The 228808-nt window shown below is 40.0% G+C and overlaps 7 protein-coding genes and 1 long non-coding RNA gene across 16 annotated transcripts in view; 4 read left to right on the top strand and 4 right to left on the bottom strand.

The window, feature by feature from the left end:
* LOC129177601 (alanine aminotransferase 2-like) overlaps window positions 1-1856 on the top strand; it is a 29533-nt gene extending 27677 nt beyond the window's left edge. For 4 of the 5 annotated variants that reach the window (XM_054768904.1, XM_054768905.1, XM_054768902.1 and 1 more), the window contains 2 exons: window positions 176-288; window positions 1407-1856. In XM_054768904.1, the coding sequence (XP_054624879.1) occupies window positions 176-288; window positions 1407-1497 (204 nt within the window). In that variant the 3' untranslated portion in view covers window positions 1498-1856. The remainder of the gene's footprint in view (window positions 1-175; window positions 289-1406) is intronic. The other variant, XM_054768903.1, reaches the window with a different exon arrangement.
* Window positions 1857-27270: 25414 nt separating this feature from the next.
* Window positions 27271-32994, top strand: c1ql3b (complement component 1, q subcomponent-like 3b). Its single transcript, XM_054768496.1, has 2 exons — window positions 27271-28290; window positions 28859-32994. The coding sequence occupies exons 1-2, from the start codon at window positions 27676-27678 to the stop codon at window positions 29036-29038; spliced, it is 795 nt and encodes a 264-aa protein (XP_054624471.1). The 5' UTR covers window positions 27271-27675; the 3' UTR covers window positions 29039-32994.
* Window positions 30954-42140, bottom strand: pter (phosphotriesterase related). Of its 3 annotated transcripts, none has more exons than XM_054768495.1 (6): window positions 42051-42140; window positions 41231-41688; window positions 39149-39414; window positions 37891-38031; window positions 35194-35419; window positions 30954-33497 (listed from the first exon to the last, which is right to left on the bottom strand). In XM_054768495.1, the coding sequence occupies exons 2-5, from the start codon at window positions 41660-41662 to the stop codon at window positions 35209-35211; spliced, it is 1050 nt and encodes a 349-aa protein (XP_054624470.1). In that variant the 5' UTR covers window positions 41663-41688; window positions 42051-42140; the 3' UTR covers window positions 30954-33497; window positions 35194-35208. The 3 variants fall into 3 exon arrangements, with proteins under 3 accessions (XP_054624470.1, XP_054624469.1, XP_054624468.1); XM_054768494.1 differs by having other exon boundaries at window positions 30955-33497; window positions 35186-35419; XM_054768493.1 differs by having other exon boundaries at window positions 30958-33497; window positions 35182-35419.
* A 15522-nt stretch (window positions 42141-57662) lies between these two features.
* Window positions 57663-85820, bottom strand: mmp16b (matrix metallopeptidase 16b (membrane-inserted)). 2 transcript variants are annotated; one of them, XM_054768454.1, is made up of 11 exons: window positions 85087-85820; window positions 81987-82135; window positions 81831-81845; window positions 80447-80563; window positions 77520-77824; window positions 72910-73071; window positions 69671-69888; window positions 69449-69587; window positions 65959-66109; window positions 61732-61847; window positions 57663-60602 (listed from the first exon to the last, which is right to left on the bottom strand). In XM_054768454.1, exons 1-11 carry the CDS (start codon window positions 85396-85398, stop codon window positions 60241-60243), a joined length of 2046 nt encoding a protein of 681 aa, XP_054624429.1. In that variant the 5' UTR covers window positions 85399-85820; the 3' UTR covers window positions 57663-60240. The 2 variants fall into 2 exon arrangements, with proteins under 2 accessions (XP_054624429.1, XP_054624431.1); XM_054768456.1 differs by lacking the exon at window positions 81831-81845 and having other exon boundaries at window positions 85087-85819.
* Window positions 85821-90657: 4837 nt separating this feature from the next.
* On the top strand, window positions 90658-156957 carry egfra (epidermal growth factor receptor a (erythroblastic leukemia viral (v-erb-b) oncogene homolog, avian)). The gene is made up of 28 exons (XM_054767215.1): window positions 90658-90935; window positions 123357-123508; window positions 126834-127014; window positions 127637-127768; window positions 127842-127910; window positions 127995-128113; window positions 131559-131700; window positions 132005-132121; window positions 134481-134607; window positions 134683-134756; window positions 134818-134905; window positions 135507-135706; window positions 136655-136787; window positions 137053-137143; window positions 138555-138712; window positions 139854-139892; window positions 139978-140122; window positions 140201-140323; window positions 141390-141488; window positions 141816-142001; window positions 142798-142953; window positions 143497-143572; window positions 147315-147461; window positions 147663-147760; window positions 147989-148156; window positions 153045-153092; window positions 153179-153272; window positions 153742-156957. Exons 1-28 carry the CDS (start codon window positions 90782-90784, stop codon window positions 154083-154085), a joined length of 3660 nt encoding a protein of 1219 aa, XP_054623190.1. The 5' UTR covers window positions 90658-90781; the 3' UTR covers window positions 154086-156957.
* Window positions 156958-158647: 1690 nt separating this feature from the next.
* npc1 (Niemann-Pick disease, type C1) lies at window positions 158648-185219 on the top strand. Its single transcript, XM_054759323.1, has 25 exons — window positions 158648-158806; window positions 165881-166009; window positions 166092-166198; window positions 166366-166511; window positions 167190-167357; window positions 167430-167679; window positions 168959-169041; window positions 169127-169497; window positions 169640-169866; window positions 169998-170098; window positions 170786-170888; window positions 170971-171160; window positions 172480-172662; window positions 172730-172844; window positions 172937-173064; window positions 175355-175489; window positions 175573-175662; window positions 175769-175959; window positions 176031-176146; window positions 176937-177066; window positions 177153-177338; window positions 177795-178026; window positions 178101-178214; window positions 178781-178943; window positions 179009-185219. Exons 1-25 carry the CDS (start codon window positions 158726-158728, stop codon window positions 179089-179091), a joined length of 3822 nt encoding a protein of 1273 aa, XP_054615298.1. The 5' UTR covers window positions 158648-158725; the 3' UTR covers window positions 179092-185219.
* Window positions 182381-206867, bottom strand: cables1 (Cdk5 and Abl enzyme substrate 1). Of its 2 annotated transcripts, XM_054759337.1 has the most exons (10): window positions 205731-206867; window positions 196154-196225; window positions 195974-196066; window positions 194164-194241; window positions 188910-189015; window positions 188099-188255; window positions 187601-187704; window positions 184817-184923; window positions 184526-184733; window positions 182381-183319 (listed from the first exon to the last, which is right to left on the bottom strand). In XM_054759337.1, exons 1-10 carry the CDS (start codon window positions 206297-206299, stop codon window positions 183179-183181), a joined length of 1635 nt encoding a protein of 544 aa, XP_054615312.1. In that variant the 5' UTR covers window positions 206300-206867; the 3' UTR covers window positions 182381-183178. The 2 variants fall into 2 exon arrangements, with proteins under 2 accessions (XP_054615312.1, XP_054615320.1); XM_054759345.1 differs by lacking the exon at window positions 194164-194241 and having other exon boundaries at window positions 205731-206866.
* Window positions 206868-209351: 2484 nt separating this feature from the next.
* On the bottom strand, window positions 209352-228525 carry LOC129171049 (uncharacterized). The gene is made up of 3 exons (XR_008566727.1): window positions 228487-228525; window positions 216351-216470; window positions 209352-209622 (listed from the first exon to the last, which is right to left on the bottom strand). It is a non-coding gene; the product is annotated as an uncharacterized LOC129171049 (long non-coding RNA).
* Between the last annotated feature and the right edge of the window lie 283 nt (window positions 228526-228808).

The raw sequence follows: 228808 nt of genomic DNA, 5'->3' as shown, positions 1-228808 counted from the left end.
AGGAGTGACATTTTAAAGCGCATGCAGAGGTAGATAAAACTGAAGAAGGCCACCGACAGCCACAGCTGTTGATGCCAATGTTTTTTCTTTTTTTTTACGTGCTCGCATGTTGCTGCTATGATTAAAATGAATGAAAATGTTCAATAAGAACACCAAATGATGTGTAATGTTGTAGGAAAAAGGCCAGCAGCCTGACATGTTTTACTGCATGAGGCTGTTGGAGGAGACTGGAATCTGCCTGGTCCCTGGCAGCGGCTTCGGCCAGAAGGATGGAACCTACCACTTCAGGTGCAGAACTTTTATTTTTCTTTTTGTAATAAATCATCCATGCTATCCCGTGGACACTCCTCTGTTGATTGGACAATGAATAGTGCAGGAAAAGATGCAGGCCTTAATGGATTCCTATTGTCCTTCCAAACGTATTCTTCCAGGCCTACCTTTAATTAATCCCTATATATATTTGCTACATTACACAGCAGAGGATGAATCGAAAAGTCTTATGTGAAGCTTCCTCGTTATGGTGCATTGTACTTATCGAGCCACTTTTTTATGGTGATCCTTCAAAGTCTGTGAAAATCTTTAACTCCTCCGCTGCTGCTGCTGCTGCTGCTGATGCGTCACGCAGCTAACAACTTGCTCTCCGACAGGCTTCCTATGAATGGACAATCACGGGTACAAAAGTTCCTTTACATTAAATTGTGAACATTTTTTTCGTAAAATATTAAACCTCGAGAGTTGTGTTGTATTATTTATTTACTTGCCGTTTATTAAGCCTACAATGTTTTTCGCAACATTCTCAACTGTCGTACAAGTGTAAAAATAAGCCACGCTGTAACGTTAATACGTAAAAAAAAATACATTAGTCTTTCAACGCTTTAATGCTTTAATACATAAATAAAAGTACCGATGGCAATAACAGAACAATAGCTTGTCCTTTTCAAAAATAGGTAAGAAGGAAGTGTGTCAACTTAAAAAAGAAAAAAAAAAGTAAACATGGTGCAGCCCTACAAACAAGTGATGGAAATTCTTGTCATTTTACTTTTACATTTGCTATTCTAGTAACATTAAAAATGTATTCTTGTAGAGTTATTACTTTTTTAAAAGTAGATATTTTTTCTGCTTTCAAGGAGGTTTGGTTTGATGTGTTTGTATTTTGCTACATTTTCAAATCAGTCCATCACTAATTTAAAAAAAAATACATAAACTAGATAAACAATCATCCCAGCCTTTTTAGTTTGAGATGTTTTGTTATTTGACGAAGTACAGTTTAAACTGGCTACTTTTTTAATTTTACTTTTAGATTTTTATACGCTACTTTTACTTGTAACTGGGTAAAAATGGATCACTTCATTTCCTGTGCCGGGTAGCCTGTCAAATATCTTTGTGTTTTGTCTTCTTGTGCCTAGAATGACCATCCTGCCTCCTGCAGACAAGCTGAAGATCCTCCTGAGCAAAGTGAAGGAGTTCCATCAGAGGTTCACCCAGCAGTACTCTTAAATTTGTTATCACACATGTGCTCACTGAAGTGTGCAAGAACTTTTGCCAAAATCCCCAATTCCTCGTCACTTTAAAAAGTGCCTTCACCACGTAGAATCTCTATCACTATGTCACACTTCAGCATCCTCCACGCATCTGGATGTTGGTGGACGGTGAACAAAAAAGGGCACCCTCTTGTGTTTTAAACACAAAAACTGGAAATGGAAGTTGTTGGGTTCTTTTTTAGTTTGTCTTGCATGTGGACAGTTTATATGGAAGACATTCATAGGAATATGTGCCAAGGTTTTTTTTTTTTCCTTTTTTTAAAAAAAAAAAATGAAGTTAGAAGTGAAGAGAAGTTAATGCTGCTTTAATAAAAACCCATCAAAACATGTGAAAAATTCATTGCTGCAGGCAGTACGTGACCTGGAGAATATGCAGAGACAAAAAAAAGTGCTATTTGCATTGCATGACTGTTCAACAAAATAAAAGTCATTCTCCACAACCCTTTGTCTTATTTGGATAAATTTATATAATAACACGTTCCTTTAACCAAAAACATACATAAACATATTTATCAGTCTTTATATTAACAAAAAGGATACAATTTTTACTAGCAGATCCTACATTAATTGTTTCATTCCGCAAAGCACGCACCACTTTTTCAAGTTATGTTTCAATATAATTTTAATAATAATACAAGAATATAACAAATGCACAAAAACACTGCAAATGAAGTGAAATCCATACCAGAAAAAGCTGCTGCACTACATTACCAATTATAGATGTTGCTCAAATAAAATTAAGACCTTATTTTCACTATTTTACTACTTAATCTTGTAAAAATGTGACTATAATTATAACTATTCTTGTCATATTCCAACATCTTTTATGATGTTACAGGTTTATTAGAAGGGGGAACAATTCTAGGACAACTTTTTAATATTTTTCCACAGGGTTGGAAAATACAAAATTAGGAGAAAAAATTGTATGTTGACAAGAATACCATATTTTTTTTTTTATATTTTTGTAATTTTACCAAAAAACTTTTACAAACGTACATTTACAAAAAAATATATATAACAAGAAATAAAAGTATAACATTCATTCACAGATTTGCAATATTAAAAAAACCTTTATTCCATAATATTACAAATTGTCATTATGCTGCACTTCTCTTCTTGTAAAATGACAACATTTTCCTTGGACAATTACAGCTTTATTGTCATGAAATTCCAACTTTTTTTTTGTTTTAAAGTTAATACTTTTTATCATGTAAACATTTTTTTGTGAAACTACAGCTTTTTGCTGTAAAATTACTACTTTTTCCTGTAAAATTAAATACTTTTCATACTTTTCCCTTGTGTAATTACTACTTTTTTCTCATAAAAGTCAATACTTTTCCTTGTAAAATTACTACTTTTTGCTCATAAAACAACTTTTTCTTGTAAAATTACAAGTGTATTGTAAATGTACAACTTTTTTTTCACGTAAAATTTGTGGGTTTTCTCTCAAAACTAGAGTAAGTACGTCGCCCGCCTAGAATTTCATTTCCTCCTCAAACTTCTCTACTTGCCAGTTAGATCCCATCCCTACTCACTTGCTCAAGGATGCTACTCCGCTAGTTAACACAGCTCTTCTCAAGATAATATGTGTCTATAGTGACAGGCTATGTACCACAATCATTGAAAGTAACTGTAATCAAGCCACTTCTTAAAAAACCTAACCTTGATCCACACGTCTTATCTAGTACAGACCAATATCCAACCTCCCATTTTTGTCCAAGATCCTACAGAAAGCAGTTGCCAAACAGTTACACCATTTCCTTCAAAACAGTAACCGTCTGATGGTTATTGCGCTGCAGTCGGCACCAGTAATGGCCTTAATTTGGGTGGAAGACCGCCCTGTGTCTTGATGGACAGCCAATCGGATCCTCCGGCTCAGTGCAGGTGTGATTTTTTTTGGGGGGGTCTACCACTTTACTTTTTTGTTCCATAATGCTCAGGATCTTTCAAAAAATGTTTGACTGATTTACTGCACCCAACCTCAACTTAGAGCCCCCGACGTTCAAGTCCCCTAGGGAACACATTTATAGTAACACACACAGCGTGAGTCTTATTTATGTCTTAAATAGCTTATTTATGTTTCTTATGGCTACTATATTGGGTAATACAAGTGTAAAAGTGACTATAGGGTTGTTATTTCATGTCTAGAAGGCTCTAATGTTAAAAACTATTTAGAAGTTCGTAAACAGGTTTTCTATGCGCTAACTACAAAAATATTCCATTTATAAATAAGCAGTTCCTCTTTGCGGAAATGTATTTATCACGGTCAGGTTTGGAACCAACTAACAACCATCAACAAGGGATCACTGTACTCCTAATCTTTGATTAGCATTTTTTTTGTTACAATAGATCCTTAAAAACAGCAGAACACTCCTAAAGGACTTTTGAGTAGTGTTTTAATTTTATTTTCCAGGAGGTCCTTAAAAAGCCAGAGAACTCATGTAATTTTGAGGGTCTTTGGCAAATGTTTTTGCAGTAAATTTCTAAAACCAGCAGAGCACTCCTGGAACATACACACATGATCATTGACCGGTGTTTTTCCTCCAAGTGGTTCCTGAAACAGTATAACTTTTTTGGCTAGTATATTTGCAGTAGACTCTTAGAAACAGCAGAACACTCTTGTTTTATAGAATATGTTTGAGTAGAGTTTTTGCAGTAGATTTCTCACGATCTGCAGGGTAGCCTGTGCGACAGCTTGTTTAGTTTTTCTGTTTATGCCGTGGTTCCGGTTTAATTCTCTTATTTTGGTAGCTCTTCCTGTTTTGTGTCCGCTCGCTTTTGTTTTTTCCTTTATCTCTTGCACCTGTAGCGTTCTCCTATTTAATTCAGGTGTGTGCATCTTAGTTTGTTGTTGCATTGTTTGTTGTAAGTTGCCACGCTACTATGGAATCACTCTTTGCTGGTATGCTGCCGTTACATTGCAGCATTATTAAAAAAGATATACTTTACCTGCAATCTCTGCACAGAATAAAATAAGGGTGTCAGAAAGGGTCTACATCAAATTAAAAGCACAAAATGAATACAGACGTACCACTGGTACGGGCCTGGAGTTTGTTTTCATCATCATCGTCCGACGTGCGCGTGACAGGCAGTGTGCTTGCATGAATTAACGTCACAACGGACAAAATACACACACCAGCACTCAACACAGATAGAATAGAAGCTCACCTTTATGTATTGGAAAAAACGATGAATGGGAAAAATATACATTTATTTGTTAGAAAGTTAGACTTTTAACTTTGTATCGGAGCACGCAGCTATGGTGCGTTCAAGGACAACTGTGACTAAACGTGTGGCAAAACAATTGCCATAAAATGCCATAAACATACAAAAACTATAGGCTTTCTAACGGTATGTTAATTTCCAATAAAATGGGCCTTATTTCCAAAATGTATATACATTTACTGTAAATAATATTCAATGTAGTTTTTTCCTAAACATAAACAAATATTTTCTTCTTTTTTTTATCATAGCTTCTGAATGCGTCTGTGTAGGCTCTCAGTCGTACAGGGGTTGTCCATCGAGGAAAAGGCTTCTTGAGACGTCATCTGTACTTCTGTGAAGAAGGTGTCGGACGTTTCGCTCCTCATCCGAAGAGCTTCGTCAGCGAACTAATAAGTGCTGGTAGCTTAGGCCTTAAATACAGTAAGAGTGGGCGGAATTGGTGTCCCAACACCCTCCTACTATTGGTTCGTTACACTAAGCCTGGGCGGAGTAGTGGTATAATCCTATCCTGCTGTTAACACCTCCGATAAAAGGGAAGTGTCGCTCCCTGAATTGGGTATGAACGACTCTGATACTGGCTCGTTAGCATCTATTGTTCTGGCTTGGCCCTGGCTTCACCTCATTTGCAAGACTAAGAGCTGTGGGTTTTGGTCTCAGTAACCTGCTGAACACAGGGTCCAAATTAAACCTCAAACCACCATTCCGATTCAATGATGGGTTCTGTTGTTTGACAAAAATAGCTTCCTTTACTCCTTTTTCAAACCATCTGTTTTCTTTGGCCAAAATCTTTACCTCGCTGTCCTGAAAAGAGTGATTGGTTGCTTTAAGGTGTAGATGTACTGCTGATTGAGGACCACTAGAATTGTCCCTGCGATGTTGATAAAGCCTTTTTTGGAGCATTTGCTTAGTTTGCCCAATGTAGTGCTCTTTGCATTCCTCATCTTTACAGTGGATGGAATAGACCACATTGCTTTGTTTCTGGTTTGGAGTCTTGTCTTTAGACAAGGCTCCAAAGCTCCAAAGCACTTATTAGTTCGCTGACGAAGCTCTTCGGATGAGGAGCGAAACGTCCGACACCTTCTTCACAGAAGTACAGATGACGTCTCAAGAAGCCTTTTCCTCCATAGCTTCTGAAAGTTTTCTACGGCCAGGTTTGGCCCCGCCCACGTTCGTGGACCTGTGGTTGGGGACCTTGGATATAGAGGCTCCATGGTAACGGTATTTGCAGTAGATTCCTAAAAACAGCAGAGTACTCCTGTAATATAGAGAGTATCATTGACTAATGATTTTTTTCCCAAGAGGTCCTGAAAAATAGCAGAACGCTCCTGTCATGTAGAGGATCTTTGGCTAGTGTTTTTGCAGTAGATTCCTAAAAACAGCAGCGCACTCCTGTAATATAGCGGAACTTTTACTAGGGTTTTGCAGTAGATCCTTAAAAACAGCAGCGCCCCCCTGCTTTACAGAGGATCTTGGACAAGTGAATTTGCAGTAGATTCTTGAAACAGCAGAACGCTCCTGTTACGTAGAGGATCTTTGACTAGTGGTTTTTACAGTAGTTTCTTAAAAGCAGCTCAGAGGTGCTCCTGTCATATAAAGTATCTTTAATGAGGGTTTTTTTTTTTACAGGAGGTCCTTAAACACATCAGAACACTCACACAGTCACACAGAGGATCTTTTGCATTTGTAGTTGTAGATCCTTAAAAACGGCAGAGGACTCCTGTCATATAGAGGATCACGTATGCCTTGTGGTTCCATCATGTCAACAAAAGACACTATTGAAATGATTGACAATAGAATTACAATTATTTACATGATTGTAAGCTGTTACTACAATATTGTAGCTAGGAGCAGCCTGGTTGCCCCCCGGGTGTCACAGCAGTGACACTATCAGACGCTGTAACTGACACTCCGTGTTATGTTTCATTAAAATAGCACAACTGCTCCTGTTAATTAATCCATCATGCATTTTTATTGCCCAGTATGCAGTTTGCAAAGACGGATGGCACTGCGGGTTGTGTTTAACCGTGTGTGTGTGTGTGTGTGTGTGTGAGGGATTGATAAACTGTACAGTGTTAGAGTGAATCATGTAGTTTGAAGGGCCGCTCTTCCTCTAAGCTCCACAGTGGCTGTCAGCTTCAATTAAACTTGACAAAGAGCTTCCGGAATCCTAATTACGCTGACTTTTCCTTGTCTGTCGTGGTGAAGGCCCTCAGCACATCATCCCAGACCTCCCTCTTCTTCTTCCCCCTCTAGGCATTAACTCAGGGTCACTGGCCTTTTTTTTTTGACATCAAAGGTCATCATTAGTCGGCCGGCCATGTAAGGGGACACGTAGAGAGAGACAGCGCTGTCATGTGGATGTCTGTGTTATGACAACGACCAGTCTTAGCACTATTATTGGCACTATATGGCGTCTTATATTGGTACATTCCTATCGATGGCTTTGAGATCTAAGTTGGATTTAAGTTGCAGCAACGTTCATTCACATTCACAACACAATTTAAAAACACAAATGGAATTTTGACTAATTTTCCTTGAAGGACCATGGGGGTCATGGACCAATCACTTCATTGTTTCATTTGTTATTTTTACAAGGTGGAAAATAAACATCTAGAGATTTTTTTTCCAGCATTTAAAAAAATATATATTTTGGATTACTTTATTTTTTCATAATTATTTTAATTAAAAAATTGTATCATACATATATTTTAGATGTCAGAAAATAAACATTGATTGCTATTTTAACTTTTTTTTTAGATGTTTTAGATGTATTATTGTTTAAATGTATTATTTTTTTAGGCCTTTTTAATGTTTACATTTTAGATGGCAAAAATAAAAAAAAATGTTATTTAAATATTTGTTCACATTTTTTAATGAATATTTTAGACGAGTACAAATTTACATTTTTTTAAAGCTATTTTAATTTTTTTTATTTCAGATAACAGAAAATAAGAACATTACATTAAACAACACATTTATATCTAAAATGACAAAAAATAAAAATGTATCTATCATATTTCACAATTGAATAAATTAAATTAAAATATATTAATTAAAAAATAATGAACTGTTATTTATTTTAGTATTATTTTTATGACATTCTAGGTGGTAAATAATATAAAAATGGATAAATGGAGTATTACTCTGTAGCATTTAGCAGAGCTAAGGTACAGCAGGTACTTTATTTATACTCTGTTATTTTTAGAGCCACAAAAGTTACAATGACGCTGTGAGGACAAACCTCCTCAATGAGCGACTAGCAGGCTAAGGAAACGTTGTATATATTCAATGACCAAGCTTTGTTTTATTATTCATTATGGGTGTCAACATTTCAGCTTCTCTTTACATTTTTCCTTTTTCACCTATTTTCCCATTTTTGCTGTGTTTTTTAATTTAATTTAATTTTGACAATGTGCCGCGGGCCAATAAAAAAACAAAATGACCCTTGGGCCGCATTTTGGACACCTCTGGTGTTTGGTATTGGACTCCTTAAGCCAACTGGGAATCATTGGTATTGATTGAGGATAGATTGCATAAGTTTATCAAAAGCATAACACAGCCAATCCAATAAGGGTATCTTTTCAGGGGTTGGGGGGTTGTATACAGCTGTCCCACATTTAAGGGCAGTCATGAAACAGAGTAAGAAGCGGTGAGCGCGAGGGAGGGACGCTACATAGATTGGGTGATAAATCTTGTTCTGATCAGGTTTCTCTGGTGCCCTCACCCCTCACTCTCTTTCTCGGGGTAATTAATCAATCCCAGACTGCGGCCATTGATCGGCCCCCTCGCAGTGTCCCTCGCTATGTTTACACTCCTCGATTGTGTTTGCCACTAAGCCCCTCGATGCTGCTCAATCTCATCGCCACAAGATGTGACACTCCTCGCCCTCTGATGCCATCAACCAAACGCACCATCGATTGACATCTCCGTGAAAATCAATCCACTTATTTTTTTTGGTTTATCATAATCCTTTGTGGTAATGTTGCATTGCGGCTCGCGATACATAACGTTTTTGTTACGCGCAATCAAAGCAGTTGTAGGATTCTGTGCCAAGACTGATGGTTTATACGTGCTACTGTTGAGTGGCTTCTTTCTTTTTCTTTTTGCACTTGCGCGGCAGTTCGGAAAGTTAAAAGTGAGATGATTTGTTTCATGGCGCATTCATTATCCCTTTGTGAGACAAAACGTTTTTAGATTTTGACGTTTTACTCTTTGGAAGTGGTTAACTTCTTACACTTGCACAGTTCACAGTGCTAGTTAAAGTGTTGCCTGAACGATTCATGTTTTTTTTAACAAGTGACAAAATAATATATATATTTTGCTAAATAAGTATTAAGACTAAATATTGTTTTTACATTTTACTCTTAACAGTGGTGAACACTTGTATGTTGAACATTTGACTTCAAACATTGTCTGTACATGAATGTCTTACTTGACCGTTTACATTACGAGATGCAGTTTTCATTGACGTTGAGATCAAATATTGTTTGTACATTTCTAAACCACTAAAACCTTGGCTGAACATTACATCACATGGTGCGCTTTCGTCATGAAAGTTAAGACAAAATATTGTTTTTACATTTTACTCTGACCAGTGGTTAACCTCTTTTTGCACAGTATTAGTGCTAAATAGGTGTGTCACGAGACACCTAGCCATGAGACGAGACTGGGTCCGAGGGATGACACAAGATTTTAACATTAATTTTAAGAAAACTAGAATAAAAAAAATATGACTGGACAAACAAACTTTTTTATTTAACTGAGTCCCAAAAGAGTGTGGGTGCATTTTGAAAAGTTTATTGTCCCACACATTGACACGGAAGGGATATTATTGTCAGCATTTTTTTAGACAAAATAGATGACATGGTAACATATAATAAGCATCATATATCAAAATTAATTTTAATATGTCATCTTTCACTCTGGTAAGGTGTGGAATTGCTGTTTATGACATTTTTTGTCATTTTCTCACAGGCAGTTCCTACTGCGACCAGTCCAGGGTGTACCCCGCCTCTCGCCCAAAGTCAGCTGGGATAGGCTCCAGCATACCCCTGCAAACCTAATGAGCATAAGAGACATAGAAATAATTGGATGGATGAATTCCTACTGTCTGTATAACATTTGCATCATTTCTTGAAATGCTGGCTTTTCAACTGTATTAAAGAGCAGCATTTCTTTTGCAATGTATTCATCTACACTCTCTGTGAACGCACACTATTTTGGTGTAGGTGCTGAAACCAATGCACAGTGTGTATGGTGTCCTACCTGTTAGGAGATGAAAGACAAGGAAAACATGTGTTACCGGTACCAGACCTAGGGCAATCTGGACCAGTAGCAAAGGCTACACAGACTAGGGAGTACTGTGCAGCCAACAAAAATGACTCGAAAACAATAGCGAGAAGTCCAAACTTCTCATGATTGAGCTCGGCGGTGCATGGCTAGAGCTAACCGCTCTAGTCTCCCTAAGGTATCACTCAGCACCATGATGCACCCTCTGCTGGCGTAAACATGGCGTTACACTGTCAATGAGCTCTCGACACCCCTGGTATTATCTAAAACAGGGTTGCTCACACTTTTTTTGCCTGCACGGTACTTTTAAAATGACCAAGTCCCAAAGATCTACCTACTACTATAAATATAGAAAGCATATATATTTACTATATTTATTTAAAAAAAATATGAGTAGGTATTTATGTACGTTATACATGTATACCAGGAGTGCACACACTTTCTCAGCTTGCAAGTACAAGTCAAAATAAAACATATAAAAGTCTATAAAACATATAACATACATAAAATGTAACCAGTAAACTCTGAAATTCTATTGTAAATATTAAAGATTAGCATTTCACATTCACATTTTCAAAGTTTACAGGTAATCAAAGTAGTTGTTATCATAATTCACTTCAATATGGAAATATGGATAATTCCACATAACTCCTAAATAGTTGTGTACATAACCTGAGTACTGGTAATATGTCAGTCACATTAGCTATGTAACGTTCATTAGGGCACACAGTTCATGTATTACATCCAGTTAGCATCTGCTATCAAACATTACTGATAGACAAGAATTTAAAATGATGATGCAAAAGACGATGCAGCCGAAGTCAAGGCAACATATTGAAAAGGTTTCACCAAGGGACACATTTTTAATTTCATCATGAAATAATAGTTTAAGAAGCGAACGTGTAGAAAACACTGATTTCTGTAGTGGAGTTCATGACGCCAAGCAAAGCCAGTAAACAATACACTTTTTTTCTATGTAACTGGCCGCTACAAGTGAACAGCTAACTTTTGTTATAGATACAGTATAGACATCTTACCGCAGAGTTAGTTCATCCATAATCACAATAATAAAGATGAAAGTTGCATCTTCGTGTGTAGCTTGAAACGCTGCGGGGGAGCAAGCGTGAATCAGGAGGGGAGCTTAATGTCAGCTGACTGATGTCATATGACAACTGCAAAGTGACCAAAACTACCTTGGCGATCTACCGGTAGCTCACGATCGACGTAATGGCCACCCCTGATCTACAACATTACCTGCAGACTCCATAAAGCTTTTATCTGCTATGTGACTCATTACATTGCACTTTGGAACCTCCGGCATTAAAAGTTAAAGGGATAGTTCGGATTTTTTGACATGAAGTTGTGTGACATCCCCATCTGTCGCCTGTGCGTTCATGTGTATGACGAAGATACTCGCATCTTCTTCCGCTGTGCAACACATACGTAAACAAGATGGCCGTGGCGTTCCGTTGCGGAAGTAGGTGAGAGATACGGCGGGAGACTAATTAAACGCCGAGCGTTTTGTGAGATCTGTTTTTTTGAGAAGGCATTTTTGTGATGCAAATGTTTTAATCTTTTGTTTTGAGAAGCCAAACTCTTTACGTAATTGTTCCCAGCAACTAAGTGGAACTACCTTCTTCGTCACAGAAATCTGACCAGAACTGGACTTAGGAGACCAAGTGGGGGGGTAAGTCGCTGTGATTGGACTACAATGCTGATGCGGATGTCATACAACTTCATGTCAAAAAATTCGAACTATCCCTTTAATACAAAATGTTGTTTTTACATTTAGCGCTTAGCAGCGGGTAACTACTTTGTACACTTGTATAGCTGTTAAATTCAAATGTGATTTAAAGATGCCTGAACATTTAATAGAGGTCGTATCTACAACATGACTCATTATATCAGGTCTCATGTCTTTGACATTAAAGTCACATTTTTAAAATTTCACTCTTAGTTTTCACGGTGGCAAACTTCTTTTTACACTTACTATTAATGTAAACATTTTTACTTCAAACATTGCCTGTACTTTGAGTTTTTGCTCTATATGCGATGTGACTCATTACACTGGTGCGATGCATTTGTCAATAAAGTTAGGATAAAATATTGTTTTTACATTTCACACTAGCCGTTAACTTCCTTTTCTACTTGTATGAGTGTTAAGGATGTTAAAATCTTACAGTTTGGGGACACTTTGACCTGGAACGTTCATCCATTTTCTATACCGCTTGTCCTCACTAGGGTCGCGGGCATACCGTCGCCTATCCCAGCTGTCTTCTGGCGAGAGGCAGGGTGCACCCCGGACTGGTCGCCAGCCAATCGCAGAACCTTGGAACATCTATTTGCATGATTTCCTCCATATATAATTACAATGGCTGTCACTGCCGCCAGGTAAATTTAACTAGAGCGACCTCATCATATGATTCACTTTCACTTCAAGTCCAGTCCTTTACGTGATTCACCGTGCTCTTTGAGGCGCATGACGTGCGCAGCTCTGAGCTCCTGCTGCACACCAATGCAGGAGAGCAGCACAAACATGATATTTTCATTCAATTAGTAACTTGAAACACTGCAGCATGTTGGAGCCAGATGAAAAATGAGCAAGTATATACAGTACCATTAGCTGCAACGTGGCGCTGTCTTTAGTCTGTCAACGTATTATTAGAATGTACTGTACACACAAGCTGGCGACCAGCCCAGGGTGTACCTGCCTCTTGCCCAAAGTCAGCTGGGATAGGCTCCAGCATACCCCCGCTGCCCTAATGAGGATTAGAAAAGGCATGGATGGATGTACACACAATGGCCACTTTATTATGCTACACCTGCACATCTAATGACGTCCAATAGAAAATGCCTTTTATAAAGATAATGATGGTCACTCTCAACATACAAAACCACAAATTATATTTAAAAAACTACGTGAACAAGGAAAATCTAAAATAAAAATGATGTACCATCATAATACAATCATTTTTAAAGTGATCCTGTAGTTTAGCCTGTTGTATATTCTACAGTAAGTGATGAATGGCATTAACAGTAATGTTTCATTGATTTTTTTGGTGATTTTTTTTTTATTGCGCAGCATGTTTTGTTAGCATTAACAAATCCAAAATGACAGCAATGGGATAGAGTGTTTTTGTGGGGGACATCATTTTATGACATGTACACTTGGCAGACACTTCATCAGTTGCACCTGCACAATGGGATGGACTGAAAAAGTACACAATACCGCCCTTACAAAGATAACATTGCTGACTTTTGATTGATACTGTCAGACGCTTTTTTAAAAAAAAAAAAAAAGTAAATGGCTTACAATTTCTCAAAATATTTATTGTATTTAATAATTTATTATTTCACATTGATTGGTAAAAAAACCAACAAATCCATTCCAATTAAATGTAACGTGCAGTTTTATTATGCATATTGATTTATTCCTTGAATTCAGTTTATTTACTGTTTTCTTTATATAATTGAATTCATATAACAAAATGCTTACCATTGCACATTTTGTTTAAAATGAAATGCATGAAAATGAAATATAAGGTGCAGCTTTATTTTTGTCATTATTGTTTTATTTCTTTTACGTACTTTTTTGTTTTGATTTTGTAATTCATTTAACAAATGGTTTACTGTCGCACATTCTGTTTGGTTCGAATGAACAAATCCTCAAAAATGAAATATAATGTGCTGTTTGAAATGCTTGTGTTTCGAAGGCTTTACACAGTGCTGGTGTTGCTAATGTTGTCTCTGGAGAGTGTTTTACATCTGAAGTAAAGTCCAAAACGGAACAAAACAAAACATAACAAGTCAAAAAAAAAGGAGGCAGGGAAAGAGTGTTGCATGAAATCCATATAATAGTGAGCGCTCATGTAGTTCTCACCTGGAAACAAATAATTCCACCAAATAACACAATCACCTTGATTTTGAATTGAATGAATATAATAATGAGCACACAAAAAAAGTTCCTGTTCTGCAAGTGAAGTGGCGCTCAGCTCCACCTCCGCCATGATTGCTCCTTCACGTCCAAACAACACAGGATTGGAGCAGCTTTGAGTGGGTGGTGTGGTAACGCAATCTGTTCTCCCCCCTGCTGGGCGGCACTGTTGAGTCCAGCCTTTTCTCTGGCCTTTCTGCAAGGAGGAAAACAAGGGAAGGAGGAAAAGGACAAACAAAAAAGAATGTGAGAAAAGAAGAGAGCGACTTGTGTGCGTATGCTGCTGTCTTAGCTGATTGTCATAATTCACTTTTGGATGCTGGCGTTTAAAAACGGCAACTCCAACATTGGGATTGGTTATTTTGATCATTAAATGATTCAGAAATAAACATATTTTCTCATTTAATTCTATGAAGTCCATTACCACGAAGTGACTCAAGTCTTGAGTCAAAACTCCTATTTAGTGTGTCTGTTTTGCATCTTTTGAAATCACGTTAAGGTCAAACCAAATCCCTTCCAGGTCGGTGATTCAATTATCTCCATCAGTCGTAATGTAAATAGTCTGTTCAACCTGTGGCCATCATGTAATGTTTGTTAGCTGTGCAGATGAGTTGTTTTACGTGTGATGGGGTGGCATGGCGCAGGTGGTAGAGTGGTTATCTCTCTACCAGAAGGATGCTGGTTTGATCCTCTGTCCTCCTGTCACATGACTAAATCTGACGACTTTCCAAACCCTCTTGGCGACATATTTTCTGAAAAGCGACTAGCGATAAATCTACACCGCAAAAACTATATTTCAAGGAAGTACGGTAAAAAAAGTCCCATTTTAAGCAACCATTTCTTATTTTTTTCCTAAAAAGAAAAAACATCTTGTCTAGCAATTTTCAAGTATAGATATAGATATTTTTTTGCCAGAAATTAGTTCTTTTTTGTGATAACAAGCTAAAAAAAATAATTGTGATTATTATTCAGCATCAGAATTTGCCTTAAATTAAGAGCAAAAACTGCTTACCTAACTTTCTAAATTTAAGAACGGACACACACACAGACAATAGAACAGAAAGATTTGCTGATTTCGCAACAACACTGCAATTTTTATTCGAGAAAAATAATCTTATATTAAGAAAGTACAACTAGCCAATTCTTATGAAAATATTTTTTGCCAGTAACTACTTATTTTTTCTAATGAACTAAAAACCTTATATGATTCTTCTTCAACAACAGATTAAGAATATTTGTCTTAAATTAAGAACAAAACTGGTTTCTAAACTTCCTAAATTTAAGAATGGACTCACACACAGAAAATAAATGTAAAGATTTGCTGATTTCGGAAGAATGTGAAGGCTGCAAAGCAAATTTCATTGAGCGTACCAAGATTTATTCAATAAAATCTAGTCATAACATTTGTATAAAATTATTAAACTTGATTCAAGAAAATATTACTCTTTTTTTATCTAGCTTATAAACGTAAAAACGAGTGAATTTACATGCAAATCATGCCAAAAAAGAATTCTGATTTCTTTTTAAATAAAAAAGTTCCATCCATATAATTTGCTTCATGTTTTACCGAGCATATGACAATAAAACTCTAGAATCTTGAATCTTGAAGAAGTAACCAAGATAACTAACATGCCCGACAAGAAAAAATGTCACCTGCAAGGTGGCTGAGTGGTTAGTATGTTACCCCCCCCAATCAGGCAAGCAGTGGTTCAAGTCCCTGTTGCAACGTGTCTGTGCAGAGCTCACATGCCCCTTCCATTTGCATGGTAGGTTAATTGGAGACTCTAGATATCGTAAGAAAATAGAATAATACGCCTACATCTAGAATATGTAAAAACATTTTGCTTAAATCTTGGCTCATAAAAGCACATTTTATCTCAATTTAAGACTCTTATAAAGCATCTGGCTTACTTCTTACCTTGTAACAAGAACATTTTACGTAAATCTAGCTAAGTGATTAAGAACAACTCGCTTATTTTTGGAGTCATTATATTTTGAATTGTCTCAAGAAAAATATTCTAGTTATAAGGATTCTAGCCAAGCAAATTTTGCTTACCTCATTGGCAGAATTTTTTGCTTGAAATAAGAAAACTTATCTCAATTTAATTTAATTTGGGCTTCTTTCATGTACGGCTGTTTTTGCAGTGTAGCGACTTTTTCTGGAATCGTTGGAGACTTTTTTGGTATTTGGAGACTTAAAAATGAAAGCTCGTATTGTTCTGCATTTTCTGTTCTCACTGAGCAGCGAAGTCCCCCCCGCCCAGAAGCAGTCACAAGTCGTCAGTGCACAGTCCGCTCCCGCAGCACACTGAGAGCAAAGTGGAGGTCTACACATCCAAAGTGCAAATGAACCCTGCATGCGCGAGGCGTGGTGCCTCTGGGATGGATCTCGCCCTGTTTTACAGAGCGGGATAAAAACAAAAATATTTCTTTATCTTCATTAAATTACTACTCATTACATTCGGACTCGGTCACTTGCCTGTCAGTGTGTCGGAACGTGTGATGGAAGAACATTGGGTGATAAATGAAACAAGTAGTCCTAACTGCAAGATAAAGGGTGGAGGCTGGATGCAATTATTACGCTGTCTAGATTTTGAGAGGCACTGGCTGAGATCAAATATTACAAATGTTTTATTTTGATGAAGTGATGGCCAATTTTAAATGAACAAACCAAGAATGAAGTTTATTTGTTGTCCAAAACGTAATTGAGGTGTTTTTACACACTTTTTTTTGTCTCTCCTACGAGGTTATGCTTTTTTCCTAAAGCATCTGTTACAGCATCATATGGAAATAATATGCAAATTAGCAGATGACATCATCTAGGGCCTTCTAAGGCCCTGTCCACACGGGAACGTTCTTGGCATTATTTTTTGGGCGGGTTGAAAAAGAGTTGCGTCCGCACTGTGACGGATTAGTAAATAGTTGCATCCAGACGGGGACGGATCACTGCGTGAAAATGATGTAATAATGTGGCGCTATGTGACACACCAAACCATAGAAGAAGTGAGAACGCATGCGCATCAGTCTGTCATCCTCCACTTTCCATGGCTCGTCTAGACTTATGACAATTACAGGTGTGTCATTTTGGGAGTATAAGACAAGAAAATACCAGGAGAATGTTGACTGCGGCGAGTCATGACACTTGAAATATTCCGATATTATGTCGGATTGTCATCAAAGCTCACTTCTTGTCACGTGATGGCTACGGGTGGATGTCAAGTAGCGGATTGCTCGTCAATACGGAAACGAAGAGCCGGCGTTTTCAGATTTTCCCACTCTGGAAGCAGTTTTCAAAAAAGTCATTGTTTAATAGTATTGATGCCATATTTGGTTAGGACAAATCTACAGAATCTGCAGTTCGTCTAGTCCACCTTTCAATCTCTTACTTCCGGGTGGGCATAAATTACAGTTAAATCTAAATTGGAAAAGATAATATCTATGAATAAGTTATCAATTATTGTATCGATCTTGAGAAGCAAAACGTTATCGGTATAGGTTTGAAAAAAAAGGTTGACGTTCATGATTAGAGTGGTTATTGTTGATTGCTTATTGTTCCACTTGTTTGACAGTCCTCTTCCTTCTCCTTCGCGTCATCTCCGACCGGTGTGGCCCCGAAATACTCAAACACTGGACAAAATTATTCGGACACCGCTGCTTTGAGTGTGTTGTTTCTTCATCTCCTCCTCACGTGTTGCTTTCTCCTCCTTTCTATGTCTCGCAGAAAAGCCAAAGAAAAAGCCTGACGTGCGGATTATTCCTGTGATGCTTGGTGAAGTGAGGTCTTGTCCTCTAGGTTTCGCTGGCTTGGCTTCACTTGATGGAATAAGGGATTTACACAATAATCCTGCTGCAACAACCCCTTTTAAATACAGATCTCAATACTCTATCTAGTTTGTTATTTATAGATCTTGCAAAGGTTTCTTTTGACAGAGCAGCAGTCCCACCTTCTGTCTTCTCTTCCTCCTCTAACACCTTCTGTCATCAGGTTGTTGTTTTTTATCCCCTACCTTCCTTCAGGTGTGTAATATAATCAACTAGTCTCACCTTGACACAGGACACTTCATTAGGCACACCTGCCGAATCTAATTAGACCCAACAGCTGTTTATAAAAAAAAATTCCAGATATTTTTGTCTTTGCATGTCACCCGCTCTGTAGTCTTTTTTGTACCTTAACGTGTCAAAATGACATCATGACATCATCTCAACTATCCATGAACATACAGCCCAGATTTCTATCAATTTTTGTATCGACCACACAAATAGGTTAAAATTGAGGTTATTGTATTTTATTATCACATGTAAAAGTTAGATTTAATGCCACACATGACATTTGATTAGATATACCCGCACTGTCTTTTATTCATACGGTATTGCACGTAACAAACCTACTGTTTTGCATCATTCTGCGACGTCAAGTGTCCAAACAAAGCATCCTGCACGTTGGCGACTCACTCTCTCATTTTTTATTGAGTGCTACCGCGAAATCAACTGCCATGGGGTCAAAGAAAGTTGTAAAGAAGGTGATAAACACTGTTGAATTCAAGATCGCCAGGTTGTACAGAAAGTCTGCATCAAAAATAAGTCCCATCCTTTCACCATTTATAATTATTCATTTAGGAATATAATTTTGGTTTTCGACGGACCTTTTGGAAAGTATAGCGAAAACAGGTTGATGTATGCTTAATAAAGTGTCCAGAGAGTGCTAACGAGGTCTCCGCTCAGCTTGCCATTCATCCAAAACGCTCTTTGACGAACCCGTCTAAGCTCTGACCCCCCCACCACCCAACCAAACGAGCCAAGTCAAGACTTCCTAAACGTCATCCATATTTCATGTAGCATCACTCTTTTTTCCTCCCATCTTTCTGGACTTCCAAGTCTGGCCTGACATGGCTATTAGACAATTGCAATCGACTCTGTGGTCCATGTTTTATTCATGTCCTCTGAACATCTGCTTGTCAAGAATCCCTCCCTACCTCCCCCATCACCACCGACCCGACGCCCCCCCCCACCCCCGTCTCTCCCTCCAGGGACTGCTGCCTTGACTGGCTGTAAATGAACGTCAAAAGCGTCTGTCAGGACCACTGGAGGAATCTTTCATCACTTTTGGGCCGAGGTGAGTCGTGTACACTTTTGGTGCAGCGCCCCAAAAAAGTCAACAATGGACAGCACCCCCTTCCTGACACTCAGCTGGTGTGACAATGAAATAAGCCTCTGATCCTAATGGCGCCGTGTGTGTTTTTGACACTGTCTGTGGCTGCCTGACTCACTGGAGCCTTATGCCAGGGAGTGGAGGGGAGGAAAGGCTGACCGCTAACAAGTGCACACGGACTGACTCACAGCCGCCACAGTACAGTATGTCACACGCCGCCTTTATATACTACATTCTCTTTCTCACTCTGCCACCCTTCCCACAGAAAATGTGTTCCTTGCTGAAAGGTGAATAACAGTGGCATTTTTATGTGTAATGTTTGATGTGATGGCGGCAACAACCAGTGACAACAAACTTTTTCCGACCGAGGCTGCATTGAAGGATGCAGACGGCCACTTTGATACGTTTTGTGCATTTCAAGATGCAATTAACTGCACAAAGCATCCACATCTTGGCTTTATGTCATAGGTGACAAAGCAAAATAGTGTATTATGTAACAATATAGCTCATTCATAATGAATTCATTTTACTTAGGGCATTCTAAGCGGTATTATCAGGAATGGAGCTAAGAAAGCAGGTTACCCTCATTACCCTCATTTCACAGAAATGCCAATAATGATGACATGAATAAGGTAGTTGAAAAGTTCAGTAGCTACTTTGTAAATGTAGGACCAAAACTGGAAGAAAAGATCCCAAAATTCTGCTCAGTATAGACAGGAACCGGCGGCTCTCTGGTGGTGGGGGCTCGGCCTGGCTGTGTGGGGCGGACCTTGCTGGGTGGTGGGAGGCAGTGCCTCTCCTTTCATACATTCTCAGTGACAATTACACGTTCACACATGCACGCACATTTATGCACGTATACATACATGCAGGCATGCACACATACACATCTACAGAGATACCTGTACACGGATACATATACACACTCACTGTACATAAGTACTACCCCACTTAACTCACTGATTTATCCATGGTGTTATCATGTTGGTTTTATTACAGTGATGGTAATGTCAGCAATAAGATCATGATAATTACAAATGTGTGCATTACATTTATTGTGTCTTCTTTTCTCTTCTTCTCTATCCCCTCCTGCTCCAAATTTGCATAACAATAAACTCAAATGAAGTCAAATACAATCTATATAACAGGAGAAGAGTATCTTACACTTTTCCCTGGCCGAGCAAATCTGTTTAGCATGTCAGGGCATTTAGATCAACAATACTATCGGCCCCAATGGTTGGACAGGACAAAAAAATGTATGATCTAGTAAATCTAGTAAATTTCTAGTAAATCTAGTAAATAAACAGCTAAAATTATGCATAAAGCAAACAATAACCTGCTACCCAAAAATGTCATACACTTCTTCTCAACAAGAGAGGAGAAATATGACTTCAGGGAAAAACTAAACTTGACAAACTTGTACGTGACAACAACGAAAAAAAACATTTCGGCACGTGAATTCAGATTATGAGCAAGGAACTCAAACAATGCACTATTATATCCATCCATCCATCCATCCATCCATCCATCCATCCATCCATTTTCCTCCGCTTATCCGGGTCCGGGGCAGCAGTCTCAGTAGGGAAGCCCAGACTTCCCGGTCTCTTCCAGTTCCACCGGGAGGACACCAAGGCGTTCCCAGGCCAGCTGTGAGACTTAGTCCCTCCAGCGTGTGTCGATCTGCTTGTCGACCTCACGCTTCATCCTTCCCTCACTCGTGAACAAGACCCTGAGATACTTGAACTCCTCCACCTCGGGCAGGACCTCATTCCCAACCCGGAGGGTGCCATCCACCCTTTTTCGACCGAGAACCATGGCCTCGAATTTGGAGGTGCTGAGTCTCATCCCAGAAGCTTTACACTCAGATGCAAACCGTCCCAGTAAACGCTGAGACGAGATCGTAAGGCCCCCAAACTGGACTCCCTCGACACCTTGGCTGCACTTAGAAATTCTGTCCATGAAAATTATGAACAGAATTGGTAACAAAGAGCAGGCTTGACTTACTGCTGGCAATGAGAACCAGGTTCCTGCTCCAGTTGTACAAGGACCGAATGGCACGTAGTAGCACACCACCAATCCCATACTCCCGGAGCAGCCTTGTCCTCCCCTGGAATGCAGGCGAAGCTCTGTCAAGGTCAGAGTTGAAGACTTGACGAACGGGAGAATCTGCCAGATGCTCCCAGCACACCCTCACTACACATCTCCCAGGTGCGTACGACAGTCAGGACCCTTTCCCCAACCCAAAGGTGTAGGTAAATGACCCTCTCGTTCACTGGGGATGACGCCAACATGGAGGCATCGAGCTGGGGGGCAATTAATAAGCTCACTACCTCTCCCCTGCGGCAAGTCCAGAGTAGAACAAGGTCCAGCCCCTCTCGAGGAGTTTGGTTCCAAAACCCAATCTGTGGGTCAAGGTGAGTCCGATTATGTCTAGTTGGAATGTCTCAACCTCTCGCACAAGTTCGTGCTCCTTCCCCACCAGAGAACTGACATTCCATGTCCCAAGAACCAGGCGCCTGCCCTCAACTGCCACACAAAACACATTGCACCGAACCCTTATGCTTTCCCTCGCAGGTGGTGGGTCTACAGGGGGGACCCTTTGATTTTGTTCAAAGGGTCTTCTGAATCACTCTTGGTCTGGCCCTTCATCTAGGACCTGTTTGCCTTGGGAGACCCTAGCAGGGCCATATAGCCCCAGACAACATAGCTCCTAGGATCACTCGGTCACTCAAACCCTCCAACATGATAAGGTGGTGATTCACGGAGGAGCCATTATAAGGCTGAATCCCAATTCTACCCCATAGCCCTTCCCCTTCGTCTTACCCCTTGTCTCACCACTTCCCCTACCCATTAAAATCTAGGGCCAAGGGGCACAAACGTGACACTCTCTCGGCCAGTTCAGTAATGTAGATTCCCCTCGCTAGCGAGCAATTTATTTCAATTTATTACAATGAACAGGCTAATGTGGTCGCTATCTAATCGTTGTCTAATCAATTATTAAATTCAGTAGATATCAGATATCGGTGTTAGCTGCCTACTTTTAACTCACGAAAACCAAAAAGTTAAAAAACATGACGAATATTTACGTGGAGTAGCAAATGATCGAATATATAATCAACCATGAGTGACGCTACTGTGAAACTCAATAATTATGCGTAAGTACTTACATTTATATGTTTGTTTCGGTCTCTGTGCTTCCATCTTCTCAGTGGGTGTTGTACTGTAGCTCCGCCTACCCCTTCGTTTCAAGTGTGGTTGTTTTCAAGGGGTATGCACCCCTTACCCCTCGGTTTAAGGAGAATTGGGACACCACTTGATTCTCGTGAATGTGTAAAAGCTATGGGTAAGGGGTAAGACGAGGGTAAGGGAAGAATTGGGTTTCAGCCTAAGACTTTACAAATGAAATAAAATTGTAGCTAGGTGATGGACATAAATAATCGATGTTCAGTCAAGTGCTGCTGGGCAAAATTCATGGGGCACAATCAGTCATGCCTCCACACTTAAGAGTACGCCAATGACCCTATGCTCTTTCCTTAGCAACTTAGCCAGAGTGTATCACTTAGATAGTTGCGAAAGGACAAGCAGAGATGGCAGCATTCCAACTGTTAAGTATTTTAATTTAGCAGTGTGTCTCTTGGTTGCAATGCTTCCAGTAGTGTATATGTATGTTAGATTTTTTTCTGTCCAATCAGATTTTAGCTTCTATGCATTGCCATATTTGGCCAATCTGCCCTGGGCCTTCAGAATCAGAAGTGCTGGCCCCTGTCACATACACACTATTAGCAATGGGGCTGTTTTTTTTTAGCCACCCACATTACAAATTCCCCACTCAGAGCCAGCCAGTCGACCCCCAGTGACATCAGCACTTTTCCGTCCGCTGATTGGTTGATAAGAGCAAAACTGTACGGTAAGACGTGTTGGACATGTTGGACAGTGACAATTGCTTTCTACAATTGAGTGGCAGGGTGACTCTGGTATTAAACTTCACACCCATGTCCCAGCATAGCGGGGTACCCTTTCACAAGGACAATGCCCTGCCTCTGGTACTACGCTTATACTAGCTTTGATTTTTTTCTGGCTGCTAAATAATTTCCCAAAAGATGCAACAAACACACTGGGGGCCTTCCACATTGATTAGTGCTGCTTTTTTAAAAAAAAGTCTTCTACATTATTCATTAAGCATCCATCTTCTTCACTTGCTGATCCCTGAAGAGAACTTACTGTATTAGAAGTGACACACATTACTCATCTTTTTGCTATTTCAAAGTGGCATCATGTGAAGACTACACTCGTGGACCACAATATTACTGTAGCTGGGGTGCAGAGGGCAGCCTGGGGTCCATTTATCTGCATAATCTGCAGATAAAATTAAACGTGGCCCTCATTAGAACATTACACAGATAATAAAGAAAACTGGAAATGTCCCAAATCCCCCCAAAAATGGCACCTGTAAAGCAAAATGGCAGATGATCTATGCGTGTGTTACTGTATCGGTTCTGTTGATTTTTATGTATTCTGTTTTGATGAACATGTGTAGCAGATTTTCACACTCTAGTGAGGGCGTTTTGGGCGTTTCATCCGGGACTCCTAAAGTACTGTATGTTCATTCTTACCGTGATACACATGTTGGCAACATTTTATTAGTTTTCAAGTACAGTGCAACCTCGGTTTTAGTACACACCCGTTTTCATGGGATTACGTTTTTGTCAAGAAATATTGCTACCAATATGTCTCGGTTTTTGTACACTTATTGTATGGCCACACAGTGCATCAAACACAGTAGTCGAGTGCCCAAAAAAAGCAGCCATACGTTGGTCTCTGCGAAGAATGCATTCTGGTTCCTTTAGAGTTGGGACACTATAGACAGATTTTGGCCAGGGAATCCTTTAAACATCTTTATTATGTGTGTGTGTGTGTGTGTGGTTTATTTATTGATAGAACACACAATTCTGTATCCATATCCTTCCTTTCGCCTTTGAAGCACTGTTCGGTGCGCTGATGAAACGTTCAAGCCCACTGCGTAATTCTTGAGGAATCTGTGCTTTTTTTTTTTTAATTTACGACAACAAAAAATGTTGTAAGTGCCAAAACTTTGATAAAAAAGGTGATAAACACTCTGAATTCAAGAAAGAAATTGTAACAAAGTACCAAGGTAGCATCTGTTCAGGATTATAATGTAAGCGTTCCTAGTTAACACAGGTTGCAGGGGGAATGCTTTAAGCAAGACACATAACAGATAGTGAGATGGGCCAGTGTGTGATGATGATTGTACCTGCTGCTGAAGTTTACAATAAAGTTCAAGTGAGCAAGTATACAGCTTTAATTGTCCACTCTTAAAGTTAAGCTTGTAATGGACAAGAATGAAACCGCATCCACGTGGCTCTTCTGTCCCTCCCCCCCTCCCTCCACTCATCTCTGTGTTTGCTAGTCTTCAATGAAGGTAAAAGTCATGTCAAATGTTCATTTATCCATTTAATTCCTCATTTATATGTCTTTTGCTTTGTTTGTTGCATGTTAAACTGTAATTATTCTCTATAAAAATGTGTTTTGTGTTCATATTTTTAGATGTCGAATTAATTTAAAAAAAAAAAGATTTGTTTTTAGTATGTTTCGGTTTTCGTCTGACCTTTTGGAATGGAGTAATGATGAAAACCGAGGTTACCCTGTATGTTAAATAGAGCGGCTGGCAGAGGCAAACATGCAGCAATGTCCAAACACTCCAAACAGAGAATTGATCCAAAACCAAAAACAACCAAACCCCATAAAACACAAGGAACGGGACAATGCTGTGCATTAAAAATGCTGCAATCACATAAATGATACAGAATGAAAAAGCAACTGCAAAATAAAAATGTTGCAAATGTAAAAAAAAAAATGTTAACGTAAAACAGAGTTGCGCCTGTAATACTGTTAAATATTACGTCGTAAGACCACATTGGAGAGACTATGTCTCTCTTCTGCAGCGTTTATATGATTGCAATATTTTTAATGTGCAGCATTTTCCCCTTTGCATGTTTTTATGATGTTTGTGTCTTTTTGGTTTGGGATTATTTCTGTGTTTGGAATGTTTGGATGTTGCTGTGTTATTCACGGTATTGTTAAAGCCCTCCAAAAGGTGATTGAGATGCCAAAGTAATCATAATTGGATTACCTCCAGTGTGTTAAATGAATTAAAAATGTAAAGAATACAAATTTCCAATTTTTCTATATACGGCCCTCAGTAGAAAAGGTGTGGACCCCCTCGATCTAATGAGATCCAATAAAAAAATCAGCCTTTCCATCAATTATAATGCTCAGTTTTTGCTTGCCAGTGTATCTCAGTATGATACACTGCATAAAAAGGCTTTTTCCTCTTTTTCTTTCTTTGAGAGATGATTCTGAGACAAGTACTTTAAAGTTGCGGGCCATCTATCTCTCCACCTGGCAGGGAGGTGAGTGACAGGCCGTGCATGCATGATCACATCATTATTCCCACCCCCTCAACAACCATTGTCCTTTCATCACTCAAACTTTACACTTCTACAAAAGAAAAACACAGATGAATTCCTATTGAGACGTTTTGTTTTTAATCCAGAGAATCGATGTGGGCGGGTCGGATCATTTCATAAATCCACGGCGGGGGCGGTTAGGTGATAAAATAGAACATTTCCAGAATTAGCATCCTATTTATGCAGACCACAAGTCAACAAATTGGGATTTCTGTCTGAGGCACTGAAGGCTAATTGGTAATTGATGAAGTGATGGCCCACTTTGATTCTACTGGTTGCATTCATGTGTGTGTCTGTGTGGAGTCATCCTTCACTGCCTCCTCCTAGTCACTCTCTCCTTCTTTTCACTTACTCTATAGATTTTCCTCACATGATAAATTGGACTCAGGGATCCAGTGAGGTGTGACCAGGTGGCGGAGAAGTAGAACTCTTTTTTTGTCTTTAATTAGGCTTCAGACCTTTGTGAACAATCTTTAATTAATAATAATCGATAGGTTAGAATTATAAATGCTCATACAGAACGTGAACGCAGCCCTGTTAGCACAGCAGGCTTTGTTGATGATAACCTACTCTTACGGCTTGAATGCGTTAATTTGACGGGATCCCGACGTGAAAAAAAGCCGCCGTCTCTCCTTGTCTCTTCACAACTATGTGGTACAGCTGGGCACGCTGCTGCAAGTTAGCACAAAAAAACCTGCACTGTAAGTATGACTGTCACGTTACTGGTATTGGGCTTGGAAACATGAATGATTGTGCCCCACAAATTCTGCCTAGCAACGCTCATGAAAGAGGGTGCCACCTCTCCTCGACCTTTCAGAACTACGTCGTCCAGCTGGGCCCTCTGCCACAAATTGCCAAAAAACTGCATAGTGAGCATAACTAGCATATGAATTATTGTGGGACACAAATTCTGCCCAGCAACAAGTGGCCACCTGTACAAGTCAAGTAAAAAAATAAATTCATCTGCAGCAAAAAACAATAAGTGTAAACTACAGTTACATTTCACGTTCTCATACAATATAATGATTACATTTTGTGAAATGGGACTGCTAAAAAGCTATCCATAGGTTGTATAGACATAAGTCAAAACACAAAGTGCAAGATACAAAACATGAATAAAATATTTATATGAACAGATAATCATTCCCGAACAAACTCCACCAGAAACAGCCAGAGTGTTGACAATACTTATACACACTTCCTTACAAAAGTGCTCCAAATGTGTCACAATACAAGGACACAATAATAGGATTTACATCTGGTTTGTGGCTGGGTCATTCCAAAACAGTTCATTTTGATTTAGCTGTACAGTTGCACTTGGAATTATTCAACCCCCACTGACAATCACGTTTATTTACAAGATGTTTGAAACATTAGATATGTTCGTTACGTTGTTTTCTTTTTGATTGGTTTAACTTGTGTGCAAGTGGTCACGTTTGCCTATAGCTTACAGTTTCCACGTGGCGTTCTTTGTTGTAGACTTACCTTGAATAAAGCATCAAAGAAGGTGTTTTGTTAATGCACAGCGTTGTTTTCTTGCTGTTGTTTTTTATCCACCAAACTTCAAAACAGCTCAAACGTGCACAATGGACCACTCTAATCGTGCTTTATTGTTGTTATTGTTGACTTCCTGTGCTGTGATTGAAGTAAAGCATGATCCATCACTTCTTCCCCTCCCTCTCCAAACAGGAGCAGCTAACATTTCAATTCTCTCCCCATGCACACACAGTCAGTCAGCGGTAGAAACAAGCGCCCTAACGTATGTTGAGTAGATTGAATCCTCGGTGTTTTTTTCTCTTATTATTATCATCGAGGTGGAGGTGGGGGAGGTTAGAAACAAAACTGACGAGATGCACCATTTGGACGGATGCTGCAGCGCGTAAAAAGCTGTGGATGGTCCCCCTCTGCTCGTTTAAGGGGAAATTTTAGCGCCAAAAGTTGCAGAAGCACACCGGCTGCGGTCCACTTCTCCCCTACGCTCAGCGACCGCTCACAAGCAGGCTGGAAGACCACCAGGCTCAGAGGACGCAGCCTCTACGCAGGGCGCAGATGATCGCAACTGGTGTTTGTGGCGTGGCGCTGGTCCTGGTGCTGGTGGTGCTCATCCCGGCCATGGTCAACTCCGCCGGAACCCCCGCCCGCTACGAGATGCTCGGCTCCTGCCAAATGGTGTGCGACCCTCACGGGACGACCGCCACGGCTCCGGCGAAGGCGGTCGGTCCGGTGAAAGACACCAACGGCCTGACGCAATCCCTGCCCACCTTCATCCAAGGTCCGCAAGGCGAGCCGGGACGCGTGGGCAGGATGGGTCCGAGGGGTCCGGTGGGCGAGCCCGGCCCGCCCGGTCCCGCTGGCCCGCCGGGGGAGAGAGGGGCACCCGGTCTTCCGGGTCCACCTGGAGCGAGTGGACCTACGGGTGCAATCAGCGCCGCCACTTACAACACGGTCCCAAAGATCGCCTTCTATGCAGGACTCAAGAAGCAGCATGAGGGATACGAGGTGCTCAAATTCGACGACGTGGTCACAAATCTGGGGAACCACTACGACCCTGCCACGGGCAAGTTCACATGTTCCATACCCGGGATTTACTTCTTCGTTTACCATGTGCTGATGCGAGGCGGGGACGGGACCAGCATGTGGGCCGACCTGTGCAAGAACAACCAGGTGGGACCAACAACACAACACACTTTGCGTCCATCTTTAGTGTTTATCTCACATCAATGTTAATTTGTCACTTTGCACTTTTACGCACACACAGCTTGTCCTTGGCGTCAATTGAATGGATCAAATAAATAGCAAACCTGCTAACCGCCAACTCTCTTAAACCTATAGTTCAATGTTATGTCATCGTGGTTTTAGATATCTAACAGTATGTTTTTCCAATATTTCCAGGTGTATCATCAACTTTCCAAGTTTAAATCTTATATACACACTGAACACTTTATGATATGTTAGGCATGAATGTTGTTGCATGTGTAATATGATGTATTTCACGTCTATATAGATAGATTTATTAGGTAGAGCTGCATTGCATGTGACTGAGCTGTGTCTAGGTAACCAAAATATATGTATGATATATTCCACAATGATTAACATAACTACATGAATACCTCTTGTTAATCAAACCTGAGCATTATAGTCTTGTATTATGTCATATATGATGCATAATGTACCATTTCTTGTATTTGTATTAGTGTGTTTTGATCCTCAATGTCAAATTGTCCCCCGTCAGGTCCGAGCCAGCGCCATCGCCCAGGACGCAGACCAGAACTACGACTACGCAAGCAACAGCGTGGTCTTGCACTTGGAGCCCGGCGATGAGATCTACATCAAGCTGGACGGGGGCAAGGCCCATGGGGGCAACAACAACAAGTACAGCACCTTCTCGGGCTTCATGCTGTACGCCGACTGAAGACCCCCCCACCCTCCCGGCTCACTCGACGCTCACACTCCATCACTCGGATTAGTACAGACAGAGCTTCTTTCCCATGTCAGTTTTTTTTTTTCCCAAACGAGCCTGTGAAGGTTGTTGTACAGCATCATCACACACAGAAGGGAAATTGTACTGCTCACAGCTCATTGACATGTCACCATTAGTCTGATTGGTGCTGCTGCTGCATGCTGTGTGATGAGCTGTGAAGAAATACCACCTTAATGCTACCACATATCATAATGTAGCTGCTGCCATCTAATACAGTAATACAGCACATGTGTATTGACCCCTCATTAACACCAATACTGTAGTCATATACTCAAACTCTAGTTCCTTTGTGCGGTTTGTTTGGCAAACAGGCATTCAACCTGACTGCGGAGCAAATTAAACAAACTGGTACTGTTTGCTCCTTGATCCTGTCTACAAAACCTGGTTTCAACCTAAGTAATGTAATAGTAACTAAAGTAACAAGAGGTTGTTTGTCTATTTGCGCCCTGCGATTGGCTGGCGGCCAGTCCAAGGAGTACGCTGCCTCTCACCCAAAGTCAACTGGCATAGGCTCCGGCATAACACCGCGAACCCAGTGAGGACAACGGCTTAGAAAATGAATGAATGAATGTATTTATTACCTCCACCAAGCGCAAAAGCACGAGCTGTTTTGTTCGTTACAAGCGGTCCTGGTGTTACTTACGCACTCCCATAAATGATTAATACTGAAGAAAAAAAGAGAACTAGTTTGTTCACCTTTTTCCTTCCACTATGTCACCCAAGCATGAGGCAGACTTCTGATAGCAGTGCGTCAGAGGAAAGTGAAAGCGAAAGATGAAGTGAAATTAAGCATTTTAAAATGCTCGCAAAGTGGAGAAACGCCGATCAACATTTCTTTATGCCCATTCCAAGCAGCTCAAACGCCACCACCATCATGAAGGATAAAGATGGTAAATAATAACAAATGAAAGGATCTGCTCTTATGAAATGAGCAGTGATAACTAAGCAGCGTAGTGGTGTCATTAATGAGACTTCCTCCTGCCAATAAGCTTGTCTCTCCCTCCCTTGCAACGCCCCTTCCAGTGTGCGAAGCCAACCACAGGGATGAGAGTAAGGGCTTCTCTTTTTTATTACTGCTTCATTTCATTCTTGTATTTCATCATTTTATTACTGTCATGTGTGTAGTGTAAGTGACTTAGGTGTTCATTTACGTTTAAGTTCCGACTTACATCGCATTCATCGGAACGAAACTAAGACCAATGTTGCAAGATTACGCAAAAACACAACCGATTTTCACAAAACTTGGCGGAGGGTTGGCGCATGTGCTGTGCCATAACCCTATAAATTTTAGTGCAAATCCGAATACAATTTTAAAAGTAACACTAATCTATCTTCAAATTTTGCTATTTGTTCACAATGGAATCTTGCCGGAACCGTAAAACGCTTTCATGAGAAGATAGCAGCCTCTTTCACGCAGATTCCACAAAACAGGAACAACCGAAGATCTGGCATGAAGCCACCCAGCAAAGGTGGGATATTTCTGTAACTGCGTGTTCTTTCATCCGCCAAACCGGCATCGCACAACCGTAAAATGATATCAAAAAGAGACTTGATATCAACAGCGGCTTTGCAAAAACAGCTCAAACAGAAAATCTGATGTTAGACCAACCATAGCAAAGGTGGGCTGATTTTTAAAAAGTGCAGGCTTTCATTCAGCAAACTCACATCCCGTAATTAGACAGTTGCTGGACTACAGAGCAGGAGAAATGAGGGTCGAGTGTGAAACTTCACGGCAAAATATCCACTGATGAACTCCTCTCATTTTAGGTCAGCATCGTTTATACACATCAGCGCCTGGGGAAAATCCCTGAGGGAACAGGTCGCGTAAAAGAAGCGTTTCAAGCCATTTGCTAGCATCTTGTGACCGTAATCATGATGCTACATTGACATAGTTCATAATTTGTTCACCTTGGCGGGTATTGTTCTAGTTTTCATTACATCAACCCTTCTTCCTGTTTACATTTTCGCTACCAATAAGAAAAGAGAGCGCTGTCACACGGTTTGTTGCAATGCATTTAAGTTTTCTTGGATTTTTTTTTTTTTTTTACCATGTGAAAAGAAAGCAAACCGGGGAGAAAACTACCCAAACATATCAACTGATTTGCAGCAAAAGAAAGCAAACTAACAACCCGTGTCCATAAATGCTTTTAATTGGAAAAATATTGGATTCATTTTAAAGTAAAGAGTCATTCAAGATTTTAGAAAGTTGACATTTTTTCCCAGTCAAGATGCTACTACTTTTTCTCATCCATGTCGACATGACAGCTGGTCAGGTGTTCGCAGATTCATGTCCTTGACCCCGCCGCTGACACGCATCGATCCGCCCGCCATCACCTGCTAATCCCCACCTTCGCAATGCCCCTCTCCAGTTATGAATATCGTATATAATTTACAGCTTTGCTCCCTTAATCCTCTCGCAAGATTAATCAAAAGTTGTGCCCAGGCGCAGTCGGTGGTGCGACGGCGGCGGCCATTGATCATGGTGGGAAGTCACCCTGTGAAGCCACCTGTTCCCAGACGAGAGGAGAGTGTGTCCTTCATCTGGGACTAACGTTAGACGACCCCTCGACGAACCGCTGAGGGACCAACGGGACGGTTTGCTTCCGTGGCATACTGATTAGTAACGTGCTTGTCGTAGGCCGCCGTCTGACGTGTACGCTTCAATGTCCTTCGGTGAGACGCAAACTGAAGCAGCAGCTACACTGACATACTGTATGTGTTTGTCACAATGTTTTGGAGTTTAAAACATTTTTGGTGCGATATGTGAGTGCAAAAGAGTGAATGCTAATGAATGAATGCCTACAATCAACCACATATGTATAATCCCCATGTGAAACCACGTCATGTCAGTCTCAATGGACTGTGGTTAAGCACTAAATTATTCCAAATCTGGACAAAAGGTGCATTTTTTCTTGAGTGAATTTAGCTGGAAATGACACAAGAAAGGGACAAAACAGTATCAGACGTTTAAAAAAAAAAAAAAAAAAGGCTTTTTAAATGTTTTTTTTAACATTTTGGTCATTTATATCTCTTAACACATCTTGCAGTCATTTTCTTGTGTCAATCCCAGCATTCCACAAATAAATATGCACTTTAAGTCAAAATTTGTGCAGCATGTAACTAATTGAGGCCTTTACTCAGGGGTGTCCAAACTTTTTCCACCGAGGACCGTATCCTGAAAAATCAAAGGATGTGGGGGCCACTTTGACATTTTACATTTGGTAAACAAACCCATGTTAAATATATATTTAAGGAAAAACAACCTCCATCTGAAGCGTTGTGTTATAGGTGACTAACTTTATTAATATGAACATTTTCTCCTGAGATTACAATTTCTTGGTCATTTTTTTGTTATTTTACCAACATTTCAATTATATTCTTATGATTTTTTTCCCCGTATTATGAATTTATCCCAAAATGTTTTGATTTCATTCTTGTAATATAACTTTAATCTTTAACTTTAATTTTTATTCTGTTTTGTTTTTTATGACTTTAAAGAAAATAATAAATTTTCTTTAACTCTAGGCTTCCATAATATAATTATTATATTGTTGTAAAATTAGGATTTTTTTTTTTTTTTACTTTATCCTCCTATTTATTCTTGTAAAATTGCTTCTCATTTCTTTCATTTTTTGTTTTTTTTTTTAAGTTTTCTTGTTTAATTGTATTTTTAGAATGTGCCGAGGGCCATTAAAAAATAGCTGCGGGCCACAAACGGCCCCGGGCCGCACTTTGGACACCCCTGCCTTAACTTGTTGGAACGATGAGACAAAAGGATCATTTATCCAATTACGAGGCCGTGTGATTTATTGAAGGATTCAAAAGTTAATTCATTACTGTCACACTGAAGATCATGGCGCCATTAAAGAAAATATATTACAGTTTTTCTCCGTTGGTTTGGCTCATTTCTTGAAATGACATTCTCAAAAATAACATGGACAAACCTCCAAACCACTTGGCAGTTGAATTTCTCATTCATTTCATCTAATTGCTAATGTCATAGTGCATGTCTCAATGTCTAAGTAGAGCTTTGCAAATGATTAAGTACAGTTAGCCTACATTTAGCACAATTTCCAATCAAATGGATTTTGTCAATCTAAACTGATTGTCGATTCTCAGGTCTAATGGTTGTTCTCTCCAACATGACAGCATCATTTCATTGTAGACGTCATCACATGCATAATAGTCTGTTCAATTGTGGATGACAATCTCTGATCAGACAGACAGCAGTGTATAGACCCCCAGAAAGGCGATGATGGTGGCCAGGAGAGGGAGGGTGAGGACAGTGACCAGTGAAGAAGGCAGGGTTTTCCCAAGGCTTTTTTGAAGCTGTGGTGGTGGGCTGCATGGGCTGGCGGACTGCTGACGCTGTGTCCTGCCGCTGCTGCGTCTGCAATTTGGTTTTCAAATGACAAATATCAACTTTTTTTTTCAACAAGTAGCCGACATGAACCGAGAACATTGCAAAACTGTTCATTTCATGGCAAAGTTGCTGAAAGCACTGCCAACATTTAACTGTACTTTATTTACAAATCACATCTCCACTCAGTGTGCTCATTTGTCATTAAATACAGGTGTCATGTTTGAATAGAACACTTATAAAACTACTAAGAGGTGAAGCAGATATTCTTTGGTGAACTACTCAACGTCAGCTGGTGAGCTAGCTTATGAGACCCCTGTGATAGCATCACTGTCTAAAGCTGTACACACTACGTGTTTCTGTTGCACAACTTCGACACACACCTAGTGTTTTGCAGACAAGCCATAAGTATTATAATCATAATAAGAGAGCAAGATTGTTAAGTGACACTTTAAAAAGTAAGTTCTGATGATAATCGATGATTGATGTATCCCGTGAATGTAATGGCCACTTGTAGCGCCGAGCTAGCTAGATTTCCAGCCAGGCATGTAAACAAAAATGCCAGTGGAAAGTGGAATGATATTGAAACGTGAGCCATCACACATGCTGGCATAGACAGGCTTAGCATGTGACAAGCGGTCGTCAATTGACTACACATTTTACGGGCTAGTCATTATCCCGATAATATGAAACAAGGTGAAACACAAGACGTGTCGCCTAGCTGGTCACTTGTCAAGTGCCAGCAAGGCAGACCGGCAATTCCGGTGCATGCTTATCAAAATAAAAGGCAGTAAAACATATTTTAAATCGTTTTCAAACAAATTGTGGGCATTATGTGGGTAAATAATAAGCTATATATGTATCTATACAGCATGCATATATATATATAGGGGGGGAGAAAATCTGTATTTATTTATTATCTTTATTTATTTATTATGTATTGTGCAAAACGAAGACATGAACAACATCTGAATGCCGACCCACCATCCACCAGTTCAAGCATGGAGTTTTTCCAGAGAGATGATTACATGGCTGTGTGTGGTAAAAGCCAGTGTGCTAGCATGAATTAACTTGAGACACATGTGCACATTAGCACTCAATAAGTCATCAAAACTTACCTTCATGCGTTTGAGACCAAATATGAGGTGAAAGAAAAATGCTAAAAATACAGTAGCAGTCTATCTGTGCTGCGAGAGAAAGTTAGCACAGCACAATGGACATGCGTCAAGTGAGATGGATGTAACAGAGAATCCGGCCACTTTTCAAAATACAACATCATGGAAATTATTTTTTTCTTTCTGTGCGGCTCGGTACCGGGGGTTGGGGATCACTGCTTTAGGCTACATATAATTCTCCTATTGTTTTTGTTTATGTGTTTATATTACAGTATGCTATGCTCTGCTACACGCATTTTCTCATTACTCCGATGTATGGAAGTTATTTTATGTTTGTGAATAAAAATAGTTACAATTTCCTTGGTAGTGAGTGCAATGTGTGATGTCAAACCTCGGATTCTATTGTTACCGTAAAATCTAAAATCCAATTTTCTTTTCGGTTGGTGGTACTGACTATTCATATGGGAGAGGAATTAGCATGAAGCATGAGCTTTAGTGTTGTGCTGAACTGTAAGACCAAAAGATCTTAGAGTTTTGAAAATGTCATTTCCGTTTGAAGGAATGAGCCAAACCAATGGAGAAAAACGGTAAATACAAACCCACTGCCTCGCCTCTTTTTCTTCGCCTTATTTGAAGGTCAGCCAGCGCTTGGGGTTGTCCACCAGGATCTTGTCCACCTGCGTCTGCGTGATGCCCCTGGTCAGCATCTTGGGAACGATGCTGGTCAGGATGTGCGAGTAGCCGTGGCCACCGTATTTGGTCAGACGGTTCTTGGTGTGGATGTCGTGCGCGATGACAATCTTGTCCTCATAGCCCTCTTTGATCAGGAACGCCAAGCTGGACGCAGAGGAGAAGAAGAAAGATGGAGAGCTCTGACCTCTTAGGGCTCAAATATCAGGAGGATTCCTGAAGTACTGACAGACAAAAAGTAAAGATTGTCTTAGAATATAAGACAGGTGGTGCCAAAACACTTCTTACCCACACAAGTCTGAGCTTTTCTTCCTGGCAACACAGAGACCAGCTGGGAAAAGGTACCTCAAATTTTTAGCAAGTTAGCAAATAGAGGAGGAGTAACAATGCTAATTTTAAGATAATGGTGATCAATGAAGCAGAGTTATCAAAGAACTGTCCAGCAGCTATTATTTACGGTATCAATGTTTTATTGCAATATGCTACTGTCTTTTTTGTATTTTTTTCAAAATCAACCCTTCCAAGCCTCTCCTTCCTGATCAAAATTTTAAGACCAGTTGAAAAAATGCAAGAATTTACATTTTGTACTGTCGGCTGTTAAGGAGGTGCTAAGTACAGCTTTAAAATGCAAAAAGAAACGGGAGAGGAACATTTGGGACATTTCAAAGACTACGAACAGGGCAAAACATCAATGCTTTTAAGAAAGATCCGGAAGAACAAAGTTGGGAATGTGTCTATGGTAAAAAAAGACATAGATGAAGCATATGGACACTTTCTTAATATTTATATGACGATGTACGATTAGCACTGTCCATTGAGGGAATTGTCTAATAAACAAAAGAAGAGAAATCAACCATGGATGACAAAATGTCTCCAAAATGCTTGTAAGAAGAAAAACACATTATAAAGTTGATTTATTATACAAAAAAACCAAAGAAGCAGAAAATACGCATAATATGTAAAAAAAACAAAAACAAGGGTATTATAGATTATTGTGTTATAAATATGACTGTGACAGGCTGAGCCTGGCCCTTTAAGAAGAATTGCATTGTGAGAAGCTGAGTGTCTCTCTTTCCTCTCTTGTCTGTATGCACCGCCCATTGATTTCTGCGTCCTGGGTTATTGTCAATCAATCTCCTTCGTGCGGCCCTGCCGTGTTTCCTTTGTCCTTGCTAGCTTCCTAGCTAGTAAATGAAACTTTGGGTCGAAGGAGGAGGACTGCAACAAAAAGCTACTTAGCAAAAGGAAGCAATACGTGAAGCTAAGATAACATCCATCTGCAAACTTAAAATATATCATGTGGCATACCCCAAGGGTCAATACTGGGACCAAAACTGTTTGAATTATACCTAAATGACATCTGTAAAGCCACAAAGGACCTAAAGCTAGTATTATTTGCAGACGATACTACCGCATTCTGTTCTGGAGAAAGCACGCTAGAGCTAAGTAAAAAAATCACAGATGAAATGGCTACACTAAAAAGATGGTTTGATAAAAACAGATTATCCCTGAACCTTAGTAAAAGTAAAATAATGCTATTTGGTAATAGCATAAAGGATACCTACACGCAAGTACAAATAGATGGCGTGGATAATAACAGAGTGAATTAAAGTATTTATTAGGCATGATCATAGATGGCAAAATGAGTTGGAAATCGCACATTAAAAATCTACAACATAAAGTGGCAAGAAACACGTCTACACTCAATAAAGCAAAATTCATTCTGGACCAAAAAACACTGCATACTCTCTGTTCTCTAATATTATCATATCTAGCTTATTGTGTGGACATATGTGTAAACAACTATAAAAGTAGACTTCACTCACTAAGTGTACAACAAAAAAGATCAACCAGGATAATTCATAAGGTCGCTTATAGAGAACATACAAACCCTATATTCCTAAAATCACAATTATTAAAATGTGCTGACCTGGTAAACTTTCAAACAGCTATAATTTTGCATAAAGAAAAAAATAGCGTGCTACTCAAAAACACAATACAATTCTTTTCATCAAGAGGAGAGAAATACGATCTTGGGAAAAAAATTAATTTAAAACACCTACACAGTCAAACAACGCAAAAAATCAGTATGTGGAATCAAATTATGGAAGGGATTGAGTAAAGAACTCAAACAATGCACTAAAATGACCAATTTCAAGAAACAGTACAAGCAGTTGATTTTTACAAGGAAGAATACTGAACCACAGAGAAATACTATGCCATGCCGTATGACAACTGCACTTTACGCAACTTACAGCCATTTCTCCATGCAGATTATCAAGGTTTTTTGAGCTACGGTCTTAAACTTTTGATGAGCTGATGAACAGCCTATTTCAGCTTAAATGCTTGTTTGCAATAAATTCCTTACTCAAAAAGGTTTTTGTCTCACTCCCATGTCTTCTTTTTGTATTTCGAAGCACTACTTAGAAACTCCTTAAGATCCAACAGTGTAAAATGTAAATTCTTGAACATTTTTCAACTGGTCTTGAAATTTTAATCAGGAGTGTATTAACGGTCGTCTTCTATTCGTTTCAGTATGGTAATGCATTGCAAGGGTCAAAATCCGGGGACTTCGTTTAGTGACAATGAAAAGGACAACTCTTAGAAGCAGCTCTCACGTTTTGACTCTCTGGCTGTCGCTGGGCATGTCCACGTCCAAGTTGTAGGGGTAGTTGAGCATCTCGGCTCCAAACAGGTCGTATTCTAGGTAACTTCCCAGCTCAGCAAACTCCAGCAGTTCACCGTCATTAAAGATGGTCCTGATAAAGGAGTCGTTGTTAATCCATTTCCTTAACCAACACAATGTTTTACATTCACTGTATGTTCAAAGTGCAAGTTGTAAACCTCAATTGCAGCCTAGTGTATTCCCACCTACACATTCAATATGAATGCAACAACCCTGAAGTACAACTAAAGTCACATTTCTAGCAAGTGTAGCAGTTCAGTTCAGCTTGCCATTGTACGCTTTGGTTGATCTAGTTTTGTGTTTCCACTGCAGGCTGGTCGTGTGAATAATGTGACATCAGAGCAGTGTGACATAGTGTAAGCACAACAATGAAGGACATCCAACATTTGTTGTTCTTTATCTGTGACTTGTGGCTCTTTTATTGTAAGACAAGATGTGTGTGAGAAAAGCCGCCTTTTGACTTCTTCCTCTTCTTTTTTTTTGTAGCGACACAGTAGTAACTATACACATTAACGATGGAGTGAATAATCAATTAAGTGATCGTTTTCAAAAGACACATTCTGTCTTGAAGCAACAGAGTCAAATGGAACGCACTACTTGTCTGCAACCAGAAGAGGTGCTGTTCATTCATTCTCAACTACAGTAGTTTGCAGTCTACAGGTCACCTGCATGTATCCGTCCTGCATGGAAACCCAAGCCAGACTCCAAACCGTTCTGTGGTGAGCTGAACTGAACTGTACCATTTGTTTTTAAAAGGTCTCATATTATCCTATACCCATGTTGTCCAAATGGAAAAAGTAAAAACAAAATGATCAAATCTCCCATGTCTGTAGCTGACTGACAGATAGTCGGCAGAGCTTCATTTTAAGATGTGTAGTGAAGACTGTTTGGTTCTTTTTGTGTGTGTGTGTGTGTGTGTGTGTGTGTGTGTGGTGGGCATGACATGGGGCTGGCCTCATCGAGCTAGGAGCGGGTCAGAGACAGTATCATGTCCATGAGGAAAGAGGTTTTCATTCATAACATCATAAAAACCTAAAACTTTTGAGAGTGGAGTAAACAAGTGAGGGAGATTTTCCTCACGTTTGGTGTTCATAAACAGATTCTAGGCACGCATATTACTGTTAAAACGTGATTCAAAGTCACTTCAGCACAGTAAGGGACCCCTAACATGGCTAAACTGCTCTTCTTACCTGTCCAGGTGAGACATGACTGTTTTCCCTATGTCACCTCCTGCCTCCTGGAGAATGCGGACCACCTCAGTTGGAGCGGCGGAATTGCGTCCGGGATGTATGATGACGGGGCAGCCCAGCTGGGCCTGTGTGTGCGCCGCGGCCTTCAGCACCTTCCTCTCGCTCTCCGTGATGGGCCAGCCAGTTCCGATCTCTCCGATCACGCCACAACGGATGTCTGTGCCGTCGGCGCCGTGGAGGACTTCGTTGATGATGACGTCGGTCAACTGGCAAGTAAGAGAAAAAGCACAATTTAAGAAGTTTTTAAAACAAAAAGTTGATTCTGTCTGATGTGCGTGAAAGCACATGACGTGAACACATGACGTTCACGTTGAATGACAATTTGGAAATCTGCATGACGCTTACATTCTCACTGCGTCACTGCACAGAGCCCCAAACAAGCCTGCTCGAATCAATCACTCACGCACACAAACACACAAATCAGGCACAATGTGGTCAGCATAACAAATGGATGCAGCATGTTTCTCTTGTCTTATGACTGACGTATGCGCAGCTAGAATGACATTTACAAAGAGCACTGACCTCCTCCAAGGCCAACAATCCTAACTGCAACACTCCTTCACAAATGACCATGGAAATTGTCATTGACAATTTTGAACATTGAACAGTGACATTTTTACCTCCACCAAGCACAAGTGAAGAGGTAACTTTGGCATGTGTATTTGTATTTCATTAAATACTTCACTGCAAGATCATGCAAAAACTTCCAACCAAGGAACAACACATGGCATTTTGGTGCAGATCTGGATAAAGGTGCAAAAGCAGATTTTTTTTGTTTTGTTGGCACTTTGAAGTTAGTGGAAGTCTTACACAGGGATGGACAAGGAATTCATTGTAAATAGTACGCCTACTTCTGCACACAAACAAAGAATATAGAATCATATCAATTAATTAACATTTTATTATGTACTTTGTTTTTTATCTTTTGTATTGTATTAGTTAGGGGTGAGACAAGATCTCGCAAGATTAAAACGGGACAAGATTTCTCGGTCAGAAAAAAATGTCCCGTGGGCACCAGGCCTGAGAAGATAAAAAAAAAAATTAATTCATTAATCACACAATAAAATGAAACTAAACTGGGTAATTTTGCCCAGCTCAATATATTGCCATGTGCATGCGTTTCTAGCAGGCAGGAAGTGCTTTCACTCTGTGCATTGGTTCCAGCACCTTGTCGCGTTTATTCCATAGAACAATGGCATAAACGGAGTGATCCCTACATATCAGTCATACAGTCTCTTTGTCTCGAGGGGTGGAGGGGGGGCCGCTAGCATACAACATAAAGAGCGCAGAAGAGCGTAACGTAGTAAAACTTATTTTTGTAGACTGCAATATATAATCATATATTTACAGTATTCTGGAATGTATTATTACTACTATTGTTGCATAATTCTGCAAACAAACATACATAACAAACATAAAACACCAAGTAAAAATATTTATAAGTAAAAATATTAGTTAACACACACACACACACATACATATACATATATATATACATATATATATACATATATATATACATATACATATATACATATATATATATATATATATATATATATATATATATATATATATATATATATATATATATACACACACACATATGCATATATATATTTATTTTTTATTTATTTATTTTACCCCATTTTTGCTAACTGACCTTGGCGGAGGTCTTGGACTCAAGCTAGCAGTTTGTAAATGTTTGTAAAAGCATTGCATAATCCTGCTATTAATAACATATTCAAATACATATTTATATCATGAAATTGTCACTTTAATTAACAATATAATAGGCCATAGCAGCGGTTTGCCTTGTACTGTATATGCAAGTGCTCTTTAACCTTTGTATGAGCGGTGAGTTACACATGAGGAAATCAAACCTGTGGCCTTTGGCTAAGAGGCGACATTCTCTGGCTACTAAGTGAAGTAATATAAACATAGCCTCCTTGGCAGAGGTAATGAAAGATCCACTGGTTAAGAGTGTATGTGTGACTGCAGTATGTGTAGATGGCAACACACCTCCTCCACACTCATCTTCCTGGTGGCGTCACTGTGAGTACAGTCCACATAGTAGCCCGCTCCTGCCACAACGTGGACCCCGGTCTCCTTGGCCAACTTCCTTAGGGTGGGCAGGTCCCGGGCGATGCCCGTGGTGGTGTTCTCCACAATGGAGCCCCCGCCGGCCTTCCTGTAGGCCAGCAGTTCATCGCGCACAGCATCAGTCTCCTGATAGAACAGCAGGTTCTGGTGACAGTTGTAAGGGTTCTGCCTGAGCCAGTGCATGTTCTGCATATGGAAGGGGTCCTCCGCCACTTTCTCGTCACCCGGCGGCGGGGGCAAGTAGCAGCACTCAAAGCTCATCGTCAGGTGCTCGTGGGTCATGGTGCGACCCAGCTGGTCTGGGTCCAGCAGACCCAGGACGGTCTGGACCTTGCCGCTCAGCTCCGGCATGGCAGATCCTCTGCGTTTCCTGCAAGCTGAAGCAAATGCAAAACAAGCAGTTATTAATGTTTGACAGGGTGTCTGACGGTGGAAAGTTTTTGCATGTTTGATTGACAGGTGAATTCACAGAGCAGACAAGCTCAGCAGAGCATGCAGGACAGCAACCTTTGGACTTCAGAATAACAACTAAACAAAATTACCAAAACTAGCGTCTCAACTTGCCACTACATCTGGAAAACTACTTGTGCTAGTCTTGCAAGCTACATATAGCGAGCGGACACGTTAAAATGCAATTCATTCAGAATGAAGCTGCAACACGTCGTTAAGCAGAAGTTTAATTTTATCGACTTCAAGCATGACGCATGTGACTAAACTAGTGCGGAAGAACGCTACTGACCTTTATTCCTAACAGTCGAGTCTTCCCCCTTGAATAACCCAAGCAAAACGCTTCACTGAGGATCAGTCGTGAGCTAGCGACTGAGGAGTCATCGCGAGACTTTACGAGATTTAGAGTAGAGACAATATGCTTCATGAGATCTATTATATCCATTTATGGTATATTACATCATATTATATTACAATAAATAATATATAAACACATAATTAAATATAATGTTTAGTGTTTTGTTTTTTCAATTGTATTCAATCTGAATTGTACTGCTGCTAATTCAAATTGTCATGTCACAGTTTAATGCCAGTGTTTCCTTTTTTAACCTTTGTACACTTATATTGTATTGTACTATATTATATTAAATTAAATGAATAAGTTTTACTCAAAATACATTTGTAAGCGCTATAGGATTTCATAATGTATAATTAACATACTACTGAAATTGACTGGCGACCAGTCAAGGGTGTACCCTGCCTCTCGCCCAAAGTCAGCTGGGATAGGCTCCAGCATACCTCCGCGACCCTAGTGAGGACAACCGGCATAGAAAATGGATGAATGGATAATCAACATACTTCTAGTTTACTTATTTTTTGAGTTAAAAAACAAAAAGAAAAATGATGTGAATGAAAATGCATGTCACATATAATCTTTAAAAAATGTAATGCCTTTATCTCATTTGGTTTGTAAATGTGAAATCCACCTTAGAGCTACTTTACAAATAAAAATGACACCAAAAAAATCAAATATGAAAAAAATAATGATAATCTGGAAATGATAATCTTTTTAAAAATGCTGAAATGTACACAAAAAACCCACAAAGTAATTGACAAAATGGTAATCCGCATTCAAGTTTACATGAAAAAATAGCATATAATATAATTCCTGCATGACTGTACTGCAATATAAAATTAATCTCTGCCCGTGATATCATCCAAAATGGATGAACAGTGTTTTATGCAATGCAAATTTTAATTGTAACTACCTTACAGGAAGGTTCATTGTAAATTACTCTGAAATTAGCCAAAAATAGACATTGCATGCACATAAAACATATATAATTTGAATTTGATTGCCTAGACGCCAACGTGCAGGCCTTTTTCTCTTGGAGAGAATGAGAAGATGATGCAAAGCACGAGAGACACCCTGATGCCTTCTTTGTCTCCCAGCAGATGGTCTCCACAGCAGCTTTTTTTGCAGGGTCGGCCTTGTAATCGGTTACCATTGCACTTAGCAAATGGCCAAGCAGATGACCACCACCATTTAGGGCCTCCATGTCGTCAGTCTACTCAAGCAGCACAACAGATAGTACATAGTTTTTTGTGAGTGGAGCAATTGAAACTGGTATTTTGACAACAGTGATGGCAACTAGGATGCAAATGAATGCACATGACAAAAGTTGTTATGTTAAATGAGTTTTGGAGGAGCGCTGTTACTCATACACTGTGACTATCATCCCACTGCAGGGTTCCTCATTAGTGGCAAAAGGGAGAGTGACACTCATTTTTTATCTGTATGGCCTCCGTCTTTCAGACAGACATCACCACTGGGACAGACTCGGGGAGAGGGATGAATAACTCCTACTAACAATATCCTCCAAAACCTCTTACATCGACACGTCCCTCTGGGATATGGCTCAAAGCACTGACTGCAATCTTGCAATAGAAGCTAAACACAGAAATGCATAGGTAAGTAGTATATTTAACTATATGTCAGTTTACCAATGCACCCACAATCAACAACATCAAATACTACATTACATTAAAAACACTTTTCTATGTATATATTTAAACTATTGTACTTTTGGCTGCATTCACAATAAATAATCTACGATATCTTAATGTTTTGCATTACACTGATTAAGAACGGTTTTAGTTGTACTTTGGCGTCACCTGTAGGCTGCGAGTAGGTACTGGACACTTGTATGCATGTGGTTGTGCGCGTGAGTGTGCGTGAGTATGTGTGCGTGTATACACATACAAAATAACAAAAATGATTAGACCACCCTTGTTTCTCCGGTTTCTTGTTCATTTTAATGCCTGATACAACTAAAGGTATCTTTGTTTGCACAAATATAATGATAACAACAAAAATAGCTCATACGAGTTTAATTTTTTGGCAGTACAATGCTGTAGCTATTCATGTAAAAGTGATTTTGGTTATTATCAAGAAAGCCATGGAAGTAGATATCAACTCTTGAATTCAACTCTTATGAGCTACACTTGTTATCATCATTATATTTGTCCAAACAAATGTACCTTTAGTTGTACCAGGAATTAAAATGGATCCATAAACTGAAGAAACAAGGGTGGTATAATAATGTTTTCTATGACTATATACACACACACACACACACATATATATATATATATATATATATATATAGTATTATATACATAAGTATATACAGGGTGTCCCAGAAAAATGTATACTGTACACTCTTTAGCAGCTGATAACGCAATTAGTTTTTTCTTTGCAGGTTAAACCCATTGAAATGAATGATGGCAGCCAGACTAAACTTTGAAGAAAGGAAATTCATGCTAAAATGCTACTAGAAGTATGAAAACACATTTGAACTGCAAAGGCAATGTAGGATTCCATTGCTTCTTGTTGTCAGCAGTATCTGGACCAGAATGGACATCAGTTTAAGAACAGGCGGTGACAAAACAATAAAATGATGTTTGTATTACATTTTCAAAATTTCACAAATTATAATAAACATCTAGTTTACAATTATTTAAAGAGTATATACATTTTTTCGGACACCCTGGACATATATATTAAAATTATATTCCATATTATTTTATTTTATAGCATCAACTGCCTGCCTGTTCTGGTCATCAGGTCAGTGAAAGTAAAGTAAGTAAATTACTAACAAAGATATATATTTTTAATCATTTTCCAGGTTGTTCTATTTCACTTGATTATATTACATTTTATTTAATTACATTTTATGTGTTTTGATGTAATTGCATGTAATGGCATTTTGTTGTGTTAATTATGTTAATTTAAATTAATGTTAAAGTAATAATGTCACCAAAACACGTGTTAATCTTTTTATTTCCGTTGTGAAAAATAACATTGAAAGGCATATTTTGTGTGTTAGATGTGCACTCGAATAATGAAATATTAAAAAAAATCAAAAATCGGCAGCTCTTCCAAGGAGGCAAAGCTAGTTATGCTAACAACAGTCCTATGCAGAGCTTCGCGTTGACTCCAATGCTGTCTCAACTGTCATGGTCCAGTTCTAGATGAATTGCTGTTGTTGGTTATATGTCATTTATTTAGGGCTGTCAATCCATTCAATTATTTAATTGCTGTCACTGATTTTTTTGCTATTATTTCATTGCATTTTGTCCATATTTAACTCATAATTAACCGCAATTAATCACAGATCGAATGAAGTTTTTATCAATAATAAATATGGAAGCACTCTTTGTGGTAAATGATTCGACACGCATCTAGATACCTTTCCCAAAAACCGCTGAAGACCAGGTCGCCTCAACCACCACCCAATATGCACTGCACCAGACCCTTATGCTTGCCCCCGCAGGTGGTCGGTCTACGGTGGGGACATCCCATATGGCTTCTTCGGGCTGGTCCCGGCCAGGCCCAAAAGGTGAAGGCCCGACCACCAGGCGCTCGCCTGCGAGCCCCTACCCCGGGCCTGGTTCCAGGGTGAGGCCCTGGTGTCCCAAGTCCGGGCGAGGTGTAGTCCCTCTTTTCAGTGTTTCTCAAAGGGTCTTCTGAATCACTCTTTGTTTGGCCCGTCACCCAACAACCTCACAAATCACACATCTTAATGATGTTTCAAAGTATTTTCTTTATTGCATACAATGCCCTTCTGTTGTGGCAATAAGGTCAGAAAGAAAGTACATTTTTTAATCACATTCCAGGTTATTGTATTTGATTTGCTTTTATTGCACGTACAGTAGTGGCCTTTTGTTGTGTTAATTATGTTATTTTAAATAATATTAATAATTACTAAAAAAAAATATCTCAAATCACCAACTTTTCAATGATGTTTCAAATTATTTTATTTTCTTTGAACTTACTGAAATGGATTTAGGGCGGCACGGTGGCCTAGTTAGTGGTTAGCATGTGATTCATGAAACGATAAAAACACAGGTCGATAATTATGACACCCTTGATAAATGTACGCGTGTGGGGCCACACAGTGGTCTAGTGGTTAGCATGTTGGCCACACCGTCACAGTCAGGAGATCGGGAAGACCTGGGTTCACTGTTGGGCATTTCTGTGTGGAGTTTACATGTTTGGGTTTTCTCCGGGTACTTCGGTTTCCTCCCACATTCCAAAAACATGCATGTTAGCTTAATTGGCAACTCTAAATTGTCCATAGGTATGAATGTGAGGGGGAATAGTTGTTTTTTCTATATGTGCCCTGCGATTGGCTGGCGACCAGAAGACAGCTGGGATAGGCTCCAGCATACCCCCGCGACCCTGATGAGGAGAAGCAGTATAGAAAATGGATGGATGGATGTGTGTGTGTTTCATCTGCTCATCTCTCTGTGCCACACTGGCTGTATTACAAGAGGGTTCACTCTGCATCTGTGTGCATTGGTTCTATAGTGAAATGAATGGAGAGAGTGAGCCCTCATCTCATTCAGTCTCTTTGTGGAGGCGGGGCTACTAGCGAGTGGATACAGACGGTTAGCAGTTAGCTTTGTGAGGCAGCATACGCTAACACAAATGAAGGCACAGAAGCAATGTTTTCTGAGGCGAATGCCACAGCCGACAGCCCCAGTTTGGGAATATTTTTTCTCAACTGTTGGAGGTGACTCGGGCAGCGGAGCCTTCGTCTTGACAATCAACGCTTACTGAGGCGCTTGGTCGGCAAATGTAAACAAAACAGTCCAAAATCGTGTGCGCCCACAGACAGTGCCGCATGCTGCACTGCAAAAGAAATGCAACCATACAATCCGGTTACATGGCATAAATGGCATAAATTTGAAACAACATACGTACAGGCAACTTCTGTGTAAAAGCTATACTTGAATACCATCTAGTGGTTCAAATGTGAATTTACACCTCTCATGACAATAATGAAAAAAAGGTTTTTAAAAATGTCATCTATAATATCGATGATCGCCAATAATTTCTAGCACAATTATCGACCAGCAAAATTTGTTTTTGTGACAGGCCTATTGGCCGCACATAGAGTCATGGAAAAAATTGTTAGACCACCCTTGTTTTTTCAGTTTATTGATCCATTTTAATGTCTGGTACCACTAAAGGTACATTTGTTTGGACAAATATAATGATGATAACAAATATAGCTCATAAGAGTTGAATTTAAGAGCTGATATCTATCATCTTCCATGGTTTTCTTGATAATAACCAAAATCACTTAAGTTCTTACATGAATAGCTATAGCATTGTACTGCCAAAAAATGTAACTCTTATGAGCTATTTTTGCTGTCATTATATTTGTCCAAACAAAGATACCTTTAGTTGTATCAGGCATTAAAATGAACAAAAAACTGAAGAAACAAGGGTGGTCTAATCATTTTTTCCATGACTATACTTCTGTGAATGTGCATGGGTTTTCTCCAGGTGGGTTGCCTTCCACATTCAAAAAATATATATGTATAAATATATCTACTGTATGTATACACACACACGCACGCACACGCATATCTTGTATATATCTTATCTACAGTGTACGTGCCCTGTGATTGGCTGTCGACCAGTCTAGGGTTTTCCCCCTCCTCTCGGCCAAAATCAACTTGGATAGGCTTCAGCTTCCCTGTGACCGTAATGAGGACAAGCAGTATAGAACATGGATGAATTTGATTGTTACTGATTTGATTTTATAGCAGCATACAATGCCCTTCCGTCTTCTGGTCAAAAGGTCAGTGACAAAGATACTGTGGCAAGTCCAATCTTAGAGGGCAAACATGATTGATAGTCACTGTAGGAAGTGTAGCATTTCACCCTTTAATGCAAAGCAAAACCACACATTGACATTTTGCACAAACCAATAATGGTATCTGCAAGCACACAAATGGACAAAAAGCAGTCAGATGTAAATGTGTGTTTTAAATCCAAGCATGCTGCTAGTGTGACGACCGCCGTGAAGTGTCATGCTAATCATTTATGCATGGCGCCACATGATAGCACGTTGGCCGCTTCTCACTAAAAGTGTTCTTTATAAAAGACCTCAAACCGCAAATGGGCCCACACAGTCCTGCCTGACCAACCTACAAACAACAAGACTGCTTTTGCTGCTTTTTCGCCATTATGTCCTCTAAGATCAAGTTCGGAGCTCTTGTCCTCCTTTTAGGATTCTGCATTTTGACGCATGGCGCCCCGACAGACCCAACGCACGCCTTCTGCAAGATTGTCTGGTAAGAATTTATCATCTTCCTTTGGAAGCAATTTCATTTAAAAAGATATAGTACGTGATTACAGTGTGTCTTTTAACCCTACAGGCTGCTTGGCGTGCCGTGTAGCCAGGTTAACATGGCCATTGTGACTCAGATTAAAGCCATGGGTTCCTACAAAGTAAAACATGCAGGATTTCTACTGTAGATGTGGATTAATCTTGATTAATAATCTTTCTGCTTTAATCCAGCTGGGCTCGGTCACTCCACTGCTAATCCAGGCCAACCACACCTCAGCTGTGGGTCAGGTGGAGAGTGTTAATTTCACCATATCTTCCACAACCGTGGGCCTCGGCTGCCGCGTAGACGTAAGCCACATAACTAACCATGTTTAATTATGATTAATTACAAAATATGAATCTCAGTGTTTCCTTTGATGGCTCTCCAGGGCTCATCAGTGTCGGCCTTCTGGCTCAGCCTGTTCGATAACGGCACCAACTACTGCAATCTCCACAGCGTCATACAAGGTACGTCATTATATTTCCATTTTTTCCATGTTTATGCCACTTTGTGTTTCCTGTCCACACAGGAAGTGGCCTCACCAAGGCTCCCGGATTCACCGAGTACACCAACGAGTGGCTCTGCCTCGGATACGGTCTCTCCGACTGCAAAAAAAAAACAATCGCTAAATGGCATGGCAATTTTTTAGTGGTTTAAATTACTAAATTAAAACTATGAGTGTCCTCTTTTAGGGCACTGTAATTTGTTGATTGATTATTTTGCATTATGTACTCCATTTCCTGTGTCTGTTTATTTAATCAAGTGTGTTGAATTAAAGTAACATGACCCCAAGAGTGACTGCTTAGCAATTATTCACACTCAGCACAACACAACACAAACATCCTTGTTGTCCACAACAATAAAATCAATGAGTCAAACGGCACAAACACAATAAGTGACCCTTCAAGACTTTAGGGGGAGAGAAAACATCCACAACAGCAGTTTCAACACTTCAAATTTAATTTAATTGTTTTTGAATGAAATGTAGCCTGTGACACATATTATATGTCATAAATTGCGTCATAAATTGAGCTCTTTTGTCTTAACAGTCTCTTTGTCTCAGTGGGTGGAGGTGGGGCCGGTAGCATACACACAGAGTGCAGAAATGTGTAGCGTAGTAGAAATTAAATTTGTAGATTGCACTATATTGTCATATATTTTTTAATATTTTTGAATTGAACTTTTCTTAAAAGTGGAGTTAAAATCTCGTTTAGCCCTCGTAGACTCAATCTTGGGTAGCGTTTCGTCTCGTGAACTGAGTGTCTCGTGACACGCCTACTCTTAACACAAGCTTTTTTTCCCACTTGTTTCCCACCTCGTGTGTCATTTCCAGCTAAAAGATGCAGGTAAAAAAAATTTAATCACAAGTAATTAACAAATAAACAAACTAATAAAATGATAATAATACATGATAAAACATTAATTACTGTATATGTTCAATTACATTAAATTACATTTAAATCATAAAAGGTTGGACACTAGTATTTTAAATATTTTTTTTGTGTTAAGTGTAAATAATGCTCCATCTATCCATCTTCTACACCCATCCATCTCATTATCCTCACTAGGGTCGTGGGTATGGTGGCGCCTATCCCAACTGATTTCAGGGGAGAGGCGGGGTACACCCTGGACTGGTCGCCAGCCAATCGCAGGGCACATATAGACAAACGACCATTCACACTCACATTCATACCTATGGACAATTTAGAGTCACCAATTAACTTAACATGCATGTTTTTGGAATGTGGGAGGAAACCGGAGCACGCGGTGAAAACCCACGCACGCACTAGGCCATCGTGCGGCGTAAATAATGCTGATACATTTAATATTTATTTTAAACCTAAAATAAAATGATAAAATAAGGAATTTGTCATCCCCTCCTTTTTTTGTACTTTATTTGTAAGCAATCAGACATACGTGGGAGTTTGCCGCACGTGGCCTAGTGGTCAGGAGATCGGGAAGATCTGGGTTCAAATTTCCGTTGGGCATCTCTGTGTGGAGTTTGCATGTTCTCCCCCTGCATGTGTGGGTTTTCTCCGGGTACTCCGGTTTCCTCCCACATTCCAAAAACATGCATGTTAGGTTAATTGGTTTAACTCTAAATTGTCCATAGGTATGAATGGGCGGGTGAATGGTTGTTTGTCTATATGTGCCCTGCGATTGGCTGGCGACCAGTCCAGGGTGTACCCTGCCTCTCGCCCGAAGTCAGCTGGGATAGGCTCCAGCATACCCGTGACCCTAATGAGGAGAAGCGGCATAGAAGATGCATGGATGGATGTGCGAATGTGAACTCATTTACTTTGCAGTAAAGTGTCTGTGAATTTGCCGTTTTTTCTGCCTCCTTCACAATTTTTATATTTGCAACAAATTTTTTCCACATCAGGTACAAATTTACCACTTTTTTTTATTGCTATTACTACAACTTTTTTTCCAAACAGGATGTCCTCTTTAAGCTTGATCAAGATGACCTGGCCTCACTTTTATCTAAAGCATCATTGATGCCATTTCCCTAGGTCACATGTTGAGTGATTTCTCAGTAAGTAAGGCAATTCTCTTTGCTGTATAGTGACCTTTGTTAGGTCCTCACCAGTCAGATCAGCGTGGTGGCATTTCTTCCGGAAGGATTAGATGTGCTGGGATGGTGTCAGGGGACAGAGAAATTTTCCATAACCTTCTTCAAAACCATTGTGTGTGAAGAATTAGTGCAAAATTTGACATCCAGACTGAAGAAATGAATGTTTCCAAAAGATCTTGACCAAAATCATTCGTCATGAGAGCAAAGAGCGGCTCCACTCTTGCTTTTATTGAACAGTAGGCGATGATGCAGGCCTGGATTTTAATAAGAAACATGATAATTAATATGTTGAGTCTCTTATTGAGTTGTTTAACACGCATGGATGCACTTTTTTCATCCGGGAACCAAGCATGCATAAAGAAGACACACTGTGTCTTGTGAAGACAAAAGATCACAAGTGTTAAATTACACACACAAATCTCATGAAATTAATTCATGAAATGAAATGATGATGAAATCATTTATAAATAATATAATTAGAAAAATTACTTACATTTCAATACAAAAAAATAATAAAAGTATAATGAAATGTTTCATAAAATTCAAAATGAATTCAAATAATAATAACATAATAATATTGGCCAAGAAAATGTTCAATATTAAAATCAATTTATCAAATCTATATATCAAATCTAATATTTGTTTTTAACTACAATTCAAAATTCTAATAAAACTAAGCATACACATACACTGTACAAATAAATTCAAATAATCAAACTATATTTTTTTTGCCTAAATAAAATCTGAGTGTGTTAGTAACATTTAAGTAATAAAAAAATCTAAAAATGTAATAAATAGTATACTATCGAATCTTGAAATAATAATGGCAATAATAATATTAAAATAACTGTTCAGATGGTTATCAAAAGAGCATGAGCACGAAGGTATACATGATGGTTCAATGAATGAAAATGAAATGAAAAAAATCAGTAGTCAGTACGAGTAAGTAGATACTGATTAAATGGAAAGAAATCAGTGGTATATAGTATATACTACATAATAAAAGCATTTCCACATGCATAAAGGATGGGGACTAAAAACACAAATTAATTTGCTGGGTTGCATAAATATGAAATTGTAAAACACATAGCGGAAAAAATGTCATGTGGTCTTTTTGGTGCTGTGAGAATGCTTTAAAAACATCATCAAAAATAAGATAATTGATAAAGTTGTGAGATCTTTTCTGTGGGTGTCACAGAAAGATTCAAGATTCAAGACATGAATCATATCAACAATAACCAGCAAAGCAGCTTTTTAAATATTGAAAATGTTTATTTTCATGAAGAATTCATCACTTTGTCCATCAGTCCATACAAATGAATTCATGTTTTTCCACACAAATAGATGAAAGAAGGAGATATAAGAGTTGCTAAAGGACCATGAGAGTCTTAACTTGTAGCAGCCACTAGATGGGATTAGAGTATAATCTTTAAAATGCATCCACAAATGCACACAGGTGTATGGTCATACGGGATTCAAAGAAAAGCGATTTTTGTTGTTGTTGTTGAAATGCAGCAAAATAATACAAATTTTGCTTGTTTTTGGGTTTTTTTAGGCTTTGCAGGTGGCGAGTCCATAGCCCAGGCAGGCCCACTCGTTGGTCATCTCCATAAAGCCTGGTCCACTCGCCAGTCCGCTCGCTGGGTAGCAAGAACACATTAGCATTAGTTCACGCCATAAACGTGGCAGTGGAAAGAACTGACAGATCCTGAAATGAACTGACCTGAGAGGAGGTCATAGAGGTTGCAGTAGTTGAGGCCATTATCCAGAAGGCTGGTGAATCCCAGAGAGATGGACTGGCCCTGGGCACAAAGGACACTTTTTTGACACTGTTTTGATTGCAATTACATTGGGAGTAGCTAAAACAACAACAAAAAAGAAACAGCTATGTAGGACATGATTACTTACGGACACACGGCAGCCTCCAGTCAGTACGGTCGGGCTGAAGGTGAAGGTGATGTTCTCAGCCTGGAGGCCATCTGTGGAGGTATGGTTGGCATTGATGCCCAGAGGAGTGCCCGACACAAGCTGGAAGGAACATTTTGACACTTTAGAAATGCTGCTATCTCTTCCAAGCAGGCAATGGATCGTTACCTACCGTGTAATGACATTTCTCGCAGCCAAACATGGGGTTGAAGGCTTGGATCTGCTGCACCACTTTGGTGCTAACCTCCGCGCAGGGCACACTAAAGAGCCTGGGCGCACACGTTCCACAGTTGAATGTATTGTCTTTAAAACAAGACATGCAGTAACTTACCAGAGAGTCCTGCAGAAGGCGTGGTAGGGGACAGGCATAGGCACGGCGGCCGTGAAGACGACAAGTCCAGCAAGGAGAATGAGAGTCTTCATGGTTCTCGTGGAGGTTCTTGAGGAGGTTGTTGTGTGGAGATGCGTATTGAGGTTGTGTTGGGATGAGTGCTTTCTGCTGCCTGCCTTATAAAGGCCATCAAGGCCGATCATGCGGTCGGCTAAGGCGGCGTTGCAATTGATTGTTCTTGAATGCGCGCTGATGACCCAGCATGGTGGTCTTGTGCTGATGACGCTTGTTATGTGAGGCCTTTAATGATCCGTTCAGCACAACAACTGAGCACCTGTGCACTGTGGACATGAGAAAAGGAGTCACATGACTGAGGAGTCTTCTTAAGGCCTTTAAATTAAATAAACACATTTGGTGTATCTTCAACATGGAGGCTTGCTTGCAAAATTTAAGTTAGGTTTTGGTTTTGGAATAAGGGTCGGGGTTAGGGTACAGACTAGTGTTGAGGTTAGGATTATGGTTAGACTTAGGTTTCGAGATAAGGTAAGGGTTCAGATTAGGGGCCAGAGTTAAGATTAGGCTTAGTGTAGTACAGTGTAATGTAGTGTAGTGTGTTAGCATAGGTTAAGGTTAGGATGTCTGTTAAAATTACAGGTAGAGTCCATCCATCCATCCATCTTCTACCGCTTATCCAAAGTCAGGTCGCAGGGGCGGCAGCCTAAGCAAGGAGGCCCAAAGTTCCCTCTCCCCGGCGACTTTGTCCAGCTCCTCCCGGCGGATCCTGAGACTATGTTGGAAGACATAGTCTCTCCAACGTGTCCTGGGTCTTCCCCGAGGCCTTCTACCGATCAGCCGTGCCCTGAACACCTCCCCAGGGAGGCGAGGCATCCTGACCAGATGCCCAAGCCACCTCATCTGGCTCCTGTCAATGCGGAGGAGTAGCGGTTCTACTCCGAGTCTCTCGCGGATGACAGTGCTTCTGACCTTATCTCTAATGGACAGCCCAGCCGCCCTACAGAGAAAACTCATTTCGGCCGCTTGTACCTGCGATCTTGTCCTTTCGGTCGCTACCCAAAGCTCATGACTATAGGTGAGGGTAGGAACGTACAGTAGATCGACCAGTAAGTGAGAGCTTTGCCTTTCAGCTCTGCTCTCTCTTCACCACAACGGACTGATGTAGAGTCCGCATCACTGCAGATGCTTCACCAGTTCGCCTGTCGATCTCGCCTTCCATCCTTCCCTCACTTGTGAACAAGACCCTGTGGTACTTAAATTCCACTTGGGGCAGGATCTCATCCCCGACCCAGAGATGGCACTCCACCCTTTTCCGGACGAGAACCATGGACTCGGACTTGGAGGTGCTGATTCTCATCCCGGCCACTTCACACTTGGCTGCAAACATGGTTAAATGCCTTCTCCAATTCCGCAAAACACATGTAGACTGGTTGGGCAAACTCCCAGGCACCCTTAAGGACTCTGCAGAGAGTGTAGAGCTGGTCCACAGTTCCACAACCAAGACGAAAACCACACTGCTCCTCCTGAGTCCAAAATTCAACTATCCGGGGGATCCTCCTCTCCAGAAGTCCTGAGTAGACCTTACCAGGGAGGCTGTGGAGTGTGATTCAACGATAGTTTTAACACACCCTCCGATTACACTTCTTAAAAAGGTCTGCCAATCCAGAGTAGAATTAGAGTAAGTGTTGGATTTAGGGTTAGCATTAGGAAAGAATTAGGGTTTTTGGCTAGGGTCAGGATCAGGGTTCGGAATTGAGTTAAATTTGGGTTAAGATTGGGGTTAAGATTTAAGTTGTTGTTATGGAATTTGGTTAAGGTTAGTTAGTCGTATAAGTGTGTAGTGTAAGATCATTCAGCTAATCAGCAATGAAAGATAACAATAATCCAAAAAGTTATACTTTACTAATGTAATGAACAAGTAATTACTGGTCTTGTTTATGAACTACCTTGGATTAGTAAGTACTTAGTTTATGAGATATTGTCTTTTTCATGGCAGTGTTAAATGTACACTATTAAAATAGGAATGATGCAGCTCATGTAATCATATCATCCTCATGATTCTTCAAGCAGCGTTAACTCTTTTTTACATGTTGCAGCCATAAACGAAATGAGGCGTGCTAAATCTACTAATTCCTGAAGCCTGATATGGTGGGCGGCTTGATGAGTCATTCCTCAATGGCCTGACACTCAGCTGATCCAGTTTGCATCCATGCATGACCATGCTGCCTGGTGAAGGCCGGTGCACCACTGCATGCACATGGCAACGATGTTATCGACCTTAAATAAACATAGTCAAAGGGAGTTCAAATGTACACAGATATCCCTAAAATATGGACAAGTAGACATCAGACTGTTTCAAGGACTGTCTTGGTGGACATTTCACCAAATCTGAGACCTGAAGAAAGTCATTGTTGGAAAAGGCCCAATAATAAAGGCACATTGAAGCAAATGGGACTCACATGTGGACTACTACACTGCAGTTAGTCCTTATATCACATTGGACTATAAAGTTAACAAAACAATAAACTAAAAACAAAATTCAAATCTAAAATAGACCCACATTTATTCTATGCTGATTTATATATATATATATATATAAATAAAATAGGATTAATCTAGAAAATAAATTTATCTACTAAACTTGAATGCATGTCATAAAAAATGCATTTACTGTACTTATATTAAATATAGCAAATAATGCTAGGTGTTGATGGATTTGATTGTCATGTTGATCGATTTTTATACATACACAAACACCAAAATAGACCATCCATCCATTTTCTATATCGCCTGTCCTGATTAGGGTCACAGGTAAACTGGGGCCTATCCCAGCTGACTTTGCGCGAGAGGCGTGGTACACCCTGGACTCGTCAACAAAATAGAACCAATTTTTAAATTATTGTTACTTTATACAGGGCGACCCAAAAAAAACGGAATTTTAGAAGTGCGTATTGGCAGACATGAGTAAGTGGCAGCACTGCGTAAAAAAGTAAACTCGCCTTCTTAAGTACACTTCTTAAGAAGACTTTTAAGAAAATGTTTGTGAATGAGGTCCACCGTCTTAAAAGTCTTCTTAAGAAGTGTACTTAAGAAGGCGTGGGTTGGAAACTGCGCCACATTCACGACACGTTCTTAAGCAGGGATAATCGTTCGCACCGGTGTTCTTAGGTTGATGAATGCCAACTGCGATGCCCATGCATGTAAGGCCTAATTTGCATAGGTCACCGCCTATTATTTCCTATATAAGGTCAAAAATGTGCCGTGCGCAACAGGCAGCTGGAGGCGGAGATGGCAACGCGCAAGGACGAGACTGAGGAGCAGCTGGACAACAAACAGAAGAAAAACTTCAATTGCACAGAAATAGACGTGCTTTTACAAGGAGTGAGCGAACACAAGACCACCTTATTTTCACGTGTATCCACCGGTCATCAGGCCATCCAAAAAGAGTCGGCATGGAGCACCATTGCAGGAAACATAAATGCCGTTTCCAAGGAGAAACGCACCACCGCAGAGGTTAAAAAGAAGTGTTTTGACTTAAAATAGACTCAAAAAAAAAAGATTAGACTGCACCGGAGGGATCTGGAGGAAACGGGAGGTGGGCCATCAATCAGAAACCAAACCATTTCGGAAACTCTAGAAAATATTTACACAATCATGATGGAAAAATAAAGTCAAAATACATAGTTTGTGTGGGACAATGTATTTTTTCTGTGGTTACATTTGATTAGACGCTGCCTAATCAATACAGCAGCTCCGTGCTCTGGCTCAAGACGTGGCTGGGGGCGCATGTCGTTATCTGGGGGTGCTACGTGCGCAATAGGCACACCACGTTTCATTGCGATGTTATTCTGATGATCCTGCACACCTGCAAGAACAGAGAGGGAAGCCTGAAGCCTGAAGCGGGACATCAAATATTCGTGGCTTTCAGCAAATAAATCTAATGGTCCCTTTACATTCTCTCTCTGCGCAGCGCACGTCCAGCCAGCTACTTTTTTTGATGAATTGGGATTTGAATATATATTTATTGATGGAGTATATTTTAGTTGTTTTGATGATAAATAATTGTTGGGATATTTTATTTGCACTACATTTTTTGGGATCAGGTTGCAAAATCCATCATGAGGGCGATTGTGCATTGAAAGTGCAAGCTTTGCTTGTGTGTAAGAGTCCTCCTGAGCGTTCGTAGAATTTGTTCTTAGACCTAAAAACTGTGAGTTAAGAACACGTTTCGTGAATGCCAAAAATCTTCGTAAGAAGGCTTTAAGAACACATTTGTGCGTAAGAACGTTTCGTGAATGAGGCCCATTGTTAGTATTAACCTCTTGCAGTGACTCTCTTGACACAATCAGGCACTCACTCGTTCATTCATTATGCACTTGTTTTTTTTATTTATAACACACAGCATCGTTACCCATAGATGGATTTAAAAAACAAACAGAATTCCTCCAAGCAGACAGCATCCTCCACCATTATGTACAATAGTAAGGTTTAATTCTATCACACAAGCTACTTCCTGTCTTAGCCCTAATGCTTTTTGTTGACATACAGTAGTTTGGCGCTATTACACTGTAAATATGCTGCTAAACACAGCATTGAGCCACTTGAAAGTTCTGATATGAGTGATAACATGAATGAACAATTGGTGTTATTAGGTAGGTCTGCCGTCCCATGAAAGGCAAGGAAAATCAGCCACAAATTGCACCCTGTACAGCAATTACGCCCTTTCACCCCAGACACATCAAGCAGCTTGGATTGGACCTCACTCAAAATCAACAGGGTTCTAGTTCTGGCATGAAATTGTCTTTTTCACCTTTAAAATGATGATGCCACACAAAAGCTGCACCCATCAGTTCTCAGGCCCGCCTTCTTAGCTTATGTTTCCACATCAGATATGTTATAAGCTATGAAGCAATCGATTGCAACCAAGGGGTGAGGATGTTTCAAGTAGAAGAAGCACAAATATAGAAAACTTGAAAAAAGGTTCATGGTGATTGTGCCCTCATCTGGCAAACTCCACCACGACACAAACACACAGCATTTCTTATCTTGCGTATTGCATTTATCATACATTTGCTCCTCAAATCAGCCTAAATATAATTTAACTTTGGTTAGACATCTATCATATAAATATTTGATTTTATATATGTAACATCACATAATATTTGTTAGAATATTTGTTGTTTTTTTTTCAAATATACTCATTTAATTCAAGCAGTGTTAGATTGCTTGTAGAAATACTGGATTAGTCAATAAGTGCTTTAATTATGATTATACTTTTTTGGCTTATGAATTAATAATAATTAATTGTTTTTTTTAATAAAAGTATTTTCAATTTGAAACAATGTAGTATAACAATGGTGTCATTAGCACTGTTATGACATGCAGGTAAGTATCTAGACATTATTTTTACCCTAAAATGTTCTCATGTTAGCTTTTATTTGCTTTCCCTGTCCTCCGCATCCATTGTGTCATGCCACACGTAAAAAAATATTAGAACATGAATTGGCAAAGCTCTTTAAAATGGCTGGAATGTAGGCAAAACAAAAGAGGGAATTGTAGCTTGGAGAAGTTGGGCACATACATTTTAGGCCTGGCACAATTTGTTAGTGCACCAATACGTAACATTTTGGACACAGTTTGGTTGAAATGTTTGGATAGCTTCAAAGAAATGTTCCACTTAAACAAACATGTTGCGTGTGTGAAGCTGCACCCGCAATCAAAGTGAATGTATTACATAGCATTGGAATTAAAGGTCCCCGATTATGTAAAATGTACTTTTTAGCGATGTCCTAAGAGTGATACTGTATGTGTCCCTAGAGCCTGTACAGTATATGAGCACCAAAGACGAGGAGTGGTGCTCAAACACTTGCTTTTGAAGTTACATATGAAAGAAAACCATCCACCCCAGGCTTCGCTACACATCTTAAAATGGTGCCTGGATAGCTCTGCTAACTATCCGTCATTCAGCTCCAGAAGTGGGAGCTGTAAGTTTGATCATTTTGTTTTTCTTTATCGAATGGGCTAACTTAGCATGATGTGACACTTAAAATGTGAGTGTAATGTTAGCACTGTAGTTCACATCGCTATACTACTGTAGTGTTGCTAACTTTCGGTCCTCTCGTCTCACTCCTTAATGTTACCTTGTTGTATGTGATATTATAATAGACACACACTCTGTCGGAGAGAGGCGTGGACAAACACAGCTCATTAGCATTAAAGCTACAGACTGACGTAACGGCGAGTTCCCAGTTGGGCCGACTAAAAACACTTTTAAAATGTATAATTACTAAATTAAAGCTAGATTTTGGACAACACACTTCCGATATTTCCACTTATTCCAAATAGTTGAAAAATACTATAATATGGGACCTTTAATGTCTTTGCTTGCAATACAGTCTTTGCCATTTAATGTCGCTGAAGTAGGTATAAATAAGCTAGTTTTTAAACATTTTGAACATACCACTCTTTATCAACTGCCTGCTGTCTTCACAAATTATACCAAAAAAAAATCAGAATATGTCCTCAAAACCAAAACTCATCCTCTTTGGAAAAAAAAGGTCCTAGTAGTCGATCACACAATGAATATTCTTTCCCATAGATTTAAAATTTTAAAAAATCACAGTTGATTCTATTAATACCGAAAGTAAAGCCTAAGATCTAATTTGTTGGTGCTCTTGTTGGGGCTCTTCAAGCAAGTGTGCAGAGACGAGGATAGGTCCCACAGACATACAGGAGCTTAACTCAATTCATGTTTGTTGCAAGTTAGAGAAAAGAGTCAAAGTAGATAAATACATAGGACTTAAGAGATATGGCTCCCTCACTGTCTGCCGTCTCCTTGCGCTATGCACCGTTTGTGCAGTTCTGCCGCCATTGTCGTGTACTTCACCCAACAAAGGGGAATGGGGGGGCAATTTTTAGACCTTTATCGGAGACTCAGCATCCCTCCCCTCACACCCACTCCTGCATGGAGCGCTTGCAGTACAGTATGTGGCGTTGCGTGCTCTTCCTACGGAACTGGAACACCGTGTAAAGCAGGACCATCATGCACAGCGCCAGGACGCAGGGGATGGCGATGGCCACCGCCTTCTCCGTGCCCCCCGTGCTGTCCAGTTTGATAACCACGTCAGCGTCGCCGTTGTCGTAGTGCCGCTCCTCGGCCGCCGGCGGGCTCCAATCCCAGTCTGGGTCCGGGGGGAGGCCGTCACAGCCCATAAAGTCCCGCAGGATGGAACGTGGGTAACCGGGTTCCACGCGGAGCAGCTGGTTGTTGAACTTCCAGTACTCCTTACCCTTGTAAAAGTACGTGAAGCCTGCAGGGACAATGCAAATGTCATATAATTAATGTGAGCACTCCTCTTGACAGTTATTCATGATAATGGCCACATTTCACACTAAAAATATATGGAAAGACTCACAATAATCGACAAGGCAACACCCATGGTACGGTCATGCACAAGCACATGCAATGTAATGTACACATGTCATCTAACGAATGCAATTGCTCCTCCCACCAGTTATTAATAATCACCTCCACTTTTCACAATAAAATGAAAAGGGGAGAATGGCAATACGTCCGCAAAGTCAAAGCCCACTGTATTGTAAAAGCACATGCACACGCACAATGTAGACATGTCATGTAATCATACAGACAATGCGAATGCTCCTCCCACCAGTTAGTATATGATGACTACCCCCTTTCATAATAGACATAAAAAGAAAAATGCGTAATAATGCACAAAGTCAAAGTCTATGGTATGCTCCTTCGTGCACGGGTACACGCACAAGGTACACATGTCATATAATAAATGTGAGCACTCACTCATGATAACCGTCCCCTTTCATAATAGAAATATATACAAAAATTTGCAATGATCCACAAAGTCAAAGCCCATGGTACTGTATGCTTGCTCATGCAGAGGGACACACACAATGTAGACATGCCAAATAATGAATGCGATTGCTTTTCCCGTAAGCTATTAATGATAACCGCCATGTTTTATGACAGAAACAAATAGAAAGATGCGTGATAGTCAAAGCGCATTGAATGCTCTCTCACACACGAGCACATTCACAACGTAGAAATGTCATATAATAATGAATGCGAGTGCTCCTCCTGCCAGTTATCAATGATAACCTCCACTTTTCCCAATAGAAATTCATAGACTTGCAACCAAATATGGTTCCTTAGCCAAAAGTGAAGTACCTAGTTGATGTGTCACGTGACAGCACTGATCAAAGCTCCATGACACACAGTAATCACACACTAATGCAGCAGGCTGTCTTAGCCTCAGCGTAAACAAGCAAAGCAGCTTAATGGCGGCGGTCATTGTTGCGCTTTCAAAAGCGGCTTTGAAACAATCACGCCGTGAAACTGTACATGCTCCAATCTCACTAATGGGATTTGCGGCGGAGTTAAGTAAAGTAAAGCTGGCGGCGTACCGTTGGCTTTGTCCACAAAAGCCCCCTGCGGTGAGTCAGGGATGCCCTTCCAGATGGTGATGGGTTTGGGATAGCCTGGGTCCATGGTCCTCATCTCTTCATTGTAGCGCCAGTATCTGCAACACAGGACAAAAATATATATATTTTCCATTTTTTTCACACTGTTTGAGCAAAAATAAAGTGCCCATTGTAACTTTAGGGTGTTTAGCCGGTTCGCCACAACTGACAAGCACATGTGTGTAAAAGTTGAGCAAGATTGGTTGAAAAACATGGCCACCATCAAGCAAGACGTCTTGGTCTGGGCGTGCCAAATAATGGTCCATAAGTGAATGACCATTTGTTTGATAGTTTTACAACTCGGACAACATCTATATTCCATATACATACAGTGGTCTGAAAAAAAGTGTTTGCAACCTTATTGATTTCTTTTTTTTTGCATGTTGGTCACAATGAAATGCTTCAGATCAAACAAATTTAAATATTAACCAATGACAACACAACTGAACACAAAATGCAGTTTTTAAATGAAACCTTTTATTATCAAGGGAGAAAAAAAATCCAAACCTACATGGCCCTTTGTGAAAAGGTGATTGCCTCCCCTGTTAAAGCATACAGTAACTATGATTAATTGAGATCTATCAGTCTGGAAAAGTTATTATACTGTATAAAAGTTGTAAAGCCATTTCTAAAGCTTTGGGACTCCAGCAAACCACAATGAGACCCATTATCCACAAATGGCAAAAACATGGAACAGTGTTGAACCTTCCCAGGAGTGGCCGGCCGACCAAACTTACCCCAAGAGCACAGCCACGACTGATTCAAGAGGTCACAAAAGACTCCACAATAACATCCAAAGAACTGCAGGCCTCACTTGCCTCAGTTAAGGTCAGTGTTCATGACACCACGATATGAAAGACATTGGGCAAAAACGGCCTACATGGCAGAGTTCCAAGATGAAAACCACTGCTGAACAACAAGAAGATTAAGGCTCATCTCAATTTTGCCAGAAAACATCTTGATGATCCTAAATACCTTTGGGAAAATACTCTGTGGTCTGACGAGGCAAAACTTGAACCTTTTGGTGTGACTCATTACATCTGGCGTGAAAGTAATGCTGCATTTTAGAAAAAGAACGTCATTCTAACAGTAAAATATGGTGGTGGGGACCTGGAAGACTTGCTGTGATAAATGGAACCATGAATTCTGCAAAACACACCAGCAAGTCCAACTCTGAATGGCTGAAGTAAAACTAAATGAAGACTTTGGTGTGCCGTAGTCAAAGTCCTGACCCAAATCTTGAGATGATGTGGCCCTCCAATGTGGCTAAATTACAACAATTCTGCAAAGATGAATGGGACAAAATTCCTCCACAGCTGTAGGAGACTCATTGCAAGTTATCACAAACACTTGATTGCAGTTGTTGCTGCTAAGGGTGACCCAACCAGTTATTAGGTTTAGGGGGCAATCACTTTTTCACACAGGGCCATGTAGGTTTGAAGGTAGTTTTTTTCCTCCCTTAATAATAAAAAGTTTCATTTAATAACTGCATTTGTGTTCAGTTGTGTTGTCATTGACTAATATTTAAATTTGTTTGATGACCTGAAACATTTAAGTTTGACAAACATGCAAAAAAATAAGAAATTAGGAAGGGGGCATTTTTCACACCACTGTATGCTAGCACAACAGATAGGGGGTGCCACAAATGTCATGACTGGATAGAGTATGTTATTTTCCCCAGTCTGCCATTATCTGCGAGTACTAGCTTGACTAAAAAACAGCGTTGTTTTGGCTAGTAATGCTTCTCCAGGAAAGCGTTTTCAAATTTACTGCACTGCTACTGTTATCAAGTTTTTGTTCACATATTCAGTGTAGCCCATAGGTTTCTTTAAAGTGACATCGCCACCTACTGTCCTGGCATGCATATAGCAGTGTTTTTTATATAAGCATTCCCTGTTCTGACTCGGTTGTTGTCATGTAAACGTATGGTAAAATGGGGGTGAATGACTCATGACAGTTCTGAGGAGTGACTACTAAGTCTTGTTTGTCCAAGAGAGCAAACGTTATCTGCAGACCGGGATGAAAGCTATCAAGGGGCCAATTCAGGCGTGGTGAAACCAATTTGTACGCTTGATTTTACACTAGTCTATTGGCCACACAGTCAGGAGATCGGGAAGATCTGGGTTCGAATCTCCGTTGGGCATCTCTGTGTGGAGTTGGCATTTTCTGCCTGTGCGTGCGTGGGTTTTCTCTGGGTACTCCAGTTTCCTCCCACATTCCAAAAAAAATGCATGTTAGGTTAATTGGTGACTCTAAATTGTCCATAGGTATGAATGTGAGTGTGAATGGTTGTTTGTCTATATGTGCCCTGCGATTGGCTGATTGGTGTACCCCGCCTCTCGCCCGAAGTCTGCTTGCATAGGCTCCAGCATACCAGGATAAGAGATAGGAGATGGATGGATGGTATTTACGGGGGAAGTTGGATTCCACACGCAGAAAGAGGAAAAGGCGCTTATAAAATAGTGTAAAACATGATGTCAATGATGATGTGCACCAGCAGGTCAAAGGATGACTCTATCATGACAAAGCTGTTTGTCATATCTCACCACCACGTTCCCCTCGTTTCGCTGAGATGATTTATGATGACAGCTACATAAACATGGCACTTCTGTGTGTGTGTGTGTGTGTGTGAGTGAACCTGAGGTAACTTAATGCACATGCTCAGAGGATTTCGCCTTTAGCAGGTGTTTATCAGCTGTGAAAAAGCCACTTAAAATCAAAAATGCAGAGACAATACAGACAATTCCTGCAAAGGAAGGAAGGAATTCCACAAAGGATTAAACAGAAACACAAGTTGCTTCACACCAAAGGCAAATATCCGCATTTAGAAATGTGTAAAGAAATGATTTGGTAGGTTTTTAATCGATGTTTGCATGTGGCTGCGGGGGAAATATTTTTCATCAGGACTGAAAAAATATGTTTGACTAATTGTGTACAGCTGATGAGGGCAAAGTTAGCTTCGGGCCAAAATGGGAGGGAGTGCTAGATGAATGACAAACACTGCCACTGCAGGATGATTGCCGTGAATACTTTTTTCTTAAACTTTCAACCCTGTGGCTTATACAGCGGTGCGGCTAATCTATGGCTAAATTGTAATATTGTGACATTTCCTTTACTTCCGAACTACTACTAATTGTTTAAATAGTGTGCTGTTCGCAAGTCAGTGAGGAAATGGTAGCTCTTTCTTTGGGAAGAGACCATGACTAAATATCAGTGCACTCAGTGGGTAGATGTTAAAATAGCTGCTGTTTTTATTATTTTAAACCTGTATCGGTACATGTAATGTATATTTCCTAGGTACCTTTCAAGTGTTAAGTTGCTGTGTGATGAGTTTAATGTTGTTTGTAAGACACCATGAGTCACACTGTTATATTGAGTAATGACCTCCTGCAATTTCTAATGGGTTGGCAAGCTCGTCGTGAGTTTTTTCATAGCTCGTAATTGGCTCCTGTCAAATAAAGAACTCCCTGGTCCTTACGGACTTGTGCGCTCCACAATATGTCATTTTATCACGTTGACACGTGCGGCCTATGCAGCGGTGCATCTTATATATGAACAAATTTGTTGTTTTCTCTAAATTTAGTGGGTGCCGCTTATACACCGCAATTTACGCTATAATAGTTGGAAAAAGCACAAAGCACTATTTATGCTGTGACAGTCCATGGTCAAATGTTTTGTGGTTACCTATGCACGCCCATAAAATATTAATACTGTACGAAAAAGAAAAAGACAACTTCAACAGGAGTGCGGCAGAAGAATACGTAGGCAGAAGAATACAAGGGCAGAAGATGATGTAGTCATACTGAGGAAGGACAACATCACTTTTTTCATGAACTTTTTTCCCATCATTGTGTCTCTCAAGCATGAGACAGACTCAAGGAAAGTGAACGTGAAGTGAACTTAGATTTCACTGGTGACAGGTGGTTATTTCTAACCTTTTCTCACACTTTTTGTATTTTGTTTTGTCTTTAGAGTCAAAATTATTTGGCAAGAGGTCTCATATCATGATTATTTAGTAGGAAATAATCCAAAATGGTATGGCTTTTGGCTTATAAATATTTCTTTTGGTCTGGCGAGGGCTTCCAAGCAGGGAGTCAATGAATGACTTTTGTGTGTCAATATTTCAGAAATCATAGACCCTCATATTACATAGCCTTAAAGTCTGCAGACCTGTCTCCTTTGAAGAAGTAGGTCTTGGCCACGTCCTCCCACCAGACGGCAGTCTCAATGCTCTGTGTGGGCATGCCGCTGCCAAACAACGAGATGTCCTGAGGGTAGGACGGCTGCAGAGTCGTGTCCTTGAAGACCCAGAAACGGTTTCCTGAGGTGAACAATAGAAATGTTACAGAGGACATCATCATTATGTGACTCATCTGACCACTTTAGCTCTTGAATGATCTTGAATGATCTTGAATGAGCTAAATAGTACAGTAAAACACAAGCAAATAATTACACACTCTGATCCCAAGGGGGACAGACGTCTTGTTAAGCTGTCTGATGGAGTTTATGTTAGTAACTTACATTCATGCTCATAATTGTGAAAAAACTGTGAAATCATATTTTTTTTCATCTAACGATTCAGCGATTCAGTTTGCAAAATTATATTGTTATACAGCATATTATGTTTTTGGAGTAATTTTGTTGTGCACATCTGTCTGACTTCCTGTTCCTGATTAATTCTGCCTAGCAACAAGCTAGAATAGGAAAACATGTGACACGTAACATCTACTTTGCTGCATCTGCTGGCGAGCTCTGCTCCTACGACATGTTGTAAGTCAAATTTTAGTGTAAGTCAGATCTCATACCTAAATGAACACTTAAGTCACACTTATGTCAGTCACACTGTACACATGAACATGAACGACATAAATACAGTCATAAAAACACTAAATACAAGAATTAATGAAACAGTAATGGAAACCACTATGCTGCTTAGTTATTAAAGTCACTTTGATAGTAGCAGATCCTTGAACATACACAAAGATACCGTAGCGACCTGGCAATTACATGTAGTGTTGAAGAGTTTTGCGATCGCCGATGGTCTTTGAAAGTGACATGAGTCCTGACTATGTGAGTGCAGGTACGGGAGGAGGAGGTGCATGCAGAGAGGACAGTTGAATTTGCTGATGTTGTTTTGGTGTAATAAAGGGATTGTTGATCGACCACCTCCTTGTCATCCTTACAATGTCGAGGTAGACATTATAATACCATTTGTTTCCTTAATGATGGTCGCAAGTCGCGACAGTCCAGTGTTACATATGACTTGCATATAGTGTATTCTTCCGCTCTAACTAGTTCTTGGGCGAGTTTCATGTTGACAGACCAATATTGCATTTTTCATTCATTTAATCCATAACCATGAAATGCCATAACACGGAGCACCGTAAACCCGGGGCCACCTGTATTAAGTTCTAATGCCCTCTAGAAGTATTGGAACAGTGAGGTCCTTTTATTTTTGCTCTAGACTGCATAACTTAAGCGGGCCTTACATCCCGATGTACGTGCTCCTACGTGCTGGTTATGTGCAAAAATGGGGAAAATTGCAAGAGACACGCACGTGGCCCCCATGGATTTTCAAACCCCCAGACAGCACACAAAGCCTCTAGGAAGAAATTTGGGATGCAAATTATTTTCTGCGTGCACGCAGGAAAACCTTGCACACAGCCAGGTCCGAAGGGCAAGGCAGAGGAGGAGTGCGTGTGTTGAAAGTTTAAAAGTACATTGTGTACATTGCCCGGCCACAGCGGCGGCTCCTCCCGCGGCGGGCGACTCCTCCAGCTGTACACTCTGGTTCTCCCAATCTCCGTGGATGCATGGCGGCTGCTAACATAGCGTATCCGACATTAATGTGCCTTGCCCAGCCACGACGGGCGGCTTCTCCCGGCCAAAAATGGTTCTGGTCACAATAGCCGTAGGTGCCGTAGGAAGCCAGTACGCCCATCTTGCAATCGTGAGTGGGCTTCACGAGCCTCGTACGATGCCCACACATCATGCCTCTGATACTCTACTTGCTCTACGTGCTTGTCACGGCCAACAAATTTCCCAAAAATTGCGGCGCCCGTGCCTGTGGTAACACGTATATCGAGATGTAAGGCCTGCTTTAGAGAATATAGCATCTTTTTGTTAGAACCCACACATCAACTCCTGATGTTTTTCTTGGCCTACTTGTTACTTAGTGCTGCATTGGTTTCTTTCTTCTTCAAGGAGCGTGATATCCAACAGAGATTCACACCCAGATCTGTCAGATCGCCTGACTGTATGGTCAACATGCTAACCACTAGGCCACCAATGCTCTTTAATAATTGAATAAGTAATGTAATAGGACAGACCCGGGCAAAAAAACACACCTGTCAGTCACATGTTCCAATACATTTGCTCACATGAAATTGACCTGGTCTTCAGGGGCCAAATCTATTTCTTGAGACATGGAATATAACTTCACTGGTGGGGAAGCAGCCCGAGCTTGTGCGAGAGGTTGAGACATTCCGACTAGACATAGTCAGAGTCACCTCGACCCGTAGTTTGTATTCTGGAACCAAACTTTTTGAGAGGGGCTGGACCTATTGTACTCTGGAGTTGCCATAGGGGAGAGGAGGCGAGCTAGTGTGGGTTTATTATTAGCTCACCAGCTAGGTCTGTCTGTGTTGGAGCCAACCCCCGGTGAATGAGAGGGTCACTTTCCTACGCTTTTCCTACGCCTTCAGTCTATCAGAGGGGTGCTGCCCGATCTGAACCTGTGCGGTGTGATGTTATTGGACTTCTGTGCAAACCACAGTTTGTCCATAACAAACACCATGTTCGAACATAAGGATGTCCACAAGCGCACCTGGCACCAAGATACCCTAGGCCGCAGGTCTATGATCGACTTTTTAGTTGTATCATCAGACCTGCGTCCGCATATTCTGGACCCTTGGGTAAGGAAAGTGGCTGAGCTGTCAACTGATCACCTTCTGGTGATGGGTTGGATTAGATGGCGGTGGAGGATGCCGGACAGACCTGGCAGACCCAAACGTGTAGTGAGATGATGGCGTGTTGGGTACGTCTGACAGAGGCTCCCGTTCGCCGAGTCTTCAACTCTCACCTCTGGCAGAGCTTCGTTTGCATCCCGGGGGAGGACCGGGATATTGAGTCCAACTTGGCTGTATTCGGTGTCTCCATTACTGAGGCAGCCGATTGGAGCTGGAGCCGCAAAGTGGTCGGTGCCAGTTGTGGCGGCAAACCCCAAACCCGATGGTGGACACCAGAGGTTAGGGCTGCCGTCAAGCTGAAGAAGTAGTCCCATCAAGCTTGGGGGACTTTTGGGGGACTTAGGGTCTCCTCTCTGCTATTCGCAAACTATGTGGTTCCTGATGGCTTCATCAGAGTGTGACCTTCAGCGTTTACTGGGGCGATTTGCAACTGAGTGTGAAGCTTCTGGGATGAGACTCAGAACCTCCAAATCTGAGAAAAAGGGTGGATGGCCGGTAGGAGGCCCCGGGGAAGACCTAGAACACGCTGGAGGGATTATGTCTCACAACTGGCCCGAGAATGCCTTGGTGTTCTCCCGGTGGAGCTGGAAGAGGTGGCCAGAGACCGGGAAGTCTGAGCTTCCCTACTGAGACTGATGCCCCCGTCACCCCGACCCCGATAAGTGGAAGAAAATGGAATGGAATGTTATTACCTTTGAAAAACACAAATTTTCCTTCGCTGTTTTCATAGACGGCGTCAATTTTGGGAGGCAAGCCTTTCCAGAAGTAGTTGATCTGCATGGGGTATCCAGGAACCACCGAGTTGTCCCTCACCCTCCAAAACCATTGGTCCTATGGAAGTAAAAAAGAAAAATCATCATTATCATCATCATTTTCATCGTCAGCATCGCTTACTGCGTATCTCCTGTATTTGCCTTGAAGACAAAGAGTTCCTGGCGGAGGATGGCCAGCGTGTTGAAGCCCCCATCGCAGATGTTGGGCTTGGAGTTTGGGTTGGATGGCTTGGCTCCTTGTGGGGGGCGATGAGGCCTGGCGTGGCGGTCGTGCTTGCGGGGGTCTGAGGGCAGGTGGAAGCGGGGAGGTGGTACTGTGGGCGGAGGCCTGGTCGGCTGCGGGGCTCTGTCTGGTGGACCTGGGGAGACGAAGACAAGGGTCATTGTTTTGTCTTTAAAAAATTATGATAGAATTACACATTATTATTAATTACACTTTGACTAGTGTATTTAGTAGGTGCTAAAAATAGCAGAGAACTGTCATGTCGAGGACCTTTGACTACAGCGTTTTTGCAGTAGGCCCTTAAATATAGCAGAGCCCTCCTGTCACACTGTATAGAGGATCTTTGACTTTCGTGCTTTTGCAGTAGGTGCTTGGGCCCTGCCTGCTTGTGGCGGTGATGCGATGCAATGACAAATGAGCCACGAGCCGCAGATGGCCCCTGAGCCGCACTTTGAGCACCCCTACACCCCTACTTTTGTGACTCTTGGTCCAGGTTGGGCTTGTGGCGTCGGCTTCATGAGCAAACCACAACTATTTGGCTTGTTGGCTCAGTGTAGTGGATTAGCAATGCAGATTGAGGAGAGAGGGGCTGGTCAATGCGCTGCAACAGTCAGCCCTTAACAAGCGGCGTCGTCGCAGCTCAAAGATTTTATTGGAGGTGCACGTCTATGGAGTTATATTTGTGCCTTAACTTTGAGGTAGAAATGGCAGACTTTGAGCCCTATTAACATGCAATAATTACTGTTGTGTGTGAAAGCACATCGCTGCAGCGTGCAGTCTAGGTACTAGTGTGCCTCCGGCCGGATTTTAGGTACCGGGCTCGCGGGTTGCTGCCTGGATAGCGGCGAGGCGTACGGGCGTGTTCAGTAGACAAAATGCGTGCTTGTTGGTCGCTCTCCGAGAGGGGAGGGCACTGATATGATATATATTCTCGCGATCGACAAAGTCCCAAAGATTGACTAGCTCACGATTGACACACACACATATACATGTACTGTACATATATATGTATGCATTTATATACACACACACACACACACACACATACATATACACTCCTGGTAAAAAATTTAAAAACAGTTGAAAAATTGCAAGAATTTATGTGTTGCACTGTTGGATCTTAAGGAGGTTCTAAGTAGAGCTTCAACATGCAAAAAGCAGAAATGGGAGAGAGACAAAAAAATTTAGTAAGCAGTGTATTGCAAACCACCATTAAAATGAAATATGCTGTTTTTCAGCTGAAAGTTTAAGACCATAGCTCAAAATAGCCTGAAACCCCTCGAAAGAGATATAACATGTTAAAAAAAAGGACTCAGTAATGAGTAGCTGCGCCATTCTTGTTAATCACCTCAAAAATTGGTTTGGGCATGCTTGATGTCAGTGTTTCCAGGAGACTAGTGGGAATTTTGCTCCAGGTGGAAAAACCTGTCGGTGGTGATGCCTGTTTACTGCATCCAACCCCAGCAGCGATGGCACGCTGTGAGAGGCCTTGCTTATGCAGCTCAACAATCCAACTGTGTTAAAAAAATAGCTTTTTTGCCTTTCGCCCATTTTCCTTTCCTTCTCACTGTCTACGCGTGCCAAACATAAAACAATCATGTCTGCCATGTGGGACTTAACTGTCGTTTGTGAGAGTGGCATAAATTTTGCACCCTGCAAAACATGCCACAAAAAATATCTCGCCAGGCTGGCACGTTAAAAAGCTTTAGTTTGATGCGGCATTTGGGGGGCGGGCACTTCGCGAGGGGTGATGAGTTTTGAAGGCTCATGATGTGATCATTGGTTGGGTGGCGGCTAATGTGGCCAACACTGGACACTCGCCCGTGTGTGCGTGGCAGTTGGAAGTCTAAGGCAGATAGCCCGAAAAGTGGTTGGATTTGTCTGACTGGATGGCCGGCCTTCGATGCTGGTGGGGGGAGCAATCACTTTTTCACACAGGGCCATGTAGGTTTGAATTTTTTTTCTCCCTTAATAATACAAACTTTCAGTTGTGTTGTCATTGACTGATATTTAAATTTGGTTGATGATCTGAAACATTTAATGCCTCGTGGGCACGAGACCTGGGATGATAATACAATAATAATAAACTAATTAATTAATCACACAATAAATGAAAATGAACTCGATAATTTTGCCGGCCTGAATATATCACCATGTGCCTGTGTGTCTCATCCCTCGCCTCCAAACAGGCAGGAAGACAGTTCACTCTGTGCCTTGGCCATAGAGCAACAGCATGAACAGAGTGAGCCTTTTTGTCAGTCATACTGTCTCTTTGTCTCGGTGAGTGGAGGCGAGGCCGGCAGCATACAACAGAGTGCAGAAGTGTGCAACGTAGCAGAAATTAAATGAGTAGATTGCAATATATTGTTATAGATTTTTTATATTTTTTCAGTGTATTTTTTTAAAAGTAATGTTAAAGTCTTGTCTTGTCTAGTTCTCATAGACTCAATCTTGTGCATTGTCTCGTATTGTGAACTGAGGAGCCAAACATGAGCTATGAACAAAAATCATGATGAGTTTGTAAACCCACTGGAAATCGCAGGAGGTCATTACTCAATTTAACAGTCTCACTCACGGTGTTATCTTACAAGGAACACTAAAATCATCACACAGTATCTTAACACTCAAAAGGTACCTCAGAAATATACCGTAAACTCTGGTGTATAAGCTGCTACTTTTTTATTCAACTTTGAACATTGAGCTTATACAGCGGTGCCGCTAAGTTATGGCTACATTCTAATGTTGTGACATCTCCTTTACTTTAGAACTACTACAAATTGTTTAAATACTGTGCGCTCGCGAGTCAGTGAGCAAACAGTAGCTCTGTCTTTGGCAGGAGCCAATCACGAGCTATCAGTGTACTTACAACAAGCTTGTCAACCTATTGGAAATCGCAGGAGGTCATTATATATAACAGTATAACAATATAACAGTCTGACTCACAGTGTAATTTCACTAAGAACACTAAACTCGTCACACAGCAACTAAACACTCACTTCTTCCTTGTCCTTTGTTCTATGCTCTATGTATTGTGTTCTATGACTTCCCCACTTCTGTAAATATGCACTTCATCAGTCCATCACCACTTTAAATACACACTCAGTACAAATTAATTTTAAAAAAAGAAGAAATTGAAGGTGAAGAAATTGAGGGTTACCGTAGATCTTCTGGATGCCCTGCAGGTCATCATGAGGTAGTTTGAAGTTCTCCGTATCCATATACTGATAGAAAGGAGCCATGATAGCTGTGGGGTCGTTGGAGTGTTCCAGGCCGAGGGCGTGACCCAGCTCGTGAACGGCAACCAGGAACAGATCGTTGCCTAAAGACAGGTTGAGAAAAAAATAGTGGCTTGAAAATGAAAACATTACTTTGGACTGTGTTTTTCATACACATGTCAAAGTGAAGATTCGGCCCGCCACATTGTTTTTTGTGGCCGGCGAAAGCCTGGAAAAAATGTGTTGTGTCAATTCTGTCAGAAAATGTGTACTATATGCAAATTGAGTTTTTTATTTTTGTTGTTGTGGTGACTCGTTGGCAGGCAAAGGTTTTACACCACCATATCTTTAATGATTGTCATTTTGCACCACAAATGAGTGAAATCAGTCTTGATTTTGGGGTGGCGTGCCTCAACCTGAGACGATATATGCTTGGATCTTGCACCATCTCCTCAGACTAGAGCTGTCCTATCTAGTCATTGAGCTTGAAATGATGAAACGGGTTGGATGAGGTGAAATATCTTCTAAGACAACCTGAACAGTCCAGCTGTGCACGCATTTCAGGCAAAGCTGCGGCCCTCCACAGCTTTAAATGATATCAAATGTTCTACAGAGGGAGCCATTACGACTCAGTTTCTCCTTTCTCTCCTTTCATTAGTCATTCTGCTGTATGTAATCAAAGCTATCCTTCAATGTATTCATGATGGAACGCCCTGAAGCCAACTAGTGTTCGCCTGGATGACTGTGAATGTGCTCATATTTTACATTGTGTTCAACTGAGTTGTTGTTGTTTTTCACAACAACGCAAAAAAGGTGCAAAAGATGAGTCAAAAACATGAAATGTGTGCAAATTTCAATGTGTGAATGAATGCCCACGACTGTCAGATTTGGGTCACTGTGTTCTTGCTGTCAGTGCACGCAGTTTTATGATAATGTGCTCACAACTTGTGACACAACAGTTAGCGGAAAGAGAAGTGATGCTAGATTAAAAGGTACAGTTTATAAGTGTGATTTTTGCGCTAAGCAAGATAGCGGGGCTGTTTCGTCTCATTACAGCACTTTCTTCTTTCAGAGTTGTTACCTACACCAAGCACGAAAACGTGAGGTTTTGTTCTTTATCTATTAGTTAGCCTAAGAAGACACCATTCGATTTTACTGAGCTGCAAAATCTAATAATAAGTTTGGAGCTGCTCTGACCGATTTGTATCAATCAAGCAAGACAAACTGACATAATAGGATTGCTTGGCCTTGGTGGAGGTCTGCGAGCATGATTCTATTTTGTACTCCAAAAGGTTAATGCAAAATATATAGCGTGGGTGTTTTTAAAAGTGCATAATTTTGTGTGTATTTCGATCTTTTATTCATGTTAGGTTTCAGGTCACTTGAAACTAAGGATGAGACAAAAAAGCAAACAGTTATATACTCACGTAAGTACAATTCTTTGATGTTATTGTTTAGATTTAGTTTTTTCTTGTTGTTTTGTTTTGATATTTACGTGACACTCAGGAATATTTCATTAGCAGTCCACATGTATTTTTTCCCATTTCCTTCATTATCCATTGGTGTCATTATGCCTTTTATCGGAAATGGCTTTCTTCCAGCTTCTGAATGGCTAAAATAAAAAAATTAAAACATTTTTTTAAGAGGCTATAGTGCCCCCTGCTGCTTTGGCATGTGCGTGACAGCCTGCAAAAGCCTTCTCGTGGATTTTGTAGCAGGAAGACAAGAAATAGGTTTGAAAATTGCATGCAAAGGTTTGAAAAATACATGCCGAAGAAGTAGTAAAAGACAAAGCATCTGAAGTCAAAGGTCAGCCAGGTTCGAGGGAATAAAATATAAAAACTACCATGGTCAGTATATGTGGTCAGCATGCAGCTTGCACTACCAACCTGACTTGGACAGACACACCACATCTCCATAAAGCACGTGACTGAATTCATCCCTGGGAGATCGTTGCCCTTTAAAACACGATATCCACTCTCGCCAGCATCCACTGACCCAGGGCCAGCAGCTAAAAGGTTACTGTATGTATGTATGCAACACAAGCAACCTTTTGCACTAACGCCAAAGAGAAGACCCCACCGCAAGGACTCCCCAGTGAGCGTACAGGGTTGCCATTAGTGAACATGTCAAGATGCATCATTTACAATTACACTGCTGTGAAAGCCCATTAAAGGCTATGCGCGGCTTTCTAGACACATAAGAGGAAGACTGGAGCGTTCCTGAATGAGACGCTGAGCACAAGCACAAGGGAGGATGGGAATCTGACCTGGGGGTTTGAGGGTGACCACTTGCATGTATGAAAAGTAACACAAAAAAGGTTGAGAAGGACAAACATAATAGCTGAGCTAGAATACACTCACTGGCCACAATATTATTTTGTTATTATTATTATTGTATACTACTGTATTACTATTATTTATATATATTTTAATGTATTTATTTGTAGTAATTTAATTTATACCTGTAAAAGTGCTACAGAAATTGGATTATTATTGTGATTATTATAATGTGTATTATTTAGTACTGTCAAGAGATTTGCAAAAATGACAGATTAATTAATGATAACCTGTAGTTAATTGATCTAATTAATAAATGTTTTAATTCCACCTAAAATTACTGAGAAAAACCCTCACTTTGGGGTATTTTCAATTAAATTAATTACCTTACTGTGGCAGATCAAAAGATTGATATATAACAAAAAAGGGGCTTTATAATGTCATTTATTGCTGATAATAGACTTGAACAGATGCAGTCCCAGCCATTTACACTCCACTGTATTTGAGAGTAGTCCCAAGGTGCTGCCTGCAGCCTTTAGTTTCGACCACCCGGAGGGATATTGCTGTGTTCTTTTGTCAATCTCCAAATAATTCAAAAATAAAATAAAAGATCAGATCCATATAAAGTGCTGGAATTAACACGTAAAAAAATAATAAGACTTTTCTGAGCAATACAATTATAGAACACTGAACCAGCTAAGGTCCAGTGATCTGCGGTTATAGCCACACAGTTGGGTGAATCCTGAACCAACATATTCAGTTTGTTTTGCGGTTGTACATCTTGCTGATTTTTGGTCATCACTATATTCCTGAACGGTAGCTTGTATGGTGAGATATTGGATACAGTTTCTGTTAACTATTTGTCTTCCACAATGTTTATCAGCCTGCAGTTCATCGCTATCAACTTGGTAACACCAGCCTGTCGGTCAGACTTGCTCATACTTACTTGGATACATGGGGGGTCAGATGATTCTAAACAAGCCAAAACACAATGACAGCCACTCAATGTCTACTTCAGGGTGTGACTGACCATTGTTTTTCACCCCCAACAATTCAAGCACAAGAAGCCCAACGTATAAAAATGTATTTTATAAAAAGGCAACTTGTATAAAGAAACAGTAAAGTTAGAGGTTAAAAATTAGATTAACGCGATTTTAAAAATAACGCACTAAATATGACTGCAATTAATCGCAATTAATCTTTTCATTTGGCACATTATTATTATTATTATTATTATTATTATTAGCAACAGTATTAGTAGGACTTGTGGTATTTGGCAAAAATCCAGTAGGTGTATATAAAAATTGCTCAGTTTTGATTGATTGAAATGATAATGATACTAACTAGCTTTTTTTAAAATTCATTGTGATAAAAAATGTACATTATTAAAACAAGACTTATTTTTGCTGTTACAATTATTGTTATTAGTAGTAGTATTGTTAGTATTTATATAATTATGGTTGTAACTTGTACTGCATAATACTGCAAGCTCTTTCAATATTTTCTCATTTTTGTAATAAAAATTTCCAAAATTCCACTTTTTATATTGATATATTTACCTTTGTGCCACTAATTCAGCAAATCAGAAAAAAATCCCACAAATAAACAATGCTAACATGTTTGTAATCCTTCTTCCCAAAATCTGTGCATTTAACGATCAACAAAGTCACAACAAACAAGCAACTAGCATCCACGATGAAAGCCTGCAATACAAAATGTTGCAATTTAGAAAAATGAATACTTTTCTGCAAGCCTGTAGCAATGTCTCCAAATAGATGCTCGTTCTCTCCTGTCACTTACAGAAAAACAACAGACAGACAAACAGATGGGCTGACGCGTCTTTACACAGCACTGTCTGATGGCTAGAAAAGTGCATCCTGTATCCTTTAAGATAGTCTGTCCAGCTGGACCAACTGCCTAGCCTCCACAAGATGTCCTTATTTGCCACACGTTGCTGTCTTCTAGCTGCCCACTTTCTTCTGTTCTTTTCTCCACTACTTCCTCCTTGTTGACGCAAATGTCACTATGCATTTACTTTGTCATCGTCTTTGATAGATCAGCATTCCATTCCATTCTGTGTAAAACTCTCCGGTGCAACAAGGCAGATAAGCAGAATTCCTGCTTGTTGCTACGCTAAATTTATAAGCTTTAATTATAACCGCCAATGAAAAGAATGACATATACCAGCAATGCAGGAAATATCAAACGCTAATTGAAAAACAGCATGATAAGGATGATGCTCTGTATTAAATATAAAATACTCCTCCACTCACCATCATGGTTGGGGTTCCCAAGGGTCCAAGGTTCGTCTGAGTCAAAGTGGGTGTCCCCACCTATGCCTGGCCCAGGAAAGTAAGCATGGGCGAGGAAACCACCCTCTCCATCAAAGGGCGAGCTGTCGCCGTGGAAACCCGAAGCAAAGATGATGGTGATGTCCACGTCGCGCCTGCCGGTCTCCAGGGCGCTATAGGGGACAGCCTCGAAGCGCAGCGGGGTCACACCCTGCCACACATCAAAGGCCCTGCGGATGGCATCGTGGGTCTCGCGGGCGCCCACCTTTGGTGTGACATTTTTTATGCTGTGGAGGGTGAAGAAAACTTCAGATGTTGACAATGGCACACACGACAGACCAAGCAGTGGTGGTCAAGTCAAGTAGTTTCTCAAAAAATTCTTTGCATGGACCACAGTTACTGCTACCTCCGCTTACCATCATGGGCTAGTTTCAAATATTTTGCTGGTACTTGCAGATAAATTTATTACAATAATAAAAAAAAAAGGAAAATTACATTTTAATTAAATGTCAGCAATTTTTTGTTAACACATTTGTATTTATAAACTTTCTATATTCTGTATTCTATTCTATATTCTATATTCTATATTCTTTATATATGGATATATGTTGATTTTTTTAAAAATTAAAAATAAATCTCTGATGTTCCAGAGTGGCGCCTGCTAGCACCAGTGGTACGCAGTTTGAGAATCAATGGTCTAATGGTCCAAGGGAATTGTTACTGTTTCCATCGACAAAAATGTACATGTATGTCCCCCTAGAATATGTAATAATATCAACACATTTAGCTTTTTCATCAGGCAGTCCTTTTGTGCACTATTCTGTAGTATGTTACTCATTTTATTAAATTACTCCGTAAAGGTGAGCATGATTTGTACCACTTTTTGGCACACTTGCGTTGTCGTGGTTTGGTACCTAAAGGGTGGCTTTAGGCACACTGCACTCTCTTGATTGGTTGGAATGGACTACAAAAAAAATAAAGTTAGTGGCACCTGTAAAGCTGAAAGCCTCTTCAGGTCATACTGTATTTTAGAGAAATTTCTGATTCCGAACTGCTGCCATGCATACTTCAGTTTAGTGGGCATCCGACAATTAACTTTATGTGTGTTTCACTTTTTATTTTGCTTTTTTACAGCACTTTTTCCAAAAGAAGGAGCCGCCTCGACAAGGGGTGTCAAAGAAGAGAACAAAAAAGTCCAGCTGAAGTTAACTGAAAACGTCACGTTGTCACTTGTTTTCAAAGTATCAGGTAGTGTTAGCTTCTTTTTACACTTGTGAGACATACCATGTTTCACTTTTACATTGCACATTCATCATTCATCAAAGAGGTTAAGACTATTTGCATTTTAATAGTAAGAGTGGTGAACTTAATACTGTTTGGGTATTACTGATAGGAGTTTGTGATCACAACATTTTTGTATTTCCATAATTTCCAAAGGGAAACATTTAAAAGTTTCTAAGCCCAAACAAATTGGAGGTTAACCAGGATTGTATTTCATCTTGTATGCTGTTTTTGCTTGCTCTAAAGTTGTTAAGAGTGACAAGTGACCGTGGCGTGTCCCAGTCTTTTCACATGACTGTATGTATTTTTTGTGTGTAACTCTTACACTTCTACACCACTGCATACAAAAGGTGAACATTTGTGAAAACATGCAGCCCTGCTGCGTTGCCTGTGCTATTATTTTAGTGACAAATACAACACATGGTAGCGCTGTTATTGAACCCACATGAGTGGGATTGACGTGAAATTTCTCACACATCTCTACAATACTCTCATTGTAACTTAAGAGTATTTAGCCAAATCCCCATGACATTTGGCACACACCTTTAAGCACATGTGTGTAAAATTTGAGCAAGATTAGTTGAAAAACATGGCCGTCATCACGCAAGACATCTTTGCAGGGCCATGGGTAGGACCAATTGTCCGCAAGTCATTGACCATTTATCTCATGGTTATACAACTTTTAGGATATCTGTATTACATGTATGCTAGCTTTCTTCCAAAGCATCTTGAACACAACCCACAAGGGGCGCCACAAATGTAATTTACCAAACCGTACCATAGCGAGCTAAACAGAACTGTCCAACTTGGTGGAAACCTAGCGCCAAAAGGTCAAATGATGCACTTTTGTTCTGGGAGTCTATAGGATGGAAAGAATTTTCCTTTTCAAAATGAAGGCGAGAAAAGTAGTTGACACAAGTATTTCAAGGCTGGCAGCGTTGAGTGAACTTTTACACAGCGTTCTTTATCAGTGCCTGGCAGGCAGAAAGGAATTGGGAATCTTCTCTCTCTCTCTTCTCCCATCTTCATGAATAAAGTGCAGTCTGTGGCTCAGCACTGATTGACATTCTATTTGGAGAGCTCTCTCATCAATTCAAATTAAGGGAGGGAAGGATTTGAATAAATTGACGGCATTATCGTCGACGGCGGCTGAAACCTGTCAGTTTAGCAGCCGTGCCGCAGACCCGTTTATCGACCCTCCTCAGAAGCCATTAAAAAGGAAGGGTAATCAGGAAGAGATAAGATGAGAGTTGGAACATTTTCTGCTGAAATGAGGGATTCTGCAGTCAGGAACTATATTCCTACATGAGCATGAGTGCTGAAAATTGTTTGCTGCCGGGTATGAAAAGGTGCCACCAGCTATTCGCAGCACAGAAATAGAACATAATGACTGCCGCTGCGCTAACACACACAAACAAATGTATGTGTTAAATCCCGCCTGTGTGACGCTGACTATATTTTCCTGCGTGTCGCCATGGCAACGCGTGATCACAGGCTGACGATGACAGAAAAGAAAAAATACATCACTGGCACACATTACCCTCCCCCTCCTCCTCCGTTTTCCTCCTCACAGTAAGTGCAGCTAAGCCTCAATGGTCGCCATGGCAACTGCATCCTTCATCTCTCACCTGTAGGTGATGTGTGTACGCTGCCACTTCTGTCCTGTCAGCGCATATCTTCTCCTCCGTGACCTCGAAACACTCTTGAGTCTGTCTGGATTGCCGCAGCGGGGCCTTTGCATCCAACTTGAAATAGACAAGAAGAAGAAGAAGAAGAAGAAGATGTCAACATCCTCATCCTTGAGACAAGACATACATACAACACTATTGTTGACGTGAGCTTACCATTTATCTACAGTCATCTCAAAAAATGGAAATGACATTTGTGGGGTCCATTATCATTACCTGGCAAAAGGCGCGGCCACATTAATGATATGACATGATGACGTTGTGGGTACATGTGCTTGTGCATGAGCTTTGACTTTTTGGATTATTGCGAGTCTTTCTGTTTGTGCAAGGTGGCTGTTATCGGCAGGAGCGATCGCATAAATTATATGACATGTCTATGTTGAGTGCATGTGCTGGCTCATGCATGAGTGAGTGTGCCATGGATTTTGACTTGTGGATTATTGTGAATGTATTTTGTCTATTTTTACAATGCAAGTTGATATTATCATTAATAAATGGAGGGAGGAGTGCTCGCATTAATTATATGATATGTCTGTGTTGGGTGCGTGCGTGTGCTAGTGCAAATGTATACCATGGAATTTGACTTTGTGTATTATTTTGAGTGTTTTTGTCTATTTCTACTGTGCAAGATGGTGTTACCATTAATAACTGGCGGGAGCGTGTTAGCATGTTGGCCAACACAGTAACAGTCTGGAGATCGGGAAGACCTGGGTTCGATTCTCCCTTGGGCATTTCTGTGTGGAGTTTGCATGTTCTCCCTGTGTGTGTGTGGGTTTTCTCCAGGTACTCCGGTTTCCTCCCACATCCAAAAACATGCATGTTAGGTTAATTTGTGACTCTAAATTGTCCATAGGTATGAATGTGAGTGTGAATGGTTGTTTGTCTATATGTGCCCTGCGATTGGCTGGCGACCAGTCTAGGGTGTGCCCCGCCTGTCGCCCGAAGTCAGCAGGGATGGGCTCCAGCGTGCCCCCGCGACCCTAAAAGAGGAGAAGCGGTATCGAAGATGGATGGATGGAACTGGCAGGAGGAGTGCTCACATTAATTATATGACATGTCTATGTTGGGTGCATGCATGTGTTTGTGCACGAGTGAACGCTCCGTGGACTTTGACTTGTGGATTATTGCGAATGTTTTTGTCTATTTTTACAGTTTCAAGGTTTATTAATAATTGGTGAGTTAACATACACAAAAAAATACATCCTAAACATGAGTATTTCTCTATCTGTGGGCAAAAACGATGGCTCCTTTCCTAAAAAGTCATCAATTATCCCAATGTGCAGTGAACAGACACAGTTACCAAAAACAAAATATCAAGTCTCACCTCGGCGTGATATCACTGCATCATCATGCAAAATGAAGAAGAAGGAGATGTGTTAAAAGCTTTACCTTAACGCTGATTCATGACGACGTGGACAACATATCTGATTTGTGTCCAGCAAACACACTCATACACTCACACACATTTACTGTTACTCACTCCTTGGTTCTCTCATCCAGCATCCCGGTGACATTGAGGCCGTAGGCGCGCTGCATGGCGGCAATGGCCGAGTGCATTGTTTGGGCCGAGCGCAGGACAGACATTTTGGGTTCGGTGCGGGAAAGGTAGCCGTACCTCTGTAGCCATCCCTAGAGGTAAGAATACGACTGATTTAGGCTGACTGTGCAAAACGACACAAAAGCCACACCAGAGCAGTCACCAGTAAATGGTAGGACAGATCAATTTGTTAGTAATGGCATAAATTACGGCTCCATTCCATTTTGCATTCAGAGTGACTTACCACTTCAGATTTTCGACTGTTTTTTTTTGTCCAGACTGAGAATGTGAACAAAATATATACAGAATGGTGACCTAAGACTTCTGTACATTGTATATTGTGTCAGGACTCATAGCTAACTAGTTAGCTCGCTAGCCAGCTATATAAAAGTGAATAGATTGATGGGGTGTAACAATGGTGGCTTTTTAATGTGAAGAAATTGTTTCAGTTTGGATTTCTTCTACTCATTATGCTTCAAAAGGTATCCAGAACATCTTTAAGGCCAAAAAAGAAAGCAAAAAGGAAAAAAAGAAAAGAAAAATGATGACAAAACAACAATGACAATCAACCATGTTGAGTCTGATTATCTTTTATAGTAACAGAAATGTTTGTACAGGTAGACTCCTTGAAGATGACTTGGGAACACGGACTGATTTGACCTTTAACCATAGCTACCTAAGGTTATCTTTGGTCAGATATCGCTCAAAATCAATGGAACCAAGCTGCTTTGCATCATATATTAAAAAAAAAACAAATTGACCCGAATACAAGACAGCATTTTTCCCCTAAAAAACTAGCAAAGAAAAAGGCAGGTTGTCTTATATTTGGGAGGCTAGAAATTTATACATGCATCAGTTAGAGCTTTTCTTCCCATCACTCACACACCCTACTGACCAGCAGCAACACTGAGGACCACTGGAAAAAAGTGGCTGTGTTTCAATTTGCGCTCTTCCACAGTTACACTTAGCATTTTGAGTGCGTGCGTGCATTCACACTGAGAAGTACGGCAAAATGCAGTGCAACCTCGGGACCCAGATGTTGCACTCAATGCGCCCCAATTGATGAGCCTAACCACCCAAATTCATTGCCATCTTGGCTATGTAGCGGAAGGAGAGGGACTAACTAGAGTGGTGGCAATTCACAGTTAAAAAGGAGAGATGAAGAGGAAGCTGGTAAATATATGCGATCTTCATTTCCGGCAAGTACGCAATGACAGTAATCGATTTGGGACAGCACCACCTTGTCAAAATCAGGAACTTAGAACACAGTGTACACAGTATGCATATTGAAGTGTAAGTACACAAGTGTGCGAATTGAAACACAAAGGCTGCATGTTAATAAGCAACAGAGTTATGATGCTAATTTTATGATCATTGTTGATCAGCAAAGCCGAAAAAGAAGTACAGTAATCCCTGTTTATCGTGCTTAATTGGTTCCAGATCCGACTGTGATGAGTACATTTCCACAAAGTAGAATTGCTTATTCATAATTGGTATATTTCCATAGTTAGAGCATAGACAATCTGTTAATGTCCTTCAAAACATGTTATGAGAGCCCTCCAACTAACACTCCTATAGTCGCTTTCACACTCATATTACCCAATATAGCAGATATAAGAGTAAATACGCCATTTAAGACGTAAATAAGACTCATGCTCATAAGACTCATGTGTGTTACTATAAATGCGTTCACTAGGAGAGCTGGGTGACGGGCGGACAGGAAGTGACGTCGGGGTTTCAGAGTTTGCGTGGGTAACGCCGCAACAGTAGCCCGTGTTTTTATTAGGAATTTTTATTTGGAATTATTGTGCCTGTTGTGAGATAAATCAAACCTGCAATAAAAGCTTGTTTCGGCGATCAAGCCTGGTGATTGTGTGTCTCACCAAACATTGCAGTAACATTACTGACACCTAGTGACCATATTGTAGAATACTACATTTCATCAACATCTGAATGCGTCTTTTGAACGTCTTATATTCATATTTTAGTTCATTTAGCCATGCTTAATTTCATTTAGGATGCTTAATTTAAGCAAAAAATACGTAACATTTTCTTAAATATACATTTTTTTTACTGATAATAGGCCGTTTTGAACCTTGAAACACCAGATTTATTTACTAATATACTTTTGAAAAACTGTCATAGACTGAAGCCGCAAAATTCAAAGTGCGAAGTGGCGAGGGACAACTGTATATTATATCCTTTTTTTCTGCAACCTATTTCACTCATATTGACAACATGGTTGAAGAAGATTCATGTTGTCTTTCAAAATATTTCTTTAAAAGCAGGGTCTTGAAAAAGAGGTTTCATCCTTTATTCTGGGTCGTCTTATATTTGGGTCAATACAGTATATCTATTCTATTGATTTTCTGACATTGGGATGAGGTTGCCAGGTGTCAGCTCCATCCATCTGTCCCTCTGTCCTTCCTTCCATCTATCCGTCCGGCCATTCACACGGCAACCAGCTGCCTCAGCGCGCAGCCAATCAGCAACGTCCCTGCTATGGCTAATCTGTCCATCCCTCCCCATTCCTCCGACTGTGCTCAGCCTTGTTTATCCTCGACCGCCTCGCTGCTGTGGGTGCGTTTCCTGTGTTTGTTTAAAAGACACTATCTCCCCAGATGTCAGCGAGATGTAAAATTGAATAATGGATGTTTGTGTGTATGCGTATGGGAATGCTATCCCTGTGTTTCTTCACATGAGCGGAGGATGTCTATAGATTGATGTGATATGTGATTTAAAAAAAAAAACAACAACAAAAACCAAACAAGAAGAAAATCCTGTTATGCAACTGGCATGTGTGTGAATGGCTAATCCGCTCCATCAGCTATGATGCTGAGGCATGTGTGGCCTATCACTTCATCATCAATGAATGCATTAGGCCAGTCTTCATGCTATCACACACACACACATCTTCATCCCATCTGGGTTATAATGCACAATGCAGCCTCCCCACTCCATCACCCCCATGTTGTGCTCCATATATTTTTTGGAGATGCTGCAGCCATGGAGCCAAAACAAAGGAAGGGCCGTCAGTTCTTACCTCGACGCTGAAGAGGTGCTGCTCCTCTCCGGACACTGAGCAAGAGATCCAAAGCAGAAGATGCAAGCAGAAAGCTGCCGCCTGAATGCAATCCGATGGTTTCCTTGCACTGGAGGCTACTAAGGTCATAATGACCTGTTTATATCCCGAGTGTTGTCTTCTTCTTTTCTTCTTTTGTGTAAGGAGAAGCCGCTCGTCTTGCTTTGGCTCCTGTGTCAAACGAGAGGCATCAAGACGTTTGTCTGTGGCTTCACGGGGCATGCAGAGAGAAATGCTCTCGATGTCATGCACAGATGAGGCGGCATGTTCCATCCGCTGCCCTCGCCATCCTTATTTACATCACGGGCTCCATTTAGGCACCAGCATCAGCATCATCATCATCATCATCATCACTGGGCTGCAGGCAGTCTGCGCAAAGATTGGCTGCCGCTTCTTCCTCCTCTTCTCGCCTTTCACGCCTGCGCTTTGATTTCGCTCATGAGAGATGAAATGTGCTGCTTTTCAGGCTCCAAGGTGTTCTGATTGGTCTTCTTCATAGCATGAACACCAGCAGGTTCGATGGAAAACAACAAAAAACAGTACCGATTTACCCCATTCTCGTTACAACACGGTTTATTTGGTCACGTTTTCATATTAAAAAAAGATGACGAGGCACCAGAAATTTGTGCTATCAATGTTATCATACAGATTCATGATTTTTTTAAAAATATGTTAGCCATCGAGTAGACGACTGGCAACGATTTCCTGGTCACGTGACGCTATACGTTTGCCCCAATCTGCCCTGTTGCTAGGCAGAATTCGTGTAGCATACAGGTAACCACTTATTTATATATCATTAATGCATTGCACTTGAATGACAACATCACACTTTAATAATTGCATAGTGGAAACTGAAGAATGGTGTCATGTGGTGCACTCTGTGATTTTGCTATACTTTTACTTTTACATTTCTTTGAACATATATGCTCAGAAATAGCCCTGAGTTATACGTATACTGTGTCATTTTTATTTGCTCTGCAATTTTATGGCATTATTTTTCGACACCGGTCAACCATAGAGGACCAAATTTAGCCCAGGAAAGAGAAAAATATGTCAATTGTCATATTTAATCAAATGTGTGATTTATTTATTTCCCAAAAATATTGAATACATCTGATGTGTTAAAAGTTCGTGCCACTCCATTGAATTAAGTTTTTACAATAATTACCATGTTCTTGCCAAGCTTGTAATTGTTTTTATTCAGTAAATGCCACATTTTCTATATTAAGTTGATTAACATGGATATAATCAAGTGGGGTTTAATTTAACAACATGTAAAGGTTTTAAGTACAACATAAAAGAAGTTGAGAAAATGAATAGAAATTGCAGTTCTGTTGCTACAACTGAGCCAAAAAATACACCCTGGTTAACAGATCACAGCATATCATAGCAATCCCCATAAATCATGCAAATATGCTCCCTAATGGCTGTATTACTTTCAAATTTTTTAAAAAGCAGGGGAAATAACAAAAAGAAGATAAAAGTTGTTTTGCTTTGAGGCCTGAAGGTTCCATATGGAACCACAACAATAGCCTGCAATAAACAAACCAGCCACACGGAGGCGGTGTTTCATGGCTCATAATGCCTGCCAGCCATCGGCTTGAGAGCTCCCCCCCCCCAAAAGGTCCTTAGAACATACTACTAGAACAAGAGTCCACCTGGACTGAAAACTCCAAAAAAAGAAACGAAAGAAAATCGTTCATGGTCTGCTTGACAGTCAGACGAGTGAGCCACTTTGAAGATTTGATGTGGTTATGTTTTGGTACATTTGGACAGGGACAGGACAAGCCTTTTACTGGAAGAGTCCTGGCACTGGTTTGGGGAATTCTAGCCATTAGCGGTTCTGTTCTCTTGCTCTTAAATTGGTGAAATAAAACATTGATTAGTGTGTTCCTTCTCCAAATGCATTTTTTGGCAGTTAACAAGACAAATACTAATGAACCTTTTGAACTTCTAGCAGTTCAGGTTTACTGCTATGTTAGTGGTGTTTGTATGTCACTCAGTGGCAACACAGCGCATGTTGGCCACATAGTCAGAAGATCGGGAAGATCTGGGTTTGAATCTCCACTTGGGCATCTCTGTGTGGCGTTTGCATGTTCATGCATGTGTGGGTTTTCTCTGGGTACTCCGGGTTTCTCCCACATTCTAAAAACATGCATGTTAGGTTAACTGGTGAGTCTAAATTGTCCATAGGTATGAATGTGAGTGTGAATGGTTGTTTGTCTATATGTGCCCTGTGATTGGCTGGCGACCAGTCCAGGGTGTACCCCGCCTGTCACCCGAAGTCAGCTGGAATAGGCTCCAGCATACCCGCGACACTAATGAGGAGAAGCGGCATAGAAAATGGATGGATTATTATTTTTTACATGTCACGTTCCCCTCCAATGCAAACAATAGGGAATTTGCATATGTGCCTATACTCTTTACCCTTGGGACTGATTTGGTCCCATTGACTCCCATTTCAACCACATATTTTTGATGTTGTCAAAGTGAAAAAAAACTTACATATTAAATTTTTATACAATGGTTTTTGGGTCCTAAAGGTCCTAAAAACATGAGCAATATACTGTATTCAAAATTAGATGGACCATTTTGGGAACTAAGAATAAAAAGTGTAATTAAAAAAAAATCTCTTATTTACTCCAAAAATTGCAGTGCATCAAAATCAATGTTGTCATCAATTATTGACCTAGCCAATGTTGTAATAATCCCAGGGGTTCTTTCTTATAACAAAAAGGACAAAAAAAAAACAATATTGTAAAAAATATATCTATTATTATTAGGTCTTGATACAGTGATTTGATACAGTGAAATTAGTCATCATAATGTTGAAAATTCAGCATTAGAATTGAAATTGCTTCATTAATGGTGTCATGATGTGATTCTTCCATGGAATCAGGTACACCTGAAACCCACCTTACTCATAAGTGTTACGCCACACATTTTGCAACAGGATGTAACCCTAAGAGGAGGGGGAGGAGGAGCAAATGGCTAAATTCCGATGGCATGAAGGCAGCCTCATTCATTCATTCATTCTTTCATTCATCATCAACCACTGGAAGGTGTTTGGCGTGTAGCGGACAGGTTGCCATGGCGATGACATGCTCTGACAAGCAGCGGAGAACACGAGCTCAGGTGCTGAAACAGTTAAAAAAAAGTAGAGCAATACATTTTATTGTTGTTAAAAGTCAACAATGAGCGCGTGCCAGCAAGTGTTTTAGTGTATCCACAATTAAAACGCATCAAATATTTGCCTTTACTGGAGATGAATGCCTCACATCCTAAATCGAGTTTTTATATACTTATTGTTTTCCTGCCTGTTTTCAATGTGAAAGCAATACAGCCACTAGGGAGCATATTTGCAAGAGGCCCGAAGATTGCTGGATATGCTGTGATCTGTTTACCAGTGTTGAATTGTTATGTTTGCTTGTGAAATGAGCAAAGAAATTATGCTAGAACGCAGGTTAACAGATCACAGCATACCGTAGCGATCTCAAGATCTCATACTGTGCACCTGCATGTGTATAATTTCGATGCCCTTCTGTGTCTTCGGTCAGCATTGTGGGTGCCTCAGTTGGAGAAAGACTCTAAATAAGCACTTGTTTCATCACCACTGTGGCAGTAGATGACCACAATGTATCCCCCGACATTTTCTCATACATTCCAACAGACAAGTGATTTCATGTAGCTGTTGATGATAAGCTGTCTTGTCTGTCTGTAGTTTTCCATGCAACACCCCTCCTCCCAAAAAAAATACACATGTTAAAACATTGCAGGCCCATTCGGGCCCTGCCATGCAGAACAGATGTGTAAAGCCCAACCGCATAATGTCATATAGAAACATTTTCTGCCTCACTAGGCGACTTAATAAAATTCTTACTTTATCGCACTTCAAATGTGATTTATTGGCCCTGAAAAAAGGAACATTTACTAATGTGACCTTTGAACTCAGTCATCTTCTGCTGAATATAATTCAAAATCACCAGCGTGCACTTTTGTCACTAGATGACATACAATAACTGGGACTCCAGAAGCAGCTGGCGTGTACAGGCAGGCCAAGAGACACGTGGCTTCTGCGGTGGTCAAGGCAAAAACCCGGGTGTAGAAGGAGTTTGGTGAGGCCATGGAGCATGACTTACAGTCGGCCTCAAAGACGTTCTGGCAAACCGTCCAGCGCCTCAGAAGGGGAAGCAGTGCCCGGTCCACGATGTTTACAGTGGGGACGGGGGCCTGCTGACCTCAGCGTTGGAAGGAATATTTTGAGGCCCTTTTCAATCCCACTGACATACCTTCCATGGAGGAAGAAGAATCTGAGGACACAAACACGGACAGTCCATCACCTTGGCTGGGGTATCTGGGGTAGTCAAAACGCTCCCCAGTGGCAAAGCTCCGGGGGTGGATGAGTTTCGCCCTGAATTCCTCAAGGCTCTGGATGTTGAGGGACTGTCTTAGCTGACACGTCGGGAAGTCGGGAACAGTACAGTACAGTTCTAAGCGCAGCCAAGGCATTGAGGGAGTCCAGTTCAGTGGCCTTAGGATCTCGTCTCTGCTATTTGCAGACGATGTGGTCCTGATGGCTTCATCGGGCTGTGACCTTCAGCGTTTACTGGGGTGGTTTGCATCTGTGTGTGAAGCTTCTGGGATTGCTCCCTCCGGGTTGGGAATGAGGTCCCAGTTGGAAGAGTTCAAGTATCTCGGGGTCTTGGTTGGAGCGTGAGGTCGATAGGATCGGCGCAGCATCTGCAGTAATGTGGTCGCTGTAGGGGACCGTCGTTTTAACTTAAAACACCTACATGCCCTCACAATGCTAAAAACCCTCAAATCAAATTATGGAATCAAATTATGGAACGGATTGAGTAAGGAACTCAAACGATGCACTAAAATGAGCCATTTCACGAAACAGTACAAGCAGCTGATGTTTACAAAATATAAGAAGAGTACGACTCCTTTTCAACATGAGGAATTGTGAATTGTGATATGTGATGTATGCTGATGTGAAATAAAATGTTCAAATAAATCAAATCAAATCAAAATCAAATCAAATCAAATCAAGTGTCTGGTCAGTGTATGTATTGTATTGTATTTTCTTAATAATACACCAGTATTAAATTGCCAAAATGGCCAAATCCAAGTTTTCCAAGCCCCTGAAAATGTATTACAAAAATTTAGAACGGTTTAGAACGGCACTGTATTGTCAAAAGTCTTGGGACACTGTGTAGTTGTACCTAATTAAGTGGCTAGTCACTTGTACGTATTGTATTGTATTTGCTTTGAAATGCAGCACAAAATTCGAGTTTAAAGTTGATTGATTAATCAAATTGATCCTCGTTTAGAAGCACCATATTGACAAAAAGAGACATAATTCTTAAATACAGCTATTCGTGTTGTGTTGTGCAAGTGTACCCAATAAAGTGTCCGGCGACTGAGACTGCAGAGGGAGGGGGAATGAGGAATGAGGGAGGTGGGAGGGGCTGCCGAGTGTGTGTGCGCATACCTGAGGCTGGAGTGTCCTCCTCTTTGTGACGTCATTGTCGTTCGTCCTAGCACCCTGAAAGTACTGCGTGAAGTGAGTGCTTGGAGGAGGAGCTGTCAAAGTTGGAGTGTGGGAAGAAAAGGAAAGGAAAGAAAAAAAAGGAAAGGAGAAGAAGAAGAAGTAATGCGACTTTCTGGACGTCCAAGAAGTGGAGAACAACGCCGCTTTTCCTCGGTAGCCTCGTTTATCCCAAAGACGATGGCCGTCCGCCTGGTGGACTGGCTGACTCTCACCTCTCTGCTCTTCCTGGGCTCCTCGGTTCTGGCGGAAAAGAAAGGTAAGTCTGCCTGGTACTACAATCAGTAACTTTGGAATGGGTTGTTAAGACTCTGCCTGGGAAAGTCGATCTAATGTTGAAGGGGGGAAAAGTTTCCCACAGTCTCGCTGCTCGACCCGGCAGAACCCTCGGCTTGGTTCCGCTAAAGCAGCGTCACTCTTGGCTTGAAACGGCATTTTCACATCTGGATAAAGCAGACTGCATTTTTTGTTAGCATTCAACTGCGCCAATGTGCTTTTTTTAGCATTCTACTGTGCAAACTGAGCAATAATTGTTTTGTCTTTAAAATTGTTTTATGGTGTTTGGCCTGATTGCAAACAAAATGACCTGCTTAATCCTAATAAACCTACATTTAAGCATAACATCTGCCAAAGCATTAGGCACACCTGCACAAGACAGTGAGATCCAAAACAGTACAGGAAGTGCATCAAAACAAGATTAATCATGATATCATGATAAAGAAGATATGTTCCAATTGCTGTAATGCAATGCATTAACTACAACCACAATACGAATTATATTTATAAATAAATACCTCAAACCTGAACGTTTTTTGTTGGTTTTACATTAAATTAGTGTGTCTCTTCAGGGACAACTGTCAAACTAATTTAAGGAAATGATCATTTATGAAACATAGAAATACAATGTCTCTTCTTGATCTTTGAGGCATAATTGAGCTAAAGTATTTGTGTTTAAGAAATAGTTTTAGGAGGAAAAATATGATCAATATGTCACTTTATTCTTTTACTCAATGACTTTCTTGTAAAGCAAAGAGTTGTGGGTACTTTGTGGATTTTCAGCTTTCTTTTGGCCCTGAAGGAACGGTTGCAGGAAATCGTCAGCTCTGTTTTTACACGAGCTTTCTTAAAGCCATGCTCCACAAGTCATGTTTATATCGTAAACTAGCTACGATTCACCAGAGGGAACGTTGTCCTGCAGCGTCCTCTGTTGATGTAATTTTTAGCTGACTAGGCTTTGTGATAAAATTAACACTTTTTGAAATGTGTAGCTATCTGGTGTTTTAGCCATCATAAACAACGCTGACGGTTGTGTGGATTGTTGATTAATCACGTCTTTAAGCAGTTGGGAGTGGAGTGCATTACAGACTGCAACCAGCAGAGTTGCTGATCATTCATTCTTAACTAGTTTGTGAACAGAAGAAGAGTTGTACAAGGAAGTATTAGGGCCACACTGGAAAAAAAATCGGAGATTTCGAGAATAAAGTCGTAAATTTATGAGATAAAAAATTGTACATTTACAAGAATGAAGTCGTACATTTATGAGAATAAGTCGTAATATTATGAGAATAAGTCGCGAATTTACGAGAATAAAGTGGTAATATTATATGTCATACGTGTCAGGGGAAAATAAATCATAGCTCTTCAGGAAGGAAGGAAACTTTCCTCTTGCTTCAAGCAAGCTTTTATTTATAACGTGGCAGCAAAACAGAGTATTTGTGCACAAACAGATTTGCATGTCTAGCCCTTCTCACTTCCGCCTTCCTTACGCCTTCTTTATCCCCACCCACTCCACATGCCCAAAATCATCTGCAAAAAGGAAAATAAAGTGATAAAATTATGAGAATAAACTTGTAAGTAAATGTGTGTAATGTGTGTATATATATATGTGTGTATATATATGTGTGTATATATATATATATATATATATATATATATATATATATATATATATATAATATGCACACACACACACAGATTCCTGATTTCTTTTTTTTTTTTGCATGTTTAGTCAATGACAACACAACTGAACACAAAATGCAGTTTTTCAATGAAACTTTATTATGAAGGGAAAAAAAAAATCCAAACCTACATGGCCCTGTGTAAAAGTGATTGCCCCCTAAACCTAATAACTGGTCGGGTAACAGCAACAATCTGGAGTTTCACACCAACAGTTGAATAGCACAACCAACATTTTAAAGTGTATGCAGAGGTAGATATGGATGCTGGATGGTGACCACTCATGAGACTTCAAATACAAATACTGGCATCTTGTGCTGTTAATAAACCTGTGCCAGTGTTTTTTGACCTGGTGCTAATTTGAGACTTCAGTGGTCATTTGCGTTTGTAGCCTATGCACCCGGCGACTACAGGAGAGTCTCTGTTTTATTGAATGGAGGAGCTAGCTGGAGCATTTACGGTATTTGGAAAACACGTATTTAAAAATAATATTAAAAAATAACAACTTGATCAGTTTGTTGGTGATTTTTATCCCGTAGGTGATCAATGACATTTAAAAAATCCTATCTGCTACATACCAGGAAAAACACTCTTACTGCTATAAGTCAGTGGTTCCCAAAGTTTTTACACCCACATACGCCTTCAAACATTTGACCTGAAGCCGTGTCCCCCCTACTCCTGCACACTTAAAAAACATATTTATCTCAATTAAATTGAAATATTGAGCATAATTAATTGGTTAATTCATTTTATAGTATTTCCGGGTCAAAATATTGTATTTTGCATGGTCACATTTTGATAGTTTGACTTGAGCACTGATGAATCGGTAAATAATCATCCTACATACTACTTTTATTCCAGTCTGATGTTGGCCACCTTCTGTTTGAATGGGTTGAATTTGAGCATCACTTTTTTTTGTCCACTCACGATGGCCATGGATTAAGTCTGCATATTATTTTAATTCCAAATTGAAGGGGAACGTTTAACAATCATGATAAAGCAGTATCCGAAGTACAGAAATACATACAACCAATGATAAAGCCTCATTTTCCCCACTCACAGTGGCAGGTTTTCACCACTGCGCCTTGCGGGAATTGGAACACCAATATAAATGAAATCTTCAACATTAAGCACTCTTAATGCACAAAATATGCACACAGAGCAACTGCCAACTTCGTGCTGTGTCTTCTTTCTGCTCCGATCTCCTTGCGCCATGAGGCGTTCAGGTACACTCGTAATTGTGAGTGTGCTAATTGTTTTTCATTTTTATTCACGTACCTCCGATTACAATTGGTGTACCTCTGGGGGTACGCGTATCCCACTTTGGGAACCTCTGCTATAAATCATGAAGACAACAAAAGTCCATTGGTGTTTATTGTAAAACATCACTTAATGAAGTAAAATGTAGTGATATACCAATGTAGATCAACACAATTTGAAATTGCAGGTATGCTTGTTGCAAGGCAGAATGCATGTGGCTCAGTCATAACAGTGAAAATAAATAACATAGGGCCTGAGGGCGTCTTGCCCCTGGATAGGAACAGATACAGAAAGTCTGAACAATAAGGAAACGACCCCAAAAACTTAATTTATGCAGCTATAATTCAGCAAATGAATGCCTTCTTGTATGACTGTATGACATGATGCTCAGTGGATCCCACGACAATTTGAGTCTCCTTCTGAGTATCCTTGGTTGGAATAATATTTCTAGGTATTAAAAGAGCAGACATTGATGTTTATGGTGTGACTCAGAGCTGCTAAAGGCCAGATGTCAGGAGAGAAAGTGACCAGAGGTGTTACCGTACCTCCTAATGACCTGAAGTTCCTATCAGCATGAATCATCCACCGCTACGCTCTGCTGTACTCACTGTGGTGCACAACATGCAAGTTGCGTCTCTCCGCTGCAGGTTTCATAAATCAAACCCGTTTTGGGAGTCAAAAAAAGGACAGAGCTCCTAAATATATCCTCTAAACAAAAACAGCAGCAACGGAGACGTTGTATTGAAACCAGAGGAGCACAATTGAGCCTCATTTACATTCCCAAAGAAATTCTAGTTCCTGCATGTGGTCAATTTTAGCATCATGCTCAGTCATGTTTCCCAAGAAAAAGGCAGAGATTATTGGAAAAAGCTGTCAGACTTCAGAACTGAATCTAGTTGAGTTTTTGAGGTTGTCACCCTAATTCTCCATCTTAGTGAGATATTATGGACAATTGTAGTTCTAGGAAGGGCCTTCTCTGTTCTCAGTGCACATGCTGTACCCATGCTGTAGCGAGGCGTGTTTGACAGCCCTAACTTTTAACACATTTGGGAAGAACCAGAACGGCAGTGGTGGACAAAAATGATGTTGATTCAGAAATATCTTTATATTTATGCTAGTAGTTTGGTGTCAAACTGCACTGTTTCTAAAATGTCGGCCTTATTCTGTTACATAATGCACATTAACCATCAAGCCCCACCTCTTTCATGTATTCAAGCCTTCATATAGGAACCACAAACATTTGCGGTAAGCTCGTAAAATGACCCACAGCTCCACCGCATGTTATGACCGTGGTGGTTATTTCCCAGATGACACGCTAGGCAGTCATGGCTAATAAAATCTCTTCGTTTTATTGTCTCTCAAGTGTCTCTTTTCCCCCAAAAAAGTTCAAGCATGAGGTGAACCTGCTGAGAGTTGTCTGCATGCTAATCTATCAAAGATGAAACTAATATGAAGGGCACGTTGGTGGTAAATCCTTAAATCCCTAAAGCACAGGAGCGCAGGATAACCATCTTATTGTACAATATGGCTTTCATTGTTTTTAGGATTACGCCAAATCTCTCACATTTGAATATAGAAGAGGGAAAGATTATCACTTTGGTATTTTAGTCAAAGTCGTGGCACAACCCCCTTTGACACTGCTTGTATAAACCGCCATTTTTACCTCCACCAAGCTAAAGGCGACAGATTATGTCACCTGGTAGAGTTTTGTAATGAAGATTGCTCCTCACGGCAGTTATTTATGATAACTGCAACTTATAAATAATATAATAATAAATAAATCCAGAAAGTTGGTAAAGTTGATGACATGTAGTGTTATGAAGTGATGGCACAAGTCTGTTTGAATTCGGAATTCGGACAACGTCAATTGGGACAATTCCCGCCTTCGGCAGGATGCAATGCAGTGACTGACTTTTTCACCCTGTTGTGTTGAAAGCATTTGTCCAACAAATTTTCATGTCAGTGTGAACAGAAAATTCCGATTTATTCAAATGCAACTCAGGCCTTGTTTGTATGTAGATTTAAATCCGATATATATCCGGTCTACTGCAGCCTGAACGATCAGCTCGCAAAAATCTGACCTATACGTCATCGAAAGGCGTGGTTTACCATGCAAGACTTGGATAAAGGTACTCACCGATGTGAGCAAAAGTTCTTCTTGTCATCCAAAAATTATTTTGTGTCAGTGAAGCGGCTCACGGCAATGTGCCACCACTCCCGCCACCCACAAGCTCCACTGAACAGACGTTGCAGAAAGTTCCTCACAAACTGCCAGAGCCAAAATTCTTGCCCTCTTTCTTCTTAATCTCCTCTGTGGAATCATTTGGTTAAAAAAATATTGACTCCCGTTGCACAAAATCCTTGAAATTGCCACAAACGCGTGAAAGGAATTTTGGAATTTTGCCCATCATCCACGATCCTTATGTGAGACATCTTTCCATTTTCTGTGCATTCTAACGCAGGGCTCCAGACTAACTTTTTTTACTAGGACCACAGTGGCCCATAACTTAAAATTTTAGGAGCGCCAGAAGAAAATTTAGGGGCGCACACCGAAATCGACTTGCAAAGTAAATATTCACATTTCCTCTCATTTTCACTGTATTACTGTATTACTATTAACTCCGATACCGCCCTTTTTTCACACACATCGGCCCACCTTCTTGGTGTTTGGTGTTTGTTTTCTTTGTTCCTCTTGCAGTAATACAGCCGGACAGAAGTGATGTGACAGGCAAACAGCAGGGTTTCTGCCATTGTGCCATTGTTTCTACAATTTTTTCAAGTGTTTGAGCATACACACAAACGATGTGACGCTCACACTTGTAGTATCACACCTGTCCAGAACCTGAGAACTTGAGGTAGTCCAACTTCCATTCTGTGGTATTTTGTATATGAGTGTGTTCAAAAGGTCAGCAAGGCGTATTTCACAATGTAGCTTTCTTTTTTGTCTACCTCAGACAAAACAAGCCATGGAACTACTGTCTCATCCAATTAATGATCTGAATGATCTTGCAGGAAACCCCTAGTTTATAATTTCATTTCCCATTTATTTTCTTGTTTACCATTTATTTTGTTAATTATGTATACTTTTATTTCCTTCCTGTTTTGCAGCAGCCTGTTCTGGTGCTATTTCATTCTGGAAATGTACTTTAAAGTGATGCCATATTTGCTGTATATGTTTACCTTTGTCTAAAGAAAAAAAAAATGTCAACCAAAAAAAACAACCACCTTCCAGTCCCTTGGGCATCACTCGCACAAAGTCTGCGTAACACTTTCTGTATTCGGTAAGTACGGCCATCAAAGGAAAAGCATGCTCCAGTACTATATGGACAATTAAATCACTCATTTAGTCCACACCTTTCACTCAACCAGCTAGTTTTCACTCCAAAAACTGGCTCAGAGCAGCCCTTTCTCATTCGAAAAAGAAAAAATTTTCACCCATATTCAACTCTTGTTCTTCTGTTCCCACATACTCCAACAGCCAGCCCACCTTAAAAGACCTCTTTTTTTTTTTTAAAAACTCTCGCTTGGTGAGTTGATGTGGCACTGCCCGTTTGTTTCGCCATTAGCAAGCAGCATTTAGCTCCCTTAACTCCCATGCACCTGTAGCTATACGCTAACCTGCAAAACAGTGGCAAAATAAAAGCTGCCACACAGTAATATACGATATACATTAAGTAATATATTGTATGAATGGATATTTATGCTATATAGATACATATACACTAGGTCTCCAACTTACGAGCACCCGACTAGCGAACACTCGCGGATACGAACACAAGCCGACTGGTCTATATTTTATTCTATTTTGCCTTGTAGTCGCTCAATCAGTATTTATACTGCTACTGTACATGCTTTACCAGTAGAGGGCACTGTGACACTGCTAATGCAGCTTAGAGCTAATGAGAACAACAGAGGAAGAGTTAGACGCTGGGGAGATACAGTGTAAAGCTAAATGAAAAGCTAAATTGTACAACCGGGACAGAGCGTGTGATTAAAGTTATGAAGAGTCAAAAGGCCTGCTTAATTCTACACCACCCACAGAACACTACCTCTTTTAGAAGAGTCTAATGACAACGACGACTTGTCCTATTTTCAATATCTCCTCCTCCAGCTCCTCCACAACGACGTATGCTCGGCGACTCCTCTTCAAAGGTAAATAACATTTATCATTACGTTTTATTATATCACTTTTATTATTGTTTTTTTCATTAATTATCCTCATTTAATATTACTACTGCATCCAAACTCATATTTACATACATACGCATATACTGTATATGTATACACGTACATGTAGTACCTATATCATTGGTAATATTACCTTTTCCTCTACTTAAGAACGATTCAACATAAGAACGGTTGTCTGGACTAATTGTGTTTGTTAGTTAGGGACCTAGTGTATACATTATTATTTACGCACATATTGATCACAGTTAGTTTGAAGACAATTAAAAATATCCTAAAACTGTTACTACTGCGCTTTATTTTGATAAATATCCACCGGAATCGCCTGTCTGCCCTTTTGGCTTATGCGCATGTGCAACCCGTCTTGTGTTAACATTCACTTTGTTCCTTATTATTGTGAGAATGAAAAATAGCCCGTAAAATGTGCGGTCAGTTGACGACAGCTTGTCACAGGCTAAGCCTATCTATGCCAGCGTGTGTAATCACTCACGTTTCAATCTTATTTGATTTCTAGCATCTTTGTTTAAAAATTTTGCGGTCACTGCCACTGTGGTGGCAGCTAGCTAGCTCCTTTTTGTCCCATGGGCGAGCTACAAGTGGCTATCACGTTCATGGGGTATGTGCTAACTTAACTTTTTTAAAGTGTCACTTAACAATCTTGTGTTCTTGTTATCATTATAATACTTACGGCTTGTCTTCAAAACGCTCGTTGTGTGTCTTATTTGTTATACATAAACACGTAGTGTGTCCAGCTTTAAGAGAGTGACGCTATCACAGGGGTCTCCAACAGGTAGCTCAGAGGCTAGCAGTGGCTCCGCAGCTGATGTTGAATAGCTCTCCACAGAATATTTTCTTCACCTCTTAGTAGTTTTATAAGTGTTCTATTCAAACATGACACCTGCTTCATGACAAATGAGCACACTGAGTGGAGATGTTCTTTGTAAAGAAAATACAATTTAAATGTTGCCAGTCACATAAAACACAAATAACTCACCTTGTCAAAGTAGCTTTAATAATGCTGCAAGTTGGATACACCTGTGCTATCTTAACCCTGGACTCTCAATTTATACTGTTTATACAGGGCATATTTCTATAACAAAAATTTTGTTAATTGTGTTATTTTGACCTAAACAGTATGTTATTGAACAATTCATCTTCCATGTCTTTGCATAACACTATAACAGGCATAATTTTAAATGTAGGTTTGTGTCAGATAGTACAAAATTTAGTACTTTTGTACTAACATAGTACATATCACATAGTACTATTTGACTAAATAGGTCAGGTAACAAAAGGAGGCTCGACATTTAAGACTCTCACTTTAAGTGCCCTCAGCAACTTTGCCATTCAAGTTTTGCAGTTTTGCAATGTTCTCGGTTCATCTTCTGCTGGTTGTTGAAAAAAGTTAAATAAGTTAATAAATGAATAAATAAGTCATAAAAATATTTGTCATCATAAAAAAAAAAAAAATTGCCGACACAGTAGCAGCACAACACAGCGACAGCAGTCCACCCTTCCATGCAGCCCACCACCACAGTTTCAAACAATCATAGAGGAAACCCCGAACGGGTCGTGGCACAAAGACTCAGTGTGAGCGCAGACCCGTACGAAATGCCGAGTCTGAGTACGCCCTTATTGGGCCGTTTTTGTTTATTTTGACCTAATTGGAATTTTGATCTCATAGAAATTGTATGGGTTGCTGATTACTAACATTAGGCTCAGATAAAAACCTCACAGGAGGATTCATATTTAATGTAGAGCTGCCCTCTAATCAGCTTAGAGAGTGAGTTGTTGATATAGTGGATATTTTCCAGGTCAAGAGGGCTAAGCCTTACCGCCTGGCACGGGTCCAGTTCTGCACTCCAGGGTATTTGTACCAGGGGAACATTCTCTGCCTTCACCATGCAGTGATTACCATCAAGTGGTTTGTTGTGGTAATTAAAGGAGAGAGTGGTGACATTCATGGAGGTTGAACAGCTGTGAGACTGCAGTTAAAACAGATAGGGAGTCCATGAGCACATTATGTAATGATGACGGTTTTTTATGGCGCGAAACACTACAAGACTCTTTCCCCCCTCCAGGGTCTTTGGATTTAATCATGAAAGCATGTGGTAATGGAGATGTTGCACTTAAGGTTCCCACCAGGAAATTAATTTTGAGTGCAACGAAGCATCGGTGGTGTTGTTGTTGCAGCCTACGAGGCAATTAAGGAACGTTACAACATGCTGTCTGGGGAGGACAATACATTTTACTGCCGTGGGACTTTATGAATCTAATCGCCGTCTTGCACCAGCTCCAAACATTATGTGACATACTGTATTCCAGCAGCTCGTCTTAAAATAGCGGCAAAGTTTACAATGCCAATGAAATACCCAGGAGGTGATGTCGTGCTCATAAGCGTTTGCGAGAGATGCGAGGGATGACATCTTGTTTTCTTCCTCCGTAGCAGCCCATCAATTTACACTGCCGGCAGCCCCTATCATTGTAATTCACAGCTGGAAAAATTATACTTTACAAACGCATGACAAGATAATTTGCTGGTGTATTTTTGTATAATGTTGGAGACAAAGCTTTAGGCAAACACACACACACAAACGACACAATTAAGGATTTCTGAAGTACTCGAGAGAAGACTGTGGACTATTGTCGTTGTATGGTTGGTAAGGTGTTGATAGTTGGCCCCATAGGACAGATGGTCTGACCACATTCAACACTTTATGACACACGTGTACCACCTGTTTTAAACATGATAATGATGTCCATAATTCGGGGCTCCTACCAGAACCTGCTGGATGAATTATATAATAGCTCTTTCGGCCTAAGGGTTTGTCTGGAGTGTGTTGCTAAAGATAACACCTGGATTAAGCTACTGTGACTGGTTTCTCCGATCTTAACTCCAAAGATCACATTTAGGACGCTAACGTGCTAAACTAGGATAGTAAATGCTATAAAATAGAGTCAAATCTTTATGGTTGAACAAAATCCATTACAAGAAAATGGTCAACCTCTGATTCGTTCAGTTTTCAACAATTATTCTTCCTATAGGAAATACCAGAAGTGGAAATCGTCTGTTCCAGGGTCAAACTGTCACCCTCATAAAGCCTTTCTTAACTGTATAGGCAATGCTTTAATTTACGTGTGAGCTTACCTATGGAAACAAGTGTAAAAATAAGAAAACAATAAGCTTTAATAAAAAAGGCGCAATTCCAAGTGTGACATCACAGATAGAGCTCATTTTCTAACATTCGTAATTGTCACAAGTGTAAAAAGAAGTTAACTCTTGTTGACGCCTCACAAAAAACTTCATCCTGTGATGCTCCCTGTACCAAAGCCTGGTGTGAAATGCTGACGGCGGTGAATTTTTGTGCCTTTTACAGTGGGGCTGTTCCACTAGCGTGCTCTTCTACTAGCGTTTTTGGCAGCTGATTCATAAAAACAGTGCTCATGTCATATAGAGGATCTTTGATAAGGATATTTTGGCAGTAGGTTCATAAAAACAACAGTGCACTTTTGTCATACAGAGGATATTGGGCTGTTGCTTTTTCTGTAGTTCCTCAAAAACCGTGAAGTCCTCCTGTCAATTTAGGGCAAAAAACATGAATCTCGATTTTCTTGCTTAGAATTGAGATAACACACACTGATGCGGTCTTGAAAAGACAGTTGACGGGGTGACTTTTTTTTTAATAGAAATTAATAGAAAGACAAAATAATCCACCAACTCACTCAGTCTACCATACATTCATGGACGTAATCATGCACGTAAAGCTTATGAATGATAGCCAGCACGCCTCACTGGCCAGGCCAGTGGAGCCAACACGTTGGGGATGGACAGGGAGAAGGAATTGTTGGCCGTCATGCTAACAATAGTGCAGAGTGAGTCCCTGTGTCAAATGTTTGTTTGTCATGCTGCTCGTTAAGCAAAATATTTACAAATTAGATGGCATGTTAGTGTGAATCAGGATGGCGATTTTTTTTTTTGGCAGCTCTGTCATATAGAGCATTTTTAACCAGCTTCAGCTTATTTTACTTATCCTTTGACACATTCGCTGTTAGATGCCCACAGCAAAGCTCCAAAAAGTGCCGCATGAAACCCCTCTGGGATGCCTTTTGTGTGTTGACACAGGGTCGTAAAGTCATGTCTACATGGCAAATTAAGGTCAGACTAGACAGATAAGTCTGTGTCAAAGAAGGCCAACAAAGTCCTGAATAAAGCTTTTGTCACCATCCGTGGAGGGGGCAGTTTAGTCTGCATATAGAAGGAATGTCAAAGCATTTATCTTGTCTCTCTCTTGAATATTCAACATAGTGACACCTCATCATTTCCAGTTCCAATTCAAATACTGTAAGATGAGAATGCAACACTGCAAAATGTCAGTAGGAGGCCTTCCTAAAGATGTGACAGGCAATAAGAAACAGGCGCACAATGAATGGATCAGTTAACAAGTACTTCTGCATGTCTGTACTTTTAAATTGCTCATTTTGCATCTAAAACATGCATAGGATCTTTCCCACAAAACACAAAAGAAGCACATCTTGACTGATCTTGACTTCCCAACCACGCCCGATATACAGTAATTCCATAACAAAATGAGTGGGGTGGGGGGCAGTCTCGTGATTAAACACCAGGCAAGCCTGATCAGGTAGGGCATGAGAGCACTAGCATTAGAGGCACACTTTTATGTAAACACATCAACTCACAACATGAATAAATTGTGTGCTTTTGCAAAGTCAGTCTGTGTAAAAACATGATCTAAAGTAACAGATGTGCCGGATCACTTTCTTGAACTATTCCGACAAAATGTGGATAATTCCTGTAGAAAAATTGTATCCACTAACGGGGATATCAACTTTTGAGACCCGTTTAGTCTAAAAGACCAGTGCAAAGTGGACCACACAGGAAGCAGCCAAGATACTTCATACATCAGCTGCTTGACAAGCTTCTAAGACATTTGTGGAGCCATTGTTCTCCTCGCTGTAGGGGATTCCTTTTGTAGAACCAGGAGTATTGAAGAGATACTCCTCAGACTGACCTCAAGGGAAGTGGTCTCACAAACAGAAACCACAAATAGCCAGTGGGGAGTGTCGCTGTACACCTTTAGACTTCCTTTGCTTCTCTCAACCAGTTTAAATTTGAAATAGAGACCAACTTTGTATCGTGTAAAGATGCATAGCCAACATTTGGTGTGACTACTCAAGAAACTGACCAATAATCGAGTTGTAAAACCTTGTCCTAAAATGCAACACAATAGCTCTCAGTATGACCCAGTGCAGTGCAAGCTACAACCACCATAATAAACAAATAAAATGAAATGACTACTACTTTATAGGTGCCTTTCTGAGCACCCAAGGACACCCCATAAAGCATAAAAATGAGGAAAAACAATAATAACTACAGTCAAACCTCGGTTTTTGAAGGCCCCACTTTTTGTATGATTAGAAAATTTCCGCCAAAATTTGGCCCCAGTTTTTGTACACTCTCGATTATCGTATAGTATTGTGTGCAACAAACTGGTCCGTTTGCCCTGTACGTTATCATTCAGCAGAATTTAGTGCTCGAACAAAACACCCTACATTTTTTTTTATTGACTGCGACTGCTAAATAACCCACCATGGGGCCAAAGAAAGTTGGGAGTGCCAGCAATTTGATAAAGAAGGTGAGAAACGTTATTGAGTTCAAGAAATAACTCACCGGAAAGAACAAAGATGGCGTCCCCTCCCCACCACACTCTCCACTCCTTCATTGAAGGTAAAAATGAGGTCAAATGTTCATTTGTCCATTTAATTCATGATATTATAATTATTTTGCATTGTTTTCTGCATGTAATAATTATTCTCTGTAAATGTGTTTTGTGTGGGGATGTCCAATATTGGCTTTTTTGCTGATATCCGATATGCCGATATTGTCCAATTCTCAATTTCCGATTCAGATATCAACTGATACAGATATGTTTAAGATCACTTATCTCCTGTCGTGGAAGGACTGGACTGGACAGGACTGGACTTATAACTAGGGGTGTAATGATTCGTTTTAATAACGATTCGATTCGTATCATGATTCGTGGATGCCGATACGATTGAAGGACGATAATGGTTCATTTGGAACGATACGATCCGAAACGATTCAGTAACATTAAAATTCAGTAATTTTTTAGCCAAATATTCAACCAGTGTGACTGTGAAATAAATACCTGGGTACTGGACAGGTGAAGTTTCCTAGATTCCTGTTGTTTTTTTGTAAGGGAATTGGGTATAAGTGATTAATAATGCTGACATAAATAAGAATACATTTTCAATGAGTCCAAAAATGTGTTAAAAATGCAATACAAAATCAGGATGAACAGAGGTTGGTATAGCTTGCCATGATGAGTTATTTACTTAAATATTGCAATGCAAACCTGCACTTTGCACCCAAAGATGAGGGATGTTATGTACATTCCTGCCAACCCACATTAACTCCTATTTCCTGATGTCTCAGCTTGACTGACTCTGACTACTTGCAAGTCATGTTGCCAGCTTGTATGTTTAAGGTTTAAATACTTTGGAAGCAACTGGCGGGCCGGATTCAAACGCTTGGCGGGCCGCATGTGGCCCCCGGGCCGTAATTTGGCCACCCCTGCGCTAGGCCCTTTTGCGGCCCTTTTGAAATGAATCAATAACAAAAACTGGGTACCACTGTGAACAAAACATAACATTTATACCTTCTCTTTACCTACAAGAATTTTGGTTGATGATGTGGAATTGATTTAATTTGACTAATTGTGTCTTGAAGCATTTGAAGTAAAAAAAGATTGCACCCAGCAGAGGTGCTGTTAAGTCAGTCTTAATTAGTTGCTGCTGTCTAGAGAGGTCACATGCATGACATTAGCTAGGAGAAGTTAAGCTACATCGAAGACCTCCTGTATGGCACATTAGTCCACTCAATACGACACTGGCGAGGAAACAGGTGTTCAGAACATTTAGAGAGATTCAGTGTTATTTTTCAGTTGTGTTATCAAAGTATACTAATGAAAAAGTTGGCAATTGAGCAAGAACAGCATCTTTCATTAGTGCTTTGTTTGTGTTATTATATTCAAGATTATTTCAATCTGCGCTCACCCAGCCCAAAAACCTAAACTGGGTTGGTCCACAATGCCCACAGAATGTAATAAAAACCCAATCCTTGAAATGTATTGTGAGAATCAAACAACACTGCGGCCTTGTTCCCCCTTTTTTTGAGCGTGAAAGCAACACCTGATGAGATGGGAAGATAACTGCCAGCTTTTTTTCCACCTTTCCACTGCGCCCCAAGAGGGGATCAGATCATGGAAACGACTGTAAAATGGAGCTTTGTAAGCGTGTACAAACAAGACATCGGTGACCGCGTTTAGCAACTTACTCCAAAGTGAAGATTAAGTCTATGTGCTATGTTTGGCCTGCAAAGATAACAGGCATGATGAACAGAGCAGAAGTGAGGTCTCACTTGATGTTTACAGGCAACTAACAAAGAGGAAAAGCTTCACTTCTTCCTTTTTTATGACCAGCCAACATCTCTTAGATACCTAACAAAAAGCGGCAAGGCCGCTAAGGACAGAACCACCATTGTCTCAGAATGACACCAAAATCCTTCATCTCAACTCTTTAACATCTCTCAAAGCCAGACATGGCATGCTGTTTTCGGTGAGAGAGGGGGTGGCGTTGAGAAATGATCTTCCAACTCCCATCGGCCCAGAGCAAAAAAACATATCTGCAACTAGGTCTGAAGCAGCAGATGGATGTCTGGAAAGGTCATCAAGAGAAGCTACAGCAGCCTGAAATGCTACAGTGTCTCACATTACACAAGATCGCAACCTTTATTTCACTACCCACATCCATCTTTTCCCACAGAGTGTGCTTTAATGATAAGAAAAGGCAAGGTTTTCATCATGGACCGATTTGTGGAAGATGAGGAAAACTGAAGTGCACTGGCTGCAGGGCTGGACAGGACTGCATGTACTTTATTTGTTTGTATAAGCTAACTCTTCAACTCCCGAATGATTGCAGGCAAAAGGGTGAACATTTGTCAAAACATGCACCACCACTGTGTTGTATGTGACAAATCTTTTTAAATCCCATTAGTCTTTGAATTGAGATCTCACACAGCTTTTACAATACACTCACTTGAACATTAGGGCACTTGGCTAAATCACCACAAAATTTGGGACAAACCTTCAGGGGACTGACAAGAACGTGTTTAAAAGTTTAGCAAGATTGATTTTTTATGTGGTCGTTCAAATTACCCAAAAAATGTGACTTGTTAATGTGCGCAACAGCACGACGTCACACGCATGTCCGTGTGTTTATGGAAGTAACGATTACTGCAGTGTGTACTCTCCTAAAAGAAAACTGCACTTCTTTTTCAATTTTGTGCATCATCCACAATCCTTATGTCAGACATGAACACACATGCCACTCTTTTTTCTGCACGTTCTGAAGATATAAAAACAGACAAAAAGAGGCAGCTGAGAATGCACGTAATGGGACACACCTATTCCGCCTATAAAGCCTTCTGGAAAAAAAACCTAACAATGCTTTTTACATCATGTGACCTTTATATTAACAAAGCTACAGCGACATTGTTATTATTGTTATTAACATTGTTACGCTGAAGAACTACGTTCTAGGCGTAGTGACACTTCGCCACAGTATACTGGCTAACTAATAGCCGGCTAGCGACTAGCTGTACCACACACTTGCCCGCAGAGCATCAACATACTCACAACACTTCTGGCAACTACCGAAAGGTAACGCTGCATATCGGAGCTGCCGCCACTGCTGCTGTGTTTTTGTTTTTGAGTTTGGAAAAGTTAACGGTAGGTACAGCTTTCGTTTCTATGTTGCCCAGTGCGCCCAGGAAGGAGGTTCCGGTAATGCTTAAAATGACCAAAATACTGTCTAAAACACTAAGTATTACATGTTATCATGAATGTACCTGTTACTACATAGTCACAGCATGGATATAAAACCAAAAAACATTGTTGGAGGTTTTTGGAGGTGTTTTAATAGCGGGCTTTGTAAGGAGAATAGGTATGTCCTATTACGTACATTAATTACGTGCCTCTTTTTATCTGTTTTCATATTGTTACAGGGCTCCAGACTGTTACTAAATGGTCGCATTTTGAGACTAAAATATGAGACGTGAGTAGATTTTTCATATACTTGCGCATGTGCGACCAGATAAAAGTACGTCCGTTGACAAGGGACGCACTATGTCCCTCATTACCGTGAGAAAAATAGTGTGTAAAATGTGGAGTCAATCGACGGCAGCTTGTCACAGTCAAAGCCTATCGATGCTAGCGTGTGTGATCACACTCGTTTCAATCCCATTTGATCGACTTTTCTACCGTCTTTGTGTACACATTTTGCCTGGCTTTCACTTTATTCTGTCTCTCTGGCAGCAGCTCGCTAGCTAGAGTTATCCGCCCAGCCTCTGGACCACGGTCTCCAAATGTGATTTTTTTTTTTTTAAACCACTATAACATTTTGCCTTTAAAACAAACAAGCAATGTGTTTCGTTCAGCGCTCGTTTTTGTCCCACAGGGAAGCTAGCTGGGAAGTGGCTGTCATGTTCATGGTGTACGTGCTAACAAACTTTTTTAAGTGTCTCTTAACAAACAACCTTGCTCTCTGCTCTTGTTCTCTCCACTCTGATTTTGAATAGCTCACCAAAGAATATTTGCTTCAACTCTTAGTATTTTTATAACTTCAATTCAGACATGTGTTTAATGACGAATGAGCACAAAATAGCATAAAGACAATGAGCACACTGTTTGAGTGGAGATGTGCTTTGTAATTAAAGTACAATTGAATGTTGCCTGTCACATAAAACACAAATAGCTCACCTCTCCTTTCTTTTTCTTCTCTTTTTTTTTGTCAAAGTAGCTTTAACAGTGCTGGAAGTTGGATACACCTGCACTATCATAAACCTGGACACTCAATTTATACTGTTTTATACTGTCCTGTTTAAGCAGGACAGATTTCTGTGACAAAGATATTTAAATAGTTTAATTGTGTTTATTATCTTATTTTTAACAAAGAAATATATTATTGAACAACTAATTTCCAATGTATTAGTATTACACTAAAACAGACATCAAATTACACAATTAAAGGGTTGGTAATAACAAGGTTTCCCTTATTTAATTTTGTAGAAGTTGGCAACCCTACCAGTTAATTTGCGAATTTTATTTTATTATTATTGAATATTTTTTGATGCTGACAGACTTCTGCTCCAGAATTCAGCCCAGTAGTTGACAGTAATGCGTAATGCCAACCCACATTAACTCCTATTTCCAGTCTTATTTCAAATTGTTGTGATTGATTCTGATTTACAGTCAAATCTCAGTTTTTCTATGATTCGGTTTTTACTGGAAATTTTCGCCCAAATGTTGTCCCGTTTTTTTGTCCACTGTCACGGTTTTTGTACACTATTACAGCTAACAAACGAGTCCATTGGCCCTGTGCTGTATCATTTTGCAGAGTCGAATACCCAAACAATGCACCCTAGGTGTTGTTGTCTCACTGTCTGTGCATTTTCTATTGTGTGCGACTGGTAAGGTGCTAGGAGTGAAGGGGGCCCAGGCACAATTGGCCCAGTGTGACAGCGCCCTGCTGGTTGGATGCTAACTGTGTGTTATTGACTTGTTTCCTGCACAGTACTAACTGGAATGGTACTCAGTCGAGGACAGGTCTCCAGTAAGCCAAATATAATCTGTACCATTCCTTTTTTGCACTTTTTCACTTGGTTGACACATAAAGTAAGTTGTAGCTGCTGGATCTAGTGGGCCCCTACCCCACTTGGCCACATTCTCCCTTGGCCCATTGCTCAAAAAATGTTTTGTTGAAATCAGGTGTCATGAGCAAATGTAGTTTTCATATAATCCTTCTAACTAACCAAGAAGCTAACCAACACACGATGATCAAAACATAACATTGCATGTTTTTTTGGCAAACATGCTGGGTGCAATGTCAAAGTATCCTTGAGCAGGATAGTAAACCCGCAGTTGTCCCTGAAGCTGCGTCATCAGGTGAATGAGGTGAGAAGGTCAAAGAGCTTTGTGCATCTTACAGGTAGAAAAGCCATACACTGAAGGAACACGCCAGCAAACAACGGAGAACTTAGTCACCTGTATTTACTCGGATAAATAATTTTTTTCCTAGAGGAGACTAAGGGCAGCAAGAAAATGGGCCAGTCCAGCAAAATGGAGACTGTGGAGTATAAGGCGACAGAAACAGCAGACACTAATGTTAGCATGTGTGTGTTTTTTTTCTCACTGTGCATCAATAAATTGGTATGAGAAATATAGTAGCCAAGTCGCATGTAGTGGAAAAGGAGGCATGACTCTCTGGTGGGATTTGTCGTGTGGACAATATGATAATATCATTTATTATCCTAATGAAGACCACAGCAATGTTGGCTCGAGACAACATAGTTGGGCCGCTTGTGTTCAGTAATGTCACTGATAAGGGAAAAACAAACGTCTGGTCCAGCATGTCTGCTACCTGTGATGACTGATAGAAAGCAGCCCCTTTGGGTCCCTGCATGAGGGGGCGGCCTTGTAACAACGACCCCCACCTCCACCCCCAGTCGTCATAATCATCCCAAACAAGCTCCCATGTTGTTTTGGGGAGGCTTTGTTAAGCACGTCAGGGGCAGGATAACACCCCTGCCGCTTCCAACAATTGGTCGGCCATTGCTCTAGTGGAAAATACTTAGAGAAGGGGGCCCCCCGAGAGTTGGCAGCGGCATGCCGTTGCATTTCAAACATTTCAGCTTGATGTGTCATGGAAAGGGCGCCGGATACAAATTCTCCTGTGCTTGCTCTTGCAAATTAAATCAGTCAAACTTTTCGGTAAGAAAAGGGGACGATTCTCCAAGCTGCGTTTCGGGTCTGGCTGTCCCCCACAACCAACCTCAACCCCTCCCTTGCCTGAAGCGACTACTCATCAGTGGGTTTAACGGCCTGCTGATGCGTAAAGCAGAGGTTGAGCTGGTGAGTAAGCATGCTCACGCCAATCCTTGGGGGCTTTTCTGGAATATTCCTTTTATGGCATCTCTTAAGAGGAGGAGTTGTTGAAGGTCTAATGGAGGAGCTGACGGCAGAAATGAGCCAGTGCTCACTCTAAAAATAAGAATCAACAGTTGATTATGTCCTTTTGTTTTAGCCCAAGTGAGGAGTTATCTGACCTGGGCCCGGCCGTGTTGCAACAGGACTGCTTGAAGCAAACCAACTGGGGATTCCCAAATCACAGCTGCAGGAATCATGTGTGAAATACAGGTTTTTTTTGCCTTGTGGTTGTTGTTTTTGTTCCCGCCTGCTTCTCTTTTTCAACGGTGTTGTATAAGGCGCGGGGGGGGGTGTTTAGAGGAGTGAGTTAGCAGGAGCATGCTCGCCCGCCCACTCCCTCTCCAGTCTTCCTCTCCTGCTTCCTGTGGGATTGAAGAGGAGGATGGCTTTAACAGGGAGTAAGTTGGGGGGGAGTGCAGCTTCTTGGCTGCAATGGTCCTTAACAAGAATAATGTGAGGAAGTGCATTTTAAGAGAATGGGAGCACATTATTGGAATTCAAATGGAAAGGAATTGGTGGGGTTGTGTTAGTTTTGAATAACAGGAATTGGATTGTTTGGGGCCTTTGCAAAAGGGAGATTTATCTGAATCTCAGCCCAGCTGTGTGTACATAATCCCAATAAATGAACTTTGGGGACCGCTCATGTGTCTGCTCACAATAAGGTGCATCTTTGAGCTGTCAATGTGCAGTTACATGTTGTTTGTCGATTATTCATAGCAGCAGCAAATGATAACCAGCATGCTTTCAAAGAGCATCTGGTGAGTCAGTAACTCTAAAATTAATCAACTTGCATTGACCTTTGTGTTCATTCTCATTTTGTTCCTGCAGGACATATCTGATTCTTTATCCGCTAAATGCTCTTCCAAGTGTATCTGCTGCTCCAGGCTACTTTCTAAATTGTGTTGTTGTCCAGAAGCTGGTGTTTGGAATAATGCAGGGGAAGTTTCTCTAGTATGGAGCCAGAACACTGACACTGAAAATATATTTTTGCATTGTAGAAAAAGATGTATTCATACAAAGGGTGTAACAGTACACCATAATCACGGTTCGGTTCATGAATGAACAGTACAAGAACAAAATGAAAACAAATCAGGCTTCTTCTTGTTGCTAGACATAAGCTGGATTTCACTGTATTTGTTTATGGAGTCAGCGCGTCACTATATTGAGAGACGCCTCTTGTCCGTCACATAATGTATTTCCTGTGTGACTTTGCTACACCACTGTACCATACGGAATGTGCCGTACCGTTACATAGCTATTTGGCACTGAAAAACATTCAATTAAAAAAACACAGACCTAAAAAAACACTTCAACCAATTACTAGTATGATAATTTGAATTCATTTGGATTTACATGAATGAAATGTATCAAAGTTAGTAGAGGCATTAATGTGTTTGCTCATCTGCTAGAATAGTGTTTCTCAATGTTGTGGATTATATGAACAAATAAGTAAGTTTGATGAATATTTTGTGCATTAAGACTGTTTAATCTTGAAGATTTCATTTACGTTGGTGTTCCAATCCCCGCACGGCGCAGCAGTGAAAACCTTTCACTGTGAGTGGGGATTCCTCCCAAAAATTTGGCTTTATCATTGGATACTGCTATATCATGATCGTTAGATTTTCCCCTTCGTAATAAATTAATATGCAGACTTAAACCATAGCCATCGTGAGTGGACAAAAAAGTGAAGCTGAAATTCAACCCACTCAGACGGAAGGATGCCAACATTAGACTGTAGTAAAAGATATGTAGGATGGTTACTTATCTATTTATGAGCGCTCATGTGAAACTTGTGTTACTACTAAAATGTTACTATGCAAAATGCAAGTTTTTGACCCGTAATTAGTACAAAATTACCGAAATATCCGGTGTATAAGCCGCTACTTTTTTCTCAAACATTGAACCCTGCGTCTTATACAGCCGTGCGGTTAATATGTGGTCATTTTCAAATCTTGTGATTAGAACTACTACTATTACTACTAATTGTTTAAATATGTATTTCGGAAAACGCTATTACTAAGATAGTCCATCAATACGGCAAAAAAAGTTCAGGAAACAACCAAGAAACGCAGAGAAGCCACCATTCTCGGCGTTTGCTAACCCTGTCAGACTCGTTAAGTGTAGCCAGAAGTGCACACTCCAGTTTAGTGAGCAACAACAAGTAAAAAAAAATGAAATAGCAACAATAGTAAATAGTAATAATAAAAATAGGTGACGGGATGTAGACGCATTCTTCTTCTTTTTGTTTATGGCAGGTTGCAACCAACGTTTAGGTGCATACTGCGACCTACTGTACCGGAATGTAGACACGTTGTGCACAGTGACAACCTGGTAGTCACAATCTTCCATCATAGAAAACACACAAAGAAATTATGCTTTCAAGTTAAATGGGATGGATTTGGCTGTCAGAGTAGGAACTGTGCAATTTTTGCACAAGTCTGTCGGTAGATTCTTAGAGCGTGGAGTTGGAAAAAAACACTATCTACAACAGGTTTTGGAAGGTGGTACAACTGACAGATGAAGAGGACACTGAGAGCACACCGACGATGTACAGTATGTGACGAAGGAATTATGACGTTCAATTTTGACACGGAAGAGGAAGACTTTCGTGGTTTAGTAAAACCAAGAAAGTGTATCACTTTTCTTGTAGGCTACTGTCATCTATGTTACATGCACTATTTGGCACTGTTTAATTAGCCGTGTTGCACCATTGTTTAGCACGCACTGTTTGGGAAAAAAATCATTTATTTTCTTAAAGGTTTAAAAAAATCTTCCTGTGTAACGTATTTCTGTGCACTAAACATCCCATTTTATAACGTGGACACCTGCGGTTTATACTGTATATGCACAAATCAGCTTTTTCCTCTAAATTTAGTAGGCCTTATACACTGAAATTTAGAGGTTTATGTTTTTTAAGTGTGCAGGAGTAGCGGGTACATGGCTTCAGGTCAAATGACTGAAGGGGTACGCCACAGTAAAAAGTTTGGGAACCACTGCTCTACGGCAAAGTGCGGCGACCATTTTGTTTTCATACCTATTGACAATTTGGAGTCGCAAATTAACCTAACATGCATATTTTTGGAATGTGGGAGGAAGCCGGAGTACCCGGAGAAAACCCACGCATGGATGGGGAGAACATGCAAACTCAGAACCCAGATCTTCCAGATCTCCTGACTGTGTGACCAACATGCTAACCACTAGGCTACCGTGCAGCCCAGTAGAGAAAAGACCTTGTTGCAATTTTTAGTGTCTGTTTTATTTTTCAATGGGAATACTTGTGTCACTCCATCTTTGTCTACAATGCCAAGATGTATTTTTATGTAACATTGTCAGCTCTTAACATGTGCCAAAAGCAGTTTCATTCAAGCGACAGTCAATGTTTTCAATAGAGCTAACCTTATTATTATTATTACTAGTATATATTTTATTGCCCATATACAGTATCAAACAATTGGACGGTGTCCAGCGGTATACATCATGGCCATTGACAGCCATACGTCTAGACCTTTCCTTCCCTCCCCTCCTCCTCCTGTCGTCAGTAGTACATTATGTTAGATTCCGTCCATCCGTCGTCCTCCCCCGGAGACGAGAATCAGCTACCATCTGGTCCAGCATCACAGGGTAGCCGCCTGGAGTGGATCCAGTGCAAAGATCAACTTCCTGACATGTCAGAGGAAGCTTGTGTTTCATTTTTTTATCCTTTTTTTTACTCGCCACCCTTTTTTGCCTCTCTGAGGCCTGGAGATGGTTGCTTTCTGGGTCTGAGGCATCTCCCACTCAAAGGAAGAAAGCGTTTAGTCTTTTAAAGCGAGGAGGATATCAATATCATTAAAATCACACTCATAAAAAATGTACCATACCACCAGAATATGTATACCGTATATCCTCATATAGTGGATGGGTGCGTTTATTAACTCAAATACAGAAAGCGCCAGGTGTCTACAGTATTAGGGGTTAGATATTTAATAGGAGGCAGGATTTTTGTTTTGTACAATCCATTTTAATTGTAATAAATATAATATTCAATATTGTATTGACAATAATATGAACAACTCTGAATATAAGACAAACCCTCCTAATGCTAAAGACAAAATTAATATTTAAGCTCATGTTTTAAATGTTTAAACTCTGCATACATGACAGCCCTTTTTTTCTCAGGGGAAAATACCGTTTTATATTCGAATCAGATTGTAATGCACATTGCATGGGAATTAAGTGAAGGACAAGGACAAGAAGGACAAAAAAGCCAAAAACCTACCACTTCCACACGGAATGAGAGGAGAACCTTTTTTTCATTTGATCTCAGCCATGGCATGTTGGCTTGGTTCTGCTGGCTCATGTAGCCAGTCTCCATGCAGCGTGAAAGGTAATGTAATCTAACGTCATGTCTCATAACATTACTGACACCTAATGACAAGAATACTACATGTAACTTGTCTTTCAATATGTTTTGACTAATAATAGGCCATAGTCAACCACGAAACAGCGATCATTTATTAATTAATTATTTTTGAAAAATTCGATTATAGTGAGGGAGCGATATTTGAACCTCGATATAGCAAGGGGCGACTGTATATGAAATCAAGGTCAAAACTACATTTATTTTCTTTACTAAAAAGGCATTTCTTGTTACCAGGCGCTTACTACGTTAGATCGACATGCTTATCTTAAGTAATAAAGACTAAAATATGAGATATATTGCTTTAAATAAGCAAGATATTTGGGTAACAGAACAAGAAAAAACTTGTGTACCGTGCTAAAGACAACTACCGCAATACATGATGGTATCAGTGAGGGTGATTTGTAGTGCAGAAATAGGGTTCCATGCTTTTTCCCAAGCAAAAAAATAAATGTTCATGCTTGCTTTAAACTTGTATTTTATTGAAATTACCAACATTTGTTTCAACTCAAAAGTATAGTTTTAAATTAAATTAAATGCGTCTGGTGCAGTTATACCTGCCTCATTTTCTGCTGTGCATACACACAACCATCTAAAACAAAAACCACACTTTGTAAAAATAATAAAATACATTTCATATTTAATAAATTAATAAAATAAAATAAAATAAATAATTCACAATTCATTTCAAAGTGGCAATAAAGATCATTATACGTAATACATCAATGGTTTAGTTCCATAGTACAATTCACTAGTATTTCAAGTACGTAGCCTTCATTATCTCCACAGTTCATGTACACATACAGTTGGCTATTAAACATTGCACTTGTAAAATAAACTAAAACAATTATCGAAATGACAATACAGCTGAAGCCATAGCAACATATAAAAAAACTTAAGCAATGAGAAGATTTTGCAATTGATCATAAAATAATAGCAAAAATAACAACTAAGTGTAGAAAAACACTTTCGGTTCAGGGTGTCCATGGCACATCCATCCATCCATCTTCTATGCCGCTTCTCTTCATTAGGGTCACGGGTATGCTGGAGCCTATCCCAGCTGACTTTGGTTGACAGGCGGGGTACACCCTGGACTGGTCGCCAGCCAATCGCAGGGCACATATAGACAAACAACCATTCACACTCACATTCATACCTATGGACAATTTAGAGTCGCCAATTAACCTAACATGCATGTTTTTGGAATGTGGGGTACCCGGAGAAAACACACGCACACACGGGGAGAACATACAAACTCCACACAGAAATGCCCAAAGGCGATTCGAACCCAGGTCTTCCCAATCTCTTGACTGTAACTGTGTGGCCAACAAGCTAACCACTAGACCACCGTGCGGGTCCACAGTTTACTTTTTTTAAGGTTTTGAATGGAATTAGCTTCTACAAATGCAATGAGGACTTTTATTGTATATATATGCATCTTACCAATATTTTAGTTGAGTAATTTTATCCGGAATTTGGATGATAAAGATGATAAATGCAGTTTTGCATGCCACTTGAAAAGTAGTTTGCCGCCAGCCGCAATGGAAGCAACGTTGCTCGTTGTGTCTCGAGAGAGACATGAGCCACTTCTTCTCTGAGAACAAGCCCAAAACATCAGGGAACTTGGGAATTTGCAAGTGACGTCACAAAAAACAAGGTCAAAGTTGCTTATAATAAGTGGACCTGGCAGCACTGAAAAGAAGCCGCTGATTGCTTCTGGCTATCATTCGATTCATAGTGCTATTTAACCGAGACCACTGTATCGAACGGTTTGATGCAGATGCATGTGTTGTTGCACCCCGAGTAATTAGTAATTTATTCAGGTTGATGATGCCGATTAATTGGGGCTATTTGCACATTGAGTCTCAACTGGTGGGTTGTGACCCAAAAGTGGGTCGCAGTGCCGTTTTCAGTGGGTAGCAGGTCTATTATTGACTCACTGTCCGTGAATGCACCTTGCATTCTTGTCTTGCTCTGGCAGCATGATGTGTGTGCCATGTTTATGGGCAACTTTGTCAAGCATGAGCGGGAGGTGAAGGACATCAAGTGTGCACTTAATGTCCTGTCCGTCCAACACACAGCTGCAGATGTCTGCTGGAGAAGAGCGGGCCATAAAGAGAGACATGTCACCACAATAGCTCATGTTGTGTTTTAAATAGTACTTTTTAAATATAAAATATTTGAGAAGTTTGAGTTGAAAAATATTTGCAATTCGGGTCTCCACTTGTCATTAAGGTGTGACGGTGGGTCCCATAGCCAAAGCAGATGAGAACCACTGTATTAGAGCAGAGAGTTAAGGAAATATAGTATAACCACTTCTACAGCTTAGCTGTTCAGAGAATTTAGGAGGAAGTATGCATATAAAGAAATGAGGAAGTTGATTACTTCATTGTTTTTTTTCTCTGATGCTGAGGGTGAGGAGCAGTGCAACCTGATTTAAGTGAAAAATGATTTGTGTCCATCCAGGACATCTAATGAGAACTATGGGAAGGAGGGTGTGATCATTTAGCTCTAAATAAGGCAACTCAGCGATGATTTGTAGTATTACATAAGATACTTTGGCATAATGTTGTTGACAGGAAAGGGGAAATAAACAAGAATGCCAGTTAGCATCCAAACAGGCCTTTGATTATGTATATGTTTTCATGTAATTGAATGAGCAGACTGTTGATGAGGTGTAATTCAATTGCAGGTAGTGAGCAACAGGAAGCCAATGCAGCTTGCTCATTTCTCTTGCGTACTGTAAAAAAAAAAAAAAAGTGATTTCAGTGCGTATTGGATGTCTGAAAAGAAACCATTAGATGGCTTTTGAGAGGATATTTCATCGTCCCAGGGTTTGAATTTGTGGACTTTTTTATTGTTTTGTCTGAAAACACAGTTTGTTCCACGGTGTAATTGAGGAACTTAAAATGTGAAATTTATGGCCGACCGGGGTCGAATTCAGCATCGTTGTCTGGAGATAAATCTTAAAGATATTGGTTTAGTTTTGGTCTTTTTAGTATAGCCCATTAAAATAGATTTGATGCCAAGCGATGCAAGAAGAAATTAAGATATCACAGTTTGGTTGCAGCGCCTCTTGCATAATAACGGCATGCAAGCAATGTGCAATAACTTTTTAGGTAATGTGACATTAGGCAAGCTGGTTGCTGGGCAGTTGAGGTTGAAGGTTGCAGGTTATGTTGAATTTTGACTGTGAACAGGTTTTAATTTGTTACATTTTCTTAGTTAAGCACAAAATTATAGAATTAATCAAATTGTTTTGTGCTTAGTTAATACATTTTTGTATTTATTTATTTTTATGCACCTATTCATTTTTATTTTTGAACACTTCTTTTTTTCTTGTTCTTCTTTCTGTTTTTATTTTCTTTCAATAATTCATATTGAACATGATTTGTGACAATGACAATTGTTTTATTGCAGGTGTGTTGAAAGTGGCCATTAGTAGTCCACATTTTGGTTTTTACTGGCCCATGGCACATTTTAAAAATACAATTAAACAAGAAAACTAAAAAAAAACAACAGCAAAAAGTGCAAAAAACACCAAAAGGTCATAACAGGAGAAAAAGTTGACACTTTCACGAATAGTCACTTATGACACAAAACACGCAGGCTGATTTCAGAATAAAGTCTTAGCATATCTACATGGGTTGGTTTTAGCTTGTTTACAACATGAAATTATAAAAATGGCTCAGGAACTGAATGTGTGTCCCTGCTCTATTTTACTTGTGCCTGAAAAGAAAACTTATGCGATTTCTTACTGGGTATAAACACATGCACGCACGCACGCACACACACTGATCCTGTAGCCCCAAAAAACAAACATCTACTTGCATACACACTTGACCTGCAATGTTAGTCCCCAGGTAAACAAATATGGTGTGGTTGATCAAGTCCTGTTAAATAACACATATAATAATCCCAGTGCACACACATGCACAGCCACTCCTTGCTGATGGACTTAATACATCCATGTGAGGGCAGCAGGAAGTGAAGCAACAGCTAATTAGGCTTTGTCACTCATAGTCTGCGTAAGCACAAGCTCAGCCCCACCCCTTTGTCCTGTGCTGCAGGTATTTGGGGCATTCCATCACACTTGAGTCTCAACCATCAAATCTTGGAACACTCTTAGTACAGTACATTCAGTGCATGGCCCCAGGTCCACAATATGTTTATTACGGTTTATGTATAAGTGCACTGATTCTTGCTGGGAGATGATTCTGGTATTTTGGTCACCTTATTTTGCTACATTACAGAGGAGGTCTACCACACTACAAAAAGTAGAATCATCACGTTTGTGACATAAAAAACAACAAAAATAAGTGATTGAAGAAAGTCCAAAGTGTATTTTTTACTCACTTTTCATTTCCCACGATGTTATATTCCCATTTTATACCGCATTCATTACAATTACATGCAAATGTGTCATGGCCAGTAATGCAGAGTCACCAATGACAACTCACCAAAGCCACAAAAGGATTGCAATCCTGTGGGAAACGCTGTAATGGTAAGTCATATTAATACAGAGATACAGTCGTCCCTCGCTCCATTGTGGTTTGAACATTGCTTCCTCACTTAATCACGTTTAAAAAAAAAAAAAAAAAAGTATAAATTTTTTTATAATGGCTGTTTTGTGGTTGACTACAGCCTATTATTAGTCGAAAAAAATGCATATTAAAGCAAATTTTATGTATGTGGGAAAATGCCATTCATTTCAATGGGAATTTATGGACCAGAAAATGGAATTCCTGGAAAATGGGAAATTTTTGGAATGTGGAAAATAGCTCATGTTTAGAGGACTCTAATGTTAAAAACTGTATTTAGCATATTGTAAACAGGTTTTCTGTGCTTTAACTACGAAAATATTCAGTTTTCTTGGCAGAAATTCAAGCATCACGGTCGGGTGTAGAACCAATTAACTGCGGTAAATGAGGGAATACTATATAACTTTTCTTGTTCTTGTCAATGTGGCTGTAATGATCCTTCATCCTTTGCTGCGCTTTAATATCGGAATATTACAACGTTATTCTCGTAAAATGTAAACATTCTGTAAGATATGGCTTTTTTTATAAAAAAAAAAACCTTTTCAAGCTTTTTCCTGAAAATGTGTAACTTTTTTTAACCACCTATTTAACATCTTTCTCTCTTTTTTGTAAGAACATAACAGTGCGGCGTCTTGTAAAATTTAGACTTAATTCTGGTAAGATTATGACTTTTTAAATTAAAAAATGCTTTCTTGTTGCAAGATTTAGACTTTTTTCTTTTATATACTGTACAACCCATCCATTTATACATTTTTTTATGCCGCTTATCCTAATCAGGTTCGCGGGGGTATGCTGGAGCCTATCCTAGCTGACGTCGTACATGAGGCGGGGTACACCCTGGACTGGTCTCCAGCCAATTGCAGTTTATATACAACTTTTTTTAGTTTTTTTTTTCCACTTTTTAAAATTTTTTTATTGTAACATTACGATTTTTTCATAATGTAACGTTCCACTTTGTAGTACAGAATCGAGGAAAAGACTTCTTGAGACGTCATCTGTACTTCTGTGAAGAAGGTGTCGGACGTTTCGCTCCTCATCCGAAGAGCTTCGTCAGCGAACTAATAAGTGCTGGTAGCTAAGGCCTTAAATACAGTAAGAGTGGGCGGAATTGGTGTGCCAACACCCTCCTCCTATTGGTTCCTAAGGAACCTCCTATTGGTTCCTATTGGTTCCTAAGGAACCCTCCTCCTATTAGTTCCTAAGGAACTAATAGGAGGAGGGTGTTGGCACACCAATTCCGCCCACTCTTACTGTATTTAAGGCCTGAGCTACCAGCACTTATTAGTTCGCTGACGAAGCTCTTCGGATGAGGAGCGAAACGTCCGACACCTTCTTCACAGAAGTACAGATGACGTCTCAAGAAGCCTTTTCCTCGATGTACAACTCCTGTACGACTGAGAGCCTACACAGATGTAGTACAGAATATTAGAAAGTCGGTATGATGCACTTGTACACCTCTGTAGTCACATAAACAACTGTTGTTAAATCATTGGACCATTTTTGGGGTTCGTTAGATTACAGTGAGAGGAAAATCAAACTGTCCCATCAAGGAACGCTTGTGGTGGTTTGTGTGTTGATTCAACCTGACCTTGTTTCGCTCTTGCGCGTTGCGGCCTAATAAGGAAGTCACTTTATGGTCCTGGCAGGCTATCAGGCCATTTACCACCTGCAGGACTGTTAAGAAATCACTCCAGGCAGAATGTTTTCTTGTTTTAGCAATCCCGTGTTTTTCTCCATCCTTGCGTAGCACCCAAGTCTGGAGTGTGTATGGGAGGGAGGAGGTTTTGCTTACATCACCTGCCTCAGGAGAAAACAGCTGGTATATATGCTTATAGTTGCTGTACAAGCCAATTAGGAGTCGCTAGTATTTCAGTCAGCCAGCGATGCCCAATTCAGACTGTTAACACACGTCTGTTGTGCATGTTTAATACCATTTTAGTTAGGGGAATAATTGCACAGCTTGCATGGCTCCGCTAATTAATTTAAAGCTGGTTGGTGTGCCTGACTTGTGCAGGACAGTTGGGTCGGTTCATGTCAGAGACGACCCTCAGGGACAAACTAATGAGGAGGCCGAGGGAGGATGACAGGAGACAGATGTTTGTGGCCTAATTCTCGCTAATTCAGTGCCCACGGTGCTCTTGTTGTTGTTTTGCTTAAATTCAGAATAACTATACAGTACATAAGGACATTAAAAAGGCACACACACACATACGGTACACAACCTAATGAGATCCTACACAAAAGCTTGTCCAAAATTGTGCCTTGATGACGATAATGATGCTCAGAAAGGTGTTAATTTAACATGTTTGTTGTTGTTGAAGTGCACTGCATAGCACTGAGAACTGTTTCTAATATTTTTACAACCTTACTTACTGGAGTAATAGTCAAGTCAAGTCAAGAGATGCTCAAGTGTTTGTGCATCTCTGATGTGCAGGAGGAGGCTGTTCCACAGTTTAGGCGCAGCCACAGAAATAGTCAAAATATGATGCCATGCAGTTCTACACCACTGCAAATTACTACCACAAGTGTGCAGACCTAAACCTTATCATGCCCATAAGATGGTTTTGAATAGTTTCACTCTAGTCCTGTAGGTGGCAGTAATTTGCTGCTGGTCACGGTCCAGACTGTATCGTAATGTTATGGCTTTGTTCTCGTATGTTTATGACTCAATGTGACACGTTCTTATAAGATTACAACTTTCTTTCCCCCAATTTTTAAAAAACGGAATCATAATTTCAATCTTCTTATTGCAATGTTTATTTTTTTCTCGTAACATTCCGACTTTGTAATTAATTAATAATTGCAGTAAATATGCCGGATTTAGCACAGTGCTCATTTAGAGAAGAGGCACAGACGTAAAAACATAATATAATACCATAAATTTTAAAGGAAAACTGAATAAAACAGATACGCTAATACAGCTTCAATAAGAGCTGTAATAGAATAAAATAAATGGGAACATGACAACATTTTTTATCGTAACATTCAGATTTTTCTGATTTACATTCAAGTAGGTACATAATGGTTTTGGTCTCATAGGATTGCGACTTTATTCTTGTAAAAGTAACCGTTTTTTATTGTAAAGATGCGACTTTATTCACATAATTATTATTAATTATTTATTCTCACAATTTAAAAACATATTTTTTTTACACATTTAACATTTTAATATTGCGCCTTTATTCTTGTAAAATTTGAAACTTTATTCAGGTACAATTATGACTTTCCCCCAATAAATACAACTTCATTGTCCCCCAAAATATCATGCTATATTCTGACGTTTTTGTTGTAAAATTGCAACTTTAATTTTGTAGTTGTTTTTTTTTTTGTGCCCCTAATACTTCTTTGTCCTTTAAAATGCGTAAGAATTGTGAGCACATGGTTTGTCAGTCAAGAGCAAACCTGCTATGGAATGGTGTCCAAGACATATTACAGTGCAGCAGCGTTGTCATTTTTCTACTACACATCTGGAAGACTCTTTGGTTGTGAGATCCTGTTTCAAACCCGTAAATCTTGACTTTTAGGAGCAAAAAGAGAAAAAATCCATTATACGCTAATAAATGTGCTGGTAATATGAGAGAATGTATGTCAGTGTGCATGCTGGGTGGAAGTGTGTTCATTCACAGCAGTGGTGACTCTTGTGAGGTGCCAGTCAGAACTCGTCAGACCGGTTCTGGCTAGACTCAAAATGCAACAAGACTCATTCATTCTTTAGAAAACATCCAAGAAAAACAGTCCCCTTGTTGTGTCAGCACTTATCAGTAAGAAACATCTTTATCCCAACATTTAATGCTCACAGTAAAGTCTACAAAGTAAAGAGTAAAGAATCACAAGTGTGAATGCACCATCGTGTGAGCTCATCACTTGCTTTCACTTCTTTCACACATCAGTAGCGTGTTCTTCGCGATGACTGGGGAGGCCTGGCGACGTTGTTTTGTTCCGTGGTTGGTTTAAGCAGCCTGCGCAGTTTCCCGGCCTGTGCCAGTGTAAATGCAGCCGTCTCATTTTCAGCCATGAGCAAGATTTGTGCTTTGTTGTGGAGATTTGATTCCAATTGTAGACACAACCCACTGGTGTTATTTTTACATGAAAGCAGGCCAAGTTATGACTAGATGGAGAAAATGCACAAGCCTCTTTTTGTATGTGTGAGTGTGTGTGTTGTGTAATGTGTGTGATAGCACTGCAGGCCATAATCATTTGTGCCGTCGTATGTAGTTACAGATAAGATTGTCATGTTTGTTTTTCTCTTCCGGCAGTGTGCCAAGGCATCACCAACCGTTTAAACCTGCTGGGGTCCAAAGAGGACCACTACTTGAACATGGTCAAGACATACAGCAACTGCACCGTGGTTCTGGAGAACCTTGAGGTCACATACATGGAGGAGCACCGCGACTTGTCCTTCCTCAGGGTAAAAATAAAAATGTATTTTTTAAAAAAAGCATACAATTGTTTCCCCAGGGGTGTCCAAAGTGCAGCCCGGGGGGCATTTTTGAGCAGCAGCTTGTTTTTTTATTGACCCTCGGCATATTCTAAAAATAAAATGAATTAATTATTCATCATATATTATTAAGTATTTGTCTAATTTGCTTTGTCACCTATAACACAAAGCTATGATGTGGATGTTCAGTTAGCTTAGCATATATTGACATTCAATGGTTTGCTTTTAGCATCCATAATGCACAAAATGTATCCTTCAATTTTTCTATATGCAGTCCTCGGTGGAAAAAGTTTGGACACTCCTGTCGGCAACATAAAACCTTTAACTGTGCAGGACATGTCACGTTTTACATTTTATGTGACATTCAAGTGTAAAAATAAGTTAACGACTGTTAATGTGGAAACATAAAACGATAAACCAAGTTTCGATTGGAATGCCAAAGGCCTATCATGAAGGTGATTCATGTGGCCTCACATGGGATTCAAGCTTCTTAACTGCAACAGATGTAAGAAGGCGGACAATAGAATTGTGACACCAATTACTTTTCATTACTTATTGTGTATACTATTCCTTCCTATTCTTCCTGAATAATTTGATGACAATTCAAATGTTTTGCACGATTTTAGAAGCATGTTCTTCCAGAAAACCTTGGTCGAATTCGGAAATATCTAACTTCAGGAGCATTTAACTTAAAATTGCAACTTTATTTTACATTTGAATACTGGGACAGACCCAAATTGGTTGGGAATTACAGCTGCACAAAAAAATTGTGATCAAATCATTTCAGTTTTACTTAAATGCAGCCGTTTTACTCAAGGACACACTTTGCACTGTCGTTAGCATGACGACTGACACTTCCTCGTCACTCAATCTGTCTCTGAGTCTCCCGGGCAAGCTAGCGGAGCCAACTCGCCCTGACACGCTTTTTATCAATCATCAGCTTGTGGGAGAAGAGATCGCAGTGCAGTTCTACAGTGGGACCTCGGTTTTTGTCATTAATCTGTTACAAAATGTCAGATGAAAACCGAAACATACACTATTGATCAAAAGTTTTAGAACAGTCCAATTTCTTTGGTTAAGATGGTTTGTCTCTCTTCCATTGTTAATTCCCTTTTTTCTTGTCGTTTTTTGTAGCAACAAATTACTTTCTCTAGGACTCTGCTGTTCACGAGGGTATAGTACCACAGTGTGTTCCGATCACTGTTTTTATGCAGACAGACGAGATAGTAAGTACTCCAGAACTTGTAGGAATTAGTTGCACCAACTGCCAAGGCATGATCATCCCCCATTTCTGCAGAACAGCTTTAATTTGTTGACCCATTTTGTGGTCCCTGAAACAGGCCTTTTTGTATAATTCTGAAATACACATTATTTTTCAGTTTTGTGTAACCTTGCCTTTTTTTAACCTCTGGCACTTACCTTCGTACCATTTCAAGCTTGTATTTCAATAAATAACTGGAAAAATTGAGGTGTTCTAAAACTTTTGACCAGTAGTATACAAAAATCGAATAATTTTTTTCCATAGGAAATAATGTAAATCCAGAATACTCAGAAGTAAGCAGTGCCTTTGAACGGCTCATCTGCGCAAGGCGCACAGTGCTTGAAAGGAGGAAGAAAGGAGACCGAAACTGACTTGTTCATCATTCTGTGTGTCTCATATGAACAAATACACCACCCACACACACAGAATAAAGATGATTTAAAGGATTCCCCGGCTGGAATCTGTCTATAGTGTCCCAACTCTAAAAGAACCATTATTCTGTCTTCACAGAAAATGGTTCACTAACGCATGGATGATTTGTTTGGGCAATGTTTGGCGGTATAAAGAACACAACCAGTGCGAGAGGCAGGGTACACATCCTACCTCTCTCCCAAAGTCGGCTGGGATAGGCTCCAGCATAGCCCAGTGACCCTAGTGAGGACAAGCAGCATAGAAAATGAATGGATGGATGGTTGGATGGATAACCGCAACATATTTTTGCCAATTATTTTTGGTGAAAACCACATCCTACGCAAACTAGGGCGTACAAAAATTAAGGTTCCACTTAAATTTACTTTTTTTTGTCTTTACTACATGCATGAAAGTACTGTCGAGTGAGCAAGGTTGACATGTTTTTGACTTAATGGATTATTTTGTCTTTCAACAGTGAGACGTCTAATAATAATGATAGTAGTAATGACTAGAAAAGCACTCAGAGTGCAGACATCCGCCACTATAAATATTAGTCCTACATTAATTTTATCTATTTTATATTTAGGTTGCTAATGTTAGCAGGCTAACATGCTAAAGTGAGCCTGCTAACACGTAGCATGATAACCCAATGTACCAGGAAGGCTAGATGTCCCGAGTGAGTTGAGAATTTCTTTGGAACGGTCTGAATAGGTTGAGAAATGTGGAAGTAGCTAGAACTCTTTAGATCAAAGGCATTTAGCGTCCTGGAAGAAAAAATGTGGGAATTTTTGTGCTGTGGCTAATTGCCTTGCTATTTTGCTGAATGAGATGATGTTGGAATGAGGTGAGAAATGTGGAAGTAGTAGGTTACAGCAGTTTTACGGAAAAGTGTGAATTTTGGGAAAATTTTGAATTTTTTTTCAGTATAAATATAGTTAGCCTGAATGTCCTGAACATGTTGAACAGTTTGATGTTGGAATGGCTTGAATCGGGTGAGAACTGTGGCAGTAGTAGCAGGTAATAATTAGTTGGAGGGAAAAGGGTAAATTTGGGGGAAATTTAGAATTTTGGATCACCCCCAAAACCATTTTTTCCATATCCCATTTCCGACAATTCCTGAAAAAGTCTTCCAAATCTATTCAGTTATTTTGAACACAAACAGATAAACAGACAGATAAACGCAGGTAAAAACATAACCTTCGTGCTTCGCCTGCACTTTGCGCTGTGCTTGGCGAAGGTAATAATTTAAAAAAAAGTGTAATTTCTTTCAAATGCAAACACATTGTCCTTAACCAAGTGTGTGCGTTTGTGCTAGTGTAAGTGAAAATACCATCCCAGAGAATTGTGACTTCAATTCTAAGCAAATCATGTTATCATCATTATCAGATATTTTTTGCATATATGAAAGGGCTTACCATTTCTTAGTAAATGCTGTTTGGCTCCAATTGGAAGTAGCTGATTGGTTGACCTACAGACACAAGCAGTAGCAGCATAACTTGAAAAAACTGCCAAGTGAAGGAAGCGACCGTTATACAGTATGTAGTTGCAGATACATGATGAACTGGTTGTATCTTGCCTTTTTCCATCTACATTTTGTTAGCTTTGTTTCCAACACTTTTCCAGACAATAGAAGAAGTGGGTGGTTACGTCCTCATCGCCCTGAACACAGCCTCCAAGATTCCACTGGACAACCTTCGCATCATCCGTGGTCACTCGCTGTACGATGGAGGCTTCGCCCTCACTGTGCTGGCTAACAAAGCCTCAAGTCAGGGCACCAGCAAGCTCCTTCTCAACAGCCTTACAGGTCAGTGTCAAGAAGCTTTCTTTTCATTTTGTACAATAAATATGGACTGCGTAAGGTATGGGTGGAATGCTACGCCATAATCATGGTTCAGTACGGACCTTGGTTTGGTTCATTTTGGGCACAGTAAGGGGGGAAAAAATGAAAAACATCACATTTCTTACCATTCGTGTAAACATCTTCAATTATTTTTTTTATTAAACATACAAACCTACAACCTGCTCACAGGTAATTTTCCATTACAGTAAATTTGGATTCTTTATTGGTTGAAGTGCGGCATTGATCGTGCCAGCTTGTAGGTCTGTTCCTTATCTCTACTAAACAATGGCAGTACACCTCTCTTTTTTGATCCACTTTTCTTTGGATAAGGAGACGGAAGAGGATTTTCAAGTTCTGGCTTCTCCTTGGCACTATTGCTAGCTAAAAGCTGGGCAACACTGTATTTGTTTACAGACTACATGTGTGACTATATCGTTAGGCCGTTACACTTCTGGTTCCTCACTTAATGTTCACCGTGTGGGAACTCGGTACCTCAGTGTTCCTTACAGAAAAATCAGATGACGAACACATGTACGCTTACACCCCTAACTTAAAGAGAATTCAAGTTTTGGTTTTTGGTTTTCAGAAATTCTCAAAGGAGGAGTGATGTTTCACAAGAACCAGCTGTGCAACGTGGAGACCATCCAGTGGTACGACATTGTAAATGTGGACAATAAACCCAAAATGGAGCTGCCGGTGGCCAGCAATAACCCACTTTGTGAGTGATGCATTTCCCCTATTAGAGCACAGTCAATATGTGTGTAAGTCTTTAAAAAAAATCTCTTTCAAAGGTAAACAATGTCACTCAAGCTGCTTCAACGGATCCTGTTGGGCACCTGGCCCCCAAAACTGTCAGACTTGTAAGATTTTTTTCTGTGATTGTACCTTAAAAGACGTGAGTAAGCAAGTATACGTCATCATGATGTGTCCTCTACATTGTGCAGTAACCAGGTTGAACTGTGCACAGCAGTGCTCCAAGAGGTGCAAAGGACCTTCACCCAGTGACTGCTGCAATGAGCACTGTGCTGCAGGATGCACAGGACCCCGACCCACCGACTGTCTGGTGAGCAGAAGATGATAGCAAATCACATTAATTCAGTTTATTTCAAAGAGAGTATTAGTGCCACACTGGAAATAAAATGCTATGTTATGAAGGCTCTGAGAAGAATGTTATAATATTATGACTAAAATATTTGTATTAAATAGATACATAAATACAAAGAGGGCCGCACGGTGGTCTAGTGGTTAGCATGTTGACCACACAGTCACAGTCACAGTCAGGAGATCGGGAACACTTGGGTTTGAATCTCCGATGGGCATCTCTTTGTGGAGTTTGCATGTTCTCCCCGTGCGTGCTTGGGTTTTCTCCGGGTACTCCGCTTTCCTCCCACATTCCAAAAACATGTGTTTTAGGTTAATTGGTGACTCTAAATTGTCCATAGGTATGAATGTGAGTGTGAATGGTTGTTTGTCTATATGTGCCCTGCGATTGGCTGGCAACCAGTCCAGGGTGTAACCTGCCTGTCGCCCCAAGTTAGTTTTTTTCCTTTTCAGAATGTCCCTAAACACTCCTTTACTACTTTGTTCCACGTAAGATACTCATACTATGAATCTCGTAAAGCTGCGACTTTATTATTGCAGGATTATGACTTTATTCCCATTAAATTAGTGTTTTTTTTCTTCTAATATCATGACTTAATTCTTGTAAAAATACAACTATTATTCTCCTAAGATTGATTAAACTTTGTTTTGAAATATAAAAATGAATCCTTATTCTTGTAAAGTTAAAAATTGTTTTTTAAAAATACAAATTTATTTTCAGCTGTCAATACACCACCATTTCCCATATAGATGTGCAGATGTATTATAAAGATTTACAAGCAAATTTACAAGCCATATATTAAAATTAGCTGAATGTGATGGAGTGGGTGCATATGCTCTTAAAGGAAAACAGCACTTTTTTTGCAATTTTGCCCATCACCCACAATCCTTATGTGAGACATGAACACACGTCTTTCTCTTTTCTGTGCATTCTAATGTTATAAAAACAGATAAAAAGAGGCAGCTCTTTAATGCACATAATGGGACATAAGCCGCTAGAAAACTTGAAAAAGTTCTAAGACTGTCAAGGAACGGAGTGAGCCGCAGGTTGGAACCCAAGATGCGTGAGACGACGTGAGCTTGGAAGAAGTGTTTATTCCAAAACTCAAAAGGAGAAAAATGTACAACGCAGGCAAAAGTACAAACAAGGATCTAATAACTAAGGGGGACCCGGATGGCAGACGGGAAAAGGCAAATATAACAAAAGGTGCTACCAAAAGAGTAGATCTAGTAACAGAAAGCGCTGCCGAGTGATCAGGCAGGAATAGGCTAGCAGGATGCTTACGCTGCTGGAGTGTCCCGGCAGGGGAAAAACAGCAAAAGGCTAGGCAAGTGTTACGAGTAGCAGGTAGCATGAAATGGTAGCAGAGGAGCCTGGGTCGAGGAGTAGGAGTCAACGATCTGGCAACATTGTCTGGGGAGCTTGCATCTTAAAAGCAGCACAGGTAATCAGCCCCAGGTGTTGCCAATCATCTCCTCGTGTTGGTGTGCAGGGTGTACTGCAAAAAGAGCACAGGAGAGGGCAGTATCGCAGTACACAGCACACCACAAAGACGAAAACCACTGCTGAACAAAAAAACCATTAAGGCTCATCTCAGTTTTGCCAGAAAACAATTTGATGATACCCAAGACCTTTGGGCCCTCTGCATTTTAGAAAAAGAACATCATACCACCAGTAAAATATGGTGGTAGTAGTGTGATGGTCTGGGGCTATTTTGCTGCTTCAGGACCTGGAAATCTTGCTGTGATAAATGGAACTATGAATTCTGCTGTCTAACAAAAAATCCTGAAGGGAATTGTCCGGCCATCTTTTCGTGACCTCAAGCTGAAACCAGCTTGCGTTCTGCAGCAGGACAATGATCCAAAACTCACCAGCAAGTCCTCCTCTGAATGACTGAAGAAAACAAAATATGGGTGGCCCAACCAGTTATTAGGTTTAGGGGGCAATCACTTCATCACACAGGGCCATGTAGGTTTGGATATTTTTCTCTCTTAATAATAAAAAGTTTCATTTAAAAAATGCATTTTGTGTTCAGTTGTGTTGTCATTGACTAATATTTAAATGTCTTTGATGATCTCAAACATTTAAGTGTGACAAGCATGCAAAAAAAAAAAGAAAAAAAAAAGAAATCATGAAAGGGGCAAACACTTTTTCACACCACTGTATAGGACACACCTGTCTATTAGTCGCAGGTGTACATGTCGTAACATGGGATATTTAGTACACAGATGCTACACAGTGAGATTTTTTTAAACTTTTGATTAAATAAACAGAACAGTGTGTGTAATCTGGCTAGTTAAACAGTAGTTTACCAGAAAAATCATTCATCAGCGTCCTCCTCCTGGGAAATAAAACACCCCAATTAGTCTGTTTCAGCATCACATTTGAACAGCCTCATAATTCTTTTGTCACACACTTTGTCACACTCCTCACTCTTTCGCTCTTTGTGTGACTTTTGTCTCAAGCCATTCGCAATTTAGCTTGAGCTAAAGCTCTTCATCATGCATTAGTACAACCTTTCGAAACCCCTTGGTGGTAGTGGACGGTTGGCGGTCCGAGTGAATGCAAGCTGTAGTAATTCTACCCTTGATCAAACCTACGTGACGTTACTTCCACTTCACTCGTCCACGCCACTACTTCCTGTAGCTGTACTCTAAACGTCATGGGAAATGTAGTTTTTAGCCATAAGTTAGCTGCATCACTGTACAAACCGCAGGGTTGCATGAGAAAAGCATGAGCAAAAAGTACCGCCATATACACCGGAAATTACGGTGATTTGTACAGTGGTAGAGCCTAATATTATGACTTTAATCTCGTAAATTGGAGACGTTATCGCAGGATTATAACTTTGCTCTTGTGAAATTAGTGTATTTTATTCAACATTGTTCTCGTACAAATACAGCCGTTATTCTCGTAAGATTGAGATTCATTTTAAAAAAATATTTTTTTGTTATTGTATTTATTGTAAAAATACAAATTTATTCTCATAAGTGAGATTTTTTGGGGGGAGATTACATTTTTTTTCTTGTAAAAATCCAACTTTATTCTCATAAAATTGGGACTTTAAGATGATGACTTCTCAAAAAATATGACTTTGTTCTGGTAATACTACTACTTTATTCCCACACTGGTCTGTGGCCCTTATACTATTTAAAATGATTTACATACAATGTTGAGGCAGTAATAGGACATACAGCAAAGTGCGCATTAAGGAATTATTTTGCTATTTTTAGAAGGAGCCCCCCGATTATTTACAGTACGTTCTCATCATTTTCAAAAACCCCTGTCATGGGGTATTAAAGGGCGTATTAGGTTGTGTATTTAGCAACTCTGAGAGCGCTGAGTCTGAGGCCACCACTGAGGAATGCAGTGTTATCATTAGCCTCTCTTTATGTTTGTGCTGCAGGCCTGTCGGGACTTCCAGGACGACGGGGTGTGCAAGGACTCCTGCCCGGGCCTCATGCGCTATGACCCGAACCTGCACCAGCTGGTGCCTAACCCGCACGGAAAGTACAACTTCGGCGCCACCTGTGTCAAGAGCTGCCCACGTAAGAATGTCTTAACAGATGCTACGATAGATATTTATACTATTGCTACTTTGTGCATGAATACCTTGTAGTTGTCAGACATTTAGTGCTTCCTAGTTGAATTATAAACCTTACAGACAAGGAAAGAAAATGATTGAGTTTGTAGCCGTGTTAATGTCACATCTGTTCTGTCTGTCTTTAACTTTCACGTTTAACTATCATCACTGTTGCTTTATGTTTGTAAGTTACTGCTAGGTCATATGGCAGTGTGCCATATTGTATGATTCAAAAGTAAAACACACGGTGTTTACAATTCTCCTCCCAGATAACTACGTTGTGACCGACCACGGGGCGTGTGTGAGGACCTGCAGCGGCAACACTTATGAGGTGGAGGAAGGCGGCATCAGGAAGTGTGCCAAATGTGATGGACTGTGCCCCAAAGGTGAGGCACTAAGCTGTCACTGTGCAACAAGGGGACATCCTCATGACTCATCCTTGCACAGATGTCAATCATTACATTTGCATTCTCGTACTGTGTTCAAGTGCACGTAGCCCCAAGTAGGGTGGCGGACAGGGGTAAACGCACAGCAATGTTCAAACAGTCCAAAGACAGAAATGATCCAAAACCATAAACACCATAAAACAGACGCAACGGGAAATTTCTGTTAAAGTTACAAATGCTGCAGTCACATAAATGCTGCAAGATCAAAAGCAAATGCAAAAGAAAACGTCTGCAAAGGTATAAAACATGCAAAAACCACAAAAACAACAGAATGAGAAAATATGCTTCAGCTTCACCAGGAAGTTAGCTAGGCTACCAGGGGCCGATTTGTAGGCCAAGTGTGTTTTTCGTTTTGGATCATTTTTATGTTTGCAGCATTTAGACGTTTCTGCAATTTTGTCACTGTTGGCCACCATACCCGAGTGCTCCCATTTCCACATACAACATTTTTATGCAAATATTCCAATATTTATCAGAATTATTTTACATTTTCAATTTGTGTATAAACAATAGCCACAATTTGACATTCACTTACACCGTTCACTGATTTTATCAGCAGGGAGACCCCTGTTGTGCCTGTGAATGTTCTCATTCATCCAGGTCATTGTATTCTCAGGGCATTCAATCGATTGCAACTGGACTGTTCAGGTTGTCTTAGAAGACGTTTCGCCTCTCATCAGAGCAGGCTTCATCAGTTCATGCTCAAAGACTAGGAGGGACACACACCAGTTAGACTAGATAGGACAACGCTGGTCTGAGAGCCTGGTGCAAGATCCAATGTATTTATCATCTAAAGGAGGAGGCAGGTCCCGACAGGAATGGTTGGCTCTTTAGTGGTGTCAAATGACGATCATTGAGATACAATGGAGTGGGGCGTCTGCCCGCCAACGATGGTCGTTGGATGGTATTACCTTCGTTAGCATCCCAGTCAGATGTAATGATGGTCATGGACCCATCCGAAAGATGGCTATGCTTTGTTTATTTCTTAGAGACTAAATGACTAAGTATTTTAGGAAGGGATGAAAGGACAGCATTGTATGTGGGAGAAAGGTGGTGTCGTTGACCCCGCCCTCTGTTCAGAGATGGCTTTTCTTCCTTAACATAGATGGCTTCCCTCACTCTTCTTTCAAACCATCCTTATTCCCTGTCCAGAATGTGTGCCTTTTTGTCCTCAAAGGAGAGCCTTTTGTCTTTGAGGTGCAGGTAGACTACAGAGTCTTGATGTGAAGAATTAGCCTGTTTGTGTTGTGCCACGCGCCAACTCAGTGGCTGCTTGGTTTCTCCAATGTACAAATCGGTGCATTCCTTACTGCACTGGACAGCATACACCACATTGTTCTTCTGGGTATGGGGTGTCCTATCTTTGGGGTGTACCAACCTCTTTCTCAAATTCTTAGCAGGCTTGAAGTGTACTGGTATATTGTGTTTGTTAAAAATCCTTCTGAGTTTCTCAGATAGGCCTGAGACATTCGGGATAACAATGTTATTGTGTCTGCTACTCTTTTCTTCCTCATCCACCTTGCTTTTGCACTTTTCACAAACGACCAGCTGTGGTAAACACAGGTTTTGAGGGCATCCCTCAGGTGCTTATGCTCTTTCTCTTTGGCCTGTTGGACTGGTGGGAACATTATCAGCTCTGTGTTGTAGGGTTCTGATAACACCCAGTTTGTGTTCCAGTGGGTGGTGCGAATCAAAACGTAGGTATTGGTCAGTGTGTGTGGGTTTTCTGTAAACACCAACATGGAGGCCCCCGTCGTCTGCAATGTGGACGTCACAGTCTTTGACATCCTCACGTGTGAACTGGATGCTTTTGTCCACTGAGTTAATGTGCTCTGTGAAGGCTAGCACTTCTTGGCTATCGGATCTATCTTGGAGGGTGTGGTCAAGGTGTAAACGTTGCCTCACAGTTTCCACTACATCCTGGGTTGGAATATAGCTGAACAAGGAGGTGACGTCGAATGAAACCATAGTTTCATTTTTGTTCAGTTTTAAGTGTCACAGCCGGGTCTGGAACCAATTAACTGCGATAAATGAGTGATTACAGTATGGTTATATATGATATAAAAGCCTCAGTATTTTATTATTATTATTTATATATATAGTATAGTTATATTATTATTTTTGAACTATAGATGTGATAATGGGACACATTTTTTAAACCAGCTAAATTGCTTAGCTTTGTCCAATATTTGTGCTAGACTAATAGTAAGATTTAGTTTTAATATTGAAGAGTATTAATGTAATGTTTTTCTAACATAACATTTCCAATAGTGACATGTAATGTCTTAATTGTTGTCAGTGTGCAATGGACTGGGCACAGGCCACCTGACACACACCCTGTCCATCAATGCCACCAACATCGATTCATTCAAAAACTGCACCAAAATCAATGGCAACATCGCGTTCATCCACACGTCCATTTACGGGTAAGTCGAGGATAATCAAAGAACAGCTGTCATGCACATGTACAGATTGCTGAATCTGGGACTTAATGTTTGCAGAGATACGTACACCAAAACACCAAAGATGGACCCCGCCCAGCTGGACGTGTTCAAGACAGTAAAAGAAATAACAGGTAAGGCACCTTTTTAAAAAATGTTATTCATACAAGATCACACTTAAGACTTCCTCTTCAGGATACTTGTGGATCCAAACATGGCCATCAAGCATGAACTCCCTCAGTCCTTTCGAGAACCTAGAAATCATCCGAGGACGAACCAAGCGGTGAGAGTCTTATAAGATTACAGTAAGCCCTCATTTATCGCGGTTAATTGGGTCCAAACCTGACTAGAAATTTTCACAACGTAGGATCTCTTATTTATAAATCGAATGTTTTCGTAGTTAGAACAAAGAAAACCAGTTTACGACGTTAAATATGTTTTTTTTTTAACATTATTAGAGCCCTCTAGACATGAAATAGCACCATTATAGTCACCTTTACACGCCTGTTGTTCAGGTCTGATCCTTGTGTCATTACTGACGACACCTAGTGACCAGTTTAGAATACTACAGTTCATCATCAATGAATCTGTCTTTTATATGACTTATATTCGTATTTTACTTCATTTACTAATTTTTATGCTTGAAAATGCTATATTTAGGCAAAGATATGTACCATTTGCTTAAATATTCATATATTTTGACTAATAATAGGCCGTGTTCAACTACGAAGCATGATTTATTAATTCATATATTTTAGAAAAAACATCATACAGTGAACCATGAAATTTGAGCCGCGAACTGACAAGGGACGACAGCACTCTTGAAAAAGACAAAAACCCAAGAGTTATCCGAGAGTGTCATAATATTTTTGTGCACCCTGCAGAGGAAGCCGCAGTGTAGTTATGACTCAACTGGAGATCAGCTATCTGGGAATGCGATCCCTCAAAGAAATCAGCGACGGAGACGTGGTCATCATCAAGAACCAGAACCTCTGCTACACCGAGGGAAACCACTGGAAGGGGCTCTTTAAATCTGAGACCCAGACTGCTATTGTGGGTGAAAATGCTGATGCTGACACATGCGGTAAGTCTTCGTTTTGCTTTTGCTTTCCTATCTTGCTTTGTTTATTTTTTAAGTGGTTAAGTTTATAATGACATTTTTGCAGAGCTGCTGAAAATGTGAATTTCTCTTGGAGATGAATAAAGTATCTATATATTTTTCAATTTGGGCTTCTAGGTTCTTGCCTCACTGTTGTCACATTATAATTCAACATATCCAACCTCCATGAATATATATACTGTATATATTTAACTTTTTTAAACAATGAAATGTGATTGTGTATTTTTATGGGTTGCTTTTTATAACAATAAGATGCAATATTTTTAAATATTTTATTGGTGCATTCTGTAGAAAACGTATGATTAGGGGTGTAACAATTCATTTTAATAACGATTCGATTTGTATCACGATTTGTGGTTGCCGATACGATTCAAGGACGACATTGGTTCATTAAGAACTAGACGATCCGAAACGTTTCAGTAACTTTAAACTGATTCAGTAACATTTTAGCCAAATATTCAACCAGTCTGACTGTGAATGAAATACCTCAATACTCGACAGTGCAGGTGAAGTTTCCTACATTCCTGTTGTTTTTTTGGCATCCGGTATAAATGCCACCTGTGTGTGTTGTGGCTACATGCTTCTGTAACTTTCCTTTTTTCTGCTCTGTAGTTTATTATGATTAAAGACTTTTTACCTGCACTGGGTTCTCGTCTCTGCATCTTGGGGTCATCACCACAACACTCAACGTGACATGACCTTGTGGTCAAAGAGAGCTACCTTTTCCTTTCCACTTTCTCATGCACTCCGAAGCATTATTAAAGTTACAAAAATAAATTTCTTATCTATAATGAGTTTTCACATTTGGGAAATAACAGCCTCTCTCCAATTATTGCCTGCTTCCAATTACCGCCCTGGCTTTAATTATAAAATTATATAAATATAAAATTATGGTATTCTGTTTGTTTTCAGCTCGGAGAAATGATACTTGTGATCGAAAGTGCACTGCAGATGGATGCTGGGGTCCCGGCCCTGACATGTGTTTTGCCTGCCGGGACTTCAGTCGCGACGGGAGCTGCGTGGACTCCTGCAACATCCTAGAGGGGTATGGGAGGATTTTCTGTTTTTCTGACGGACTTCTTTATTTTTAGACAATCTCACCATCGACATCGTGGTTTACTCCCTTCCTGCATAATGTTTGTGATGGGTTTTGTTATTAAAGCGACCATCAACAGCCAAGCCAGTTTAATAGTAAAAAGACAAACTTTGTACATTCCTCTCACAACTGTTTGTTTTTGCAGGGTGCCATCAAACATTAAATGTTGCTTAAAATGTAACTTCTACCCCTGGTTGGCTTCATGTGTCTGCAGGGAGCCGCGGGAGGCCGTCGTGAAGAAGACATGCGCGGATTGTCACCCAGAGTGCCAGCATATGAACGGAACAGCAACCTGCAGTGCTCCAGTATGTCTGGAAACATTATGTTCTTATAGTAACCCCCAAAAAACACATTTATTTTACAGTGAAACCTCCAAAGTTTTTACAATTTGGACTTCCACCATTATTTTCTGGACAAATATCCCTCAAAAGTCATGTGAGCAGCAGGTTTTGCTTTTTCTTTGTGTTTTTTTGGGATGTCACCAGTGATGGCAAAGAGAAAAGGTGTGATGATAACCATAGAACAGAAAATAGAACTTATTGTGGCTTGGTGTTTGGAATTATATTTAGTATTCATAATATGAGCAACATTTAATTTAATATAGCTAGGCTTTATCATTCGATCTTGTGCCCTGAATATGAGATTCATCCCGCAGTTTGATAATAGCAAGTTAATAGATACAGTAATAGCTTTTATATATATATATATATATATATATATATATATATATACACACACACACATAGATATTATTTTGCTTTTTTGTTAACAATGTAATGCAATGTTTTTGTCATTTTAAAATGTTTTTAACAATAAAATGCACATTCTTTAAAACAAAACACCACTAGCTGACAGTATTACAATGCAAAAAACCCTCCTGTTCCCTCTCCCGTCCGTGTCTATCAGGTGTCTTCAAAGGATGAGTAGTTTTACCTTATTTTAGTTTTATTAGTTGTATTTTACAGCTTTTAGCTTATGTTTTACAAATGAACGGCAGTTAATAACGTTAAAATGGGATTTCAGTCAACCATAAACGTGGTTGCGTTGGAATTTTCACTTCCACCGGAAACATAGGTCACACTTTTATTGTAAAAGTACATTACATGAGAATCATTATATGAGGTTGTAAAGGGTTGATTAAACTGTAATTAACTGACTTTTCCACTGGGCAGAGCGACTGCACTCTAAAGCCTTGTATTGTGTTCCCATTGTAAAGAGTGTCAAAATATCCAACTCCAACCATCCCATCTTTCAATACCCTTTTTTGGTGGCAGTGGCACACTTTGGTACGCTTGTGGAGGGTGGAGCTAGTAATATACCGTCACAAGTGTAACTATACCGCTCAGATCAAACGTTGCTTAATTGTGTTTTCATCCACTTGTAATGCTCGGTGTAGTCATGCTGACAGCTGCTGAAGAGGCAGACGTGTTGAAAAACAGACTTATGCAAAGTGTGACGGCACCTGATTGTAAAAAAAAGGTGTGTGGAAGGTTTGTACTAACTTTTTGCAAACATCACATAATAGATGTCCATTATTACTGCTAATCAACATAGCAGTTATTGTAACTTGGTATGTTTAGTCCAATCAAGGCAGATAGCCGCCCCACATCACACGACTCATTTCCTTAGCGCGAGTTTTCCCTTGCCTCTGTCACTTCTGCATGAGGGGTTCGGAGATATAGCAATAATAAGATGATGTCTTTGTGGTTCTTTCAGGGTTCTGCCAACTGCACCAAGTGTGCCAACTTCAGGGATGGACTCTTCTGCGTCGCCCGGTGTCCTCAAGGTGTGCCGGGTGAGGACGACGCTCTCGTGTGGAAATACGCAGATGATTCAAAAGTGTGCCAGCTGTGTCACCCCAACTGCACCCAAGGGTAAAAACACACACGGTTTTTAAGGGCACATGGATGATACAATATTTATGACCGAACATACATTACATATGGTGCTTTGATTTAATCCATCATTGGTAATCTCTTCATTTGAATTTTTTTTCAGTTCCCATTTAGGGTTTTTAATCCCTCGTGTAATTTTTATTTTTTTTTACTTTGGTCACACAATTTTATAATCATTATTATTATGTTTAAAATAATAATATACCAGTGTAATTTGCTTTTAATTCCATGTATTTAAGTGTACGTCTTTAACATTTTCTACTCTAATCACTATGTTGATTGGTTGGAAAAAAAAAATCACATGGTCCTGCTGCCTTATAATAAAGCTTGTGGCGCTGATTTGGACTTCATTTGAAGTTGCCGAATATGGTTTGTTTCCCTATAAAGGGCTAAACATGATATTATTTCATACCTTCTGGTTTGGAGTTTAAAAAGTGTGTGTGTTGTTTATTGGTTAATATTTGATGATGGCAGTGCTACCTGTTTTTCATCATTAGTCATGGTTTTATTTCTTTCGAACGTTTGAAAAGGAGTAAGAGGAAGCGGAGCTTATTTATTCTATCCCCTTCTCCATGTCTCATTAATTACTTGTAGTTTGTTCACTTCCCGTGTAGAAGTGTCACTATTTTCTAATAGGGAGAGAACAGAATACGGAATGTGTAACAATAGAGAGAAGAAGAGAAATAAGAAGAGGAAAAAAATAATTAAATCAGTACATTTAAAAAAGCAAATAAAATAAAGATAGAAGATAAATGAATACAGTACATTCAATTGCATAGCAGACATGGTCCAAAACACAGTGTTGGTTGATGCAATCTTTTAAAAGCAAAACTACTGTGTATGTTTATTATGGTGGTTGTAGTTTGCTGTGGTGTACAACTGCATGACATCCTCGTCAGAGTTGTTTAACTACATGTAAGGCACAAGGCACAAGTCAAAAATAGCTAGACATATGATGCATTGCAAACAATGATATTATCAAATAAGATCCATTTCTTTCTACTCCTTTGCGTGCAATGTAACTTTGTTAAGCAATGCGGAAGTAAACAAAATGCATAATTCACATGCTTTAACGCTGTCAGCATGAAAGCGTGTTTACTTGTGATTAATTTGTTTACAGGTGCATGGGGCGCGGTCTCCAAGGCTGCCAGGGGAAAACGTGAGTAAATAAACCTTAGTAACGCAGCATCTCTCATCTTGTGTTAAGATTCTCATCCATCTGCGTATCCTATGTTGCCTTTCAGCACTTCAGGCCTGTCCATGATTGCGGCGGGTGTGGTCGGTGGCCTTCTGGCATTCCTGGTTGCAGCCCTGTCTGTGTTTGTGTTTCTACGTCGACGCCACATCAAGAGAAAGAGGACCATGCGCAGACTTCTACAGGAAAAGGAGGTATTATGAGGCCTTTTGCACTGTAAAGTGTCTGCATAAAAGCAAGCATATTTTGTAGCTTGTGCATTGTTTTTCCAGTTGGTTGAACCTCTGACTCCAAGCGGCGAGGCACCCAACCAAGCACTGCTGCGCATCTTGAAGGAACCCGAATTCAAGAAAATCAAAGTGCTGGGATCAGGGGCTTTTGGTACAGTTTATAAGGTAGTAACAGGCCGCTGGTTATTTAGTTTTTTTGGCTAAAAATGTCAGCCTTGTCGAAATTTCCATAGAGCACGACTCAAACCGTGCCGACGTGATCCAAGCGTGTGTCGTCTTCGCTCAGCGACATCTGTTGTCAATTTTTCAATTAAAAGAAGCATTTTTAACTTGCACGGTCACGCACCAGTGACTCCACTTTGGCTTCCTGTGCGCATTAAGCACACACTTGGGGGCTTAGGAGTAAGATGCACTATATTACAAAATGCTTATGCTATTTCATTACTGACCGGGTAGCTTTTTATTGCCAGTATTAAATTCTAATTGGCCTGTTTAGAAAAATGGTTTTAGGGTTAAAAGTTTATCTTAAATCTGTACTTTCCTATTATATTTTAATGATTGTTCTATTATTATACAGTTTTTTTTCTGCATTTTTTTGAAATATTTTATTATTAATATTCTGTTCATTGTACAGTATTTGTCAATGTTGTATTAAATATATTTTCTGTTGGTATTATCACATATGCATCAAGAATATGCATTTTGATTTCAATATATACATTCCTTTATTATTTTATTAGCAAGTTTGTACATATTTTTAAACACATTATATTAACACATAAATAATAATTGTTTGTAATTGATTAATAATGATTAACAATTCATCATTATATTATATAATTATAAGGAATTGTAATAATTATAATATACACAAAATATGTACATCTGTACATTTGTATGTTAAACAACTTATAATAAATATCCAAATACAAGAAAGAATGTTTTAGAAATACAATTATTTTATTATTTAATTAAAAATGCTAATATATTATTTAATAAATGTATGTGCTAAAAATGTATCTAACAGCATAATGATATGATTCCAAAATGCTAATATATCTTGTTTAATAAATATATATGCTAGTAATGTAAAGAAAAAATTCTGACATGACATGTTGGAGGACTAATACTAATCAAAATACATTCACATTTGTTGCACAAATCATATTATACACATGTACAGTAACTACAGCTTATTAAATACCTTATTGGGGTGTGTGTATCCATGCAGGGCCTTTGGGTGCCAGAGGGAGAGGATGTGAAAATCCCTGTGGCCATCAAGGTTTTGAGAGAAGCCGCATCATCCAAAGCCAACAAAGATATCTTGGACGTAAGTTGATGAAGTAGAAAGCTGTATTATTTACCAAACAAATGTGTGAAGAACTGCAGCCTGAGTCATGTCAGTTTGACTGTATTGCATCTTTTATTTATATTGTGCATGCATTTCATGGAAAAGTCATGACTTACTCTTATTTTGACCGTAATGGAGAACCTTCTCACTGGCGGAAATCTACGATAAATCCAGGCGGGGGCCGTGTGGGTGTTGGCCCTGTGGAAAATGAATGCAGCCTGTTCAAACTACATTCTTATTATTTTTAATTTGACTTTTTATTACATCTGCCTCACATCATTGCCGACCACATTCTGCACCACACAGGAGGCGTACGTGATGGCCAGTGTGGAACACCCACACGTGTGCCGCCTGCTGGGCATCTGCCTGACCTCTACGGTGCAGCTTGTCACACAGCTGATGCCCTTCGGCTGCCTGCTGGACTACGTCAAGGAGAATAAGGACAGCATCGGGTCGCAGTACCTGCTCAACTGGTGTGTGCAGATTGCTAAGGTGAGCAGTCTTTAGGTTATGTTTTGACCATTACATGTTTGTTTAGTTAGGTAAAACTTAAAGCAGGTGTTCCCAAACTTTTCACAGTCGCGTACCCTCGCGTAAATGTGAAAATCATTATGAAAACAACAGCACATAAAGTACAGAAATCAGTACGGAAATTAATTCAATAGAAGGCATATTACTGGACTTATGAGCACATATAGCATGAGATTATGCACCGAGCAAAAATGCACAGCAGCACAGAGCTAACATTATTAAACCTCACCTCTGTGCATTTACGCAGAGCCTTAATATTTGTGAACAAGGACGAGGTGAAATGTAGAACAGAAAATACGTCTGTCTGTGCAGTGTCGGAGAACGTCATACACATAAATCTCGATATGTGTGACACATTTTGCAGTAGGGTGCAGAGGTATACCACATGGAACATACTGAATGTGGGAATTGAAGTGTAACAACTATAGGCTTGTGTCTATTCAGTCAACAAATACAGTGAAGCCTAACTTTTAGTTGTGACTGTCATGCTGAGTGATCAGAGCCAGAGTCTTCCGTTGTTAAAGCAAGGAGTAGAACACTTGACCTTCCTGGTGAAATGCATAAATTGACAAAGACAGGTGGATAAGACAAATTTTCTGAAGGCAGTTCATTTTAAAAACAATTAAAGTTACTTACACTAAAGCCTTTATCGTTATAGCCATAATTTTTGCATTCAAGTTGGCATGTTTTTAAGCACATCATGTTCAAGTGTTAGCTGCCATATTGTGTAACATCTCACCATTTGTTTTGACACAAGGGTATGAACTACCTGGAGGAGCGCCACTTGGTCCACCGTGACTTGGCAGCCAGAAACGTCCTAGTGAAGACCCCTCAGCACGTCAAGATCACAGACTTTGGCCTGGCCAAGCTGCTGAATGCCGACGAGAAGGAGTACCACGCTGATGGAGGAAAGGTTGTTCATGAAACATTTTTTGTGATAGACACCTTGCTGTGCTTTTAGCAAGAAATGAAAGATGCTATTTCTGCACTGTGCCTTGTTTGTTTTTATCTTAAGTGTTATGAAAGTGCTATAAAGAGGTCCTTCTTTGATCAGATGTCTAATCCCTGTCTAATTACAGAAAGATGAGACTTATATTATATTTCAATCTTGTAAAAGAACACGCATTAACATCTTCCATGTAACAAACAACAATAATAGAAGCGTCTCTTCATTATGATGTTCTACAAACCACATTAACACGTGAACATTATTATATTTGGGGAAAATACCATTTTTCTTCAATATTACATTTTGCTGGTGTACCTAATAATGTGGTAATTGCAATTCTGACCCATGAGGTGGCAGCGTAGTTACATTGTGAGTGCAGGAAACAGACATGTTCACATTGTATAGAATTCAGTGTAAATCATTATATTTATGAAATATTTAGTGTTTTGGTTGTGTTTCATGCCAAAATTCATTTTCATTTACTGAGTTATTATATTCACTTTACAGGTACCCATTAAGTGGATGGCTCTGGAGTCCATTCTAAACAGAACATACACACACCAGAGTGACGTATGGAGCTACGGTGAGTCTTTAGACCTTCTCACACAGCCGGGTTTAAAAAAAATTAATAAAAAGTCAGTATTTTTACTTTTTTCCCTATTGGTGCCTTCTATATAGAATGGAGTGGACAAGTGAGTTTGGGGTTTTTGCACCTCTGGAGTTAGCATCAGAGCAGTAACAGAGGCCGCCTGTGTGAAAGGGTGTGGCGGGACAGGGGTGCAAAATTCTACTGACTTCTCTCGCCCTGTTGTGTTGGAAGCAATTGCAAAAGTCTCATAGGTGTTTAGTACTCACTACCGTGCTGTGTCACTGTTGAAAGTGCACACAGTTACGGCTTCATTGGGTTGTGTATAAAAGGCACAGGTGAATAAATGCAGGATCTACTGTTAGGATTGTGGTATTCATATACTTTTTCCAGACTTGCTTAACAAAATTACATTAAAGTACGTCACATGTTAACACGTTATCAGTCAAAGTTAACGCGTTAACGGAAGTTTCCTTTAACGGCACATTTTTTTTGATGCGTGATTAACATGCGCACGTCCTGTTTGACCCTCAGCCGACGCTGTAGTTGTCACCATGTAGCTAAAAGCTGGAGCAAATATTGAGAAGAAATGGAGAAAGAAAGGCGTATTTTGATTGGTAAATTTAGCTTCAAAGCCCTGGCAGATGGCTATTGCAACAAGACCAAAGTTATTTGTATCTACTGTCACTGTGATTGGAATTGTCACGGACTACGTCGTCGACTTGCCAAAGAGAAGCAGGAAGGTACTGAAACACTGCCGGTATTTTTTTAATTTATAGAGTGGTATCTAGGCATACGTGTGTCCCAACTAGCAAGTGTTTTTTTTAGAAGTGAGCCATCTCTGGGCTAATTTTTTGCTTGGAACTACAAGCTAAAATTTGCGTACGAGCTGCTAGTTAGTGGCAGGCATAGCCAAGGACAGCTATTTGGGGGCTTCTGTCAATGTGACAAAGCGGACCTGAGAGAGGCCACATAGCGCTCTGAGATGGTAGTAAAGGCTCGTGAGGGAATTTATTTGCGTTATTATTATTATTATTATTATTATTTATTAGCGATTTATTATTGAACTTATTATTGAACTGCTGTGTTTATCAAAGATGACAGAATAAAAGTTGCATGTTGAAAGACCCGTGGCGTCATACTTCCACGTCGTTGAAGTGGCCAGATCGTGTGATAAAGTGTGTGTAAAAGAGTGTAAAAACTTTTCTCTGTTTTGTTTTGATGATAACCTGTAAAAAAAACCAAACAGAATAGGTAATGTTTGTTGTTTTTTTTTTTTAATTAACAGCCAGACAAAAAAAGGTCTTGAATTTGATTGTGTATACAAACTGTATATAAAAACTACAAATAAATTGAAATATTATTAAAAACACAGCATAAAACAGCAATTAAAAATATATGTTCCTGTTTCAATTATAACCATCCGTCTATTTTCTATACCACTTGTCCTCACCGGGGTCGCGTATGCTGGAGCCTATCCCAGCTGACTTGATTTTTTTAAACAAAAACAAATAGTATCAACTACAAACAGGTCAAATCATTAACTGATGATTGACATAGTGGTCAACCATCATATTTAAGAGAAATATACGACCTAATTAGACGCACATACCTAACAAACATGACTTAAAGGAAAACTTCACTTTTTGGGGGAATTTTGCCCATCAACCACAATCCTTATGTGATACTTGAACACATGTCTTTCTCTTTTCTGTGAGTTCTGAAGATCAGCTAAAAAGAGACAGCTAATAATGCACGTAATGGGATGCAAATATTCCGCCTATAAAGCCTTCTGAAAAAACCTCCAAAAACCATCAACAACGCTGCTGTGTGTTTGTTTTTGGCAAAAGTTAACACTATATGTAGTGTTCGTTTCTATGTTGCTATGTGAAATCAATGCATCCAGGAAGGAAGTTCAGGGAATGCTTAAAACCACCAAAGCACCGCAACATACTGTAAGTATTACATGTTATCATGAATGTGCCTGTTGCTACATGGTTACAGCATGGACATAAAATGATAAAACGTTTTTGGAGGTTTTTTAATAGCGGGCTCTCTAAATCTGGTTTATACACTATTCCCTTCATTTTGGCAATGTTTTTTAGGTGGTAAAAAGCTGATGATGTCAGTGATTTAATGTGGTTGTTACTCAGGTCTGAGTCTATTATTACCCCTAGATTTCTAACGTGATGATTAGGTTCACCCCCACAATGAACTGAATGACATTACACAATTATCCTGTGTTTAAAAGTGTAACAGTAGCTGGTGCCAGGGGTATTTTCTCACTGAGGGTCGCTTACATAAAAATGAAATGACGATAGGGCCACTTTGATATATTTTGTACAGTGAAGATGGTAAAACCAATCCAATGGAGGTCAGTATATGCCAAACTATCTGAACAAAATATCCACATCTTTGCTTTGTGTTATAGGTGACAAAGCAAATTACTGTAATTTCTAATGATGTATTTGATTAATAATGAATTCATTTTATTTTTACAAGATACCGGCCAATAAGCTACAAACAACAAAATGGCCTCACTTTGGACACCTCTGTCTTATACAGGGATGAAATGAAAGGGCTAGAAATTCAATTTAAATATATAAACGCGGCTCTGAAAAAGTTGTGCATTCACACTCCTCCTGCATTGGCCCACATAAAACTTACTTGCCATATCCAAAAAGTGACAGCAAGCGTTTTTACAGCAAGGAAATTCTCAAATGGAATATTGTTGTTGGATCTCATCGGGATGTTGCCGACATTTAAGAACACAACATGAGATGGGAGAACATCTCTCTCCCAGATGGACAAGACTACACACACACAGTTCTTCCAGCTCGGCAGCACACGTGTACACAAAAGCACCAGCTCATGGAAACTCAACACTGCGCTGCTTTTTTTGTGAGGGCCTGTTTCCAAATCTTCCTCTCCCCCCTCAGGGTTTGATCATATGTTCTTTTCTGCATAAGACATCAGCAAACTTGGCCACAGGTGACATTTTTTTCCCCAGCACTCCTCTTTTTAAGCTCTGAGATACGTCCTAATAACGCCCACAGCCCATTTGTCAACACCACTGTTTGGACACTGCACACATCCGCTAGGACACTAGGAGAGGATGCTGGCGTTGCTTGTTTGCCGTTTCTCCACCCGTGTTTTTGATTGCTTTTATAGTTTTGTAAGTTTTATATGTTTTTCATATTTTTACAAGCTGCACTTTTGTATAGCATGACTTGTTTTTAAGAGGTAGCTAGAAACCTACCTGTTACAAGCGACCTCCAGCTGCAGCGTTTCTCCTTTCCAAATTCCAATGGCAATTAAAGAGATGAAAAAATTCTCTAATTTATCAGGACTTTGTTTAAATCTTAATAAATTTGAATTGTTTCCGATCCATGAACGTGACAAAGAAAATATTTTCAACATACCTATAAAGTCAGAGGTGAAATGTTTAGGAATTAATTTATCCAAAGACCAACTTAATTCGCAGCTAACATAGAAAGTAAAATTAAAGATTGCAAAACCAAACAAAATTTGCGGCAGCCAAGACATCTGTCAATTCTTGGACGTATCTATTTAACTAAAATTGAAAGTTTATCAAGATGTATCTCTGTAGCACTTTGAGATTGCCAAAATTTTAATTGCAATCCAAATAAAATGTGTTATTATTATTATTATTATTATTATCTTGTGTACGGCTTTATTGCACACAAAAAACAACTGAATAAGATTTTTTTTCCTGCAGGTGTGACAGTGTGGGAGCTGATGACATTCGGGACCAAGCCGTATGACGGCATTCCGGCTAGTGAAATAGCCAGCGTGCTGGAGAAAGGGGAGCGTCTGCCTCAGCCTCCAGTGTGCACCATAGACGTCTATATGATCATGGTCAAATGTAAGTGGAAGAGTGGTGTAAAACGTTCTCCTAAACCACTTTCTAAGTTTTCTGTAAAAAAAAAATGACTACAGCCTTCACATTTTGTCTTCTCATAGAACATAAACATGGATATATTTTAGATTAGTCAGTGTACAGCTTCTATAGCACTATGGATTTACTATCTACTAAAAATGAGTCAACATGGTGTTGTGTTCACAGGCTGGATGATCGATGCAGACAGTCGACCACGTTTCAGAGAACTAATAGCAGAGTTCACAAAAATGGCGCGGGATCCACCTCGTTATCTTGTCATCCAGGTATATTAAGTTACCTAAATTCCTTATGTACCGTTAATTTCACACTATCGAATCTAAAACCTGAATCTAAAACCACACCCACCAAATTTTAAGAATTTTTTTTTACAGATATAGGACACACTTTATTTTTAATTGTATAATTAATAATATAATTAATAATATACGGTACTTCTACCATCAGTCATGAATGTCATGCTAACTCTCTCTCTAATGCCATTTGTCCTTCAGGACGATGAGAGCATACATGTGCAGAATCCTCCCAACAATAAATTCTACCGCAGCCTGCTCAGCGGCGAGGACATGGAAGACGCTATTGACGCCGATGAGTACCTCGTGCCGCAGCACGGCTTCTTCGCCAGCCAGAGCACGTCTCAAACACCACTGCTTCACTCCACCGTAAGCTTGAACCAGGCTACACAACACCTTTCATAGAATTGATTCTTGTCATATAGAGCAGTGGTTCCCAAACCTTTTACAGTCGCATACCCCTTCAGACATTCGACCTGAAGCCATGTACGCCTTACTCCTGCACACTTAAAAACATACACCTTATTATCTTAATTAACTTCAAATATTGAATTTGTATTTTATAGTAATTCCGGGTCAAAAATGTGTTTTTTGCATAGTCGCATTTTGATAAAGTTTCACATGAGCACTGATAAATAGATAAGTAGTCATCCTACATATCTTTTATACCTATGGCAAACGATTAAATCTATAACTGGTGAAAAATAATTTGAAAAATTATAATATATATAATTACAATAATTTACAAATCTCCATAAATGGTACTCTTCTTACTGATCAAGAAAAATTCCTTTAATGAGTATTTTATCTCATTTGTACAAGTTGTCCTCTAAATCTACATATTCTCCAATACTCCCAATACCACCAAATGCATCTCAGCAGTTCCCCTTTTCTGAGATCTCAGAGTACTTCATCTAACACTTTGAGCTCCTCAACAATATCTTATGCCTGTGATGTAAACAATCTAAACATAGATTTTCTAAAAAAACATTTTCCCATCATTTAGTTAATCTGTGCATTAGACAATCTAAATTTTCTATTATTTGGAAAACTGCTCAGATTACCGCAATTTATAAGTTGGGTGTCTAATGTCTCCAATTATCGACCAATTTCATTTCTCCCAACAGTTTCTAAGTTACTTGAAAAAACATTATATACTGTAATCAACTCATCCAGTACATTGAAGACAATAAACTGCTCAGTGACTGCCAGCATGGTTTTAGACCGTTACGGTCAACCATGTCAGCATTGCTTTTATTCACTGAACAGATACATGCTGCACTAAACAAGGGATATATCACTGGAGCCAGACAAACACTTCCGAAAAGCCTTTGATACAGTTAATCATAATGTTTTGTTGAACAAACTCGGGAGTACTTCAGGACCTTCACTCTTCTTGATGTACATCAACGTCCTTCTCCATGGACTAAGTTATTCAAACTCTCTGTTATACGCAGATGATATTGTGCTTTTTGTGTCTGGTGCAAGTACAGACGCAATTAACAACAAAAACATCAATGACTGCAAGATAATCACTTAACGATTAATGTTAAAACAGATTGCATGTACTTTTACCGTACTCATCTATGAGGCATTTATTCATATCCAATCACATCATTTTTTCAAATCAACAACTCGCCACTGTATCCACTTACAAATATTTAGGAGTCAGTCTAGACTCCCAATTCACTTACAGTGAGCATGTACAAAATGTCTCCAAAAAGCTGAAACAAAAGTTATGTGTTTATATATAATTAGGTTGTATGTGTCTTTGTCTCCAGAACATATCTTAATGTTATAATACTGTCCACTCTCTCATATTGCCTGTCTGGTCGCTCACAACAAATGAAATCTTGGAGCCAATAGCTAGGCTCTACAACAGAGCTTATAAGAACCACAACTCACCACATCCAGGAACGACTTCCTGGGTAGACACATCACTGATCTGCTCTATCACTGTCTAATTCTTTAACATTTCAAAATTATATAATGAGCACTGGCATGAAATTGTACTTTGAAATCCTAAATAGTAACACTTCTGCAGCAATCAGTGCTTTGGTGCCAAAACTCAGCACAAGGGCTAATTGTACCACCAGATCGGTAACAGACTTTTGGCACTACCAGTTTTTAAAAATTTGTATGCACTGAGATCAGTCTTTTATGTTTTTGCAAAAGCCTGGAATGAGATTCCACTGCACCTAAAGACCATTCCAACATCGAGATACTTTAAAAAGTCCCGTGCTCACCATTTGATGGACAGCTACTGCTGCACTCGCTGAGATGGTTCAGTAGCCTCCTTCTGTTCGCTGCTTCTCTCAATTTCTGTGTCTGGGTTGCCTGTGTTTGTCCTATGTTGGCTGATGTACTAATGATGTTGTATGCATTTATGTTCTGCAGAGCAGGAACCTGCTGAAAAAGAGCATGTATGCTGAGTCAGGCCGGATTGCTTTTAATCTTTTCCTGTTCAAAATCTAAATAAATAAATAATAATAATAAATAACATATGGACAATCCAGATTTTTTATAGTAGGTTTATTGCAACTCAGGAAAAATCCACAAAAAAATAACATTTAATACAGGTTATACAGTAAGTGTTTGATCGCTGTACAAAACGTGACTCAAGAGATTCAAGATTCAAGAGAGATTCAAGAGAGTTTTATTGTCATGTGCATGGTAAAACAGCAGTAATACCATGCAATGAAAATGTTATTCTGTTCATTCTCCCAAGAAAAGAAAGAAAACACAAGAAAGAATAAGAACATAAGAAACATAAACATATAAACATATATACCAATAAATTAAGCAGCAACAAAAAGAAGAGACATTCATACAAATAAATAAGTAATAAATAAATAAAGTGCTATGAGTGTGTGTTGCGTGCGGCGTGTGTGAGTGCTTCGTTGAGAAGCCTGATGGCCTGTGGGTAAAAGCTATTTGCCAGCCTTGTGGTCCTGGACTTCAAACTCCTGTAGCGTCTGCCTGACGGTAGGAGTGTGAATAGTGAGTGTTGTGGATGTGTGCTGTCCTTGATGAGGTTGTGTGTTCTGCGTAGGACTCTGGTTTTATAAATGTCTTGCTGTGAGGGGAGGGCTGCCCCAACAATGTTCTGTGAGGTCTTGATCACCCGCTGGAGTGCCTTCCTATCACGTGTTGTACAGTTACCGTACCAAACAGTGATGGAGGCGGTAAGGACACTTTCGATAGTGCATCTGTAGAAGCAACTCAGGATTGTGGTGGACATGCCAAATTTCCTCAGTCTTCTCAGGAAGTACAGTCTCCTTTGGGACTTCTTCAGAATTTGTTGGGTGTTGTGAAACCAGGTGAGGTCCTCGCTGATGTGTGTGCCAACTGTGACTCGAAACACTTGTTGGCAAGGTCAGACATGTCTTGTAGTCAGCAGGGTTGCACATATCTGAGGAGGGATTTTGGTAAAGCAGAATGTTTCCACCTTCATGTTTCAGCATTTCTCAGCCTCCAAACACTTCAAGTCGAGTTCATACCAAGCCTTGTCATTAGGAAACCTCAGACTGGCTTGTACTCTTGAGATCATTAACCAGCTCCTCCCTTGTAATTCTGAGCTGCTCCCTCACCATTCTCAGAATGGTCCTTACCACACCAGCTGAAATCGTGCATGTTCTAGACTGCAGGGGTGTCAACTCAATCGCGCAAGGGGCCAAAACTTAAAACCAACTTTAGGTCGGTATAGTATTTTATATCAACATAAAAATATCACAATCTGTGGGATGGGTAACCCGAAAGAGGTTGCAGCTGTGCAATGGGTAGTTACGTGTTTCCCAGCATGCTTTGTTGTAGTTAAAATGATCATTTTTTTACTTGTCTTATGCCTCTCTAAGGTTTTATTTTGTACATACATGTTGTAATAGGGGCCACTGGGTGGTCTAGTGGTTAGCATGTTGGCCACACAGTCACAGTCTGGAGATCGGGAAGACCTGGGTTCGAATCTCCGCATTACTGTGTGGAGTTTGTATGTTCTCCCTGTGCGTGTGTGGGTTTTCTCCGGGTAAACACTGTAAATTATGGTATATCTTTATTATTATTTATTATGACGTATCTCATTTATTTACAGTAATTATAAAGCTTGACTCCTATTGCACCACATTATTATACTGTCTTATCATTTTCCTACGTATTTAAAATTGGAGAGTACGTTTGGAATACAGCAAGTGAACAAATGTATTGTAGTGTAAAACAGAGGGGATAGGATTAAATAAGCTTTGCTTCTTCCTACTCCTTTTTGGATATGTGGAACTGTGAATTGTACTATGTGATGTATTCCAATGTAACTTGTATGCATGTAAAAAATATATTAAACAATTACCATTATCATTAGTGCTATATCTAATACTGTTAAAGCCAATAATTTGGGAGAAATAGTCTAAACTGACTTTATTGCACAAATCATTGTAAGCACTTTGTTTGATACACGTCAGGTATTACTGCTGTTTTCCAAACAGGTTGACACATGCTATAAAGTGAGGTTACCTTATATATCTTCCATTTGCGGCAATAGTGGTTTCTTTCTCACCAAGCTTCTTGCTGATGGTCTTTGAGTTCATTTCATTCTTGGGCAGGTCTACAATCTTGTCTCGGGGGGCTCATTTTGACAGCTCTTTGGTCTTGCCCATGATGGTGGAGCGGTTTGAATGGAAGACAGCCTAAAACCTTCTGAGCCCAATTACTCTTTATTTTTTCTATCTAATTGCAACCACCCCTCCACCTCTGTCCGAGCCCAACACAAACAAGTGGGCCTCATTGTCTTCGCCTTCTCCCACGTTTCCCCCCTGGTGGAACTCTTCTTCCTCAGGTTCAGCTTCTGGCTCTTCTACCTGGAACCTCCTAGAATTGTCAAGCTTTGTGATTACCTTTGCAGACGAACATACCAGGCCAATAAGAGCCTGTTCTTGTAACATTATCCAGCGTGGGTCTAGAAATATTTTACAGATGGTTGTTTTGTCAGTGTGTTTAATTTCCTTTTCTTGTTAAAAGTAATTGCCTTGCCACAGCTGTCACGCCTGCTTTTTTTTTGTCTTTTGGTCTGGGCTTTTGACACTTTTCACACTCCCGTGACTGGAGAGCAAAGCTTGTTGAATTTCTTCAGTGAAGTAGGACACTTCCCGTCTTCATCTTCTCACGCTGCGATGACAGCCACGCTTCCTCTTTGCCATTATGGCTCAAATGGAAAATGTGTCATCATCATCATTGTGAGATGTTAACGCCAGTTTTTTTTCCCCCACAGAGCCTGAACAGCAGCATTGGAACATGCTACAGCAGAAATGGACTGCAGGTAAGGGAAAATGAGCTAGTTCAATATACTTATTTTATGTTTGGTGCTGTTACAGCTGACTTGAAAGTGTCATTTTTGTGCTACAGAATGGATTACCCAGCAGAGATGGAAGCATAGTTCTTCGTTACATCCCAGACCCTACGGATAAACTCTTAGACGATGCCTTCCAGCCTGCTCCAGGTTTGTGTCCTTCATCTTTAAACTGTCAGAATGTCAGTGAGGTAGATGAGGTCAGCCATGAGCAACACTGCTGCCTCTGTTAGACTCTGCGAGAAAGGGCGACATCAAGTGGTCAGAAAGCATATAGCTCGTTTGTCCACACAAGAAGGAAAACTACATTTTTTAGAATTTAGCCGATCATCCACAATACTTATGAGACACGAATACACATGTCTTTCTCTTTGCTGGGTGTTCTAAAGATATAAAAACAGATAAAAAGTGGTGGCTAATTAATGCACATAATGGGACACACCTATTCCACCTAGAGGGCCCGCTATTAAAAAATTTCCAAAAACGTTTTATCATTTTATATCCATGCTTTGTTGTATGTGTGTGAAATGTGCTATACTATAAATAAAGCTTTCTTATTTTATGTAAAAATGTCATAATGACAAATAGATTTTAATGACCATCTGTGCTTACTTAACAGACTACATGAACCAGAATACGTCGTCAGACATGATGAACCCCGTCTACCCGCAGCCCGGTCCTCCCCGTGCCCTCCTCCCCACAATCTCCTCGGATGATACTGAGGCCGAGTACCTGAACTGTTTCAAAAATGGGCCCAACGGACCTGAGTACCTCAATGAATTTCCATCCACCGGCGCTGTCATGGCCCCGTTTACTTCCAACGGCGCGATTGTTCACAAATACAAGCCACAGAACAGCATAGACAACCCCGATTACCAGCACAGTTTCACACCCACCTTCAAGGCCCGCACTAACGGGCATATGCCGGCAGCAGAGAACACAGAGTACCTGGGCCCAGACTGACGGACCACTCATAGTGGAGAACTGAAAAGAGAACGCTTTCCTTAGTGGTACCATCAGATAACAGGTGACATTTTTGTACAGCTTTGCATCACCTGTTGAGTTGTTTTCTTCTTAAAACCACAAACACACAAAGGACTTGGCTTGAAAGACCAATGTGTGAAAGTGAAAATCCCCCATGACTATGTGAGGAGAAGACCGGAAGTAAGGCAGAAGCATCCGAAAAGGGAACTGAAATGAGAAGCTCAAGCCAAAACTGACTTTGGCTTCACATCTGACAACCACTCAAGACGGGACCGACTGTGACAAGGAGCCCTCCTGCCTGCCTGGCTCTGATGGGAACTCTTAGGAGTCCAATGCTGGACTGACTCTTTCCTAATGAGGACACAAGATTTACAGAATGAATGAATTGTCCATTTTTAAGGGGGAAAACTGGTGAACTGCATTGAAATATCTCACATTTATACTTTAAGAAATTGTCTCAAAATGAGAGGAAGTTTAATACTATGCAAACGATTACAGTGGAAAGTTCCAAACCTGCAGCACTTGTGCAACACTAAGGCTGCATTCACACTGTTTTTTTGGTGCGGTTCACTTAGTGTTAACACTGGCATTTTTGTCATGGCACCAGAGGCTACACAGTAAAGAACATATGCATAAAGTAAGGAATTGATTGGGCAGCTTTTGTGACTTATTACAGGGAGTAGCTCAAATAGTCCAAACCAAAATGCCATCTGTGGTTTGAATACACGGGTTATTTTTATTTTCTGCTATATTTACCACCCTAGATTTTGCAAAAAGCTACTAAAATATAAGTTTCAAAAGATTGTGACACACTCACACGGGAGGGGGGCAGAACAAAGAGACAGCACCTCTTCTCTTACATATTTGTCATTTCTGCATGTTTTTGCTGCCATTTTAACACTACTCCATTGTCTTTCATCCGTGTAATGTTCACATTTGACCTCAAGTGAAGCGAACTGCACCAGAGTTCACTTGCAAGCAGAACGAGACCCATCTCTCAAGCGGACTCGACCCACATATTTGGTGCACCCCAAGATTTGGATGATGATGTTTACATTTGACCAAATGAACCATACTAGCAGAGCAAACGCACCAGAGTTCCTTTTAACCGAACCAAACATGACAAGTGTGAACACAACCTTATTGTGTCCTGTCCCTGTGGATACATTGAATTTATACTCATTGTGTCTTATTTGTGTGTGCAGATCAGAGTGGATGGTGACATTGTATGTGTCTATGACACCACTTGAGATCTCAACATAGGCCAAAATCTTCCATTTTGAAAAATTGTGGACATCTTTACCAAAGTAGTTGACAGATTCCCCCACTAGGCAGAGTAACCACACTGCAAAAACTGAAGTCTAAGTAAGATGAAATAACTGAAATCAAGTCAAAAATACTTATTTTGGATTAAAAAGATATATATACAATGTAATATACAATGTAAAAGATATACAGTGTTCAACCAATGTGCTTATCTTAAGTAATATGTGCTAAAATCTGAGCTGTATTACTTAGAGTAAGCAAAATAACCTGCCAATATTGGTAATTGTTACACTAAGGAACATCATGTTGACACTTGCACAATTCAACATGTCCAAAAAGGAGTAGGAAGGAGCAGATATTTTTCAACCCTACAACGTCTTGCCAATGGTACACTGAGTTACCAAAACACTTCCATCCATCAATCCATCCATTTTCTATGCCGCTTATCCTCACAAGGGTCGCGGGTATGCTGGGGCCTATCCCAGCTGACATCAGGTGAGAGGCGGGGTGCACCCTGGACTGGTCGCCAGCCAATTGCAGTACCAAAACACTTGAAAGGAGTAAAACAGTGTTTTAGTCTCACATAGAAAGTAATTTTAAAAAAATCATATTCATCCAAAAATAAGCACGTTTGAGGTTGATTTAATTGATTTAATCATGCTTATATTTCATTTTTTGCCGTTTACAATCTTACTGTAAACGCTCTAATTGTATTCCCAAAGAGGACAGGGACAGAAGCTCAAGAACTCAGCTTATTTTTTAAACTTTGATTTGATTTGGAGTGCATGAAAAAGTGGAAAGGTAAACAAAGCTCTTTTTGAACAAATATATTGCAGAACACAACAGCGACATAACCGATGTTGTAATAGCAGCAAGGAGCAAACTGCTTAGCCAGTATTAATACCACTGATGAGTTCATGGTAAACAACAGTACTACAACTGTAACAAATGCAACGCATGGCATTTTAAAGTGTTCATACAGGTACAGTAGATAAAGATGCTGGACACATGTGATGCCAGTGTTTTTTCAACCAGCTCTTATTGGAGACCCCAGTGTTCTTTGGCTTTTATTGACCACGCACCTGGCAACTACTGTATAAGAGATTTGGCGGGTAATTGCATAGTAACTTTAATTGGAGCATTTACAGCAATTGTGCTTTCATCCACTTGTGTAAGATGTCCGGTAGAATGCATGGTGGTCATCTACGACGTGTATTTATTGTTTATGTTAATTAGGAGAGCAAGTCAAAACCAGCCCAAACTTCCAAAAACATTCCTCTTTGTGGAACAGATTCCAGGTCGTATGTGACGATTTACCCAAACTACTGTAGTATTTCCCTGTGATTGTATATCATATTTAGTGTACAGTATAGTTCTTCCCGGGCTGTATAGACACTGTAGCTCCCAGTGCTTCCTCCGTGCAAGAGAGTGTTAACTATGATATTCCTAGTTTTAAAGGAATGCACTAATGTAGCAACCTGTTGATGCCTATACTTTTGCAAACGTGACACAGGTACATGTACAGGTATGTAACCATAATGCTGTGATAGATGATATATAGTCTGCTGTAATATGCAGTATATACATATACTGTACATATATATATATATATATATATATATATATATATATATAATATATATATATTATATATATATATATATATATATATATATATATATATATATATATATATATATATATATATATATATATATATATATATATATATATTAAGGATGCGCCGATCAGGGTTTTATGCTGACGATTCGATCACATGGATTCATGACACATTTTTGGATTTATTCATGAGTGCTATTGGCCAAGGGTGCCGTATAAAGGGGAAACGTCAGGACAATTCCAAGGTCCGTTGACTGCCAGGGCACCCAAAAATAGGCAATTACTAATAAAATTAGTAATTCATTAATAAAGGCAAAATTTTAAAGGCATTTATTGGCATATGCCAATCACGATTTCTTATGGAAATCGGCCAATACTGATTGGTGGCCGATGTAACGGAGCATCCTTAATATATATATATATATATATATATATATATATATATATACACAGTGGTGTGAAAAAGTGTTTTGCCCTGTTTGTTTGTTTGTCACACTTAAATCATCACTTAGATCATCAACCTAATTTAAATATTAATCAGTGATAACACAACTGAACACTTTTTATTATTACGGGAGAAATAAAATCCAAACCTACATGTCACTGTGTGAAAAAGTGATAACTAGCAGCAACAACTGCATTCAAGCATTTGCAATAACTTGCAATGAATCTCTTACAGCGCTGTGGAGGAATTTTGGCCAACTGATCTTTGCAACTGATCTTTGCAGTATTGTTGTAATTCAGGGAAATCACTTTTTCACACAAGGCCATGTAAGTTTGGACTTTTTTTTTCCCTTAAAAAGTTTCATTTAAAAAATTGTGTTGTCATTGACTATTTCAATTTTTTGATGATCTGAAACATTTAAGTGTGACAAAAAAATAAGAAATCTGGAAGGGCAGACACTTTTTGACACCACTATATATATATATATATATATATATATATATATATATATATATATATATACTGTATGTATTTATGTTTACATACCGCTCCGTATGGAACCTATTCGTCAATTGTGATCACTTAAAAACATGTATGAATAAAATTTTCATGGAAATAACACCACTGTCTTTCTTTCTGCACAAAAAAAGGCCACAGCTGACCTATTTAAAGTGCATGCAGAGCTAAATAAAGCTGCTGGGTGTTGCTGACCACTCGTGATATTGGTTAAAAATGATTCACTCATCATCTTCAGTCATTCGCGATAAGAGCTGCATGCTTGCATGTTAATGTATAACTGTCTGGTGAGTGACCTCACTTGATTAAGCAGCATTCTGCCATTGTATGCGTGAGTAGAATACGCTTTATTGACCTGATGAAAACTGATGAAAGGCAAGCGTGCTCCTACTCTTATACTGCTGCATTCACAAGTATTCATTTGTCACTGTAAATGCTATCTATTTGTTTGTGTCTATAAACTTGTAGTATACAATAAACCAACAAAACACAAGCAATTTCAATTGCTCAACACATTTTTTTTGTAATTGACCATCCATTGAAAATGTGTATTATACATGAATGAAACTGTACAAATTAATTATGTGAACTTTATTTTAGGTTTACCGTAGCCATTTTAAGGTGTAGTGCACTGTGTACCACTTGATGGCAGTACTGGAGCTACTTTGTGTCTCAACCCTGAGCAAATAGCAGGACGAAGAAGAAGCCCACAACAAAATATGCAAAAGTTTAACAGCGCTGTCACTTCCTTTGGCTCTTTTCACTGAGAGTTATGGGCTTCTTACCGGACAGAGGCGGCCTACTATGTTTAATTCTGCTAGTTATCTTACTGTTGGAGGGACATTTTCGATGGGTAAGTCATATCTGTGACGCTTCCACTGACTGAAAACATGACTCAGCTCGGTAGAAAGGCATTCCTTGTATTCTAGATCTGGAAGCTTTAAATAAGTTAAAGTTAGCTAAATGAAATCACAATCTGCACCTAAATCGTTTTGTTGCCCAAGTCAAGTGTTCATGTTAGCGTTGATATTTGCCATGGAACACCTCGTCGCAATGCTTTGTAATTCGTCTTCCATCTTTAATAGAAACGTCAAGTTAGCTTTCTTCTACCTTCATTTCTGCATTCATCCTGGTGTGTTTAAAGTTGACAACAACCCTCTGCAGTGTTTCGGGCACTTTTGTGAGCAGCTTTGCCTTTGATTTAACTCCTGAAATGCTAGCTTCTGAAATACCAAAGAGACATGGTTACTACATCACAGCATATCATCAGCCACCCCATTTAAATACGTTCAGGCGATGACTTTACAGTATTCAGACTTTACTTTACAGTATTCGGCTTAGGATACATTTGGACAAAGCTGTTATTTATTTATTTGTATTTTTTTTCAAAGTCTCAACTGAAAAGTATTTAACACCCATGTCATGCCAGTAACTGGCAATGTCATTGCTTTCATCCTGGTGTTTTGTTAGCTTTTTGACTGGATAACGAACCTCTGCGCGGTTTCAGGCGCTAATTGTGAGCAGCTCTACCTCTGATGTGAATCTTGGATTTTGGTTCTAACTTGAATTTGCCAAACTAAACTAGAAACCGCCTTTCCACTAAAATTGTGAATGAATGTTGATAGATGCTAGATGTGACTTGAGTACAGGTTCATACATCACAACATATAGCAAATCTCATCAGTGCTATTCAAATATGTACATGTGATAACGTCAGAGCATTCAGAGTAAAAAACAAAAACCAAAAAAAACACGTTTTTTTTCTTTTTTCTTTTGCAAAGTTTCACTAGTGACAAGGTGGTAATATGGCCAGCACTTGGTGATGTGACTCTATACAAAAACACTACATTAGCTGTGTAGTAAATGTATTTTGCTGTTAAGCCAGTGTTGTTTTGGCTGATATATTTTCCCGTGTAGTTAACACACATGCTTCTATTTTTTTCAATCATTTACACCAACAAAAGTGTGGTCATGTCAGTAAATTGCCAAAAATGGCAAAAAGTGTTACTGGCTACTACCGCAGGCTTCACAACTGCTATAATACACTTGGCAGGCCAGTAGTTGGTGATGTGGCTTAGTAAAGAAACACTACTTTAGCTGCGTACACTTTCCAGATGGAGCACAAATGCTGCTATGCTGCTTTGTTTCCACCATTGTTCTTCGGACTCTGATGTACCTGCTCATACTTTTAACATACGACCGGAAAGTTGGGGATGTCCCAATCCGATCTCGCCGATCCGCTGTATTTTGAAGATCGGATCATATCGGCTTCTGCCACGAGGTCAGGCCGATCCGGTTGCTGCCACCCTCCACAAGAAGAAAATACAACACCACCATGTCCGCAGTGTACGGTGGTGAAGTTAGCTTCACATTGGATTTTGGATATTTGGCTCCGTAGCTTCAGCGGTAGTTCCCCCTCACTGTGTCAAGACTGCTGTGTCATGGTGCAGAGAGCTTGTGCGGGACGTCTAACACTCCTAAACATGTCGAAACTGCGACAAAAAACGTTGGAAACTCCTGTTGTGGAGCGTGAATGGAAGCAAGCAGGGTTAGCTTAGTGCATGCACATGTGCGCGACTCAGGCTGGATGAGTATATTTTCACCGTGTTGTGTTTTACCGCATTTATGTAAGGACCATTTTGCAATGCTCACTGACGACATGCAGGTTCTGAGCGAAAAAAGACGAGAGGCGCGTTTACTCTTGGACCCTGCTCGTATCAACCGTCAATTGCCATTCTTAACACACACAACACACTTCCGGCCTTCAAAATAAGAGCGCTCTTTGTTACATTTGTCTAATTGTGTAAAGAAAATAAAGGTGTCATAAAAATATCTTAAATTAATAACGCGATTGGAATGACATCTGTGACTACATCTTCTTTAATCACAAGCACGGGCATTACAGTTTGTTGAAGATTTTGTAGAGATAGGATTTTTGCATTTCATTCATGGACATTTGATTCACTAACCCAGATAGCACGCACTCTATACTGGTAGAATAAGTGGAAAAGGTAAAAAACTGAATTCTAAAAAAGTGAAACGTAATTTTGGGGGAAAAAAACGTAATTTTGGAATAAATAAAAACGAAAAACGAATTTCAAAGGGCCCTAAGAGAGTTTGTAAAAAAAAAAAAAAAAAAAAGTCATATATTCTAAATCACACCACAAATTGATCTATAACCATGTCAAATGATTAGCCCTACCCTAAAAGTATTTTGTAAGCCTATTTTTTGTCTTTTATTGGATGGACTTTTATTGGATAAGGGACCTTGCAAAAGCCAACCAATATTGTTGGTCATGCTGTGTAATAAAGTAAATTAAGCAATACTTAGGTTGCATTATTTTTACGCTTTGAAAAGCTATTTTCAGAAGCATATTCATTTCCAAAAATTTGTGTTTGTAACAAGAGCTTCTTATTATTAAGAAAAAAAGGCGTCCGTATCGGATCAGCAACACTAAAAAAACTGGATCAGATCGGAAGACAAAATATGTGGATCGGGACATCCCTACCAGTAAACCCTGTTTATTGATGAGACTGAGGTGGAGAGGGTGAAAACCTTCAAGTTCCTTGGCACACACATCAGCGAGGACCTCACCTGGTCTCACAACACCCAACAAATTCTGAAGAAGTCCCAAAGGAGACTGTACTTCCTGAGAAGACTGAGGAAATTTGGCATGTCCACCACAATCCTGAGTTGCTTCTACAGATGCACCATCGAAAATGTCCTTACCGCCTCCATCACTGTTTGGTACGGTAACTGTACAACACGTGATAGGAAGGCACTCCAGCGGGTGATCAAGACCTCACAGAACATTGCTGGGGCAGCCCTCCCCTCACTGCAAGACATTTATACATCTAGAGTCCTACGCAGAACACACAACCTCATCAAGGACAGCACACATCCACAACACTCATTATTCACACTCCTACCGTCTGCCGCTACAGGAGTTTGAAGTCCAGGACCACAAGGCTGGCAAACAGCTTTTACCCACAGGCCATCAGGCTTCTCAACGAAGCACTCACACACGCCGCACGCAACACACACTCATAGCACTTTATTTATTTATTTATTTATTTATTTGTATTATTTATTTGTATTAATGTCTCTTCTGTTGTTGTTGCTTAATTTATTGGTATATATGTTTATGTGTTTATGTTTCTTATGTTCTTATTCTTTCTTGTGTTTTCTTTCTTTTCTTGGAAGAATGAACAGAATAAGATTTTCATTGCATGGTATAACTGCTGTTTTACCATGCACATGACAATAAAACTTTCTTGAATCTCTTGAATCTTGAAAGGCTAACACTACCCAGTGTTTCCCACAGGACTGCAATATATTTGTGGTGGTGGGGAGATGTGTGCTAGGAAGCGCAGTTACGATGCATACCACCACCTACTGTATGGAGTTATAGCGTCAAGCAGTGGTGGGCGGTGCATTTGGTACATGGGCCTTCAGTGGGGAGGGGACTAAAGTGACCCATCCACCTCAATACCACCGCTATCACCTCGCAATTATAAAAACATCAATAATACACAAAAACACAATATTACAATACGTGGCCTTACAGAATTGGCGATGAATACCATTATTACTAACGCAAGAAACCCAATTAACTCGTTATCTTCCAGTACATCGTCACTCAAAAACTCCAAACCTCTACACTACAACATCATCATAAGCAGTTCAGAATCGCTATACTGTGATGGAAAAATGATTAGACCACCCTTGTTTCTTCAGTTTATTGATCCATTTTTTATGCCTGGTACAACTAAAGGTACATTTGTTTGGACAAATATAATGATAACAAATATAGCTCATAAGAGTTGAATTTAAGAGCTGCTCTCCAGCAACTTTCATGGTTTTCTTGATAATAACCAAAATCACTTAAGTTGTTACATGAATAGCTATAGAAATGTACTGCCAAAAAAATGTTAACAATGGGGTACAATAGGAGTCAAGGTTTATAATCACTGTAAATAAATTATATAACAGTAATAATAAATATATAATTATAGCTGATGAAAAGGTTAGTAGTTGACAGAAACATAGTTGGAGGGTGAGTGAGTGATACATGAAAGATGTGTCATGTTTGAATAGATATAGATAGACCCCTGTGATACCATCACTGTCTAAAGCTGGACACACTGCGTGTTTCTGTTGAACAATTTAGACACACATCTAGTGTTTTGAAACCATAAGTATTGTAATGATAACAAGAAAGCAAGCTTGTTAAGTGACACTTTAAAAAAAATAAGTTAGCATGAACATGATAGCCACTTTTAGCTCGCCTGTCACGGGACAATAACGAGCTAGCTAGCTGCCACTGAGAGGTGAAATGTGTCAACAAAGATGCCAGAAAGTCGAATGAGATTGAAACGTTAGCGATCACACACGTTGGCTTCGCCTGTGACGAGCTGTTGTCAATTCTCACAATAATAAAAGTGAACATCGACACAAGACGCGTACCTTAACTGGTCAGACATGCGCGAGGGCCAACAGACAGGCGATTCCAGTGCATGTTTGTCAAAATAAAGCACAGTGAAACATTTTTAGGATATTTAAATTATTTTTAAACTAATTGTGGTCAACATGTGCGTAAATTATGAGCTATATATGTATCTGTATAGCATATACAGTATATCCATTCATACAATATAATAAGTCAATGTTGTTTTCAAATAAAAAAAAAAAATCATTTTTAAGGTGTGGCGGCTTATATTTTGTAGTGGCAGGCTGCCACAATCACTTACATGTAGCGTAAACCCAGCGTGATAGACTTGTTAGTCGGTTTGTACCAAAAGTGCTGCCATTATAGATGGCTGTTTCTCCTCTCTCATTCACATCTATGGCGATCTTTTCTTTTCCGTAAATTAAAATAAGTTATTAATCATCAATGTTATTTACTTCGCGTTAGATGATACACTGCATACTTGCAGCGTGCAGATCAAAACTACGTTTTTAATTAATTTATGGGAGCGTGTACATAACCATGAAACTCTGAAACTTGGAAGGTCGTAACTGGAGGACCACCTGTTCTAGAATTTAAGTTGTAACTGTACGTCAGTGCTCCTGCTAGGCCTTGCTAGACCTGACTGCCCGCCACTGGCGAGAAGCTACATGCACAGACAGTCCCATTGTAATGTGTTCATGACAGAGTGAACAGGTAGCACCAAATCTATTTGTGGTGGTCCAAGCGTATCTGTGGTGCCCTGCCATACATAAATGAATGTATAGGAAACACTGCTATTTTTTTTTTTTTTATGTACACTTCAAGACCGACTTTCTAATATTTGCATTTTCAGACTCCAAAAATGATAAACTGCCAAATTGAGACGTAAACTAGTAAGAGCTGTGATCTTCCTCACAGCTGGGAAAAAGTCCAATATTTTTGATCTTATGCATATTTGGATTTAGATGAATAACCCATGCCGCACATTTTCTGCTTTGAGTAAGGATATGTTGAAAAATGGAGAGGCTTTGGCATGTTGTTAGAAAATGTCACTGTCATGCATCATCCACCGGATGTGATTGAATCAGGGTGAGAAACTAATCATTCTCTCATTGTCATGCATTGTCACGACTACCCATCTTAACTCAAACGTGCATCACACTGGTTAATCAATGCTCCACAAGGGTCAATTACCGTAATGAGAAGTCTAGTCATCGGTCAGGGAAATGTTGATTTGTTCATTGGAGTAAATATTAGGGTTATGAACGATGAACCAAGGCAACCAGATGTCCGGTTTGTCAAGCGAAGTCAGCTTTGATAGGCTCCCGCATACCCCCGCGACCCTAATGAGGATACGCGGCATAGAAAATGGATGGATGGCATCTTTACTTCTATAATGTAAGATTAATGTCTACATAAACAAACATTCCTACCCTCACCTATGGTGAAAGGACAAGATCGCGGGTAAAGGCGGCCGAAATGAGTTTTCTCCGTAGGGTGGCTGGGCTGTCCCTTAGAGATAAGGTGAGAAGCACTGTCATCCGGGAGAGACTCGGAGTAGAACTGCTACTCCTCTGCATTGAGAGGAGCCAGATGAAGTGGCTTGGGCACCTGGTGAGGATGCCTCCCGGACGCCTCCCTGGTAGATATTAAGACATAGAGTGTTAAACAAACCTGGCAGGTTCATGTACAACAGCAACTCTTACATGCCACCATTATTTAGGCACAAAGTAGGCCAGAGTGTCGTGCCACTTTTTTTCTCATAAAACACTTTAGTGGACTAAGTGAATTAACTTCCTTAAGTCATTGCTTCCAGCAGAGAGCATGTGAGCACTGTGATGCTGAATAGACAGGAAGGAGAAAAGACTGGCAGCTGCAGAAATGTTGGACACGTTGACCATTTTTGACACATTTGTGACGTATATCGTTCTCTTGCGTGCATAACTTAATCATACACCTTACAGTCACTTTAACTTGACTAAACCGCTGCTGTTTTCTGTTTTTATTTCAAAGTATTCTCCTTAAATGCCACCTTTGAAAAGCAGAAGTGAAAAGGGTATTTTCTGACACACAAGAAAGTACATTTTAAACAAACGTGTAGTGGTCTGTGGTATTTTTGAAGCTGCAGAGACATTGCTGTCATACTAATGGGACACATCATTAGGTACACCTATACAATGAAATTCAATACATGAGCTATTTCAAAAATCCTGCCTTCTTAAAGGTTTCATTATAGTATTTTTCACCAATTATAAGTCTCAAAAGGTCCCTCCATAATGTAGCCTTGATGCTGGAGTTTAAAGTGCTCTTTTAGTAATATTTTATACTCTATACTCTATCTTTTTATACTCTATACTCTTTTAGAATATTTTCATAGTTATGGCATAGAAAAATGTTTACGGCCTTCTAAATTTGGGTTGTCTGGATATGTTGTGTGTAGATTCAAAGTATAAATGAATGATTTGTGTTATTACCAGGTGGAGGCCCAACACTGTGTGTGGTATGATGAGTGCGGTGAATCGGAAAAGGTCCCCGGAAAGAAATACAACTGTAACTACACCGGCCCCCCCAAGGCTTTGTCCCCCGATGGCTATGACCTCCTCACAGTAACTATCCTGATGATTCTCTATGACTGATTGGTCACAGTTTTCAAAGGCTGATTGGTTCTTTGATTGTGTACAATTAAAGGAGCTTTGTCCCGGGTATGACTATGGAAGTCGCAACCTGTGCTGCAATGCGGTGCAGTTGCGCACTCTCAAAGGAAGTCTCCAGCTGCCCCAGCAGTTCCTGTCCCGGTACTCTCTTGGTTATAATATTAACTAACAGGGCCGATCACATGCCACTGGCTCTTCTGCTTGCATGTTGCATATGCTTTTGTTTTAACCGTTCCAAATAATCCACCATGTCCTTTTCCTTTTTCTTGAATTCTCCCACCCACCAACCCCACTGATTCTACATACAGGTGTCCCGCCTGCTTCTTCAATTTGATGAACCTCTTCTGCGAGCTGACGTGCAGCCCGCACCAGAGTCAGTTTATGAACGCCACCAAGTTCAATGGGTCCAACGTGCTGGAAGTGCAGTACTACATCGGACAAACATTCTCCAGCGGTGAGTTTGCACACCACTTGCCACATCGATGATTGTCACAGCTTATCTGAAACACCTTGTCCAGTCCACCATGGTGAACCCAGGATGAAAAACTGTACTTAGAATCACACAAACTAAGCGTTATAATTCTAATCTTCATTAAGGAAGTTGTCTTTTTATCATCACAACCAAATCCGCAATCTCTGTAAGGCTTTACGGAGAAGTGAGGGACCTATTAAATAACACATAAAAATTTTTAAATTGGATTTTTTTTTTTTTTTTTACTTTACTTTTTTGTTAACTTTTCGTAACACTGTAATCATTTTGTTTTATTACAAAAAAACTTATGAGGTTTTGTGTGTGTGTTTTAATGTGTTTATATATTTATTTTTGTGACAATTTCCTAAATTTTTACAAGCAACTTGTGGAGGGATGGATCATGGGTCAAAGAAAAGGTTACACATTTTTTTGTGCTGATGTGCAGAAAGTAACTGTTCTTTTGCTAACTTAACTTAACATTACTTAACTCTAATTGCTAACTTGATGTTTTTGTGGGATTAAAAAATTATTATTATTTTTTACATTATTTGTTGTTTGTTTTTATTATTTGTAATTAAAAATACTTGACTCTTGATGGCATAAGTAGGTGGTATACAGTTGGGTGAGGTATGAATATTTGGTGTTCCGTCACTTTGGCAGCCATGTACAACGCCTGCAGGGATGTACAAGCACCGTCTAGCAACGTGAAGGCCTTATCATTGCTGTGTGGCAAAGACGCAAAGGACTGCAACGCCACTAATTGGATCCAGTACATGTTTGATATAAACAACGGGCAGGCTCCCTTTCCTATCCTACCAATATTCTCAGGTAAATCATGTTTATTGGGTCTTTCTGCCATTATCATGAACTGTCTATGAAAACAGTCTTTTGTTACTCCAGATGTTCCTGTGGCTGGCTACACCCCCATGAACAACAAGACATACGGCTGCTATGAGGGGCTGGAGGACGGTTCGGGGCCTTGCTCTTGTCAGGATTGCACAAAGGCCTGCGGACCCAAACCCATCCCTCCGCCCGTCCCTCCTCCCTGGACCATAAACGGTATGGATGCCATGACTGTCATCATGTGGATCTCTTACACGGCCTTCCTGTTCGTGTTTATCGGCTCTGTGGTTGCTGCATGGTGTTACAGGTAAAACAAGGACAATTCTCATTTATTTTTACTGAAGCATTCTTTTTTGCTAATATGGACTTTGTGGCTATCTAGGAAAAGGATGTGCTTTGCTAATACTGTATGTACTTTTGTGATTTATTCAGGAAAAGCATCCATTTTTTTTTTGCTAATATGGACTTTGCAGGGGTCTGCAACCTTTACCATTAAAAGAGCCATTTTGCCTCCTCTTATAGTAAAAAAAAAAAAAAAGAAGAAAAAAAAAAAGTCTGGAGCCGCAAAACATTACACAGCTCATAAACTTTTAAAAGCTGTAACTAAATTCAACTAACGTAAATCTAGCTTGCATATGTAGGCCTTCTTTGAAATAATTTAAACACTTGACTATGTAAGCCTTTTTGAGCGGTTTCCATATTTGTGTAAAATTAAAACAAAACGTAGCCAATTTTAAAATGATATAGCCCATCAGAGTTGACATATCAGCGTATCAGTGTTGTTTGCTCAATGACTGTCTTTGCAAAGGGAGGCAATCTTTTATTTTCTGAGTAATGTTTATTTTTTAATCCGGAGAATAGATGCACTGATATTTTAATGTATTATCCATCTGTGAACGGCTTCCCCCTCTTTGCGACCTCACGTGCAGCCCAGTGTTGCCAACTTGGTGACTTTCTCTCTAAATCTGGCAACTTTCCAAACCCTGTTGGCGACTTATTTTCTCAAAAGCGACAAGCGACAAATGTGGAGACTTTTCCTGGCATCGTTGGAGACTTTTCTGACGTTGTTCTGCGGTTGCTGCAGAGAGGTCCGCCCCGCCCCAAAGCAGTCACAAGCGGTCAGTGCACAGTCAGCTTCCGCGGCACACTATCGGTCTCTCAAGACTCACCACCTCGGCGATTAGCTTGTCACAGGCCCCGAGCACATAGCTGCAGCACGCTTCTCGTTGTAAAACATTTTGCTGTGCTTGCTTCAGACTCAAATTCAAAAGTACCTCACCTCACTGCATACACTAGCCTACCTCCCCTTCTCGCTCATCCAATCAACCATCAGAACGCAGTCTAGATGCATTCACAGACTTGCGGTGATTCGAATATTTCAAACTCTTTTCGAAAATGCACATTAACTCCACTTCAGTGTCAAGAAAATCACTGCACTCGGCGAAGGGAGCCGCAACAAGAAGGCTGAAAAGCTGCGGGTTGCTGACCCCTGATCTAGGGAAAGGATCCATTTTGCTAATATGGACTTTTGTTTATGTAGAAAAATTTTCATTTGTTGCTCATATGGGTTTTTAAAATGTATTTAGGAAAAGGACAATCTTGTCGGAGTATGGGCCCATACTGGACAGCAATAACCCCTTGTCTCTTAACAGTGATAATCCTGACACAGGTACATCAGACATGTTTTCAATGTGTATGTGTAATTAAGTAAATAACCTACTACATAACACCAACTAACCATTTTCTGTCTGTAGTCAACGCCTTGTGTTGTGAGACACTGGGCGAGCGCTTTGAGAACACGCTCAGAGTGGTATTCAGCTCTTGGGGCTCCTTCTGCGTGCGGAACCCAGGTCTGGTCATCCTGGGCAGCCTGGTTCTGGTGGCGGCCTCCTCCGGGGGTCTGGTCTACATGCGCATCACTACCGACCCCGTCGAGCTGTGGTCCTCCCCTGGCAGCCAAGCACGGCAGGAGAAGGACTACTTCGACAGCCACTTTGGACCTTTCTTCAGAACCACTCAGCTTATCATCACCACTCCGCTCAACAGCACATTTATGTACTCGCCCTACTTCGGAGGTTCGGCTGTCCCCTTTGGGGCTATCTTGGACAAGGAAATCCTGCATCAAGTGAGTTAGAGGGATGAGTGTGTATTGATTACAGACAAAATTATTTCAGTTAACTTCTGGACTAGGTGTTAGAAAGGGAAGCAGCTAAGCAACTCAGAGTCTGTGGTTTTTAGTTGTTGTTTTTTTTTCTCAAACCATCCAGGTGCTAGACCTGCAACTTCAAATTGAAGCCCTGGTCGGAACATACGAGGGCGAAAACGTCAACCTGAAGGACATCTGCTTGGCCCCACTGGCCCCTTACAACAACAACTGCACCATTCTGAGCATCCTCAACTACTTCCAGAACAGCCACGCTGTGCTGGACCACAGCATAGCAGACGAATTCTACGTATATGCTGACTATCACAGCCACTTCCTCTACTGTGTCAGGTTCACATACCACCCTTTGGCTTTCAAATCGCCATAAATGCGTTTTTAAAATTAGCATAATACTCAAAAGTGAAACAGTCAGTTTGGTGGTGAAAGGTTGGGTATAATGTATGTATAATGTTTTCTTACAGTGCACCAGCATCCCTCAACGACACCACTCTACTGCACGATCCCTGTCTCGGGACTTTTGGAGGCCCAGTCTTCCCTTGGTTGGCCCTCGGGGGCTACGACTGTAAGCTTTACACACTTTTAATGATGTGCAGGAGCAACAGTTTCAGTGACAAAGTGTATGAAATTGTATAATCACGCCACTGCAGTTTTTTTACTGCACTTAGAAGAGCACTGTTGGTCAAAGACCTTTAGTACACATATTGTAGCTTTATTTAACCCCAGTTGCACCTGACCAGCTGCTGCACTATTGTTGGCACAACATGTTTGTGGCCACAACATAATAAAAAAAAACAAACAGCTATATAAAAAAAAATTGTGCCATTATCCTTAAGATAACAGTTTCATTTGACACTGTCAGTGAGGCCTAAATTACCAAAATGTTTGTATACAAAAGACAATGATAGCAACAACAACATTATCTGCTAGTGCTTGGTTTACCTTAATTTAAGAGGGGGCAGATAGAGAATTCATAGAAAACAAAAAAAACAATAACAGAAGCTTGCAACAACAACCTGCGAGTGCTTGGTTTAGCTTAATTTAAAAGGGAATTAATTGCCAGAGAAACGCGAAAAGGGTCGATTTAAGTTGAACGACCAAAATAGAAATTCAATAAATAACGGCATCACTGCAGTAACAGTAATTTTAGCGTCTGTCTCTTTAGGATCCACCCTACAACTGATCTTTTCTTGTTAGAATATGGCAGATGATTTCAAATAATTATTGTTTTTTGGCATTTTCTCCTCACCAGCCACCAACTACAACAATGCGACCGCCCTTGTCATCACCTTCCCCATCAACAACTACCTGAACGACACCGTCAGGCGAGGCAAAGCTCTAGCTTGGGAAAAAGAGTGAGACCTCATGGTTTTTTTGGGGGGGGGGGGGTCAACCTATGATTCCACTGAAGTCCTTCACTATAATTCTGCATTTCAGATTCATCCGCTTCATGAAGGACTTCAAAAACCCCAACCTGACCATCGCCTTCACGGCCGAAAGGAGCGTTGAGGACGAAATAGACCGGGAGAGCAACAGCGACATCAGCACAGTGGTGCTGAGCTACGGCATCATGTTCATTTACATCTCTTTGGCGCTGGGTCACATCCACAGCTGCAGGAGATTACTGGTAAGTGTGTCTTTTCAAAATTCACATTACGCATTCAATAAAACTGGCTCAACCTGCCATGCGACTTCTTGCCTCTGCAGCCTGAGAGGGTCAGTTTAGTTTTGTTTGGATAATACAACTTGGCAGCTAAAGTCATGTCAAGGCGATTATTATGTGGAGAATTCTCCTTGTACATTAACCCTTTTTTTCACATTTGTAATAAAAAAATATTATAATCACATTTTGCTACAAATTATCATGATAATCGTTTTCTCCTTACATCAAAATGACCAAATATGTCTCCTTGTCACATAAAAGGTTGAAGAACAGATTCCCAACAAAAAAAAAACCCTCCTTTTAACAGGAATAGAACTTAATTATCTATTCTCTCTTTTCACGGTGGGGAAACTTTCCATGGGAATTGTTGGTAATTTATGGATATTGCTAGCGATGTGTGGGAATTTACAGGAATTAAAAAAACAGACAGCAAAAATGATAGTCAAGGTTAACATTTTTTGCCATCCAATAAACTTACATTTGTTACTGTAAATTCTGGTATATGAGCAGCACCCAGTAAATTTAGAGGAAAAACGAGGCATGTCATAAAATGACATTGTAGCGCGCACAAGTCTGTGAGGACCAGGCAGCTCTTTATTTGACAGGAGCCAGTCATAAGCTGTGAAAAAACTTGACGAGCTTGTCAACCCATTGGAAATTGCAGGAGGTCATTACTCATTATAACAGTCTGGCTCACGGTGTCGTCCTACAAACAACATTAAACTCATCATACAGCAACTTAACACTCAAAAGGTCAAAAAAAGGCGATCCTGTCCTAATTTAAAAATAAATAATTTAAAAATGTAATCAAATTTTGTGTAATATAATTCCTCAGCTAAACTTGCCATCTGAGCTTTCTGGTTCTGCCCCTTTGCAAAGCCCAAGAGAGCGATAAATGTTATAGATGAGAGAATAATGTGCCTTACAACAGGGATAGCATTAGCAATAGCAGTAGTACAGTGCAGCGATCTACATTACTGTATGTACTGAATATTGGAGGGGATTTTGGCACATTTTTGGAGGGTGCGCTACCCACATGTTTAGCTATGTTGCTCCTTCCACAATCAGCACTAATGCACTAATCATGTTGTCCAATGATATAATATACAATGCCAATTGGGGAAATCACTGACTGACATACGAATCTTTTTTTAGGAGTTTGATGGACAGTGATTGGTTAAAGGTGTACCGCACCTGTCGCCCAATGTCTGCTGGGATAGGCTCAGTGGTAGAAAAAGCATGGACGGATGGACCACAATAACAAGCTTTCTGCACACACACAGGTGGACTCCAAGATTTCGCTGGGCATTGCAGGCATTCTCATTGTGCTGGGCTCGGTGGCCTCCTCACTGGGCATCTTCAGTTATGTTGGCATTCCCCTCACCCTCATTGTCATCGAGGTCATTCCGTTCCTAGTGCTGGCTGTCGGTGTGGACAACATATTCATCATAGTGCAAGCCTACCAGGTATGTGCACACACGCCTCGATGCATTACCCATTGCAGTCATGGCTTCCATTGCATCTTTGCATCAGAGAGACGAGCGGATGCCCCAGGAGGAACTTCATCAGCAGATTGGTCGTATTCTCGGTGATGTTGCACCCAGCATGTTCCTTTCGTCCTTCTCGGAGACGGTGGCCTTCTTCCTGGGTATGACAACAAATGTGGCAATGAATCCGATTTCAGAATTCAGATGGAAATGCTCATGTGGGCCACATACTGATATTGATGTTGTCTTGCAGGAGCTCTGTCCAACATGCCGGCCGTCAGGACCTTCTCCCTGTTTGCTGGCCTAGCTGTTTTTATTGATTTCCTGTTGCAGATCAGTTGCTTTGTCAGCCTTCTGGGCTTGGACCTGAGGAGGCAAGAGGTGAGCTAGAACGTTTGGTAATACATTCAAAATGCCTTATAACTAGGAGCGTCGCAAGATTAAAACGATATTTCTCGTTTGGAGACAAGCTGTCTCGTGAAAACAGGGCAGCCAGAAGCCAATCAGACTATGAACTATGGCACCACTACTGTGAATGATAATACACGTAATATGGGAGAGGCAGTGTATGATGCAGGATTGGAAGTGCGCATTTAGTGCTTTATGCACACTGTAAACCTTGCAATCTAAACTACCTTGTTACCCCAGCGTTTTTTTCCATCGGAGGTGAACATCTGCCGCCGAGTTAGTTTTTCTCCATTGGTTTGGCTCATATCTTGAAACAAATTACATTCTCAAAATAACATGGCCAAACTGCCAAACAACTTGGCAGTTGTTCACAACAGAACTGGCCTTGTCATTCATTTAATCAAATTGCAAATGTCTTAGTACATGTCTCAAGTCTAAGTCTAAGTACATCTAGCACAATTTCCAATTGAATAGATGTTGTTAATCTAAACTGATTGTTGATTCTCAGGTCTAATGTTTGTTCTGTCCAAAACTGTGTTCTGTCCAAAATTAGTCCAAAATATGCTGTTATACCATGGATACCATGTATGGATCTTTTGGAACATTGGATAAAGGGATTGTTTGACAGTCAGATGGAACTTGCGCAGTGATGCAGTCTTTGACCAGACAGACAGCAGTGTGTGGATGCCCAGGAAGGTGAGGACGGTGTCTAGGAGAGGGAGGGTGAGGACAGAAACCATGAAGAAATGTCCGTTGTGATATTATTATCTGCATATTATTTTTGCTAGATTTGGTTATTACACTATGGTTTGCTTAACACATTTTCTCATTACTCTGATGTATGGAAGTTAATTTATGTTTTTAAATATCCATCCATCCATCCATCCATCCATCCATCCATCCATCCATCCATCCATCCATCCATTTCCTATGCCGCTTCTCCTCATTAGAGTTGCGGGGGCATGCTGGAGCCTATCCCAGCTGACTTCGGGCGACAGGCGGGGTACACCCTGGACTGGTCGTCAGCCAATCGCAGTGTTTTTAATTAAAAATAGTTAAAACTTCCTTGGCAGTGTGAGTGCAATGTGTGATGTCAAACCTCGGATGCAATTGTTAATTGTAAAATCCATCTTCTGCACCACTTGTCTTCAATAGGGTGACTGGTATGCTGGAGCCTATCCCAACTGTCTTTGGGTGAGAGGTGGGGGTGGGGGTACACCCTGGACTAGCCATAACTATAACGTAAAATCTAAAATCCATTTATAATTTTTTTTGTTTTAGACACAATTAATACTGTTATATAGACAAAAAACGAGTACAGGAATCACTGTCAATGACGAACTGGGCTAAGACTGAGAGGTGGACATGAGAGATATTTCAGTGGTCCTCTGCTATCACAACAAACATCCAAACATTTTGACTTGCAGTGCTTACACTTTGCAAAAGGGACGATGCAATTTGGTGGCATTGACAATTTGAATGGGAAAGAAATTTAGTTTTAACAGATGAGAAGTGTTTTGGCAGAGGTATGAGCTTTTGCAGGTAAAGCATGGTGTTGTGCAGAACCATCCCAAATTTAATTTACTAAAAGAACCAAGAGTGTTGAGAAAGTCCAGTCTGCTTCAGGAAATGAGCCAAAACATTGAGAAGGATCTTTGCATTTTGGTGGCACTGACTATTTATAGTGGAAAGAATTAACTTTGAAGCATAAATGTGCAAAGTTACTTAATATTTGGCAGATCGAAACACGATTGCTGCATCAGACATCTATCAAAACATGTAGTACCATCTATTTCACTACTTCCTAGTACAACAGTCTAAGCATCATGGTAAATGTAGTTCTTTTATTGTAAACAAAAGTATATTGTACTACAATCTGCAATGTATTTCATGTGTCTTTTCATAGCTACACGTTAACATAAATTATTGGTAATTGCAGCCACAACTGCCGTCATTATTTACACTTTTTACATTTTTAGTTTTTGTTTCAGTTTGTGGAAAAAAGTTCAACAGTTAAAAGCATCATGCTTAGTTAGGTCATGCATGCAAAAGTTATAAAACATAAAAATGTACCTGCATTGTTTTGTGACTCAGTTAAATAAAGTCTGTTTGTCCAGTCCTATATTTTGTCTTTGTAGGTTTCTTAAAAGTAATGTCAAAATATGATCTCGTTTCATGAACCCAATATTGTGTATTGTCTCGTCTCGTAAGCTGAGTGTATCGTGACACCCCTACTCATAACAGAATGTCTGTTCTTCTTGAGGCGAATCGTCTCGATATCATCTGCTGTGTGAAGCTGCCAGAAGGTCAGGGAGAGAAGAATGATAGCATACTGTTTCGGTTTTTCAAGAAGTTGTATGCCCCATTCATCCTCAAAGAGTGGGTGCGGCCCATCATTGTAAGTGTCTCACATCTGGAACATGCATGATTCTATGATTCTATGTTGCCTTTTCATGACAGTCATAAATAATGTCTGTTCAGGTGGCTGTCTTTGTGGGAGCACTCTCTTTCAGTATCGCCGTGGTGAATAAAGTAGAGATCGGACTGGATCAGAAACTGTCCATGCCTGATGTAAGTGGCTGCTAATGCTAATTGGTTCTTGTAAGATAAAAACACAGCAAAAGCACTACTAAAAATAGAATGACACTCATTAGAGCTCTTTACTGTCCTTGGTCAGGACTCGTATGTATTGCAGTATTTCAAGAACATGAGCCAGTACCTCCACACAGGCGCTCCGGTCTACTTTGTAGTAGAGGACGGCTTGAACTACAGTAGCCTGGAGGGCCAGAACGCTGTGTGCGGTGGAGTGGGCTGTAACAACAACTCGCTGGTGCAGCAGGTGTACTCGGCCTCGCTCATCAGCAACTAGTATGTCTCATACCTTCAATGCGTCATCACAAAGACAGACTTAAAAGGGATGTTTCAAATTTTTCTTTTAGCTCTACCATCGCCTTCACGCCATCCTCTTGGCTGGACGACTACTTCGACTGGGTGAAGCCTCAGTCCACCTGCTGCCGCTACTACAACACCACGGGGGCCTTCTGCAATGCCTCTGGTACATTTTTATCAAATGTCAACAGGCTTCTCACAGTCGTTGTCTTTGCACATGTATTTACAGGCAGTCAAACACTGAAACTTTTATACTCTCTCAAGTTGAAATATGCAGAATTACCAGAATAGTGGCCGAAAGTCATTATTTAGTTGTCGTTTATTTATGTTTATGAATCACATTGTGTTAGTAACCATGCAATATGTTAGTATACAGTTATTTTTTTGCCAGCATGACTAAAACGAAATATCAACTTTTTGCACAAAATGTAACTATCTTTTACTAAAATTCATAAATGTGTTTTTTATACTTTTTCTATCTATAACAAAAATATGTAAAAAAAGAAGCCAAGTTCATTTCTGAGCCACAGCCAAATGTTTCGGCACACAACTGCATTGACTCAGCTACAGAGAATACCAAGCGGAGTTACATCCATCCATTTCCTATGCCGCTTCTCCTGCGGAATTACATATACATATAAATTTTATATATTGTGCATGAGTGGCCTTCATACCTTCATAGGATTTGTACAAGTAAAGGCACCCTTTCAAATAGACAACTTACTTCCAGTGAACCCGTCGTGCTCTCTCCAGTTGAGTAAATGATACCAGTGGCCACTTCTGAGGAAATATTATGTCAGCCTGAAGACAGCTAACATAAATTCACATTAAAAGTTGTTACCGTTAGTCACTCTAGAACAGTTCACCCTTTTCTAGAAGCCATGTATTTATCTGTCAGAAAAAATAAAATAAAATAAAATAAATAAATTTAAAAAACTCATTGCCTTGTTGTCTAGTGGTGGACCCATCCTGTGTGCACTGTCGACCCATGACCCAAAGCGGGAAGCAGAGGCCGGTGGGCGACGACTTCATGCATTTTCTTCCCATGTTCTTGTCGGACAATCCCAACATCAAGTGTGGAAAAGGGTAATTCTATAAACTAAGCTTTGTGGGCGTGTGTGAGATTTTTGTTGTTGTTGGTGATTTGTTACTCCATCTGTTTCTCTCTGCAGTGGGCACGCAGTCTATGCCACAGCAGTGGACATTTACCCCAACAACAGCAAGGTTGGAGCCAGCTACTTCATGACCTTTCACACCATCCTGAAGGAGTCCTCGGACTACATCAATGCTTTGAAAATGGCCCGAATCTTGGCAGACAACATTAGTCAGTCCATGGACCACAAGGTTTTTGCTTATAGGTGTGTTGTACTTTCACACTATAGCTTTAAATGCTGTTTAGTTGAATTATTGTTGTTACCTTTGCCAAGGTAGTTTTGATCATTTCTATAGGAACCCTATTGAAAATTGGTGTAGATCTGGATAAAGGTAACAGCCTAAGAACTACCAAACAAGGATGACTACAAAATACAGTGCTCCAAGATTTTTAATTTAATTTTGTGGGGTCTCTCTCTCTCTACTAGTCAAGCACTAGTGTGGCGCTAGCCTTGATGAGGCTTTTACTATGTGTGAAATATCAGCACTTATTTTGAACATTGTGGTCAAGGCCATAGGTGAGGAAATATGTCAGTAGATAAGCACTTAGTAAAGAAAACACTAAATGGCGATGTGTGACCTTCAGTCCTCTTCTAGACAACTAGTCTTCACAAATGTAGATTTAAATATTAAGGATTGTCTATCAAATGTCTTCTTCACAGCGTCTTCTACGTGTTTTACGAGCAGTACCTGACCATCGCCTACGACACTGCCTTCAACCTGAGTGTCTCCCTGTCGGCCATCTTTGTGGTGACCACTGTGCTCCTAGGCTTTGAGCTGTGGTCGGCCGTGCTGGTGTGCGTCACCATCGCCATGATCCTGGTCAACATGTTTGGCGTCATGTGGCTGTGGGACATCAGCCTCAACGCAGTGTCCCTCGTCAACCTGGTCATGGTGAGAGGCGGAACGCCACGAGGCTAATATGAATGATGATGGCAGCAACAAGAGCTGAGTTGTTGTGTTTGCAGGCTTGCGGTATTTCCGTGGAGTTCTGCAGTCATCTGGCTCGGGCTTTTTCCATCAGCATGAAGAAGAGCAGAGTGGAGCGGGCCGAGGAGGCTCTGGCTCACATGGGCAGCTCGGTACGTCTCACTTTGACTTCACCCAACCACTGTATGTTTTGCAAAGAATCTGGATCTTACGTCTGCCTTGAGCATGTAACTTTACTACTACTAACATAACTACCACTAACACTACTGCTATAATAATAATAATAATAATAATAATAATAATAATAATAATAATAGTGCAAATTATAGTACAATAGATCCCCTTTTATTAAGGGGTTAAAGTTCAAGACACCCAGTGAATGGCAAATAATAGACGGACCCATAAAAAGCCCCAAAATGCCTATTTTTTTATACTCTTGGATGTCGAAAAACTTGATGTCTCATGAGAGGTGTTAATGTTTCAGGGAAAAACTTGAATGCATGTGTCGCCAATATCCCTCACCCATCGTTATTTTAACATTGTCACTATACACTGTACACTCTACACTATACAAGTGTATGCTTCCAATATGTGTGTGTTTGTTTCATACTGTAGTGCATAAAGGCATGCCTGGATGACTTTGGTGTGGAAGAACTTAAGAACTTGTATCATGTCACTGAGCGTTAAGTCACTTTGTCGACCGTGTCCTTTACCGCAGGTTTTCAGCGGGATCACGCTAACAAAGTTCGGCGGCATCCTCATCCTGGCGCTGTCCAAGTCGCAGATCTTCCAAGTGTTCTACTTCAGGATGTACTTGGCCATCGTGCTCCTGGGGGCCGCACACGGCCTCATCTTCCTCCCTGTGCTCCTTAGTTACGTTGGTCAGTAGCGCTTTAAAACGCACCTATCATTCTGTAGCTTTTACTAAACGTGCACCTTCTCGCAGGTCCCTCGGCAAACAAGGCAAAATTGTTTGCTGCCAACAAACGCTTTGTGGGTACCGAAAGGGAGCGGCTCCTCAACTACTAATCGGCTGAGCGAGACCATTTTTGTCTGAGAAGATGACCCGTGTGGGTGTGAGTGTTGTTTTTGATCTTCTTGCCGCCGTTATTGACACACTCATCATCAGCACCGCCCGCCACTATCGTACGTGTATTGGACTCAGGAATATTTCACAGGCGGGAGTCATGACCTTGCTCCTCATCACACTACAAGGACTAGATCGGCTTGGCTATCGTGTGACATAAAAGCAGACTGTGTACTTTCAGGGGATGATGATTTGGGAAACTTTAAAGGGCAAAACTGGTCAGTTTTTAAAATATATGTAACAGTTTATAAGAGCTAATTTTTCTGCTGAGTCAGAGCGAAAGCTATCATGTTTGTTTGTACCAAGCAAGGACGCAATTACACTTGGCATTACTCAGGATTTTGACTGGATGTGTCCTAACCACTCCTGACTTCAGCAAAACATGGTTTTACTCTTCATTTTTGCAGTCACTCAACCATTTATTTGTAACATACAAAACACGCATGTGTGTGTGTGTGTGTGTGTGTATATACTGTAGCTCGGACGGAACTAATTTAATTGACACACCCTTGCCAATAATGATTGCTAAGTTATGATTTTACATGATTTACTGTGGCGAGAAAAACCCTTGTTTAGCATCATTAACTGTGACATTGAAGCTCCTTCATAACTGGAAACAGGTCCTGGTGCACAATGGAGGCGTGTTCTTAAAGGAGCAGTACCACTAAGTATATTTTTAAGTGATATTGTTAGAATTGCTTGTTTTGGAGAGATAGAGACTGAAGTGGAAAATTGCATTTGAAGCTTCTTGACACAATCATTCCTTTTCGGGTAGTACTTTTAAAACAATTTTAATACATTAAAAGGTTTTCAAAAACAATATATTTGTAAGGTATTTGTTGTGTGGTCATGTCCCTTGTAATGAATGGTTCGGCCTTTAATGCACCTGCACTGGGACCACTAGAGGGCGCTTGAATCAGATAATATTACATTGAAACAGGAGTGACCATTTTTTTGTATCTTGTAAGGCAGCCTATGCACGCGCACACATTAAGTCATTGGAACATCCGCTATGATAAACAATACTTATAATTTGCTTTGCAGGTACACGTGCAAATTTTACTCAGTCTCGACCAAACTGCGTTTTTGTCCCTCACAGTTTGAACATTTTGTGGATTACTAGCTTGCAGACCATCACTTATTCATGGGCCGGGCCGTGAGACTAAAGGCTGCACTTTCAATCTGGCTGGGAGATTAAAATATTCATTCCTTTGCATGCAGGTGGTGTGTGAGATTACGCAATGTAGATTCTCACGTTCCATCTGCAAGTGACTCAGCAGCTCAGGAAGTTATTTCATTCATACATCACCTTGGACACGATTTGAACTGGATACTGCCTAGTCTTTAATCAAATGTGTTCAGGATGAAGGTCATTTGGAGGAGTACTTAGAAATGGATAGTAGACTATATTGTGAATGAGTGATGTGACGTGAATTATACACCATGCAAGTTATGATTTGTGTACTATCTCCCATACAGTCTGTCGGGATGAAAAATAACTTTTAATTGTCTTGATGAGCCGTGCACCAGCTGACGCTCCTCACTGATTGGCCGAATGATGAGCCTCCCTCTCCTTTGTCCTCCCCCCATTAGATAACAGTCAAAGTTGACAGAGCGCAGTTTATGAACTGAGCTTTCTTTTACGATAGAGCGGGCGTTGGACCTCAGTGATCAGCAATTCTCTTCCATATGGGAATAAAAAGACTTCGTAGTTGTAATAATACTAATTTTTTAGCTAAGTAACAGCAAGAAAGTAGCAAACACATTATCTTGTAACCACTGAAAACTCCAGCAGGGATCCCCAAAATGTTCACCCTAATTCCAAAGCATTTAGTGTTGGTATTTTTCAAATAATAATAGTGATATAACGTCCCTGTTAATATTAACAATTGATGTTTACATTATTTATCTAACCCCAACCCTTCCCCTGACGTAACCCTCTCCTAACCTGACACTAACTACAACCACAACCCAATAAATAAATAAGCCCTAATCTAACCCTAGCACTATTGTTTTTCTGTTTGGATTTCTAGCTATCTGAGTATTATAAGCACTTTTATAAACAATAAAGCTGTATTATATTTAGCAAGTAGTGTCAGATTAAACGTAAATGAAAAAGTATACAAAAATATATTTTATTATCAGTTATGCTTTTGTATTTTTAATATAGTGGTAATAATAATACAATTATTTGTTGTCAATGAGCATTAATATAAAATATTAAGGATATTTTCATATCAAAATGTAATTAAAAAATTGAATTAAAATGATTTAAAAATAAAAAAATAAACTATCCCCAAGCTTTGTCCACAGCTCAGCAGTGGTCTTTGAAAGGCCATCGAGGGCTCCCAGCAGCACCAAACAGGTTTATCAATAAGTAAGTGGAAGAGACATTCAATGTCCTGCTTTGCGTCACTGGTTTTCTGTTACAGTGGCTTCAGTTGTCTCCAAAGGGACTGTAGAGTCTGGAACAAAAGGGATTAGGTAGCCGTGTTAAACATGAAGAGGATCCGATGGACCTCGTGGTGTTCTCTTCGGAGAGGTGGACATCATGTGGCTCTTCTTGCTTGTCTTTAACATTACTAAAAGGAACCACGTGGTGTTGTAACTTGCAGAAGAAAGTGGGTTAACGTGCCATCGGGCCCCACATTCCCAGCGTCTGTTTACAAAGCTGAGCCAAACATGGAAATGTCCTGAGTCACGGCACGGTGATGGGAAAAAGGACTGGGTGGAAAAACGCCACCTCAGCCGAACGTTGTTATTTTCCAGGGAAGGGGGGTAGACGGCATTCTTGTCACACCCCCCAAAAAGGATGGTACACATATTTTCACAATGAGGGTCACTTATGTGCTTAGGAAGGCCTGTCAATGGAGGCCTTTATGAGCCGCTGAGGGGGAATTAGGCCGTCAATGGGGGCCGCTAAGCTGCGCATGGTGTGCATCCTCGCGGTTTGTTTTGATGGCGGCACAAGACCGCAGTTTGCCTTGTTTACCTTAGCAAGAACACTATTTAGTCACAAGTACATGCACATACTCATGTTTGGGTACGTACCTCAGTTTGAAGCATACCGTGTAGTGTACATAGTATAGTATCTATATTGCTACGTGCGCTACTACTTGGGATGTTGCAAAACATGATGTTCCCATGTTATCCACACAGGTTTGTCATGGATCAGCTTTCTGCAACTGTCATTTTGAAGAAGTAAGTTTACACTAATAACATTAGGAAAATAATCACACAGCTCACTCCTTGTTCAGACAAGCAAAAGTGATTTATTTACAACAAAACAAGCAAGAATTGTTGCCCATCAGTTCTTCTTTAGTGTTATAAATCTTTGGGCTTGCCAGCATAAACAATTCTATTTTGCTCACTTTAAAATCAGCAAAAACCTACATTCCCATTGTTACAATTCGGTGATTTAGTTTTTTTTCTCCTGCAAATATCAGATCAAATGGCAAAAGTTTGAACGCGTTGTCATTGAATAGCATGAAAAAGTGTGTCTAAACTTTTGAGTGATATGTACATGTGTGGTGGTCTTTTTAATACGAAGACACATGCCAAAGAAGTCTTATTTATTTGAATATTTTCTATTTTTGCAACCATCCTGAGCGCCCTTACAGCACCTTAAGGTGCTAGCAATACACTCTAACATAGAGCACGGAGATTAGACACTGCTTAAAGTGATTGGAATAGCACGATGGAAAAAGAAAAGAAAGGACTTTCTCATGAAGATACTACAAAAGCGAGCACAATAGTCCCAGAAAAAAGGTCCGTGGAACAAATTGTCACGATTAGTTCCAGAGCGTGTTAAAAAAAATTGAAATTTTCTGGAAAAAAGTGCACTTTTTAAGAAGATGAGATGAGTCCCTCTGAGTCACAAGCAGTCACAAAACAAAGCAGATTGATGATTTAAAAAATGGTGAAAAAAAACAAGTCCTCGAAGTCTAAAATATACAAAATGACTGCACACTGCAAGGAGGAGGGTGGAAGCAATCAGGGGGCGTCGGTCCCCCTGACAGCCCACCAACGCTAGGAGGTCTGCAGCAGGCGTCTGTAGTGTGGCATGACCTCGTGCTCCGGCAGGTGCAAGTTGAATTCCAGTGCCACCAGCACAGGGAACTCGAAGGCAATCAGCTCCCTGCGGTTCACGCGGAACCTTTCTTCCAGTTTCTGCAAGAGGAAGACCAAAAAAAGTACAATAGTGAGGAGGGGGTGTGGCTAAATGTAGGAAGCATTGAGACAAACAAACCAATCTACTTCCTGTCTACTGAGGTGCCTTTGACAATGTGTAATATAGAAGAAGCCCCTTAGAATATTTCACTGTTATGTCGCAAATATATCTTGCTACTTTTTCTGTTGACTATCTTATCATGCATATAAAACAGGAGTGTTTTGTTGAAAAAAGGACAAGCAATAGAGATTTTGAAGTAAAAGAATACACTGTTTCCTGTTTAGCAGCTCTGGGGGGAAAAAAGTTACATTATGTTTTGTAATAGCAAAGAAAATAAATACATATCACAAAACACCCACATTTTATGTAGGCGCTAAATATTTCAAAATAATTATTTATATATATTTATATATATATAATTATTATTTTTTTTTTTTAGATTGCAGCTTTATTTTAAAAATCTAAAAAGAGAACTTGTGAGGAAAAAGTTCTTTCCGCACAAACATACCGAAACCGTAGACCTGGGAGCCATTTTTTATTGGCATGTGGTATATTGTAAAAAATTAAAACAAAAAATAAAAAAAATTAGGTGCTAAATATTTCAAAATAATTTAATTTGAAAATTTTAATATTAACATTTTTTTCATTTTTTTTTACTAAATTTTTTTTTCTCACAATTTTCAAAATCATACATTTTAATTTGTTTTTTTTTTTAATGTTCAAATTTCAAGTACAGTGGCACCTCAGTTTTCGTGTGTTAGTTCCAAAAGGTTCAACAAAATCGTATGGAACCGTAAATCCAATTTATCTGTTCCAGACACTATATTCAATGAATTATTAACTGAAATATGAACAAATGAGTTTGTAGAGAACATAGTTTTACGTGCAGGAAACGATGCAAAAATAATTAGAAATCACCAATGGATGGAACTCTTTGTTGATGTGGACCTCGACATAAAAGGAATCATGACAGCTGGAACGTGTGAACATTTTTACGTAATTGTAATCATGAAACAATACTTTTTTAAAAATTATTCTTTTGTTGCAAAAGTTAGTTTCAAGTGTTTACAATTCTATGTCATGCAAAGTTGAATCATAATTCAGAGACCGATGAAAATTCTATTTCCTACTTCTCATTATTCCTGAATGCAGCACGAGGTGGACGTGGCTCCACCTCGTGCTGGCGGTCTGCAGGCGGTCCTTACGTCTATGAGTAGCTTGACCTCATGCTTTTTGAGGTCCCCGCCAATCTTGGCCGCCAGGAGGACGCAGGCTCCGGCGCAAAGTTTGCGGTTCTGCTTGTTGAGTTTTCCCTGAAGGACCAATTTCTCAAAGTAGACGAAAGCCATGGCCACCGTGGGCTCCTCGTAGCCGCACTCGTCCTGGGCCAACTTCTTTATTTCCCTCTTCAGGCTACGGAAGATGAAATGGAGGTTAATGATGGGAAACGTTTCAATGAAGGCGTTTAATCACCAACGCAATCTCATTTGTTTTACCTCCTGATCTTGCTGAGAGTCAGACGAATGTGAGGGAACTTCTCCTTGAAGGTTTCGTTCATGTCTTTCTTCAGGTCAGAGGGTTTAACGTACTCGATGACCGTCGTCTGCCAGGAGAGAAAGCAGGGCGGCGTTAAAACATCCAGTTAGAAGAATAGTTCCTCACACACACACACACACACACACACACACACACACACACACACGCGCGCGCGCGCGTATCCTCACAAGGATGTTGTCATTTTTAAATAATTTTATTAAAAATATCAATAGATTTTCTGGAAATAAAACATAAAATATATACAATTTCCTGTTTACTATTGTTGATTACTTACTACTTATGTATGCAGTTTTTTTGTGCCAAAATTAAATATAAATCTAAATGGATCATTTTTTTTTAAATAAAAATAACTAATATAATGTGTTATATTTTCTATGAATTCGCAAAATATAACAAAATATATGTATTGAATCTATTAAATATAAACATCAAATATATAATATGAAAAAACTCATCACAAATATATTGTTGTGGAATTAAATAATTAGTAGATAGTGTCGCCCTATTTCATGTCATTATTAAATATTATTAAATAATTAGTAGATAGTGTCGCCCTATTTCATGTCATTATTAAATATTATTAAATAATTAGTAGATAGTGTCGCCCTATTTCATGTAATTATTAAATATTATTAAATAATTAGTAGATAGTGTCGCCCTAGTTCACGTAATTATTAAATATTATTAAATAATTAGTAGATATTGTGGCCGTATTTCATGTAATTATTTCATATTTAAATCATTGACAGTCTGCCTAAAAGCAGACCAAAAGGCGAGGCATTCGGCGACAGTGTGTATCGGAGAATATAGGTGACAACAGCCACGTGGCCCCGCCCATCTGTGTTGGCGGTTTGTGAGGTGACTCGGACTGGCCTGATGTCCTCAGCTACGTTCCCACCGGGCCTCGGCTTCCTGGCCCTGACATCGATGTGCGGTGCACCTGTTTTTAACACTTGACCTTCGTAAAGCGACAAAGATGAGCGCATAAGATGACAGCAGCGTGCTGCCATTGTTCAGATAAGGAGCGCGACTAAAAATAAAATCAAAATCAGCCCTTTCAGACTCTCACTGATGCACTTGCACCTACCTAAAAAGAAACGCTGTAAACTAGGGGTGTCCAAAGTGCGGCCCAGGGGCCATTGCAGCCCGCAGCTTGCTTGTTCTTTCTAAATGATATTACGCTAATTTGCGTTGTCACCGAGAACACAAAGCTTCTATGGCTTACTGTACAATATGCTGACCTGCATTGGATTGCTTTGAGCATCTTTCATGTGCACATCTGCGTGGTCCCCGCATCCTTCCATCTTTCTGTATCAATGTTTTTGAGAACTGTATTGATTGGAGGATTACCTACCTATAGATTGCTGCTTTATTTTGAAAATCATTTACTAATAATAACTCTTAAAGAGAATTTGGGGAGAAAAAACATTGTTCTCTTAAATATAACGAAACTGTAGCCCTGGGGGCCATTTTTTTTTTATTTGCCTGTGGCACACTGCAGAAATAAAATAAAATTAAAAAAAAATAGAGAAATGCAGCAAATGGATGGAGAAAACTGTGAAATATTGATTCAAAGAATAACGACACATAGCTTTGTTTTTAAATATATATATATATATCAAAGTGTCCCACCGCATCCTTTTGATTTGTCAGTATGCGGGCATAGGTGGAAAAAGTTTGGACACCCCAGACTTAATGAATGCACCACAAACAATAAAGAGTCAAACTCAGTAAAAGTTGCATAACATGCTCTAAGCACTTTAATAAAGCATGCATTGTGACACTGTGCTGCGCACACACACACACACACACACACACACACACACACACACACACACACACTATATCTAAGGTAATACTAAATGCCTTACAAAAACTGTACGAACGTAAACACCACCTCCTTTAGCTTCCAGGTCGTGCCGGTAAGTGAGGAGGAGGAATGTGAGGAATGTGATGTTTCCACTGCCTCTCTCAACACAATGACCATTCTTGTCTTTTGTCATGAGAGGAAAAGACATAAAACACAGCCTGGCCTTGACGCAGCCGTCAAATACGAGCCAGTAAGTCTGATCCAGCCAACCTTGGCTGATTAAAAGTATCCACAACATGAGCTGTCCAAAGTGTGGCCCGCAAGCCGCTTGTGGCCTGCAGCTCGTAGGTTATAAAAGTAGGGGTGTCCAAAGTACGGGCCGGGGGCCATTTGCGGCCCGCGGTTTGCTTTTTATTGTCCCTCGTCTGGAGTTGTATGTTTTCTTGTTGAAATAATTAAGCGCTGTATATTGGATTGGTCTGAGCGGGGTCCAAGTTTGGACACCCCTGGTCTACGATATGTGTTCCAGGCATGCCCGGCTGGGAGGAGGACCCGTGTTAGGACATGCTGGAGGGATTAGGTCTCACAGCTGGCCTGGGAACGCCTTGGTGTCCTTCCGGTGGAACTGGAGGAGCGGGAAGTCTGGACTTCCCTACTTAGACTGCTGCTCCCACAACCCGGTGAAGAGGAAGAAAATGGATGGATGGATGGATGGTCTACAACATCCTCCTTTCAACACATGCACAGAAGGAGGTTTTGAAACCTTCCCTGTGTTATTACCACAGTGGGAAAATGCAGGAGGAGGATCCCGAACGGCCAAAATAATTCAGATATCATCCGTGAAACCACAGAACAGTACGAGAGAACCATGTCATGTTCCTTTCTGCTGTTGGTGTTGCCTTCACTGACTCACCATGTACGAAGGGAAGATGAGCACTCGCTTGTGTTTCCCACAAGGCCACTGGGGGTCATCTAGAAGGTTAGGGTCGTATTCTCGAAAGTCGCTCAGATCGTTCCCTAAGATCACAACAAAAGTGATAAAAAGGCGGCCTTTTGTGCAAAAGTGAGTTTTTAATGATGTTGGAACAGTAATGTGTGTCCCCCTTCCGGCTTATTAGCACCAATCGTGACAAATATCTTTCAACTTCCTCACTTTTTGAGATTACAAATGATGTCATGAGGGACAATCCTCCACTTGAGGCTTCGCTACACACCTAAAAATAAAGGCCGGAGCTCTGCCAACTATCCACCAGCCACCGTCATGTTTGATCGTGTTTTTCATCAGTGATTAGGCCAACCTAGCACGATGCTGCCACTCCTGAATGTTAGGTTATGTGTGTGATGTACGGCATCTGTTACGTTGGAGTGTGGAGTTGAGGCGGATGTAAAAAGTATGACCAAGACTACCAACCTGTGTCCAAGCTACTCTGGTTGCTGTTAGCGCGGGCCAGACTGAGGCTGCGGTGGCTGGCGTTACGAGACTGAGAGAAGGACGAGGTGGAGTCGATGGTGTTCCTGCGTCCACCCAGCACGTTGGTGGGGTACAAGAACTGAGTGTAGGACACCGTCTGCACACACACACACACACACAATTTTCCTTCATGTGCATTACAGAATAAAATTTGCAACATCCAAGTCAACTTTTTAATGACAGAATAATCAACATCTGTTTTTACGTATTTCGTTCCTCCATAACTTGATTTTTAATAACAACAATTACGATCTTTTATAATAAATGTGTGATTGTTTATGGAATAAATAAAACAATAGCACAATAATGTGTTCCTAATACATTGCAGTGTGAATAGTTACTGTTACAGTAAATAGCTACATTAACTATATTCATTTCAATGCATACTGTAAAATACTAATTAATAGGATTTCTGCATATGAGATTATATGGGTTTAGTAATATAGCAATATTTTGAGATAAATAAAATAAATAACAATATACAGTGTGTGTGTGTGTGTGTGTACACACTCTATACTTAATATTCAAATATGCAGATATACAAACTACATATAAAAACATTCACATATATAAACTACATACATGACTCGTTTGCAATTTATTTTTTATTATCATTTATTTTAATAATACAAGAAGCAATAAATAACATTTCAGAAGTAAATGAATGTAATAATAATAGATTACATTGAGTTTGTTTAGGTGCTGTTTATAATGTGTAATATGCAAAGACATGTTGAAGAAGGTTTCTCACCTTCCCATCAGCCCCTAGCTCCACCCCCTCCAGCCCGATGACCATCTCTTTGGCACTGACGCCTCCCGACGGGTGCCGCTGGCGCCCCGCCTCCATCTTTACATCCCTGATGACGACAACAAGAACCTTTTAGGACTTTTCTTTCTGGCCAGTGACTAAAACGCCATACGTCTGTGGGAAACAAATGGTCGGCCCAAGAAGGAAAGAGCCCGCAGGGTTCTTCAGCACACCAACGCACACTGCTGCTAAGCTACATGAACAAGACGCATTTCGGGTGCGTTCACACTTGTCATGTGTGGTTGGGTTAAAAGGAACTCCGGTGCGTTTGCTCTGCTAGTACGGCTCGTTTGGTTAAGTGTGAACACCATAGGAGACGGGTCTCAGTCCAAAGACACAGACCGGTGTTAAAAACGACAGCAAAAAGCATGCAGAAATGACACATACCTGTGAGTAAGAGAAAATGCTCTGCTCTCTCCCTCTGTGTGTGCGTGACACAACAGTGCTCTTCAAAACTATATTTGAGAAGCTTTTTATGAAATCTAAGACTGTAGCACATGATAAAAGTCATCTACGTATAGAACCCAGCAGACGACGTTTTGATTTGGAATATTGAGTTACGTCATGTTTCGCCTATGTCACGAAAGCTCTTTAAAAGTCCATTTTAGAAGCTGTTTGTTAAATCTAAGCTGGTAAATATAGCTGAATATACACATAACCAACGTATTCAACCCTGTAGACGGCATTTTGGTGTAGAATATTTGAGTGACGTCATGTAATATGTCACGAAACCTCTTTAAAAGTATATTTTAGAAGCTTTTGGGGAAATTTAAGCTGGTAAATTTCACAGAATATAAACATAACCTACATATTCAACCCATCAGACAGCATTTTGGTTGAGAAAATTTGAGTTATGTCACATAATGTGTCATGAAAGCTCTTGAAAAGTATATTTTAGAAGCTTTTTGGGGAAATGTAAGCTGGTAAATATAGCTGAATATACACAGAACCGACGTATTCAACCCTGTAGACGGCATTTTGGTGTAGAATATTTGAGTGACGTCATGTAATAGGTCCCAAAACCTCTTGAAAAGTATATTTTAGAAGCTTTTTGGGGAAATGTAAGTTGGTAATTATAACTGAATATACACATAACCGACGTATTCAACCCTGTAGATGGCATTTTGGTGTAGAATATTTGAGTGACGTCATGTAATAGGTCCCAAAACCTCTTTAAAAGTATATTTTAGAAGCTTTTGGGGAAATGTAAGCTCGTAAATATAGCAGAATATAAGCATAACCTACATATTCAACCTATCAGACAGCATTCTGGATGAGAAAATTTGAGTTATGTCACATAATGTGTCATGAAAGCTCTTGAAAAGTATATTTTAGAAGCTGTTTGGGGAAATGTAAGCTGGTAAATATAGCTGAATATAAGCATAACCTACATATTCAACCCATCAGACAGCATTTTGGTTGAGAAAATTTGAGTTATGTCACATAATGTGTCATGAAAACTCTTGACAAGTATAGTTCAGAAGCTTTTTGTCAAATCTAAAGCAGGACTTACACCCTGACATAAGTGTTACCACACGCACGGGCTCTGCGGTTTTTGGGAAATGTGTTGGCCGTGGCCAGCACGTACAGGAAGTAGGATATCAGAGGAGTTGCAAGTGTGTTTTACTTCTGTAGCAAGTGATTCGTGGCACCCACGTGCTTGCCGCTCGCCCTCGGTTGGTAGCTTTTAGATCGGGAGTGCGGCGTGCGACTTGTGCCTGCTATGTGTGCTTCAGGTAAGGCTGTCGTATGTTTCACTCACGTACCGTGTGTGGGCATCGTACAAGGCTCGTGAAGCCCACTCACTTCGATTGCAAGATGGGCGTACTGGCTTCCTACGCCACCTACGGCTATCGTGACCGTAGAACCAGAGTGTACAGCGGGAAGAGCCATCCGGCGTGGCCGGGTAAGGTGCATTAATGTCGGATACGCTATGTGCTGTCTGCGGGTTTGAAAATCCATGCGGGCAATGTGCATGTCTCTTCCAATTTTCCCCATTTTTGCAGGTAGGAGCACGTACGTCGGGATGTAACTCCCCCTTAAGATGGTAAATAGAGCTGAATATAAAAATAAACAACGTATTCAACCCTACAGAAGGCATTTTGGTTTGGGATATTTGAGTGACGTCATGTAATGTCCAAAGCCTCTTTAAAAGTATATTTTAGAAGCATTTTGTGAAATCTAAGCTGGTAAATATAGCAGAAAAAAAGAACCTCCATATTCAACCCATTAGACGGAATTTTGGTTTGAAATGATTGGTTATTATATGTCACGAAAGCTCTTGAGAAGTATATTTTAGAAGCTTTTTGTGAAAGCTGAGCTGCTAAATATAGCAGACTATACCAATAACCAACGTAGTTAACCCATCGGGCGGCATTTTGGTTTGATATAATTGAGTTATGTCACGTAATACAAATGTCAAATGAAAGTATATTTTAGATGCTTTCATGAAATGTAAACTAGTAAATATAGTACAATATAAAAATAAGTATTCACGCCAGCAGATGGCATTTTGGTTTGTAATATCTGAGTTACCTCACATAATGTTACAAAACTCTGGAAATGTATATTTTAGAAGCTTTTTATTAAATCTAAACACAATATAAAAATAACCTACATGTTCAACCCAGTAGAAAGCACTGTGGTTTGGAAAAATGTAGTTAATATGTCACGAAAGCACTTTGAAAGTATGTTTTAGAAGCTTTTTGTGAAATCTAAGCCGGTAAATACAGCAGAATATAAAATGAATCAACATATTTAGCCCAGCAGTTTTGGTTTGGATTATTTGAATTACATCACATAAAAAAGGTCCCAAAAGCTCTTTAAAAGTATATTTTGGAAGCTTTTTGTGAAATCTGAGCTGGTAAATATAGCAGAATATGAAAAGAACCAAAGCATTCAACCCAGCACACGAACCCAACCAGAAATTGTTAGTTTATGGAAACTGTATGTTCTTCATTGCACAGCCTTTGGTGCCATGACAAAAAATACCAGCGTGAACGCTAAACCAACCGCACCAGAGTTTTATTTGTTATTTTTGGTCTGGACCAGAGTACCGAACCACAAGTGTGAATGCAGCCTGTGTGTGTGAGTGTGTGTAACAGTGTCAGTGTGCATTCGCAGTGACCCCAGAATACTGCCGCTCTTATCTATCCTTCTTCAGCCTTGCCTGGAGTTAAAAAAAAAAAAAAAAAAAACATCTCCCAGATAAACAGAAGACGCAGCATGACCTCACATGACTCTCCTTCTGTTTTGATGACACGTGAGGGTGCTGTTGGAATAAAAAGCGCATCATCGGGTCACCTCTATCAGATGCACATTCTATGATGCATTCCAGTCCATTTTACCACAAAAATAGGCAGCCGAGAGCGAGGAAGGAGAAATGAAAGCTGACGTTGCTTAGTAACATGCGCCATTGGAAACCTGCTTGTCCATGCAGCATGCTCACCGTGCCAAATAAGTAGGAAAAAGGTCAACACAATAAGACACAAATCCTTCATTAGACATCATTAGAGTTGCACTGTTACAATTTTTAACGTTATTTTGTGATTTTACTTCATTAGATTGCAGTAGAGGAGCTGGTAAGTATTGTATGTGAGTAGTTTTACTTTGTTTTATTCCACAGTAGTTCACTTCTTGATTACACTTGTATGTACAACGTTAAAATGTTGCTTAAAACATCGCCTGTATAAAAGGTTGTATGACCCTGGAACAGACTAATTTGGTGTGGGAACATTTCTTTTCTAATCCGAAAAGGAAATGGTGTTTGACGGTGGCGGCGGATTATAGTAGACATGACTGTAAGTGACATGTGTGGCACCTCCTATGGGTTGTGTTCAAAATGCTTTGGAAGACATGCTAGCGTACATACAGTATGTAACACAGCTTTATAGTCATTAGACACATGCTTAATGACTTACGGACAATAAGTTAGGGTGCAAAGACATTTCGCTTGTTGACAGCCATGATTTTCAACCAATCTTTCTTCAATTTTACACACGCTTGTTAATCCCTTAAAGGTGTATAGTCACCCCTTGCTGCATTGCGGTTCAAAAATCACTCCCACTCTACTCTGTCGTGGTTTTTCAAAATGTTATTGATAAATGATAGCTGTTTCGTGGTTGACCATGGCCTGATATTAGTCAACCAATATTGAAAGACAAGTCATATGTAGTATTCTGGTCACCAGGTGTCAGTAATGTTACACTGATGAGACACGACTTGATATTAGATTACGTACACACGGCACGTCGTCAGCCATGGCAAGTCCGACATGCGGTAATATTGGCCAACAAAAAACCTTTTTCAACAACAAAAAAAAAATCAAAATATACTTTTTTTTTGTCATGCTATTAACCAGTTAAGAGAATGTATCTCCGAACTGAGCATAAATAAAAAATACATTTATTAAAATTTGTTTTGTAATATTACCATAAAATGTAGTCTGTTTTATAAAAAAAATATTTATTTTATAATATCTATATAATATTTATATAATATTTAATATAAAAAAACTTACCTTTCCTGTCATAATATAATCTTTAACTAATGAAAGGCATGTATCTCTAAGCATACATCAAAATTAAATAAAGGTAATTTTACATAAAATGGCGTCAGATTTAAAAAATATATATACAGTATTTTACTAACAGTATCTCCAAATGTTAGTTTTGCCTGAAACATACACACACACAGAAAAATAATAATAATAATAAAAATCTTTTTTTTTTTTTAATATATGCTTTCCATTGGACATGTTTATGGTCATATATTATGAGGTATTCCTGTATTCCATTATTTTATTTCTTTCCTTGTTTTGGGATGCTTAAGTCAATTTGATCTAAATATGTACAGGTAACAGCTGTCTTCCAATATCACACAACTACTGTATCAATATCACTGACAGCACATCACATTAGTATTGGATGATAATAATATCTGCTGTCCCACCCCTAAAATAAATATGGAACAATGATCGGCGAATGAAAGCAGTAAAAGCAATTAGCAAGTAGGTTACAGTAAAGTCTAATTATGAAAGGGCGAGAGAAGACTATTTTAAGATGCTTTCAAAAAAAAAAAAAACCTGAGCGTCAAAAGGAGAGCACATTCACAGAGAAGAAGCCATGACGAGGATGAGGAGGCAGAGGAGCACAGACGAGAAGAAGACGGTCATGCTGGAGGATTGGCGGATACGTACCCTGCTTGGCTACAATCTCGATAGGGCAGCACTGAAAATACACTATAGAAGGATCTTCTGCCACTGATTAGGACTATCCTACAAAAACAGAACATGCTAATCAATAGCTCGCCGATATGAGGTGTGAATCAATAAATAAATATAGAATGATTTCATAATTCAGTGTTTGTTTAACCGCTGTACGATAACAAAGAGGCAATGGTTTTAATGTAATGTACGGTGGCTTCACACCCCTTTGTAAAAAAAAAAAAAATATATATATATATATATATATATATATATATATATATATATATATATATATATATATATTTTTTTTTTTTTTTTTTTTTTTTTTTTTTTACTTTACACATTTTTGGGGTAAAAATAGATTGAAACTACTTTCTTATTTTTGGGGAAAAGAAAAATATGGGTTTTTTTTTAAATATTCAAATTATAAAAAAGTATGTAAAAAAAAGTAAAAAAGTATGAACACCGTCTAGAAAATTTGTGTCAAAATAAATAAATAAATAAGAACTACAAGAAAAAAGAAGAAAAAGAAAAATAATAATGGAAATGTTATGCAAAGTGCACTTTTAGGCCTGTGAGTTAAGACATTTTTACAGAAATAAAATTGCTGAAAAAATAAATTTGATTGCCTTTACTGGGGAAAAACTCATCATCAATAATAATAATCTATTTTGGATTTTTGTACTTGAAAAATGAGCTCCCTTTCAAGCACTTTTAGGAGTTAGGATGTAAGTGAACGCCTAATAAATCCTACTTGGATGTTCAAGACATGAAATCCGAAAAAAAAAAAAAAAATTAATTGTAATAGTGAAATAAACTACAATTTTCTTCTAATTTTTAGCATTATATTTTAATCTCCATTTGTCACCACTGATCGGGGAACAATTTTGTGCTTCATTTGGCTTATTAAATATGTTTCCTTACTCAATTAATTGCTAACTGCATTTTCAGAACACACAACATTACACACAACATTGTAATTGTTGTGTGTAAATACAACAAAATACACAAGAGTGCACACAACAATATTATTCTATTTAATTCTATTTTTTTTCCCCAATAAAGTTTTTTGTTTACTTTTTGTCAAATCAATTTGTTTGTATAAAAACGATGACATTTGAAATCTTGGTGTAATTTCATTTAATTACTTAAAACTAACTTTTAAAGTGGTTCCTTCCACTGTACTCTACGCTGTGTGTCCTGTGCACTAATATGAACAAATCAGCACAATCCTGCATCACTGCTTTCCGAGAGTCCAAAGCACAGAGGACGAAAGGGACTCTTACTTTTTAGATAAACACATAACACAACAAAATGTGTTATGTGATGTTAAATGATAAACACAACAAAATGTCCTTCTTTAAACAGCGGATCCCGCCACTTGACCCAACGATTGATGTGTAGCGGCAAAATGAGCACGTGCCGACAAGTTATCGCCCGTGTCAACTGTGTGATGTAAATACAAACTAAATGATAACAGTGAATACTTGGCAAGGACTCCAGATTATTCACACTGATCAAATATACTTAAGACTTAAAAACAAATAGTAAAGCAAATAAAAACTGTATGAAAAAAAAATTATATCTTATTTTTATTAAATGCATGTTAAATGTGACGTGTGATTTCTAAGGATTTCATGCTACGATCACAAGCCTGCACATTTCTTGTGGAAAAATGCAACAAAATCAAAGACAAAAGCTGTGCTGGATCGTTTTACAACTACTGTACATAGTCTTGTTGTGACTAAGCCAGACTGGTGCTTGTAAGGTGATAGACAGACAGCCGTGTTGGCCTTCATACCTTCCGTTACGCATGTCGTGTTGCCGCATGTTCTTAATGAAGTGGACCTTCTTGAAGCTCTTTGGTCGAGGGGAACCTGACAGGGTTCGGCACCTGAAAACAAGCACAGATATGTTTGTTATCTTCACAAAGACATGTGAATGTTGTTTAAAAAAAACAAAAAACAACAGTGTTTCATACCTGCGCAGAGGTGCATTCTCCTCAATGTCCTCTAAGGTTTCCAATGATGAGCGCTGCGAGATGAGTCGACGCCTAGAAGATAGTCATAAATAAATAATACAAATAATAATAAATTTCAAATAATAATTAAAAAAGAATCAATAAAAAATACATAATATTACATGAATAATTAATATAATACAAATTTAAATTCAATTTAATACAATTTAAATTTAAATCAAGATTTTAATGGCATCTACAATTATAAACATCAGCATATCATTGCAATCCTCCAGATACCATGAAAATCAACCCCCCAGTGGCTGAAAGGCAATACAGGATGACGCTGATCGGTTATGACATTACTTCATGGAAAAAAAAGAAAAATATCGGAAACCGTTACAAATTTGGACGCCACGTAAAAAATGGTGCCTTTTTGGGAGTTGAATAACACTGACAGCATTTGCCCAGTAAACACTAACCAGCCGATGCACAAAACACCTCTGAGAACAACAAATATTCTTGTAAAGGCTGAAAAATTTCGAGTTGAAAATCCTCCACCTCACGTAAGACAGAGTGGGGACAGTCAGCCTGGACCTGAACCGGCGTCCACGGGGCTAAGAAACACTTTAACCCAGATGTCAGCCTTTTTCAATAAACGTCTAAACGTATCATTTACGAATGTCCTAAAAACCTAACATCAATCAACTACAGCAATAAGTGAGCGCATGTGTCAACTGTTTTCGGTTAAAGCTCTAACAATGGTGATGAATAAACCAGCCTTCAATGCTGCTAAAAGGACAACAAACTGAGTGTTGCAGTCATTTTTGTCACAAGCAGCATCCATTTTTCACACTTTGCTTGCATGACTCCGCTACCCGTTTAGGCAGCAATCTCACAAATAAGTGTGAGGGTGCAAAATGAGCTTGTGGCCAGGTGTTTACAAGTGAAAACCAAGTCATTCATCTGCCAACAATCCCTCTCAAAGCCAACATTTAAAGGTCCCATATTATAGTATTTGTCAACAAATGTTATTTAAATAAGTGTCACAGGTGATACAATAGTGTGCTGGAAGTGTGTTGTCCAAAATCTCGCTCATATTTCAACCTCATTCCACTTTCTGGCATCTTTGTTTACACATTTTGCCTGGCTTTCACCGTCTCTCTAGCGAGCTCGTTTTTGTCCCACGGGCGAGTTACAAGTGGCTATACTGTTCATAGGATAAATGCTAACTTGTCACTTAACAATCTTGCTCTTTTGTTCTCATTACAATATTTAAAAAACACTAGTTGTGTGTCTAAGTTGTGCAACATAAACACGTACTGTGACCTGCTTTAAGATAGTGACGCTCTCACAGGGGTCTCCAACAAGAACATAAGACTTAAACTGGACTGCCGACTCGGCACCCACCTCCATAGTATGCCCTGTGCGGGTTTGGCCGCCATGATGGTGAGCACAATCCAGAAAAATTGCATTGTAAACATGTCCTCGGCACAATGCTCAGCCATTAATTGGTCTAATAGACGGTCCAAAGGACCAGATTTGTCATTTTTCAATGTATGTGCATGTGTCAATGTATGTGTCATTTCTAACACTGCTTGTGGTAAATACACAGGACATTGGACTCGACTTAAAGTGTATATTTTGTGGGACTCTCCCCACAATATAGCTTTAAGATCATTTATTTCTCTGGGTGATTATATTTGATATTCATATGAGTTAGTCTGAGGCCGCATGGTGGCCGAGTGGTTAGCATGTTGGCCACCCAGTCAGGGGATCTGGAAGATCTGGGTTTGAATCTCCGTTGGGCATCTCTATGTGGAGTTTGCATGTTCTCCCCGTACATGTGTGGTACTCCAGTTTCCTCCCACATTCCCAAAAACATGCATGTTAGGTTAACTGGCAACTCTAAATTGTCCATAGGTATGAATGGGAGTGTGAATGGTTGTTTGTCTATATGTGCCCTGTGATTGGCTGGCGACCAGTCCAGGGTGTACCCCGCCTCTCGCCCAAAGTCAGCTGGGATAGGCTCCAGCATACCCTAGTGATGATAAGCAGCATAGAAAATGGTTACTCTGTTTGACTTTGTTTTGTTAGTCTGTTTGGGGACCTATTATACTCATTTTCGAGCCCTTGTATTGAATTCTGGACTCCTTTTGAGCAGCTACACACACAAAATGCATGAACGGACCTTGCTCAATTTTAATTGAAGACCCATGACATATCACTTGCACTTCAATATGTTTGAATAATGATAGACCACAGTCTACCGCGAAACAGCGATCATTCATTAATTAATTGATAAATAACTGCGATATTGCGAGGGACGACTGTAGTCCACTCACAGCTACAGCTGTGGGTCCAGCTTCTGCTTGGACCACTTGGACCATACGTTTGGTGCTCTTAAACAGGCTCTAAGGACACATTTTACTGTTCGAGCATCATTAAACAGTCCATTTTGTAGTAACAGAGGACCTAATTGTACAATATTTAAGTGTTAGCATCCAACCTGCTGAAACTTCACCCTCTTCCTGAATGCCGTGTTTGAGAGGGAGAGAGATGGTGAAGCGTCGGGAGCGTCTGATTATTAAACAACAGAGCAAAAGACGACAGACTAACAAAAGATGACTTGATCTTCGAGAGTCTCTGGGGATTAAGACCCCCATTAGGAGAGGTAGATGGAGTGAGATAAGTGTTTACACATGGAGCAAAAATAGGCTGGTCAGGCTGCTAAGAGAAAGCAAAGAGTCGTGACACACAACAAAGAGGTTGCTTAAATGGGTCCGACCTCTGCTTGATGGACAGAGTGATGTGGTTCATGCGGTCTTACATCATCCTCATTCAATGAAAACATAATACATGGATCGATGGGTCTGCAAGGTAGTCAAAAGAGCCACATCTGGCTACCGAGCCGTAGGTTCACTACCCCTGATCTAGACATTTAAAAGCGAGACTAGAGACGATAGATTTGTTTTAAATGATAGTAATGTTAATGCATTTTTAAGATTTTAAGAAGATTTTAAGGGAATTTTCAGACCTTAAAATTCAAATGACTGGATTTTTACACTTTTTCACGACCCCACGGATACCCTGGTTTGCATTTTAAATAAATACGGGGCTGTCAATTCTAAAAAAAAATTAAAAAACAAAGAAAGAAAGAAAGAAAAGTAAACACTGAAAATTGGCCATTTAAATACAAAATACTACAAAATACAAGAACTATAACCTGCAGAGGCACTTTTAGACGAAACCTCACAACTTTTACACAGTCTATCGACGAGTGGGATGGCTCTGGATTTCTAAATATGGAGTCGTGTCTCAGGACTGTTGTGGCTTGCTGCAGTACAGCTAATATGAGTCTGTTAACGCTGACAAAGGCAAAAAAATACTACACAATGTTCCCTCGTTTATCTGCGAAGTAGGCAACTTAATATTTTTACAATTATTATATATGTTTGAACCTCTATGTATACACGTTATACACTTTTAGCAGACGGGCATTAACATTTTCTCACGTTTCTCTCGTTTAAACACGCTCAAAAAAGTTCAAACCTTTGTTTGAATTTTAATCATCAACCTACCAGGTTGGACACAAGAAATGATTAAGCGACCCACGCATATTTCACTCTTCTGACCGTGCCTCTTCATCCTGGCACCGTTCCGCTGTACTGTAGTGTTTTTGTATCCTTGCTAAAACATATTGCTCCTGTCATCATATTGTCCTCCTCCTTGAACCAAAAATGTATTTATTCCGTAATGGTGTCCTACAGCTGCAACTTATACCTGGCGGTGATGGTTAACATCCTCCTCTGCCTTTTGGGTGTGACTGCGGGTACCTTTGTCGGTTCAGAACGTTTCGTCGACATTGTGGGTGTTGTCGGGGATAAAACTTGCAAACATACAGCGCTTCAGAGGCACACTGCTAGCAATTGAACATTTATGCAAATTAGGCAAGCCGAACGCATTCTGTACTGCACAGGAAGGCACGGAGGAGAATGACTGACAATGGTCTACAGACCCTTAGCCAATCAGGACGCAGAACACAATGCACGTTCATACGCCGCAAAAAAAAAAAACATACACAAAAGAAATCCCGCAAAACAGCGAGTCCGCGAAGGTGAACCACGATGTAGCGAGGGAATATTGTATATAAATACTATCTGTATTATAATATCTATTAAAATATCTCCATAGAAATCCTTGTTTTTGTTGTATTTTAACAATACCATCTGGCCCTCACGTTGTCTACTGAGAAAAATTCTGGCCCCTGGCTTTGAGTATCAAAAATAAGCATTTTTAGGGCTTTTTATGGGTGTGTCCATTTGTCGGCATTAGCATGGCTCTACTGTACATACATAACACAAACATAACAAATAATAGCAGTCTAACTGGTAGCTGACATGTGAACCACTCATGAGGCCGTGAGGACTTGAAAGCAGCAGCTAGGACGTGCTCTTCCTGCCAAAAGATGTTTTGCCAAGCCTGAAAGAATAACAGTGCAGTGAGCCACTCATTCACTCACACTAACTGAAGTGAGAAAAGCGAGTTTTCTCAGCCAGTCTGACATTAACCGTCCAAAAAACAAAACAATTCCTGCAAGTAGCTTTAATAGATGCTAGACATCTCTGTGCTGTAATACTGATACAGAAGCAATACTTTCCAAAAAGATTATCCTGACAAGGCTGGGCTGTGGCGTATTGCAATAAAGTTATAAGTAATGCTATAAAAGTCAAGTGGACTCTTAGGAAGAAGAGGGGCCGACAGTGCTTAAAACATCTCACACACCAGGAAACACTCTTTCCTTTAAGCCACAGAGGAAAAAAGTCATAAAACAACATGCTGGGCTCCTTTAAAGGGATAGTTTGGATTTTTTAACATGAAGCTGTATGACATCCCCATCAGCATTGTAGTCCAATAACAGCGACTCACCTCCACCTTGGTCTCCTAAGTCCAGTTCTGGTCAGATTTCTGTGATGAAGAATGTAACTCCGCTTAGTTGCTGGGGACATTTAAGTAAAGACTTTGGCTTCTCCAAACAATATGCGTTCAAAAGAGTAGTACATTTGCATCACAAAAATGCTTTCTCAGACCTCACAAAACGCTCGTCGTTATATTTGTCTCCCACCGTATCCCTGAGCACTGTCGCCTGTGCATTCACGTGTATGTGATGAACACACTCGCAGTAATACCAGTAATACTCTTCTTCCGCGACGGAGCACCGCGGCCGTCCTCTTTACGTATGTGTTCCACAGCGGAAGAAGATGCGAGTGTCCTCATCAAATACAGAGACAAAAATAACGAGTGTTTTGTGAGGTCTGATTTCTTTGAGAAGGCATTTTTGTGATGCAAATACTGTACTCTTTTCAACGCATATTGTTTGGAGAAGCCAAAGTCTTTACTTAAATGTCCCCAGCAACTAAGCGGAACTACGTTCTCTATCACCGAAATCCAACCAGAACTGGACTTGGGAGACCAAGTGGGGGCTAAATCGCTGTTAATGGACTACAACGCTGATGGGGATGTCATACAAGTACATGTCAAAAAATCCGACCTATCCCTTTAAGTAAGGAAGTAAATACTTGGGATGAAGACAGCAAGTGCACAAGGAACTACTCTGGAAAAATACCACTGTTAAGTCACGCAAAAATTCTTATGGCTTAGCATACCTCATAGGAACTACTGATTAATTGCATGCTTTGCTTTTTCTTTGGCATTTCCAAAAGGGGGAGGAGCCTCAACAAATGTTAAGAGAAGAATGTGAAAAGAGAACAAGAATATAAACAGGAAGTTACGTGAAGTGGCTTGTGCACCATGACGCGTTATCAGCGTTAAAGGTAGTGTTTTTTTTTTTTTATTTGCGATGGCTAACTTCTGTTTATACCTGAATGACAATACCGGAAGCAGCACATCATCTTTGCGTTACCTTTTTATCATTAAGGTTCCGACTGAGTGTTTTATCGTCTTTACGTCTTAATAGTAATTTCGTTACGCAATAAACGAAATAAATTAAGCCTAAGCCAAGTGGTTAGCTTTTTTTCCCACTTGTGTGACAATTAAGAATGTTAACCAAAAAAAAATCACCTTCGCATTATCTTTTTGTCGTTAAGGTTCAGACTGAATGTTATCGATTTTTATGCCTTAATAGCAAAAATGGTTGACTTATTTTTACACTTGTATGACACCTAATACTGTCAAAAAAAGTACACTTTGCATGACCTTTTCTTCAGACTGTTTTAGCATGTTTATGTCTTTGTAGTAAAGGAGGTTAACTTATTTTTACACTTGTATGACTAGTAACAATGTTAAAACATATCATATTTGCATAACCCCTTCGTCATTAAGGTTTTACTGTTTTACATCTTAATAGTAAGAGCTTAACATCTTATAACACTTGTATAACTAGTAAGAATAGTAAAACAAATCAAATTTGCATTACCCCTTCATCATGAAGGTTCCAACTTTATGCCAAGAGAGTAAAAGGGGAACTTATTTTTACACTTGTACAACTTGTAACAATGTTTAAAAAACACAACTTTGCATTATTCCTTTGTCATTAAGTTTATAACCAAGTGTTTTCTATTTTTTTATGACTGAATAGCAATAGTAGTTAGATTATGTTGGCACTCGTATGACAAATAATGTAAAAAAAAAAAGAGTCAACTTTGCATTACCCCTTGATCATTAAGGTTAAAAGCAAAAGTGGTTCGTTTATTTGTACACTTGTGTATATGACGAATAAAATGGTGACAATTACACCAGACATTTCACTCAATTTCCTTCAAACACTGTGCGAAAAATGATTTCTCTGACTGTTCTGAACTCCTGTTTCCTTGACTGTGTTATGCAATTCCGCGGCTGTACGAGCTGAACTTCCCATAGCTGACACCACATAGTGTTAGGCACATAGTGTCACACCCAAGTAGTACACTCCATATTGCCTTATCATTGAATCAATTTTGAATACTATTCAAAAGGCAGCAGTTTTATCCTGGAAGTGATTCATTTCATGAGAACAACCATAGAAGCTCCATTATACTGCAGTAGTTCCTCTGTTGGTGTTTTGGCACCAAAAGCATCCTGGAGTCTTCTTATGTAATCATGTGAAGATGCCAAGCATGACCTCAGCACTCTTAGCACCATCGTGCAAACAGCCCAAAGCGGACGCTTGCTGGAATATCTCGTGCTGCTTGCTTTAACGCCAGACAACAAGACATCATTGCAGCATCAAAACCTGATGAGACAACACCTCTAAAGTCAAAGGTGGAGCAGATGATGAGCTCGATGGAAAAACGTCAGCCATCATTTTCATGCATTCACTTCTCAACATCCAGTTAGGCGCTGCTTTGCAACTTCCTGAATGGAAGTCAGGCCCCAAGCCAAGAACAAGTCTGAGGGGAGAGAGTATGAATCTGCGGTGCCCCTGAGAGAGGAAGTGGAAGGAAAAACAGAAAGAAAGAAAGTAGAGAAAGGCTCTCCCAGTCAGTCGCCTCTCTGGGCACCTTTCTAGCAGCTGACCTTATGGAAGACAAACCCCAGCACCGTGTAAAGCAGCAAATAAAAATATTCTCTAGTTCTCTAGAGATGTGTGAGTTGGAGATACATACAGTATATTTGCAAAAAAGCAAACGTCAAATTCCTGAAAATTACATTTTTGCATGGGCGGGCGACATTTTGGTCTCAGCTCCTTAGAAAAGGGACGTTTCCCGAGTGACGTCGGCAAAGGTGCAGCGCTCAACTAACGCCTAGTAAACATATACATATTTATAATTACAATTATCATATTATCATCACACAAATCTAATAATAATAATGTCAGACAATGTACGAATCAATGTGCATATTATTGTGTGCATATTATTATAAAAAACAACAATAATATAATAATACTATGATAACAAAAAATGACAAATAATTTCTTATGCATACATTGTTGTTAAAATGTATATACTTTTTATAAATTGTATTTGTTTTTAACCAAATGTACTATGTATAAGCAGGGTCAAACCTCATTCAAACCAGATATGATCCACGTGCATTTGACAGCTACAATGTATAGAAAATCCCATAACATGTTTGGATGCTTATACAGTATGTCTCATCAGCTCAGGCTGTGTTTAGGTAGGATTTTATTACAAGTTCAAAACTGTAGCCAATCGCTCATCGATTCTGCAAGTGAAAAATGTCTACGCCTCGGTGGATGGCTGTGTTCTCATATTTTTTAACGATTGTGTTCAATACAAGCAGTCACAGACGATACATCGTGGATCACGTGGTATCCAACTATCCCTTAACTACAAAAACTGAGGAGCTAGTCCATTAAGATGGGGAAGAAATGAGAGTTTTAGGACCAAGAGATGTTCCTCTGAGTGGTTTGTGGCAGCAGGTTCTGCCATTGAGAAGTACCACACAAATGTCAGTGACAGCTGTCAGACTAAAAGGACATCCATTAGGAGAAGCAGCGAGCTTCTGGTTTGTGTATGTACACCTTATGGTGTCCAGTTACAACATGTTTACATGGATGTGGCAGCAGCACTCACATTCACTAAAAATATATTTAAGTGCCAGTAAATTTGACAAAGCACATGCACCCACTGGGCACGTGCAAGGGAGCGAATAAGGAAAGCGGACACAGGACTAAAAAACACCTGCACAATCCGAATGACGGCCAATGTACTGTACTGTACTGCGTCGGAGTTGAGTCTCATATTTGGGTTACTTTAGCTACATGAGACGGGCAAGAAGACATTAGAAGTAGTAATTGTGTCAAGGCACATACAGAAGACAGATGTGAAGTAGGGGAAGGAACGGGGACACGGACTAAAAAAAATAAGGGCTTACATCAGCACAATATGATGAGATTCAAAACAAGAATTCCATTAGAAATGTTGCCCTTTTAACAACGTTTACTATTGTGGCTGTACTTTATTATAATGTCATTATAATGTATGTAATGCTGTTTCTAATATTTTGGTCACTTTATCTCAGTAATTTTGAAAAGCACACAAACTGGGCAGATGGCAGCAAGGAAAGTTCATAAAATTAACAGGGAATGCAGTACATCTGCATGACTAATGAGAGCCAATACACAAGTTTCATTTCATTCTTTTAACAGATGTTTACTGTTGTTGTACTGCATTACAAGCACAATGAGAGCTGTTTCTAATATTTTGGGCTACACGAGACAGGCAAACCACAATAAAGTAACAAAAGGTGACAAATCACACACACACGGGACACGGGAATAAAAAATATGACGGCATGCAATGCAAGAGTCCCATTAAAAATGTGTCCCTTTCCATTGTTTACTATTGTGTTTGTACTGTACTGTATCCTGATGCTGAGAGCAGTTTGGAATATTTTGGTTACTCTTCTGGCTACATGATAGAGATAATCATTAGCAAGAGCCATCTACACCATAAGATGCAAAAAAAACTGCAAGGTTAGAGCTTCACTAATCATCAATTTAAAGAAACTGCGTGAGTGCATGCTTGTAATGCTTAAAAGTCTCCTTAAGGGTGTCTAAGGGGGATTATGTTGCTTATTATTTCCAGTTCAATGTGCAAAGTTGACTGTTTAAGTCAGTGCTGACATGGTTTACCTTGATCTCTGCAGCTCTATGGCAGAGTTGGCTATCTGGCCGCCCTCCAGGCAGTAGTTTTGGGAGCCTTGTCTGGAGTACGGTGCTGGTACGATCCCCTGAGTGTAGGTCTGCAGTCTCCCCCTGGCCGAGGCTGGCAGCGCCGTAAAAGGCGAGCTGAAAGTGGCCGGAGCGAAGGCGTTGCCCTCGGCGGACTCTGCGGCAGCAGGAGCCGCCGAAGCCAAAGGAATAGTCCGGCTACTCGCCAGGAGAGCCTGGTTCCCCAAGGAGAGCGCCTGGACGGTGGAAGTGGTTGCAGCAGGAGCGGCGGTGGTGGTAGTTATAATCGCTCCACACGGGGCAGGGGTGGCAGCCGTAGCAAGGAAGCTGTGTCTAGTCCGGGCTTCCAGCGAGCTTTCCTCGGCTTCCTCCTGGTGGTCTGCGGCGTCCTGCACGGGTCGTCCATCCAGGGAGATGTTGGTGAGGAAAGACAGCGCCGCTTGCCTCCGTCTGGGGTCGATGCGTTTCCGCGTCTGCTCGATGCCGTGCAGCGTGGCCGTGGATGTGCTGCTGCTCGCGGCCGCCGCCATGCTCCGCGTCCCGCCCACGGAGCCTCAATCCTCTCACCTGCAGCACATCAAACTGAAAACGTGTGCGTGGGTGTGTGAGACTATATTTGTATATGTAAGTGTGTTTGTGTGTTGCTGCGGCCTGTCTTTTAAGTGCACGCGTGGAAGTGGGTGAAAACAGGCAGGTCACGTGTGTGCAGTATTGTGGCAGCACAGGGAACATTTTGGACCAATCAGATGTCAGGAACTCATGTAGGCTTTGTACCACCTTTTCCAAACTGTGAAAGCACATAGTAACACTAAAGCTACATGATACCATCTATTTACATGCATTTAACATTACATATTGTAATTACTATTATTTCTGCAGTATTTTGGTACATTTTCGTTACTTCCTGGTTTGCACAAGGCGCAGTTGTTTACACAGCGATCAATGGGTGCTGACTGACAGAGGCTCTGTTTGTTTGAGAAGAAATAGATCAAGTTCTGTGCTCGCTTCCAAATGAGCAAATGTGCAGCAACTGTGACTCCTAGTGGTCAAAGTGGATAATGTCTTTATGTCTTTAAGTTGGCAAACTACGTCCCCTAGTGGTGGATTCCCTGTGGCTATGCTAGGATGCACGAATTCAAAATAATCAACAATCTTCATACTATTTCTTTTTTCCCAGTTATTATTCCACTCCAACTGCGTATCAACATCAAAAATATTTTAAATACTTTTTCCTCTTTTTCGTCCAATGTGATTTCTTTGTCCTTCTCACCGTGCTGCTCACAGCCACAAGGGGACACACTTGCAAGAACCAAAGGCGTAGGGCAGGGGTGTCCTAAGTGCGACCCGGGGGCCATTTGCGGCGCACAGCTTGTTTTTTTATTGGCCTGCGGCAAATTGTGTATATATATATATACACTCCTGATCAAAATTTTAAGACCAGCTTAAAAATTGCAAGAATTTACATTTTGCACTGTTGGATCTTAAGGAGGTTCTTAAGTAGAGGTTCAAAAGTTTAATACCACAGCCTTTGAAGCCAAAATCTTAGCAAAAATGTGGATTCAATGTCATTTTCGGACCAGTATTCACACTGTCACGATCTTTTGATGGCAAATGCATAAGCTTTCTCTCTCTGAACGCAGTCGGATTGTTGAGTTGCATAAGCAAGGCCTCTCGCAGTGTTCCATTGCTGTTGAGGTTGGACACAGTAAGACAGTCATTTGAAACTTCTTCAAAGATCCTGATGGTTATGGAACAAAAAAGTCAAGTGGTAGACTCCCAAAAAAATGTCACCGGCCCTGAGCCGGAGGATCCGATTGGCAGTGCATCAAGACATGGAACGATCCTAGGCCCAAATGAAGGTTGTTACTGGTGCCGAATGCAGTCCAACAACCACGGCTGAATCTCATTTCCACCCCTTATCTTAGCCCTTACCCCTAAATTTTGCGCATTTTCAGAAATCAAATAGTGTCAATTCTCCTTAAATCAAGGGGTAAGTGCTAAGGGGTGTACAGCCCTAGAAACCATATGTGGTAGGGGACCAGACTTGAAACGAAAGGGTAAGAGGAGTTTATGTGGATACCACACTCTAGTGGGAGAGCGGAGACTGAAAGGAGCATATAAATGTAACTAATTAAGCATAATTATTGGTTTTCACAGTAATGTCACTCAAATTTGATTAAATATTCAATCATTTGCTACTCCATGTGAATATTCGCCATGTTTTGAATTGTAGGTTGTCACTAGTTATAACTAGCCAGCTAACACCGATATCTAATTTCATTGCAATCTACTGCATTTCCTAAACGATTAGGCAATGATCAGACAGCGACCACATTAGCCTGTTAATTGTAGGTTGTATTTTTAAATCAGTAAATCTACAGAAATCTACAATACTAAATAGGACTGTGACGTTGCGTTTTATATTAGCTCTATAATCACTTGCTGTATGTAACGCTACACATCGTAGTTATTTGCTGTGAATCATAGCCACCCTAGCCCACCAACAATTCTCATGGTGAGATATGTTTATTGTAGTCAGCATACAGTCTGGATGGTCAGGAAGTGAGCTAAATTAAAGATGTAAACAACGTGGCCATATGTGGACAGCACGCCACGTTATCACAGTTTATTCAACTTTTGGAATCCACTGTCGTCCCATCAATTTTTTTTTTACCATCACTCTATTTGTTTTCAGAACACGATTGCTGTACTACTGTTACTATTATTATTTCAATTACAGTGAGTTAATAGCTCAATTATGCGAATGTGGGAGATGCTGAGCCAACTGATTTCAGCCCTCTGCTACATCCCAGTGTGGAAAAGTATAATGCAGCAAAATACGATTCTGGACTTTTTTACGAAAGAATCTGAGAGAGACAGTCAACGACAGGAGGAGACCGAGGCCAAAACTGGGAGGTTTTTAAACTTTGAAATCATGCTTGGTAAGGTTTATGCATTTAATGATGTTCATAAAGTTCCCTGCTTAGGCTGCTGCTCCCGCGACCCGATGGATGGATGGACATTTTGAAGCTCTACTTAGAACTTCCTTAAGATCCAACAGTGCAAAATGTAAATTCTTGAAATTTTTCAACCTGTCCTAAAATTTTGATCAGGACTGTACCCTGTATATCATAATGCAAACTACAACCACAAAAACAAGCATATTATTAAGTGAATATATTTAATAAAAGTGAGTCATTTACTGGAAGAAGTTTTGAATTGGATCTCATTAGATTGTGCAAGTGTACCTAAAAAAATGGCAAAGCACCAGAACACTAAACCATTGACAAACTGCATGTAAACAATCTTTGCACAGGCTACTGTTACACTTTTGACCACTAGATTCTGCTGTTGCACAAGGTTACGTGATCCCATTGTAAGTTATACCTAATGCTTACAAGACTTGTGGCGTTATATCTGTAGAGAGCTTGCTTATTTTGCCATCTTAATCTATTGTTAACTTCACTCGTTATTCCCTAAACGGCTTTTTATTCTCCAAAATGTTTGACGAAAACACATTACTTAAGATAATATACTGCAGCTGCTGCTGAATTTAGTCTTGTGTTTTTCAATGCACACCTATGGCCTATGCTTGTAAGTAAGTAAGTAGGAAGTTAATCTAAGGGTCCCATCAGCCCTCTTCTGCAGCACACAGAGACGGCTGCCCTAGGCAAAAGAAAATGCTCTGCTTCCTGTGTACCAGGCTTCCTATTCCATGACTGTTTCGCAATGATTAAAGGGCATGTTTCATTGGCACTATAACGGAGCCTTGAAGGTGGAGGAACCAGTGCTGGCTGATCTTAAAACCCATAGGACAGGGTGACCAAAGTGCGGCCTGGGGGCCTTTTGTAGCCTGCAAAAAAAAAAAAAAAAACAGCAAAAATTAATATTTTTAAAAACAGCAAAAAGTTGGAATGTAACAAGAAATATTTGAAATGTTGATACTAATAATACTAGTCATTCATGCTATTTTTTTTCCTTAGGACATAGAATTGGTTTTAGTGTGTTTACGAAATTAAAAATATCCAATTGGTCCCCACATTCTTTGATTTTTCAGTGTGTGGAAAACATTTGCTATAGAGAAACTAGTTATCCTAACCAAAACATTAAATACATTAAATTCAATTATAGTTTGAAGTTTATAGTTTATATATAAGTTTATAGTTTGAATTATAGTTATAGACAGTTTTATGAAAGCCTAAAATTGCACAGAATCATTTTTTTATGTTGTGCTATTCTTCCTTGGGAATGTATGGGAATCTTTTTTTTTGTACCAGTAGCATTTTGAGGCATTGCAGGGTAAAGCAATTAAAATGCCAGTCAGGCTATTTCAGGGTGATGTTGCAGACTTGCCTTAGTTGGGCACTCACTCACACACACACACACACACACACACACAAACACACACACACACAGCATCATGCTCATACATTCTAATTTGGGCCCCTGAACCCTCGTGCATATTCCCCACTGGAGGATCAAATCTATCAGCATTAGGTGTGCGTTGATGAAGGCTTTAGATAAGAGCCAGTGTGTGGGGCCTGTGTCTTGAGGTCCTGTCTTAACGGACTTATCGGAAGAATCTAAAGAGCTCCCTGAAGTCTGCCTGGGGTTTTTAATGGGCGACACTTATATAGGCCGCTGATGCAGTCGGTGGCAAGGATCACTCACTTTCACAAGATGGATGATGTGAGAGCGTGTCGATGATGAGGGAATGATACTGTGTATAAAGTAAGGGGTATGCTTTTTATAGCTGCATGGCTGCTATTTAATGCAATGTATGTCACAGCAGGCCACTCGGCATCCAAATAAAGAGGCGTAAGGGCCAGCAAAAACTACTAAAAGGGCTGTAATCTGCATGCCAGGCCAATAGAGGGCGATGATACTATGTAAAGAACTACTAGTTGTCTCATGTCTTTTATAAAACCCTTCTTTTTTAATCACAGTTATGTTGCATCGCTCCTTCACTCTATGGCAGTTTTTCAAAAATTTATAAATTGATAAATGATCGCTGTTATTAGCCTATTATTAGTCCAAAAAGTGTACATTTAATCAAATGTTATGTACTCTTGGCCTAATTTAAGCATTTTCAAGCATAGGAATGTTCTAAATCAGTGCTTCCCAAACTTTTCAGTCAGTACCCCTTCAGACACGTGACTTGAAGCCATGCACTCCCTACTCCTACACACTTAAAAACATAAACCTTTGCTTAATCTTCATGACCTTGAAATATTGAACATGATTAATACATTTTATATTAAGTAAGTAATTCTGGTAAAAAAAAATAGTATTTTGCGTGGCCAAATATTGATAAAAGTTTTACATGAGCACTGATAAATTGATAAGTATTCGTCCTATGTATCGTTTATTTCAGATGGATGTTGGGATCCTTCCGTTTGCATGGGTTGAACTTTGAAGCTTTACATTTGTCCACTCGCTATCGGTATGATTTAAGTCTGCATTTTAATTTGATGCCAAATTGAAAAGGATAGTTTAACGTGACAAAGCAGTGCGCTAAGTACAAAAATACGTACAACCAATGATAAAGCCTCATTTTCGCCGGAATCCCTGCTCTCTCATCCTGACACGCACAGACATTGCCAGGATTTCACAGTGCGGGTATTGGAACATCGATATAAATTCAATCTTCGAGATTAAACACTCTTAATGCACAACATAATCATCACACTTACTTATTTGTTCATATACTGTAACTCACACAGAGCAATGAATAACTTCATGCTCTGTCTACTTCCTTTTCTCTGCTCTGACTGTGCGCCCTGCACTGTGAGGCGTTCAGGCACGCTCGTAATTGTGAGCGTTAAGCACTAATTGTTCTTCATTTTTATTCACGTACCTCCTATGACATACCATGCTTTGGGAACCTGGGTTCTAAATGAACCAAAATACAAATAGTCTACTGGCCACTAGATGTCACTAGTGGCATTAATTGGAAGGAGGCTGTTATTTCTTATTTAAGTCAAAACTCATTATAGTATATAAAACAACTCAAGTCACATGACTCCGGTCACAAATTGGAGGACATGAGACTTGCTTGGCTAACACTGTAAAAAGATCTTGCTGGTCTTCATGCCATGAGACTTGACTTAGACTTAGGACAGTTGACTCGAAAGGACTTAAGCTCTTTGATAAAATGTTTGCATTTTTTTTAAGTTAGCCTATGTTAGAAATTATGTTTTATTTTGAAACACTGGTATGCAAGATCTGCACCTCAAAAATCAGATACTTGAAGGTTATGACTTGAGACTTGCTTGCACATGTGTGACTTACTTGCACGTCTGTTAAGAACTATACTGTGCAACACAGCAGCAACAGAACCAATGTTGTAATAGCGGTAAGAAGCAAACTGGCCTGCATTAATAGCGCAGAAGAGTTCATTTCAAACAGTACAGCAAGTGTAATACGAGTTTCACGCCAACAGCCTAGTAGCCATTCCAACATTGTAAAGCGCATGCAGAGGTACATAAAGCTGCTGGATGCTGATCACTCATGACCCTTCAAATGCAGTTGGAGTTAATAAAAGCTACATTAGGAGGTTTCCTGCAGGTTAATGGAGCGTTAATTGGATAATTTTATGGTAAATAAATAAATAATTGGATACGTCAATGTTTTCTCACATTATTAAATTTTGGAAATATTTTGAAACACATGGTCAGTTAAAGGCAGCGTGATGTAAGCGTCCCTATATACGATGTGGAAGTAGGAATGTGTTGCCATCGCACAGTCTGACACAGACAGATATCCTTATCCCGCTTGAGAGATGCCTCTCTGTGGTCAAGAGGGCAACAGGCCTGGTCGGCTGTGGTGCAGTGAGGTGGACTCTAGAGGTCCTTTTTGGATTGATGACTTTGTTACTAGGAGCAAGAGCGAGGGCCCACCCGTGTGCCATGGCCAACCCGCCCCCTCCCCTCTCCTCCTTTAGCCCCATCCTTCCCACAACATCAAACATGCCGTATTATGTTGATCTATGGAGATGGCCGAGCAGTACTTTCAAATGAGTCGGGCCAGGTCCAGCAAAGGATTTATCTCTTGGCCAGATTAAAGGGGACCGGGGCGTCTGCCAAACAAAGGCTAACATGCGGGGTCAGCTCGGGTCCTGGACTCAGACATTTACACTGGAGGGGAGAACCAGGACTTTGTCAGGTTTTGACAGCCCTCATACATTATTGTTTTGTATTGGGTAGATCTGTTTGGAGCCACCATTTAGTCGGATTTTCTACAAAAGGATTAGAAATTATGAAAGCCCTTAGAAATTGCATTGGAAAAAATAAATAAATAAAGTTTTGACTAAAATTGCTATTTAATGCACCACATTTTATTAGAACAATTTACAGATACGATGCAAATATGTGTCCCCTAGTGGCCGTTAGCAGTGTAAGGGATGTCAATCTTATTATAGGGCAATGCTGCGTTCCAGACTTGCTGGCAAGTAGGAAGTATCCCACTTGGAGCTTCCTGGTTCGACCTCAAAGCCTTCCAGTTGAGAGTAAACAAAAAAACATGGCAGACAAACTCAGTAACTCTGTTGTTTGGCACTGCAGGTGGATTAAATAGTAGGAATTTGCACTTTGAGTAGTGTTCCATACACTTTTCCTAGTCTGAGGTTGAAATTTTCAAATTTACCAGTTGTATGGAAGGCATCATAACATCACAGCCATCATTACCTCTGGAGAACGTACAAAATCTACTACAATTAGTTTTCGTCAACCGTTACAATGCTGCAAACATACAGTACCTGTCATATTTTTAATTACATTTAAATAACTATTCTTGCATATATGCTTGTTGAAAAACAGTTTGCACTGGGAAGTTCCTCTATTGTAAAATATTTTTGTGACAAAATATTGCCTTTTTCTGAAAAGTGCATCCTCCAAGTTTGTGGAGGTGTGTGTGGGGTTTATTGTACAATTTCATACTAAACTGTTGTAGGCAAGATGATTTATAACTATGACACATTCTCTGCCTGTTTGAGTCTTCCACTTGAAAAAGCTGCTTTCCTAGGAAGCTCGCTGTTCATATTTCCTCATCCAAACGTGTAAAGGGCTTTTGGTCGAATGCGCGTCACATCCAGTGATTTGTTCCCGCTGCTTTGACCTTTGCACTCCTTCCCATTTGTCACTTTGTAATGTTTTTAGTGCAAGAATGTGGGCTTGTTTCACTGCCGCACAGAAACACACACATTTTATCACAATGTTAGCAGCTTCATCTGGGTTACATTGTGACACTTCACATGTGAGCACGACTCGTCTCGCTTTACTGTTAATTGTCCTCCTCATCGCAAGCGCGGATGTGATTATTCACTAGCTTTTTTTCCCCTTGTTTGGCGCCACTTCCCTTCCATTTGTTTTCCCTCCAGATGAGGTTGCTGCTTTTAAGAGTGTTTTGGGTAACATTACATTTAGGTCCCATTACGAAAACACTCATTTATATTCATTTGGACGTGAATGGTTGAGACTAGACTTAAGGGCTAAGATAGGATCAGGCGCTTCGACGGGATGACGTGTGCTCGTTCACACACATAGAAAGAGCCCAGCCTTGGACAAGACAGCCTTAAATCAGGGCAACACACTCCCTGGAATGTACCTTGGCATGCCTGGCGAGGTTATTGCACGTGGGAATATTTGTTTCACTTATCAACGGCGAGTGTTGGCTGATGGGAAGCCAGAGTGGGATGAAGGGAAAGCACGTACTTGAATTCTGGCGGTGTGATTGCCATTGTGTGAATTAACAGGAAGTCATCAGAAGGTGGTGGGAAGGTATTTTCATTACCTCTGCCAATGGAGGATGTTAGCATGCATTCATATAGTATATCGTATTTCCTCAAATGACATAATAATAGACATCATATCCCAATAAATCACTGGGTGAATGAATAAACACCACACCCCAAATAGACACTAACTCAGGAAACACATAACGTGGTCCTCCTTTTACACAGAGATCCTTCACAATATACTGTACAACAGTGAGATGCATGACAATGTGAGTGCATCGGGAGTCACATACAGTATACAGTAAAATACTCGTTGCACAGTAACAATTGCTTTCAACACAACAGGGCGGGAGAAGTGAGTGTTGTGTGAGAAACTTCACATTGCCAAATACACGTTCACACAGAAACCATCCCAGTTAAGACTCTGATACTACCTCTGAAGCCGGAACACTTCCAGGTTCAACGACCAGTTTCTACATCAGTGACAAACTATGAAAAATACTACAAAAAAGGTAACAATAGCTGGGATAGGCTCCAGTATACCCCCGCGACCCTAGCGAGGCTAAAGTGGAATAGAAGATGAATGATTGGCACTTATTATTAAGTGGTGCACCTAATCTTCTGTCCAGCGAGCGTCAGTTTGTCCGTCCTGTGAGTGCACACATGAACTGTGTATACACTTCTGATCAAAATTTTAAGCCCTGTTGAAAAATGGCAAGAATTTACATTTTGCACTGTTGAATCAGGAGGTTCTAAGTCGAGGTTTTAAATCCAAAAAGAAGAAATGGGAGTGAGACAAAAAAAAGAGTAAGCTGGCTGTTAGGCTGTTCATCAGCCGATCAAAAGTTTAAGACCACAGCCTTGAAAAGCCAGTATTCACACTGTCGTGATCTCTTGATGGCAAAGGCAAAAAAGCACAAATTTGCACAAAAGCACCAAAACATGAGACATTGAAAGGTGAAGGGAAGTTTTATTCTCTGATGAGACAAAATATGTAACTTTGATGGTCCGGATGGCTTCCAACGTTACTGGCATGACAAGGAGATCCCACCTGAGATGTTTTCCATACAACACAGTTAAGGGGGCGCCATCATGATCTGGGGTGTTTTTTCCTTTATTGGAACAATCTAGCTTCAGGTTGTGCAGGGGTGTCAAACGGCAGCTAGCTATGTGGAGATGTTGTAGGGGGCATCTCTCGTGACTGAAGACCCTCGTCTGTGTGGTAATGACTGGCTTTTTCAACAGGACAACGCTGCAGTTCACAATGCCAGGCCTGACAAAGAACTTCTTCCATAAGAATAACATCACTCATTTGGACCATCCTGCGTGTTACCCTGATCAAAATCCAATTCAGAACATTTGGAAATGGATGGCAAGGGAAGTTTACAAAAATGGACATCAGTTCCAGACAGTGGATGCCCTCCGTGAAGCCATCTTCACCAACTGGAGCAACATTCCCGCTCGCCTCCTGGACACACTGGCATCGAGTATGCCTAAACCAATTTTTGAGATGATTAGCAAAAATGGCGCAGCTACTCATTACTGAGTCCTTTTTTTAATTTCTATTTTAAAGGGGGTTTCGGGGTTTTTTGAGCTTTGGTCTTAAACTTTTGATCAGCTGATGAACAGCCTGTTTCACTTTCATGCTTGTTTGCAATAAATTGCTTACTCTTTTTTTTTGTCTCACTTCTTCTCTTTGCATTTTCAAGTTCTCTTTAGAACCTCCTTATGATCCAACAGGGCAAAATCTGAATTCTTGCAATTTTTTTAACTGGTCTTAAAATTTTGATCAGGATTGTATATATGTGTGTGTGTGTGTGTGCGTGTGTGTGTGTGTGTGCACATACCAGTGATCAGTAAGTGTGGTTATGTGCTGCAACTTCCAAGCCTCACCCATGCAGTGGGAGGAGAGTCCAGGGTCGGGTCAACACGGAGCGAGGCAGAGGAGACGCTGTGCCTGGCACCACCTAACACACACATGCACACACGCACGCACACGGACGCATGCACACACACACACAGACACACACACAGACAAGCAACCTTGGAAATCACAGCCGAAGTAGAACAGAATGTACATTACAGAGGTCGTCTCACCTCCCTTCTTCTTCTTCCCTCACTGCAGCCTCCATTCTAAAAAAATGTTTTTTTGAAAATCAGCTATAAAATGTTTGCATCAAGAGGGTTAAAAGGCTGACGTTCCCTAGTGGGGGTCACATGACTAAAGATGGCCTTGTGTCATGTTTTGCAAGGTCTTTCTTTGACATTGGAGCCAATGAGGAGCAGATGGGGGGAGTCGTGAGAGCCAGCTTTTATAGGTGCGCGTGTGTCCATGTCAGGTGTGTCGGTATCATGCATGCAGGATTTATTGCAGGTGCAATGGATGAGGGGGATTAGCGTTGAGCAATCATGCTCCTTTTTACAGCCAAAATGTGCAACACTTAAAAAGAAAGCACAGATCATACAAGAGGCCAACAACAGGTCAGCTTTGTACATAATACTCTACATTGAAGCATAGCTTTGTTCTAGTCATACATTCTAGAAGAACAGTGGAACCTCAAAGATACAACACTTCTGACACCAAGTATGGGAATTCATCTGTTCTGACCTGTATGGGTATACAGTAATTAAATGTAATAAGTGTATTTACCTTAGCTAGCTTTCTGTAAATTGCATATACTGTATAATTGATATTTTGATTTGTTCATTTTGTATTGCGCAGCCAAACCCCACGTCTGGTTCTATGGTTATCATCACACTTTTTCTTTTTTCCAACTGGTACCCTTTTGTGGTGGCAACAAAAAAAAGCCAAAGAAAAACTTAAACACACCTGCTCACTGAGCTGAAGTCTCTCGAGATTTGATGATGATAATGATGACGTTTGGGGCATTTTTTTCCAGAAAAATTGTCTAAATTCTAAATATTAATATTATATACTATATTGTTATTATGTTTAATTAAAATTTTACCCTCTTCCTGTTCTGGCGCCTCCTAGCTGGTTGTCGCTGGTGAGAAACAGGGTTTTGCAGAGGCAGAGAACAGAAAACACAAGCAGCAGATTTCAAGCATTCTGCAACGCATGAGGTCATGAGAACTGGAAGCGGCGCTGTTGAGATGATGAAATGAGTCACCAAAGGGACCTCCATGTAACGCTTGGTCACTGAGAGGTCGCCTTCATCCAACAGCCATGAGAGTGACAAACACACAATTATTGAACTTCATTTGAAATTATTTGAACCAAGGTCTTTGTCGGCAGTGAGAACGGACACAGGAGGGTTCAGGCCGTTGGAGGACGGCGAGGTAGCGGGGTCGTCATCAGAGCTATTTTTGTTAGTAGAAGTTCAAAAGTGGTCTTGTTACCCTGGAGGCGGCTCGTGTTTTCCACACAGCTCAGCCACTTTGCAGTTGAACCCCCACAACCCTCCCTCCCTTGCCTCCTTCCTCTCTCTATCCTCTTCCACCATCCTCCTCTCCTCCTGCACCCCCCCTCCGGACAGGAAAGCGCCCGTGGCCCGCTATGGAGACAGCCTGACTGTGCAGGCGGCCCAGCAGATGCACTGGAGATAAGTTTGTGTGTGTAAGCTGGGCCGCGACCCTCGGCAGCAGGACATTGACCAGATCCTGTCAGGGAGAGGGCAAGAGCCGGCCCACCAGCACCCCCTCTCTCTTAACACCCCGGCCCCATCCTACTGTCTCCATGCATGGCCCAGCAGGGGCCAGAGGGGAGGACAGCGCTCCCAGCAGCAACCCCCTCTGGAGCCAAGACTTTCCTCTGGATGCAGGACAGCAGCCTCAGTCTCCACGACACCTCGTGTATGCGCAGTAGAGCCTGACCGCCTCCCTCCCTCCTACTCTCACTTACACACAATGAGTCCCCCAAGATAACTTCTCCCGTCCCGTAGAGATAATACATACAAAGTGTGTGACAGAGACGCCTGGTCACTTACAACAACACCATCTTTCATGCTACGTCAGCTTTCTGTTGTCTGAGAAATTACGTCAGAGGAAACGCGGAGACTGGAAATGTGGACAGACTTGGCCTGTTGTTTAATCCTGGACACAGGAGAGTCAATTAGTAGACAACGCCGGTCCAACAAAGATGCAGTGCTGGATTAGAGGCTTCATTTAAAGGTCCACACTGGGAACACATCAAGTGTCTGTGTGCCTTTACTCAGAATTCAAAGCAGTACAGCTTTCCTGGTCCTCAAGAACCACAGATACAAGACTTCAGGGGCTGCACCCTTCAGAAGACCCAGCCTAGATGTCTACATGCTAGCATTACTAACATCACATGTTTGAACTTGTGGTGGAACTTGTGAAGTTGGATAAAATTATCAAAAATTTGTGGGGAAATTATTAATGTAAAGTAAAAAAAAAACAAAAAACAGTGTGTTGTGCTTTTTCTTTGGTGTTTTTGCCAGAAGAATCTACACGGGAAGTTAGACAAGTAAGCAGACTCACATTTACTGCAGAAAACCTGAAGATGATGACAGTTGCTGCATTATCACATGTGGTCAGCAGCTTTATCTACCTCTGCGTGCGCATTGAAATGTTGCTATTCAACTGTTGTGTGTTACACTTGCTACACTACTGTTGTTTACAACGCACTCATCAGCGCTATTAACAATCGTAGATGGTCTGGAAAGGTAGCAGAATTTAATGGTGCTTTCCTGAGCCCTGGCCACACCCACGAACAACATTTTAGGAAAATTGGTAGTAGTTTTCTGTGTAATCCTTCTGCACAAGCTAAGAAACGGTGATGAAAACACTGACCAAAATGTATTTTTTTTAGTATGGGGTTGCGCATTGTTGCTTTCCAACATCCATCCATCCATTTTCTATGCCGCTTCTGTCGCGGGGGTATGCTGGAGCCTATCTCAGCTGACTTCGGGCGAGAGGCAGGGTACACCCTGGTCTGGTCACCAGCCAATCGCAGGGCACATATAGACAAACAACCATTCACACTCACATTCATACCTATGGACAATTTAGAGTCACCAATTAACCTAACATGCATGTTTTTGGAATGTGGGAGGAAACCGGAGTACCCGGAGAAAACCCACGCACGGGGAGATCATGCAAACTCCACACAGAAATGCCCCAGGGGAGAATCGAACCCAGGTCTTCCTGATCTCCAGACTGTGACTGTGTGGCCAATGTGCTAACCACTAGACCACCGTGCAGCCCTGCTTTCCACCATGTGAATGTTAAATAATTCATAAAAAGAAGCAAAAAAGGCTCAGTTTTGGCCGCCTGACATCATCACTATGTCTCCATTGTGATGACTAAAGGCGCTTCTGACCTTGCGTTCACAGTGTGCAGGAGGGAGCAGCCATCCATAGCTCCTTCCTCCAATCCTGGATCACACGCCAGTACACAGAATTCATCTTTCACCTGACAGGGCGCCTCCTCCGCCTCCAAGCAATAAGGAGCTGAAGCTCACATGGATCCTCATAGCTGAGAGGTTAAACCCAGTTTGTCATCAGATTGCAGGAGGAGGAGTGAGGAAGGGATGTGGACGGCCTGTTCGCAGGCGGCGTCTGACTCCTACTGACACCTCTTCTCGGAAACACCATCAGCAATTCCTGATTGTTTTCAAGTCCAGACAAGTCTCAAGGTAGATTTAACACTATATGGAAAATGTCTCTTTTAATAAAACATTGCCAAATCAGCTAAGACTAATTCTGGTCACAAAAAAAAGAAAAAAAACAACCTTCCCTCTAACCAGAAGACTGGGGTGGACATCTGCCTTGACCAATTGTGTTATAAGAGAGCGAGACAGGAGAAAGTTACTGCACAAACATAAACAAGACTACTGTTAATATTGCCCTCTACTACAGTAGTAATGTAGTGGAACAATCCATTCCATTTATTTGGACCATTTTTCCCACAGGAAATAACAGAGTCAATCAGTTCCACAGTCATACCTGTTGCTGTTAACGTTCAGTAAGTGTACAGACTCAATTTAAAGTAACATTTTAACATTCTTAGTTGTCATAAACAAGTTGAACGCCTTTGATATTAAAATGTAAAAACAAGAAAACACAAGCGTAAGAAGAAGTTAACCACTGCATAAGCAAATACACTATCCTCACTGTAAGTGACGACTGGACAAAAAAATGTACTGCATACCATTCAGTGTCCATTTTTCTACTTTTCATCATGTCATTTCTTGTGTTGCACAGCAAAGCTGCTAAAAGCTAAAGAAAAAGCAAAACAAAGTTAATCCTTCTGATAGAACTGTCGTGAGCAACACTTAAGTTTTGCGTCATATGTGGCCAGAATCTGGACTTTGGAAGCATATTTTTTTATTATGACTCGTACATTTCGTATTCGTTGTTATGTTAGCCAAGAGAGGTGTTGCGTCACCTTTGCAAAGGTGAATGTATGATGAAGCAATCAATGTCATTTTTTTTGCATAGCCAAAATTCCCGACACTGTTGTTCTTGCGAATTTCCTGCTATGTCACACAATAGTTGAGGGCCAGGCTGACATCCAGTCTAAATATTGTCCTAGCGTGATTCACGCTCAAATTCTGCATTGATGATGATTCATCCCTCCAAAGCCACCAGCACCGGTGCTGCTGTCACTGAAGGGTGGAGACGTTCAATTTGTGTGTTTTCTTTCTTAATGTCATAAAGGGAAGGGAGTGCAGCATAGCGGCTTTTTATAGTTTGGCTTTCCAGGGTGCAGGTTGCACAACATGAAGTCTGAATGCAAATATAAAGTCAACAGTACGACTACTTCCTCATCCCACAAGTTAGGACGTTATTTCCCCACGTCTTTCTGTACTTCAGATAGAACATGTATGAAATTACAAAACCAAGTGACTTCTTTTGAGCTGCTTATGTCAGAAAATGTCAGGTTTTGGCCACATTCTGACATCACAAAACCAGCTGCTCTGAACAGGGTGGCTTAGAAAGGGTGTTAAGTAAGAAGCATGACACAAACATGTTATTAAGACACCTTTAAACTGTCAATAATGTGCATAATATGTCACTGTTCATATTTTTAGCACTGATTATCTGTACTGTAACTTTTTTTTGTATGCGAGCCTTGACTGTGAGCCATGGCTGTGAAAATTTTGTAGGAAAAGTTCAACGTGATGTACTGTGGATCTCGCACATTCACGACTCACGCAAAACTGTAATTTTTTGATCCAAAAATGTATTTTAAAAATATTTTTTTCCTCCCAAAATAGGTCGTTTTTCCACAGAAAACACATCTACCTCAATCACAATAGGTTGGTAATAATGAATAAATACAAGATAATACAGGTCAAATGCTATAAAGCCCAAGCCGTGTGTCAACGTTTTTAATGGGCGTATCAATGACTCACAGTTTTTTTGCCATTTGCTGGTTGTCCTGCAACATAACCCCCGTGAAGAGCAGGGATATATCGTATTACCTTTGAATTGGACGAGGATGGAATGCCCCTTTAAGTCGTGTAAATGGCAATTAGACCAAGATTTGAGGTAAAAAAAAAAAAAAAAAAGCCTCTAAAGTGACATGTAACATCACTTCCATGAGCATCAAATGGTTAAAGCTGGATGGAAAAACTTTGTCCCTCCCATTCTGTGCTTATACAGACAAGGTTGCAAAAAAATGTGGAAAAATAATAATCGAGTTCGCTAACGCTCAACAATGTAACAAAATGATGAATTAGGAATTTGTGTTTCCATCCACTGCCAAGCATACAATACATGTACGGCGCGTATAAAAGCTACCTGATGTGATAAGACTCACAATGCGCAATATGACGGAACTCTGAAGGCGGAAAATTGCCAGGTCGATTGTGCCCCCCTTAAACAAGAGGGGAAAATGCCAAATCTTAAGTCAGACTGTTTTGTTGTTTTTGCTTCATGTTGACATTTTGCAAAATAGAATGCATCTGGCGAGTTTTATAGGTTTTACATGTTAATATTAGCAGCAGTGTGTTATTACTTTAATTTTCTGTAAATATTTGATGACAACAACAGTGTACCCTGGGACAAAATATTTCTTGCTCCCTTCTTTCCTATATTTCATAATCCAAACAAATATCCTGTAAAAATTGTGAATAAAATCCTAGCAATGCGCTATTTTAATAACCTCTCAATACTGTAAAAACAAAAGTGGGTCCTGCTGTAAAAGACAAACATGGCTGACATACAACAGTATTCCTCCATAAAAATGCCAAAATGCTGTTTCACTTTGTTTTCTGCTCTCACAAAAATACTAATGATGCTATTTCCACCCATCCACAAATCACTGTACGACTTCACTTCTGATTAGCATGTGAATGACCATTAGTCCCAAAGAGAGAGTCTTGTTACGATCCATCGTAAACTACACAGCGCTCAACGAGCTGGGGGAATATTACTTTCTCTTCCGAGAGAAAAAAAAATACTTGTCTTTCAACACAAAGCACAGTTTGGTAACAAAGTTAGAGGAGTAAATGAATATTTGGAGAAAATGTTGGGTGGCTTCCCAGAGTTGGAACATTAAGAATGCCATTCCCCTTAAAAGCCTACTGAAGTATAAAAAGGTTTACTGGGTTATCGGAGGGCTTCACTTTGAGTTAGACGAATGGCTCAAAAACTACTAAACTTTATTGTTAAGTCCCTCCATCAAGATACAACAAATAGCATACTCGGCTCATAACATTATCTACAGCGGTGTGAAAAGGTATTTGCTCCCTTCCTGATTTCTTATTTTTTTGCACGTTTGTCACACTTAAATGTTTCAGATCAACAAACAAGTTTAAATATTAGTCAATGACAACACAACTGAACACAAAATGCAGTTTTGAAACTTTTTATTATTAAGGGAGAGAAAAAAAAAATCCAAAACTACATGGCCCTGTGTGGAAAAGTGATTGAAATACATTGTAGTCCGACGAGACAAAAGTTGAACTTTTTGGAAGGTGTGTGTCCCATTACATCTGGTGTATAATTATCACTACATTTCAGAAAAATAATATTATACCAACAGTAAAATATGGTGGGGGTAGTGTGATGGTCTGGGGCTGTTTTTGGTTGAATTACAACAATTCTGCAAAGATAAGTGGGCCAAAATTGCTCCACAGCGCAGTAAGAGACTCATTGCATCGCAAACGCTTAATTGCAGTTTTTGCTGCTCAGGGTGGCCCAACCAGTTATTAGGTTTTGGGGGCAATCACTTTTTCACACATAACTATGGAGGTTTGGATTTTTTCTCCTTTAATAATAAAAACTTTCATTCAAAAACTTCATTTTGTGTTCAGGTGTGTTGTCATTGACTAATATTTAAATTTCTTTGATGATCTGAAACATTTAAGTGTGACAAACGTGAAAAAAAAAGAAATCAGGAAGGAGGCAAACACTTTTTCACACTACTGTATCTATTGCTGACTAATTAGCTACATCAGTAAATAGCACAAGTAAAACTGAGTAGCTAACTCTATTGACCATTGCTAAATATGCTACATTATTACAGAGTACTATAACAACTATAAGTTACGTTTCCTTAATTAAAAATTCTATCTACAAGTACTGTATATCTAGCTAACTAGCAATCTGTCTTCAATCAAATTTTGCTACAGTCCAACAAATAGGTTCATAACTACAAAGAGTTGTTCTTACCGTAAGTCTATCTTTCTTTAGAGATAAATAGCTATCTCTAGCTAGCTTGCGAAAACTAATACAACAAATACGATACTAGCTTCATAGGTAGAATTAACTGATTTCAGTTTGGGAATTTCCGGTTGAAGAATGAAAATATGACCAGTACAAACGGGGTCCTCGCTCAGTCAAGAATCAATCAGCGAGAACGCCGACTTGACACAAATATCCACCAGCCAAACGCGGCGCAGGTAAAAGATTGCTCGGCGGTTGTTTACTCGCCATTCTGGCTAGCCTTTCATGTCTAATCCTCCTCTCATTGCTCAGACAACAGCGAGCCAACGGAACCATTGTATGGAGCGACACGTCGCCCTCTCAAGGTGTGTGTGGTTAACCTCTACTGTACGTGAGAGCAAACACGCCATCAAAGGCCAGCGTGCAGGCTGTCTGCAGGTGAGGGGTCAGCCGAGGGTCAGGGGTTGTTTTCAGGTTGGCGCCGGCCCTTTCAATGGCGAGAACGTTTGGCCCGAAACTTGACGCATGCTTTTTTATAACCCACTATTATATATTATATTATATAATTGCCACTACTACAATATATAACAAATAATCATCATAGGGATTGGCTCTGTCATCTGCTATTTGTCAATGTTACACACCGCAATAGGACAATGTTAGCAAAAGCTAGTAGTAGTTATTTGTTAGTACTTTCAGAGCTTTTCAAGCTTATTCTTGAACATGTTTTTGGATATTTTTTTACACACTTAAAGTACTAGCAAAAATACTAATTCTGTAATTAAGTGTTATAGTGTACGCTAACTTCAACTGTTCTATTACAATTCCCTACAATAAACTTGTGAAAGTAAGTCTTTAGTTATGTAATATGTTGACAGCATTCTCCCCAATTCCATTAATATCTCGACTTTAATTACGCTATCGTATTTCATTTCGAATGTTTTATGTTTTAATTGTAACATTTATTTACTTTAATAACTCTTTATTGTGGTTGTATTTTAGATAATGAACGTATTTTGCTCTCGTGTCACAAAACAAACAAAATTTAAGTAACTTTATGTAATATTTTAATTTTGTGTTTAGTTGTTATAGTTTTTTTCATTTTTGTGTTTAACAAATGACGATATGATTAGCTGACATGAAAATATTCCGCAAACTTAATGTTTCCTCGGCGAAAGACACAAATTCGTTTGATTTGCTAAACAAATGGTGCATCCATGTGCGAATAAACAAAACAAGCGTAGGTAGAACATAACATTCTTTCAAAGCTGCGACATAACGGCAACATAAAGACATGATCCTGGGGTTCCCATGCATGTCCTCATATTTGTGAGTAATGGCCACACTACATTGTCTGCTTGGAGTGTCCAGTGCATAGTTTGGTGCTAGCATGGCTGCTAGCACCACTAATTGAGTGATTGAGAGCAGAGGCCCCAGCGTCTATCTGCCTGGGACATTATCGCAGCGGCTGTCAGACGAGGGTCCACAGCGGCTTGACTGGAATGCAGACTGCAACTCTGGACCAGCCACGGACTTTGTACGGCGGATAGGCCCCCCCCCTCCGCTCTTTCAGTCCTCCGCCAAAGCTCAGTGCAATCAGTCAACAGGACCCCAGGGGCCATTTTGAAAAACAATCACTCTCTCTAAGTAGTCAAGAGGTGCCAGGGCTAATTATAAACAAACTATTGATGTCCGACTAAGGGATTGTGCTAGACTGTGCCAGTGTGTGTTTGTGTGTGTGTTTTAGGGTCAAAGGAAGGTTCTGCTTGACAGAGCATTCAATTGGCCGTTTAATGAGGCTCACCCAAAGCACACTTCATAAAGACAACTAAAGACTGCTAATAACCACACTTTAAAATGTGTCTTATTTACATAAACAAAATTGACATCCAATACAAGTTTGGCTTTTATAAACATAATCATTAGCGTTTTGAAATGAAATAGGATAAAGAGCTTCCAGTGTGATATAATCCTACACCTCATTGATCAATAAACCCTGCTCATTCTGACAATGTCAATCAACATTTTTTTTTATTTCTTTATTTTCCTCATACGGTCAACTCTTGCTACATCGCGGTTCAAATATCGCTCCCTGACTGTCATGTTTTTCCAAATATTAATTAATTAATAAATTATCATGTTTCGCGGTTGACTATGGCCTTTTATTAGTAAAAAAATATTGAATGACAAGTCATATGTAGTATCCTGGTCACTAGGCATCAGCAAAGTTACGTTGATGAAACGTTGCCTTACTTAACTTTCAGCCATGGCATGTCCAACATGACCGAGTAAAATTCCTTGTGGAAGTGGTACGTTTTTGGTTTCTTACTTTGTCTTTCTTCCACACTCAGTTTCAAATCCATACTTAAATTCAGAGTAATTAAATTGGAGGCTAACTTGGTTACCTGAGTAGATTGCGGTGGCCGTCTCTTGTGTCACATCAGAGACACCATAGCCTGTGCATAAAGGTTGCACAATGTGGTCTAAACAAAGCTAGCTAAACAAATATCATAGTGAAGATGGATGATTGGCTGATGTCAACCTATTTTTGTTTTTTAATGCCATGCGATCGACCCACATTACATTTGAAATGCTACAACAAGGAACTTTCCCAATGCTAACGTGTGACTTATTATGATGGATTATCGCTTATCTTATCTACTACATTAGGTAATATAAGTGTAAAGGTGACTATGTTATTCCATGTCTACAATGCTCTAATAATGTTAAAAAAACAAGTTTTAGAAGGTCATAAACAGGTTTTCTATGCTCTAACTACGAAAATATTCAATTTATTAATATTGAATCCTACAAATTCACTTATCATGGTCGAGTCTAGAACCAATTAACTGTAATAAACAAGGGACAACTGTATACTTAAGTCTCAAAATTACTTGTCGCAAATGTGCACTTTTTTTTTACACAACCACGACTTCATACACGTAATTACAATGCTACTCTTGTAATGTTTTGGCTTTTTATGGTAAATTGTCTACCTTATTCTCACAATTATGGCTGCATTCACATACTTAGCACTCTATTCTTGTTGATTACTAGGGTTGGGCATCGTTTGAATTTGAACAATCCAGGTTCCGATTCCTCGTTTAGATTGTTCTTCGTTGGCTTTTCCAGTCGGCGGACTGGGAATCGAAACTATCAAATCAAAATGTAAAAATTTTAATGATGCTAGGAGTATCGCAATGTTAATTCCGGATGCTCGAGACTCGATGCCCAACCCTATTGATTATTTATTTATTCTTAAAGTTATGACTCTGTAATTTAGACTTAATTCTTGTAATTATACATTTATTCTTATAGTTACAACTTTATTGTTGCTGTATTTCTACTTCATTCAAACTACTTTATCCTCAGAATATTTCAACTTCATTCTCATAAATTTGGACTTGTTTCTCACAATTACGACTTTATCGTTTTATTCTACTGTCATCTCAAAATTCTGGCTTTAATGTTGTGATTTTGCAATTGTGAATTCCTGCAATTATGACTTTGTCCTTATAATGACATTTTACATTTTGACAGTATTTTCATTATGCTGACTTCATGATTGTTACGTTGACTTCAATTCTGCAACTATGACTTTTTTCACACAAGACATGAAATAACCGACATGAAATAACACCCCAATAGTCACTTTTTTATTATTCTTTGTTTATGTCACATTGCACAAGCTACGGGATCACTTCATAGACATAACAGATAGCTGCCGAGAGCAGAGCAAGCTACTGAGCTAACTAGTTAGCCTCTCCAATTTACTTATTATAAACTTAATAAAGTGTTTCAAACGGAGTGGGGAAGAAGGACAAAGAAGCCAAAAATGTACCACTTCCACACATAATGAGACATGCAAACTCCACACAGAAATGCCCCGGGGGAAAATCAAACCCAGGTCTTCCCAATCTCCAGACTGTGAACGTGTGGCCAACGTGCTAACCTCTTGACCACCACGCAGCCTTATAACAGTAACTCTTTCAATATATTTTGACTAGTAATAGGCCATAGTCAACCACAAAACAGCAATGACTTACTAATGAATTATTTTTTTGAAAAAACGTGATATAGTGAGGGAGCGATATTCGAACCGCAATGCAGCCAGACTGTATTATTGTCACATTTTGACTTAAATTCCGCAACTACGACTTTTTCGTCACAATTCCAACTTTATTCTCATCATATTTTGACTGAAATTTGTCAACTCCAACTTTTTTCAGTTAATATTTTGACTTCATTCTCACAATATGGCGGCTTTATTCATGCAATGATGGATTTATTCTCAAATTTATGACTTTTTTCCCTGTCTAAGACATTATTCTGGTTACAAGTAGTATTATTTGTTTTGTAGCCTTGCAGTTTGGGAGGATATATTTACTTTAATGGACGTGGAAAAGAGTCAAACAGTCCAGCAATGATCCCAATGGTGGTGTACGCTGTATCCTCCAAGGACAGAAATGAACTCTGTTTCTGACAGTGTAGTTTGACGACAAAACATTCTGAGCTGATGACGACAGCAGAAGAAAAATGAAGGTGGCCTTCCAGTTCATCCTGAGGGGACATGGATGTTTCACATTTCAAGACGTTACGTACACCGAGGCCTTGACTGTAGCGCTTGGAATAAGGAGACAAAAGGGGGGGATGTTTCACCTGTCTGGAAAAGTTAGATAATAGCAGAAATAAGTTCTTTCAGGGTGGGT

Source organism: Dunckerocampus dactyliophorus, chromosome 2 (assembly GCF_027744805.1).
Source record: "Dunckerocampus dactyliophorus isolate RoL2022-P2 chromosome 2, RoL_Ddac_1.1, whole genome shotgun sequence".
Taxonomy (NCBI): Eukaryota; Metazoa; Chordata; class Actinopteri; order Syngnathiformes; family Syngnathidae; genus Dunckerocampus; species Dunckerocampus dactyliophorus.
Note: the sequence above shows the minus strand (reverse complement) of the source record. Positions and strands in the feature narration are given on the sequence as shown.

Bases quoted from the DNA above. Each gene is read 5' to 3' on its own strand.
- c1ql3b (XM_054768496.1), top strand. From the start codon at position 27,676: ATGATCGCAACTGGTGTTTGTGGCGTGGCGCTGGTCCTGGTGCTGGTG. The intron at 28,291-28,858 runs GTGGGACCAACA...GTCCCCCGTCAG, and splicing joins ACCTGTGCAAGAACAACCAG to GTCCGAGCCAGCGCCATCGC.
- pter (XM_054768495.1), bottom strand. From the start codon at position 41,662: ATGCCGGAGCTGAGCGGCAAGGTCCAGACCGTCCTGGGTCTGCTGGAC. The intron at 38,032-39,148 runs GTAAGAAGAGCA...CTCCTTTATCAG, and splicing joins GTCATGTCTCACCTGGACAG to GACCATCTTTAATGACGGTG. The intron at 35,420-37,890 runs GTGAGAGCTGCT...CTCTGCGTCCAG, and splicing joins GACAGCCAGAGAGTCAAAAC to CTTGGCGTTCCTGATCAAAG.
- mmp16b (XM_054768454.1), bottom strand. From the start codon at position 85,398: ATGGAACATGCCGCCTCATCTGTGCATGACATCGAGAGCATTTCTCTC. The intron at 73,072-77,519 runs GTGAGTGGAGGA...ACCTGTCTTTAG, and splicing joins TGGGAACCCCAACCATGATG to GCAACGATCTGTTCCTGGTT. The intron at 69,588-69,670 runs GCAAATACAGGA...TTACTTCCATAG, and splicing joins AGGAACTCTTTGTCTTCAAG to GACCAATGGTTTTGGAGGGT.
- egfra (XM_054767215.1), top strand. From the start codon at position 90,782: ATGCGACTTTCTGGACGTCCAAGAAGTGGAGAACAACGCCGCTTTTCC. The intron at 127,015-127,636 runs GTCAGTGTCAAG...TTTGGTTTTCAG, and splicing joins CCTTCTCAACAGCCTTACAG to AAATTCTCAAAGGAGGAGTG. The intron at 140,123-140,200 runs GTATTATGAGGC...TTGTTTTTCCAG, and splicing joins GACTTCTACAGGAAAAGGAG to TTGGTTGAACCTCTGACTCC.
- npc1 (XM_054759323.1), top strand. From the start codon at position 158,726: ATGGGCTTCTTACCGGACAGAGGCGGCCTACTATGTTTAATTCTGCTA. The intron at 169,867-169,997 runs GTTCACATACCA...GTTTTCTTACAG, and splicing joins CACTTCCTCTACTGTGTCAG to TGCACCAGCATCCCTCAACG. The intron at 172,845-172,936 runs GTATGACAACAA...GTTGTCTTGCAG, and splicing joins GACGGTGGCCTTCTTCCTGG to GAGCTCTGTCCAACATGCCG.
- cables1 (XM_054759337.1), bottom strand. From the start codon at position 206,299: ATGGCGGCGGCCGCGAGCAGCAGCACATCCACGGCCACGCTGCACGGC. The intron at 196,067-196,153 runs GTATGAAACACT...GCTTGTTTTCAG, and splicing joins GAGAATGCACCTCTGCGCAG to GTGCCGAACCCTGTCAGGTT. The intron at 188,256-188,909 runs GTGAGAAACCTT...GTGTGTGTGCAG, and splicing joins AGCTAGGGGCTGATGGGAAG to ACGGTGTCCTACACTCAGTT.